The sequence below is a fragment of the Camelus bactrianus genome, chromosome 16 (assembly GCF_048773025.1).
Source record: "Camelus bactrianus isolate YW-2024 breed Bactrian camel chromosome 16, ASM4877302v1, whole genome shotgun sequence".
Lineage (NCBI taxonomy): Eukaryota > Metazoa > Chordata > Mammalia > Artiodactyla > Camelidae > Camelus > Camelus bactrianus.
The window spans coordinates 1,955,077-2,237,880 of record NC_133554.1 but is presented as its reverse complement, the minus strand read 5'-3'; the positions used below and the strand labels follow the sequence as shown (position 1 = coordinate 2,237,880).

General features: G+C 48.2%; 6 protein-coding genes across 37 annotated transcripts; 3 read left to right on the top strand and 3 right to left on the bottom strand.

Moving 5' to 3' along the window:
• The first annotated feature begins 25,722 nt into the window (after positions 1-25,722).
• Positions 25,723-33,727, top strand: CENPV (centromere protein V). 2 transcript variants are annotated; one of them, XR_012499350.1, is made up of 5 exons: positions 25,723-26,167; positions 28,010-28,108; positions 29,366-29,435; positions 32,251-32,453; positions 33,363-33,727. XR_012499350.1 is itself a non-coding variant. In XM_074342102.1 (5 exons), exons 1-5 carry the CDS (start codon positions 25,797-25,799, stop codon positions 33,485-33,487), a joined length of 780 nt encoding a protein of 259 aa, XP_074198203.1. In that variant the 5' UTR covers positions 25,759-25,796; the 3' UTR covers positions 33,488-33,727. The 2 variants fall into 2 exon arrangements, 1 of the variants encoding a protein (XP_074198203.1); XM_074342102.1 differs by having other exon boundaries at positions 25,759-26,167; positions 32,339-32,453.
• A 10,605-nt stretch (positions 33,728-44,332) lies between these two features.
• On the bottom strand, positions 44,333-88,284 carry PIGL (phosphatidylinositol glycan anchor biosynthesis class L). 5 transcript variants are annotated; one of them, XM_045509450.2, is made up of 7 exons: positions 87,290-88,284; positions 78,450-78,549; positions 54,218-54,308; positions 50,032-50,099; positions 47,774-47,805; positions 46,244-46,582; positions 44,333-45,422 (listed from the first exon to the last, which is right to left on the bottom strand). In XM_045509450.2, the coding sequence occupies exons 1-7, from the start codon at positions 87,531-87,533 to the stop codon at positions 45,040-45,042; spliced, it is 1,257 nt and encodes a 418-aa protein (XP_045365406.1). In that variant the 5' UTR covers positions 87,534-88,284; the 3' UTR covers positions 44,333-45,039. The 5 variants fall into 5 exon arrangements, with proteins under 5 accessions (XP_045365406.1, XP_010972381.1, XP_010972382.1 ...); XM_010974080.3 differs by having other exon boundaries at positions 45,182-45,422; positions 46,244-46,377; positions 87,290-88,274; XM_010974079.3 differs by lacking the exon at positions 47,774-47,805 and having other exon boundaries at positions 46,244-46,377; positions 87,290-88,274.
• NCOR1 (nuclear receptor corepressor 1) lies at positions 58,935-222,726 on the top strand. Of its 22 annotated transcripts, XM_074342073.1 has the most exons (49): positions 58,935-59,106; positions 59,273-59,453; positions 104,242-104,419; positions 111,079-111,206; positions 120,126-120,318; positions 124,686-124,868; positions 141,992-142,105; positions 147,116-147,172; positions 147,692-147,744; positions 148,084-148,110; positions 150,129-150,195; positions 153,007-153,179; positions 154,106-154,196; positions 155,984-156,162; positions 156,622-156,676; positions 157,318-157,419; positions 163,860-163,987; positions 166,141-166,358; positions 167,675-167,737; positions 169,540-169,679; positions 172,761-172,887; positions 179,061-179,580; positions 181,845-181,974; positions 184,145-184,340; positions 188,887-189,060; positions 189,802-189,962; positions 193,897-194,017; positions 194,112-194,213; positions 194,561-194,661; positions 196,742-196,910; positions 197,818-198,000; positions 199,219-199,302; positions 199,760-200,016; positions 200,265-200,625; positions 202,260-202,487; positions 204,364-204,573; positions 204,938-205,087; positions 205,398-205,493; positions 207,461-207,626; positions 207,781-208,268; positions 210,426-210,554; positions 210,913-211,067; positions 211,217-211,440; positions 213,344-213,490; positions 215,008-215,150; positions 218,655-218,708; positions 218,989-219,210; positions 221,019-221,195; positions 221,694-222,726. In XM_074342073.1, exons 3-49 carry the CDS (start codon positions 104,312-104,314, stop codon positions 221,879-221,881), a joined length of 7,542 nt encoding a protein of 2,513 aa, XP_074198174.1. In that variant the 5' UTR covers positions 58,935-59,106; positions 59,273-59,453; positions 104,242-104,311; the 3' UTR covers positions 221,882-222,726. The 22 variants fall into 22 exon arrangements, with proteins under 22 accessions (XP_074198174.1, XP_074198175.1, XP_074198180.1 ...); XM_074342074.1 differs by lacking the exons at positions 58,935-59,106; positions 59,273-59,453 and adding an exon at positions 88,360-88,497; XM_074342079.1 differs by lacking the exons at positions 58,935-59,106; positions 59,273-59,453 and adding an exon at positions 88,629-88,788 and having other exon boundaries at positions 193,933-194,017.
• Positions 218,548-249,445, bottom strand: TTC19 (tetratricopeptide repeat domain 19). Of its 6 annotated transcripts, none has more exons than XM_074342097.1 (13): positions 249,265-249,445; positions 249,063-249,193; positions 247,405-247,515; positions 246,898-246,936; positions 246,120-246,176; positions 245,751-245,812; positions 243,371-243,465; positions 227,849-228,003; positions 226,337-226,499; positions 223,050-225,842; positions 222,790-222,940; positions 221,883-221,992; positions 218,548-219,247 (listed from the first exon to the last, which is right to left on the bottom strand). In XM_074342097.1, exons 1-10 carry the CDS (start codon positions 249,443-249,445, stop codon positions 225,709-225,711), a joined length of 1,128 nt encoding a protein of 375 aa, XP_074198198.1. In that variant the 3' UTR covers positions 218,548-219,247; positions 221,883-221,992; positions 222,790-222,940; positions 223,050-225,708. The 6 variants fall into 6 exon arrangements, with proteins under 6 accessions (XP_074198198.1, XP_074198199.1, XP_074198200.1 ...); XM_074342098.1 differs by having other exon boundaries at positions 223,668-225,842; XM_074342099.1 differs by having other exon boundaries at positions 224,124-225,842.
• Positions 249,446-249,591: 146 nt separating this feature from the next.
• On the top strand, positions 249,592-260,014 carry ZSWIM7 (zinc finger SWIM-type containing 7). The gene is made up of 5 exons (XM_074342103.1): positions 249,592-249,724; positions 251,866-251,887; positions 254,542-254,644; positions 258,245-258,349; positions 259,320-260,014. Exons 1-5 carry the CDS (start codon positions 249,634-249,636, stop codon positions 259,434-259,436), a joined length of 438 nt encoding a protein of 145 aa, XP_074198204.1. The 5' UTR covers positions 249,592-249,633; the 3' UTR covers positions 259,437-260,014.
• A 556-nt stretch (positions 260,015-260,570) lies between these two features.
• ADORA2B (adenosine A2b receptor) lies at positions 260,571-280,447 on the bottom strand (the record flags this gene model as incomplete). The annotated part of the gene is made up of 2 exons (XM_010945780.3): positions 260,571-261,979; positions 279,495-280,447. Coding segments are annotated over 2 exons (1,620 nt in total), but the record flags the coding sequence as incomplete, so codon positions are not given.
• Between the last annotated feature and the right edge of the window lie 2,357 nt (positions 280,448-282,804).

The window sequence follows — 282,804 nt, the reverse complement described above, 5'->3', positions numbered from 1 at the left end:
CGCAGAGGGCCCCCCCGCCCCCGTCTCCCCAACCTCGCCGCGGAGGATCACCCCCACCTTCCTCACCGCAAGGGGCTCCCCTCCCCTTCCTCACCCCGGAGGACTCCCGCCCCCTTACCGTGGAGGTCCACCCCCTCCCCCAACACACTGCGAAGGCCCCTTCCCCTTCCTCCGCGCGCAGGCCGCCCACCCCTCCCCGCAGGGACCCGGTGGCGGTGCTTAGATCTGGCTCCGGCCAAACCTGCACATCCCTTTTCCGCATTGCTGTGCGTCCAGGCTGTGGTAGGGAAAGAGCGGTATGTGGATTAAGGCGCTGAAAACCCACTTCAAAAGACAGAATTCATGTACAAGAAATAACTAGTATTTTCAGTATTGCATTCATGTGTTGGTTGTGCAAGCGACCCTAAAAGTGGGTTTAACCAGCTAGGACCACGCCGCTGCTTCCGTGCTTTCCGGGTGTGGCCGCCAGTCTGGCAAGGAGATAACTCCACGGGACGTGAGTAAGGCAGGCGTGTCTGGATCCCGAGCCCGTGTCTGAGTCATGCAGGTGGCCGTGTAAATAAGCATGCGAATGGCTGTTTGTCACGTAATAGCGAACTTCCTAAGTGAGAAGTGGTCTAAAGATTTGCTCGATCATAGAAGCTAGCTGTGTATCACTTACAAAAGATCGTTAGTCGTTAATGGACAAAATTTTAAGCATAATATTAAGAGACTATATGATGGTTATACAATAGGACAGATATGAGTTAACACCTAGACAGCTCTAAGTTCAGTATATTGAAACTTCATTAAGCTCCACTTATATGAATAATGGGAGATAGAAATAAACAGTTACTTTAAGATAATTGGGACTGGGAGGTAATTGATAAAATGTTTATCGTACGAAGTATGAATTTCATTTTTGTTTGCCTAATAGTGAGTCTGAGCATGTTTCACCAACTAACAGCTCCTCCTGAGTCATACATGTGAGTTGGTAGAATGATCTAGAATGAAGATCTCATGGTTTGATATGATGACTTCGCTGGGAATTCTAGCAGTTGCCAGAACTAAGTTAGTCATACAGCTTCCTGGTTTAATGTTTTCCCAAACCGGGTCGTTTGGTAACGTCAACAAAGCAAAATGTTTTCAGAAGGAAGGCGTGTGCTTTCCTTGTACAGTAAACAAGATGAATTTTTATGGTCTGTTCATAAACAAAACTTTTAATAATAACATCATTTCTGGTAATTTATTGTAAAAGGTAATTTGTAAACAAAGAATAGACCAACAAAATGCCAAAGATCAGAGATTTGGAAATGTGGCACAGTACTTGGCGTCGTGCTCAATAATTGTATTTTCAGTGAGATTTGGTTTCCCTTTTGTTCAACTAGGGGGAAAAAACAACTCTGTGACAGCCTTAGACACGTCAAATACAAAACAAAAAGTGTTTATTTAATATTTATAGGCAAATGGTTTTTTCCAAGGCAGTTCCTTTGAAAGAAACAAAGGAATTGATTCTGAGATTCATAGTGATTTTTTTACTTGGCTAGAGGTCTTTTAATAAAAATCTATGAGAAAACTGTGGTTCCAATTATAAATTCACAATTGTTTTTTTGACAGTATCAGCTGGTATTTAAATATGGAGTTAGTCTGTCATTTGTGGATTCCTTGTTTGGCAATTGATCTCAACAGAATTATGAGACTAACTCCTAATTTCTTACCAGCGAGTTAGAAACGTTGATGTTGAATGTTCAAATAAACACAGAGCAAAATTCTATATTGTCTTTGTATTGGGCCTCAAAGTTACAAAAATCTGTCCATTTAAATTAGCTACTTAAAATTGTTTTTACTATGGTATATTTATTACATATATTTGTAAAATTTGGAGATAATATAACAAACACCATATAACTACTACCCAACTTTATTAAACCTTAACATTTTACTAGTTTGCTTCAGCTTTTAAAAAATTTTTACTGTAGTAAAAAATACATCATATAAAATTTAGCATCTTATCACTTTAAAGTGTAGTGTTCAGTAGTGTTAACTGTGTTCACATTGTTGTGTAACAGATCTCTAGAACTTCTTTACCTTACAAAGCTGAAACTACTCCTATTAGAGAACAACGCCCCATTTCTCTCTCTCTCCTGAGCCCTCTCCCTCCCCGAACCACCATTCTACTTTGATTTTGACTATTTTAGATGCCTTATGTAAGTGGAATCATACAGTATTTGTCCTTTTGTGACTGGCTTATTTCACTTAACATAATGTCTTCAAGGTTCATCCATGCTGTGACAAAATTTCATTCTCTTTAAAAGCTGATTAATACTCCACTGTATGTATACACCACATTTTGTTTATCCATTCACCTGTCTGTGGCTATTTGGGTTGCTTTTACCTCTTGTCTATTGTGAATAATGAGCTGCTACAATGAACACAGGTGTGCAAATATCTCTTTAAGATCCTACTTTAAATTCTTTTGGCTATATACTCAGAAGTGGGATTGCTGGATCTTAAGATAATTCTGATTTTTATTTTTTGAGGAACTTACATACTCGTTTCCACAGCAGCCCTGCCATTTTTCATGCCTGCCTCCAATGCACAATTTCAGTTGCTCCATCCTCGCCAAAAACATTTACTTTTTTTTTTTAACAGTGGCACCCTCCTGGGTATAAGGTGATATCTCCTTGTGGTTTTGATTGGCATTTTTTAAAGATTTTTTTAAAATTTTTTGTTTCCTTTTTTTTGCGGGGGAAGGTAATTAAGTTTATTTACTTATTTGTTTTTAGAGGAGGTGCTGGGGATTGAACCCAGGACCTTGTTCATGCTAAGCATGCACTCTAGCATTGAGTGCATGTCCTCCTTCCTTGATTGGCATTTTTTATTTTAAAATAATTAACAGATTCACATGAAGTCACAAAAATTATAGAGCAGTCTTAATATATCCTCCACCTATTTTCTCCCAACAGTAACATCTTATATAACTGTAGTACAATATCAAAGCCAGGAAATTAATATTGGTGCAACACACAGACCTTATTTAGACTTCAGCAGGTAAAACTTTCACTTTAGTGTATGGGCGTAGCTGTATGCAGTTTTGTCACATGGGTAGTAGATGCCTTTCACCGCCACCGTGATCAAGGTACAGCGCTGTTTTCATTACCACGAGGACCCCTCTTGATGTCTCTTTATGGTCGGTCACAAGCTTCTCCCACCCCTTCCTAGGCCCAGGCAACCACTACTCTGTTCTGCATTTTTATAATTTTGTCACTTTGGGAATGTTACATAAATACACAAATGTTATATAATTTTGTCACTTTGGAAATCATACAGCATGTTTTGACTTTAGCTTCCATCCAAAATTCGTCCAAATTGTTGCATATATCAGTAGTTCATTCCTTTTTGTTGCCAAGTAGCATTCCATGGTGCGGATGTCCCACAGTTGTTTCATTCATTCACTTATAGATGGACTTTTGGGATGTTTTCAATTTTGGGCTGTTATGAGTGTTAACTAACAAAAATTCAACTGAGTAAATTTAAGGATCAAATTGGCTTTATTTAACATTCATGAATCAGGCAGCATCCCATTTGGCAGGAGAAAGGAGCCCCATAGAGCTGCAGAAAAGGAGGTTTTCAAAGGCTGAGAGGTAGGAGAAAAAAGGAAATTGTTAGCAAAGCACACCTGTTTTAGGTAAGGATGCCCTCCTAAGGGGAAGGGAAAGGGTGTATCCTCAGATTGCCTCCTAGTGCTGACCAGGACATTCCGGGTTGTCTGGTTGAAGGTCACATTCCCGGGGAAGCTTGAACTGCAGTTGGGTTAAGTATTAAGACTTGGTTTGCTGCCCTGGGACCTAACACAAGTGACTCCATTTGGGGCATGTTGTCTCCTTTTTAACACAAGCTTCTCTGATCATTCATGCACATTTTTGCATCTACATTTGTTTTCATTTCCCTGGGATGAATACCCACTAGTGTAATAGCTGGGTTATATGCTAAGTGTATGGTTGGGTTTTTGAGAAACTGCTAAGCTACCTTCCAGATGGGCTGTACCATTTACACTCACACCCACAGTGTCTGAGAGATGCAGTTTCTCTGCATCCTCCCAGCATTTGGTATTGTCACCATTTTTTTTTTTTAGCTACATAATCCTTGTGTAGTGGTATTTGATCATAGTTTTAATTTGCATTTCCCTGATGATTGATGATGTTGAACATAATTTCATGTGCTTATTTGCTATGTGGATAAAGCTGAAAGGTCTGTTCGTGTCTTTTGCCCATTTCGTAATTGGATTGTTTGCATTTTTACTGTTGAGTTTTGAAGAGTTCTTTATATATTCTAAATACACATTCTTAGATACGTGGTTTGCAAATATTTTCTTCCATTCTGTAAGTTGTCTTTCCACTTTCTTGTCAGTATCTTTTGAAATACAAATGTTTGTTACTTTGATGAAGTCTTAACATCCTGTCTTACAACTCGCTTGCCTGATCTGTTTCACAACCACCTCCACTTCACCTCAGCAGTGAGCCTTGACGTACCTGAAATGGACTGACTTTTGCTTTCTTAAACTCCAGTACGCAGCTCTCATAGCGCAACCTCCCGTCAGTCTAGCTCTCTTTCTACCTTGTTTACACCTGCCCTGTAAACCTGCTAAGACCTGCAGTTCCCCAGTTCTCTGTTTTCTTCTCTTAACAGTGTCTTTCGGAGAGCAAAATTTTAAAATTTTGTTGAAGTCCAATTTATTGGTTCATTTCTTTAACGGATTGTGCTTTTGGCATCATGCCTAAGAACTCTTCGCCCAGCCCCAAGTCCCAGAGATGTTCGCCTGTGTTTGCTCCACGTAAACCTAAGAGGTTTAAGTTAAAGTTCATTCTTTTCACCTTTGGATGTCCAGTTCCTCCATCACCATGGAAAAATTATCTTGCCTCCAATGAATTACTTTTGCACCTTTGTCAAAACTCAGTTAGCTGGGCTTGTATGGATCTGTGTTGTTTCTTTTTCAAAGTGTTCCCTTTCCAATACCAGTTCTTTGTTTCCCTTCCTAGAGGTAACACAGTGCTGAATTTGATGTTTATCAACCCCAGGAACCTTTTAAAACTAATAATATACATTTATGTTTCCATGAATATTACCTATTGCTATAGACTGAATGTGTCCCCCCCAGGATTCATGTGTTGAAACCTAATCCCCAATGTGATGGTATTTGGAAGTGGGGCCTTTGGAGGTGATTCGGCCATGAGAGCAGAGCCCTCAAGAATGGGTTTCGTGCCCTTACTGAAGATCCCTTTGTCTCATGTGAGGACGCAGGAAGTAGGCCCTCATACGACACTGGATCTGTGGGCACCTTAACCTTGGACTTCCCAGCCTCCAGGATTGTGGCAAATACAATTCTGTTGTTTCTAAGCCACCCAGGCCTTTATAGTCTAACAGCCTAAACAGAGTAAGACACATGTTTTTAGACTTTATGTAAATGATACCATACTTTACACATCATTCTATGACTTCCTTTTTTTAATATTGTTTTTGAGATGTAGGTGTGTTGATAAATCTAGTTCAACTGCTAAAATTTAGCTGCTCTATGGTATTCTGCTTTGTGAAGCTACCACAGTTTAACATCAGGGTGTTCCTAGTTTTCACTGTTACAAGCAAAGCTGCTAAAAGCATTTAAAAATTTTATTTTACCTTTATTTTATTTTTAAGAATTGTGGTAAAAGATTTCCATCTTAAACATTTTTTAGTGTACTGTTCATTAAGTACATTCACATTATTATGCAGCTGTCACCACCATCCTTCTCCAGAACTCTTTCCATCTTGCAAAACTGAAACTATCTAGTAAACAGTAGCTCCGTGTTCCTTCCTGCGCCTCGTCCCTGGCAGCCACCACCATTCTACCTTCTGTTCCTATGAGTTTGTCTACTGTAGGTATCTCATATAAATGGCCTCATACAGTATTTGTCCTTTTGTGTCTGCTTTATTTCACTTAGCATAATGTCATCAAGGTTCATCCATGCTGTGGCATATGCCAGAATTTCCTTCCTTTTAAAAGTTGAATAATATTCCATTCTAAGTACTTAGCACATTTTGTTTATTCATTCATCTGTTGATGGGCTTTTGGCTGTTGTGAATATTGCTCCTGTGAACATGGGATACAAATATCTATTTGAGGCCGTGTTTTAAAATGTTTTAGGTATCTACCCAGAAGTGGAATTGCTGGATCATGTAGAATTTTATTCTTAATTGTTTGAGAAACTACTAACCATTTTCCGTAGCAGCTGCGCCATTTTACATTCCCACCAACAATAAAAGCATTCATATGTATTCTTGTATAGACGTGTGAGAAGAACGTCTGTAGGAAATATACTTAGGAATAGAATTGTGGGATGTATCTTTAACTTTACTAAATTTTGCCAAATTGCTCTCCAAGTGATTGTACTCACTTACACTCCCACTAGCAGTGTAGGAGAGTTCCCACAGTTCTTTATCCTCAGCAGCACTTAGTATTATCATCAGACTCCTAAAATTTTGCCAATCTGGTGGGAAGATTTCTTTTGGAACAAGATTTACAAAGTCTTCTTCGGTTACTTTATAGATCTGAGCCTGTTCGTTTTCAGAAGGGATTTGATGATAGGGAGGGAAGCACCATTGAGGCAGGTCTGACAGTTTGGTAGATTTGGCCATGAGAGGTCAGTTGGCATGAGGTTCTAAGGAGCCTCTTGGGAAGAACTGTATGAAGCAGTGAAATGTGACTTGTAACTGCTAGTGGAGGGTGTGGGGATTCAAAGGAATGTGGGGTTTGCTCCTGCAAACATACTGCCTTTACAGCTTTTTGATAATTTATTTCTAACTTTAAAATTTGATAATTATGTCAAATTTGTCAATAAATCCTTTTAGGAACCTAAGGGCAGTGTGCTTCAGGAGGAGGAGCCTGAGATTTGGAATCAAACACAACTGTGTCAGATTCCTAGCTTGATTTCACACCAGCCCTATGACTGTGTATTTTACTTGACTTTTTTCACTTTTAGCTTCCCTGTCTGTTTTTATTATTGAGTTGTAGTCAGTTTACAATGTTGTGTCAATTTCCAGTGTAGAGCACAGTTTTTCAGTTATACATGAACATACATATATTCATTGCCACATTTTTTTTCCGCTGTGAGCTACCACCAGATCTTGTATATATTTCCCTGTGCTGTACAGTATAATCTTGTTTATCTATTCTACATATGCCTGTCAGTATCTACAAATTTTGAACTCCCAGTGTGTCCCTTTCCACCCTTCTCCCCTCTGGCAACCACAAGTTTGTATTCTATATTTATGAGTCTGTTTCTGTTTTGTATTTATGCTCATTTTTTTTTAGATTCCACATATGAGCAATCTCATATGGTATTTTTCTTTCCCTTTCTGGCTTACTTCACTTAGAATGACGTTCTCCAGGGACATCCATGTTGCTGCAAATGGCATTATGTTGTCGTTTTATGGCCGAATAGTATTCCATTGTATAAATATAACACATCTTTATCCAGTCATCTGTTGATGGTCATTTAGGCTGTTTCCATGTCTTGGCTATTGTAAATAGTGCTGCTATGAACACTGGGGTGTGGGTGTCTTTTTGAAGTAGGATTCCTTCTGGATATATGCCCAGGAGCGGGATTACTGGTTCTCAAACTCTTCCAGAAGATTGAAAAGGAGGGAATACTCCCAAAGCCATTCCATGAAGCCACCGTCACCCTGATACCAAAACCAGACAAAGACACTACCAAGAAAGAGAATTAAGTCCAGTATCACTGATAAAAATAGATGCCAAAATCCTCACCAAAATATTAGCAAATAGAATTCAACAGCACATAAAAAAGATTATACATCATGACCAAGTGGGGTTCATTCCAGGGACACAAGGGTGGTTCAACATATGCAAATCAAACAATATAATACATCACATCAACAAGAGAAAGGACAAAACCACATGATCATCTCAATAGATGCAGAAAAAGCATTTGATAAAATTCAACACCCATTTATGATAAAAACTCTCACCAAAGTGGGTATAGAGGAAACATATAATAATAAAAGCTACATGTGACTAACCTACAGCCAGCATAGTACTCAACGGTGAAAAACTCAAAAGCTTCCCACTAAAATCTGGGACAAGTCAAGGCTGCCCACTCTCACCACTCCTGTTCAACATAGTCTTAGAAGTCTTAGCCACAGCCATCAGGCAAGAGAGAAATAAAAGGGATCCAAATTGGAAAAGAAGAGGTAAAAGTGTCACTATATGCCAACGACATGTTACTATATATAGAAAACCCTAAAAGGTGCACATAAAAACTACTAAAACTAATCGAATAATTCAGCAAGGTAGCAGGTTACAAGATTAACATACAAAAATCTGTTGTGTTTCTTTACACTAACGATGAATCAACAGGAAAAGAAAGTAAACAAACAATCCCCTTTAAAATAGCACCCAAAGTAATAAAATACCTAGGAATAAATCTAACCAAGGAGGTGAAAGACTTATACACTGAAAACTATAAACCGTTGATGAAGGAAATTAAAGAAGACTTAAAAAAATGGAAAGGTATCCCATGCTCCTGGACTGGAAGAATCAATATTGTTAAAATGGTCACACTGCCCAAGGCAATCTACAGATTTAATGCAATCCCTATCAAATTACCTGTCCAAAAAAAAAAAAAAATGTGAAACAGGTGTCAGCTTACCTTGTCAAACTGTGGTGAGTCTTAAATCCCTTGGCACTTAGTAGGTGCTGATAAAATGTTGTTTCCTCCTCTCTGGGGAATTCTCAGACTTAGTCCATGAACCAAGAAACTGAGGCTTACTTTCCTTGCCTGATAGAAAATTAAATTAGGTATCCAGAAGTGACAAGGTGATGGTAGCTATTGCTTGCTTGGGTAAGTAAAGTAATCTTGCACCACTGCCTTAGACTTCAAGGAGTTACTCTTCATTTCTTTCTCCTGATTACTGTTGACTACTTCCCAACTTGTTTCTTAAGGTCCAGAACTTACTCAGAGACAAATGGCATTTTAAATTTTTATTTTTATGTGTTTAATATTTGCCATCAAGTGAAAGAACGGAATAGCTAGACAAAAGACGTGGACGGATTTTTAAGTTGATGTGTTATTTTTTTGGGCTGTGTCACATTTGGACATAGATTCAATCTGGGAGCTGTCTTGAAAGCAGCCCTTTGCCCCTGTTTTGCTGTCATCTAGAGGTTAGCTAGCGCATCTTCTGATACCTAATACAGTGTCTGATACATAAAGGAATTTCCTTACCTCATATTCAGAACGCAGCACACATGCATACTGTCAGCCTTTCTATCAGTCAGTTCTCATTGCTGTGCATTTATAACAACAGATTGATAATCCATTATGATAGTTTTCTCTAAGTAACTGTTTCTGGCACTGTGTGCTCTTGAAGTTTGAATGTTGAGCCAAGAGAAAGACTAGGTGTGTGGGTTCATTCACTCATTCAGCAGACGTCGTGGAGTGACTTCTGGCGTGCGAGGCATTGGGATTGCTGACTGGGGTAGCACATACGCCCCACCCAAGGGGTTCATGGTCTTAGTGCCTCGGGGGCTGTTGTGATGCTGAGAGTATTTACTTCAAAGAGTTGTTGGAAGATTCAACGAGTAAGTTCGTACAAAGGGTTGATAAGAAAGCCCACCGTCTAGGGAGTGCTTGATAAACATGACTGTTGTCAATCTTGAACGGCAAAAAGGGCTTCGTGGTTAAAGTACAGTCTGGACCGGGTTGAGATCCTGACTCTACCATTTACACTCTGGGTAACTGCAGGTGAGTCACTTAACTTCTCTGGGCCTCAATTTCTTCATCTACATGGCAGAGATAGTCATAATACCCAGCTCATCGAGTTTCTGAGGGTTGAATGAACCTGCCTTCCATGGTTGAGTTTATACAGGAATAGGTTCTGGCACACAGGAAGCACTCTGTCAATGTTAGGTGTTTAAAAAGGGAGAAGAACGTAGACTTCTGCGGAGGCTCAGAGGAGGGCTGAGTGGCGCAGCTGCCTGCAGCAGGGTAGCAGAGGAACCTGAAGGTTACCACAGAGGTGTTGGTTAGAAACCCAGGCACGAGGAGGAGTAAGGATGGTCCAGACGCAGGAGGAGGTGAAAATGAGGAGGCATAGGTTATTGAAATACTGGGTAGCTGTACATGTCTGGGATTTCAGGTGACTGCAGGTGAAAAACAAAGCTGGAGAGGCAGACAGAGCTCAGCTTTCCAACCTCACCACCTCCAGCAATACTGGCCATCCCAGTCTTTTCCTGCTTCTGGACCTGTGCCCAGAACTGTTCCATGGCCACTTCTGCCTCACATTTTAGGCCGTGTAAGCAAAGGCCTTCTCTGACATCCACCCCTGCTTCTGGGACTCAGTCGCAGCACCTTGGTTATTCCTTTCAGAACAATTTCATGTGTGTCCATAGTTAACTGCTCACATGGCTTTTTGTCTCTTTATTTCCTCCACTAGAATAAAAATTCCATGAGGGTGCAGGCCTTGTCTCTCTGTTTTATCACCTAGTCAGCTTGCATACAGCCTGGTGTGTAATCAGCCCTTAGTAAGTATTTGTTGAAAGAGTGGATGAGTCATGAAGGACATGCCTGGCTACGCTAAGGACTTTAGATTCTTCCTGTAGGTGTTCTGCGTGGGAATGACATGGTCAGATTTCTACTGCAGAATGATGGCTTGGTTACATCATAGCAGGTGGATAGAAGAGGGGCGAGGTTAGAGACCAGCATTGCAGAGGTGGTGGCAGTTGTCCAAGCAGGGCGTCTTCAGCATCCATAAATAGACCGAGTCAACAAAACCCAGCATCCCTGAAGCAGGCAGCAGGAAGCACCTGATAGAGCCAGATGAGAGCAGAGCATTGTTACACTTGGTCCTTGTTTCAGAGAAGTTCCAGGATGGCTAACGTAAATATTTATAATACAGCAAAATAAAATAAAAGGAAGATAAATGGATGGGGAACTTGTAACAAAAGAAGAAGAAGAGAAAAGGAATTTAGGAATGAGATTAGCATAGAAAACGCTGGCTTTGGAGTCTGTCCTTTTGTTAGAGGTGGGCCATAGATTTAGTGTTTTGGTGTTGTGTTTTCTTCAGTGTGGAGAGAGAGAGAGAATCAATTTACATAATTAATAAGTCCATGTGATACATTATAATCCATCCATCCAATGGAATCCCACTCAGCAATAAAGAGAAGTGAACTATTGATACTCATAACAACATGGATGAATCTCAGAATAATTAGGCTGAATGAAAGAAGCCAGACAAAAAAGGGAACAAACTGTATGATTCCATTCCGTATAAAATTGTAGGAAGCGCAGACTCATCTGTTGAGAGAGAAAGCAGATTAGCGGCCACTTCGGGACGCAGGCAGGGAGAAGGAGCGAGGTGGGATGGATTTTAAAGGCAGGAGGAACTTTGGGGATGTGGGGTGGGGAATGCTTATTATCTTGATTTTGATGATGATTTCATGGATATAAGCATATATCCAAACCTATCGATTATGTCCTTTAAAAAATGTACATCACTTATGCTTCAGTAAAGCTATGGAAAGTTAATCAGACAAACATCTGGCAAAGTGGTCCCTGAGAGCTCATGTACATCTTTGATGAGCATGATGGTGTCTCAAGAAGTAAAAGTAAACTGACTTCAACAACAAAAGTTTTTTTAATATATATTTTATTTATGTATTTATATATTTGTTTATTTTTAAGTTGAGATATAGTCAGTTACAATGTGTCAATTTCTGGTGTACAGCATAATGAACAACAAAAATTTTTTAAAATATTTTTTAACAATGAATATCAGTCTCCTTTTATGAAATACAAAGATACATTTACTTAGTTTGAGACCTCTTAAATTATGTTAATATACCAGACAGTGCTGCCCCAGTAAACCCCCTCTGTTTGAATTTACTTGACTTCAAACGGAAGCTAAAGCACAGATTCCTTAATTACTTTGGAATTAAGTGCTGCCCTTTGAGTCCAAGCAGACATCTTGTCAGAGGCTGTATCAGAAGACGATGCTAGTGAACCTGTGGTGACCAGGGATCAACCTAAGTAATGAGTGCCTCAGGCAGGGCATGTGTCTTTTCCGTTCTTTCCAGTCCTGTCGGATGTATAAGTTATGGTCCCTTGCTGTATGGTGCTGGAGGGAGAACCTCCCAGATGCAGATTTAATTATCACAGCAAGTTTTCCAAGACAGTCATCTGTAGGGTATGTATAGTCAAGAAAATAATGAAATAATGACAGTAATACATTTATATAGTTCTGAAGTAGAAGTCTGTGTGTGTGTGTGTGTGTGTGTGTGTGTGTGTGTATCTTAGGCACCAGAAAATACCAAAAGTAAGAGCAATTATCACACATGACTGCTTGCCTTAAAGTGACAGCACGTTTATGCTGATGGTTGTGCCAGACCCTGTGCTTGGCATTACATCCCTTAATCTTTACAGCAGAATAACTTCCCAAAGTAAATAATGTGATTATGCCCTTTTTATAAATACTTGGAAAAAGTAGATAAGTGGACGACAGTCACACAGCTAAGAAGAGGCAGAAGTGAGATTTCAGCCCAGGTTGCCTGACTGCAAAGTCTTAATCCCGAGGCTGGTTTTCTCCAGTGGCCCTTTACCATTACTAAAAATAGGCTACAGATTTAGTGCTAAACTACCTAAGTGGCCCCAGCAAAGAGGGAAACATGATCAGACAGATACCACACTGCCCATAAGACACAGACAGATTGATTCAAGAGAAATAGAATTTTTCCTGAGAGAAATGTCTCGTACAGTTTCTTACAAAGAGTATGCTCTGTGATGAATGGATTGCACCTTCCATTGCATCTCCCCAGGAGAGAGAATCAAGAATTTTACTACAATAAGGTGAAGAAGTTCTGGGAATCTAGTGTAGAGCATGGTGACGTTAGTTAACAATACCTCAATGTACACTTGAAAGTTGCAAAGAAAAGACATCTTACACCATCTTAATCACCTGAAATAATCATGTATCTTAAACTCAGACAGTGTTACTTGCCAAGTAGATCTCAGCTGGAGGGGGAGGTTATAGCTCAGTGGTAGAGTGTCTGCTTAGTACGCATAAGGCCCCGGGTGCAATTTCCAGTACCTCCATTAAATAAACCTAATTACCTCCCCCCAAAAAAGAACAAAAAAAGATCTCAGCTGGAAAGAAAAAGAATTTTACTACAGCTGTCTCCTGTGCTGGCCCTTGATTCCGACATACTTGCACCCAGATGTTCAGTGAAGGTCCAGCCCAGTTGTCCAAAATCTCAGATGGTGTGACTTGGAAAAAGGAAAAAGTTTCTGAGCAGATATATGGGCCACATGCCCTCTGGCCAATCCACCACCACTACCAGGCCTCAAGAGCAGTCTTTGCTAAGGATGTGACAGCAAAGACTTGCTCCTGGAGTAGAGCCAAATGTCCTTAGGTATTTGAGATTGTCCTCTGTTACACCCCACCCACATATCTCACCAAGCCAGTCAAGTGTGTCCCCAGCACATAGCAGAGCCCAGTATTCATCATCCAGTTAAATAGAAAACGTGTGAACAAAGACGCAAACACCGTGTGTGGCAAACACTGTAACAGAGGAGCTCATGAGAAGCACTGGGGACCAAAAGATGTGCTCAGCGCCAGCTGGTGGGGGTGGGGCGTTACCTCTGGGCAGACCCTGGAGCTGGCTTCAGCAGGTGCCACACCTCCTGGCTCAAGACACCTGGCTCCAGTGTAGCCCCATGTCCACCCGGGCTGCCTTGGCTCTGAGGTCTCCCCGTTGGGGAGGCTCCTCCGGCTCACCGTGGTTGGAGTCCCCAGCCGGGTAGGAGATGCTTTTCTTGATGCCTCTTCTGCATTCGGGCCTCCCAGCCCCAGGCCCAGCCCAGGGCCGTCTGGCTTGGGCACATTCCATTGCTGGAAGCTCCAGCAGCTCAACGTGCTCCACTCCCTGCGTGTCCCTCCTCTGCTTCCCGTTATCCCCGAATCAAATCCAGGGCGCTCACCGCGGCGGACAGGCCCACGCGTGCCTGCCGCTAGCTTGCCCCGCGGCTGCGCCCCGTCAGCCCCTCTCCTCCTGCGGCGACCGCCTCCCTTCCCCCTCAGATCCGCCGCCCGCGCCCCTGCTGGTCTCCGGCTTGTGCCAGTCCTGCTGCTTGGACTGCTCTTGCTTTTTCCCCTCATCATCCAGGTTTCATCTCGGGAGTCCCCTCCCCAGAGAGGCCCTCTCTGAGCTGTCATTCTACACTCGAATATTCTTTCGTTGCCTGCACACTTGCCCGTTCATTCTTCGCCCCCGGTGCTCAGAGAGCATCTGCTGACTGTCGTACCCCCTCCCAGACCCCCTCCCAGACTGGTTCCTCCCGCGAACGGGTCCGCGTCGGGCTCCAGTAGAGGGCGCTGTGGCACCGCCTGGTTGCGGCCCTTGGACCCCAGAGGGCAGGCGTCAGCAGGGACCAGTGGCCTGTTTGGGGCAGAGTCGGTCGCTTACTCCAAGGAGACACATCTGGCTCTGGCTTCAGCAGCCTCAGCCCTCATCTGGCTCATGGGGCCCTGCCTTGCTTCCATGTCCCGGATACATCCTAGAAGGAAAGTGAGTAAGTAAGATGGATGGAGACAGGGCGTGATGGAGGAGTGAAGGGCTTAAAGCACTCTGTCCGCAACACTGAGGACATAAAACGCCTTGGGGACTGACTGAATGAATGTGGAGTAGACAAGGAGAGTCCACGGGACTCCAAGGGAAGGCCCAGGGAACAGAACAAGGCCTGGCCACAAAGGGGAAGGGTTGGGGTTCAGGCCCCAGAATGTCTCCAGAGAAACCCCAGGCACTAAGAAACAAGATGTTTCCAAGGGAAAAGAAAGCTCTGACCTGTTTTGAGTGTGCGTGTGTTTTAATAACAAAACCAGACTTTCATTATTACACATCTATTGAAGTGAGGGCTGAAAACAGAAACAGGTATGGCCCAATAACCAGCCACTAAACAAGCTGGAATAAAAGGGAAAAGATCGGTTAATTTGTTCAGGTGGAGAAACATACCATGTTTATGGGTTGAAGTACCCAACACTGTGAAGAGGGCAGTTCTCCCCAAACTGATCTGCAGTTTCAATGCAATCACTGCTAAAATCCCAGCAGGCTTTTTAAAAATAGCAATTGACAAGCTAGTCCTAAAATTTATATGGGAACAGAAAGGACCTCAAGCTATTCCAACAAAGTTGGAGCACTTACCCAATTTCAAACTAACTAGAGATGCAGCAATTAAGACAGTGTGTCCCCGGTATAAGGGTCTGTAGCAGAGAGTCCAGAAACAGATCTTCCCACTTACTAACAACTGATTTTCACCAAAGGCACCGAGGACATTCAATGGGGAAAGGTCAGTTTTAAATGAGTGGTGATGGAGCGATTGGAAATCCATAAGCAAAATAAATAAATCAAAATGAAATACTCAGACCTCTGTCTTACACTGTACACAAAAATTAACTCAAGGTGGGACATAAGCCTAAACATGGAAAAACTATCCATCTTCTCAATGGAAAAAAAAATATTGTGTGACCCCGAGTTAGGTAGAGACTTCTTAATTGTGACATCTCAAATATAATCAGTAAAAGAAAACATTGATAAATTGGAGTTAATTAAAATCAGTCTGCCCAGACTGTCACATAGAAATATGACGGATGATATGTTTGTAAATAGGACTCTACAATCACTAGGTGCTTAAATACCGTTCTCCCTGGGAGATCTTCAGGGACGGTGGCTGGCTTGGAGTTGTTTTGTTTTGTTTTTTTAATTGCTAAGCACTGACCAAATATTTTTAAAACTTTGAATAGCTGTAACTACGTGTACCGACTGAGAGTGTGCGTGGGTTTTTCAAAAGGCTCTGGATCATTTGTCGGATCTTGCTTCTTTCATTCATTCAGTAAATTTGCTGAGGGTTTACTGTGTTCCAGGCATAGGTCAAGGCCCTGAGGACATAACTGTAAACAAGACAGGGGGAGTTCCTGGTTTAAGGAGCTTAGTGTCTAGTAGGGAGGCAGACACCCAAAACAAACCCGTCTTTAATGGTGGTGATGAGTGCTGTGGGGTAAAGTACTGGTTAGAGACAGATGCTGGGGCTATTTTAGATAGCAGAATGGCCTCTCTGAAAAGGTGACTATTTGAGCAAACATCTGCTTAACGTGAAGGAGCCTATCATGCAAATAAGGGGCAGAGAGTTGGGGGCAGATTAGGCCGAAAACCCAGTGGGAGAATGATTGTTGAGCTCCAGGAACATGAAGGAAGGCATGGCTGGAGCTCAGAAGGAGAGGGGTTAGTAGGAGACCAGCTGGGGGTGGGGAAGTTCTTTTGTGGGCTGGTTTACAGGAGGTGGTGAAAATGAATTTTGTTTGAATTTTGATGGGAAGCCCCCTTGTCTGTCTTGCTCATTGTTACATCCCCAGGGCCACAAACAGTACCTGGCACATGGATAGCAGTTTTTTTCCAAATTTATCTACAGGTTTAATGCAGCTGCAGTCAAAATTATAACAGAATTTTATCGGGGACTTGAAAAGAATTTAAAATTTATATGGAAGTGCAGGGGGCATGGTATCTATAGCTCACTGGTAGAGTGTGTGCTTAGTATGCTGGGGGTCCTAGGTTCAATCCCCAGTCCCTCCATTAAAAATAAACATAAACAAACAAACAAACCTTATTACCTACCCCCTGCCACAAAAAAAACAAAAAAACAAAAAAACCCTAAAATTTATATGGAAGTGCAGAGGGCCAAGAACAGTCAAGACCTTCCTGAAGAACCAAGATGCCACGTCTTGAGATGAGAAATTTGGGTGCCCCTCCTCCGGCTGAGAGAGGACAGCGAGGCGGGTCCACCCTGACGTCTGTCTTTCCCTAATTGCCGGTGGCTGGAGATTCGGCACGTCTCACGCCCGCTGCAATGAAGCCTTTTGCAGCGGGCGCTCACCTCGCCCCTCCAGGCCGCTCCTGCCGGGCCTGTGCGACACGGGGCCCCTGCCCCCTGGTGGCCAGTGCGGATTCTGCAACTCCCCGGTGCTGAGACAACCAGGTCCCATCAATCACCATCGTATCCGAAAAGCGCGTGTCCGCTTTTGCACTTCTACATTTCTAGCAATCCTGGCCGCAGTCACGGGGACTTAGGCTTTAGAAAAACGCTACTCTCCACTATGCTATTTTCAGATTCCCTCTCCTTAAAATGCTGTGCGGATTTGCCAGGGATTTTTGTTGAGTGTTGCCTGGCCTCCTGCCAGCACATCACACACTGCATCCATTTCCCCACGTCCTGAGTCACCAGAGACTTCATCATGTTGGTTTTAGGGGCTAGGCTAGAACCAAAAATGCCCAGTTAAAAATTTTAGGAGGGGTAACTGGGTTTATTTATGTATTTATTATTATTGTTATCTTTAATTTAATGGAGATGCTGGGGATCTAACCCATGACCTCGTGCATGCTAGGCATGCACTCTGCCACTGAGCTATACCCTCCCCCCTAAATTCTTTTTAATTATGGTAAAATATACATAACATAACGTTTACCTTAAATTTTTGCCATTTTAAGTGTACAGTTCCATGGCATTAAGTTCATTGAGATTGTTGTGCAACCCTCCCCGTAACTTTTTCCATCTTCCCAACTGAAACTTGGTACTCATTAAACAGTAACTCCCCATTGCCTGGAACCACCATTCTACCTTCTGTCTCCATGAACCTGACCACTCTAGGTACAAAAATGCACACTTCTGATTTTCACAGGTGGGCTTTTGTATTGTGAATCTGCTGTCATAGTGTGTATTCACACACCGTGCAAATTGTGAGGAGCCTCTCACTTTATATGTTTACCTGTGCTCTAAAATCTACGAAGAGTTTTTTTTATTGTGGTAAAATGTACACAAAAGATACCATTTTAGTCCTTTTTAAGTGTCTAATTCAGTGGCATTAAGTACATTCACGGTGTTGTGCAACCATCACCACCATCCATTTCCAGAACTTTTTCATCATCCTGGACAGAAACTCTCCCCATTGAACAATAAGTCCCCGCCTCTCTCTCCTCCCTCAGCCTCTAGTCACCTCTCTTCTCCTCTCTGTCTCTATGGTTTTGAGTCCAGGAAGAAACGCCACTTTTGGTAGGGGAAGTTGCTCAAGTCTGATTGGTTATTGGAGTGGATAGGTTCCCCATTGCCTACATATGACACTTTAGTTCAGAAAACAGCCCGTATGAAAGAGAAGTTAGGATTTAGCAAGTCTTAACAAAACCTACCCAAACTCAGGGACGCAACTAATAGGGTCCAATAGCAAAGGTGATGAGAATACTTTCCAATTAAAGGTCTGAGAAGGTGTCTAAGATCCTGCAATAAGCCTTTGAGTTCATTCTGTTTCTGTGGTTGTATATTTTTATTTCTAATGTATACGTATGTATTTTGTTTTCTCTTTTTTTCTTCTTCGGGCTTGATAAGCCTTTATCAAGCATCTATCTTATTGACACCCAGATAGGAATAAGAAAAATGATACACACAGACATACATCCTGGCAACTTCCTGAGCACCACGGGAAAAGGTAAAATGTGCAAGTTTTCACACTGAAGGGAGAAGCTATTTTTAAAAAGGAAAGCAGAGAAACTAGCATTTGAACTCTCATTTGCTACATGAAAACTGGAAGACAGTGGAACAGTATTTTCAAACTGAAGAGAGACACTGAGACTAAGAGCTAAGAGCCCTATTCCCAGACAAAATGACTTTCATTTTGGGGGCAAAAAAGACACTTTCAGACATTCAAGGGCATTCATATATTGCTGATGGATCCTGGCTGAGGAAAATACTCCAAGTTCTTTACTCAATTAACAATTATGCTAGAAAAGAGACCTGCATGTTGGGTAGATGGAGAGGAGAGTACAGTTAGTCTCGTAATAGATGTAGTTACATCTCTTTCTTTTATTGAACTCCTTATTCTTTATTTTGGGGTGAGGTAACTAGGTTTATTGATTTTTAGAGGAGGTACTGGGGGTTGAACCCAGGGCCTCATGCTTGCCAAGCGTGCATTCTACCACTTGAGCTATTCCCTCCCCCCATAAATGTAGTTATATCTTAATGGATAATTTATTCATTCAGCAAACATTTTGAGTGTCCGACTCAGTAGCAGCTCGGAGCTGACAGTGGTTATGATACTAGTGAGATAAGAAACATGTGGTGCGAATGTTCAGTAAGGAGTCTTCGAGGAGAAGATGTACTTGAGAGGAGTTGGGCGTGATGGTGAGTGGGAAAGTGAGGAAGTAAATCACAATTTCTTTTTTTTTTAATTTTTATTTTTTACTGAAATGTAGTCAGTTTACAATGTTAGTTTCAGGTATACAGCAAAGAGATTCAGTTACACATATACATGCATCCTTTTTTTCAGATTCTTTTCCATTACAGCTCATTACAAGAAGCTGGATATAGTTCCCTGTGCTCTACAGTAGGTCCTTGTTTATCTGTTTTATATATAGTGATGCATATCTGTTAATGCCAAACTCCTAGTCTGTCCCTCTCCCTCTTTCCCCCTTGGTAACTACAGTCTGTTTTCTATGTCCGTGAGTCTATTACTGGTTTGTAAATAAAATTTGTTTTTTTTTTTTGGATACCATATATAAGCAACATCATATGATATTTGTCTTTCTCTGTCTGACTTACTTCACTTAGTATGATGATCTCTATGTCCATCCATGTTGCTGCAAATGGCATTATTTTATTCTTTTTTATGGCTGAAGTAGTATTCCATTGTATATACATATATATATATGTATATCTCCCCACATCTTCTTTATTCATTCTTCTGTTGATGAACATTTAGGTTGTTTCCATGTCTTGGCTGTTGCAAATAGTGCTGCTGTGAACACTGGGGTGCATCTGTCTTTTCGAATTAGAGTTTTCTCTGGATATATGCCCAGGAGTGGGATTGCTGGATCACATGGTAAGTCTATTTTTAGTATTTTAAGGAACCTCCATACTGTCCTCCATCATGGCTGCACCAGATTACATTCCCACCAACAAACAGTGCAGAAGGGTTCCTTTTTATAACTGTAATTTCTAAAATTTTCATCCAGGTGAAGGGGTGGGATGTGAGTGGGTAAAACGTCTTGAGAAGCATGTTTACTGATCGGTTTTGGAATATTACTGGAGCAATGTACGTTTCACCATAACTACCAGGTAGAGAGAGGAAACACCAGCAGAAGGGAGAGAAACATTAGAAAGGCCAGATTAACAGGAGGGCAAAAAGGGAAAAGAGAAACTTTTCCAAGCCAATGTGAAGAAAAAGAACCACCAAACGGTAAGATATAAAATAAGTATACAATGGTGGGTGGAATAGAGCACACAGGTCGCAGCTCAATAATAATTACAAAAGAGCCCAATTCTGCTGTTTACAAAGAGCGAAGATAACAGACTGAGTTGTTAAAAACCCACCTATTAATTAGTTGCATTTAAAAATTTTAAAGAAGAGTTGAAAACAAAGGGATGCGTAGATACAGATCATATAAATACAAACAAAAAGAAAGCAGGAATGGGATACTGCAGTCAGATCAAATTTAAACCCAGGACAGATACACTGAAAAGTGACAAAGATGGAGGCCTGTGCGGGTCCCTGCCTGTCCATGGTGTGGGGTTGCTGTCTGCCTCGTAAAGCAAGCTAGAGGGTTTGTATTCTGGAAAGACGAAGTTGTCTTCTCTTCTGATAAAACCTCTCACATAGTTGGGGGAAAAAAATGAAAAAGGGCTGCTATTTAATAAAAACACATAATATTGTACTTGTACATATATATTGTAGAATAGTATACATTTTTCATACTTAAAATTCATAATTATACATCACCTATAAAAACAACCTAAGAGTTATGGATGTTTATGTACCAAACATGGCCAAATACATAAATGATAATTCATTTTCTAAATTTAACTCATTATGCAGAAACAAAGCAAATCATAGAGGAATTGTTTAATATAGTTTATAAACTTGATTTAACACAGAGAGAACTTTCTAATCTATAGAGAGTATATGTATATCCTGTATGTCCATAGAAATCAATTATAGATTGTCATAAAGAAAATGATAACAAATTTAAAAAAAAACAAGAGATTCTATAATTCAGAAACTTTAACTGTAGCCCAGTATAGCTAGAAATCAACCACGAACAGGTTTTTTAAAAGTTTGCTTGGAAATTAAGTAACAGTCTCTCAGGTCTAAGAGGAAATCAAAATCATTAGGAAAATTAGTAAATTTAGCAAGGTCAGTGGATACAAAGTCAATATGCCAAAAAAACCTGTTTTCTATATATTAGCAACAAACAATTGGAAAATGAAATTTTAAAATACCATTTATCATAACAGTAAAATATTCAGAAATAAATTAACAAAAGATGTATTAAATGTATTTTAAAACATTGAGAGAAATTAAATAAGACTTCATAAATGGAGAGATATATTTATGGATTGGAAGACAATATTTTTAAGGAGTCAGTTCACTATAGATTCAATGCAACTACAGCCCAATATCCTAGTAGGTTTTTTTTTTTTTTTGGTATGAAAATACAACACAACAATGAAAATGAACCGTGGATTCATGCAGCAACATGGATTGAAACTCACAGACATAACAATGAGTAAAAGAAGTTATACACAAGGATATAGTATGAAAGAGTTCATATGAAGTTCAAAGTCATGGTGATAAAATAAGACTAGTGGTTATCCTTGGGTGAATTGACTGGAAATGAGGACAGAGGACCTTTGTGAGATGCTGGAAATGTTCTATATTTTGATTTGAGTGTTGGTTACAAAGGTGTGCAGATATGTGAAAACACTTCAGTATATGTATGGTTTAACCCAATTTAAAAATGAAAAACATGAGATCCCAGAAATAGGCCCATGCATTTATGATCTATGACAAAGGAGGCAATAATATACAATCGGGAAAAGACAGTCTCTTCATTAAGCGGTGCTGGGAAAACTGGACAGCTACCTATAAAAGAATAGAAATTAGAACATTCTTCTCACACCACACACAAAAATAAACTCAAAATGGATTAAAGACCTAAATATAAGACCAGAAACCATAATACTCCTAGAAGAAAACATAGGCAAAACACTCTTTGACATAAATTGTAGCAATATTTTTTTGGCTCTGTCTCCTAAGGCCAAGGAAACAAAAGCAAAAATAAACAAATGGGACCTAATTAAATTTAAAAGCTTTTGTACAGCAAAGGGAACCACTGACAAAACGAAAAGACAGCCTTCTGAATGGGAGAAAATATTTGCAAATGATATGACTGATAAAGGGTTAATATCCAAAATATGTAAGCAGTTCATACAATTCAATATCAAAAAAAACCAACCAACCAACCAGATTAAAAAAATGGGCAGAAGACCTGAATAGACTTTTCTCCAAAGAGGACATGCAGGTGGCCAATAGGCACATGAAAAGCTGCTCAATCTGGATAACTATCAGGGGTATGAAAATTAAAACCACAATGAGCTATCACCTGACACTTGTCAGAATGGCTGTCATCAAAAAGATCACACACACACACACACACACACACACAAAAGCAAATGTTGGCAAGGATGTGGAGAAAGGGAGCCCTTGTACACTGTTGGTGGGAATGTAACTTGGTGCAGCTGCTGTGGAGAACAGTGTGGAGGGTCTTCAGAAAACTAAAAATTGAATTACAATATGATTCCCCAATTCTACTTCTGGATATGTATCCAAAAAAACCCCACAAAACACTAATTTGAAAATATACATGCATCCCAATGTTCATATCAGCGTTACTTATGAGAGCCAAGATATGGAAGCAACCTAAGTGCCCATCAATAGATAAGTGGATAGAGAAGATATGGTGTATATTTACAGTGGAATACAAATCAGCCATAAAAAATGAAATTTCGCCAATCGCAACAACATAGATGGACCTTGAGGGTATTATACCAGTGAAATAAGCCAGGCAAAGAAAGACAAATACTGTCTATTATCACTTATATATGGAATTTAAAACAATCACATTAAATAAAATACTTAGGAACAAGCCTGACCAGGAGGTGAAAGACTTATATGCTGAGAACTATGAAACATTGATAAGTTAAAGATGATTTAAAGAAATGGAAAGATATCCCATGCTCTTGGATTGGAAGAATTAATATTGTTAAAATGGCCATACTACTCAAAGCAATCTACACATTTAATGCGATCCCTATCAAATCACCCAGGACATTTTTCACAGAAATAAAAAGTAAAATAAGCGAATGAATGTAACAACAAAAAAAAATGAAAAACATGAACTAGGATTTTATTTTAAAGACATTATACCATTAAGTCGAGGTGGAGAAAAAGTTATTGCACACCCAAAACTGAAGAAGATGATTAAAAAGGTATATTCTTGGAATAGTCTGACTCTAGGAATGAAATGACTTGATTCAATCAAGGAGTAACCAGAATAATATGAAAAATATTAGTTGCTCTAGCTCTCAGAATAGTAGTAGTAAAATAATGAAAAGTAAAGGAATGAAGTTAGGAATATTAAATTGGAGGAACTGAGGGATTTTCACAGGAATATGGTTGATAACATAGAAAGCATAACAGGCTTTTTTGTAGAAATTAACAGCTGATTCTATACTTTCTATGGAAGTAAGTAGGACTTAGAAAAGCCAAGACAATTGGCTTTGAAGAAGAACAAATCTGGAGGACTTACTCTGATCCCAAGATTAAGTAATTAAGCAAAGTAATTAAGACAGAGTGGTTTTGTTGTAAGGATAAGTAAGTAGGTCAATGGAACAGAATAGAGGATTGAGACAGACCACAGGATATCAATATGGAGGGAAAAACAAAGCACCTGGCCTCTACCTCACACTATATGCAAAATGAATCTGAGTCGGATCATAGACTGAAGTATGAAAGCGCAAACTGTAAAGCTTCTAGAAGAAAAGGTAAGAGAAAATCTTCATGACCTTTAGGGTAGGCAGATTTTTTTAAAACATGACATAAAAAACACTAACCACAAAATAATTCACAAGGTGAATTTTCTCAGAAGAAAATATCCTTTCAAAATTAAAAATTTCCACTCATCAAAAGATATTGAAGTGAAAAGGAAAGCCATGACTGGGAGAATATGTCTTAAATATGTATGTCTGGCAGAGAACTCACACCCAGACATAAGGAAGTCCTATACATCAAACAAGCCAAATTAGTGCCTGTCAACAGGCACTTTACAAAGAAGACATCCAAATGGTCAATAAGGTGCTTCAGCATCACTACCTGTTAAAGACATGCAGGAATTAACCACAAAGAGAGATCACTGCACACCCACCAGAGAGGCTAAATTTAAAAAGACTGACAGTACCAGGTGTTGTGAGGGTGTGGCACACTTGTGACTCTCATGTTGCTGGTGGAGCATAAAGTGGTAGAGGCACTTTGGAAAGCTGTTTCGCAGATCTTACAAAAACATACTGCTAATCTATGACCTGACAATTCCACTCCTATGTGTATATGGAAATGAGTTCACAAAAAGACAAATGAGTACACAAATGTAATTAGCAGCTTTATGCATAACTGCCCCCAAACTGTAAACAACCCAAATGTCCATCGACAGGAGAATAAATTGTATGTTCATGAATCAAATACTACACAACAAAAAAAGCATGATACACAGAACAACACGATTGATTCTCAAACATGAGTGAAAGACGTCGGACATAAAAAAAAGAGTACTTGCTGTTTTTAAACAGTGTTTAAGAATAGATAAAACTAACCTATGGTGACAGAAGTCAGAATGGTGGTCCCCTCTGTTTTCTTCCACCTGAGACAAACTCTCTGGAATGCTGGAAATGTTCTTTATTTGAAATGGTGGTGGTTACAGAAACTATATTTCAGATATGTGCATTTTGCTGTCTGTAAACTATACAGTGACACCCTAATGCATACAGCTAACGCTATACTCAGAGGAAAATTTACTGTTGTTAATACTTTATTACTGAAAATACTGGAAAAAGGAACTATGTATTTAATTCCATAAACTATTAAACTCACAATCAGATAAAAACAGAATACAGGAAAGTTGAAATTAAGGAAGTAGAAAGCAAAAAAGTAGAAAAATGAGTAAAAGAAAATGTTATTTCTTTGAAGATATGAATAAAAGAGAGCAACAAAAATGGTTCGGAAAATATTTGGGTTCCATCAGTGGTTCTCTTGATTTTGTCTTTAACCTTTGGTGCTGTGCTGTGCGGAGTTCATTCGTTCATTACATTTAAAAGATCTGTGGACCATCGAGATCCTGGAGATGCTGTTTTGTCATCCCGCAGGAAAGGCCACGTGTAAGACCTCTGATTGCAGCTGCTGTTCGCCCGGCAGATACAGGTGCCTGGCCGGTTACGCACGTTAGCTCACGCGGGCGCACTCCCGCCAGGTCGGTCCCGGTCTTGGAGGTGCAGGTGCCCCAGGCCGGCTGCTTGGATGCGGCTGTGGGTTCAGGGGGACCCAGGACTCAGGAAGGTAGGAAGGAGCCCTCGGGGTGCAGAGGGCACGGCGGCGCCAGGGCAGGTGCAAGTAGGCTCGGGCGTCGGCAGCGGAGGCCCGAGGCGCGGTCCCGCGGGGCCTGCAGCTCGGGCGGGCGGGCCGGCTGGCGAGTGTCGGCGCGGTGCGCGGGGCCCCCGGTCAGGTGCGGATCTGGGCTGGGGTCGGGCCGCGGCGGGCGGGCGCAGCGCCCCCTGGGCCGGTGGGGCAGCGGGCGCGCGCCGCGGGGACGCGCAGCGGCAAGGCCTGCGCGCCAGGCTGCGGGAGCCATGCGGCGGGCGAGGAGCGGCGCGGCGGCCAAGCCACTCGGGCAGAACCGGTCAGGGTCCTCCAGGGCCCCCGCGGTCGCCGCCTCGGCCTCCGGCACCGGTCGCGCACGGCGGCCCGCGGGCCAGGCCGGGGGCGGGGGCCGGGCGGCGGCGAGGCAGCCGTCGGCCAAGCGGCAGTCGCCCTCGTCGCCGCGGGCGCAGGAGGCGGGCCCCGGGGAGCCGCCGCCGGAGCCGCCGCTGCCCCCGACCGCGCCCGCGGCGCCCTCGGCGTCCGAGCTGGACCTGGGCGAGCAGAGGGAGCGCTGGGAGACGTTCCAGAAGCGGCAGAGGCTGAGTTTCGAGGGCGCCGCCAAGCTGCTGCTGGACACCTAGTGAGTGCGGCGCGGCCGCGGGCGCGGGCCGGCGCGGGCCCGTAACGGCTCCCGCGGGCGGCTGCGCGGCCGGCCGGACAAAGGCCCTCGCGGGCGGCCACGTCCTCGGGCCGCTTTGTGTGTGCGCACGTGTGTCGGGGAGCGGCGGGCGGGGGCGCGGGGGCCGGCGAGCGGGGGGCCGCCGGGGGCCGGACCCCGTTACTGTTGGCGCCTGGCTGCGCGGGGCCGGGCGGCGGGGCGCGGACGCCGGGGGGGGGGGCGAGGACCCGATGGGGGTTCGGACCCGCAGGACCCGGGCGGGGGTCGGGACGGGGGCGAGGCCCTCGGGGTGGGGGTCCAGGCAGGGCCGAGCCCTCGGAACAGTCGTGCGGCGGCGGAGTGTTGGGGCGCCCTTTCTGCCTCAGGATCCATCATCTTAGGCTAGAAAAACCAAAACAGCCTAACAGTTGCATAACAACCTGAAGATTACTCCTTTTCTTGAACAGGATGTCTCTGTTCTTGTCCCGTAAGAAATTCTCTCCGTTAGGATGCGTCTTCTCAGAGGTGGAATATTTGGTTTTCCTTGTGGTTCACTTTCTGGTTGTTCATCTTGGCTGAGCAGCTTTTATGTGCCTCATCCCGCATTTTCAGCCCCTAAGTTGCGCAGTTCCTGCTTGGTGTTGGAGGTAGAAAGATCTCAGAAACGTGAAACTCAAATTTGAAGTAAACTTTTACTTCAAAACAAACTGGCAAGTGGTCAAGAAAAAAATTTTTAAGTGTTGACATAAAAAAGGAGTTTTTTTAAACCTATCAGATTGGTGCGAGTTACATATATTTGTTGAAAAACCAAAACCCACTAAATTAAAAAATATATATAACTCTTCAAGTTATTGTTAAAACATTATTGTATGGAAAAAACTCTGCAGGAACGTTAGCAAATAATTAGCTGTGGATTCCTTTGGGAGTTAGGAGACTTTCATTTTTAACTATCAAATGTACTGTGAATTTTTCACACGGTTCATTATTTGTGTATGCAGAAAAAATTTAACAGACATCATATTAACGGCTTCAGCTTGTACAGAAACAAATATTCAGTCTTAATAACCAAATAAATGCAAATTAAAACTGTAGCAAGCTAGTGTTCCTGCAATTATTGCTTGAGAAGTTTCAGTGGAATGTTTTCTCGTTCATTACTGACAAGAGTGTTCAGCCCTTTGGGAAGGCAGTTTGATGATATTTGTCAAGTCTTAATAATGTTCAGTTAAGGGCCTGACTCACATACAGTAAGTTTTAAGAGGATTAAAATTTTCTGTAATGTATGGATAGCTCTGTAAAGTCACGTATATGCGAGATACCAGAGGGGAGCCTTTTGTTAACTTTCTCAGAAGGCACTTCCGAGCCACTAGGCTCGGTTTGTTCACAGCAGCCTGTACCAGCTTTATCCCAGTCACGTAAATATTTTTGGGTTTAATTTGTTTGATGGCTGCGTCAGGTCTGTGCGGCCGGGAGCCACGACGGCTGTGTCCTGTTCACTGCGCTCTCCCTGGTGCCTAACTGCTAAAAAAATCTTAGTATCTGCCATATAAATAAAAGTGTTCAGGTGGCTGGATTAGGATCCTCCACTCAGTTCCCCTTTCCCATGCTTTTGGAATGCCTTGCTCTGAGATTTAACAAAATAGAAGAAATGGAAAGCAGAGCTCATGGGCAAAGAAGGTGCCGAATCCTTACGGTCCCTCCTCAAAAGCAGAAGTGGGTCTGGTTGTCTTGTAAAGACTTCTGTCCTGTCTTGCTTCTTTCTTTCAACAATGGCCTGGCTCTTAAGACTAAGATGACCCTTACCTTCCCGATTTTTGTTCCATTCAGCGAATACCAGGGCCTGGTGAAACACACTGGAGGCTGCCACTGTGGGGCGGTTCGATTTGAAGTTTGGGCCTCAGCAGACCTGCACATCTTTGACTGCAAGTGAGTGTTTCCTCTTTGCACGTGGCTTACGAGGACGTAAGGGTTAAAGGGCGAGGGTGCCTCAGCGTTGCCTGGGCAGTCGGGGTACAGGTGAAGCAACACTGGTGACATCTGGTAATTGGCAGAATCGGGCGATGGGTATGTAAGGGTTCGTGTTCTGTTCTTTTTCTTTTTGTACATGCTAGATGTTTTCAATAATAACATTTGTTTTAGAGATGGGGAGGCTAAAAATAACAGAGACACAGCTCGGTCCTGCAGCACAGCCCAGCCCCAGGGGACACGGAGGCTTGTGCCTGGCAGTGTCCCCCACAGACAAGTGCCTGGCAGTGTCCCCCACAGACAAGTGCCACGGGTTGGGGTGGGGAGTGGTTACCTGGAGACTGTCTGGCTGGGCGCTGATGAAAATCCTCAGGCAGAGTCCTTGGGAGTCCGGAGTTGGCGAGGTGAGGGCATGTCCACCTGGAAGCTCACCGCTTTCCCCGCCACCTGGGCCCGTTCCTCCAGGTGAGGCGGGTGATGCTCCCAGGGTCTGTGGGGCCTGCTGCCAGCCCTGCCTGGCTGCTGTGATGGGACAGGGACTGCAGGCTCTGACTTGGGGGCCCACACTTGGCATGGAACTAGTTACTCAAGAGTACCCAGTCCTTTCTGCCCCGAGGTGGTGTGGCACCTGAATTCTATGTGATAATAAATACCATGGAATTCCTCCAGGAGGGAACTGACCGGGCGACTGACAGTGCAGTCCAGACTGAAGAGCAGCACCGTGGAGTAATTTTTTAGAGGAGTCTATATGCAATTAGGATTTTTTACAAGGTGGACTGAAAAGAAGGGATCTAGATTTAAGTCTAAGATGTAATTCTGAGGCCTGTTTGACAGGGAGCTGGGCTTTCTGTGGTGTGCAGATGAGGAAGGAGGGAATCCTAGCCCCCCCGTCCACTTCTGGTGAGGCTTCCGCAGAGGCAGCGGATTGTGGCTCTGCCTGATGCTTGTTTTCTAAGTGTCCCAGGATCCAGCGGTTCCCTGTGCTGTCATGGACCGGGCTGGAGCGTGGTTCTTCTGGTCCTGCTTTTCTGAGGGGAAAACCAGCGGAGCAGAGGCCCAGGCGGTCAGCCCACCTGCCCGAGCTGCCCTCCCCTGGGTGGCGCTCAGAGGGGCTTCCCCGGGGGTCAGCTGGCTGTCGGGACGTGGCAGGTAGGGCCCCAGGTGCTCAGGGGTGCAGATGGTCGTCACGGTGTGGGGTCTGCTCTTGTCTTTCTGTAGCTGCAGCATTTGCAAGAAGAAGCAGAATAGACACTTCATCGTCCCTGCCTCTCGCTTCAAGCTCCTGAAGGTGGGTGCTGGGGCGGGGGCGGGGCCTGGCCTGCAAGAGGGTGGGGAGCCGTCGGGGGCCCCTGGGAGCTTTACTTTCCCTCATCACCCAGGTTTCAGGCTTATTTTTAAAAGGTTATGTTATCTTTCTCCTTTACATTTTGGATGCATGTTTGATATTATGGTGGAAACATGTACAAACAGAGAATCAAAAACTAAATAAGCCCACCCAGACCCTCTCAGCCAGAGGCAGCCTCTGCTGCGCTGGGGCGTGTCCTCACGTAGTATCTCGTGCACAGGTGAGCCCATCTGAATGTATCACACGTGTTTCTACTAAAGCAGAATTTTACCTTTTTCGCTGTTGTATAATTGCCTTTTATCATTTCCCAGTGAAAAAGAAATGATTAAAAAATTTTAACTTTCTTATTTGGGGGAAATTTTGGTGCTTGGTACAAAATGTGAAAGGTGCAGAGGTGCATATACAGCGAGGTCTCCCTCCACAGTCCCTCAGCCCCCACCTCTTCCTCCCCGACTGCCATTTCTTGGTTTACTTAAACGATTATGCCTGTGTTTGCAGCATATTTTGTTTTGCTTTTTTGCTTTTGGTTTCTTTTTGTGGGGGCGGTCATTAGGTTTATTTTGATGGAGGGACTGGGGCCCGAACCCAGGACCTCATGCATGCTAAGCGCGCGCTCTGCCCCTGCTCTGTACGCTCCCCCCGCATGTTTTGTTGTATGAATGTACCACAGGCAATTTTCTACATTTGAACTTCCAGGTTGAGTGCAATTTTTTTTTTCAGTTATAAACAATGCTGTCTCCTTGTATATAAATCTTTGACAGTTTAGAAATTCTATCTCTGGGTCAGTTCTCTTAGAAGTGAACTCTCTGGTGGAGGAATACACACTGCTAAACAAGGCGGGCACCCTGCTTGGTGGGCTGGCCCGGGCTCCTCTCTGCTCCAGCGCAGCGGTCGGTCCGTGGTGGCATCCCGCACTAGCTCGGGAGGACCTCCCGGAGCCGCCTCTGGTCACGTCTGACCAGCCTCGTGGCTTTGGCATCGAGTGGACATGCAGGGAGGAGAGGCTAACTGAGATTTAATCCCAGGTGCTTTGGGCCAGTCTGTCTCCTGTTCCTCGTCTGCCCTTGAGATTTTGCTTGCGTGTCTGGCGGGGGCAGGTGGGCAGCGGACCTCCTGTCTTTCTTGTGAACCCAGAAGAATGCCCGCTGGGGGCTGTGGCCCCGAGCACCCGTGCAGGTGGTTCCTGAAGACGCTGGGTGTGGCTGTTGGCTGTCAGTCTTGGAATTGAATTTCTCTTTTTTTTCCCTTCCATGGGCCTGCTTATCAGTCATTTCCCCGGTGCCCCAGAGCTCTGTTCTCTGCTTTGGCCCGGCCTGTTGAAGGAGCAATTTTCTGTTCTTTTAAATTAAGTTCAGAACTCACTCCTTGATTCAGCAGTGTTTATGGGGCACCTGCTGTGTGTTGGGCACTGTTCAGCCGAAACCCGGCAGGTGACATCAGAGACAAGGCCCTTGTCCTCCAGAAGCTTCTGTCTCATGGAGGGAGACGGATGGGTGAGGAAAGGGCCGGAAGCGCTGTGTAGAGAGTGAAGGCGGGCCGCGCAATGGAGGATGGCCGCGGGGCTGGGTCGGATGGGTTAGGAAGGCCCCTCTGGGGACCTGTAGGTTTCGGTGATGGAGGTGTGTGGGGTCTTGGTAGGAAGAGTGTTTCGGGCCTCGGCCATGTGCGGTGCAGGGGGCACATGCTCAGTACATTCCAAGGAGCTGAGCAGTGTCCCGGGGCTGGAGGGTGGTCGGCTCCTCATGCCTCCTGACCGTTTCTTGGGGAAAAGTGTGCAGACAGCTAACTCTGGGTGGTTTGGGCCCACTTGGCTGCTCTTTGTGCTGTGCTGGTTGCGGGGGGAGGAGAGGCCCCTCGGAGCGGCTTTCCACGCAGCTCGGAGCTCTGAGGGCTGTTCCCCTGGGGTGGGGCTCAGGAGACCACCCACCCCGTGTCTCCCCAAGGTGGATCTTGGTTATTTCTTTTAATCCACGTGCCAGGATACATGCTGTTTAAAGTCAGGAGTGGTAGCATGCTGCACGGGCTGTTTAAGCCTTGCTTTTTCACTTGGTTTTGGGACTCCAGGGATGGTCTCATTAGTGTTTGTAAGTAGCGCTGCCTCATTCTTTCCAGAACTTGTGGGGGCTCCATTTAGGCCTGTGATTGTTAGTGTTCAGCCTTTTCAGATGGCGTGTTAACATCTACGTATACACATCATTGGGTAAAATACGGAATTTTAATTGTAGAGCACATTTCTAGACGTGGAGTTGATGTGTGAAAGAATATGTGCACTTTTTAAATTTTGATGGATGTTCCCAAATCTTATGAATTTACATTCCCACGACTTACACACAAGAATGCGTGTTTCTCCGCACACTCAGTGCCGAGGTAGCTAACTGTAATGTTTGCCCCTGACAGTGAAAAATACCTCGGTGCAGTTCATGAGAGTGAATATCGCGTCCTTGGTGAGAGAGATCCGTTTTCCCTGTTCGAATTGTCCACTGAGGACAGTAGCCCCCTGTCTGTGACACCTGGCGGGATCCTTTCCCAGTTGGTTCTTTGTGGATGAGTTCGCGTCCAGCCAGTGTGTTCTCGAGGCCTTGAGCAGGCTGTCTGGGGACACTGGGGGCCAGCCCCTCGGTTGACATCCCCCCGCTCAGGCCGGGGAGACAGGAGAGCTTGAGGCCAGGAGTGGTGTGTGCAGCCGGCCTGAGGGGCCCTGAGCTGTCGCCCTCCAGACCCACATGTGTCTGGGCCGTGCCGTCGGGCCTGTCCTCAGGTTGGACGCGCTCGTGATCCCGAGAGCCTGGCGAGAGGGCTTTGTGTTTCTGAAGTGACAGCAGAGCCTCTTCGTCCATCTGCCCCAGGGAGCCGACAGCATCACCACGTACACGTTCAACACCCACAAGGCGCAGCACACCTTCTGTAAGAGATGCGGCGTCCAGAGCTTCTACTCCCCCCGCTCCAACCCCGGAGGCTTCGGTACGTGCGCACCATGCCCTGAGCCGCCCGCCTGCCGGGGCCGAGATGTGGTAGGGAAGGTGGCACTGGCTCCTGCCCAGGCAGCTGGGCCCCCTCACAGGCCTGTTTTAGAGGAGCAGGGCCCTCTTTTCGAACGATGGGCCGTGAGCTGGCCCTGGCCCTCGGAGATCATGCTGGTGCGGCTGGGCCGATGCTGCGGGTGGAGAGGGGAGGGAGAGGAGAGGCCTGGGGGCACAAGGGAGTGCAGGAGGCCAGACTGTTCAGAACACAGACCGGAGAGCCCAGGGCCCCCTTCAGGTCCTGCTGGGATGGTGGGGAACAGCCCTTAGGCCGCCTGACCCCAGCTGCGGTGTGAGTTGGAGGGAGTCGCAGTGGAAGGTGTTCCTGGAGTCTTGCTCCCTGTGCAGACGAAGCCTCTGGACCTGCAGCCACTGTGGCGCCCCAAGCCCATGGAGGGTGGGGGTGGTTGTGACACCACCCTGCAGCTCCTGTGCACCCTCATCTGTCGTGTGGAGTCCTCCCTGCCGACCCGAGGCTCAGGAATGGCGTTTGGGGAGTAAAATCTGCACAGATGGGAGTAGCTAGTGCCCAGGGAGTTACCCTGGGCAAGGCCTGGGAAAGGCCAGTGAATTCTTCAGGCTACCCGCCAGTGACGGCTCCAGGCTTGAGTCCTTCTGCTCTTTTGTGCTCCCAGCGTTGTTTGAGTGATGTCGGCCGTGGCCATCCCTGGTCCAGGAAGTCGGGCCCCCATGTGAGAGATGGAGGGGCCGGAGGGTCACTCAGAGAGCCTGGTTCGCACAGACACTGGCAGGACGCTGGCAGGACGCTGGCAGGCGCGGGTTTGTCCCAAAGCCTGTCCGTGCCTGGTCTCACTCCTGCCGGGGCGCTTTCTCTGTGCTGCCCCTGCAGGAATCGCCCCCCACTGCCTGGACGAGGGCACTGTGCGGAGCGTGGTCGTTGAGGAGTTCAACGGCAGTGACTGGGAAAAGGCCATGAAGGAGCACAAGACCATCAAGAACATGTCTAAGGAGTGAGCCCGCCCGCCGTCCTGGGAGGTGGAGCGCCGGCCCCCGGCCCGCTGTCCCCGCCGCCCCCGGCTGTGGCCCCACCGGCCAGGTCACCGGCCTCTGCGGCTTGCTGCAGCCGCCAGTGTCTTCAGGCAGCTCTTGTCCTTCCTCAGCTCAGATTTTGACATAGGCTAGTTGACAACCTTCTATTTCTTCCCGATTTTTGTGTAATCTTTTAGAAAAATAAATATTTTTAACATTAAAGCAGTTACTGTGGTTAATCATTTTCTTTGTACTTTGGTTCTGCTTCTAAGGCCGTCGTTTTACAGCAGATGCTTACTGAGCGCCGGTAAGATGCTCGCAGCCAAACGAGGAGCCGGACGGGCCGTTGTCAGGTGTCGGGGCCAGCGTCGGAAAGATCCGTGAGCCTGGGGGTTCAGAGGAGGGGGCTGGTCACGGGAGACGCAGGAGGAGTGTGACTGGGTGACCGGCGTCTTCTGTTTTTTAAGGTAGATCTCATCTAATTTCTTTTTTAAAAATTGCAGTAAAATACACGTGACGCGAAGCGGCCCCTCTTCGCCGTTCTCAGGCGCGCGGCGCGGCGGGGCTGGGTACCTTCACGCTGTTGTGCTGCCGGTTTCCAGAACGCTTCATTTTGCAAAACTGAACCTCTACCCAGAAACGACCACTTTGTATTTTTAAAGGAAGCAAGAATCAGGAAGAAGGGAGGGGTCTCTGAACAGAGTTGGGGTGCACAGTGAGGCGGCCGATTTGGAGACTTGGGGTGGGAGGAAGTGGTAGGTCAGAAAAGCGGGGTGAAGCCGGCGTGGACGGCCTTTGGTGTCTCTCACAGGCGCCGGGAAGCCCCGAACAGCTGCGAACGGTCTGTTGCCTGGTTCTTGTTTCCCGTTGCTCCGTATCAGTCAGTGCTTTTCATTACAAGAAGATGCTTTCCCAAAGCATTCTTTCCTGACCAAGTCCCAGGTATGCACGTACTGGCAAATGTTTAGTAAGTACTTGCTCTTTGCTTTAGGAACGTGAACCATGAAATGATCTGTGAGGCAGAGCAGACAGGGAAAAAGGGAGAGGAAATACAGGTGGACGGCGCCCTGTGTGGTCACCGTGTCAGCTGACAGCCCCGCTGAGACTTTTCGGTGGGAAGGGGGAAGGAGCTGGTGAAAATTACGCGGATGAGACCTGAGCATATCCTGGTGCGGTGACTGTCCCCTCCGACCTGCCTTTCCTGCTGCAGTAGCATGTAAAGCACACAGTTTCCTGTCTTTCTTAAAAACGTAAGTGGCATCTCACGTACGTTCTGTTCTGCAACCTGCATTTTTGCTTGCAGACATCTTGACCTCACTTCAGCAGACGCAGTCTCTTTACTGGTAGCTGCGTGGGACGCAGAGTATGGGTCTGGTCTGCTTAACCATCTTTTTTTTTTTATGGAAACTGAGATTTCCTGTTTCCTTTACAATAGTGTTGACATTCTTTTAAATGCCTCTTTGTACATGTGTGTTTTTTGAGGCTGTGCAAGAGCAATTGCTGGGCTGAAGGTGTGCGTATTTTAAACAGTAGAAGTGCTAAGTTTCCCACAGAAACCAGCCTCTGAAATGCCTGTCAGCCTGTCAGCAGCAGCGCCCTCACCAGCACTTGATGTTGTCAGTCTTTTAATTGTGACCAAACTGTTGGGCAAAACATTTTTTTCTTAAGTTTCCATTTTCCTTATTAACTATGAGAAATAAGCATCTTTCCTGTTTTTTGACCATTTTTATTTCCTGTCCTGTCAGTTGCTTGCTCTCGTCTGTTTTTCTTGGGGGCTATTTTTTGTTTCATCCACATGTTAAAAAAATTAGTAAGTAATGTGTTTCAGGTACTATCTTTGAAAATTAATTTTTGGAGCTCTGTATGTTCAGATATACATCCTGTTATAAATGTCACAAATACTCTTTTTCAGTCTGTCGCTGTTATAACTTTATTAGGGTTTTAGGTTTTGAAAGGCTCAAATTTATCAGTCTTTTTTTCCCCTTTTCTTTATGGCAATCTGACTTTACTGGGATTTTTTAAAGTTTTTTTTTTTGAGGGGGTAATTAGGTTTGTTTGTTTGTTTATTTTTAAATGGAGGGACCAGGGCTTGAACCCAGGACCTCGTGCACGCTAAGCACGCGCGCGTCCCCTAGATTTTACTCTACGACTCTCATAGTCTTTGGTGGCTTTTTTTTTCTCTCTTTAATCCAACAGATAGGTCTTTAATCTGTCTTAATTTTTTTCTTTCTGAGTGGCTTTTATTTTTGCCTTTGTCAGCAGTATGAGGTAGGGTTTAGCCCCCACCGAAGCGGATAACCACCAAATCAGCTCTCCTGCTGGCAGACCCTCCACCCCCGCTGGCTCAGAGCACTGTGTTTTCTACAGGAGGTGGTTTCCTGACACTTCATTTGTTTTCTCAATTTATTTTTCCAAAGTCCCACAAATACCAGAGGGTTTTAAATGCAGAAAGCTTTATCCTGTGCTTTTTAAAAAATCTGATAGAATAAAGCTTCCTTACTATTTTTTGATCAGTTTGTTTTCCAGATGAACTTGAGAATGGGTGTAACGAGTGCCATATAAAGTCCTGTCTGGATATGGTTGCGAGTGTATCAAATTTATAAATTAACTTGGGGGACAGGCCTCTGGACAGTGCTTACTTGTGGTCTGGGAGGGTGGGCCATCCCACTGGCCAGCTTTGTTCTCTTGCGTTCCTCTGTTGAGTTCCCTGCTCTCCGTGTGGAAGGTGGCTAAGTGGCCCGTCTTGTGTCAGGCTTGTTCCCGGGTATCTTACAGCTTTCCTGTCGTTCTTGTGAACAGGATCTCCTTTTAGCCTTTGCAGCTGGTTACTGCTGGTGGAGAGGAGGGCTGCTGTGTTTGGTGTGTGACATTTTTATCCGGCCACTTGTTGAATTTCCGGTGACTTTCCTGGAAGCATCCCTTGCAGGGAGGTCCCGGCAGAAGCTGGAACAGCCCCTGGGCCCCGAGTGGAAACTCCCAGCTGGAGCCTCCAGCCTTCAGGTTAGAAACTGGTATTTCCCCACTTGCTTGGGGCTCAGAGAAAGCAAGGGTTTGGTGCCGGCCAGGAGCAGCTCTGCTAGGACTGTGACTTGGAGTGTCGGGTACCATCGGACGCAGCCTGGCACCTGTCACTGTCCTTCTGGTCATGGCCAGGAAGCTGCCTCTCGGGTTGTCTTCCCCTGCGTGCTCCGTGTTACCCCTGTGTGGTACAGCCGAGTTCATGAAGGAAGGAGACGTCCTGCAGGCAACAGGCGCCTCTCAGGACAGGCTCCCCAAGCTGCACTTCCAGCGCTGGGAATCTTATAGGATCTGTCTTTCCTGAAATCAGCCTTCACTCCTGTGAAGCCCAGGACACAGGGCCAGTGCTGCATCTGTGACAGATGAGAAACTCAGGGGTGGACTGTCGACCCCCTACTCTCCCGCCATCGCCCCCCTCCAGCCGGGAGGGCAGCGCAGGTATCAGGACGCAGGCGTTGCCGGCCAGGCTCCCGGAGAGCACGCTGTGGCTGCTGCTTGGCGTCTCCTTCTAGGCACGAGGCTGCCACTGCGATCACCCCCATCGACCAGACCCAGACCAGCGGGAGAAACGACACCCGCAGTTCTGAACTCGTGGGCTCGGATGAGCTGTGGGGCACTGGGACTCTTTCCCTTGGCCTCGCGGCCCCCCAGACTCCTCCTCAGACCCTCCCCTAATCGGACCACATGTTATCAAGCTTTTCTTTTCATTTTTTATTGTTTTAGAGGAGGTACTGGCCTTGAACCTAGGACCTCGTGCATGCTAAGCATGCACTCCACCACTGAGCTACACCCCCCTCCCCACATCCAGCTTTTAATCACTGAAGTCGACTCCACTTCATGTGGGTTTTCCTTGCAACACTGTCAACACGGGACAGGAGCCCCCGGCAGGGGTATGGGTACAGGCAGGATTCAAATTTGACCAAGACCTTAATACTCTGATCAAACTAGAGCTATGTTTTTCTGGATTTTTTTTCATGCTGTTCTCTCTCTTTTTTAAGTTGAAGTATAGTCAGTTTACAGCATTGTGTCAGTTTCTGGGGTGCAGCATAATGGAGAGCTGTGTCTTCTCCTCGGCGTCTTGTGGGTCCGAAACATGAACACCATGTGGACCCTGTGGCTCGTCCGTCCTGTTCTGTCTGTCTCTCCGTCTGGTTTGCCTGGCTCACTTTCCGTAGGACTCACCGACCTTACACGTTCTCTTTGTGCCAGTGAACTTGATGCTTTTCACCACTGATGGACGGCTCGGGTGGTCTCCGGGGAAAGGTGCCTTCTCCAGGAAGTGCTCCAGGTGGTCCATGGAGGTGTGGGAAGAAAATGTTGGCATTTATATTTATCCCTTTAGCATTTCTTTGTGAGTGTGTGTTTTGTAAGGTATTATTGAGAAGTCAGAGTCAGGAGATCCTTGCTCCAGCCTGTTGACTGTTTTCCCTCTGATCGGGGCTGCACGTCACACATCTGTGCATCTTTGTGCTAGTTTCAATGCCCTGAGGGTAAATGTATGCAGGGTCAAGGGATACAGATGAACATTGTAAAGATTTGTGACAGCAGCAAGTGTGTCTGCTCCCTCACCTGCAGGACACGGGCCATCACTGTTTATTGACATCTTTGCAAATTAGACATGTGAAACGGCATTTTCGAGTAGTATGTGTTTCTTTAATAGTAGTGGGATTTTTTTCCCGCATTGGGTGCCTGTGTGTCTCGGGACGGGTCGGGGGGCGACCCATCCAGGTTCTCTGCTCCCTCCATTCCCCTCCCTGGAAACCTGTCCCTCTAATGCAGTCACCACCTTCAGTGAAAGATGGATTTTCATCTTTGCTTGAATTTGCACGCCCCGGCAACTGCTGAGGCTGAATAGCTTTTCATGTTCATTGGCCATTTGGATCTCATCTGTTGTGAATTTTCTATCCTTGATCCATTTTTTTTTCTTTTGAGCTGTTTTCTTATCAGTCTTTATATGTTAGGGATGTTAACACATCTGTATGTAATACCTGTTAATTTCAGAAACTTGTGCAATATCTCGTTTTTTTCCCTCTGCATTTTATGAGTTTCCAGCCTAGTCTGGTCAGGTCTGCCCCAATCCAAGGTATGTACACATTTAGTCTCTCAAGTTTCTTGAATGATACTTTGATTGTTTTGACTTTTATATATAAATCTATACTTCGTGTACAATGCACTTTTGTATTTGGCATAACTTACGGAGTCTTTGCTTTCTTACAAATGCCTGACCAACCACCCTGAAACTGTTCATTAATGTTTTCTCCACTGAGTTAAAATGCCCTCGTTCACCGTATGGTAGTTCGCATATAATTTGGATGTCTGTCTTCGTTTTCTCTTCGTTCAGCATCTGTCTACTCCTGTGCTTGTGTCATTCTGCTTTGGTTAAAAGGGGTGATAAGTTTTAAAGATAGAAAGGCAGGCCTCATCTCTCCATCATTTTTAATATTTCTATTTTGGCTTTTCTTGGACATTTCTTCTTCTAATATATTTTTTAAATGATTTTATCCAGGTCCAAAGAAAATCCATTGTGATTCTGACTGCAACAACATTACATTTATATATTAACTTTGTAAGAATGGGAATTAATGAATGCAAATACATAAATTTATAAATTGGAACTTGTATATACTATATATATTTGGTGGTATCCAGCTTATTAACTTCGTAAGGATTTTATATTAAATCTGTCAAGGAACACGGTACGATTCTCCATTTATTCAGGTCTTATTTTATGTCCTGCGTTAATTTTTTTTTAACTTTTGAAAACTATGTTTAAAGTAGAAGCAGTAAGCACTAAAACTGGGTTATAATACAAATAAGATTTGTACTCTGTAGAACTCACTAGGCCAGCAGGTCGGGTGAGTATCACCAGGTTCAGGGAGGGATGCCAACTTTATCATGTGTGTATCCTTAGAGAGAGCTAGAACATCTTAATGCAATCTTATTTTCACACTATTTCTTAAATTGAGATATAATTCATGTAGCATAAAATTAAGCCTTTCAATTCGTAGCACCCAGTGGTTTTTAGTATATTCACAAGGTTGTCCAGCCTTCACCACTGTCAGTTACAGAACACTTCACCCCAAAAAAGAATCTCCATACTAATTAGCAGTCACTCCTTTCCCCCAACCCCCAAGCCTGGAAAACACTAATCTACTTTGTCTCTGTGGATTTGCCTGTTCTGGACATTTTATATAAATGGAATCTACAGCATGTGGCCTTTTGTGTCTGGCTTATTTCACAGGCATGGTGGTTTCAAAGTTCTTCCTTGCTGTTGCACATGTCAACACTTTATTTCTTTTCACGGCTGAATAATAAACAAAATGGCGTATTTTGTTTGTCTTTTCATCGGTTGGTGGACATTTGGGTTGTTTCCCCTTTTTGGCTGTTAGGAATAACGCTGCTGTGAACCCTTGTTCACAAGTTTTTGTGTGGGTGTACGTTTTCAGTTCTCTTGGGTACAGACCTCGGAGTGGAATTGCTGGGTCTGATGGCGAATCTTTAAGTTGCTGAGGAAGAGTGAAAGTGTTTTCCACAGCAGCTGTGCCATTTTACATTCCCACAGTGATGCATGAGGGTTCCAGTTTCTCCGTATGCTCAACAACGCATGCTGTTTTCTGTGATGGTTGGTTTTAATCAGAGCCATCCTGGTGGGCATGAAGTAGTGTCACTGGCTTTGAATGCATTTCCTTGTGACTGATGATGTTCTTGTGCTTGTTGGCCGTTTGAAAACCTTCTTAGAGAAATGTATATTCAGGTATTTTGCCCGTCTTTTAATTAGGTTGTCTTTTTGTTGTTGAGCCGTAGGAGTTCCTCGTATCTTCCAGATACGAGGCCCTTGTCAGGCGCCTGGTTTGCCGATACTTTTTCCCATTTCACTTTCTTGATAGTGTCCTTGGATGCACAAAGGTTTCTATTTTTTTCTTTCGTTGCTTGGACTTTTGGTGTCACGTTTAAGAAACTGTTGCCTGATCCAAGGTCACAAAGATGAAGGTGTGTGTTTCCTTCTGGAGTCGTACAGCTGTGTAGTTTTAGCTCTTACATTTACGTCTCTGTAGTAATTGTTTTGGCTTCCGAGTCTCCCGCAATTCCATGTGGTTTTAGGATCAGTTTGTCAATTTCTGCAAAAAAGAGAGTTTTAATAGTGACTGTAAGATTTAGACGGGTCTGATTCCTTCACGTGGGACGTATTCCTGGGTATTTTACAGTCTTGCAGTTGATGACAGTGGGATTTTTTTTCCCATTTTCATTTCTGTCGCATTATTGCCAGTTGAAAACAGTTACTGATCTTTGTAAAGACACCTGTTATGCGGCTGCCTCACCCAATTCCCTCATTTGTTATAGTAGATTTTATTGACATCTCCTGGGTGTCTGAACGTAAGCCGTGTCTTCCAGTCCTTCTACCAGTTATTTTATTGTTCTGTCTACTCGATCAGCTTCACCCTTCAGAACAACCTTGATGAGCATGGCGATGACAGCTTACCTTTCTACCTTGTCCACGAAGTTCTAGGCAGTAGGTTTTGGTAAACAGTCTGTATTTAAGTTGGCTTTTTTTCCCCTATTTTTCTTAAAAGTTGTTGTTAGGACAAGTGACTGAATTTTGTTATCTTTCAGCACCTACACAGAAAAGAATATGGTTCTTCTTAGCTTGTTGATGTGGTGAGTTACGCTGGCGGATCTCCCCAGGCGGACCCATCCTTGCGTCCTGGAGTAGCACCTGCTTGGTTGTGGAGCAGCAACTCCTTCACAGTTTTACATACACATTCACAAACAGCTGCCAGTTTCCTTCCTTTTGTGCTGTCCCACGTTCTGTTACCTCGTCTGTGAACTGCAGTGCTCTTCTATCAAATTTACACTCTAAATAATACTGGGACTATTTTTAGATGCTTAAGACCATCTAGACCAGGAACCTGTACAAAATCTGTTGTAGTTGTCTTCCTGCTTTCTTCTGTGGTCACTGGGGCTGTTCCCTTCCACGTTTTAATTTCAGTCCTGTCAAACCTGTTGGTAAAGGGCCTGCTATCAGACGCCGCCTACTTCTCCTTCCCTGTCTAGTTCTGTTCTCAAACGTGGATCCTGGGGGGTGGGGTGGGAGGGGCTTGGAGGTGACCCCTGGCTGGGACTTAGTTTCCTGAGAGCATTTTTTACTTTGTGCGTGTCCAGCAAAAGGAGGGTGAAGCTTCCCCGTGGAGGGAGACAGCCACCCCATCAGCATCGTCCATCCGGGGGTCCAGCCCCTAACAGCCTGGCTCCTCCCCCTCTTCTCCCACCCCCGCCTGGCCTCGTGCCCCCCGGCCTTGCCGCTGGTCCCCAGCATCTTGCTGCGCAGGTGCCCCTCCCTGCACCCCTCCTAGTCTCGGCCAAGAAAGCAGGAGAGCTGCCTGCCCAGGCGCCCCGACCTCCTTCGGGTCTTGGGTGCATGAGCTTGACGCGGACTCCCAGGAAGGTGAGAGATACTGACCTGCATTCATCTTGCAGTGATGTGACCCTGCGTCTCATGGGATCCATGTGTTTGGACCCCATTTGAGAGCCTAGGTGGGGTCTGGCAGATGTCGAACATTTACTAGGAAGGCTTCCGATTCCTTCAGATGCTCAGTGTCGTCACCCTGGACTAGCACACTTACCATTTCTCAGTCTTGCCCATGCCTGTGGCTCTCATATCCATTCTGTTCCCAACAACGGCACATCTGTCTTCTGTTTCTGAATTGGACTTGACAGGTGTTGGCCTATTTGATTTTGCAAAGAAAACTTACCCTTGCCACAGTTTTTTTGGTTTTGCTTCTTTTTGTTTTTCGTCTGTGTTACGTCCCTCTCCCTGCTGGTTTACACTGTTGGTTTTCTTAAACTGAATTGTCTGTTTCACTTATTTTCAATCATTTTGAAAAATAAAAGTATTTAAGGCTATAAGTTACCTGAATACAGGTTCCATATAAGGTGTAAGATTTTTACTTTCCAGATAGTTTGTAATTTCCTCTTTGATCTGGGGGTCATTCAGGGGACAGTCTCTTGGTTTCTAAGTAGGTTTTTTTCGTCATTGCATAATTTTATTGAATGTTACTCGATTATGATCCAAGAATGCGGCCTGTAAAGTCTACTGTGGGGCATTTATTAAGGATTTCTTGGTGGCTGATAAATAATTGAGTTCTGTAAATATTCTATCATATAAGAAGTGATCACTGACTTTAGGTTCCTTCTGTTATTTAAACGCTGCGTGTTTTTGCCAGTTGGACTTGTCAGAATTCTGGAAGACTGTTCCTGGGTTGTTTGTGAAGAACCTGCATTTCCAGGAGCTCTGGCCCCAGGTGCCTGGCCACTGTGGCGCCTGTTGTGCAGCCCTCACGGCGGGGGCTTGTCCTGGGTCTGAAGTACCCCCGTGGCCGAGGTGTGACGCTCTCTGACTCCCGGACGTGGCTGTCGCTCCTGCTGTCTGTCGGCCTCGCCTGGCAGATGGACATGGCTCACCTTTTACGTTTAGCTTCATCACTTTTAGGTGTTGCTAGATTTTGTTCTGACTCAGTTTGGTAGCCTCTGTTTTGGTTGGGAAATCAGCTCGTTTGTTATTTTTTGGAAGCAACCGACGTCTGATTTTATTCTTTTTGTGCCGCTTCTGTTACATTTATTACATTTTATACTTTGTTTGCTCTTCCTTTTTCCCCTCACTTTCGCGGCTTTTAAGTTTCTCTTGTTCCCTGTTTTCCCCGCAGTGAATTTGGGCCCCACACTTGGGGATGCTGTGGGCGGTGGCCTTGCCAGCCTGTGTCTGCGTCGCCCCTGCCCAGGCTGCCCCTTGAGCGCAGAGGAGATGCTTCCAATACTCTCGTCCCCCTCCCCTGCCTGAAATTCAGAGTTTCGGCAGCATACTCGCACGCCTCTTCCACAGACCACGGCTGCCGGGACACGCGGCCCCCCGTCAGGGAAGGCCCCTCCGCCGCCCCCAGCGGTAACCGTGTCTCCATCTGGAACCCCCATTCCTCGAGGTCTCCTAGGTGCGCTTCTCAAGCGCCTTTCCCACCACGACCTCCCCGTCTGGGCTCCTCCCCACCCCCGTTCTGAGATGTATCGTCCACCTGAAGGTCTAGATTACTCCCCGGCCAGACATCCTCTCAATCTGGGCCCGGCTCTGAGCTCTCCTTACTGCTTTTGATCAAGTCTCTGCCATTAACTGCTCCTTCTGGCCACCCCAAGAGTGGGGTTCCCCTCCCTCTGAGGCCCCCGGGGGAAGGGTCCCCCTTCTGTGCTGTGTGTGCGTGTGACCCTTGGCCCTGAGCTAGGGGCAGTTTCTGCACCTCTGGGCCGGGGTGAGAACTGGCAGACCACCCTCGGGGTGGGAGCAGCACCCCTGCCCCCAACCAGCAGCCTCCCCGGTTCTCTCTCTCTTTCCTTTTTGCCACCTCCTTGCAGAAGCCATGAACTTCTGATCTTCGTCTAGGCTTTGGGGCTGCCCCACCGTTTGACAGGTGTTAACGGCATGGGGTGTGGTCTCAGGGCCCAGAGATGGTGGTCTGCCCTTCTCTGCCAGGCCGTTTGTGCTCGGCCTGGAGGAGGGGCTGCTTTCTGGTAACCTGCACACAGAGGCTTTCTTCCTGCCAAGACATGTGTCCCCAGGGCTTCGTCCCATGTGGAGGGTACCTTCCCCTGACTGCAGGGGAGAGAGGCAGCCCTCCCTCCTGCTGCCCCTGCTCTGTCCAGGCCCCGAGTGGAGCTCGCAGCTTCGTGCCCTGGGCTCTGAGAGGAGAGGGTGTTGGGATGGCCAGAGCCAGGCAGGGGGAGCCTGCCCTCCGGCCACACGGACCAGAGTCAAGCACCAGGCATCAGTCAATAAAAATGTTAGTTTATTTTCATTTTCCACCTGGACTTCTACTTAATTTACTTTAAAAAATAGTCAGAATATACAGTAAGACAAAAGAAACAGAAAGTCAGTGTCAGGTCCCACCACGCAGGAGCAGCTACCACTGCTAATTCTGTACATCTTTCTAACCGCTAAGATTTAAAAATATTTTTGAATAGGTAACATGTGTGCCTAAGATCCCGAAGGGACCAGAGGGACCTGCCGAGGGCCGCTTCCTGGATGGTTGGCTGGACTCGGAAGAGCTTCCAGGCCAGACAGACGCCTCACGGCACGTGTGTCTGCAGCGCGATGTTAAGACAGAGGCCCCGAGTGTTGGGAAACCTCCAGGGTTCTCTTGCTTCCCCCGGAGGACTGACAGTGAGGTGCTGGGTCGTAGGCCCCTTCAGGGCAGGGGACATCAGGAGGGTCTCTGCACGAAGTGCTGGGCTCAGGGATAGGACCTTGGGGCCACAGTCAGTGACTGTGATGTGAAACGGAGACATTCCCTAGGTGCCAGTCAGATATGTAGGCCACGAACATAAAGGAATTACGGCTGAACTGATTCCGTAGAGACTGGGCTTTCGTGTGTGTGTGCATGTCTGGTGAATCTGCTGTGGAAACAATGCGAAAATACATCACCTCTAAGAAGGGGTTTCAGAGCACGTGGCCGTCATTTGTAACAATCACGGGTCTGTCAGGGGCCTGACGGACATCCTGCCACCACGTAAACGTGAGAAGCCAGCGGGGTAGCTACTACTATCCTTGGGTGGGTCTGTTTTTGGTTGTTGTGGTTCTGTTCCCAGAGGAAGCAGCTCAGGCTCGGACAGCCCGCTGGCTCGTTTTTACGAGAGGTGGACCAGCGCGGCCACGAACTCAGGACGCACCGCCTCGCCGGGGTCTCCAGGCAGTGGGGTGAGCCAGCTCCCACCGAGGCCCCAGCTCCCTCCTGGGTCCCGGGATCTGAGAGCCCTTGGAGGCTCAGAGGAAGTGCAGAGAGTTGATACGCATGTAGCGGGAGAAGAGCACGTAGAGGCGGCGGAACCAGAGCAGCTGGCTGCGGTGGCGGGACATGGCTCTCTGCAATGAGGGCCGGAGGCAGGCGTGAGCAGGGCGGGCCCTCCCCGCCCCTGGCCTCCCTCCACCCACACCTCCTGCCTCCGCCCCACCTCCTAAAACCCACTGTGACAATGGCGGTGCAGGGACGCTGCCCCGCACGTCAGTTAACAGCCCTGGGAGTGAAGTACGACTGTTACTGCTCTTTGCTTCTCATAGACAAGGAAACGCATCAGTCCCACAGCAGGGCGGCAGTGACGCTGATGCCCGAGCCCAGGCCGTCAGGTGGGCTCTGCCCTCGATGTTATTATTATTTTTTTTTTTAATTTCTTTTCTTTTTTTGGTGTGGGGAGAAGACATCTAACATCTGTTACTATTGCTTCTCAGAAAAGTTACAGCCGTTAACACACCTGTTTCATTTAACAGCCCAGCGATGGGTTCTGGCCTTTGACCCTTTCCGCTCCGCTAGCAAAAATGTTATAAATAAAAACTAACTCACATCTTTGCTAGAGAAGTCACAGGCTAGGCCTCCTCGGCGGCCTTCTTTACACAGAGGGTGTACTGAGGTAGTAGTGATAACCCTGAGGGGTGGGACTGCAGGTAAGGTTTATGAATCATTTTACTTTCTTCTTGCTTTTCGATAGAGCCAGATCTTCTACACTGAGCATGTATTGTTATTTCCTTTTTTTTTCAGAGTGTGTTATTTCTATAATCAGAACAGCCCACGGCCCCCAAGGTCCAGCTGCAGGCAGGCACCCAGCGACCCACATGGACCTGGGGGTGGGGCTGGGGGTCCCGGGGCCTGGACCTGGAGGCGGGGGTGCAGGAGGGACCACAGTCCTCACCTGGGCCTGGGCCGCCTCTCCGCGGCTGAGCACGAAGAGGACGTGCGGGGCGCGCAGCAGGCAGCAGGGCAGGTCCAGCAGGGACAGGTACTTGCGCAGCAGGCTCACTGACTGGAGCGTGAGCACGGAGCACCCTGCGGGGAGAGGGCAGGGGGCCGAGCTGCTCCCAGGCACACCTCCCGAGTCCCCACCCGCCCCGGGGCTCGGGCCAGGGCAGCGCCGCCCGCGCAGTTGCCTGGTGATGCCATGGCGCCAAAGCTGCTCTTGGGCCACCGTTGTCACAGATGGGAGGGGTGAAAGGCCTTGGGACTCCCGGCCCGCCTCCGCCTGCTCTGTGCCCTGCGAGCGAAGGTCGGTTGCTAGAGGCTGGGGTCTGGCTGCGTCAGGGCCGGGAAAGGGGACGGAGACAGGAATTCCTGTCCTGGAGGCCAGAGACCTGGTTCCTGCTTGTCACCGAGCAACTGCAGGCTTGGGAAAGTTCTTCAACCCCCGTGAGCCTCAGTTTCCTCGTCTGTAAGGTGGTGTTGGTAGTGAGCATGGGACCTGCCTGTCTCCGGGGCCTGACACAGAATCAAACACGCTGGAGTCCCACTCTTAAGCTCTGGCAGCTCCAGCAGCACGTCTGCCCACCCAGAAAGGGCGCACTGCCTGTGTGTGCACTGCCCGGCCCTCGGCGCTCCTGGGACGCTGCCTCTCTCCCCTTAGACAGATGCTGGCTCGGAGAGGCCAGGCGCTGGTGTCGCACAGTGACTGGCCAAGTGGGTCCCCCACATCCCTGTGCATCATGAAGACTGTCAGACCCCCCGACACCCATCAGCCACTTACAGCCTGGCTGATCAACTTGAGGGTGGGTGTGAGTCTGGACGGAAAAGAAAGCCAGCGGGGCTGAAACCTGGCCAGTGAGAAACCAGACAGGTGGGGACAAGGCCCACGGCGATGGCTGACTTCACAGGTCAACCTGATGGTCTCGGCCGCTCGGATTCTTGACTAGACATTGTTTCCAGGTGTGTCTGTGGGGGTGTTTCACGTTTGAACTGGACGAGGCGGTGAAGCAGAGGCCCTCCCCAGTGTGGGGGCCTCATCCAGGCCACTGAGGCCCGACAGGACGGAAGGTGGAGGAAGGGGGTTCACTCCTTTCTGTCCGACTGCAGAGCTGAACGCTGGCCTGGCGCCCGGAGCCCGAGATTCACACCATCGGCTCCCGGTCCACAGGCCTCTGGACTCGGGCTGAACGGCGCCAGCAGCTCCCCCGGCCTCCCACGTGCACAGAGGCCTTCCCAGCCTCCTAACTGTGATCGCGGGAGCCCGTTCCCTGCCGTGTGTCTCTGCACACGGGGTGTCCCGGCTGCCCACGTCTCCTGTCGGTCCTGCTCCCCTCACACCCAGTGAATGCGTCCCGTGGACACAACCGACTCGGAGGCCCGGGTGCCACCGTGACAGGCACACCGAGCTGTGTCCAGAGGGGCGCGGCCCTGCCCTCCATCGACGTCACCCCAGCAAGTCCCTTAGAGGGACAGGGACCGGCCTTACCTTTAGGTAACCTCCCTTCTGCGTGCAGGGCCCTGGAGGAGGGAGAGGCGGGCAGAGTAAGAGTCCTTGGCAGTAGCAGGGAGGGCCTTCAGGGCCAGGCCTGCCCCCCCAGGTCCCTCCACGGGGGTTTCTGGGGGTTTCCTGTGCAGAGGTCACCATATAGATTCCTCAGATTCCACCCGCTGGCTGCAGCTGAGGGCCCAGGGCGGGCCCCTCCCCCAGGTCGCCAGCTGGAGGCGCCCTGGGCCGAGCTGTGCCCATCAGAGACGCTGGTAACCAGAGCGGACCCTTCAGCTGTCTTCTCTTTTGAAACTGTGATGTGAGTGTGGGAGACTCTTTTCCATGGTAACTGGTATTTCCTCCCTGACAGTCCTTCCTCCTTCCTGACCCGCTCCCCCACCACAGTGAAGAGCAGGGTGACAGCAACAAACCCCTTGTTTTGAAAACTGACACATCCTGTGACAAGGGACTCCTGGAGCAGGGGTCACAGAGGAGAAGTTGAGAAAGAGAACCTCGAGCTCAGAGGCGGCTTGTCCCGCGCTCCGGGCCCAGCCCTGGGGATATTCGGCGTGTCAGGTGGTTGGCCCCCAGGAAGGAGCTGGGGACGCAAGGTCTAAGTGCAGGAGAGGGGTGAGGCCTGGAGACACACGGGAAACCGTTCTGAGAGCCCCGGGCACAGGAGGCCAGGGGCCTGCTGGTGGGGGTCCGGGGGAGACCGAGGGGAGGCCAGACAGGCCGGAGGAGGGAGAGGACAGGCTGGCATAAGGCAGGTCAGAGCGGCAGGTCAGGGGCTGTCAGGCAGGGCCGGAGGCCAAGGGAAGGTGAAGGCAGATGGGGGTGAAATCAGCCGCGCTGGAGTGGGGGGGGGGGGCAGCCGGGAGGGAAGGCAGGCAGAGCGAGGCATGGAGCGAGGGGCTTGAGGCCTGATGCCTGCAACAGAGAGGGGCTGCCGGGACTCGGGAGGCCAAGGAAGGGCGCTCAGAAGGCAAACCCCATCCCCTTGGCACTTCTGGGGACCTGAAGGCCCAGGTGGCAGTGCTGGGTGACCGGAGAGAAGCCCAGGGCGCAGAGGGCGGGGCCGGAGGCTGAGCCATGGGTGTGGGCAGCTGGGCTGAGAGCCGCCTCCCCTAGGAAGGGCCTCCACAGGTGGCCACCCAGGGCAGCAGGGGAGAAGGGAGGGGCCCAGAGAGCACCTGCACAGTGGGGAGGGCGGTACCCAATTTGGGTTGGATGCTGCCACCAGGCACGCCCATCAGCACCTGGTTTTAGTTCCACAGAACAACCTGATGGTTGGTGGCGCACATTCTCTCAAACCACAGACTGAGGCTCAGAGAGGGTCTCAGGCCTGCCCACCGGACGCTTGTTCTGGTTTCTGCGTGGCTCTGGGGCAGTCTTGTGCATCTTCTACCTCACCGGCTCCGTGAGGACGCCAGACATCCCGATTCTGGAGCCTCCCCTGCGCCCTGATGCCAGGTGAGCACAGCTGGGGCTCGCTGCCGGGCAAGGCCGCCCCCACTCCGGTTTCACAGGCAGGAGGGACTCTACGGCTGAGGCAGGACAAATGTGTCCCCGGAAGGTGCGGAAGGAGAGGGTCCCTGAGGGCCCCAGGGACAGGACACCCACTGTAGTTTGTATGACCTCAGGGTCCTTGAGGTTCAGGTGTTTTGAGGGGAGATAATTAGGTTTTTTATTTATGTGTGTATTTATGTATTTAATGGAGGTACTGGGGACCGAACCCAGGACCTCGTGCGTGTAAGTACGCGCTCTACCCCTGAGCTGTGCCCTCCCTCGAGGTTCAGGTTTTTAGCTGCAGGTTAAGGGCAGGTGCTTGTCAGTAGGTGGAGAGGCTGCGAGGAGCAGGTGAGAGTTCAAATCAGTGCACATCCTCCTTCCCCAGAGACCGGAACTTGCGCACACAGTACAGCAGAAGATGGCAAATAAATCAGAATCAGAGGAGGAAGCAGATGGAGCGGGAGGCACGCTGGGGCACAGAACTCAGTCCTTACAGTCCTGTCTGTGGGCTGCAAGGACTGGAAGTCCGGCCCTAAAGCTCTCTGCGGCCAGAGCAGAGAGAACTAAAAGCAGTCCCCGCGCCTGCTGTGTCCATGGGGTAAGGAAACGCAGCTGTTCGGGAGACAGGAATTCTGAGACTTGGGGGAGCTGCCCCCCCCCAGGAGGACAAGCTGAGATCACACTGCTCTTGGTGACTCAGGGGGACCAGACTCCCTCCTCCACCCCCGGGTCCCTGAGAACCCTACCTCACGGCTGCGTACAGAGCAGCATGGTTGCGGTGGCCGCTCACTCCCCCCGCGTCGAAAGTCACCACCTGCAGAGAAACCCAGGGTTTCACTCGGACCCACGGCTTTCTCTCCTCCTCCAACTCCAGAGCAGCCGGGATGCGGCTGGGGTGGAGAGGTTGGAGAGGAGGGCAGGGGGCCCCGACCCTTCTCCAGTTCCACCTTCATCTCTGCTGCCCAGCGAGCAGGCCACTGCCTGCCACTGCCGGCCGGGCTGGTAGTGCGAGCCGTTTCCGCGGGCGTCACGGTTCCCCTGGCTCCTGGTCGCTGGCGCAGAGAGGAAGTCGGCCGTGGCAGAAACCTGGGTTCACAGCGCCCTTGGTCCCCACCTGCCTGGCGGTGGGTGAGCCGCCCTGGGACCTTTGCTAGTGTAGGTGCTGCCTGACTTCTTTGTCTTTTTCTCCTCGTGCCACGTCGCGGGCACAAAAGCTCTGAGGGAGGATGGCGCCGGCCCCAGGCTTCGCGGGAGGAGGGCGCTTACACACACACACACACACACACACACACACACACACACACACACACGAGCATCTGTTTACTACAAGCTCAGCCGAGGCCAGAGACTCACCTCTGCTCAGAGGGATTAAAAGAACCCAAAGAACAGTCCGATCATCGTCATCATGGATCGCTCAAGTAAGGACAGAAATACCAGGAAGGAAACAAGGGCTCAGAGAAAGGACTGCGCGTGGTCGGTTAGGGGAGAGGGCCACCCCGCAGCCAGGACGGAGGACGGAGAGCCGGACTGGGCCAGGCTGCAAAGGACTCCCTGCTGCTCTTTCCATCTTCAATCTAAAACACTGGCCTCATGTCCAGAAAACTCTGTTAATATAAAAGCAGCCACCGTTCCCCGAGCACTGGCTGGGGTAGGGCCACTGGTCAAAAGAAACTTTAAAGTCCTCTCACCTGATCCTGATTCAAAGACGCTATGAAAATAGAAACAAAAGGAAAACACACACATGACACGGGCTCTGGGAAGCGTAAACCGCTGATATTAGTGAATGGCTGAGTTTTAGGTGTGGTCATGGCTTTATGATCATGTGAGTTAAAGACTCAGTGTCTTTAAATGTGGACTCGGATGCTGAGGAATGGCTTCAGTGTATGGGAGGTGGGGGGCGAACGGGTTTCAAGGACAATGACACTGACAGAGTTGGTCACTGTGAGGCTGGGTGCCAGGAGCACGAGGTTCATTAAACTCCTCTCTCCTCTCGTGAGCTTGACATTCTCCGTCCTGGGGAGTTTCCTAAGAAGGCTTCTGAAAAGCTGCTCGTCTTACGGTGGATACACGTCTTACATTTGTCCAAACCCACGGACGTATGTCCCACTCCCAGGACTTCGGCCGCTGAGAGCCCGACGACAGTGGCACCTGTGGTTCTTTGCGAACCTCATTCACTGCCCCCCAGACTGCAGAAATCTTTGTTTGAATGGGGTCTCGGGCAGACCCCAGTGAGCGAGCGGGAACAAGGGGGTGCTCCTGCTTCTCCGAGGCCGTGGTTCTCAGCGGGGGGGCAGTTTTGCCATGAGGACAGTTGGCAGCGTCCGGAGATGTATTTATTGTGACGGCTGAGGGGGGCTGTCACCGGGTAGAGGCTGGGGAGGCCGCTGAACACCCCACAACGTACAAGCTGGCCCCAAACGTCAGTGGTGCCCTAAGGGAGCAGGGACCAGATGCACGGGGCTCCAGCCCGAATCCCTAGTCAACAACATCGAATGTCACAGAGCACGTGCTCAATAGATAGCTGTTGTGGGGCGTTGGGCCAGGACCTGGCCTTGTGGACACCAGCTCTGCCAAGGCCAGGCTGCTTCTGCAGGGGGCGCCCCTGTCATTTTCAAAGCACCGTCCTGCCAGCTGTTCCAAGGGTTCTTGCCCCTGCAGTGAGTGGGACGGATCCCCGCAAGCACCTGGAGGAGCTGGGACGGGAGAGAACCCGGACCGCTGGCACACTGTGGGTGTGGTGCAGGGCCGGCTTTGCACGGAGGAGAGCTTTGGTACCATCCCAGCACAGCATGGGAGAGACTCCCTTCCCGGGGCTGCCCCTGCCCCCACCCCCGCCCCGTGCTCCACCCTCCCCAACCGCACGCTGCCCCGCGCACCTGGGCCCCGGGGTTTATGCACAGCCTGGTGCCACCAAGGCGCGACTTCCCACCTGCCAGGACGGTGGGACTGTGAAAGTGCATGTCCCTGCATCACCGGGACCCGAGGGGACCCAGACGTAGCTGGCTTATGGCCACTTGTGTCCGCGCTGGCCTTGCACATCTATGCCACACTCACTGCAGGCCGGGAGGGAATTCCCAACTGTGCCTAATGACTTGAGAGTTTTCTTCTCAACAGCAAGGTGTGTTAAAGAGCTCTTTTAAAATGATTTCCTTGTTTATAGAAATGAAATCAATTCAAGATTGTCCTGACCAGAAAGGCCCCTCCACACCTGAGTGGACGGGAAGGCGCCCCAGGCCTGGAGGTAGCGGTTAGTGGTCGGGGCCCCTGGGGGATGTTCCAGCTCTCGGGGGTTAAAGATATCACGGCGGGTCCTCCCCTCGTGGACTTACAGTCTGGTTCGCAGGACGTGGCCTGTGCTTTAAAGGATAAACAGCAACAGCCGTCACAGGCGCAGGGCACACAGCAAATACTACAGGGATCCCGAAGAGGGCTGAAGAAGTCCAGGAAGGCTTCTCAGAGAAGGCGGCCGCAAGCTGGGCTTGGACCACAAGTCACTCTTCTGGGACACAAACTTGGGAGACTCTTTTGAGAGCAAGACTGGCACCCAGAGTGCCTGTGCCCTGAAGCTCCTCCCTGGGTGCGCAGAGCTGTGGCTAGCTGCGGTGTGGTCTAACAAGGGCCCGGCCCCCAGTAAGGACCAGCCCTGCTCGCCAGTGGGCAGCACCTAAGGAAGGGCCAGGTCAAGGAGGGCCAAGTTCACAGGATGGGAGTTGCCCCACAAGCAGGAGCAACTGGAAAGCCAGCTGTTCTAACGCATGGACGCAGGAGGGGAGAGAGTGACTGGGGACTGGTCTCGGGGAAGCCACTGCCAGGAGAAGACGGGGTACCAAGGCCCCTGCAGTGCACCTCACAGGGCTCGCTGCTGTGCCCCAGGCCGACCCTGAAGCCCTGGGCGGGGGGACATCAGGCCAGGGGACCCAGGTCAGTCAGCAGGCCTGGGCAGTGACTCCCAAGCCCAGACCGAACCCTCCGGCTGTCACCCTCAGGCCCTCTGGGAAGGTACAGCTGGGAGAGGTGGGCCTGCAGCTGCTGGTGACCATCTTTCCAGCCAGGGCAGAGTCCAGCAGGGCCAGGGCCCACCTGCATCTTTGCCTGTGGGACTCAGAGCCAGCCGGCTAAGTGCCCCTTTTGGCCCATGTGGACTAAGTTTCTGCTGTATCTCTGTCATCAGAACACAGAGACGGTCTGATGAACATACCCACGAAAATCTGTCCTTCACCAAGTCGCTCTGTTCGCTCAGCGCACTGGCCACTGGTAAAGGCCCATCGTGTTTCTCTGCCTGCAGGGTTCATCCCTTAACGAGGATTAATAAAAACTTAAAGCAAGTGACTGGGGCCTTAAATGGCAGCACTTTAGGTATTAACTCATGAAGCGTTATTACTCTCATTTCAGAGGCGGAGGGACACCCTCTTGGCGGCCCTAAGATGGGCAGCTGGCGGGACTCGGCCAGTGGGGTGGGGGGCGGAGCAGGGTCCCAGACCACCTGCCTCCGCAGGCGAGTCAACGCCCACCAGGGCTCTGGCCGAGCGCGCACGTCCTCCCTGTGGTGGCTGGGAGTTTGTCCTCGCATTTTCTGGGCTGAAACTGGAGGCTTGAAACCCTGGCTTCACTGCTTGCTGACCCTGGGCGGCTGCTGGGCCTCTGGGAACCCCAGTCTGACAGTTGCCTCCACAGTTAAAATGACTCTAAAATGAAAACGCTCGGGGGAAGATTCTGTGCCAGTGAGAGTTGGGCGCAGGCCCCGGGGGGGGGGCCTGAGTTTTCAGGGGCAGTGCCTGAGCACGGACACTTGGGTCACTCAGTCTCAGGAAAGGTGTGTTTGCAGGTTTGAGAGGGACACGGGGCTGGGAGCAGGGCTGGAAGGGGGCGGCCATGGTCAAGGTCACTGGGTCACCGGGCCCAGCCCTGCTTTCTGGGAGGGCGTCCCCTTACCAGGTTTATGCCGTTGTCCTCTATGTGCTGGAGGACGATGTCGGCCACCCGCTGTGTGTCCCACTGCACGCCCGGGTCATCGGGGAAGTCCCTGCAAGGAAGACACACAGTTGGGAGCTGTTTCTAACCAGGCAGGAACTCTCCCTGAGCCCCGGGGAGGGGGTGTGTGTGTGTGTGTGTGTGTGAGCTCTGTGCTCGTGGCTGAGGGGAATAAACAGACATCAGCGGGTCATGGCCCCGCCCGCGAGCTGGGGACCGATGTGTGAAGCACCAGCTGGGACGCAGGGCAGGGTCTACATGTCTTGGGAGAGTCAGGAATGGCATGTTAATGACAGGGACCAAGTTAGGCTGCTTCATGTAACCTGACGTCTGCTGAAGGAGCCTTGGCGGCTAAGTAGCCTTAAGCGGCAAGGTTGTTCAGGTTAGACTTGACCAGGTTTTCTGACTGCAAAGCCAAGAGGTTTCAGCCCCAGGGAGCAGGCAGCCTGCCCCCACAAGGGGCCGTCCTCGGACCTCGGGCTCTGCGGCTTTCCCTGCACCTTCTCTCCTCCTCCCCCCCCCCCCGCCTGCTGGACCCGCGCATCGCCTGACTTCAGTCTGAAGGTACTGTGCATGGTCTTATACATGGATGCCCCACTCTGTCCCAGGCGACCCCACGTGCTGCTCCCCACCACACAGGTGGCTGTCACCTCATCGCAGAAAAGGCCACTAACGGGCCCTCTTAGGGCTTTGGTCAAAGGGCAGTCACGGGAGGGTGTTCAGGAGGAAAGCGACAGGAACCCCGATGCCGGGCGCCCTGGCCATTTCCTCTGCTTCCCCGCTCCCTCTGCGAACCCCAGGGCGCCTCCTGCAGGGGGCGGCTTTGTGCTTCTGGAAGCACTGTCCCACCCGCCGGTCCCTGCCCTTGTCATGACGCCCCTCCCCGGGGAGGACAGACAGCCCAGCAGGTGGGGCGGGACGGGGAGAAAGGGAGACACAGGGACAGGCACACAGTCCAGCCTTGTTCCCGGGGAGTGGAGCTGCGTACGGTGCCTACAGCGTGACCGGCGAGGTCAAGGAGGGGCAGGGGCGGGCACCAGGGAAAATACCGGGTGTGAAACAGCTGCTTGCGCGCCCCTGGCTGGGAGGGCCCCTAGCAGGTGGCACGGCATCATTTTGGAAACCGAGTTTACCGGTAATATTCACAAGAATGGAGAAGCAGCCTAGGGGAACGGCTAACCCGACTACGTCTCAGGTCTGAGGGCTGCAGGAGGCGTCCCAGCCGTGCTCAGAGCTGGGCCTTCCTTCAGGGGCTCTACCCTCTGCCGCGGATGAGCGAGGCAGTTACTGGGGGCACTCTGGGTGTAAGTGCTCCCTGCACCCTGACACAGCTCATCTGGCGGCACTGCCTTTGAGATCTAGTGCGACCTCCGCTTGGCGGGTGTTCAAGGCTTTCCCCAGTCTGGCTCCTGTTTGAGCCACTTCACTTCTCTTTATCTGGGAGAGTAAGTAAGATAACCCACGTGGGAAAGCATTTTAAAACTGCAGCGATAGGTGCAGTGGTGGCTGCTACTGAGGCATCAGCCTAATTTAGGGGAAGGGAAGGAGGGAGGGCGGAGGGGGGCACGGATGGAGGGCGAGAAAAGAAAGGAATCCCCGTCTTTCTTCCTCACTCTGGAAGTCGCCTGCAGGGCTCCGTGCTGGCTGCCTGCACCAGTGGTCAGGGCTGCACCGTGGGATGGTCCATTGAGGTTAAGCAAGAAATCACTGGAATTTCTATGTATCCTTTTCCATCTGTTTACGTTTCTATCTTGTAGCTATTTTATAAGCTTTCTGATCAGCGTTCTTATCGGGACTCCATCACTGAGGCATGAGAGATTGGGTGGGTGGGTGGCTGCCCACGTGGCTGATCCCAGCCTCCAGGTGGACCTGATACTGCACGACCCAAAGCCCCCATCCTAAGATCCGATGTGGGGCCACCCCCTCCCCAAACAAAAACCCTGCCATTAGGTATGACCTAGACTTCTTCCCAGAAGCCAAGGGCGAAGGCCAGACCTCTCTGTGGGCAAGGCCAAGTTCTTTACCGCAAACCCCACTTGCACTGAGGAACCTTACTGAACTTCTCCATCAACTACAGCTTGGTCCGCCCATCTCTGCACCCAACCAGATGGAACAGTCTGTCATTCCCCACTGTTTTGCCTGTCTCTCTGCCTGTAGTCAGATGTGAGACCAGACCTGCGCCTCTCCCTGCTGTTTCTCATGTGGCACTTCGTACAATTGAGGTCAAAGAGCAGTTTACTTAAACGACCAACAACCATAAACAGCCGGGTCCCACCATGTGCAAGGCATGGGGTCAAGCGGCTTAATAACCACTAGCGGGTTGGCTGAGCCAAAGGCAGCTGTGCCCGCCTTTGGGGATTGGAACATGCAAGAGCGTTGGAAGATAGCAATTTTATGAAACAGATTAGGGGCAGGCAACAAGAAAAAAAAAAGCAGGAATTGCAGAGGGGAGCAGGGCATCCCGGTGGACGCACTTCCCCTCAAGGCAGGAAAATATAAAATTTGACACTGGGAAACTTCCAGCAGTTAAATGGAGAAAAAGTGATTCCTTTCACATAAACTACAAGAGTTGTCTTTGGCCTAAAGTTCAACCCTAATCAACTCAAGGCTTGGGTCCAAGAACTAACTTTTGCAACAGCTCCTTTCCTCTCTGATGGATTAACAATCCCGCCTTGGATAAACAAGCCGGCAGAATGTAAACACAGTGTGAGTCAGCCGCTGGACCCTTCCCTAGAGAGAGCTGGCAAACGGCCTCTGCCCCGCTTTTCTTTGTACTGTCCTGCTTCCTGCTGGCTGGAGTTCGTAGAGGATGGCTGGAGTCGAAGCAGCCATCTTGGTCTGTGAAGCAATCTTAGATATGAAAGCCACACACAGCACAGTAACCAAAAGAGAGGGAGCCCCGACCCTGCGCACCAGCCCCAGACAGCACACCTCCTACCACGGTGGTTGTAGTTGCCGTGGGATTTCTGCCATTGGCTCTGTAACCGCAACCTGGTTTTTATGTGTCATAATTTTTAAAGCCTCCATTTTATTGATTATTTAGGTTGTTTCAATTTTTATTATTGAAATAAGGTTGTAACCAGCATCCTTATACATATCATTTTGTACGCATCTCTCAGTATCTTAAAAAATTTCTTTCTTTTTTAAAATTCTTTTTCTTTTTAATTTTTTTTTGGGGGGGGGTAACAGGGTTTATTTATTTGATGGAGGTGCTGGGGATTGAACCCAGGACCTGGTGCTGCTAAGCATGTGCTCTACCACTGAGCTATTACCACCCCCCACCGCAAATCCCTCAGTATTTCTTTGGGATAAAACCATAGAGCTGTAACTTGTGAGTCAAGGTAAAGTGCAGAGAGCCTGGCTACGTCTCCCTATTATTTGAGACCCCTGTTACGAGGAGGAGGTGGAAAGCGTGTGGACTCACAAGCAGAGAGATCTATGCACTTTGCAGGCAGAAAGGGGGGACTTGTGGGCACAGCTCTTCCCAAGGGCACCGAGCTTCCTAAAAATCGCAGGCGTCTTCTGCCTACTCTCTTATCCCTGTGAGCACCCTGTGCATTTACTTCCTGCTGCGGCTGGAGGTGCTGGCCCAAAGGGAAGGAGCTGCACCTGGAAGCCCGAGGCCCCGAGGGCTGGCGGGCCAGCGGGGGATGGAAGGGAGTGTGGTGTTGTCAGGACTCCAATTTCATCTCATTAACCAGCCCTATCTGCCTGGAAATCATGTGTCTGTAATTCAAAGCCTCGAAGAGTCATCAAGCTTTCTATTTAAGGAATGTGCGGGCTCACCCTCCTTGCCCAGGGCGGACAGGAGCCCCGGGGCGGCTCTGCTTCTGCAGGACAGGGGTTTACTCTCACTCGCCCAGACCCAGGCCTGCGCAGCCTGCGGGGAACCGTAACCAAGTTATCGCGGGGTCCTAGAAACTTCCTCTGATTATGAGCAAGCTCTGTCTTGGGTTTTCCTGCAACTTTAATGAACGAGTACGGCCACGGCTCAGATGCGGACGTGCCTGGGTAACTCTGCTAATGTGTCAGGCTGAGTAACTTTCTGGCTGAAACTGAAGGATGTGGTGGACTGAAAACAAGTTTCTGGCCAGGGGCAGCCCAAGTAAAGCAGGGATGACAACTCTGGAGACTTGAGGACAAGGACAACCAGGGGTGGGTCAGGTGGTGATCGAACCCCTGTCTCCTTCCAGGAGGCTTCCTGCCCACACAGTCTTCCAGTGCAGACAATCAAATCGGAGCTCGGAAAAACCTGACAAGCCACACCTTGAACCTCCTCAGTCCATCACTCAAATCAGTCAGGTGATGCTTCCCGTGGGGAAGTGGGAACGGGGGCAGGACCTTCAAGGTCGTTCACCCAGGAAGCCAGAGACTATTTAAAACATTCAAAAGGCCTAATAAAGACTGTTAAAGAAAACAGGCATTCAACAGAAGCAAGAAACGCAAGCTGCCAGCTCGTATGCCTCTAATCCCCAGAAAGAACCAGATGCGCCATAGAGCAGAACACCTGTGGGGAGAAGGGCCCCCGGGAGGGGCGCACCTCTGCACCCTCCGTGTGCCTTTAAGCGGCCACACCTGTGTGCAAAGGCGATTATCCATGCCCTTTGACCTCGTCTTCCTAGAAATCTGCCGTAAGGAAACAATCAGGGAAGCCCCAAAGTCAGAGGCGGCCAAGGCAGAGACATCACTTTCCCCGCAGTCCAGGCCTCAGAGGCTCACGGTTCGGCTGCTCTGCCACCAGGGAGCAATTTCTCTAACTTCCCGAACTGTGGCTGATGAAAAATGCTAAAACTAACACTGTTTTGGGGCAAGTTCAAAGATCAAGCCAAGAAAGCATAGACACACCCAAGGTAAGGAATCTTAATGTGACACAAGGGAAAAAAGCTCAAGTTACTGGACTAATTTTGCCCCTGACTTCTCTCTAGAAGGAGGCTCATGAGTTTAGAGGAACTGGATCCTGAGGGCAGGTGAGGCCTGTGAGAGAACCTGTACATGAAGGGCTCCGGGTGTGTTCAGCTCTCTAGGTGTCCCGGCCAAGGTTCCCGGGAAACGGAGCCAGGACCAGGCCTCCTGGGGAGTGTGACCCTGGAGCTGGAGGGAGGCGCACGTGGAGGCAACACTGAGTTCCAGGCACCTGCTGGTGGTCCCGCGGGACTGGCATCTCCACATCCTGCGTCCGTCCATAAGACAGAGCGAGGTACTTCTCTCTTGGGGCGGGGGCTTAAATCTCCAATGCTTTGGGGCTGAGCTCTCTTGGGGGGACTCTGCATGGTGGAGAGGGACCCGGGGGCCGGATGGAGTGTCTGGGATGGTGGTGGCACCCACAGTGACGTCTCCACACGCTCACCGCATGGGCGGGCAGAGCCTGGGCACCGAGCGTGAGGCACGAACGCGACTGGGAGTCCTCCCCGAGGAGGCTGAGGCCTGGCTGGGCTTGCAGGCAGGGCTGCTCAGGGCCCTGCCGGCCGAAGCACCTAGTGGAGACGCAGCCCTGCCTGCAGCCCTGAGACCTGGAGGAGGGGAGGTGGGTGTTTTGGAGGCTGTCACTCACGACCTAGGAAGCCACCTCCTGCCAGCCCTTCCCCAGGTGGCGTGTAGCGAACGTGCATTAATTCTGTCGGAAAACGCCCCGGACTTGGCGCTGCCCTAGACCATCGTGCTCGGTAAACAAGCTGGGCCTCAGCCTGGGAGGTTCATAAAGTAACGTTGGCTCTCCTCCTGGCTGAGCAGCCTGGGACTCTGACCCGGTCTACACTCTCACACGCACCGGGGCCACTCCTTAGACCCGTCTGGGGGTGTCTGCCACTCCCCGCCCGACCCGGGAGCCGGCAGGCCCAGCTCATCTCCGCAGCCCCAGCCCTGCGGCACCCTGACGGCTGCTGCTCGCCCTTATTTGGTCTTGTGGCTGGTTCCCCCGGGCTCACCCCCACCTCCGGCACATCTCTCAACCCCACAACTTCCTTTGTCATCTGAGGCGGGGGAAGGTCATTTGAGTTCAGGGCTAGCAGGCGGGCGGAGCAAGCAGATCACCTGGCCGGGCAGCCGGGGCCTCAGGCTGCAGGAGCCGCGCCCGCCCGGAGGCCGCCCGGCTGGGCTGGAGGCCAGCGTGGGGGGAGGGGGGGACTTGTGAGGCTGGGCCGGCAGCTGCGGGGCGTCGCGGGATCACCAGTGATCAGGCTCAGATGAACAGAGATGAAAAGAAACACAGGGGAAGACGAGCTGAGGGAGGAAGGAAAGGACTGAGAAAGAACGGTAGAAAAACCAGTCGGTTTTTGTGAGGTACCTGCTCTGACAGGGGCCCGTCCTCAAGCAGTTTAAGAGCCCGAAGAACAGATGTCCCCAGAGACCCTTGTCCCCAGAAGCTCCCCACTGTAACTGCAAGACGGACTGTCCTTCCTCCGAGGACGGGGGTGGGGGGGAACCTGCGCGTCTGGACGGCGGGGCGCCTGCAGCTCCCCTCAGCGGAGGGGCGCTCGCTGCACGTCAGTGCGCGACGGAGCGCGGTAGGCTTGCGCTCTCGTGAGAAATCTTTCCAGAGATAGCCAGTCTGCTGTCTGAGGTGGCAGCTGACGACCAGAAAGGAAGCTGCTCATTGAACTCCCTTCAGGGGTCGCAGGGTTCTGTTGCGAGAGGCCCAGGCCGGTGTCTGGACCCCTCGTCCCCTCTCCCCACCCAGAGGGTGGTGGCAGCGGGTGGGCCTGCGAGGATCCTTGGCACTGTGAGGACAGGGGCTCCCCTGAGCAGAAGCTGTGGGCTGCTGCTCTGAACAGAAAGGGCAGGGCCTAACCATTCGCTGGGTCTCTCAGTCTGGTGCCTGGGATTTTTGCCTCATTCCTTTTTTACGAAAGAGCCAAATTTAAGGTTACGTTGGAGAAGGGGTTCACCCTCATTTTGGCAAGTACCCGAAACCCTGTCGTAGGCCAAGAAATAAGCAGACGTAAAGTCAGAGGGCAGGGCCTGGAGTCCCTCTGGGCCGCGCGGCCCTGCCCACGATGACCTGTGCCCACGGGGACACTGCTGGAGACCCGGGGGTGGGGGCTGGAGAGCTGAACCAGGGAGCCCGGGGAGGTAAGGGTGGAGACGGAATGTGAACTGTTGGTCCCACTGAGCTGCGAGGCACCTGGGAGCGGTTTCAGGGGGGAGAAGGGTCAGACCAGTGCGCAGACAAGGACTCCAGGACAAAAGGCAAACACACTGCTGTGGGGCTTCTGAGAGGGAAGCCTGAGGTTGCGCAGTTTGAAAGAAGAGCAGCTTCCTGGAGGCGGAGGCGCCCATGCTGGACTGGACAAACAGGCCCCCCGACGGGTGGGAGTGCCCGAGGGAGGAAGACAGCAGAGCCCGGGCGGGCCGGGAAGGTGCAGGGCTGTGGCTGAGGGCGTGAGTCCGGCTGAGCTGGGCAGAGGGCATCTGTCGCCTTCCAGACGTCTGCACGGGGAGGAGGAGGGGAGGCGTCAACAGGGGAGCGGCCAGACTGGGCTCGCTTTGGGAAATTAACCTGGAGACCGTCAGGGGCCAACTCGGGAAGTGGAGAAGAGCTGCGTCTCTCAGTCCAGGACAGAGGGCATGGCCGTGGAGAGGCAAGACAGCAAAGCGCGGGGGCTCTGACTGAGGGGCCGTCGGCTGGGTCAGCAGCTCCTCGGTGGAACCACAAGAAGAAACACATCGCTTTCAGCAACGGTGCCCCCGTTACAGTCAGATGCCGTCGTGTTGTATGGGGATCTCCCGGGGAACAACCACTGGTGGTGCCCATCAGAGAGCCCGACCAATGGTGCTTACTTGCTTTCGTTTGCCGTAAGATTATCAGACCGAAACAGCACATTAAAAAAGATTCTCACAGAGAAGCTGCAGCCACAGAGAAACTGGGAATTGCCTCCAGAGAGCAAGAACCAGAAGCCCTGGGGTGGGGCTGGGGGAGAACGAGTGCTGGGAAAAGGCTCTGGATTCCACCCTTGAGACGCCGTGGGTGGCCCCGGGAGCCCAAGGGCAAGGCTGGGGTCAGTGGCCGGTGAGAGGGCAGTGCCAAGTGCTTCCCGGAGTCCCCTGCTCCTCAGGGCACCTTCTGGGAGCCGGTACATCCTGTTCGTTGCTGTGCCCGGGCCAGGGCTGAGACCTGACAGGTCAGACGACCTGCTCGGTTTCCGGCCAAGGGCCGACGTCAGGACACCCGTCAGAGCTTTCACCTACTTGACGAGCACCCTGCACTCCCCAGTCTGTACCTGGGAAGAGCGGCTGTTTAAAGAACACCTCCCTCCCGGGCGGAGCTGCTGACTCATTAACCAGGGAACATACGCGCGTTGAGGGGTTTTAACAATCATCTCAATGTCGTCTTGCCTCAGGAAGAGTCTGTCTAGGGCCCCTTTTTGGAAACCAACACCAAGCTAGTGTGTTTGGGAGGTAAAATGGTTGTTTTCAAGCTGTCTGGGAAGAGGTGTGTGGGTTGCACAGAAACAGACATTTTCCATAACAGTATCAACTTTCTGGTGAAATGAGCCCAGGCCAGTGATCACCTCTTTCCTAGAACCTGGGCTTCCCTAAAGTTGTGAAGAACAACAGCATGGATTCTTTCCACCCACCCAGGCTGTCGAGCACACAGAGGAGTTGAAGCCTGGGCGCCCTCGGCCACTCTCCACCCCCCAGAAACAAGGGTTTCAGGGCCTGTGGGCAGGCAAGGTGAGGGGGTTTGGGGTATGCGACATTTCTCAGGGAGACGCTATCTGCTGGTGGTCAGATGGCTTCTAAAGGGCAAATTCTTCTTGCAAAGCGGTGGCGTCAGGTCAGGGCAGCCTCCACCACCGCGGCGAGTTACTGTCCTGATCCACTGGTCGACCCCTCTTAGCTAGGGCCCCTGGACACCTGTCCCTCCCTCCTTCCCTTCTCTGGTCGGCGTCAGAATGTCTGAGGACGAGCGTCCACCTGTGGCTCGCTCACTGCTTATCACAGAGGGTGGAACAAGCACCACCCCCGGGACCCAGCCCTTCCTTCTGCTCTAGACCGAGGCCTCGTTTCCCTCTGGTCACGGACCCCTTTTTCCTAGTCCCTTCTCCTTTGGCCAGTCTTACAAAAATTCACCAGTATCAGCATCCAAATCCTCCTAAAGCTACTGTTTCCTAGACACAGGCAAAGAAGTAAGCCTTAAATATTGCAGCAGGAACACACATCTACCAGGCCAGGCACCTAAAAGGAAGGTACCCGGAGAGATGCCAAATCACCTCAAGATCATTCCCAGTTGGACTGAGTCTGTTTGGCGTGGTCACGTGGAAGTACAGACAAGCGCACACTTGCCGTGTGGCCGGGAGACAGTCTCGGTTACCATGCGTGTTGTATCTGTCTTTGAAGATACACGTCCTCAGGGACGGGTTGGAATTCATTGATTAACAACCTCTAGGTCCCTGGCCCTGAAACTTAAAAGCAATTAAAAAAACAACAACAAAAACTGAGACTTTCCTTAGGCAAGGTAGAATGGTCCTAGAATTAGCATCTAAAACGTGTCAAAATCCAGCTTGTGAAGAAATGAGTTCAAAAGGAACCACTGTTCTGCAGCAGTTTTCCAGCTGAAGCTCACACACCCCTCCCTGAGTGTCTGTGGCCAAAATCTCAGTGCTTAGAAAAAGGTATTTTTACTTGGATAACAATCTAAAAAATTTGTGATTATTTCACTGACAAGAAAGCGGAAACGTTTGTGTAATTCTAGCGCTGTGTTTATGTGTGAGATAACACGCATGTTCCCAAAGTTCCTGAGTTTTTTTTTTTTTTTTTTTAAAGGACTCAATAATATATGTGAGCTAAACACAAACAGAATTAGGAGGGGAGAAAAGATGCATTCGTCACTTACCATGAACAAACCCTGCTCCGCAGTACAAACAGATGCTCCGCCGGGCCAGGGGTGGAAACCCCCCCAGGTTCTCTTGGCTGTAACCGCCAACCTACCTGTACCGATCCCTCTGTCCCCGTCTTACTGGCCCTGCAGCCCTTCTCGAGTGTGTGGGATTAACATGGACCCAGGTGGCACTGTCTGGGGAGACGCACCGCAGGAGCAGGTAGGGCCTAGGATCAATGACGCTCAGGCACATTTTAGGCTCGGTTGCAAAGGGCCCCCGGTGAATTCCCGCATCTGTGTCTGCGTCAGGCTCCAGTCCTCCCTTCAGTGGCCCTGTGCTGGGCTCTGCCCCCATCTGCCCGTCTGCTTCTCTCCAGGGTGGAACCAGCCCGCTGGTCTGGGGAGGTCACGTGTTGAAACCAAGTGTCTTGTCCCAGTTTCCTGCCCTAGATGGTGGCTGTTGACCCAGACGGGGCCACTTGCCTGACTCTGACGCCTTGTTAGCTAGGAGCTCGCTGCGTGCCCTGCCCGCTGGGCTGGGCCTCCTTGGAAGCAGACACTGTGCAGCTGAAGTGCATCCTCTCCCCCGCCCCGCCCCGCCCCGCCCCGGTCCTCAGGCCACTGTAATCTGGCAGCTGACTGCTTGGCCTGCACCTCCGTTAGACTGACCTGTTCCGCAGGACAGCCGGGAGCAGAGAGAAGTGCAGTGGGGACTGAATTTATGTGCAACAGGAGTAAGTTAATACAACGTATAGAAAATCCTCTGTTGGGAAGTACAGTGAAATAAAACAGAAAGGTAAATGGAAATCTAAAAGTTGGAGACATACACGAATGTGTGAAAGGATGTGCTGGGCCTGAGACCAGCCTAAATGGGCCCCGTGGGTCCCTCAGGCAGGGACCTCTTTCTGTGGGCCTCCGTCTGGAAGGCACAGTCCTTCGATGCCAACAAGCCTCATCATAGGCCTTATCCAGCGGCCATAGACATGGACAGAATTAGCAGCTAAAACGTGTCAAAATTTCGCTTGTAAAAATGAGCTTAAAGTGAACCGCTCTCCTGCAGCGTTTCCCACTGAGGGGGCCTGCGGGGCAAGTCCGCCTTCCCCTCCTTGGCCGCACGTTTGAACGGCTGGTCTGACCAGGTTCCGGCCTCATGTCTGGCCTCACTGTCGATCTCCTGTTTCTGGCCTTGCCCTGACCCTCAGACTTGACACCGACTCTGTCTCTCTGGATGGAAACTTGGTTCCCCACCGACCAGGACTTGGGTTCTCCGCCTGTGAGCGCCTTTGCCAACGATGCCCTGGCGACCCGGGGCTTCGGTCTCTGCCCCGGGAATACCAAGGTCGTGGACAGAGGCCGTCGCTTACTCGCTGGGGGGCCTGGCGCCACTGCCCTCGCCCAGAGCCCCTGGCCACGGCTCTGACACCCCCGCCCCCACAGGTGTCCAGCAGCTCAGTTTAGCGGTCGGGCAGCAGGGAACACTCAGACCGTGGGAAGTATTCCTTTTCCCCTTTAAGGCAGAGTGATGTTTTCGCTGTCTAGTCTGACGGGGCGGAGGAACGAGGTGTGTCGCGGAGGTGACGTGTGCACCCGGGACCAAGTCTGCACCCCCGCGAGCCCGGCTGGCCTCCTGTCCCCCTTGCCTTGGGAAATACCACTGTCGTGTTTCCGACTCGTCCGTCTCACCAGCTTATGTTAGCTCCGGACACTCACCCTGGCCCCACGCTGCTCTCTGTGGTCTTGTCAGAGAGCTTTCGAGATGCAGTCAGATCAAGTCATTGCTCCCAAGCTTTTTATCGTTTTAAGAAATTGCTGAAACCCCGTCCCTGACACCCCATCTGCATGATCTTCAGTTGCCCTCTGGGGGCCAGCCTTTGCGACAGTGTCATGAACTGGTTTGGTGGCCTTGCTCCTGAGAGCACGAGGAGGTCCTTGCATTTTTGATTCCTAGGGCCCAGTATACGCTCATAAATGGGTGGTAAACAGGGACCAAATCCATAAACACATTTCAAAGACGAATAAGGAAACGTGCTGAAACCCAGGTGCCTCTCAGACCCGACTCCTCCCGGCGTCCACGTGCACCTGGGTCCGCGGGGTCCCGGTGCTTAGTGACCAGCCTCACTCAGTGCAGAATGTGCGCCAGACCCAGAGGACGCACGCTGAGGGAGGGCGCAGAAAAGAGCTTGGGGCCGGCGCAAAGTGGCTGGGAGGGAGGGGCAGGAGGACAGCTGGGGCTGAGAACTGTTACAGACGCAAAAGGAGCTTCCAGAGGTAGGTGCGGGGCGCTCAACATCCAAACATCCAGCAGGGCTGCTGGGAGGGCGGTAAGCTGGGACTGAAAAGTGCCTCTCTGATTTCATAATCAGGAAGTTACTGTGACCCTGACACAGAGGCTTCAGTGGCAGGAGGAGGGAGGCCAGTGAGCCAGATTTCACTGCACTGGGGACTGAATGAGATGAGGGTGTGCAGACAGGGTACAGATAAGACTGGATTATCCAGGAAGACAGAGAAGCGGGGCAGGGATGGGGTGGGGGCCAGTTACATGGAGGGGGTTTTATTTGTTTGAATGATGAGAGAATTGAACACATAGACATGGAAAGAAGTCAAAACAATGAAATAAGAACAAACAGAAGCAAATGAAAATTTCCACTGACGCTTGTCACCAGTGCACTAATTACGTGGCAAAGGTCAGGATTATCGACACAGCAGGAGCGAGGCTGTAAACAGGTGTCCAGGTGTCCTGGCCGTCCTGGCAGCTAGTTCTAGGAAATAGACCGTTGGTGATTATGCTCTCCAAGTTCTGGGAATTTATCTCACAGGTAAGGCCGTGCAGTGAGCAGCAATTTGATATTCACAACCTTTTTCAGGCTGTGGATAAAAGCCTGGAGACAAGCAGGTGCAGGCAGGGAAGTGATGAAACTGACCTTCACAAATGAGACGAAAGGACATGGCCTTTGGGGTTAGGGCTGCCAGGACCGGATGCAGCTAAACTCTGAATTTCAGATACACAGCGAGTAAGTTTAAAATAGCGTTATATCCCCTGTGATCTTTTGGACATACTTAGATTAAAAAAATAATTGTTTAAAATTCAAATTTAATCAGGCAACCGTCTTCCGGGTGCCTTTTTGCAGGACGATATTATGTTTATTGAATCACAAAATGCCAATTGTTAAAAAACACCTTAGAGATAATCTAACTCGACATCCGTGTTTTATTCAGAGAAGAACCAGGAGGAGAGCATGGCAGTACCGGCCTGCTGTCACCTCACCGGCGGGGAGGGTGGCGGGGCCGTCCCAGAACAGACTCTCCCAATTCTGATCTAACTCCAGGAGACATCATGACACTCTCCAAGAGGCCTTATAGGCAAACTAATTTTAACACAAAAAGGAACACAGTGTCTATTCTGTGATGTCTGTAGCAGCTACTGAGGAAGAAGGGGCACTGTCACCTTGAGCAGTCACGAGCAGCACGTCCCCGTCACAGAAAGGCTGAGAATAATCACTGGCTCTGGACGCGAGTCCCAGCGAGGGGTTATGTGTGCTTAAGTTTTCGTGGTAACAGCTAGCATGTCTGTAGGGAGGTGACTGATAACCATTTGATGAAAATGCCACGTAAATTCATCTCAGGTTCTCTGATCATTTGAAACTACTCGTGGGCTCACAGGGGATCTGTCCAGGAAACCAGCTGCGAGATGACCTGGGCAGGGTGACGCAGACCGGAGTAGGCATGAGACACGTGCTAGGTGAGGAGCTGGAGAGAGACGGGGAGAGACAGTGAGGCTGGGTCCTGATTCTAGTCATGAAGTACAGCTCAGTGCTGAGTGCACCCCGGCCAGGACTGGATTCAGCTCCGTAACTTTGTAGACTGATTAATGAAATGCAAGATTAGGAAGACAGACTTGGTTGACTACTTGACAGATGCAGTGACTCGTTCTTTAAAACAAACCCTTGGCTTCCTCTGTCTAAGGGGCTGGACCACAAGCTAAGCGCCCTGGCTGTGCTCTGAACACCCATCCCCTCCAGCCCCTCTGCCCTGACTCAGCTTCCTAGGTCCCACCTCCTGGCTCTGCCCCTTCTGTCCCTCCAGACTCCTGGGAGCACTGGGAGGCTGGATTCCTACGTGTCTGGCTCTGATAGTCCCCGCCCTGACTTCTGCTCCTAAAGAATGCCATTCAGGCCCATCTGGAGGCTGAGGGGTTAAAAGTGCCCCGTTGCCACCTGATGCTCCTGAGTGCTCCCTCCCCGCTGCAGCGCAGCTTTGTGAAAAGCAAAGGAACTTCATTCTCATCTGTTGGGCAGAGGGAAACTGAGACGGGGCAGGGGTGCTCCTCCCAGGAGTCATGTCCAAGGACCGAGAATCAAGAATGGTCAGTTGCTTTCGTGGTCCTGAAGGAGTGACTGAAGTCAGAGCCGAGGCTGGGTTATCCAGAGCTATGTGAGGGCACACGTAGGGCTACCCACGGAGGTTCCCCCGGGAATGCCAGTGACTAGGGATCCCCGTCGTTCCTTCCTCACTCTCGCAGTCTTTTCTGCTCTTGCTCCCGTGCCTGCGCTCTGAGCAAAAAGACCAAATAATCGCCCTCCCCGCCTGCCTGACCGGCTCGTCCACTCGGTTCTCTCGCAGGAATCTGGAGTCGCAACCCTGAGGCTCCAGCCCGGAGGCTCTCAGATGTTAGTTCGTTCGCCTTAGGGTCAACCCGGGGGCTGTGAAAACGCACCCCGCTGGGTTCAGGAGGACCACAGGCGAGCCTAGGCACCTGCACTTGAACGAACGCCCAGGTAATTCTGCTGCACCAGGTCTGCAGATCAGTCCCTGTATTTCATGAAATACCATTCTAGTTAGTCTGTTTGGTAGTGAGAGAATGTGAAGCCGGGGCCACAGAAGCCAGACGCACAGCCAACAGAGTAATGACAGTATCACCTCAGGCCTGAGAATTAACAAGTTAATAAGCTTAAAGCACGGAGAATTGTGTCAGCTGTTGTTACCACTATAAAGCTGCTGATAAATAGCTGTTCACTAAAAGGGGGAAGGAAGTGGCAGCAGAAAGGAGTGTCCCGGGACAGAGAGAAGGCGTAGCTGGTCGCACCCTGCCCCTGGGCCGGGCTCTGCCGGCTTCCTGCCGGGATGCCCTCCTCCTGCGGTATCTGCATCTGTATCCCGGTGTTAATTAATCCCTTATCAGATACGGGCAAGCATTTTCTCCCATTCTGTGAGCTGACTTTTCGCTGTCCTGACAGTATGCGTCAAGCACAGACGTTTCAGTTTTGATGCAGTTCAATCAGTCTGTTTTTCCTTCTGTTGGCTGCATGTGCTCTTGGTGTCAGGTCTGAGAAGGCTTTGCCTAACCCAAGCTCATGAAGATTTACTCCTACATTTTACGACTTTTATAGTCTTAGCTCTTACACTTAGGTCTTTTGCAGCTAATTTTTGTGTGCAGCATAGGGAAGGGGTCCAACCTTGTTCTTTCGTATGTGACATCCAGTTGTCCCAACCCCAGTTGTTGAAAAGCCTGCTGTTTCTCTGTCGAAGTGTCTTGGCACTCTTGTTGCAAATCAATTGACTGTATATGTGAGGGTAGCATGTATTACTAAAAAAGGAAAGAAAAAAGAAAAGCCAAAGAAAGAACAGAGCCTGCAAATCCTTCCACGACAGAAAACGGCAAGCTCAGCTGTGGCTCAGCCTTGAAGAGCTGGGTCTGCCTCACATGGCAGTTTTACCGAAGGAGCACCACGTGCAGGCAGCTGCAGTTTCTCATCCCAAGGGCTCTCTGGAATGTCCCACAAATGACTAAGAATTATTTCTTGGCACTTGCTGTTCTGGAGAAATAATCTGAAGGACTGGCCCAATCGCCTTTCTTCTGGATCCTGTCTGTCTGTAAGACTTGCATGACGGAGAATTAATTGCTTCTTATCCAAAGTTTTTGGGCCCGAGAAAAATTCCTGTAGGTGCTACAGGCTGAACATTTGTGTCCCCTCAAAATCTTCCCAGGGTGATGGTACCTAGAGGTGGGGCCTTGGGGAGGCGGTTAGGTCATGAGGGTGGGGCCCTCAGGAATGGGATTCGTGCCCTTATGAACGAGGCCTCAGAGAGCTCCCTCGCCCCTCTGGCCATGTGAGGAACAAGAAGACACCATCTGTGAACAAGGAAACAGGCCGCCCCAGACGCCAGATCTGCCGCCGACTCGTCCTGGACGTCTCCATCTCAAGAACCGTGAGACATGCGTCTCTGTTGTCCATGAGCTGCCCAGTCTATGCTATTTTTGTCACAGCAGCCCACATGGACTCTGACATCAGAGGTGAGGGTGAGCTGGCTAAACTCATTTTGGTTATTAAAAGAAGGCCGGCTTATGAGCTTTGAATATCCCGGTTCAGCTTTCTGATGAAAGGACCCCAGCTTGTCACAATGACACAGTCTCCTGTGCGCGTCATGGATGCAGACGTGCTTAGCAAGACGGAGAGCACGTGAAAACATCAGATATACTGCTGAGTTGAGCACATGAACCTCCATATATAGAGGTTCACATCTCCATATCTAAATATGTCCTGCTTTGCTCCTGAGAAGATCTAGGAGCTTTAGGTGAAGTCACCCTCTCATCCAGTCATTGTATAGATAAGAAAAGAGAAGCCCAGAGAGGGGATGTTATTTGCCGAAGGACACACAGCTGATTTGCAGTAGAGCTACAACCTGAACGTGTATTTCTTGCCTCTTGGACCAGAGCTCTTCCCATCAAACTGTACTCGCCTCATTTTCTTTTCTCTGGTCTTGAGTTCCTCATGTTCATCCCCTGACTGCCAGTAGGAACCTGTCTAACGTGGAAACATGGACTTCCAGTTACAGTGCTAGTGACGTTTTCACTTCACTCTTTTCCCTCGAGCTGCACTGAACCATAAACAAAACAAAAAGGCAACCTATGGACTGGGAGAAAATATTCGCAAATGATGCAACTGACAAGGGATTGATTTCCAAAATATACAAACAGCTCATACAGCTCAATAAAAAAAAAATCAAAAACTAGGCAGAAGACCTAAATAGACATTTCTCCAAAGGAGACACACAAATGGCCAACAGGCCCATGGAAGGTTGCTCAGGATCATTAATCACCAGAGAAATGCAAATCAAGACCACAGCGAGGGGCCATCCCAAGATGCCCTTTAAGTGTAAAGACAACAAATAGATGTTCTGAAACATAGATGGATACGGTATCCGTGCACTGCTGTTCAAAAACGTTGTTTCGAAGAATTCCTGCCAATTAAGGAGTGAATCAAAACAGTGACCTGAAGGTCGCCCAAACCATCGGTAAAAGACTGATTGGACCGTGGCTAACAAAACACAGGAGTAAAATCAAACAGCTGTGGGAATCACGGTTTCTGAGAAGAATGTGTCATAAACCTGGACAAAGTAAAAGTGGTATAACGGGAATTTGGGGAGAAGGGTTTTGGTGGAAAGTCCCAGCAGGCTCATTTCCTACAGTAGAAGTGGATCATTCCAAACACCCCCCACAAAAACCAAAAACACCACTGCCACTGCCACCACCAACAGCAAAAGCGACACCTCGTTGACGGCAACCGTAAGCCATTTCATTATTTTTTCTTACTAATTTTGGACAAGACTTCTAGGAATTAATCCAATCTTTGCAGGATTAGATGGAAACATTTACCTCGAGTTTATCTCAATTTAAAGTTCTTCAGTTTCACTTCCATTTCTTTTCAAGTAACATTAGGTTTCCTTTGTTTATGAAACTCATAGCATGTATGGAATTGTTTCCATTTTTCTAAAATTATAATCATGAACCCAGCTGTCTTTCAATCTGCGGATATGCGTACAAAGAAGGTTAGCACTGAGTAGTGAGAATGGTTGTTTATAAAAATCTTGATGAGTTTTACTTTTTTTACAACTACGTAGTAAAATCATTTAAAAATACATATGTACATAAATCTGACTATCTTGCTCCTTTGATTAGTCTCTTCGTCAAAAAAAAAAAATAGTTGAAAACTTATGTCCACACAAAAACCTGAACAGAGATATTTACAGAAGCTTTATTCATAATTGCCAAAACTTGGAAGCAACCAAGATGTCCTTCAGCAGGTGAATGGATAAATAAACTGTGGTCCATCCAGGCAATGGGATATTACTCAGCACTAAAAAGGAATGAGCTATCAGGCCACGAAAAGACATGGAGGAGCCGTAAGTGCGTACGACTAAGTGAAAGAAGCCAACTGGAAAAGGCCGCGTACTGTGTAATTCTGACTAGACGACATTCTGGGAAAGACAAACCTGTGGAGACAGTACAAAGATCAGTGGTCGCCAGGGGTCGGGGGAGCATGGGTAGGCGGCGCAGAGAGGATTTTTAGGGCAGTGAAAATGTTCTGTGCGACGCTGTATTGAAGATACATGTCATTATACACTTGCCCACATTCACAGGATGCACAACACCAAGCGCGAACCCTGAGGCAGACTGTGGGTTTTGGGTGCTGACGACATGTCCGTGTAGGTTCATCGATTGTAACGAATGTGGATAAGGCGGGAGGCTGTGCCTGTGTGGGCGCAGGGCACGTGGGAAAGCGTGTACCTTCCTCCCAACTTTGCTGTGAGACAAAAAATGGCTCTAAAAAAATAAACACATATTTTTTTTCAAAAAAATATAAAAAATGAAAAAGAAACACTTGGAAATAATAAATTTAAAAATAAATTTAGTGAACCTTTTGGTTTACAACTCATGTATGCTCGTTATCAAAACTATGTAAAATATAAAAAAGTGTGAAGAAAGCATATACTGCTTGTTAAACTCGGCATTATATCATGAACACTTCCTAGGTCATGAAACATGCACAGGAAGCTCCGAACTGTGGTTTAGCGTCCTGGACAACAGCTACAGAATTAATCACCTGCTGCCGCATTTAGGTTGCTACCGAGTTCTCGCTAGTCTGAATACCACAACCCACAGTCACCTTGAGGCCTGCTTTTGTGGTACACCAGTAACCTCTTCCACGGCGCGGACTCGGCCACAAGCACACGCCTTGCTAAGGCCACCGGCCCTGGTCCCTCTACTTCTGCACTGACTTATGCGACTTAAAGAGCCAGCCTCCCGTCGGGTCCCAGAACAATCTGCCTTTGAAGCAGCTGTCCGGGTTCACAAAGTCGCTCCGTATCGGCTCTGTCTGCTTCAGTCTCTGGTCCCCGGACCCTTTTCTAGGAAACATTCCTCGCCCTGACTCACTCTTGCCAATGGGGACTGGAGCTGCGCCCTGGTGCCGGAGCCCAGTCACTTCTTCATGTACTTGGAGAAAAGGCCTGCAGCAAGCCTTGTTCTCACCTCTTACAGCGAGAGGACGAGAGGACGCTTGGTCAGATCCACTTCAGCAGTCAGCATACAGTCTTTTTTGGGTTTTGGAGGAGAGGGGGGTTTAACTACCAGCATGACCACAACAGTTCTAGCCTCCCTGCTCTGTGGCTTCTCTTTCACTGTATGATTTGCATAGATTTACTGGAAAAAACAAAGACTTCCAGGAACTGCTAGCAGGCCAGGCTCATTTCTGTTTCCTAGTAGGTACTGGATTCTGCTTCCTTGCTCAGCTAAAATTAGTCGTCCAAGCCTTGGGCTTGTTAATGCCAGAAGGATGTTAAGACAAGCACTGGGAGAAATGAGATGCTCATTATGCTGAAACCTTAGGACAGTGGAGCCCAATCTATAGAATGGCAAAACGGAGAGTTGTAGGAAAAAATCCTCCCAAACCAAAGAACTCATTCAGAACTTTCCAGAAGTTAAAAATAACTATGGAAGTCAGGGATCAGACTGTTTCACTTAATTTTAAAAGTGAGGGGGGAGGGTACAGCTCAGTGGTAGAGTGTGTGCTTAGCATGCATGAGGTCCTGGGTTCAATCCCCAGGACCTCCATTAAAAAAAAAAAAAGAAGCAAGCAAGCTAGAATAGATTCCGCAGTACTAAAAAAAAATGTTTTTAAAAAGATAAAAAAGTGAAAACAATTTCACTGAGACATTCACTGGCGTCTCAGAAATTGGCTTGCTAATTACCATATTTGGGCAAATGGCGAAAAAGTGAGGAGGGGGGTTGGGACGCTCAGGCATGGTTCAGTTATTTGAGGCCACAGGAAGAGAGCTACTGGTGTAAGCAGTCACTCCTTTATTCAACAAACACGTCTCGAGCAACTACTGTGTATCGAGGGTCATGTCAGAGGCTGGGGGTACAGAGCAAGAGACAGAGAGGGGCTTATGATGCAGAGAGAAAAATCAGTGTGTATGCCAGGACGCAGGGACCATGAGAAAGGCACAGAAGTGCCCAGGAAAATCTGGGCAGGTCGGGATGGTGCTGCAGCGTCTAAGGTGGTCTTGAGCTGAGGGCTGAAGGATGGAGAGGGAAGGCACGCGGGGAAGGGGAAGCGAGGGGGCATGCTGAGGAGGGACCAGCCCCCGCAGGGGAGCGGATGCGTGCGAAAATGGCGCACTGGAGGCCTAGCCCCAGCACGAGAGGATACAGCCTGGCGCTGGCAGCCCTCCCTGCTTCTGTTTGTGGGAACAGATGTGATGCAGGTGTATGCAGGTGCTGGGTGATGAGGCTGAGCTGGGAGCAGGGACCAGACCACCAAGAGCTCTGAGACCCTGAGGGTTTTGCCCAACAACTGCATTTGAGTGAGCGTGGGTTATAATGGGACGATCTGCTTTGTTTTATTCCATCCCATTCAGGCCTCTCTTGAGTCAGTCCCCTCATTTTCGGCCAGAGCCCTTTGGAGCAGTTCTATCTGACACTTTTTCCACTCATCCTCCAGAATGAGGCCTGGGAGAAGACCACAGTGTTTATAACAAGGTGTAAAAGCATCATCTTTTCACAGAACTCTATTCTGTGTTTTACAGTTATCAAATCAGATATTATCAAAATGTACACAGAATTATTCCTGATTTAGCATTCACTTGTATGGACAGCAGCTGAGAAGAGAGGGAAGAATGTTTTATTATGTGGAACAATCTTAAAAAAGTGTATAATCATTTCATTGTGCTTTATTGTGCTTTGAAGGTACTGCATTTTTTACAAATCAAAAGTCTGTGGCAGCTGTGCGAGAGCAAGTCCGTCGGCGCCAGTTTCCAGCAGCACTCGCTTACCTCACGCCTCTGGGCCATGTTCTGCTAGTTCTTGCAGTGTTCTACACTTTTTCATCATTATGATAATATTGGTCACGGTGCTCTGTGATCACAGCGCTTTGATGGCATTACTACAACTCACTGGAGGCCCAGGTGATGTCTATGTTTAAGTTAAGGTATATACGTTGTCTTTTTAGACATAATGCTACTGTGTACTTAACAGACCACAGTCCAGTGTCGACAAAACTTTCAGATGCACTGGGAAACCAAACACTTCTGTGACTTGCTTTGCTGCGATACGTGCTGTATTGCGGTGGTCTAGAACCAAACCTACAACATCTCCGAGGTACACCTGTATTTTGAAAAGTAATACAGACTTCCAAAAAAAAAAAAGCAGAACTGTACGGAATTCTGTGAAATTGAAAAGTGAACGTGCCCCTCGTCCCTGGCCCAATTACCAACGAGCCTGGCAGTATTATTTTAGAAATTACCTATGCATGAAGAAACATGCATCTACTTTTTGTTTCGTTTTGAAATATAAATGAAATGATTCTGTGGACTCCTAATATAGTAAGAAGCACAGAAGCAACAAGTGAACACTAGATCTGCAGGCTGCACCTGGCAATCAGCTTCAGCTGCCAAGCGCGCGGGGCCGGGTCTCGGAGCCCCGGCGCCAGGGCCGCCCCCGCGGCGCACCCGCGCTCCCGGCCTCGGGCGGCTTTCCCCTTTCCTCAGCGCCTCTCTCCTTTCCTCAGCGCCGGCGCTAACATGCACTTAAACATCACGTGGCTCATTAACTCAGCAGAACCATAGCGATGTGAAGGAACTGGGAAAGTTGTCAAAAGTATCCGTTTAGCTGTCTGATGACTGAGATTGTGCCCTCTTGTCTTGAGGCCTTTTTCCCCCTCTTTTAAGGAGCTGGGTAAGGGGTTTACTTGGGCGAGCTCCTCTGGCTAAGCAACTCCCAGAAATCTAGCCCGGACCGTCCGCAGTGTCTCAGCTCATTGTTCTCTTAAACACACGCCGGTCTTTCAAGTAACCGACAAAAGGGTGACCTACTTTCCTGCGGAAAGTCAGGACTCAGTTCTGTCTTCCTCTCTGTGAATCCTGGCACTGACTGCTGTTTGTTGAGTGTGCGACCTTGGAGGCAAATTACTCAACCTCTCACGGGGCCTTGGTTTCTTATCTATAACACGGGGAAAATCATTGGATTATTTTGACGATTAAGCAAGATCTTATAGTATTTTTATGGCTTTTGGCACCGACAATAGTTTAATACAGATTTACCACTATTATTATGAGTATAGGTCCTCCAGAAGCCCCCCCCCTTCCTCCCTTCACTCTTCCCTTTGACTCATCTAAATAGCCCAGAGCAAGATTCCAAAGCTCTGCTTTTTCTGGGTTATGGAATGAGAGGCCGAAAGACTTAACAGTTGCATGCTGCCGAGAAAGGAGCTATGTTCTCCCAAACTCACGTGTCGAAGCCCTCATCCCTGTGTGCCTGTGTTTGGCGAGAAGGTCTTTAGGAGGTTATGAAGGTTATGTGAGATCATAATGGTGGGACCCCAGCCCTACAGGACTGGTGGCCTTAGAAGAAGAGGAAGAGAGAAATTTCCCTGTCTTCTACATGTGAAAATGCAGTGAGAAGACAGCCACCTGCAGGCCAAGAAGCAGACCCCCTCCAGAAATCAGCCCTGCTGGGCCTCGATCCTAAACTCCCGGCCCCCAGAACCGCGAGAAGAGATCCACGTCTATTGGGAAGCCCCGGTCTGCGGTGCTTCGCTGCGGCAGCCTGAGCAGACTCACACCCTTGGTTTCCTGACTCTCCAAGCTGGCCTCTTGAAGTATTCGTTTTTAACCAGTTTACTCCCCTTCCTATTGTAGCGTTTTACAGCAGGGGATGTTGCTGAAGCTGCATGACCTTCAGGACACATAAAAATGTAATAAATTCTTAATTTCTTACCAAAAGGACATAGGAGCCAACAGGCTCACTGGCCACAGAGGAGACAGAGTATCACGGAACACAATGACTTAAACTGAAAAAACCGAATACATGAGCGCGTAAGTTCCTAGTGAAATGAAGCAGCGCCCTCCCCAGCCAAGACACAGACCATGGGCTGCCATCGGGGGTACCCGGGCGTCAGCGCCTGATTCTGAAAGTGACCGTTAAAGGGAAAGAACTAAGCATTTATCCTGTCTTTGGGGTCAAACTGTACATCAGGGTAACTAAATAGCCCCGGTTGATGAAGTTCAGCTTTATGGAAGAATTATCGCTAATACATTTAGAACACAGGCGACATTTAGAAACCTCACCAGTTTGCAACGTCTAGTTAATTACCGATTCAGGCACTCATGAAAACACTACATGAAAGATTGACATGGGAGGAGCAGCAATGTCACGTGGACTCCCTGACCAAGTGCAGAATCACTAAAAGGGAGACAGGCGGTCTGTCTCCTGACGTGACGGAACAGGAAGGACCAAGCACGGCTTCTTGCCCCTGAAAGTGAGAGTTAATCTCCAGTCTGCAAGAAATATGGAGACCGAAGGACGAGTCAGACGCCACCACGAGGAAGCAGGCGGACACATCATCCTCTAGGACAACTAACTCAGCATTTTCAACAGTCAGCGGTGTGGTCAGGGAGGAAGAGACCAGGAAATGCAGAGTATCAACCAACTATAATGTGTGGACTCTGTTTAGCTCCTGAATTTGAACAAACCAACTGCGCAAGAGACATATTTGAGCCCCCTGGAGAAATTTCAATGTGGACTAGGTATTGGAGGAGCCGAGGAATTGCTGTAACTACTGTTTTGTTAGATGAGAAGACAGTGGCGCTGTGGTTACACGAGAAAAAGAGGTCTCTCTTCCCACGTATGCGGGGATGGAGTAACCGGACGGCTGGGCTTCTTCAAAGTGCTTCACACACACAGAAGACGTTAAGTGCGCAAAGACAAAGCACCTCCAGCAAAGGCTGGATCTTACTGGTCTGAGACAACAGGCTCGGGGGCTTCCCGATACAGCTCTTCACATTTCTGAAAATTTTTTTATGTTCCTTTTTCTTTAAAGATTAAAGAGAAATAGCTATCTTAAGACACAAAATCTGAACAGAAGTTGAAAAAATGCACTTGCATGACACTGTCATTTAAAAACAAATGCGGAACTATTTTCAGTAGACTTCTCTCAGATAAGATGTTCTCGTCCGCCCACACTAGCTTTTCTGTGCCTTCTGCGTGCATCACTGCGTGTTTACTGCCAAAGACGTTCTGTATTGTCAACAGATATTTACCTGTGGTCAATAATCATTACACTGGAGGGTGGAATCCCCAAGACTTCACAGCTCTGCAGAAGTTCTTTCTTACGAATCTCCCCTTGATTGTAGTAATTTCCTGAGGATAACAAATGACAGTGGTAGGTTTCTTTACCAGTGGAGATCTGTTGGTTCACTCAGTCTTATCTTGTCCCCTAGAGGATTTGAGCTACCTAAAAAGTTGTGATTATGATAAAAAGTTGAAGAAAACACAACACTAAGGTTACTTTCGGACACTCCTGTGAAAAGCACAATCTTGAGAATCACCATTTACTTCCTTCTCATCTCTGAGTCTGTTCACATGCCTGTCCGTCCGCCTGGCTGCCTGAGTTTCAGTTGCATGCTGCAGGCTCTGAGCACTGGCTTTGGCATTAAGATTTCAGACCGACCCTCAAAGTGAGTGGGGCACCTGGACTCACTATTAGTTTGGGCCCCTTTGAGTTGATAATCCTCAAATATCTGTAAAACGCTTATTTAAAGAAGAGGCTGCCATTGCTGAGTCTTCTAGGAGACTATCCTCCTTTGAAGAGTCCAGTGCCCAGCTTTCCCAGCACGATCCCCAGCGGGATCTTGATCACATCCGAACCCCAAACAGCTTACGAGTTCTTTGTTTTCCTGACACATTTGCTCTAGTTGCCAAGAACAGTTCTGGTAAGCACCGCTCCTCCGCGTCCTCACAAGGAACACAGTGCAGTTCTGGTATCACTTAAGTCGCACTTACGCGCAGCTGTCCAGCTACTCTATGCCTGCCTCAACTCTCCAGCAGGTGCTCGCGAGTGTGATTTGTGCCGCTTACTTAGTTTCCTGAGCCACGGTTTCTCCACCTGTAAAGTGGGGATGCTGGCCATCTCGTAAGGCTGTCCTGAGGTGACAGGTTATACGCGTCCACTCATTTGGTGCTCGGTGTTAACCTTCTCTTTCCCTGACTTGCTGGTCTTTACCTCCCCCCTCCTCCCCTTCCCTGCCTGAGTTCTGAGTGGCATCGGCCTCATCACGCACACCAGTGCCCTGCCCTCCGGGAAGCCTTGTTTTCCCTGACAGCTCATCGTCTTCAGCATTCCGCTCTCAAGGATGGGCTTGTTTCTGTGATCTGATTATTAACGCCGAAGCGTCACTGATCTTAGAAGTCATGGTGTCATTCGGCTCTGTACTGCCCTGGTGTCGGCACATGGCAGGCACCTGTCGGGACCAGAGCAGAGAGGAGTTCTGGTGACTTTTCAAAACCTCAGAGAGAAACTCCCAAGAGAAACCTTTCAACTTTGGCAGGGGTTACCCTAGAGATAGTTTTAAACCCTTTGAACCCAGATAAGGAGACAGTCATTACATTGTATTTGACAAAAGGACTAACCTCAAAAAGACTCCAGTTAACAGCTTAATTGTGTGCTGTCCTCATTACATATTTTTGAGTTGCCTCAAATCCACCCCCCCCCCCGCTTCATCTCAAGGTCACTCATCTGTGGTCGTGAGTCAAGAGCCTAACGCGCCTCTGCACCTCAGAGGCCGCGCACGCCAGGCTCCGGTTCTGGCTGAGACGCTGCTCAGAAGTGAGGCGGACGTGTTGATGGAGCTGGTTTGACTGCTTTGTGTTTGAACTGAGGGACTTAGGACAGGTTGGGGAGCTGAAGTCAGAGGTCATTTTACACATTTTCACTAAGCTTGGTGAACACGTGGGCGCCCAGTGGGGTGAGTGGCAGAGGCCCCCGGGCAGCTCCTGGCCCGACTCTGAGCAGAGGCCGCTGGTGCGGCAGGGCGCCCAGGACTGCCTGCGGGGCGGAGGCAAGCTTTAGAGCTCCTCCTCCTGACTTGCTTGTCTTGTCCTTTGTAAATGTCAACTTTCGTTAATGTTTTGTACACATTAGTTCAGCAGTTCAGGTACTTAGTAAGTACACGCTTGAAAGCTTTTACCAACAGGAAAATGTGGCCAAAAGAAGTTTGGAGACATTATTCTAGAAAGCAGAAAGTAAACGGGAGTAATATAGATTTACTCATATAGCACTGCATTGTGTGTGTGGGCGTGAGTGTGAGCTCGTGGATAACTGTATGCTTACTGAAGTCTTCCGTCCCGTGGTAACTAATACTTAGTAATAACTAGCAAACACAGTGACGTTTAATAGAAGTTAGTCACTTTGTAAAGACCCACATTTACATACCACCGTGTATAAAGGTAGACATTTGTTTTACCTTAAAAATTAATTTATTCATTCTAAGAAGGTAAAAGATTTACATGGTTTAAAAAAAACAAAACCCATATATATTTTTTGGAAAAAACCCTCTCCCACTCCTTTAATTATCCATTTCCCTACCTTGGACTTACTTTGCTAGGATGAGAAAGAGTCAACGCTTCACGGTCTCAACATCTGACCTTTCACTAAGTTCGTGAATCTGAAGAGATTCCTTAAGTTCCTGGGTTTCAGGAATGCCAGCAGGGGTTTTCCCTGAACGTGACTAAGCTAATTCTAAAGTGTATTTAGAAGAAAAAAAAAGCTCAACACTTTCTCAACTGAAAAATGAGGGGGTTTAGTTTCTCTACTGGTTAGGGTCTACCTAGGGAACAGAAACCATGTCAGATATTTACATCAGTGAGAATTTAATAAAAACCAGGTACAAAAAAGAGAGAGAGAAGAAAGTTGGCTACCTAGCTGACGGAGGAGCTGAGGGTCAAACAGGGACTAGTGAAGAGACCCTGGGTTTCGCGGTGGTAAGGAGTAACTACCCACCCTAGGTTGGAGACAAGGAGGAGGCGACGTTACTTGAGCCCAAACCTGGGCTCCCCAAAGGAGCTGAAACCCAGAGAGCTGAGCCTCTTCCATCAGGCTGTGTCCACAGAACCCAGCTGTAGAAGTCGTGATGCGAAGATGAAACTATAATTAAAAAGTGGGCAAATTACTAAAATAGACCTTCCTCCAAAGATACAGAGTAGCCAATAAGGCGAAGACGGTCTGTAGTGACTCGGGAAGTGCAAGGCAAAACTGCAGTGAGAGATCCTTTCACCCTTACTAGGATGGCTATGGTAACACATAAAAACAATCCCCAGACCAGCCAATGGACAATTACAAGTGGAGGTCAGGATGTGAGAAATTAGAACCCTTGCGCCTTGCTGGTGGGAACATAAAATGGTGCAGCTGCTGGGGAAACTTTGGCAATTCCTCAAAAATTTAAACATGGGCTAGCCATATAACTCAGCAATTCTACTCCCAGGTATGTATCCCAAAGAACTGAGAACCGACGCAAACCGATACTTGCGTACCCATAGCATATATGCGTAGCAGCATTATTCACAATAGCCAAAAAATGGAAACAGCCCAAGTGTCCATAAACAGATGAACGGATAAGCAAATGTGGTGTATACATACACTGGGGTATTTTTGAGCCATAAAAAGGAATGCAGTTTGGATACATGCTACAACACGGATGAGCTTTGAAAACATTACGCTAATTACAATAAGCCAGACAGAAGAGGGCAATTATTGCGTGATTCCATTTATATGAAGTACCTGAATTAGTCAAATTCATAGAGACAGAAAATAGAATAGTGCTTGCCAGGAGCTGGGGGGAGAGGGAATGGGGAGTTATTGCCTAATAGATGGAATTCTGCTCGGGATGATGAAAAGTTCTGGAAACACATGGTGGTGATGGTGAATGTTACACAATTCTGTGAATGTACTTAATACCACCCACAGGAGTAAATATTTAAAATGGCTAAAATGGTCAGTTTTATGTTGTGTGTATTTTATCACGTGAAAATATTTTAAAAGTTAGATTTGCATTGGATAAAAACTTCCAATTATGAGTTATCACTGTAAAACACATTAGTCTTTAAAATTGGTGAAATAATTTTTAAAAAGATCATTAAAAAAATTCTGAGCATGTATCTGTGCCGCCGAGGTGAAGAGACACTGCAATCTGTTACTGTCAACCAGCAGACTCGTACAAGTGAGGACTGTCTTGTTCTCATTATTCCCCAAAGGAATGCATCAACATCGACTTCCCCTGAAGGTCAGTGGAAACACTACTTTTCATTAGTTTCTCGGATCTGTGCCTTACAGGTAGTTGTTGACAAGGCCAGACACCTGGGGGGCACGTATCAGCGGCGATGAGGACACGCTGCGTGAGAACTGGGTCCAACTCACTGCAACTCGCAGCACTTAGCTCTTCAGAAAGCCTTACTCCTATTCTGTGCACCTGTCAGACTCGTCCTACAGCTTTTTCCTTTTTTCACAGCTGCATCTTTTTTCCCCCCTGTTCCCTGGCCGTTGGGGCCACTGTGGAATTCCTCTTTGCTCTCTGACAAGAGCTCTTCCCTAATGTTCATTAGCATTTCTTTTATGGTTTCTCATAGTTTAAGTAAGCCCCTTATTTTTACACCTAAAACTCTTAACTCATTAGGTTAATAAGAGCTATGGAAAGCATGTAACATTCTTCAATTAATTAAATACGTAGCCAGACATAAACATTTATATAAACACTTATACACCACGTTAGGTTCAGAATGGGGGGTGTGTATAAGAGTACCTGATGCCCCGGAGTTTACACTACCTTTGTGACCTGAAAGATCACCTAAAATTTTAGTTCAGAGTGATCTAACGTGAGTAGTGCCATCAAAATATGATCACAAACATGGTTCCATGAAACATGTGCTTACAATTAAAAAAATAATCCCAAAACACACACGGAAACGAGTCACTTGGAATGAGTTACTCAAAGAGCAGAGCCAGACACAAAGACTGCAGACATCGGAATTATTAGAAGTAGATATAGATGTTTAATATATTTAAAGAAATAAAAAAGAATATAAAATGGTGAGAAAGTAACAAGAGACAATAATATTTGCAAAAATAACCTCCGGATGTGAGAAACAGGCTAAAGGACAAAATTACTAAACATTTCAATACGTATATAAGGCCTTTGTTATAAAACGACTAATGGACATTAAAAAAGGCCAACATAAATGGAGACATACCATAAAATCATGGGTGGAAAGACTTCCCATTGCAAATTTGTTGACATTCCCTATAGTGATCAATAAGGTTTGTGAAATTCCAATAAAAATGCCAGCAAGGTTTTCCCCCTGAGCACGACCAAACCAGTTCTAAAATGTATTTGGAGGAAACAAAGTCAAAAACTGCAAGGAAGCCATGAAGACCAATAGATCAGAGGGCTGGCCCTGCCAGGTAGCAGCGTTGCAGAGGCTAGGGCAGTTTAGACAGCCTGATACTGGCACGAGGATGCCACACAGATCAGAGATACACGGAGCTCTGACAGATGAGAGGTGGGAACGCAGTTTGGAGGGGAGCGTTTTCTTCCCCTTCAAACTGTTCTCCATATTTGCTACCAGAATGAGCTTTCTAAAACACAGAACCGGCTGTGTTAATTCTCCACCAGATGTATTCTATAACACCCTGCTGTCTACGATAGCTTTCTCCCATGTGTGTATTAATAAGTCTTTCAGTGGTTACATACAACTGGAGAAACACTGGATGAAACAAAACTAAATAGGATTTTTTTATAGCAGTACCTCTTACAGATGTTGATATTCTTTTAAGGACCGTAGATCTCTAACTAGAGGGAGAACACCTGGCTAATTTCCCCAAACTTGTCAGACCAAGGCATCAACATTTTTTTTTTTAATAGCAGCGTGATGAACTGGTGTTTCTTGGAATGTATGCTGGGAATCAAAATAGTTATTTCCTTAACTGACCCAGCAGCAGGGTGATGTGTGTGGCAGGCCAGGCATAATGGTTTAGGACAGGGGAGAGCTGTGGGCTCCGACTTCTCCACGTCCTTGCTCCCTCACTTTGGTCAAGTTACTTAACTTCTTTGTGATTCAAGTTCCGTATTTAAAAAATGGGAAAAACAGTATATGCACGTGTAATGTTTTGTATATTTAATGATGCCTATCATAAGATTGCTCAGAGGATTAAATGAGTCACTAATAACAAAATATTTTTCTTCCTGCTTCTCCCCACCCCTTAAAACTGGAAATGTGATTAGAATGAATTATTCAAATGAGTCCAAGACTTACTTATGCTTTTACTATTGCCCTGAACAACTTGCCCCATTTCCTGTATACCCAAGTGCTATTTTTAAAGACCAGCTCAAAAGAAAACCTCTTTGGAGAAGTTTCCTTAATCCAATCCCCTGAAAACAGAATTCATGCTTTTCCCCATTTTGAGTCCACAGTATTGTCGTATCACATAATTACAGCTTTCATTATGCTCTATCACAGGTCATTAGCTTCCTGCTTTTCGTGTTAGAGTAAGTCAGGGAGGTAGGTATGTTTAATCCACACATTTTTTAATGAGTTGAGATTTTAAAGGTAATTTAAAAAATACAAAAGAACAATTTAAATGGAAAGTTGGATTCAGAGGAAATAATGAAAGACAACAATAAAGATACTGAGTGTTTAGCATGTGCCAAGGACATGGCTTTATATTTTCTATTTGAAAATATTTTGATTTCTAGTCCTAACCTACTGAAAAATAAGGAGAAATTTATTAAAGAATCCAATCCACTGCCCTATAATACTTTGTAAATAAAATCCAGGCATTTTGAAACAAATTTGCTGATAATTTGACTCCCACAATTGTAGCATAAAGTGTAAATGAAATTGAAAGCAAACAAAAAATGAAGTCATTACTTGCATCTATTTGCAATTAATAAACTTAGTAGCACAAACTGAGAAAAAAAGTGCTTGGATCGAAAGTCTTACTATACAGAAAAAATGGTTTACTCTTACTGGCAACAAAAGATTTGAGGGAAAAAAGTGCTAATCAAATCAAGAAATATTTACATGAATATGTTTTCTGTTATTTCTAATAGAGGCAACCTAGGGAGGGGAACCCCTAAATATACATACAATACGGGATGACTAACCAAATTAAGATTTATCTCTATGAAACCATTTAAAAGGCTATATATATAGTTCTTATTAACATGGGTAAATGTTTGAATTATAAATTTCACAAGAACATGGTCCTTACCTAGTTTATTTTTCACTGTTTTATTCCTAGGGCAGGGACTAAGTCCTAGCAGATAAATTCTTTTTAATTAAAGTTTTTTAAAATCAGTATTTCATTATTTTTTAAGAGCAGTTTGTTTAGTTCATAACAAAAGTGAGAGCAAGGTGTAGCGCTGCCACAGACCCCCTGGCCCCACACGCGCACACCCTTCCCAGTTATCAGCGTCTCCCGCCGGTTAGAATCGATGAACCCACACTGACACATCAAGAGTCACTCAAAGTCCACAGTTTCCATTAGGGTTCACTTCTGGTGTGTGGTACATGGGTTTGGACAAACGTATAATGACATGCATCCAGTATTATAGCATCATACAGAGGATTCTCACTGCCCCAAGAATGCTCTGTGCTTTCTCTCCATCCTTCCTCACATTCCAACCCTTGACCTTTTTACTGTCTTCAGTTTTGCCTTTCCCCGTTTGTCATATAGTTAGAATCACAAAGTATGTAGCCTTTTCAGATTGGCTTCCTTCATTCACTAATGTGCATTTAAGATTCCTCCTTTTCATGGCTTGATAGCTCATTTCTTTTTAGCGCTAATATTCCACTGTCAGGATGTACCTCAATTTATTTATCCACTCACCTACTGAGGGGCCTCTTGGTTGCTTCAGAGTTTTGGCAATTATGAATAAGGCTGCTATAAACATCTGTGTGGAGGTTTTGGGATGTACATGTTTTCAATTCTTTTGGATAAATACCAAGGAGGGCGATTGCTGGATAGTTTGGTAAGAGTATACTTAGTTTTCTTAGAAACCGCCAAACTCACTGCCTTCCAAAGTGGCTGAACAATTTTGAATTCTCAACAATGAATGGGAATTCCTTTGCTCCACATCCTCACCAGCATTTGGTGGTGTCAGTGTTCTGGATTTTGGCTATTCTAATAGTTAATAGAGCACGTGTATTTCAAACAAATAGTTGATAAGTTAATGAAAAAGCAATGTTTACTGAAAAATATAAAATTGTATAAAATGTGCTTTCTGAGAAAAATCTTCATAGAAGAAGAACTGGAACTGCATACAACCAAATGGGAAAAGAGGTCACCGGCTATTTGTTTAAAACGGCTTTATTGAGGTACGATTTTACATGACATAAAATCCACCCATTGTATAGTACAGTTCAGTTATTTCATTTCTACAGTTGGGCAATTATCGCCATAATCCAGTATCATGGTCAATTTCTGTTTTCTCAATCCATCTTTTCTGTATGGTAAAGGAGGACTCATCCCTTGAAAGGCCCTTTAGGCGAAAGTTGGGTGGAGTCGAACTCTAAAATTACCTATGAAATTACTTTCTAGTCTAATAACCTCTCTCTTCAATTTGACACACGTATCTTTCTAGCACAAAATGGATCCTAAAGGTAGTGGTAAGGTCTTTTGCTACAGTTAGAAGGAAAACTTTAAGGGTTTACCAGGCATGACACAGCCTAGATTTTGTTCATGATTCCTGGTCCTCTTGTAAATAAATAAAAGAAAAAGTTCCACAGAACAACGGTGACAAGCGCAGTTCCCACCGGAGACGCAGGTACTGAACGGAACGACATGTGAGCGGTTCTCTCGAGCTCCCCATTGCTGCTGGCGGAGAGTGCAGTTGGCAAGCTGCCGGCGCCCCCCAACCCACCTGGGGAGCTGGCCTTACAGACCCCAGGCTGGGGCCACTGATGCTCGACGAGGCGCCCAGAGGAGGGACCTTCTGTGTATTCCCCCGGCTCCCTACAACAGAGAACCCTTCGGGAAGGAGTCGACTGCGACAGGTTGGCGCCTAAATACCCTCCCCAGCCCCGGCTCCCAGCGCCTACAGCCTCCTACCTGCAGAGAAGCAGAGCAGGGACACCCGGTGCCTCAGGCGGGCCAAGCCTAGGATAGTGGGAGCAAAGAACATGGCCTCATCGTCGGGGTGCGCGATCACCAAGAGGCTCCGGGTTCCGCCTCCCAGCAGGCCAGCCTGCTCCTGGCTCTTCCTTCGCTCCCAGAGGTCCCAGACGTCCCAGACCCGGACGAATCCCCATGCCAGGACTGCCGCCGCCAAGCACAACAGCCCCACCACTTCCATGCCCTGATGAGGCTCTGCGCCTGCGCAGGAGGGGAGGCTGCCTCCCGGTCCGACTCCGGCGGGAAAACTGCGCTCGCGGAAACTACGTTCCGAGTGTAACTCGGTCCTGCCGGCCGCGCCAACGGCTCGAGGCTTTAAGCGTCGCGCTCCGCCGGGAGCTTTCACTCGGACGCCTCCCGGCACCACTTAGTGCGTCTCCACTTTGTGCGGCCTTTACGAGGGCCTGCGCCTGCTCGGTTTCGGAGCTGAACCGAACTCCTTGCCGACCGGTTTTCTACCCTTGTCCATACAGTACCATGGGCTCAAAGGGAAGAGCCTGAAAATAACGCCCCACATCTTGAGTACGAGTCCCTCCTCTCTTCAGCCCACCCTTTTGTCACTCGTTTCTTAAAACCGGGCTTTCCCGTAATTATCCGAGTGAACACCGACTTCGTTTTCCCGTCCTAACTTTGGGATGTGGGCTGGCGGCTTCTCTAAAGGAAAAGTATGCGGTTCCGAGGCCCGTCCGGTCAGTTCCCTGGAAGAGCACGGCCGAGGGCGCACTTCGCGGGCGCGGGGGCCCGGGCTCCTCGGACAGGGACCAGACTAAGGGCCTATGACATCACGGACGAAGCGGCCTCGCCCTGCGAGTCAGTGAGGTCTGGGCGCGAGCCGCAGCCCGGGGCCTGGAACACCGCCCGGGCGGGTGGGCGCCCGCCCCTCCGGCCCGGCTTCCCTCTCGCACGGGGCTCGCAGGCCCGAGGCGTGGCCTTGCGTCCTTCCCCTTCTCACGCCAGCCGGAAGGCCCCGGGCGTGCGGGCGCGGCCGGCCGGCGGTGGGCGCCCAGCCCGGGGCGCGATGGCAGCGCGCTGGGTCCGGCGGGTGCGGCCCTGGCCCGTGTCTGCTCACGGGGGCCGCCGCCCCCGTCGGGCCGAAGGGAGACGCGGGAGGACCGGGCGCGGGCGACCCAGGAAGCTCGGCCGAGGTAGGAGCCGCGCTCCGCCAGCGGAGGGAGTCGGCCTCCCAGCGTCCGGAAGGAGGAGGAGCCGGCGCCGGAGCCGCCTCAGCCGCGGCCGCCGGACCGGGGGGAGGGAGAGGGGTTGAGTCAAGATGGCGGCTAAGGTGGCGAAGCAGCAGCAGCGGCGGCGGCGGCGGCGGCTGGAGTGAGCGCCCGGCCCGCCGCGCCAAGCGAGGTCCTGGGCAGGGCCGCGCGCCGGGCCACGTCCTGCCCCTCAGGCCCGGGGGCGCGCCGGCTGCCGCGCTCCGCCAACTCCCGGTGAGTAGGCCCGGCGCCCGCAGCCCGGCCTCCGGGCCCCCGCTCTCCCGGGGGCCGCCGGGGGCTCAGGGGCAGCACCGGCCGCGGGGGCGGCTTCCCGGCCGGCGAGGAGCGTCGCGGGCCCGGCCGCTCGGGGCCCGCCCAGCCGCCGGGCCTCTTCCCCGCGGCCGTCCGGGGCGCGGCGGGCGCGGCGGGGAGCTGGGGCCGGGCGGGTGGAGGAGGCTAATGGAGTTTGGAGAAGAATGGGCAGCGGCCGGGCCGGGGCCGCCGGCGGTTCTCCTGCGGGGCCCGAAGCCGGCGTGGGCCGGGGGCCGCGGGTGGGGCCGGCACAGGTGGCGGCCTGCGCTCCCTCCGGGGCGGAGTTGGTGGCGGTGTGGAGTGTGTGTGCAAGGGGTTAGGGAGGGTGACAGCGACGGGCAAGTGCGCGAGAGCAAACTAGTGCACCTTTGCGGCCGAACCGCTCCGGGGTGTAATGGCGAAGGGTGGGTAGGGGAGAGGGCCGGGGTCGGAACCCGCTGCCTTCCGCCTTTTATCGCTAGTGTTTTAAGGTGCAGAGTCGGTGGGTTCCCTTTTATTGGGGCGGGGGGGGGGAGGGATTATGAGAAACAGCAAGAAGTCAGTGTTGGTGGCGAGGAGACTGAAGTCTTCGAATTAAGCGGGTTCGGTGTAGTGTATTGAAGGTGTGGGTGGGAGTAAGTGGTTTTTGTGAAAAGTGCTCAGGAGGTGTCAGTTTTCTTCTACCAGTGTCGCTTCGACAGAGTTAACCTTGGCGAGTAGAGGTGTGGGTAATTCTCATCTTTGGGATTAGTATATTCACCTGCACAGACTGGCCTCCCTAATTACGCCCTAATCGTACTGAAATTGGCATTCCTCGTGAGCACCGTGGTGAGGCCACGATGGGAGGCGGAACGTCGTGTGAAGAGTAACAGGCCTGGGATTTTAAAGCGCCTGCAAATACCGTTCGTTCAGCGGCGCTTGATCCATAGCTGCTGCTGCCGGGTCACGTGCCGGCCTCTCGGCTAACCGAAGAGTTGAGGGCATTATCTAATTTAAAATCTTTTTTTGAGAAACGTTTTGATGTATCCTTTCAGAAAGATACTTATCTGATGAACTAACTTCCTGGGTTCGGGAGCAGACCAGTTTTAGCATCTTGTTTAGACGTGGGTGAAAATTAAAGAAGGAATAACCTCAAGTTGTTGCAGAATGAAATACTGTCTTTATTTTCTCATTCTGTTAAAATCCAGTGGAGGTTTATTTATTTATTTATTTCAGTATTTATAGTACACAGTTGCTTTGCCTCGCCTGAAGCACACCTGTTAATGGAAATCAAGGTTAACACACACGCATTATATAAATGATATGCACATGTAAGGATGTGATTACTTGCATCACCAAAATACTCTTTCCTTTTACAACAGGCTTGCCGTATGTTGAACTCCTCCCCCAGAGAAAATATAATGCGAAGAATCCTGATTCTTCCTTTAACTGTGTGTCATTTTGGAACAGGACCAACGTGTCTCTGTTTCGGTGCCTCATCCATGATAGTAGGAAAAAAAAATGCTCTCCTGGGCTGCTGCTGTGAGCCCGAGAGAGCTACTCGTCATGAAATCGCTTTAGAAAGATTGAGAGGGTTGTATTTATGTGAGGCCGTGACAGCTCCCCCTGCACTCCCGAAATGCGGTATCTGCACGTGTCCCCTCGTGGCATTTACTCTTTCTACCTTGTGCTTAGGTATTTATGTACCTGTTTTATCTCCCCTTGAGGGCAGGATAGGCCCTACTCTGACTTTCTGACTAAGGCACTGTGTAGGATCTCAGCACTGCAAATGTTTATTGAACGAATAAACATTGTATTCTAATTAGAAAAATGTATTCACATTACAGTTTACCCGAATACACCTGTTAATCGTCTGAGACATTTCTGTGTAGCTGTAATTCTCTCCACGATGGATAAGGAATAAATATTTTAAACTAGAAGTCTTGTTGGATTTAATCATGTAGTAAAACTTAAGAATTTAGTCTGCCCACATAATTTTTTTTAAAGCACAAAATGCTCAAAATTAACTATGTTTCTTTGAATTTAACTGAATAAAAGTTTGTTCCAAGGCTAGGCAAATTTAGATTAGTAAAATTTTTTCAAGCTTTTTTTTTTTTTTTTTTTTTAGTTTTCGTAAGCTAGTGAGACTGTCTTGCCCTTGGTATCTGCCAGTGAAAGCAGAGGCCTGTGAATAGGCCAGACTGATGTAGCTAACTGTCAGGCCACTTGTTACCCAGTTTTTTGTGTGTTTGTTTTGTTATTCAGTTTTAATTGTATTTTGTGATCTGTCTTAATTTTAATTTCAAATTCTTACTGATGCCTGAGAATGAGAGAAGTTTTTTGTTTGTTTTTGTAAGTGGAGGCACTGGGGATTGATCCCAGGATCTTGTGCCCTATGAGCATGCTCTCTACCACTGATAGAGAGCTTGAATACTTAGTTATTTCCAGGTGTTCATTTACTTCAGAGATTGAGTTTTACTAGAGTACAGTACAAATAGGCAGTAAAGGTTGGTCAGATTTTATTATGTATAGACTCCTTTTGGTGTGTGGTTCATTGACTTGTTCAGCCCGTGTGGCGTGCCTTATGTTCAGAGCACGTGACTGAATGATACAAAGATACAAATAAAGTAGCAGGTCAGTGATGTACACAAGGAACTCTGTATAGATTTTCTGATATTTTACGCAAGGAACTCTGTAGGTTTTCTGACATTTTGCCCTTTTCAGGTTTAAGGATGCAAAAAGTGCATTTGGATAGATGGTTAAGAAAACACTGTTTCTTTTTCTATCAGGACTTCTTACCAGTATTGAAAAGCTTCTGTCATGTAGCAATGACTCTATGTAGAGCATCTGGTTTTTATTTTGGTATTCTTGTGGTGCTGGTTCTCCTTGAACATTTTTCTGGTTCTACCATTTTTTTCTATCCCAGAAGCTTGTGTGGTCAAAATATTACTTGGATTGTTTTCAGATACATTTTTTTTTAGGTCCTCTTTGCATTTGAAAATGAGACCATAGAAGGCCTTGTGAATGTTCCCATGGAGTTTTTCAGTTTGATTCTTCTATGTGTGCTGCTGTTACTTTTACTTAAAAGCAATATCAAAAACAAATCTAAGTTGGTTGAAATAAAGTGCTGATAATTTATAGAATTATAGAATGTAGAGTTATGTAGATTATCTGGTCTTTCTTCCTTCAATGGTGAGTAAACTAGGGCTCACAGAGGAGGGTGGTCTGCCTGAATTTGTGTGGTTGGCCAGTAGCAGAATGCAGAGTAACTCATTCTGTTCCACCCTAACACATGATTAAGTGTGGAGATTGACAACCACTTAAAACAAAAATTGGCATGAACGGCAAACAAAAGGTCACTTAATTTAGCTTAGATACTGAATTTAGGTACTTTCTTAACTTTAAGTTTCTGCAGTGAAAATAGAGTTAAAAATTATTATTGATCTAGATCAGTAATCTGATCATTGGGAATTATTAGTTTAATTTTTAATCTGTTAGGGATTTTTTTTTGGAGGGGGAGGTAATCAGGTTTGTTTGTTTATTTAATGAAGGGACTGGGGATTGAACCGAGGACCTTGTGCATGCTAAGCATGTGTTCTGCCACTGAGCTATACCCTCTCCTCATGAATATCTTCTGAAACATAAATATCTGAGATTATCTGGACCTCCTGACATTTCATGGAATTTAAATGTGAAGAGATGGAAATATTATGCCAATGGTTGGGTACCTCTGAGATGTAAACAGATAGGATATTTTATAAGTTAGTTATTGCCAGCTTCACTTACCCTCAAACTTCTGGACTCTTTTTTTTAATTATAAGAAACTTCAGTTGTCATATAAAAGCTTAGATAAAGTGGGAACATGAACTGTATTCTTTTTTTATTTTGCATTCTTTTTAATTGAAGTGTAGTCAGTTTACAGCGTTGTGTTGATTTCTGATGTACAGCGTAATGTTCATTAACTGTATTCTTAATGCTGTGTTGAAAGCTCATATATGTGATATTAGTTTTCTGTAGATGTTCATGCCACAGAATTTGTTTTAAAGGAAAAGGCATATTATTCTTTTAAACCAGTGTCCTCATGTGAATACTGAAGCGTGGCATATTTATTTCATTTGGACTGTTAAATAATATGCCTATTTTGTGTTGCATTAAGAAGGCTTTTTGTTTTTTTTTCATTTTTTGTTTTTCTCATTTTGTGCTCTTTTCTGGAATGCTATTTCTTTGCTCTACTCTTCCAAACTCTACCACACCTTTAAGTGTAGTAGATACTGCCTTTTTGTTTCTTTCTTTTTTCTAAGGGTTTTTGGTCACATGTCACTTCACCCACAAAGTTTTCTTCCTCCTCCCTCTTCTCTGAAGACGTATTTTTTTGTTCTGGAAATTCTCAGTGCTTCACTTATGCCTCAGAACGTCCTGGTTATTTATGTACATGTCCATTTAGTCCCCACCAGACCGTAAGCCCATTGTGGGCATGTCTGTATCTCAGTTGTTTTTCATCCTTCCCTTGCCCCCACTCCCAGAATAACACTTTGCATTCAGGAAGCGGGTAGCAGAAGCTGGTTGAACGCATAAAAAGCCTAGCTGCCAGAGATACGTGCTGTGGTTGTTTTGGAAGGTGATGGGTTCACAGGTGGGAACTTGATGATGAGTAGTTTGAGGAAATTAAAAAACAGGTAGAAATTCACTGGTGTCAGTGAAAATGTCTGTAATCAGTAAATTTTCAAAGCATTTCTTTTAAAAAAAGTTTCTCTCAGTTTACTGGGATTTTTGGAATGAAGAAAGTAAATGTGAAATCAATTCCTCTCAGATTATTTGTATTTTCAGGTAATATTAGAACGAAAATATATTAATTTCTATATGCAGGGAAATTGGAATTGTTTTATTGCTAGGAGAAAATGTGGATTAGGAGCAGTTTGTTTATAGGATTATTGTAGAATTTTTTGAAAGGATAGTACTTGATTAGTTTTATATCAAAAATTACTTTTTATACTTTGAAATTATTTTCTTTCTAAACTGAAGTATAGTCGATTTACAATGTGTTAGTTTGTGGTGTACAGCATAGTGATTCAGTTATACATACAAATATTCCTTTTCCTATTCTTTTTCATTATAGGCTGTTACAAGATATTAAATACAGTTCCCTGTGCTGTACAGTGGGTCCTTGTTTATTATATCAAAAATTAAGTCTCTAAGTAGATTAGTCAAGAGCAAAGGAAAAGTTAAAAATGACCAAATTATTTGATGACCCCCCCCCACCCCCCTCGCAGTTTCTACGTGAGGAATAAAACTTGGGCTGTTTCTCTGTTTTTGTTGTTTTTTTTTAATTGTTACACAGAAATAAATTGATATTACACCAGAATAAATTGAGGTTACATTTTTTTTCTGGGAAAATTTGACTCATTTATTCTGAGGGTGACCTTTATGTTTACAGATTGCCTCTCCCCTGCATGCTTTTGCTTAACTGACAGACTTTTTTCTTGACATTTTTGTTGTCATATACAGTTCAGAGTCAGAGTAATCTGTTTCAGGCAGTTCATTTCCCTTGGCAATAGTATATAGATTTGTATAATTTTGAAATGTTTGTTTTAAGTAGTAATCATCATGTCTTTGAACTCCTGTTCAAAGACATTTAACTGTATTACTTTTGATTAAGTTCTTTTAATACAGTTTTGAGTAACAGTAACTTTTATGTATTTGGAATGAAACCAAAACTTATGCTTTCTAGGAGTTACAGCCTAAAATACACATGGTAAATACGCCAGAAGGAGGGAGTTTGTAGTCCATTAACTCTGTGTGTGTGTGTAAGAATGGGGGGGGGGGCGGGGGAGGGGAGGGAGGAGGGGATGGACCCAGCAGAAGGCGGGGCAGGAGGAGACCATACTCTGTATTTACACAGAACTGGTGTAATGAGTGAAGGGGGATATGTTATTTTAAAATCTTTACTTGTCTTTTATTTATTATAAGGAATGCATTATTTTACAGAAGTGCAATGTGGAAGTACACACAGAAATTGAAAGTAACACTTCCTGCGTGTAATTTGCTAAGTGTGTGTTGTGTATCCTCTCAGATGTTTTCTGTGTGTGTGTAACTTTTTGTATTACGGGACCATAATGTATTATTCTTTTGTTTACTGCTGTTCCACATTGGTGTATTTAGAGCTATTTCTGTTATTAACAGCTACATAATACTCTTTCATGAAAGAAAATACCATAGTTTGTTTAATCAGTTTATGGCCACTAGTGTTTTGTCAGAAAAACAAAGCTGTAGTGATGTGTGTGTGTGTGTGTGTGTGTGTGTGTGTGTGTGTATTTATTTTGTATATATGTGCAAGCAGCTCTGTAGTTTAGATTTCTTACGTGGAGCTGCCGTTACATGAAGTGTGGATTTGGATGGATGTGCCGCAGGCCCTGGCTAGCACTGGATAGGACAAATGACCACATTTGACAATTTAAGAAGTAGGAAAAAAAAGAGATTCTAATAGTCTTTTATCAACCACTGTTGACGGTGAACATTTTTTATTGAGGGGCATTGTATTTCTTTTAGAAATCACTGGCTTTTGTTCTCTGGTTATTTTTGATGGGATTATTGGTCTTCCTCGGGTGGACCTGAAGGCACTCACGCGGTTCACGCGGCTCACGTCCTGGTAACGCCCCTGCTCTTTCACAGCATCATCTAGTCAGGCAGATCCAGCCCGGAACCTGTGCTGGCTGGTGACCTTGGGCGCCTTCTTTAACCTCTCTAAGCCTTGATTTCATTATTTGTACAATGGAAATGGAGATAATGTAAAAAACCTTAGCAGAAAGGCCGGCACGTGGTAGTAAAAAGTCAGTAGATGTTAGTGGTCTCCATTATTAGTCTGGGCTTCGTGCTCTACTTAGACCTTCCTTACTCTAAGATTTAAAATATCCCCCCAGCCATCAAACTGAAAAAGCAAAGTGAGGAATATTATAGTATATACTGCTTGTTTTAAAAAGGAAAAATAACATACACATATTTGCTTTTATATGTATCATAGAATATTTCTAAAACAAAGCCCAAGAAACTGGTGATGTTGTAGGGAGGAAACTGAGTGACAGAGGCACACGAGTAAGAGGAAGACTTGACTGTGTACCTTTCTGTGTTTTTAGAACAAAGAAGTGCCTAGGTTTTAATTCAACACTTTCACGGTTTCTTTTTTTCTTTGCTTTTCTTTCCTTTTAAAAAAATTTCTAATTTTTAGTAAGCCAGAAAGAGAAAGAAAAATGCCATATGGTATCGCTTACATGTGGAATCTAAAAAAAAGGACATAAATGAAATACTTATTTACAACTTAGGTGATTGATTTCTTGAGTATCTGTGAGCACACCTGACTGTCCTTTGTGACCGGCTTACTGCATTCTGTTGATTCTCATTTTGTGGTTGGCTTTATTCCTTTGATAGCTATGTAAGTTTAAAAACCTAACACTCTAAACTGTTCTTAGAAACAATGAACAGTACATATATGTAAATTTTAAAATGGTTTTCTCTCTCAATAAGTTGCTTTTCCTAGAATAAACTTTGTTTACCCCCAAATTTAAAAAAAAAATAAATATTAAAAAAATTTCTAATTTTTTTGGTCCACCTGGAATTCATTTCTAGCATAGGAAATGAGATAGACATACACTTTGGGAGGGTATAGGTGAGTGTTTTTACCCCCAAATAGTTATGTCAACACTGTTTAGTGAATAATCCAGCCTTTGCCCCAGTGATTAGATTTGCAATTTTTATCATTTACTAAGTATGTTTGGAACTGTTTCTAATCTATTATGTCCTCTTGATCTCTTGTTATATATTATCAGGTCCTTTAAATTATTTTTTTTTTTATAATTTTAATATTCCTGTAGGGTTAGTCACTTGTTCATTACTCTGTCCCCCGCCCCCCCCCCCCCAGGCTTTGACAATTCTGGTGTATGTGTTCTTTGCGGTAAACTTTAGAGTCATTCTGTGAAGTTCAAGAAGAAATCTTGCTGTGATTTTTGTGGAGATATTGATTCCCATATTGATTGATCACTTGAATACTGATTGGGAATTTTGAATTCAAAGGTTACTTTTAGGAAAATTGACACTTTTATGTACTTCCTATTTTTTTGTTCAAACACAGACTTTTGTGTTTTTTTTTTTCAGTAGATTTTCAAATATTTCTTCAAGGAAGTGCTGTGCATTTCTTATTTCTTTTGCCAACAAATATAGCAGCGAATCTAACAGGGTGTTCATATTCTTGTGGGGGGAGACAGTGTAGTCAAGCCAAATGAATGCCTTTCACATTCTGCTTAATCTGTGAAGGAGTGAAGAGGGTACCTGGTGGGAGCCTGCCTCACAGGGTGTTGGGAAGATGACATTTGAACCGAGCCCTAAGTTGGAGGAGTCCTCAGCCCCGTGGGTGAGCCAGGAAGAGGTTCCAGGCAGAGAGTAAAGAAGGACAAGGGCTGGAGGCCAGGGCGGGCTTGGCACGGGGTCAGGGCGTGGAAGGAAGCCCATGCTGGGGGCCTCCTGGTCGTCGGGGAGGAAGCAGGCAGAGCAGGTGCGCCGTGGGCCCCAGGGAAGGTTGATGCCACGAGGTGCGTGCAACCCCGGGAGTCCTGAGCAGGAGAGTGACGTGTTCCGATTTATGGTTTAAAAAGAACGTTTGGCATTTTGAGTGGAGAAAATATTGCGGTGGGAGGTCCAGTCAGGAGCTTCCTGCAGCAGGAGATGAGGACGGGGGTGGATGGAGGAGCCAGGCGGCTCAGGGGGCGGTGGGTGTGGAAGGGGGAAGAGGACCTGCTGGTGCCCGGGGTGCTGCCGAGAGCTGACTGTGAGGTGCTGGGGGCCGTGAGTGCAGGAAAGAAAGGGTCCTTGCCTCATGGGGGTCTAATGGTTCTATTTACTTTTTGTTTATTTATTTGTTGTGTAGAATTCAGGGCATTTTAAGTCCATTGCTGTCTGTCCACTGTATCTTGGTATATACCTTAGAAATAGTCTGTTCATCAGCCTTGTTTTATTTTGCTTCCTGCCGTCTCGCTATCTCTACTAGTGGGTCAGTGGGGAGGCAGCGGAACGTGATCTTTAAGATGGTTGTCTCTGAGCTAAAAAATTACATTGGGGAAGTTCCTTAGCCTGTCTGAAGACTTGATGGATGATGATGGAACCATGTTCTAGGTGAGCTCACGCAGGCCAGCCCTCAGTGCACAACAAAGGCATAAAAATGGTAACTTTCTGTGCTGTCCTCAGGTGGTGGTGTGTCTGTTAATTTCGGCCAGGCATCTAAACTTAAAAAATTTTTGATCTCAATACACTGTTCTTTCTTTGTGTTAATGGAGGAGAGACTTGGCAAAGAGTTGTCCATTTTGGCTTTGAAATGTCTTCATTTTCACGGTTTAGGCAGTGACTGTTGCTCAGTACGGTGCAGCTGCACCACGGAGTCCCCAGTCGCTGCCCACCGCTGCTCCTGGGGAACTTCTCCTTCCTCACCTTAGGTGGGGACAAAGCGGCATTGTCTTCATTCAGGAATTATTTATTGAATGTCTATTCTTATATTAATAAGGGCATAATTATTTGATTAATCTATTTCTTTTAGTATCACTTTATTGGGAGTAGGATAGTTTGAACTAAAATGTCTCTTTCTTTAGTTCCCCAGCTTCTAAGTGAGAAGTCCTTATGTCCAGAGGCCGAGTATAAAACACCTTGTTAATGGCGTTCCCTCAGAGTAGCTCTCCCACCAAAGGGAGGAATGCTTTAGTTTATTTTACAGGAGAAATCTGATGCCAGTTTAGCACCACTCTGATCTCGTACAAACTACAGAATTCACTTGGATGATTTTCAGCCTGTCTCCTCCCCTAGAGGCTGGGCACTGCGATGGGCTCTGATGGGCTTTCCCTGCGTCATCGCCGGTCTGGAGATCCCTGGGTGTTCGGGATACCCCAGGGGTGGCCCTGCGCCTCTCCCTTCCTGATGCAGTTTTGGAGTTGGACTGGAGCTGAGCTGCTTTGTGAGATGGAGACCTGATTTGCCTCAGTTTAGTGTCTAAGTTTGGCATCTGCACTGTCATAGAGGCCACTCCCTTGTTCCATACTTTTGTATCAAAAGTTTTTATTGTTTGATTATTTAAAAGAAAACTGAATTGTGTATTTTCTAGGGGCCTTTTTCTTCCTTGGAAAAATGTGGGCTTCACCTCTGTTGTGACCCTTGGTGGAGTCACTCTTGCTCATCTAAAAAGAGGCATCTGCAGTCCTTCCACAGTGAAGTATATTTTTAGCTTTTTTTCCAAGATCACTTAGGCCACCTTGAAAACCTATCCAAGTACATTTTGGTTATGCAAAGATTGTAGGCCAGAAGCCAGGAGTTCCTGGTGAGAAGGGATTTTTTTTTTTTTTTTTAGGATTCCATTTCAAATTTTGTTTTGCAAGATAAGTTTCCTGTTGAGTAAATTGGTGTGTGTGTCTTTATAGTGTTAATATGGGAAGGTTCAAAAAGGAATTTAAATAGACTGATTTCATTTTACTGTATTTTATTATCTGCAAAATGTTGGAGGCTAGTTCTGGGTTTATCTGTAAAATTCAGATAAAATGTGCTCAACAGTGATACCTAGTTTTAGCATATTATTTTCATCCTAAAATATGATTATATATGTTTTATGGCCACCTGTACTGGGCTGATAGTAACTAACTTTATTTTATTTTTAAGATATTCAAGTTAAACATCACTAAAATCACATCAGAGAACTAGGACATCGTGAAGGATTGGTTACTGACAAAAGGGAACCATGGACGAATCATTTGATTCATATCTGAGTGACACTGAATGCACGTGTCGCACTCAGGACTCACCGTTGCTGAGAATTAAAACATCCCACAGACAGCACCGTACTGCAGAGATTTCTCATCGTGTAGGCCACTGTTGGAAAAAAATTTGGATGACCTTGAGCTAAGATCTTTCCTTTTGCCTCTCCATTCCATTTATAGCTTTATTTACTCAGGATGTCTGAGTTGGGAGGAGAGCTCAGACAGATCACATAAGCATTTCTTAGGGGTTTAGATCAGAATTACTTGGAAAACTTAGGAAATATTTGTGAACATTCATACAGCGAAATACTCTGATTCACTAGGAAGAATGAAGACGTTCTTTACAGACTCATGAGAATGAATGTCAAGTAATAAAGGCAAGATATAGGACAGTGTGTATCTACTATGCTGCCATTTATGTGGGGGCAAAGTGTGTGTGAGGGTGAGAGAGAGAGCAAGGACTTTCCGAAGGATACTCCAGAAGCTGGTGACTTTGGTCATCTTCTGGGAGGACAGCTGGGTGGATGCTGGGGACAAGGGTGAGAAGGAGATGTTTCTCTCTGTATTCTGTGGTCCTTTTAGAAACTATTAAATCATACATGTAATATTCTTCCCCAAAACAAAATAAAACAAACAGCCCTACCGACAAGACCCCCCACGAGCTGGCTTTGCCCGTTCCCCAGCAAGCGCAGGTGTACAGGAGGGGAGCGCGCCGGCTGGCCATGTGTGGCCTCACAGCACACCTTGGCTCCTCGGATGGCTCCTACTCGCCAAGAAGGCTGCACAGCCCAGTGTTAGTTGGGTAATCTTTAAACCTCCCAGTACTTGGATTTTCTGACTTCCTTACCTTGGGACCCGGGGAACAGGCAGGAGACGTGTGGGAGACAGCTGGTCCTAGCTGGTGATCACGGCCGTGGTCTCCTACGGGAGGAAAAGGGCAATGAGTAGTAAGCATGGCAGGGTTATTTAACACATGTGAATGTTACCTGGTACCGCAGGACGTTTGAAAAGCAGTTTTCTCTATGTTTTGTTGTAAGGTTAGATTGAATGACAGTTCTGTAGAACATTTTATTTTCTAAATCTAGCCAGGTAAAGAATTTGATTAAAATGGGGAAATTGGATCAAGTTGGCATACTGAATTTTGATCTCTTCCCAAATCCTTTAAAATGATGGAAACAAAACTAAAGCTGTGTAAATATAAGTAATACATAGTATTGTTTTCTGTGCTTTGAACATATGTATCATTCTGTAAATTGTTTTCACTAAGCTTTACTTTCTGAGGTTTATATTTTAAAACACAGCTCTAGTTTATTCATTGTAACTGCCGTATAGTATTTTATCATACGAAGGTACCACGTTATGGAGTTTAGGCTGTCTTCAAATTTACCAGTTTCATTGCTGCAATAAATATCCTTCTGTATGAGAGTGTGAGTTTCTGTAGGGTATATACTAAAATTGCTGGGCTGCATTAAGAATGATTCACATTTCAGATCAGCATGGAAAGGCAGACATATTTAATAAGGGGTTTGTTTAAATAATTAACTATAGTTAGTAAATAAAACACAGCTAGACCCCCTACCTTGCCATTATTTTAGAAAAACTTTAAGGTACTAAATGGGTTAAAAACTTTAAGAAGTGTAAGAGGAGAAGGTAGAGGACTTTAAAATTTGAGGTAGGGAAGGTCTTCAGAAAGATGAACCAAGTTATGACTTCTGGAGGAAAATATTTGTAGCAAAGAGGTTACACACACACCAGCAAACCCTGGCCACTCCTGCCTCCCTCCCGCACCCTCCCGCACCCTCCCGCACCCTCCTCACTCTGCCTTTGGGCTTCTGTAGTTCTCCCCATGGAGTGCTCTTGTCTTCTCAAGGCTTTGGCTCTAAAGTCATCTTAGAATATAATTTATTACCTGAACTGGGATAGTTTTGAGAAGGAAATGGAGCATAATTAATAGCTGCGCTGGAACAACAGCCATGAATTGGGTCTGTTTCAGGAAATCGGGGCGTACGGTCATCCTAGCTGAGACTGGCGTGCTGGGATCACTCCACCAGGCATGCCTTCCTTTCCCTGCTCCTCTCATCCTCTTTTACTTACAGCACTTTATCATATTGTTTTGTGATTATTTATTGTCTTTGTCACCTCAGAATAGGTGCAGTATCTTGGTCACTGTTCTGTGCCTGTGTTTAAGACAGTGTTTACACAGTGGTATACTGCGTAATAAATATTTGTTGAATATGTATATGACATTTCTGCTTTTGGTCTTGAGATCTTGTGAAGACATGATAGACACATTTGAAAAACTGAGTAGTAATGGTATACACAAATCATACTGTTACAGAACAAAATGTTCTCATTTATAAGAACTTTTTTTGCTCTAATTAAATTTTCCTTTAGCTAAACTTTTTGAAAAACAATTTTCTAAGCTCATGTATTGGATATTTAGGACAGCTCCGTGAGAAACATCCTCAGGCATTGAGTCTTGGGCTGTCTCCGTAGTGAGTAGTCAGATGGGCTCCCAGGAGCGGCCTTGCTGGGGTGGGGGGCCGTGCGCGTTTCCAAGGCTGACGCTGTGTGAGTTACCGTTCCTCTTGAGAAGGCAGTCTGTACCTGTTTTACACACACACCGGTCGTGTGTGAAAGAGTACCTTTCTCTCCAAACCCTCACCGACAGCAGGCATTATTTTTTAATATTTTGCTAGTTTGTCTTACTTTTCTGGCATCGTTGATGAAGCTGACTGGCTTCATTAACTTTATTTCCTCTGTTAATCCCATGTTCCTGTCATGTCTTACATTTTTGTTTTGATCGTTTTTTCCTGATTAATCTGTACATGTATGGTATACATAAATATATAAAAAAATTAAAATTTTACTGTTGCGCGGTTTGTGGTTTGCCATTGTAAGGTGTCTGTCTTACAGAAAAAGTAAAAAAAAATTTCTAAGTCAAAGGTGTCAGTCTTACCATTTGTGCTTTGGGGCACCCTCCTCCCGGTGGCTTCTCTGGCCCACACTTTGACTCACCTTGGCTCCTGCTCTGGCCGCTTTGCAGTTGCTGAGGGGCTCGATTCAGATTCTGGGAGGAGGTCTGATTGGTACCAGCTGGCCCAGTCAGTTTAGTTCACCTGATAACGAACCTCATGTCAAAGCCACACCCTACCTAGGCGTAGTGTGTAGCGGGAGTGCGGGGATCTGTGTGTGTGTGACCGGCCTCTTAGGACACTGGCGCTGCTTGGCAGCCTGAAGATGGCCCAGTTCTCTCAGCCTGTGGTCCTCAAACTTTTTGGTCTCAAGACTCCTTTTACACTCTTAAAATTATTTATGGCTCCAGAGAGCTTTTGCTTATGTGGGCTATATATTTTGATGTTTACCATATTAGATGTTAAAATGGGGAACTTTAAAAGGTATTTATTCATTTAAAATAATACGAACCCACATGTTAACATAAATAACGTTTTTATATTGAGTATTTTCCAAAATAAAACAAAGTTTGATGAAAAGAGTGGCATTATTTTACATTTTTGCAGACCTCTTCAGTATTTGGCTTTAAAAGAAGAGAGCTTGATTCTCATTTCTGCTTCTGCATTCAGCCTTGCAGTATGTTGTTTTGACTGAAGTTTATGGGAAAAAAATGTAACCCCTCACAGATATGCGTTTGGAAAAGGGAGGGGGTTTATAGTAGTGTTTACGTAATTGTGGATGTTCTTTGATATCACACCCAAACTAGACAAGTGGTAATTTTTTAAAGGTTAGTTGCTGTGTGAACTATGAAACCATGTCAATACACCTTTCATATTCCTGTCACATTAAACATTTATTGGTTTATCTTGCACCTTATTTATTTAATTGTGGTAAAATGTCCTGGACTTTAAATATTTCTCTCGTGCATAATTTTGTAAATCAGTATTGGTCATTTGGAAAATACTGATTCACTGACTTATGCAGATCTTCCAGTTTCATTTTGTGATATCAAAAACTCATACTTGTTAACATCACCACCAATATTGCCACAAAAGTCTTGAAAGGTAGGGAAGCCAATCAGGCTCATGGTGGCAGATGCAAAGTTTTCCAAAATCCTAATTTTCAAAAAAGAAAAAAAAAGATTGGCATTTGTGTTCCTTGAAGTGATGGGCTCACTTTGTTCGTCCTTGAAAGTTCTCCATCCCTCATGCCTCCTAAGGCTGTCATTTGGGGGCAGAGTTATTTAATAAAGACAGTATTTCCTCTGCACAAATGCTTACTTTATAAATACTCATGAATCCTTTTAACAGTTGACCTTTTCACAGCCCCAGAATTTATAGCCATAGAATTTTGTTTTTGTAATATTTAATGTTGGCTTTTCAGACATTTATCGAAAGGAAGACATTTACTGAATGGTTGCCGTGTGCGAGGCCTCTTGCTAAGGTTTACGTTGCTCTGTGTGACTGCTGGTATTGTGATAAAGAGCCTTTTTCAATTGTAGAGAAAAAGATTCATTGATATTTTTCAAGCCCCCAGTAACTTCTATTATATTTAATAAATACGTGAGAGAAAGCTTTTACTGCCAGTAGTAGTTTTGTTTATGTAACTATAATTAGAAGTTATGAGAAGCCCACCTGGTGCTTTAGTTCTTACCAATTCTGTTTTTTCCCATCCTGTTCAGGTGATTTCCCAGAAGCATGATTGCTTGTTGGACTTGATCTCATAGCCTGGTGAGGACTTCTTTACTGATAATGTCAAGTTCAGGTTATCCTCCCAACCAAGGAGCATTCAGCACAGAACAAAGTCGTTATCCTCCCCACTCTGTTCAGTACACCTTCCCCAGCACCCGGCATCAGCAGGTAAGGAGCAGATGTGATGCAGATTTCATGTGTATTTTGTGTTTTTCTTTAGTTTTCCTCTTGAATACATTTATCGGTCAGAATCCAAATACAGTTGTTACATATATGTTTTAATGGCAAGAACCATTCTCAAAGATGGGGAACGAAAGTTTAGGGGTGAATTACCTTTGTCTTCTTACTGTGGCTTTCTGCCAGATTTCAGAGAGTGACCATATCTCAGCTTCTGATTGTAGGAGTTGTTGATAGAAAAGTATCAGTTGCCTAGAGTTTCTAAGTTAAGACCCATGTTTATGCTCCAAGTTGAACATAAGTTCCTGAGTGAGAGCCAGGCCCTGTAAGACTTCATATGTGTGTGTGTTTACTTCATGTAGCTGATGGTATTACTGTGCTGTATTAAAGAGCCTCACCTTTGTGAGAGACTTACTGGTAGGAAGGTGAGTTTGTATGATTGACTCACCTTGTGGAAAATAAAATAGGTGGAATTGTCGGCATAGAGCAAGCCAGGGGCAGGGATGTAAGAGGTCTGGGGGAAAAGAGAAGGGAAGAGGTGAGATGGTCATTTCAGAGAACAGGAAAGCAAGTTTCCCAGCACACATAGCTGAGTGCTGCTGGGTGCTGCTAACGCCGCTCAGGTGTGGTCATGACACAGCGTGAAAGTGGACACCCTTACCTTGCTTCTTTCACTATTAATATTATAGTATTAGATGTACTTGTTTGGTTGATGCCCTTTTCTGGTTGAAGAAGTTGCTTTCTGTGCTCGCTTGTGGATTCTTACCACGACTGGATGTTGAATTTCGGCTGTGTGCCCTCCAGTGATGCTGTTCATCTGATGACTGGTTCCCTAGATTATTGTTCTTGTTGCTGCTTTTTAAATAATCAACTTTGGGGCTTAGTTTATATATAGTAAAAATTTTATTTCATGTGTACATTTTGACAGATTTCTGTACCCATAAAACATCACCAAAATGAAGGAAGAAAACATTTGTTACCTCAGGAAGTTCTCCTGTGCCCCATCCAGGGCAGGCCTCCTCCCCCATGTCCCGCAAGCCTCAGCGCCCGGGAAACCACGACCTGCTTTCTGTCGTGACACATTATGTTTGTCTTGAGTTTCAGATGAACTTTTTATCTATAAGTGCTTCTTTTACTCCCATAATATTTTTGAGATTTATTCATGTTCTGGCGCATCTCAGTAGTTAATTTCTTTTTGTTGCTGGTTATGGGTATTCAACAATTTGCTTACGTAGTTGTTTATTCCAGTTTTTGGTTATTACAAACAAAACTTATTTAGGAAATATGTATCTATGTGTTTGTTGTTTCTAGATTGGATAAAGAAGCTTTGCCTTTTGTTATAGTATCCTTGGGAGAGCATACGTTTTAAGTTTTATTAAGTCCATTTTATTTTTGTCTTTAATATTTCCTGCTTTTTGTGTCATATTTAAGAAGTTTTTGTCATATTCAAGGTCATTGAGATTTTCTATGTTTTCTTCTTAGAGATTTTTAGATTTTATGCTTTTTACATTTGAGTCTGTAATCAATTTAAAAACAGTTCTTATTTATTTTTTGTGGGTTTTTTTGGGTGGGCAGAGATAATTAGGTTTTTTACTTATTTATATTAATGGTGGTACTGAGGAATGAACCCAGGACCTTGTACATGCTAAGCATGCACTCTACAACTGAGCTATACCCTCCCCTCTTATGATCTGCTTTGAATTAAATTTTGTTTATGGTGTGTAAGGTTCGAGGTCACTGTTTTGCATATCAGTATTCAATTATTCTTGAAGCCATTTGCTGAAAAGGTGATCCTTTCCCCACTGAATTGCTTTGGCACTTTAATTCAGGATCAACCTATCATTTACGTATGAGTATTTCTGTTCTCTCTAGACTGATATATTTTGTCTGCTTTATCTCACAGCTATGTGATTTTTCTGTGTAAATAAAAATTTAATCTTTTAATAAAGCACTGCACACTGTCTTGATTATTATAGCTTCACAGTAAACTGAAATTAACAGTGTAATTCTTTACTGAATTGTTATTTTGGATAGTTTAGATCCTTAGCATTTCTATGTACATTTTAGAATCAACTTGTCAGTGTCTATAAAAAAGCTTCCTGGCATTTTGATTGGGATTGTACTGAATCTAGAGATTAATTTGGAAGAGAATTGATGTCTTAACTTTGAATCTTCTGGTCCGTGAGTGTGGTATATCTATTTGTGTAGGTCTCATTAATTTTTCTCAGTAATGTTTGGTAGTTTTCGGTGTACAGGTCACATTTATTCCTAAATATTTAATATTTTTGATGCTGTTGTAATTGGTACTGCTTTTGTGTGTCAATTTTCAGTTGTTCATTGTTACTATCTGTATTGATCTTGTATCCTGCAAACTTGTTACTTACAGTTGCTCTTTTATGGATTCCACAGGCTTTTCTAAGTAGATGATCCTATAACCTGGGAATAAAGACAGCTTCGCGTCTTCCTTTCCAAACCAGCTGTCTTTTCTCCTTACTGCACTGCTGGAATCCCCGGTGCAGTGTCGGCTAGAAGGGGTGGGAGTGGATGTCCTTGTCTTGTTTCTGACCCTAAGAGGAAAGCAGTCTTTCACCACTAAGAACGTTGCTGGCTTGGGAGGTGCTCCTCCCCCTGTATCTCCTAACGGAGTCGTTGTCGGATCAGTGTTTTTTCTTCCTTGGATGTTTGATAGAATCTAAGCCACTTGGGCGTAGAATTTTCTTTGTGGGAAGAATTTAACCTATGAACTCAATTTCTTTAGTGCTTATAATTCACATTCTTTTCCTTTTCTTGAGTCAGTTTGGGTAAATTTATTGTTTGAACACTAAATTTATTAATTATGTCAGTAATCATGTCAACTTACGGCTGTCATACTATGTTCCCTTTTGATTCAGTGTCTGTTAGGTCTGTTGTGGTATCATTGTGTTGACAATTGGGTTTTTTTGTCCCCTTTTTTCCTTCATTGGTCTAACGGGAGGTTTATTGATTTAGTAGATTCTTTCCTTTGAAGAACTAGGTTTAGTTTCCTCCATTTTCACTAATTTTTTTTTTTTCTGTTTTACTGATTTCTGCTCTGTATTCTCTTCTATAATTGCCCACATGTATGTGATTTCTGACACCTTTCACTGTTTTGTGTACATTCAGGTTTCCTTTTGATACCATTTTCTTGCTGAAGCACGTACTTCCTTTTAGGGCAGGTCTTTGGCAGTGGACTCTCCTGGCTTTTCTTTAAGTGGAAAAGTTTGCTTCAACTTTACTTTTGAAGATTACTTTTCACTGGGTATGGAATTCTAGGTTGGCAGCGCTTTTCTTTCAGCATTTTAAGAGATGTCATTTGTTGTGTTCTGGGTTGAATGGTTTCTCAGTAGAACTCTTTGGTCATTCTTATCTTTGTTTATTTTTATATATCTTTTTTCTCTAGTGACTTAAGATTTTTCTCTTTCAGTTTGATGATGATGTCCCTTTGTCATGATTTCTTAAAGTATGTTACTGTCTTTAGCACTCACTGAGCTTTCTGCCTCTGTGTGTGTGTAATTTGCATAAAATCTGGGCAGTTTTCATCCATTATTTTTTCAGATGTATTTTTCTGCCTCCCCTTCTCCAGGTTTCCTTCGGAGATGCCAGTGACTCATATGTTAGCTTACAGGTCTGGACTCTCCTTTTTTTCCCTCCTGTTTTGTAACCACTTGCTTCATTTTGCCATGTCTTCATGTTCAGTGATCTTTTCTGCTGTCGCTTCCAACCCGCTGTTAATTTCATCCTGTGAAAGTATCACTGCAGACATTGGATTTTTCATTTTTGATTGGAATATGAACATTGCTGGCTTTTGTTGTATTCCTTTAAGGAAAGTTATATTCTTTCTGGTAGGCAGTGAAGTTACTTTTGAGGTTTCTTTTTAAACTCTCTTAGGGCAGGTTTAAAATAGTCTTTTTTCTACATTTAGTTTATCCTCTGCTTCTGAACTTGTCTCTTTTGGGGTATCTATTGAATGTCTTGTGTTCTGTGAGATTTCTTATCTCTGGCTGGAGGAGATGTAAGTTCTGGCAGCCATGTGAGCTAAGGGAATTGTTTGGTTTATTGCTTCTTCTAATAGTTCTTTCATCAGGATTTTTCTCAGCCCAGCCTTTAAAGACCGAGCTGTGCTGTCACTGTGCACTTACAGACTGGAACTCAGCCAAACACTTAAGGGAACACAGATTCATATTTCAGGAAATCTTTCTCTGTGTGTCTCCCTCCTTGCTGGAAGTCTCCAGGAATTCTCTGTGTGGCTCTCCCAGACTAGAATGTTTGCTTCTTCAGTGAGCAAGATTCTGGGGCTCTGCTTGGACTTTCTTCCCAAGGGTGCAGTTTGGAAATCACCTCCATGCAGAAAGCCTGGGGTGGCATGGACTCCCCCTTTGTGTCACTTTTCTCAGAGGTCCGGTCCTGTGCAGCCTGTTGTCCGGTGCCTGAGGTAGTTCCTACTCGTCTAGTTTTCAACTGTGTGCTGTCTTTCTGGACAGTGGTTCTCGCTCGTCAGTGAAGCAGAGGTGCCCTGCTAGTTCTTTCATTGCCTCATTACTCTTCCTTTGTCTGCTGGGTGCGTCCTTCAGAAATTCTTTTAGAGAGAGGCTGTCGTTGGTAAGTTTTCTGAGTTCTTGAAATTGAAAAGTATGCAGTCCTGAAACTTCAGTGATGATTTGGCTATTGAATTGGTAGGTTCAAATTTGTTTTCCTCTGAAGTCGGAGTATGTATTCCAGTATTGCTTAAGAGAAGCCTGCTTTTGTTATGATCCTTGTTACTTTGTAGGAAACCAATTGTTTATTTCTTAGGACTAGCAGTAACGTTTTCCCTTTACCCTTGATTTTCTAAAATTTTGGTGTGTTCACTGTGGCTTTTTAAAATCTGTTCAACTTTTCTTTTAGGCCCTTTTTAAACTGAGGACTATGTCTTTTCTAATTCCTGAGAAATGCTGTAGTATTATTTCTTAGAATACTGCCTCTCAGCTGTGGACATTGGATATTGGAGCCTTTTCCTGCAGCTGCCATTGCTGACTTGTCTCCTTTAATTTCTGTCTTTGTTCTCTACTGTGGTCTGAGATTCAGATTCTTTTTCGTGCGTCAGTTTGGGTGCGTTTGTTGTTGTTCAGGAAACTAAACTCACTCCTCAGTTCTGTCACCTGTGTTCTACTGTTGTTCTGTTTCATGGATCAGCCTTTTGATTTCTTTGATTGCTATTTGGTTCTTTTTGAGGATATAATTAATATTTTTGTCTCCTTTTTAACTTTCGCTTAACCTTTTATCTACTTCTTTGGATGTAAATTCTTTATTTTTTGAGTTTGTGTCCTTTTTAAAAAATGGTTTTGTCTTTTCTTCAGCGTTTAGTTTTTCTCGTTTATGTTTTCAGTTTTGTATCTGGTATTTTTACTTAGACTATGTATGAATTATCTTTTACTGTTAGTTCCTCTAATGAAGGGTTCAGGACCTCGTATCTTACCCCTTCTTTCAGTCTGGTCAGCTCCACTTTATCTGTTTATGATTTTCTGAACTTTTTTTGTTGATATATAATGCATATAACATAAAATTCACAATTTGAAGTGTCTGATATAATGGTTTTTAGTGTATTCCCTATGTTGAGCAGCCATTACCATTAGATAATTCCAGAGCCTTTCCTCACCCAAAAGGAAACCCCATGTCTGATGGTGGTGAATCCCAGTCCCCTTTTCCCTCCCTCCCCTGGCAGCCACTGAGCCACAGTCTCTCTTGATGTGCGTCTTGTAGCCGTTTCATACAACATATGGCTTGTTAGTCTCTCCTTTTTATTTTTAACTTAACATGTTTTCTAGGTTCGTTGTAGCGTTGCATGCGTTAGTACTTCAGTGCTTCGTTTTTTTCTGTGGTCGAATAGTGTTCCGTTGTATAGATGATATCACACTGTGTAGCTTACATATGAGTCGGTGGACATTTGGATTCTTTTTGGCTGTTACAAATAATACTGCTTCAGAAATTTGTGTGCAAATTTTTATGTGTGGACATAGGCTTTTAATTTCCTTGTGTATATACCTAGGATTGGAATTCCTGGGTTATTTGGTATTTCTTTGTTTATCTATTTGTGATTGTTAATAATTTATTTTGAAAAGAACCTTTTGCCGTTTCAACAAAAAGTTAACAAAAGGAGGAAAACAAACATAAAAACATCCACCTAGAATGATGTAGAAATGGTTACTCTTAACTTGCAGGTTGATTCTCTAGACCTCTGTTTCTTCTTTTGTAAATCTGAATGGATTCACCTAGATGGCTTCTGAGACCCTTCTCGCTTTCCCGTTTTGAATTTAAGGTGGAAACGCTTTTTAGGATTCATGTTGAACACATATGAGTTTGAGGACTTAACTACTTGAATAATATACATAGAGAGCTATCATGCAGTTATTAGAAGAATAAATCAAATGTAGGTTGAACAGGAAATTTCACTTTGAGTTTTTCTGAGTGATACACAGTTAAGTTGATTGTTTTGGGTTTGGGGAAAGAATTAGATCAGTGAGAGATGAAGTTGTCCTTTCTGTTTCTTTCCTTGCTCGGTGGCTCATAACTGCCTTTGTGTGCTGGTACGTGGTTTGATTTCATGGTGCTTGCGCGTCTTGGTTAATAATGAACTTACCATTGTCCGACACCAGGAGTTTGCGGTCCCCGACTACCGGTCTCCTCACCTGGAGGTCAGCCCGGCGTCTCAGCTCCTGCAGCAGCAGCAGCAGCTCCGCAGACGGCCGTCCCTGCTGTCCGAGTTTCACCCCGGCTCCGACAGGTAATGGCGTCCTTCCGTGTCCCTCTGGGGCCGGACTAGGGAAGGGGGTGTAAACGCCACTTCTGTTAAGCCAGCTGAGACTGATCACTTATGGTTTGTGTCTTGAGCTTTTTCCTATTTGTTGACCTTTTGAGGTAGGTATCTTAACAGTTAACAAACCTCTCAAAACTTGTTTCCAGACTTCAGAGTTAATGCTGGGTAGCGGGAAGTCAGGTAGACTGGGTTTGAATCCTGGTCAGCTGTGTGGCCTCGGTCACATTGCATAAACTGGTGTCCTGAATTTAGACTGCACGCTAGAACCACGTGGGGAGAGTTTGAACTTGATGCCCAAGTCCCGTCTCAGCATCATTAAATTGATATCTGGGTTTGGGCCCAGGTCTTTCTCCTTCGCAGCCACTGACTTCGACTCATCAGACTTAGTTTTCTATCTGCGAACTTGAGGGTAAAAATGGCATCGTCCGCAGAGGGAGCATGTGGTCCAGTGATGCTGGCCCTGTCCACGGAAGGCACTCCTTTTCTACAGTGTCCTTACCATCTCTCCTGCTATTTACTCCATCCTCACTCTTAAAGTATTTTGAAATATAGTAACTTCTTTTATTTGATCACCTTACTTACTTCCTTTTTTTTTTTTGTTAGCAGTTTTATAAAAAACCTGATTTCCTATTTTAAAACATGTTTATTGTAGGTTTTAAGATGATAAATGGTTGAAAATTACTTGGTCATGCTTAAAATTATTATGAAGTGCATTTCTTCGTAAAGGTTGTAGAGAGAATTCAGATCATTCTTCCCCTACTATGAAGCAAATATACGAAAATAGTTTTTTAAAAATGGGATGAAATTGCACCGTGCATAAAGAAGGAGAGGACACGGCCATGGCCGTAAACTTGGAGAGGCGGCGTTCAAGGGCGGAGAGGGGTGAGTTGTGCACAGCCTGGCTCCTAGGTCCCACTTTTGCTCTCAGGGAAGCAGTGTTGAAGAAAGAGATCAGTGCAGTGCTGGGTTTCTCAGGAATGCTCCCTAATTTGGGAAAATGTAAGTGGGGGCGGGGTGGGTGCTCTGCTCGGGAATCCCCACTGTGCCACTTCCCACGGTGCTGAGCCCAAGTGTCTGGCTGGTGCAGTGGGCCAGGGTCCGTAGCAAAGGCTGTCACAGCCCCAAGCAAGTTTTCCCCTCCTGTGCCCCATTTCTCTGTCTCCTTGGGCTGTAGAAAAGTGTGAATCCAGTCTTCCGTGTGCAGACAAACACATACCAGGCACAGGGGATGAGGCTGAGCACGGAAACCCACGCATACTCTTCCACTGCAGAGAGGGGGCTGGGCCAGGCTGCCCACAGGGTGCCTGAGCAGGGGTGAGGGCTGCCGTGCGCAGGGAAAACATGCTCCTCCATGGGAGGAAGATGAAAGCAGTGCAGTGCCCCAGAAGCAAAGCCCCCACCTGGAGGAAGCCACGGAGCGAAGAACATGCCCCCGGGCACCGGGCGCTGTGGAAGAACTTACAGTTTGTGATGATGCTTTCAAGATAGAATGAGGCAAATGAAAGGTGGGCATTCTTGTGCCCCCAAGCCCACCGTTTTAATTCAGCATCTAAAGTGAGAAGGAAGAAGGAATGAAACGGGTGTGGCTAAAAGTCAGACTTTTGTCATGGAAGAAAGTCTGGAGATAATCAGCCTGGATGCAGAAGAAAAGTCAAAGATGGAAGCAAAAGAAGTTGACAGACGTGAAGGACAAATTAAAATCATCCAACTTGTCATCAGAACTCGTGTTTCTGAGGTGGAGAACCTAGTAAAGGAAAGGAAGTAATGTAATTTTTAAAAACACCCTTTTTCCCCTTTAAAGTGAAGGAAGAACTCTGTAGGTTGATAGGACTTAACCTTTCTCCAGGAAGAATTTACACAGATGATCACTACTGAGACAGATTCTGGTTGAGTTACTAAAGTTTAAGGGTAAGTAAAAGAGTCAGGAATCCAGGAAACAAAACAAACCCTCGAGAGGAGGAAAAGAATCTGACAGAAGCTACAAAGTTCTAAGAAAAAGAAGTTGAGATCCAAGGATGTTTTATCAGACATGTTTAAAAGCAACAGGCAGACATTTTTAGACATAAAAGCACTGAGCATCTAAAACTTCTGCAAGAATTTCTAGGTGATGGAATCCAGTCAGACAAAGAATGGAAGCCATGGTAGAAGGACCACAGTAGCTATAATCCCATTTAAGTAGGAAGTCCATATGAGACACCTGGATGAATTACAGTTCCTTGACAGAATGTCAGTGGTAAATCTTGACAAAATAAAAATAATGTAACTACCCAAAGTTAGAGGTACAATGAGTTTTGGGAGAATGTTTAAAGGTAGGCATTTGAAAAGTGTGCCTGGAGTGATTTGATGACTTCTAAAATGGAAAAGTTAGGTTAAATAAATGTCACCTGCTTGGAATGTAAGTTTGATGTAGCCATTATGGAAAACAGTTTGGAGATCTGTAAAATAATAAAAACAGACTTACCATGTGATCTAGCGATCCTACTCCTGGGCATGTATCCGGAGGGAACTGTAATTTGAGAAGACACGTGCACCCCAGTGTTCATAGCAGCACTGTTTACAGTAGCCAAGACAAGGAAGCAACCTAAATGTCCACTGACAGATGAATGGATGCAGAAGGTGTCATATATTTATATGATGGAATACTACTCAGCCATAAACAAGAGTAAAATAATGACATTTGCAGCAATGTGGATGGACCTGGAGATCGTCTACTAAGTGAAGTAAGCCAGAAAGAGAGAGAAAAATACCATATGATGTCACTTATATGTGAATCTAAAAAAATGATACAAATGAACTTGTTTACGAAACAAATGGACTCACAGACATAGAAAACAAACTTATGGTTACAGGGTGGGGAGTGGCGGGGGAGGAGGGATAAATTGGGAGTTTGGGATTGCAGTTACTAACCTCTATATATAAAATAGGTAAACAATAAGGGCCAACTGTGTAGCACAGGGAACTATATTCAATACCTTGTAATAGCCTATAATGAAAAAGAATATGAAAAGGAATACATGTATGTATAACTGAAACATTGTGCTGTACACCAGAAATTAACATTGTAAACCAATAGACAATAAAAAGAAATTAAAAAAAAATCTGCCCATTCTTAGTGCTTCTCATAGTTATTTTCCTTATTCTTTTGCAAGAATTTCTTGGGAAATGATTTCTTGTGCTAAAGGAACATTTATCTGGAATATAGCAGTTCCTTCCATTTTAAGGCTTATTTATTTTAATTTTTTTGTCATATTGTATAAAAAAATAAACCAAATATCCTGTATTTTAAAAAATACTGTATGGTATTCTTCTGTTGTGTTATTTTTGCCTTATCTGTCCATCTGTCCATATATAAGAGTAAAGTGATGTCTGGGAATGTTACTCACCTGATTATAGCGTTGTTTCTGTGTGGAGCGGTTTGAGGTGACCTGCTGTTTGATTCTGTTATATATTCCTAGAATGTTTTTGTTAGCAAATGTATATCATTTTATAAACACAGGACTCGTAAAAAGTAAGCGTCATTTCTGTGTGAATATCATCCATCATGTTTCCTAGATTTCATTGGAAAAATTAGGCCAGTTAACATTTAGAGTATTTGGATATTTAGATAAAATGATGCAGAACAGCTGAGACAGTTTCAGATCTTATAGATGATTCACTGAAATTCAGGTAATTGGGTTTCTCTTGAGCAATAAAAGACACCAAATCATATTTATAAATTTAAAAATTTAAGTGAAATTAATTTTGTTTCAGAGAGCAGCCTTCCTTAGCTGGGAAAAAAATAAAATCAATTGATGTAACTCTAGATGATCTCTGTGGACCACTGTTTTGAATAGCTTTGAACTTTATGATGTATTTCCCTTAAATGAGGGTTATCTTTTCTTTAAAGTTAAAATGATAAAGTATAGGTATATTACAGTAAAAACTCTGTTTGATAATTTAAATTTGTTCTAAAGATATTTAAAGATGGTATTAAGAGATTATGAAGGCCAGTAAAATGAAGGAAATTTTAAGTTTTAAAGTTTACAGAGTTTTTTTTTTTTTTCCAGTATAAAAATCTAGTGTTGTTGTTGTTGTTGTTGTTGTTGTTGTTGTTGTTGTTTGAACTACCACATTTTACTTGTCCATTCATCAGTTGATAGATATGTGAGTTGTTTCACTTTTTGACTGTTAGGAATAATGCTGCTGTGAGCATTGAAGCACGTGTTTCTGTGTGGCTGTATGCATTCCTTTTCCTTGGAAATACACCCAGGAGCAGAACTGCTGCATTACGTGGTGGTTCTGTTCACCGTTTGAGAAACCACCCGGCTGTTCACAAAGCAGCTGCAGTGTTAGTTCTCAAAAGGCAAACACTTTGTCAGTTTAAAAGGCAGGTTTCTTGCTTAGCTCCACCAGGGCTCCCAGATAAAATTGTATTGTTTTTACCAAGATTTTCATAGTTCATTTAAATACTTTTGAAATTTTAAATATTAAATGATATATTTACTTATTTATGCATGAGTCATTTTGTTCTTCTAAAAAGAATTGCCAAGCTGAAATGGGATGTAGTCTAATTTCGTGGGGGAAAGAGAGCTTCCATACCCCAAGTCTTTCCTGGTTGTCTTGTGCCCTGGCTTCCCAAGGTTGTGCTCCAGCACTGGGAACGCTTCACCCTCTGGCTTTGATGAATCTCCCAGGCAGAGTGGCTGGAGGTAGCACATGGTCCTTGGAAGTTAGCTTTTGTAAGTTGTGTCCTGAACAAGGGTACCCCGTTGAGGGGACCCCTGAGGGCTGAGGTCCGGCTTGGATGGTGTGTCAGGCCTGGATGTTTCACACAAATCCTGTGCAGACCAGCAGCAGCCCTGGTTCTCGGTGCTATGTCCAGGGACTTGGGCTCTATCTAATGCTGGATGCTTGTGTTTGATACGTTACCTCTGGCTGCTCTGCAGAGGATGAATTTGAGGTGGAGAGACTGGGAGCAGAGAGAACTCGTGAGAGACCTGTAGGGAAGAGAGAGAAGGTGGGACTCGGGTGTGCTGATGTAATGAGGATGAAGAGGAGACCGACTTGGGTGAGTTAGGAGGCGAGGCTGCCAGGCCCTGGCAGTTGACAGCGGTGAGGCGGGTACCGGGACAGAGGAGGCGTAGTTTCTGGCTTGTTGGATGGCCGTTGGTTCTGTCGGCCATGGTGGAGCTCGAGGACAGAGCAGCAAGAGCAGGAGCTGAGTTTGGTGTGACGGCAGTTAGGGGTGTCTGAGAAACATCCCAGTGGAGGTGTGCCTAGCATGCTTGGGGGAGGGTCTGGGTGTAAAATACAGACTGGTGAGCAAGACCCTGGGAGTGGGAAATGGAAAAGAACAGTGGGTTAAAGATGAACCTGGAGGGTCCGCAGTGTCTGAAGGTACTCTGAGACACAGAAGCCTCTGAAGGAGAGAGAAAGCAAAGTGATGAAGACAGTGGTCTTCGGACTTGCTACTGGCGTTCTCCTCAAGCTAATTTTGAAAAGCTGTGTTCTGCCTTGTGCACTTTTAAGTTGTCATCTTAAATTTTTCATATTAAGTTGAAATGATGAATCTAATTTGTCATACTGAAGTTACTGACATTTAAAAACAAAACTGCAAAACACTTAAACCTGAGAGACTCTAAATACCCTAGCGATCTGGTAGCATTCTTCACTCGCTGTGCTCCACGGACACACGTGTCTTTCGTAGGATTTTCTTTTATGCCTTTTTTTTTTTGGAACTTGTGTATTCATTTTCACATATTCAGTGTGAAATAGTCACATATTCATTCTTATTCATCTATTCAGTGTATCCTGATATGTTTTTATTGTTCAAAATCTTTTATTGACCAACCCATCATACTTCTACCTGACAACAAAAATACATAAAAGTATCTATGTATATAAGGTGCTCTATTAAAAACAACTTTTAGATTGACATGTCATGGTAATTGTTACTATAAAACTGAACAAAACAATAATCATTTAATAAAATAAATCTATTAAACATAAGTAAAATTGCATGGATATGCATCCATGCATTAATGAGATAGCTGGGCTGTTGTAAAAACAGTGTTTATTGTTAGAGTGAAAGCAGTATGTACTCTAGTCTTACTTTTTATTCTGATGAAAGTACCAGGAAACTTTGGTCACAGAAATAATTTCTTATGAGGATTCTGCTCCAAATCACATACTTACCTAAGTTAAAAATACCAGCTTAAGCTCTTGAGTCTTGTTGGAGGCAAAAATTTGGGAGCTGTTAGCTGGCAGAAGCTGCTCCGAGGCATCCGCACTCAAGGGTGGTGCTCCGGGGTAAGATCCGAGAAGGCGGGCCTCCGGCTTCTCTGCTGTCAGGTGGGCGTCGGCCGGTTGTGAGGGGAGGAGGCAGGGACAGCCGCTGGCTTGTGGCCTGGTGGGCCAGCTTCAGTGGTCTCTGGATGTGGACTGTTTAAGTTACCTATGCTGGTAACCCCTGCGGGAAATTGTACAGGCCTGCAGAAGACTGTTAGATTGGGGCATCCAGGGAAGCTGGCGTCCTGGGATGGAAGTTCCAGAAGGAAGTAGTAATTGACAGATCGGCCAGCGTGTGTCCAGAAGTGTTCTTTGTTTTCAGTATCAGGAGGTCACTGCTGACCTTCGTGAGCGGCGAACTGTTGGAGTACAAGTGAGCGATGGGGGGTTAGGTTTGAGTCCAGGGAGCTGAGCATCTTTTCATGTGCTTGTTGGCCACCTGTGAGTCATTTTTGGAGAAATGTCTGTCGAAGGCCTTTTGCACATTTTTTGGGCAGAGGGTTGTTTGTCCTTTTATTGTTGAGCTGTAAGAGTTCTTTATATATTTTGGATACTAAAACTTTGTCAAATGCGTGATTTGCAGATATTTTCTCTTATTCTGTGGTTTGTCTTTTCACTCTCATGACAGTGTTCTTTGATGTACTTAAGTTTTTAATTTAGATGAAGTTTAGTTTATTTTTTTCTTTTGTTGCTTGGGCTTTGGTGTGGTATCCAAGAATTTGCCACCAAATCCAAGGTCAGGAAGGTTTCTCCCTGTATTTTTTTCTAGGAGGTTTAGAGTTCTGGGTCTTAACGTCTTTAGTCCATTTTATTGCATGTGGAAATCTGGTTTCCCCAGCACCGTTTGTCGAGGAGATGGCTCCTTCCCCGTGGCATGGTCTTGGCACCCTTGTGGCCTGTCACCTGACCACTTACGTGAGAGTTTGTCTCTAGGCTCTCAGTTCTGTTCCAGTGTCTACCACACTCTTGATTATTCTAGCTCTGCAGTGAGTTCTGAAATTGCAAAGTGTGAGTTCTCCAAACTTGTATTTTTTTCTAAGATTGTTTTGGCTGTTTGGGGGTCCTTTGAGATTCCATATGAATTTTATGATGGGTTTTTCTGTATCAAAAAAAAGCTGTTGGGATTTTCCTAGTAATGACATTGAATCTGTACACAGCTTTGTGCAGTGTTGTTATCTTAAGAATATTAAGTCAGTATGTGAACATGGGATGTCTTACTGTTTATGTAAGTTAAGAATAAATGTTTTATTTTGGATGCAATTACACATGGAAGTGTTGTCTTAATTTCGTTTCTAGGTAGTTCATTGCTAGTATATAGGAATATAGCTGATTTTTGTATGTTGGTTTTTGTATCCTGTAACTTTTCTCTATGCATTTATTAGCTCTAACATTTTCTTGTGAATTCGTTAGAATTTTCTACACATGAAATCATGTCATCTGCAAGTAGAAATACTTCACTTCTTCCTTTTCAATTTGGATGCCTTTTCTTTTTCTTGCCCAATATCTGATAAGAGCTCCCAATACTGTATTGAACACAAGTGGCAAAAGCAGGCATCCTTGTCTTACTCCTGAAGCTTCCTACTCCAGTATTTTTTTGTGGCATCATTGTGAATTTTGAGGAGATAATGGGATCTTATGTCTTGAATGAGATTTCAGATTTTTGAAGTATAATAAAATTATAGACCTCAGGGTTAATTTCATCATCTATCCTAAAACTGAAACCCCTTGGTTATTTTTTCAATGAAATGTTGTTGTTTTTTAAAATTTTTTTATTTTTGGAGCAGGAGGTAATTAGGTTTATTTATTTTTAGAGGAGGTACTAGGGATTGAACCCAGGACCTTGTGCGTGCTAAGCATGCACTTTACCACTTGAGCTATACCCTACCCCCACAATGAAATGTTGTTTTGTGAGACATTTGTTTAGAGCTTGGTCACAAAGTAAAATGTTGCCTCTGTAAGGACTGTTGACTTCGTTTTCTACCAAACACCCACATGTAGCACTCTGCACAGCACATCATGTAAAGAAGTTAAAAGCAGATTCCTGACCTTCAGGACACGTAAGAACTTGAGGAAACTAGACAGAATACATGTTTTAAAGGTTTTAAATGTCGGAATTGTGTTTTCAAAGCAATGTTGCATTCCCACTCAAGAGATTTGTTTTTAAGTCTAAATAATGCCTCACAACTCAAATCATTTGTCTTTCCCTATGGCATTTGCTGTTGTTTTTTGTTTTTTTTTCCAGCTTGCTTTTATCATTGGTTGAAAATGGTGGCTCGCCTAGATTATATTTAATTCAATTATTATGGCATCAGTTTGAAAATACTATTTTATGGATATTCTTCAGCGGCTTTAAACTTTCTGCAGATTGAAATCTTCTGTTAACATCTTTCACTGCTTTGCCGCCGACCGCTCCCACCTCCCCAGAAGAAACTTTTTCTGTTAGGATTAGAAGTTTGATAGTACTTTCTAGTGAGTACGTGTTCTCCTGGGTGGGGGAATCCACTCTAAAAGTAAGCGTGACTTTTCATTTACTTCACAGTTCAAATAGGGATATTAACATTAGCAGGAAGTTGTTCATCACTTACAGTTTTCAAGCGACTGTCTTCTTTCACGTGTTAGGCCTCAGGAAAGGAGGACTGGATATGAACAGTTTCACCCGGGCCCGTCCCCAGTGGACCATGATTCGCTGGAATCCAAGCGGCCACGTCTGGAGCAGGTCTCTGATGCCCATTTCCAGCGTGTCAGTGCTGCGGTCTTGCCCTTAGTGCACGCGCTGCCAGAAGGGTTGAGGTCTTCTGCAGATGCTAAGAAGGTAAATATTTGTTCTCTTACCCTGTGGGGTTGTCGGTCTGAGATGTTTGTTTAGCCATATTCAGGCAGAGCGCCTAAGAGAAAGTCCGCTTATGCCAGTCTCTAAAGGTTAGTGCTATGGGAAGGTAAAAATTTTGTTAAACAAAACTACAAACCACAGACTTAGTACTCTAGACTTTTGAAGTCAGCACTTCTGACTTTTTGGTAAATGGAAACAGTCTGAGGACTGAAGAAAAATTGCTGTTGATGACTCTTCAAGCACACTGCACTGGCTTGCTGGGCTATACGATGTGGTCAGAGGTACTCAAGACTACCAGTTCTGTTAAATCTAAATTACATTTTGAATAATCCCCTTAAATTCAGTTGGAGATTATTAGCTTGTTACTTGGGAGAAGACACGTTTTAGGTGAGGTGTAACTGTGCTTAGAATTTTTATGAAGAGAAAAACTTTTTCTAATTTATGGGAAAAATACATTCTTGTAGATACAGGGGAAAAAATTTATCTGTAGTTCTCTGTCTTGGAGGTAACTGCTTTTAATATGTAGCTATATTTCGGGACATTTCAAACGATGTGTATTGTGAATTTATGAGAAGGTTCTATTAAGATGAAACCTCATATCCTTGTGTTTATTGTTATCTGCCTTTCTTTTGTAAAATGCGTGTTTGTGTGCTGTGCTCTTACTTTGTTGACAAATTTATCATTTAACTGTCTGTTTTGCTTCTCATTAAAATCTGCAGATTAGGAAGTACCTGGCACTTAGTAGGTACTGAATAAATATTTGTTTTAGAAAGAATAAACTAATTCTTTAAAACGCTTTGAACAGTAAAGTGTTAACTCTTTTACTATCATGTGTTAATCTTTTATCCCTACCTTTTTGTTACCAAATCTATTTCCCATAAAGTTTATTTACTTTTATGGCCAGTGGCCCTTTCCAGCCTGGTATCAGATAAATAAGTACCCACACATTTTCCTTGAGTTTCTATGCAATGGTGTAAAAGATAGGAAATATGTTTACAATTTATTTTCAAATAGATCAATTGGGAAAAAAAAAGTAGGAATATGTGTGTGTGTATGTGTATGTATATACACAAAAGCAAATATAGCAATATGTTAACAACTAGAGATTCTAGATGAAAGATGAATATCCATTTTCCTATTCTTTCAGCTTTTTATGTAAATTTGGAAATTAAAAAAATAATAAGTTGGGTGGGGAAAGCTCTTCGTGATAAACCAGAAATGGGCTGAACTTCTGGGGATTTTGAGACCTGCTTCACCATGTGAAATACCTGCATTATCATTGATGAGTTTATAAGAAATGTTTGCAACATTCAAGAAAGAAATACACTGAATAAACGTCTTCTTCCAAGGCTGACTAAATTACCAGAAATGTAACTTAGAGCTACAGATTTTTTTGGCAGGAAGAGATCTTAAAACTTCACTCATTAAAATGTGACATGTTGCATCAGAGTACAACTGATTTCCCTTTTATAGTAGAGAAGACAGATGGTAAGAAAAATTAAGTGACCTGGATAGTACCTCCTGAGTTGGGATGACCTTTGACTCCTAGTCCTGCTTTTTTTGCCCCGCCTAAGTTGTAAATCATGACATTTTTTTTTTAGAAGTAGGGATTTTGAAAGAATTAGCATTTGTTACTTTGTTTCTTTTTTTTTTTTAAATGTTTTTAAGTCCAGGTATATAATTTATGGAAGAATTAAATTAGATAAGCTTGAAGGAAAAAAATTAACAGCCTCACCAGTTAGAAATCGTTGTTAACTTTTTGATACTTATTTTTCTTTATTTGGGTGCATATTTTAATGTGCTCACTCTGCGTTATGTGTGACTATTTTTGCTTAAATATATTGTAAGTTGCTTTTTGTGTCAAGTTTACAATTATATTTTTAGTTACATTCCATATATGGATATAAAGTAATTTATTTAGTTGTCACACATACAGTTTACCTGTTCACTGGAACAATGATGTATCTTCTTTAAGTTGAATTTTTTGGGTATAGATTCTTATTTATTTCCTTAAGGTGAATTCCTGTTAGCATAATCGATTACAGATCATAGTTGGCCTATTTTTGAGGTGTTCACAGGTGTACCCAGATTGCCCTGCAAAGGAGGAAGACCAGCGCTTGTGCCCACAGCAGGAGTAAGAGGCCAGCTCTCTTGTGCCCTCAGATACCACATATTTACTGATTTTTAAAAAGTCGTTAATTTGCTAAGATTTTAAATTGCATATATTACCTTGTTAGTAGAATTTACCATTTTTTCATTTGTTTATCTTTCCTGTTTTGTGAGTTGCTTTTTCAAAACTGTTGCCCATGTTTCTGATGGTATGTTTTTTTATTTTATATTGAGTTGTTAGAGTTAACGTTTTGCAAATGACTTTTCCCATTTGCCTTTAAAATTTTGTTACTATCTTGTTAAAGAGAAAATTGTACTTTTTAACTTCGATTCACAATTAAAAAAAATATCTTTTGCTGCTGGCTTTCCTGAGCTCAAGATAATGTGAAAGTCTTTTTTTTTGTTTGAGGCTTCTTGTGATTTGCTAATAAATATGTAAGTGTGCGCTGTTACTTGGCTTTCGTGGTGACATGAAGTAGGGGTCCAGCCTTTCCCAGAACAGCTGTCACAGTGTCCTGCGCCAGGGTCCCAGCTCCGTTATGGCGGGCGTCACTCGTTTGTTCACCTGCCTGGTGCCTGCCTGTTTCTGTTAAATGTTTAACTAGAGAGGAAGTCCGTGGAAAATACTGATTTGTCGTAGTAGTTCCTAGGGCACACAGCAGGTCGCCAGAGGAACATTGTCAGAATCTGCTGATCGAAATACAGTCTGTTTTGCTGTGGCGCGAGTTCTGTATCACAAACCGGCTCGCAGGCGTGTGGTCTAGACGTCCAGGTGGTTTACGGATGCTCTTTCCCTGCACATTAGTGTTTCAGGGCTCTCGGGATCAAGCTGTCTCGTTATTAAGGATCAACCTTTGAGATAGATAAAGACCATAAGATGATTTGAAAATTCTGCATTTAGGTTTCATTTAGTGCAGTATCTGGCCTCATTGATTCAAAAACTGCTCTGCTTTTTCAGTGTTAAGCTAACTAATGAAGATCTGAATACCGAAAAGAAGCTGCGAAGAGATTTGCCCATGTACTTTTTACTTTTAAAGGTTGATAAAGATGTTGATACCCTGAATCTGATTTTTATTCTGATGAAATGTACTGTTTTCTGCTGGAGGCAGATGACCTCCAGGGTTAATGAAGGAAGCACGAACTGCAGGGTTTCCAGCTACCAAAGAATTAACTGCGGGCTGAGTGCAAGTGAGCTTTGACAGCATTATTCCTTCTAGTAGAATTGATACTGATTTCCTTAATGCTTTGCTTACAGAGTTTATAGGTTTTAAGTAATAACCATAATTCTCTTTTCCCTAGAAGTCTTATATTTAGCTATACTGTTGCAGAATATCAGATTTTTCAGGAACATGCATATTATGTTTTAACTGAAATCTCTGTTCTCTGTTCCATAGTGTTTTGGAACAACTGTCCACGTATAGTTACGTGCACGCTTGGTTAAGACTGCTGATTTCTCACAGTTTCTTCATCATCACGTAGTGCGTCAAGGGCTCTGCAGTCTATGGACTATGTTCATTCTGGGCTTCTTGTAGCCTTCATCTGCTTTACAGCAGTGCTTAACTCCTCACCTTAGGCTAGAAACGAGTAGGCTGTGTGTGCGTGCGCGCGCGCATGTACGTGCGTGGTAGATCCGGGGTAGAGCAGCCTCTGCTGGTGTGGAGGTGGAGTGGGTGAGAGCTGCTTTGTGTGCTATCCTGTGGGCAGGCTTAGTTGCCCTTTACGAGGGTGGGTCTAGGTGATTGTAGCAGCAGAAGTTCTAGGTCATTTCTCTGACTTCTCTACCTCGGTACTGACCCTTGGGAAGCCTGAAAGCTTTTTGGTAGAGACTGTTGGCTGTATCATAGCTGTTAAGTTGGGTGGGAGCACAGAGTTCACGTGTTCAGACCTTTTGAAGGACCATTGCAAGGAAATGGCTGGGGAATTGGTGTTTTCCTTTGTCAGGACTGCTTTACTGTTTCTGCAGAAATTCTCTGTAGTCTTGGTATTGTTACACTGAAGGCTGGTTACTCACTTAGCCACCTCATTCTGGAGAGCTTTTAGGACCTTCAAAATTGTGAATGATGTGTCTAAACTCTGAAAGTGTGCAAACGCCAGTGGGGTGGGGGTTTGCTGCTGTTGGACAGCCACACAGAGAGCGCACGCATGGCTCTGCCGAGTTTTAAACCTGACTTGCAGCTAAGACTCTTGAGGCTGACGTTGGGTATTAGTGACGAGTCAGTTGTTGATTTTCTTCTCTAAAGGACCCAGCATTTGGAGTCAAACATGAAGCTCCTTCCTCTCCAATCTCTGGGCAATCGTGTGGAGATGATCAAAATGCTTCCCCTTCGAAACTTTCAAAGGAGGAGTTAATACAGAGCATGGACCGCGTGGATCGGGAAATTGCGAAAGTGGAACAGCAGATCCTTAAACTGAAAAAGAAGCAAGTAAGTGTTTGGTTTTCTGCTTAATGTAGTTTGAGAATGTGTGTGTGTCTCCCTGAAGAAGATAATGTTGAGTTGAATTTTCCGTATTTTTCAACTTCACATAAAGAAATGCATGCCTTGTGTAATCTGTGACTTGCTTGTTTTTTGCGATTAGTGTCCCGAGTTCCATCCATTCGCTTCCCGTGCTGGGTCGTCTGGTTTCATGATTATAGACAGCAAAGCTTGTCTGTCCTTTCTGCTTTTCATTTTATTGGCTGCGTTGTTTCTAGTTTCTTGCTGTTCCACACGGTGGTGCTACGGTCTTGGTTCCCTTGCAGACAGATCTTCTCGGGCCCAGGGGTGGTGCTGGGCTGGAGAGCGTGCACATGTCCGTGGGGTCAGGAGTGAGACAGAGCTTGCTTTCGTTTGTTTGTGGGTTATTTGTGTTGCTTGTGTGCCTTGTTATTTTGTCATTTTCTTACTTCTAGTATTTCCTGGAGTCTCTTGTCTGTTGTGTGTATAGCACGTATCTCCTAATTTGTGGCTTGTTTCCCTTTCTTGGGGAAGGATTTTTTTTTATAATTGAGATTAAAAAATTCACATACCATAATATTAACCCTTTAATGGGTACAGTTCAGTGGCTTTTAATGTGTTCATAAAGTTGTGCCGCTGTCCTCACTGTGTAATTCCAGGACATTTTCATCACTTCAGAAAGAAAGCACTTATCTTGTATCAGTTACTCTCTTTCCCTCCACCAGCCCCTGATGACCACTAGTCTGTTCTCTGTGTGGATTCGCCTATTCTGACATTTCAGATAAATGGAATCATAATATATGACCTTTTGTGTGTGACCTCTTTTATTTAGCATTTTAAAGTCATCCATGCTGTGTCTCGTATTAGCACTTCGTTCCTTTTTACAGCTGAATAAAATTCCCACTGCGTGGAGATACTGTGTTTTGTTTATCTGTTCATTAGTTGATGGACATTTGGGTTGTGTTCACTCTTGGCTGTTAAGAGTAATGCCGCTGTGACATTCATTTACTAGTTTCTGTGTGGACATGTTTTTTCAGTTCTCTTGGGTATGTGCCTAGGAGTAGAACTGGCCGACTCATATGGCAGATCTCTATGTAAATTTATGGGGAGCCGCCAGATGGCTCTCCAAAGTGGCTGTGTCATTTAAACTCCCCCCCAGCAGTGTATGAGGCTGGGTTTCACTTTCTCTACTTCCTTGTCAGCGTGTTTGTGCGTAGCCATCCTGGGAAATGTGAAGTGGTATCTCATTGTGTTTTTTAAAAATTTATTTATGTATTTATTTAATAATATATTTTTAAAATTGAAGTGTATTTGATGTGCAGTGTTATGTTACAGGTATGCAGTATAGAAATTCACAGGTTTCCAAGGCTGCACTCCGTTTATAGTCACTGCAGAGGACTGGCTGTGTTCCCCGTGCTGTGCAGGGCCTCCTTGCAGCTTATTTGTGTGCCTGATAGCTTGTACCTCTTTGGGTGTGGTTTTGATTTTCATTTCCCTAGAGTCTGGTGATGAACACCTTCATGTGCTTGTTGGCCGTTTGCGTTTGTTCTGTAGGGGAAGGCTGGTTCAGATCCTTTGCCCGTTTCTTGTAGCTGGGCTGTCAGACTTGGTGGTGTGTCCTGTGTGCTCACTCACATACATGCCGTGCAGGTGTCCTCTCTGATTCTCTGCGTTGTCTTTTCACTTTCTTAGTGGTATCCGTTGATGACAAAAGCTTTTTTCTCTCTTATTTTATTCATTCAAATATTTATTGAGCAACTAGGGAGATACAAGAGTGATTAAAGACATGGTCAAAGAAGTACGAAGTAAGTCAAATGAGTCAAGTAGTAGAAAGCAAAGTATGAGGTTCACTGAATCAGAGCCGTCAAGGAAGGAGCTTGAGGAAGTCTGGAGTGAGGCTGCTCCCGGCCTGGAGGGGGGCCTGGCGGGGGCGTGGGGGGCCGGTGCGGAAGGTGACGGGGAGGAGACAGAGGCCTTGCTGGGACTGTGATGACACGCTTGGGCTCCGGTTGTCCCTCCGTCTCCTCTCTCCCCGTGTGGATGCACCACGACTGTTCGTTGTGCTTTTTCCTAGACTGGCTGCGTTTTTACTTTAACGTCTTCTACGGAACTAGGTCCTTTTGGTGTCTTAGGAGTTTTTTCCCCCTGTTTTTTTGAAGGCTTCTTGACTTTTTTGATGTTAGTGTTTGGTGGTTTTGAGTCTTTTCTAATCTGGTTTGATTTTGTGCCTTCTTGGCTGGAGCATCTCCTCAGGGTTTCTTTCCTGGAGCCTTGTCTTCACATTCCTCCTCCTCATCTTCATTGGACAGTTTTGCTTGTCTTCTGTGAACCTTCCAGCGCAGTTCACTTTCCAGGTAGACGTGGGAGTTTCCCACCCTCCTCCTCGTCCTCTCCTCTCTCCGCTCTTCCTCCACTGCGCTGTCCACAGCTCCGCGCAAGCCCCTTCCAACCACAGGTGCTGTTTCCCAGCCGCTGGGGACGCCATGCGGTGTTCCCAGCGCGTGCGCCCCCGCCCAGCCCCGCACCGGCATTCTTACAGAGACCTGCTCAGTTTCATCTCTATCAACTTTAAATGAGCATCTTCGTTGGTCTTTAGTTGACAATTAAGAGGTAGTTCTGGGGCCTCAGGGGCAGGCTCTTAGGTGGGGAGAAGGGGACAGAGATAAGGGACTGCCGTCCTCAGGGCCGCCCAGCGGGCCAGTCACACCAGGGCCAACAGGCTTTACTTGTGATGACGTCCAGTTCATTTTTTCTTTCATTCTTTGTGCTTTTGGTATCACACCCGAGAACCATGATCCAGGGTCACAAAGACTTACATCTGTGTGTTCTTCGAGATTTATAGCTTTAGCTTTTACATTTAAGTCTGTATTTTTTGGTGAACAGAATTTCTTCAGCTTTTATGTGAGATTACCCTTGGATCATTAAAAGAGTTTACTGTACTGTCTTTTTTAAAAGTTATAGTTGTGCTTCTCACATTATTCTTAATCCACCAGAAATTGATTTCTTGTGTTTGCCTCAGTGTAGGGGTCCATATTCATTTTTACCCTGTATGGATACTTAATTGAAAAGTTTGTCCTTTTCCAAACTGTTCTACAGTTTCAGCGCTATTGTAAGTCAGATTTGCATCTCTGTGTGGATTGACTTCTGGGCTTTGTGTTCTTATTTATTGTGCTCTGTGGTATTGATACAGAAATAGGTATCCTTCCAATTATTGGAGCTTTGTGATAATTCTTCTTTCTACTGCAGTGAGGCAAACCCCACTTCTGTGGGCGTATATTAGCTTTTTAAAATTTTTACCGTCTCATATGATTTTTGGAATCACAGTTTTCAGTTCCCCAAAGTATCTTTCTGGAATTTTCATTGGAATCATATAGAATATTAGAGGTCAGTTTGGGGACCATGATATCTTTTTGTTACTAAGTCTTCTAACCCATGACTATGGTATATCTGTTCATTTACTTAGGAAAACTTGCATGTTTTATTGCTTTCTCTCCCATAAATATATTCAAAAACTTTTTTTTAAATTGAAGTACAGTCAGTTACGATGTGTGAATTCAGGTGTGCAGCGCAATGTCCCCATCATGCATATACATACATATATTTGTTTTCATAAATATTTTACATACTTTGTGTTAGATTCAACTCTTTATATTTTTGATTCTATTGTTAATAATTTCTTTTTAAAAACCACTTTTTTCTAACTTGCAGTTTTTTTGTTTTTGGTTTTGTCTTTTTTAGTGTAGAGCAGCAACCTCCCTAAATTATCCTTTTAATGCTAATTACTTATTTGTAGTTTCTTTTGGGTAGGTAGTGGTCATATCAACAGTTTAAAAAAAAAAAGTTGTTTCTTCCTTTCTGGTTCTTAAACTTTTTCCTTACTTTTCTGTTGCCTTATTGCTCTGGTTAAGACTGCATTACAGGGGAGAGGGTATAGCTCAAGTGGTAGAGTTGTGCGCTTGGCATTCATGAGGTCCTGGGTTCAATCCCCAGTACCTCCTCTAAAAATAAATAATAAACCTAATTACACCCCCCCCCAAAAAAAAACTCAAACAAGTGCGCGCGCGCGCACTCACACACGACTGCATTACAACATTGAAAGTGGTTATTCTTGTTATTTTCTGCTTTTTTAGGAATGCCTTTTACTTTTTACCACTGATTATGATGTCAGTTTTGTAGAAATCCTTCCCCAGGCTGAGACACTCCTGTCTGGTCCAGTGAGCTGGGAGTTTTAATCACGGGAGTTGTTCATCAAATGCCTTTTCTGCATAAGGTTGCTAATCATTATTATTCTCCTTTAATGTAGTAACAGAATGAACAGCATCAGTTATCTTTCTCGTGTTAAATCATCTGTGGGTTTCTGGGTTTAACCTAACTTAGTCGTGATGTATTACCTATTTTTTATAAATTGCTAGACTTGCTTTTTTTTTTTTTAACATTTTTTATTGATTTATAATCATTTTACAATGTTGTGTCAAATTCCAGTGTTCACAATTTTTCAGTTATTCATGGACATATACACACTCATTGTCACATTTTTTTCTCTGTGAGTTATCATAACATTTTGTGTATATTTCCCTGTGCTATACAGTGTAGTCTATTCTACAATTTTGAAATCCCAGTCTATCCCTTCCCACCCTCCACCCCCCTGGTAACCACAACTCTGTATTCTCTGTCTGTGAGTCTATTTCTGTCCTTTATTTACACTTTGTTTTTGTTTGTTTGTTTGTTTTTGTTTTTGTTTTTTAGATTCCACATATGAGCGATCTCATATGGTATTTTTCTTTCTCTTTCTGGCTTACTTCACTTAGAATGACATTCTCCAGGAGCATCCATGTTGCTGCAAATGGCATTATGTTGTCGGTTTTTATGGCTGAGTAGTATTCCATTGTATAAATATACCACATCTTCTTTATCCAGTCACCTGTTGATGGACATTTAGGCTGTTTCCATGTTTTGGCTATTGTAAATAGTGCTGCTATGAACATTGGGGTGCAGGTGTCATCCTGAAGTAGATTTCCTTCTGGATACGAGCCCAGGAGTGGGATTCCTGGGTCATATGGTAAGTCTATTCCTAGTCTTTTGAGGAATCTCCACACTGTTTTCCATAGTGGCTGCACCAAACTGCATTCCCACCAGCAGTGTAGGAGGGTTCCCTTTTCTCCACAGCCTCTCCAGCATTTGTCATTTGTGGATTTTTGAATGCGGCCATTCTGACTGGTGTGAGGTGATACCTCATTGTAGTTTTGATTTGCATTTCTCTGATAATTAATGATATGGAGCATTTTTTCATGTGCTTTTTGATCATTTGTATGTCTTCCTTGGAGGATTGCTTGTTTAGGTCTTCTGCCCATTTTTGGATTGGGTTGTTTATTTTTTTCTTATTGAGTCGTATGAGCTGCTTATATATTCTGGAGATCAAGCCTTTGTCGGTTTCACTTGCAAAAATTTTCTCCCATTCCGTAGGTTTTCTTCTTGTTTTATTTCTGGTTTCCTTTGCTGTGCAGAAGCTTGTAAGTTTCATTAGGTCCCATTTATTTATTCTTGCTTTTATTTCTTCTAGGAGAAAATTTTTTAAATGTTTTGCCTATGTTTTCCTCTAGGAGGTTTATTGTATCTTGTCTTATGTTTAAGTCTTTAATCCATTTTGAGTTGATTTTTGTATATGCTGTAAGGGAGTGTTCTAGCGTCATTGTTTTACATGCTGCTGTCCAGTTTTCCCAACACCATTTGCTGAAGAGACTGTCTTTATTCCAGTGTATATTCTTGCCTCCTTTGTCGAAGATGAGTTGACCAAAAGTTTGTGGGTTCATTTCTGGGCTCTCTATTCTGTTCCATTGGTCTATATGTCTGTTTTGGTACCAATACCATGCTGTCTTGATGACTGTAGCTCTATAGTATTGTCTGAAGTCTGGGAGAGTTATTCCTCCAGCCTCTTTCTTTCTCTTCAGTAATGCTTTGGCAATTCTAGGTCTTTGATGGTTCCATATGAATTTTATTATGATTTTTTCTAGTTCTGTGAAATATGTCCTGGGTAATTAGATAGGGATTGCATTAAATCTGTAGATTGCCTTGGGCAGTGTGACCATTTTAACAATATTGATTCTTCCAATCCAAGAGCATGGAATATCTTTCCATTTTTTAAAGTCTTCTTTAATTTCCTTCATCAATGGTTTATAGTTTTCTGTGTGTAATTCTTTCACCTCCTTGGTTAGATTTATTCCCAGATATTTTATTACTTTGGGTGCTATTTTAAAGGGGATTGTTTCTTTACTTTCTTCTTCTGTTGATTTATCGTTAGTGTAAAGAAATGCAACTGATTTTTGAACGTTAATTTTGTAACCTGCTACCTTGCTGAGTTCTTCAATCAGCTCTAGTAGCTTTTGTGTGGACCTTTTAGGGTTTTCTATATATAGTAGCATGTCATCAGCATATAATGACACTTTTACCTCTTCTTTTCCAATTTGGATCCCTTTTATTTCTTTCTCTTGCCTGACTGCTGTGGCTTGGACTTCCAAGTGTATGTTGAATTGGAGTGGTGATAGTGGGCATCCTTGTCTTGTCCCAGATTTTAGTGGGAAGCTTTTGAGTTTTTCACCGTTGAGTACTATGCTGGCTGTAGGTTTGTCATATATAGCTTTTATGATGTTGAGATGTGTTCCCTCTATACCCACTTTGGCGAGAGTTTTTATCATAAATGGGTGTTGAATTTTATCAAATGCTTTTTCTGCATCGATTGAGATGATCATGTGGTTTTTGTCCTTTCTCTTGTTGATGTGATGTATTACACTGATTGATTTGCGTATGTTGAACCAGCCTTGTGTCCCTGGGATGAACCCCACTTGGTCATGATGTATAATCTTTTTTATGTGTTGTTGGATTCTATTTGCTAAAATTTTGGTGAGGATTTTGGCGTCTATGTTCATCAGTGATATTGGCCTATAATTCTCTTTTTTTGTAGTATCTTTGCCTGGTTTTGGTATCAGGGTGATGGTGGCTTCATAGAATGAGTTTGGGAGTATTCTCTCCTTTTCAATCGTCTGGAAGAGTTTGAGAAGGACTGGTATGAGTTCTTCTTTGTATGTTTGGTAGAATTCCCCGGTGAAGCCGTCCGGTCCTGGACTTTTATTTGTAGGGAGGTTTTTAATTGCTATTTCTATTTCCTTTCTAGTGATTGGATTGTTCAAGTGTTCAGATTCTTCTTGATTCAGTTTTGGTGGACAGTATGTTTCCAGAAACTTGTCCATCTCCTCTAGGTTATCCAGTTTGGTTCCATATAGTTTTTCATAATATTCTCGTATGATATTCTGTATTTCTATTTTGTTTGTTGTAATTTCTCCATTTTCCTTTCTTATTTTGCTAATTTGTGCTCTCTCTTTTTTCTTCTTTGTGAGTTTGGCCAGAGGTTTGTCGATTTTATTTACTTTTTCAAAATACCAGCTTTTGGTTTGGTTGATTTTTTCTATGGTCTTGTTAATCTCTATTGTATTTAATTCCTCTCTGATCTTTATTATTTCCTTCCTTCTGCTGCTTTTTGGGGCTTTTTGTTCTTCTTTTTCTAATTCATTCAGGTGGTGGGTTAAATTGTTTATTTGAGATTGTTCTTCTTTTTTGAGGAAGGCCTGTATCGCTATAAACTTCCCTCTTAGCACTGCCTTTGCTGTGTCCCATAGGTTTTGAGTGGTTGTGCTTTCATTATCATTTGTCTCAAGGTATTTTTTAATTTCAGCTTTGATTTCCTCATTGATCCATTGTTTTTTCAATAACATATTGTTTAATCTCCATGCTTTCCTTTTTTTCTCCTTTGTTTCTCTGTTGTTGATTTCCAGTTTCATGGCATTGTGGTCAGTAAAGATGCTTGAGATAATTTCTATCTTCTTAAAATTGTTGAGGTTTCTTTTGTGCCCAAGTACATGATCGATCCTGGAAAATGTTCCATGTGCACTTGAAACGAATGTATATCCTATTTTTTGGGGGTGTAATGCTCTGAAAATATCCACCAAATCTAGTTTTTCTATTGTACTGTTTAATTTCTCTGTTGCCTTGTTTATTTTCTGTCTGGAAGATCTGTCTAGTGATGTTACTGCAGTGTTAAAATCTCCAACTATGATTGTATTCCCATCAATATCCCCCTTTATCTCTGTTAGTAATTCTTGTATGTACTTAGATGCTCCTATATTGGGTGCATATATATTAATGAGTGTAATATCCTCATCTTGTATCACTCCTTTAATCATTATAAAATGTCCTTCTTTATCTTTCTTTATGGCCTTTGTTTTAAAGTCTATATTTTGTCTGAAATCAGTACTGCAACACCTGCTTTTTTGGCTTTTCCATTTGCATGGAATATCCTTTTCCATCCTTTCACTCTCAATCTATATGTGTCCTTCTCCCTAAAGTGGGTCTCTTGTATGCAGCATATTGAAGGTTCTTGCTTTATTATCCAGTCTGCCACTGGAGCATTTAGTCCATTAACATTTACAGTAATTAATGATAGATGTGTGTTTATTGCCATTTTGAACTTATCTTTGCAGTTGAATTGGTATATCCTCTTTGTTCCTTTCTTCTTCCTTTTGTGGTTTGGTAATTTTCCTTTGTATTATCATGGATTTTATTTAATTTTTGTGACTCCTTTGCAAATTTTTTGGCTTGTGGTTACCCTTTTTTGTAAATCTATCAACCCATTACTATAACTGTTTTTATTAAACTGATAGTAACATAATCTGAAACCGATCCTACTGTTAAAAAAATTTAAAAAAGAAAGAAAAAAATATTCTGTATTTCCCTGCCTCCCTCTCCCACTCTCAGTAATTTGTATGTCTTCTTTTATAATTTCATGTTTACTTTATTTGTAATTCATGAGTTATCACCTTTCCAGTTGTGTGTTTCTCATTTCTGTAGCATCCTGCTGCTTTTCTATTTAGAATAGCCCTTTCAATATTTCTTTTAGCATGGGTTTAGTGTTGCTAAACTCCTGCAGCTTTTTTTTTGTCTGTGAAACTCTTTATTTCTCCTTCTATCCTCAAGGATAGCCTTGCTGGATAAAGGATCCTAGGCTGCATCTTTTTTTCATTCAGGGCTTTGAATATATCTTGCCACTCCCTTTTGGCCTGTAGTGTTTGTGTAGAGAAATCAGCTGAGAGCCTTATGGGGGTTCCCTTGTAACTTACTCTTTGCTTTTCTCTTGCTGCCTTTAGAATCATTTCTTTATCCTTGACTCTGGCCATCTTGATTATGATATGTCTTGGTGTGGGTCTATTTGGGTTCTTCCTGTTTGGGACCCTCTGAGCTTCCTGTACTTGGATATCTGATTCCTTCTTTAAGTTTGGGAAGTTTTCAGTCATGATTTCTTCAAAAACCTTTTCAATCCCCTTTGATCTTTCTTCTCCTTCTGGGACCCCTATTAAGCGAAGATTGGGACGCTTTATATTATCCCATAGGTCCCTTATGCTATTTTCAGTATTTTTTATTTGCTTCTCTTGTAGTTCTTCTGAATGGGTGCTTTCTATTGCCCTGTCTTCTAGATCACTAATTCGTTCCTCTGCATTATCTAGTCGGCTTTGCACAGCTATTAGATCATTCCTCATCTCTGTCAATGAGTTTACCCATTCTACTTGGCTCTTCTTTATAGCTTCAGTTTCATTTTTGACATATTTTATATCTCTAAACACTATCTCTTTTAATTCCTTCAGCAATTCGATCACTCCTTTTTTGAAATCTTGATCTAGTAGGCTATCGATGTCTGTTTCGTTGATCTTTCTTTCAGGGGATTTCTCTTGTTCTTTTAATTGGGAAAGGTTTTTCTGCTTCTTCATCTTGATCATACCTCTTTGGCACTGTGGTTTATGGAGTATCAGTTGTCTATTTTGGTCCTTAAGGATTTTATCTATCTGATGCCTATTTAGGAATAGAACTTAGGAAAAAAAGAAAAAAAAATAAGAGAGAGAGAGAAAGAATTTTAAAAGAAGGGAGAAAGAGGGTTTGAAAACAGTGTATAATGAATAATAGAAGAGTGAGTTGAAGCAGAGTATTAATCGGGTTGAGACGTCCTTTTAAAACCTTTACAAAAAAAGGGGGGGGAGATGAATAGATGTATTTGAAACCTGTGTCTAATCAATAGCAGGACATCAAAACCCAAGAGAAATAGAAATGAATTAAGAAGTAAAAATTAAGAGAGTAATAGAAAATAGAACAGGTAAAAACAGATTTAAAAAAAAGGGGGGGTGGGTTGTCGGTGTTCTCCTGGAGTCTGTGTGCTTTTAATGTGAAGTCTTTCTGTCTTCGTCCTGTTTTGGAAGCTCAGCTTGCTGTTTTCAGAGGCCCTCCGTTGGCGCCCTCTTCTGTGCTGCTCCCAGCACCTGTCGGCAAGCAGATCGCGCCTCCTCCTAACACTGGGTCAGGTGCAGCTCTCCTCTGCTGTGGGCGGGCGGGTCGCTGCCCCTCCGGATGCCGCAGTCAGATGTTGCAGACTGGCCGGGTAGGAGGGCGGGTCGTGCCCCCTCCCAGCACCTCGGTCAGGGGCTGTGTTCCTGCCCGAAAGGCGGGGGTGGGGGGGGGCCGCTCTCCCTCTACCTGCCCCGCCGGTAGCTCCGCTGCTCTGTGCGGCTGCGCGCTCCGCCCTGGTCGGCGCTCCGCCCTGGTCGGCCCTCCGCGGGTGGGCTCGGGGAAGACCGAGGGACAGCCCTGTCCCTGCTCCGAGCCAAAACCCAGCTCCTTGTTTGTCTTTGTGGAGCAAGTTCTCTGAGGGACCAGGATGGAAGGATCCTGTCTGCCCCGGGCTGCAGGCCAGTCTCAGTCTGGCCTTTGAGGCTGCTAAGCCCTTTGGTGCGGATGCAGGTTTCGCCCCCGCCCCCGCCTGAGTGCTCAGCGCGGAGGATATGGCGGCTGTGCCTGAGCCCTGCCTCTCTTCCCCAAAAACTTTCCGTGGGTTTTCAGAGATGGGGGTGTGCACCCTTCCCCCGAGAGCACATCAACTTTGCTGTTTTATGGAGGGCCCAGGTTGTTCTGCCCTGTGCACCCACAGCCACGGCGCGCAGCCCCTTGCGTTCCCCCGGGGCTGCCTCCGTGCAGCCACTTCCGTCCTCCGCGCGGCTTGGGCAGCCTGGCCCTGCCCGCCACTGCCGGCCGCGTCTCAGGCTGGGTGTCGGGGGGACCCTCTGTGCCCCTTTAACTTAGTTCTGTTAAGTCAACGGCTGCTCTGTACAGATCCGAGCCTCGGAGGCTCCCCCTCCATCCCTCTGGCCTCTCAGTTGGAGAGGGGAGACCCAGCGAGCGAGCGCCAGTCCTCCTTTGCCGCTCCCTCCCCGCGGGACCCGTCCTGCGCTGCTTTGCCTTTTGTTCTTTCTTTTTTCCTTTTCTCCTACCAGATTTTTGGCGTCTTTATCTTTTGAAGAGGGCGATGTTCTGTCGGAGTTCCACAAGTGCTCTGGTTGGCTGAGTGGGTCTGTAGATGTGGGTCTTGGTGTATTTGTGTGAGAGGGTGACCTGCGAGCGTCCTTCTACTCTGCCATCTTCTCCGTCTCTAGACTTGCTTTAACGATATTTATTTTGGGATTTTTGTGTCTTATTTGTGAGACAGATCAGCCTGTAGTTTCTTTTCTTACACTGTTCTATGGTTTGGTCACAGATCATGCTAATAATGTTACAACATTTCTAAACTCTGAGATGGTTTAAGATTGTAATTATTTGGTAAAATCAAGCTGGGCCTATTGGGTATTTTTTGTGAGTGAGCATTTTTAAAATGAGTGACTCTACTTTAAAAAATTCTATTTCTTCTGGAAATAGTTTCCCCCCTTATTTTGGGGACTAATTGTTTCTTCTGTATCACAAGTTTCTGCTCGTTTCGTCTCTTTGGTTTTGTTCTGCTCTTTTATAACTTGTTTAACATTAATATTTTGGCTTCTCTTTCTCTCTGTGCACTACTTTAAGTTCATTCAGCAAGTTGAGTTTGTAAGATGTTTTACTCTCCATTCTGGTTTCTTTCTCGACTCCTGTGTTAGTAGAAATGTTTTTTTTTTTTTTAATTTCTGGGTATATAATTTTTTTTTGACTATTTTTGCTTATTTGATTTCTAAATTTATTGTGGCCAGAGAGTATGGGCTCTAATACCCATTCTTTTGAAATAGCTGGTTCTTGAGTTTTGGCCTAGATGACGGGGTCAATTTTCGTAAAACACTCCAGTCACACTTGAGAAGAAGAGTATATATATTCTTTACTTCAAAAAAATCATGCATGTCTTCTCTCATTTTTGCCAGTAACTTAACAATTACTGCTATGATTTTGGATTTGTTTCTTTTTCTTAGTAGTTCTCAATTAAAAATATATATATAGTTGACATAAAACATTTCATTGGCTTCAAGTGCAAAGCATAATTGATTTGACATTTGTATATATTGCAGAATGACCACCACAGAGAAGCTAGTTAACGCTAATCGCCACACATAGTCACAGGGTTTATTTTTCTGGTGATGAGAACTTTTAAGACCTACTCTTAGCAGTTTTCAGATACGCAGAACAGTGTTTTTAATTACTGTCACCATGCTGCCAGGACTTGTTTATTTTATAACTGGGAGTCTGTACCTTTTGACTCCGTCTACCCCGCCCCTGCCCTGCGACCACGAGTCTGTGCTCTGTCTCTGTGAGCTGTGTGCCTGCCTGCCTGCCTGCCTCCCTTTCTCTCTCTTCTCTCTGTCTGCTTGATTTCACTTGAAATAATGCCCTCAGGGTGCGTCCATGTAGTTGGAAATGACAAGATCTCATTCTTTCTCATGGCTGAATACCATTCCGTTGTGTGTATGTGCTACATTTTCTCCGGCCATTTGTTTGTTGATGGCACTTAGTTAATGTCCATGTCTTGGTTACTGTAAATAATGCTGCGTGGAGCCTGCCCAGCGCCAGTGTACACGTGGTGGAGAGAGCTCCCCAGAGTGACTGCAGCCACTGCCTGTGTCCCCAGGGTGAGCTGTGGCCACCCTCCACCTCTGACTCTCCATGACCAGTGGGTTCATGTGAATGCAGAAGTGTGGGCCCCTGATTTTATGGTGCTTCTCTCCATTTCTTCTGCCGTAAAAGGGAATCCGAACACAGAATACGCCCCAGGAAAATGGGCCCAAGGCTAAATTCAGATGCTTGCTAGGATTCCCCGATTTCTGCCTTCAACCCAGCTCTTGAAGAAATTTATCTGGTGACAGATATGAGGTTTCTCCATAGAATAGACTCAGGAGTGGTGATACGTTTGCAAGGAAGAGCTGGGGCTAAATTGTCTTGAAACTTCATCTGCCTAGAACTATGCTTGCTTGGAGTGAGCTACCCGATCTGCCAGTGAATTCGCTCCCCTGGGAAGCCTGCTGTGTAGAACGTCTTCAAGAAGTCCTGCACTTAGATAGAAGTCTGGAACTGTGGTGGATCCTGTACGTGACGGCTCTGAGCTAGGTTCTGACAGTGTGGACGGCAGCCTCCCAGTTACTAACCTATTTCTCGTCCCGACTGGTGCTGCTTCAGCTCTTGTAGAGTCCTCGGATTGCTCCTGATGGCTGGGAGGAAGTCAGGTTGTGGAGCGAGCCTGGGGCTCCGAGTCCCAGCACCCCCAAACCCTGTTACCCTCCCTTGCATTTCCCATTTGGGTCCCATTTTAATGATGACCCCTCCTCCCCAAAAAAGATGCAGTGAGCATGGGGGTGCATATATCTTTCTGAGTTTGTGTTTTTGTTTTCTTCCGAGAAATATTCAGAAGTGGAATTGTTGGATCATATGAGAGTTCTGTTTCTAATTTTCTGAGGACCCTCCATACTGTCCCCACAGTGGCTGCACCAGTTTGTGTCCCACCCACAGTGCCCAGGTGTCCCTTTTCTCCACGTCCTCAGCAGCACCTGGCTTAGCGGGAAGTCCGCTTTGCCCGGCACTGATGCAGTGAGGCCAGCGGCCTTCTAATTGCTGTTGGTTAGTTTACCTTCTTTCCTTGCCTTTACCTTCTGTGTGTATATTTAAGGTGTATCTCTTACAAAGTGGTACAGCCGGGTTTTGTTTTTATCCAGTCTGACAAACTATCTTTCCACAGGATAATTTAGTCTTTTCATCTGATGATGATGGTTGGAAATAGCTCAGTTATTTTAATTTTAAACGGTTTTATTTTATACTTTCTATTTGTCCTGTCTTTTTTTTGCTGATTTTGATATTCTTGTTTGTTTTTCCCAATCCTTATTTTGGATTGATTATTTGTCATCTCCTACCCCACTAGTTCGGATTTTATACAGTATTTCTTTGTTTATAGTGATTCCCCAGAAATTTTAACAGCCTGTTTAACTTGAAGCCTATAACTAATTAGTATCTTAACCGTCTTCTTCAGTAGCGTGAAGGCATCGAACTCCTTGATTTCTTTCTCTTTCCCTCCAACTTTAATGCTGTTGTTGTCTTGTATTTTGGTTCTTTCTTTCTTGTGTGTGTGTGTGTGTGTGTGTGTGTGTGTGTGTGTGTGTGTGTTTCAACTGCCAAAGACACTATTTTCTATGGTCAGGCTTCACTTAGGTTTACCCCCATCTGTGTCATCAGATTTGCCACCACTCCTGCTGCAGCACAGATCTTCTTCCATCTGGGGGAACGTGCCTCTTCCTGGAGACCATCCTTTAGAACTCCCTTCAGTGAGGCTCTGTTAGATGGGTTTTATGTTTGTTTTTTAAATGTCATCTTTTATTTATGCCAGTTACTGAACGGTGTTCTTGTTTGGAATGGGGTGATTTTCTCAGTATTCCCAGCGTGCTGTCTGCTGGCTGACGCCGCGGCCCTTAGGTCATTTGTGTTCTTTCTTGGAGGGTCTGCGTTTTCTCTTGGACTGTTCTCAGTGTCTCCCTCAGGGTGCTGCTGTTTTGACTGTGATGTGTTCAGGGCTGGGGTTTGTTTTGCTTGCTGGTTTTATGTCTGTCCAGGTGGAGGTTCATTGGGCTTCCTGAATGTCTTAGAGTTTTTCATCAGTTCTGGAAAATTCTAAGCTATTATCTTTTTTTTTTTTTTTTTTACAAAACCCTTTCCAACAGTTTCTCTGTTATCCCCTTCTGAAATTCCTGTTGGGTATGTTTTATCTTTCTTGTTTTCTCTGTCTCTCAATTGCTTTTCTTTTCCTTTTCCTTTTCCTTTTTTTGTTTTTGCTTCTTTGGGCTCCATTGTGGGCAGTTTCTTCATTTCTGTCAAATCTGCTGTCAAATATATTTTAAATTCGATAATTATGTTTTTATTGCTGGAATTTCTGTTTGGCTCATTTTAAAATCTGTTTTGTCATTTGAAAATATTCCCCTCTCACCTTTTTAAAAAAATATGGTGAGCCCTCTGTTATTTATTGAGTCACGTTAGATTTATAGTAACATGCCCGACAGTTCTTCTAAGCCTTAGTGGGTCTGATTCTGAGTTGGTCTTTTGCTTTTCTTTCGTGTCCTCATGGATACAACAGTAACAGCACTACTGGTGACACCAGGTGGATCACGGGGTTGTTGTGTAAGTTGAGATAATGAATATCTTATATAATATGTGGCGCATAGTAATTTTAACCCATTAAAATAATTAAAAATAATGAAATATATTGTGTGGACATTATGAGGTATACAGAAGCTGTAAATTTTACTGGGGAATGTAAAGACAGCTTGAGTAAGTAAAGAAGTATAGCTGAGCAGAAACACAGTATTAGTCATGTGCACTCATCTTATGTTAATTCATATGTTTTATACAATTTCAGTATAAATTCCAGCTAAATTTACTTTTAAAGTTTGCCAAAATTATTGTGAAGCTAGTAGAACAAACAAATAGGTGAAGGAAGTTTGTATTTGTTGTTTTTCGGTCTTAGCCTTTCTGTTACAGTGGTTTTGTCCCAGGGCTACTTACCTGCTGAGAACGCAACATGATTTCCTGAAGCTTACTCATTTCTTTCTCTGCGCCTGCGTGACAGGGATTCTAAAGGAAGGCTGTCTGAGCCGGGGACAGAGGGGCACGGTCGAAGAGCTCATTCGCATAAAGATGACCTCACAGCTCGAGCGTCTGTCCGTGGCTTGTATGGGTAGCAGGCTGCAGGAGCCCTTCCTGTTCCGAGTGGACGTGGTCCTCGGAGCTGCTTTCTTGGAGGATTTTGATCCTTTCACCTGGGTGTGGTCTGACTTACGTGACTAGGAGCCTGGACTGTCTTACTTGGGACTACAGATAATTTTTTCCACCAGGCCTTTGGTGGACTTCCATCTTTACCTGATAATGTCTTTCTTACCATCTTAGGCAGTGAATTTACACTGTGTCCATGCAGCTGTCTGTTGAGCGTTACTCAGTATCAAGCACTGGTTAGTGGCTGGAAGAACACTGAACTAAGCGAAGTCCCTGCTTGCTTCAGTAGTAACTGCAGGTGGTGTGTACTGAGTGCCCGTGGTGGCAACGTGCCTGACGCTGCTGGGTCACTTAATCTTCTCAGAAGGCTGTGTGGTGGGGGACTAATATCCCTGCTTGATATAGGAGGGGTTTATATCCTTGCTCGAGGCTGGGGTAAGGGCTAGAAAGGCTCCCCGGATCCCACCGCTTGCGAAGCACGACCCTAAGGCTAAAAACCCAGGCACAGTGATCAGATGGCTTTCTGCTTTGTGACTGCCCACACCAGTGGCCCACATTCTCTGGGCTTTGCCAGTGCCTCTTGGCTATAAAATCCAGGGTTTGGTGGGGGCCTGGGGTGGAGCTCGGAGCTGTGCTGAGTTAGGGAGTAACGTACCCCCAGAGTCTCCCCACCAGACACTAACACATGTTGTCCATCTGTAACACACAAAGGTGTTTTCCCAGTGCCACGGGACGGCCTTGCGATAGAGATACATGCTGTACATCATATGTTTAGTTTTTCTTATTTTTTTTTGCTTTAAATTGATTGGAGTTAAAATACACAAGGATTTATCAAAGGATGACTTATGTTGTCTAGTTATTAGTCAGAATCAATCTGATTGGGTTCCTTAGCACCCTTGCCCATTAGATTCTGGTAGATTAAGTGATGACCCTGTAGAACCAGTGCAGCTTTGCTCAGAGGCGTGTGTTATCTCTGGTGGTTAATTCCTGGTGGGGGTGACAGCAGCAGACGCCTGACTCCTCCTTTCTGGATCTCTTAGCAACAGCTTGAAGAAGAAGCCGCTAAACCTCCAGAGCCCGAGAAGCCCGTGTCCCCGCCTCCCGTGGAGCAGAAACACCGAAGCATTGTCCAGATTATTTACGATGAGAACCGGGTAAGTCCACGCCTTCCTTGACGGCGCAGGCCTTTGCAGCCACTCGTCTGTGCCTCAGTCCTATCTGTGTGCTCTGGGGTCGTGTTAACTGTGTTAGAGCCTGGTTTCTGTTGTAATTTCCTCATGTTCTTAAACTTAGACTGACTGAAGCGTGGTGTCTCTGTGGATTGAGGAAAAGGTGACAGTCGTGCCTTAAATTCTGTGTTTCGTTCACGTGTTGCATTGTACAGGCGTTATGAGCCACAGTGTGGTTTTGTCAGCTGAGTTTCCTCTTACATAGATGCTAGCAAGCACGTGTGCGGCACATGAATACTTTAGTAGGGCCGTTTCATGCTAAACACTCTTACTGTCCTGGTAGAGACAGGTCACTGGATGTGGAAATGGCTTGTTTCACCAGCTTCAGGACTGACGGCTGGGCTGTGGTTTGAATCTTAGTTCTAAGGTGCGAGACCGTTGACCTTTAGGTAGACTTTGCTTTTTTTAGGTTTGCTCACACAATTTCTTCTTTCATACTCATAATTGAAAGTGTCCACAGGTTTAGGAAAACTGGGCCTCGATTCTATGAGTAATTCTGTGATGTCGAGGATGGTTTTGGCCAGAATCCAGCCTAGGAACTAGCAGTTAAAGGGAAACTGATTCCACCTTAATATGAAAAACACTTTCCAACAGAGCTGCTTAGCAGTGGGCTTCCAGAAGCCCCCCGTTCAAGAAGGGATTGAGTGCTGTGAGTGCTGTGGAGGAGAGCAGACTTGTTCACCAAAGCTGATCGTACGGTAGGGGCTGGTGACTGCTGTTCCCATTCTTGTGCCTCGTGGTGAGTGGGTCACCAGCACCTGTGCCTCTGACACCGGCAGCCTGTGACTCTGTGAGCACAGATCCTAAAGGAATCTGGCCTTAAGAAAAGCAGCTGTGAGATAGTCATTAAATAAGCATTTATAGGCGTAATCTTGGACTTAGATACACATGTATGTGTGTACAGGCAGATAACGAAGTCATCAGATACGTGATACTTAGGATGATGGCAAGTGTCTTGGGGAGGCGGGAATGTGGGCAACTAACAGTTTCTCGGCTGCGTTCAAAATCACCGCAGTCTGTTGACTCGACAGAACAGTCTGCGTGCACAGGAGTCCGATGAGGGTGGAGTGGAGAGGGCCGCCTCAGGGTGCGCCTGGAGGGCGGTGACGTGGGGCCCTGCAGGGACGTGACCCAGGGTCAGCAGGTGCTCCCTTTTGTGAGAGAAGCCAGGAGCATGGAGTTCATATGAAATCTGCTTTCAAAAAATACACTGGAGAGGAACCAAACACTCCTGTGGGCTGGTGAGCTGCAGGCCAGTTGGTGGCCTCAGGGGTAAAGTAAACAGGGGTTAGAGCTGAGAACAATGGAAATGGAGCTTATAAAATAAAATACTGACTTCTTTCTTAATATGATGTACTTTCAAATAAATTGAATTTAATGATATTTATTAATTGATTGAATTTCTTACTAAGCCTTTTCTTACAAGCCTAATAAAGTGTTCCAGTACCAGTGAGTTCTCCGGTTGCCTGACTAGGATGTGAGGACTGAAAACTGTTGAGCAAGATATGGTAGAAAGTTCAGCTGTGTTTAATTTGTATATGTGTATATATATATATTTTCATTAGTTGGTGTGGTGCGTGTTTCCTCATGCCCATCAGCAAAGCCGAGAACCCCTTTCTGCCCTCTTCTTTCCGTTTTAGTGTTTACATGCTCAGTGTGCGCCACGTTTTGTGAAGAACGGGGGAACCAAGCTTGAGGTCTGCCTTGATGTTAGACTTACAGGGAGGGTTATCTTCAGCTCAGTAACCAGCAGTCATCTCTTAAAGATACTTTCTTTCCGTGCACGGGGTCATGTAGGTGGTAGATGGTAGCAGAGGCCCCCAGAGGGGCTTCCTCACCGCCCCTTCCACGCCCTCCCTCCTCCCCAGGCTGCCTTGCCGGGCCTTCCCTGCCTCTTCGGCTCTTTTCACGGATGGCTTTGCCTGCTTTGACGCCAGAGGCAAAGAGGTGGGTGGTGAGAGCACACCTCCCTCTTGCCCCCTGCAGCCGTGCTGGTTGGGGATGGAGCCCCCTGTGGCTTAAGAGGTGGGGGCCCTTGTCTTGTATGAGGCATCCTTCTTTTATTTAGAAAGTTAGTGGGAGGAAGAAAACTACCCAAATGTGACTGTGAATTTTAAAGTCGGCTTCCTGAGAGAAAAATTGCCTTGCTTCATATTCAAGCTTGCGGCTAAGATACATTTTAGTCTCTAAACAGACTCTTCTCCGGGACTGTCTTTAGCAGTTCAGTTTGCTCTCACCCTTCCCGGCTGTAGGTTCCAAAAGTATTTGTAAGTGCCCTAATTTCAGAATTATAATACATATAGAAAAGCGGGAGTGTGGAGTGTAGTTTTCAAAAATACCTCGTTTATATTTTGGTTGAATGATTTGTAAGTTAACGTGGCACCAGGAGAAGGAATGAAGGTGATAGGGGAGAGTGTACCTAGTGCTGGAACCATCTGGGCACCCAGGCCGCTGTCCTGGAGACTGCATCCCTCTCCGCCCCTCTGTAGGGTTAGTCAGTGCCGAGCGTGAGAGCTGCCTCCTAAGTGTTTCTCTCCTGACTGCTTCGTCCAGTGTTTATTTAGTGTATATTATGTGGAAAGGTTAGGTTGGGAGAGAGACTGTCTCGCCTCCTCCTTTGGCAGTAGCTTAATTTGAGCCCTCACCACTCGTGTAGATACTGAGTTTTCCTTCCTTCAGTCTTTTTTCTCTCTAACCTGTCCTTCGTATTTGGGTCCCCTTACATGATTCTCCAGATGGAACCTTTTGAGGAGTTCCCACTTTTACAGAATAGCCTGGCCTTCTTTATCAGCATTGACACGTCTGCCTGCCTAGCCCCTGCCCTGTTCCCCTTTCGCGGTGATGCCCTCCCAGAGCAGGGTGGGCCAGAGTGGGCCGTTCCCTGGAAGGCGGGGCTTTGGCCTGTGAGGCCCCTGCCTTCGGGCAGCCCCGGGGTCTGGCCTGTCTGGTCTGCTGAGAGCTCTGCTCCAGGGCGCAGCTCCAGGGTCGTCTTCTCGTTCCCCCGGAGGGATGTCTTACTCGTGGTTTCCTCGGTGTCTGTCCAGTGCCTGGCCCAGGGAACATATCAGCATATGTGTGAGGCATTAATTGCTTCTACTTACAGGCTTAGGATACAAATTATAATATGTAGGTGTAAAGATTTTAAATTAAATTTTTCTCTGCCAAACAATTGATAGGTTAATCCGCTCTTAGCAGTTAACCCAGTGTGAAGTCAGATATTTAATAAAACTTTGCAAAACTTAAATCTTGGGATCTGCAGACACCTTAAATACCAGCCTTTAAAATTATCCCTGAAAAGGTAAGTGCCTTTACATAATAGGATACTAGCAAATACTTGCAGTGATATAATTTCCCCCCTTGTCTCAGTGTTATTTGTGTACAGTTCCATTTAGCCTGCCTGTCCTTGGTGTAGGCCCTCCCTGTATAACGTGGAGTGGCTCGAAAGCACGTTCAAACACTGGTGAGTGTAGGTCGTCTACAGGGAATTAGTTGCAGGAGTTAGTTTTTTCCAAATTTATCATCTGTGATTATGTTATTTGTGTTATTTAATATATGCCTTAAAGCTAATATATTTGAATTTTCTGATAATTACATGTTGGCTTCTTGAGATTAGAACAGTTGATCTCAGCTGAAGTTTTGATTGTTGTAATTTGGGGGAGGAGTGGGTGCTGCTGGCATCCAGTGGGCTGAGAGGCCAGGAATTCTGACCTGCCTGCAGTGCACAGAACAGCCCCCATATCAAAGAAATGACTGGCCCAAGATGTTAGTAGTACCAGGATTGACAAGTCTGCCTTAAAACCATAGAAATAAAATTCACTATGCAAATTCAGTGGGTTTTTATAGTTTTGTATTTGAAATTTTTAAAATGTTTATTTCTCATCTTAATAACATTTTAAGTTTCCCGAAGTTTGGAACACGCATTACACTTCTTTGAGCTTCTTATGCTAGTTGAACATAGTGCTTTCCACATAACATATACTACGTAAATATTTGACCAGTTGTGATTGATAAAGTGTTTATTCTAAGGGAACATCTTTCTTTACACTTGGGGGATACTCACCGATTCCATTCTCACTTGTGTGTCACGTCCGAAGCCCGGGAGAGTCTCCCAGCCGCAGGTGCCCGGATGTGGGAGTCTCTGCAGCGGGCAGGGAGCCCTGGTCACAACGGGCATGTGCTGGGAGCACGGGGGATTTGAGATCCACCGACACGTCGCTGGGCGCGCAGTCCAGCTTGAACATCTTTACTGTCGAGTTTTGTTAAACTTTCATTTGTCTGTCAGAGCGAGATTTCTGTCAGATAGCACTTTGGTCTAGATTATTTTCCTTTTTGAAAAAGGGACGTAAAATACATAATTCGGCATTTACTTACTACTGAGCACTTTGAGTAATTCAGACTAGTTGTTTCCCCTGTGTGATTACTAAGGTTTTGTTATAATCAGAAAATACGCTTATTGCAAGCTTCTCTTCAAAGGGGTCAGTTTGGCTTACCACAGTGTGTGCTGGCAGCTTTATGGCATTTCATATTTTTAAGTTTTCATTAAAGAAAACTTGAAATTTCATTGAGAATGTTGGAGGGGTTCATTTCTAATACTGAATTGCTGCTTCCTCTCCCTGGAATCTTAATATGTTTGCTTTTAAGAACTTACCAGTTCTTTAGGTGTTGCTTTCAATAGAAATGTCAAGCTTTGACTGAATTTGGTGAGAGAGTTTTGAAGATAAAGTCAGAGTATTTTAGCCTGCTATGTGAGAGCACCGAATCCTAACCCCTAGGCCAGGAGGGAGCGACTGGCCTACTGTATGAAAGAAGATTTGGAAATAAGGATAAGTTTAACTAAATGTTAGTCTTTAGGTAAATATTATTAAATTGGTAATGATTTTTCATTTAGGTAACGTAATTTTTAATTATACAATATAATAATGTTTTTGTCTGTAGAAAAAAGCAGAAGAGGCTCATAAAATATTTGAAGGTCTTGGCCCAAAAGTTGAACTGGTAAGTAAGGAACACCTTTTTCATTTCTGGTGCTTCGTTTGTAGCAGTTTCTCCTGGGATAAGTGGGAATACAGCCTGTTGACTTTTGGACGAGAGAGAGGTAGCTGGGCAGGACCTCTGTGGTGAAGTTTAAAACAACGCGCACGGTTATAATACCTGGTGGTATGTCACCTGAGCAGCCTTTAATCACCGGGGTGGGAGGAGGAAGAGGTGGGCACAGAACAGAAAGTTCTTTGAATCAGACTGTTAGGACAGTAACGGTGTTTGATCCCCCTTTGCCTTTGAAATGTAAAAAATCCATGAATGAACATACTTATTTTGGGGGACAGTGAATCTGCGAACTTCCTTACACAGTGTCAGGAGACGGGGTGAGCAGAGTTATTCGGGGAACCCAGACGCCTGGAGTCTGTTGTGAAGACCCGTTAGTCCCTTGCCTAGGCTGCCGTTAGAGCAGAGACCGCTTGTTTCCGTCTCCATGTGTGCAGCATGTTACACATAAATGTTTGATTTCTTTTACAGCCACTCTATAACCAGCCATCAGACACCAAGGTGTACCATGAGAACATCAAGGCGTAAGTATTTGTCATCTTTGGAGTTCTTCAGTTAAAGACCATATATTCTGTAGAGAGACCATTTTTACGTTACCTGCTGACGTAGTATTATAATATAGCGTAGGTGTGTTTTAGATTCGTGTAATTTGCTGTCATTTTACTGTATGTTATCTTCCTCTGGCTTCTTGGGGGTTGGGGTAACAGCTTTGAGTTTCCGAGGCCAAAAAATGAAATAAATTATTGCATAAAACTAGCTGGTTTTATCATCTGCTAGTAAAAAAAAAAAAAGGTGATACTTAACATTGAAATGGCTTACCTTGAGGCTTGAATTTTTTGCCTCCTGTTTTGTCTTTTTTTCAGTGGAGTACCTGCAAGGCGCATGATGAAGTAAGATAATGAAGCTTTTTCATTTAAGACTAGTGATGACACCGTCCCCACCAAGCCACATCTGCCATTGCAAAGTAGAAGTGCCACGGATCACTTTATCATTATCCAAACCCTATTCTAGGGAAACCCCTTCCATGCCTCTTGCTAATGACGGTATTTGTAGACCCTGCTGCCGTTCCACGTCCTGGTGCCTCGGGAGCGCTCAGCCCCTCACGTGGGTGAGGGGCCGCTCCAGGTGTAGCTGGCTTAGCCTTGCTCATCCCAGACACCAGGCCTCTCTGGATGCACATTTTGGAATAAGAAAATAAGTGAAAAGAAAACCTAATTTCTTGATCTGATTGAAGTAAGAGAGGAAGCTAGATAGGTATTTTTTTTTTAATTATCATATTTTAAGAGAATTTTAGATGAACTATTCTTTGTAACAAAAATGTGATATTTCTACTTTATATGTTTTATTAAGTATAACCAGAACATTATAATTATTTATGAGTACAGTTACTGATGAGCACGTTGCTATTTATTTATATATTTTTTTCTTTTTTTTTTTTTTTCTTTTTTTTTGAATTTCTTCCTGAGTATGTGCAGTAGTTGACTACTTTGCAGAACTGGTGGCAAATATAATTTGCATGGTAGTATGCATGAAAAACATTGAAATTTGAATAATTTATCTCTTGTTGAGTAAGAGGTTCGTAGCAAAAGTCATATACTTAGAGTTTTCTGAGAGGTGCTGCTGTGGTCTTGACAACCCTCAGAAGTGGGTTAGGCAGAACTCGTATAAAATAGGCCTTGTTTTGGAACTGCTTAGCTGTTCTAACATTTTTATTTTTTAAAGAGAATAGCAGGTAAAATCTAGTTGGCTACTTTTAATTATTTTTTTTCACAAAGCTTCTGTTAACGTTTGTGTTCTGCCCTTTCCCCCATATGAGCTGCAGAGCAGCCCTGTCTGATTTATTTCATGTTGGCTGCATTGCCTACTGCACTCCTGAGATGGGGTTCTTCATTTAAATCCTTAGGAAACATGTTAAATTATACTTCCTGACTGTCACCTGCCTTTGAGTAGCGTGTGCTGACAGTGCGTGCACACGGAGTGTATGGTTGTGCCTCTTCCGCTGTCCGCCGCCTTGTGGAGACCATGTCCTCAGCTGCATGCATCCCCGAGTTGTTCAGTAGCTCTTCTCCCATCGCCGTCATTTGCTTTGTATGAAATAGCAAATGTGCCTTTTAATAATTCTCTTCATCTCTCGGCTGCTTTTCCATATAGCCAGCTCCTGACTGTCCATGCTTATTGAGTGGAGCCAGTGTCACTGTTAGTCCTGGGTGGCAGATAATGCAAAAAATTACTGCTACTTGCCCTGGCTTTTTATTTATATTTGAATAATCAGCTTGAAATCCTTTCTGGAAGTAGCTGGGGTCTAAGTATTTATATGTGAACCTGCATGTCTTGTTTCTGAGGGTTACAGAGCTTCATGTTTACAAAGTGAAACCGTTAACATTAGACGCAGGAGACGTCACCCTGTCCTGCCCCATTGCTGTCCGTCACTTCTCAGTGCGGGCTGTGTTGTTTCTGTGATGGAAGGAAACCTTCTGTGTAAGGCAGAGGTCGCGTCTCTCTGAGTTGGTACATTACTGAGGCAGGGAGGTGGCTTTAGTGGTTTTCCCTTCTCTTCTGCCTCCCTTCCTCCAGGAGTGTGCCGGGACGCTTACATCACCAGGGTGCTCAAGAATCAGTAGCCGTGTAGTTAGAACTCGAAAATAATATTTGCCTTATAACTGAATGTCATAATTGAAAATTAACTATTTTATAAAGTCTTGCTGTAGAATGGGAGGAATTTTAGTCATTTCTAATCACTGCAGCAGTCTTATCTTGCAGGGCGAAAACCTTAGAATTAGCTTTGATTGCATCATGTAATCTTACGTGATCTTTGCTTGTTTTTCAGTGTCTCTGAAAGTAAAAAAGTGAATGCATTATTAAATTATTCTTTTTCTTAATGTCATACAACCATATTTTTCTCTTCTAGAAACCAGGTGATGAGGAAAAAACTCATTTTATTTTTTAAAAGAAGAAATCATGCAAGAAAACAAAGGGTGAGGCCCTATCCTTGTTCCCTGAACTTTGTGCCGCTTCCCGTCCGGGCTTCTGCAGGCGTCCGCTCCCCCGGTGGTGGGGGCGGCTCCTGAGCGTGCTTAAGGGCAGGTCTGACTTAGAAAGTGACTCTAGATGTGACTTGAATATAAATCTCACGCTAGCAACGTTTTGATACCGTGATTCACACGTACTGTCATTATCAAGTTACTTTCTTTGGTCATCTGTGTGTAACATTTCCATCCAGCCAAAATAAAGAAAATGGTGAGTAGTTAAAAAAGCATGAAAGAGAAGTAGGATGATCTACCTTTAGTCTCTTAGCCCTCAAACAGATGTGGGTAAGTCATGGTCATGCTGGTGAGACATCTCTGTTCTTTATTATTAGAAACTGGGTCACCTAAAGTTCAGCTTTTTCAAATTCACAGTGTTTCTCATATTTATCATATGGCTTGCAGTCCAAAAGTTTTGTGGTTATAATCTTCATGAAAATTAAGTTACAGAAAATATAATGCTGGTATTCTTGTTCTCATAGTATGTTCATACTGATTTTAGACAAATGACTTATTTAAATTGTTGTCTAGTGAATAAATGATGTTGTTGTTTATTTTAATGGAGGTACTGGGGATTGAACCCAGGACCGTGTGCATGCTGAGCATGCGCTCTGCCACTGAGCTCTACCTCCCCCCACAGTGATGCTCTTTGATTCACATCAGAAATGAACTTTGTATCTTACGTGAAAGGACCTGACAGTTTAATGAATTGTAGAGCTCAGGGGTCAGCAGGTTTTATTTGATGCATAACTTCTAACATTCTGATTTGCCAGCCTAATGCTTCAGATAAATTTTTTAAAGAAATTTTATTTTTGAAAATTTATTTATGTATTTATTCTACAATATCATATTTTAAAAATTGAATAGTTGATGTACAGTATGACACATTACAGGTACACAGTATAGCGATTCACAAATGTTTAAAGGCCGTACTCCATTTATAGTGACTGTAAAACACTGGCCGCACCCCCCAGGCCGTACAGCCCACCCTTGCAGCTTATTTTATACCTGATGGTTTGCACCTCTTACTCCTCCCCCTCCGTCTTGCCCCTCCCCCTCCCCCTCCCCCTCCCCACTGGGAACACTAGTTCCTTCTCTACATCAGATACTTTAAGTTACTGGCCTTGACTTTTTTTTTTTTTTTTTTTTTTGGCCAAGAACATACAAATATTAAATAAGAAGTCAGCTAAGGTTTTTTTGTGTGTGTGGAAGGTGATAACAGGGTGATTTACGTACTTATTTTTTTAACGGAGGTACTGGGGATTGAACCCGGGACCTGGTGCTCTGCCACTGAGCTATACCCACCCCCCCCCCCAGCTTTTTTTCTCTATCCAGTAATTTTGTTGTAATTGTGGTGATTGCTAAATTTGCGATCTGGAGAGGCCAGCACTGAAGCGCAGACCGTGTCTTCACACTGCATGGTATTTAGTGTGAAGCTTACTTGCTCACTGACAGGCTTAATGATCATTTACTGGCTGTATCTTCTGTCCCACGTGTCATCCTACAACGGGAGCAGGAGGGCCACATGGCTTTAGCCCTTGGGGAGCCCAAGGTGTCACCAGGGCCACTGTGGCAGCAGGAGGTGACCGTGTTGTGGTCATGCGGTGGCACAGGGCAGCTGATGTAGACTGGAATCGTGAGGGGATGTGCCCCCAGAAAGCAGTGCTGTGGAGACGGAACGAGCAGAGGGAGCAGCTGAAGTGAAGGTCTGGGGCGAGGAGGGAGTGTGGCAGGTTCAGACGGAGCACTGGGCTGGCCGCTGCGGGAGGCTGGGGTCATGCGGGGACTCTGAGTGAGATCCTGAGGGCATCTGTTAAAAGTTTGAACTGAGGGGGTGAAGCACTCAGGTTTGTATTTTAAGACTTTGCATCTGGTCACAGCGCTCAGGAGGCGAGGGAGTCATGTAGGAGGCCGGAGTTGGCTCCAGATGAGGGATGTCGTTGGCCTGGACCGAGGGGGTGGCGGTAGAGCTGGAGAGAAGGTGCAGAGCCCAGAGGACAGGCAGGGAGGTGAGGAGGACCATGCTGTCCTCTGGTGCCACTTCCTTGAGATGGCAGTGGGAGCAGGTTTCCGTGGGTCCCTCACACACTTTGGGCTGTAGTGGAGGGTTCGAGTCGTTCTTTTCTTCTCTGTTTAGAAAATGAGGTCATACATTACTCATTTCTCTAAAAGCATGAATTCTTAATTTCACGCAGTTTACTGGATTTCTTTTTATCATAAAGTACAACCAATTCCTGCCTTTTCTGGACTGTCAAAAGTGTTCATTATATAACATTTTTATAATAAGAAAAAGCAAGTAACCCAAACTCCCAGCAGTGGAGGAGCGGGTTAAGTGTGCGTGTTTCCTCTGACAGACGGGAAAGGTAACAACAAAATGTTAATATCGTTGCCTTTGGGATTAGGAACTGTTTACATGTTTCTCTTTCTAATTTTCCGTCTTTGTTATAACGAAGGTGTAGTTTGTCATCAGGAAAGTAGTAACCGTAGCTGGCCACCTGCCAGCAGCGGCTCATCGTGCAGTTTGTAATTTGTATAGTCTTAAAGTTAACTTAAAAATGCAGCCGACATAGGTTCTGTGTTGATCTTGCATAGAAAATGTTCCCTTTCTCTCTCCTTTTTCAGATCAAGGACAGCTTTTTGTTCACAGTTATAGCCCGAGTGTACTTCTGACTTAGCCTTAAGAAGTAACATTGACTTTAAAATTAGGTTTGTCAGAATCACGGAGTTTAGTGTAATTATTAATTTGCTACGGGTATTTAATAGGAACAAAAAATCTGCCAGCGTTACGATCAGCTCATGGAGGCGTGGGAGAAGAAAGTGGACAGAATGGAAAATAACCCGCGGAGGAAAGCCAGAGAGAGCAAGACACGGGAGTACTACGAGAAGCAGTTCCCGGAGATCCGCAAGCAGCGGGAGCAGCAGGAGCGGTTTCAGCGGTAAGCGGGGCGGTGCCGCGCGCCTCGCCGTGTCCCTTTCAGTCCTGCTTCCAGTCTTTCTCAGCGTTTACCGTTTCTGGAATCTAATTATTAAGACAGTTCATGAGGAACTTTTATTGTGAACATAAAACTTAATTATCCGCTAGCAAAGTTCATGTCTTGGTGAGTTTAGTTTTAACTTTTTATATTTGGTCATGCTGTTTAATCCAAATTTAAGTGAGTATTTTCAAATTAATTCTTCAGTTCTTGAAAATGCCCATTCATTGGGAAATGACGGTTAATAAGAATAGACTTGGGTATTTCACAGTTCCTCGTTAACCTCCCAGCATAATCAGAAGTATTAAACTGCTTGTTAATTCAGAAGTGCTTTGATGTGGGTGCATAGTTTCTGACTGGTTCTTGCTTTCAGAGAACCACGTGTGTGCAGTGGCGGAGCCCGCGCTTCCCTCTTCACTGCCTCATGTAAATGAGCGGTGCAGTCAGTCCCCTCTAGGGACAGTGGAGGTTTTGTGAGGGAGGGTGACTGTGTCTTTCTCCCTCCCTTTGAACATGTTCTGTGTGTCTCTCTAAGTCTGCTTTTCTGTTCTCTGGAAGGCAGACAGAAGACTGCTATTTGAAATGGAAATGACACCTGTAACTGTGGTCTACCGAAAGTCTCCCATGAATAATAGTTCTGCCATTTGCACTTGAACATGGAACCCTCGAATCTTAATCTCAGCATTTGAGTTGTTACTAATTGTGCAGGTAGATGGCCAGAACATGGCTCAAAGGGGGTTACTCACTAGCACTTGAGGTTTCTTCTCTGGCTTCCAGTTGGGTAGAAAAAGTCCCGTCCTGAAAAGGAATCAATGTGAAAGTAATGTGACTGGTATGTCTTCTTTGTAAAAGGCCCTTAAATATATCTGTGATCTCCCCCTCACATTTAGAGTTGGGCAGAGGGGAGCTGGCCTTTCAGCCACCATCGCTAGGAGTGAACATGAGATTTCTGAGATCATTGATGGGCTCTCTGAACAGGAGGTAAGACAGTTCATCGATTATAATTCAAGTTAATTCATTGATTATTGAGACATTTTAGCCTCACACTGCATGAACTAAGAGTTTATTTGTATATAAATGAGGGAACGTTAATGGAGTTTGGATTGTCCCAGAGTTTGTGACTAGTCATTAAAGGTTTTAAACAAGGCAGCCGTGTCATCTTGTTGGCATTTTACAAAGATGACCTTGGCGGCAGGGAGGCCTGGAAAGAGGTAAGGAGGCTGTTAGGGTAAAAGCAAGGACCTGAGTCAGGGCAGCTGTGGTAGAGGTGGCCGGGAGGGGGCCGACAGCAGGGAGAATGGACGGACAAGGGTGGGGGCGAGAAGGACGTGGACAGTGGCTGCCTAGTTTCGGGGTCTGAGGACTGAGCTGGTGGTGCTGTTTCCTAAAATAGCAAAGGAGTGTGTGTCTTGTAGGTGTTGGCACGTTGTGAACCTGAGGTTCTGGGGAGTGTCCGGAGGGGGTCTCTGGCCAGCTGAGCTGGGGGAGAGCCTGGGGGAGAGGAGTGGTAGGATGCCAGTGAATCAGCGCTGCGTAGGAGCAGATGTCAGGTCCTAGCATGGAGTCTTCCAGGCTGTGTTCACACTAGCTCTGAAGGTCGGTCCAAAAGCCACCTACTATCTGTTGAGTTTTGCTAGTTTTGATTTTATAATACGGCTTTTTTAAAACCTCATCTCTAAATTCTGAAAGCCATGCTTATTTAATAGTCAAAGACACTACTTATTGCTGTATGTTTCAAAATTTGTGGCGATAGCCTTCGCAGTGATGACTAAGTCTGTGCCAAATTTCTTGGCCATTTTTGGACCGATTCTCTAGGGGTTATCTGTAAGCACCCAAAACTGGTGACAGTGGAGGTGATTTCAAGCTGATGGGTCTGCCCCAAACCACACTTTGGTGTTCAGACCGGTTGAGTGTCCCCTGTGAAATTAGAGCCTTTGTAAGGACTTGACTTTGACAGTGTCCACTTCTGTGAGGGAAGTTTCAGGGAAGAACCTCGCCTTGTACTGGGGTCAGTACTTACAATTTTGGTAAAAGTTTTCTCATGGAAGTTTGTGCTTATAAGCTTACTGAATTAAACTTTGGGGAAAAATTATAAAAATAAAAGTTTTTGTTGAAATTCTAAGAATAATAGTCTTGAATTTTCAATGGAAGGATTGCGTAAGATTAGCAGGAGGCGTTTAATGCTTCGGTAAGTTTAATTTAAAATCAGTGACCTTAAAGTTTGGGTGTCTGCTTAGTTTTCCGTTTGTTGTTCTCTAAAATGACGTTGAGACTTGCTCAAATGAGTAAGCGTTAGTGAATGCTTCACGGTTGTCACTTCAGTGACTGACATTACGTGTCCTTTAGGTCTAGAATCTATTAACTGAAGTATCAGCTTCACTTAAGGAAAGACCTCTTCTCAAATTGTAGTAGTGGATTATAAAAAAAGAAGTGTGCACTCTGCCTCTGCTGTTCCAATGAGTATTTACTAGATATGTGTGTAATTGCTGTATGTTAGGTGTTATGGTACCACTGCTCTTGTTTGTTTGTTTGTTTGGTGTAGGGAGGTAATTAGATTTATTTATTCTTAGAGAATTTTCTGGGGATTGAACCCAGGATCTCAGGCATGCTAAGCACGCACTTTACCAATTGAGCTATACCCTCCCCTCTATGCTACCACTGCTCTTGTCGTTAAACTACATACCTGGTGTTTTTGTGTGGATTTCTTTACATTTTATTCTGTGTAAATTGCATTTCCTTCTTTTTTTTTTTTTTTTTTTTTTTTGCAGAATAATGAGAAACAAATGCGACAGCTCTCTGTGATCCCCCCTATGATGTTTGATGCAGAACAAAGACGGGTCAAGTTCATCAACATGAATGGGCTGATGGAAGATCCTATGAAGGTTTACAAAGACAGGCAATTCATGAATGTTTGGACTGACCACGAGAAGGAGATCTTTAAGGACAAGTAATTTGAATTTTAAGTTATTCTCTAATAAAAGCTTACGAAAGTTAGTAAAAGGTATTAGCATTTACTTGTAAGTTGAATTGTTTCCGCCAAAACTTGGCCCTGTTTGGCGTTTGAATGGACCCTGTGGAAAGCAGAGGGGATGGATTCGATCTGATCTTCCCATACGTTTATAGGTGGGGACATAGGTAACAGGTAGGAGTGGGCTTACGGAGTTATTTTAAGAGTGGCATCCAAACTTGGGTGGCATCTGAGTCACCCGGGGAGCGTTTCTGTGCCCTGCCACAGACCAGTCCAGCTGTTTCAGGCAGACAGTTCCCAGAAGCCTGCCCTCTGAAAGGGCACTGAGGGCGTTTAGGAGTCACTAGGAAGTAGTCTGCATAACATTTCTGTTCCCAAGTGTGTTTCCCCCTCTTTTTAAGCGGCTAAATGTTTGTGTGTTGTTTTTCTTTTACTCAGGTTTATCCAGCATCCAAAAAACTTTGGACTAATTGCATCTTACTTGGAAAGGAAGGTAAGAAATGAATGTTGACAAGTTTGTGATGGTTGCTGCTTTGGAACTTTTGTGTTCTGATGCGCAGAAGTAATTAGATAGAACTGATTTTTGCAGAGGGCTTGATACAGAAAAGAATCTCACATGCATAGTTCAGTGATGTTTACAATTAGACGATGACAGATTCTAAGCAGACACATTTTCATGGTTAACAAAAAATGACCTGATACTATATTTCCATAAAAACACAGAGATTACAGTGCTTTTTGAACCTCATTAAATTTCTAATTAAAATTTCAGAGTCCTGATTTTCCTTGAATTTTTTCCACAGTAGATTGGACGTAGTGTTTTTGAGCAAAATATTTAAAGAGACATTTTGAATGTTTACATATGTGCAAGAAGAAAGATAATTTAGATACTGGCTAATAAAGTGCTTGTATGTTCTAATAGTTCCTGGTATCTTTTCCATAATTTGTATGAAGACAGCTGTAACTGTCCATTAAAATAGTAGATACAGTATATATATTTTTGGAGCCTAGTTATGCTTTGTGTGTTTTTCTTCAAGTTATACTTCCAGGATACTGGAGATTTTCCTCGAAAGCGATACTTGATTTTTAAAAAATTTTATTTTGTTGGATCCTCAAAAAGAATTTTTTTTGTAGAGTGTTCCTGATTGTGTTTTGTATTACTACTTAACCAAGAAAAATGAGAATTATAAAGCCCTAGTAAGAAGAAACTATGGAAAACGCCGAGGAAGAAACCAGGTGTGTTTCATTGTTACGTGGAAGCTACTTCAGGACTGATGGAAATAGGAGCATGAAAAATGTTATCACAGGAGACTTGCATGTCATAATTGCACTTGAGGGATTGACGTTTCTGTTAAGTTCATTAGGATGTTATGACCATGTTTTTCATTATTTTGAAGTAAATACATATTTAATGTGTTATATTTTCTATTTTGAATTATTTTAAGTTTCTAGCATAGTAAAACTGATAAGGAAAGTTTGATATGTCCATGCTATTGAAATTGCATATGTCAGAGTTAACACTAGTAATGTAATTAAATATGGGAACATGACACCTTATGTGCTACACCGTCTTCACCCGGTGTTTCGTCTGAGGAGAGGCAGGTGGGGCAAGGAGAGAAGTACCGCCTGGTGCTGGCAGCAGGGGTTGTTCAGCCAGATACCTGGCACCTGGTTTTATTTCAGATTAACTTCTCTTCTGGGGTTTAGGTAGTTTAAGTGTTACAAAGCACTGACCTAAAAAGATGGTTTTCAATACAGTGTAGTATATGTTTCCACACGTGCGTGCAGTTCAGTATCAGTACTTTAAAGACTGCTCTGCCCCCCCCCCCCATGGCTGGCCAGCCGCCTGGCGGCCACTCTTGGGGACTAAGGGAGCGAGGGGCTCGGGAGTGTAGGGCCGGAGGGGTCCCTCCTCCATCAGGGCTGCCCCCCACAGAAGGACAGGGAGGCTGAGGAGGGGAGCGCGCGGGGAGCAGGAGCAGTGCCGGGGACATGGGGACCCGCGGGGAGGGCGCGCCTCCCCCTGCAGGGCCGGGCTGCTCTGTGCCCTCGGGGGCCCTGGAGTCCGGGGCCTGCAGCCAGAGATGGTTTAAACAAGTTTCAGCTACTGATTTTTAACAATGGCTTTCTTCCTTATTACAAACTAGTATTTATAATGTTTATTTTTAGAAATTGTATGTATCACCATCAATGTTTTCAGTCCCAGATAACGAACATCAGGAGACAGTTTGATATTTATCATGCTTCCCCTTTGCCGGTTAGCAGTGTGTTGCTTGTGATGATGGAGGAGAAAGTTCGAGCAGGAAGTTCTGTGGGACAGCGAGTGTCTCTGTTATGGTGAAACTTTGGTTTTCTCTCCTGTCCTTGCCAGGGCACTGTCTCACCCCCTCTGTGGGCACCTGTCCTGTGGAGCCCCCCCCACCCCCCACCGTGGTGCTTTCTTCTCACGTCCTGTCCTGTGTGCCCGCCCCTTCTCTCCTGCAGAACTTAGGTCGTCCTTGTGCGCCCTCACGCTGACCTAAGCCTTAGGATGCTTGCCCCCAGGTGGGCTCGGTTCTGCCCTGGGCAGCCGTTCCAGCCGGCTAGTCCTGTTCACATTAGCTTTTAAGGGATTACCTTGATTTTTCCTTGACTTTTAAATTTCTCTGGTGGTTTTACTGGGAGTTTGGGAGAGGAGGGAGTTAAAGGGTGGACTTAAACTACCATTCCAGACCAAAAGAATCTTACCTCTGTTTCTTCATTGCTTGTGTCGAGACAGAGGGACAGTTCTTCAGGAGTCAGGTGGTGGTCGTTTCTGGGCGCTCTCCTGTGGCACTGAGTGACCGGAGCCCATGCTGGGTGAGCGCAGCAGCCATGAGGCCTGGGAGCAGAAGAGTAGCACCAGTTCCCAGCTGGGACAGGCTCCTTCCAGCTGCTCCATTGACACTAGACTGTAAGGGAGGTGAGGGAAGGCTCAGGGAGGCCAGTGGGGGTTCGTTTCATGATTTCAGGGGCTTGGACTAGACTGTGGTGGGCTGGGGAGAACTGGTCAGTGTCTGGGCATGTGTTTGGAGGTGAGGCCAGCAGGTTTTGCTGACAGTTAGCAGAGACAAGCCAAGTCTCGGCTTGTGGAGTTGCTGTGATGGGTGTGGCTGAGGGAAGAGAGGAGCTGGTCTGGGGGGAGATCGGCCCTTGCTGAACTTAAGTGCCTGTTGCACCCGTCCATGCGGGGGTGTAAAGTAGGCAGTTCGATACAGGAGTCTCTGGTGCAGGAGGAAGATTTGGCTGGAAATAGAGAATTGGCTGTATAGAAAAAAATTTAGAAAGACTTTTTTTAAAAAAAGCATATTTACAAGTTAAGAATTCTTCAGTCAGCGTTTTACCCTGGCGGATACGGAAACCCACTGACCTGAACCTGCTTTGCCGCTCCATTATCCAGTCAGGTCTGAGTCAGCAGGGACCCTCCCCCCCCCCAACCCCGGCGCCAGGGGAGCAGATTTACCCCCGGCTGTAGGCCTGCGCTCCGCCGAGGTTGTGCTCTGTCCTTACGTTTGTGTTTGATTGCGTCTCCCCCCACCCCCCTTCCCCACTCCCAGCCTCTCTCCTGTAGGAAGGAATTTTTATTTAGCAGGTGAATACGTAGTGTGCTGTTGGCTGAGAGATTCCACATCTGTGAGGTTGGATTTTTCACCTGCTCTTGCCTTAGGGAACCTTGCATATCATTTACTCAGAAACTGAGCTTTACTTTTAGGATCATAGGGAAATGAGAGATAATCATACTTCTGTTACAGCTGTCTTCCAAGATGATTGTTGGCAAAAGCTTTAACTCTTCTCTCAAAATTCTGTTAGCTGCTGCCCAAACCATGTTTACCGTTGGCATTATTGGCCGCCTGTGACGGGGCTGAGTGGGGTTCTTCATCAGTTTTAGTTGAAGCAGCGAATGCGTATCAGAGGTTGAGGGTCAAAAGCCACTCTTCAGTGTTAGTATTTGGCATCCAGAAATAGAAATAACATGCCAAGTGGTAATTTGATTCTATGTATAACATTTTTGTTACAAGAATTCTGTCTTACTTTCCAGCATAAACTCCCATCTGATAAGTCTGTCCCTATGCAGATAAAATGACTGTGGTCCCTGCTAGTGACCTGCACTAAAGCAAGTCATTGTTAGAAACCGCAGTCTTCATTTCCAGATACTTGATTACTTTCCCCGAGAATTTATACTCCTCCATGCTGCCAACGTCTTACCTGTTAAGTATGCTGGCATGTTTTTAGTCCCCAGCGGGGTCCAGAATGCACAAGCTTACGTAAATGGAGCAGTTGTTGAAGTTGGACAACTCTCTGACTAAACCGTTGGCTCTACACGGGTTAGAAAGGATGATTTAGAGAGGTTGCACAGCTGGGGAAAGCTGTAGACGCCCAGAGGCCGTGTGTGTCTGTGGCAGCCTGGACGTGCCCCTTCATGTGGTGGGCCTTGGCCTCCACCCTGCGCGAGCGGGAGCAGCGACATGCCGCGGGCCATGGCAGCGTGAGTGCGCACGAGTGTGTGCGCGCACAGCCGGGGGGTGGGGTATGGCCGCTGCCTCCCGCCTTCCACCAGGAGGGGTTTTTGGTGATTGACAGCTTTCACTCTTGGGGAAAGTAGTCTCAAATTCAGGTGGTTTAAAGGCATTAGTTATTAATATGTTTTGATAAGATTGGCATAAGATGTTTTCTGTTTACTGCCTGAAGTGCCGTTAACAAAAGCACTCGGTGGCTGAAGTAGCCCTTCATCCTTTCTGTCTCGCGTGCGTGGTTAACCAGCTACTTGTTCTTAAATTTAATCTTTCCATTTCTTGGCAACTTCATTGTCTGCTGAGTGGAAATTCGTTTATCCGCTTTCCGAAGACTTGAGCACTTTAGCGAATAGAAGCAGAATGTGTGAATGTTAGGTGCCCAGTGGGACACAGTGGCAGTACATCGCAGCATAGACTGCTGTTTGCTCTTGCTCTAGAGGGCCCTGCCGCAACTGATCTCATTCTCCGTTTACCGTCATGAAATGCGTGTAACTTGCACTTTTTTAGTTGGAATTTTCATTTTGCTTTATAATATGCCCTGGCATTCATAGTGAATAGCTTATTGTTTAACAGAAATGTTTCTTATTAGAAGAGCCTCCCTAACAGAATGAAACTTTCTTTATTGACTATTAAGTGTTGGGCTTAAGGAGGGAGAGACCTGGATAGGAAGCTATTGGGAGCGCCTGTGTCTCTTAGGGGGCCCTTAAAGAGTTTCCTTTTGAAACCACGGGCTTCTGCCCTAGCCAGCCTGCTGACAGGGCTGAGGGACATGGGCTGTAGCCCCTGTCCTGGACCACAGGGACCCCGGACCACGGGGATCAGCACTTTTCCTCAGAGGTGTGCCTGAAACAGCAGCAGTTCCCACCACTGCTTGTTAAACCCAGAGGCTGTTCCTTCCTCTGCTCAGTGTCAGCGGCAGGCATCACTGTGGGTCCTGGTGTGCGCCTGCCCCGGTGGGTGCTCCCTGGCCCCCGCTCCCTTGCACCCCCTTCCACTCACTGCTGCAGGTGGTGCCTGGCTGAGCGAAGGGCTCTGTCTAGAGGCGTCACTCCCTTCTCTAGGCCCTGTCCAACTGCTTCTCCACTTTCTCCAGGTTATTTCCTCTCTCTGCAGAGCTGGGAGCTGTGTTTCAGAGGGGGCCCTGCCCTCTCCCTCCCCTGGACTGGTGAAGCCACTGCTCCAGCTGCCTCTCAGTCCCAGCCCCACGGAAGGGGGAGGACGGTCTGCTTGGCTGGCTTCAAGCAGCCGGGAATGTGAGGGTGGCTTACGTTCTTCCAAACCTTGATTGGCATTAGAAGCAGAGAGGTGTTGGGGGATAGAATTATACGTACTGCCCAAGTCTAAGGGACTCCTCATCTCTGGCTGAATTGACACCTCGCCGCCATTTCCTGGGGGCTATGAACTGTTCTCTGGTTAAGCCCGCTTGCTAGGCAGAGGGCAGAGTGTGTCATTGGTCGTCCACCTTGTTGGCTCAGTGACAGATGGTGGGGGCGAAACAGGTCTGGTGACCACTGTGCTGTGTGCTGGGCAGTCAGAGATGAAGAAAACATTGCTACGTGTGAAGCGGAGCATGGTTGGAGAGTGCAAGTTGGAAGCCTTCCTGATTTCTTAGTTTTCTCTGGCGGTAACATGTGCTGATGAGAGAAAGAAGCTGGCCGGTAGCCAGGGCGAGACGCTGGGAGGGTCAGGTGAGGCGGGTGAGTGGATCTTGGTATTGAAACAATTTAGCAAAGGGTGGACTGAAGTGGTGGCTGTAGTTCTTTACAGACTCTGAGAATCTCCTAGAATAAAGGGATCAGAGGTTGCGAAGACAAAAAGCAGGCTTGGCCACAGTGGAAATGAAGGGTGAGTGGGACGTGAGTGGTGGTGGGTGGGAGACTGTGGATCTTGGCGGTGAGGCCACACCCACTGATGGAGGTGGTGCCCTGTGGGGCGTAGTGGGCGTGGACCAGTGTTGGTAGAAAAGGCGCCGATGGGCGTAATGAGCCTCGTGATCAAGTTGTCCTTGTGCTCCCGGGAGTCTTCCAAAAGTCAGTCCATGCGCCAGGGGGGCAGAAAGGCATTGCAGGGAGGTTTGTGAGAGTTGTGGAAGGAAGTACTTGTAAAACGCTGCAGCTCATCAGTGTTCAGAAGCGGCGTAGGGAGCAGGGAGGGTGCGGATTCCTCTTCCTTGCACCGGGGCCAGCAGGCGGTGGAAGGTGGGGCCTCTTGGGGAGGCCAGGAAGGCCTCTGTTACTTTGCAGAAGCAGCTAGATTTTAGTCTGGGTAAGTGAGTGAAAGACTTTGAGATGCTATGAAGAATCAGGAAGTTTTGCTTTGTTGGGGGTTGGGAGGAGGTGCACATGGGCCGGCCGGCCGTGCGTGTCCTGATGAGTGCGTTTCAGTCCTGTTCGGTCAGACGGTCTTGATTTCTTAATTAAACAAAAATGGTAATTCTCAACACAAACTTAATTTCACTTTTATCTTTTAGAGTCATAGTTTTTTCAAATGAGACTCAAAGATAAGGAGTCCACAATTTCAGTGTCTTCTGGTCTGTCTGTACACATATTGACAGTTACACAGTTGTTAACAGCTTAGACATACTTGAGTGTTTTACTTTTTGCTTTATGTTATTCTTAGTATTTTTCCAAATTGCTTTGGTCTTGATAATGACCACAGCCATCTATTATTCCATTAAATGAATGTTCCCCTAAAGGAGTAAAAGCATGCAGATGTTTCTTGTGGTATTACCCACATTGAGGGAAAAATTGCGAACATAGTAAGTGTCTAACACTAGTAGGGGATGGTTTGATAAATTAGAGTTTATCAGATTTCAAGCTAGAATTGAAATGCTTGAGTGACAGATTAGATGTGGGAATTACGAAAAGACAGTACCATCCTTAGATTTCTAAGTGCAGTCTTAACATTTCACTCCCATGGTGGGTCCAGGCACTGTGAGTGTACGTGTGTGGCCTTTTATGCAATACATATAGACAATATTAAAGATTGTTAGACTGATTTTTAATACATGATCCCTGATTACATTGCAGATGATTAATATGTTAGTTGGATATTAAATTTTTGTGTAGATATTTATTATTCATCATTACAATTTGAGGAGGATTCCTTTAACCTTTCAGTTTTACAAATGATGGTTCATTCTAGCAGCAAATTGCCCGACCCTCACAAGAAGAAAAAGTAGAAGAAAAAGAAGAAGATAAAGCAGAAAAAACAGAAAAAAAAGAAGAGGAGAAGAAAGATGAAGAAGAAAAAGATGAAAAGGAGGACTCTAAGTGAGTTAAATAATTAAATGTTGTAGTTATTTTTAAGTAATGAGATTAAACCTTATTGGAGGTATAACATTTTAGATAAAAGAATCAATGGGGTGTGTGTTGTGACCGTCTGATAGTTACCTGATGTAATGGAATGGAATATTCCAGGACGTAGAACTTTTGACTTAATGGACTGACTGCCAGACATGAGCTACTGCTTTTCAGGAGGGCTGGCTGCAGTAGTAGGCACTGTCGTGGAGATACACTGAGTATGATTTAATCTTTGATTCAGAAGATACCTCGGGATCTTGTTTTTGAATCTCAAGTAGTATACATTAGTGTAAAAATGCTGATAAATGGTTTTAATTTATATAATGCCTTACAGTCCAGCTTCATTGACTTCATTTTCCATATAAAGTTGACTTTCTGGTTTGTTTGTGGTGGTGGTTACTGTTTTCCTGGCTATAAAAGTAATTCTTACTCAGTTTAGAAAGTCAGGAAAAGAGGGCAAAATACAAAGAAAATTAACCTGTGACCCTGCCTCTCAGAGTCAGCTACTGCTGGTGCCTTTGTGTATGTACTCTGCTGGGGCTGGGGGTCCCTCAGCAGCTGGTGTGTTAGTTTTTCCTTCCAGGATCAGCTTCATTGAGGCATCGTTTGCATAGAATAAATTTCAGCAGCTGTAAGTGTACATGCGGACGCATTTTGACAAGTGTGTGCACTGGTGTGACCGTCACAGTCGTGACTTAGGGCGTTTCCATCACCCCGGGACGTCCCCCTGTGCTCCCTCGCGCTGGCTTCCCTCCGCCCGGTCCCAGCCCCTGGTGACGGCTGATCTGCTTTGCCTTTTCTAGAGTTTCACATGAGCGGAGTCACACAGCAGGTCGGTCTCCTGTGGTGTCGCTGCTTTTACGTAGCACGTGTCTGAGAGCAGTACAGGCTGTTGCTCGTGTTAGTGGTTTTCTTCTTTTTAATATTTATTGTGTTATTTCCGTAATCCTCTCGGAGATCATGAAGGTCTGTGTCAGAGCCTAAATCACTTGACGTGGTTTTTAAGAGAGTTGGATACTCATGCCATTCTAATTTTCTGCTTTAGGAAGATGATCGCTATTAATTTTTTTTTTTTTTAAGTCAGGTTAAACCTTTATCCTCCCACATGGTCAGTGGGTTCTGGTCATATGGAACCGTCATCTCTTTATTTTACTATTTTCTTAAAATCTCTAATTTATTTAACAAACACTCATTTATCACTGACACGAGCTGGGGCTTATGGAGGATGCAGAAATGCATAAGATGCACGCTGTTCCTGGGTAGCTTATGGTCTAGTAAGGAAATTAGGCCAGATACGGGTACTCTTTAAGCAAAAGAAAAGAGCCTGGAAGAAATGACTGGAACCAGTAAAGCACGTGAGGAGATTGCGGGGAGGCCGAGGTTCACCTGTGCCGCCTGGGCAGCGTGGAGGACGTCACGCGGGAGCTGGAGGCTCATGTGGGCATAGCAGAGGGAGCAGTGTGGGCGGATAGGCCTCTTTGAGAAATCGCGGGTGATGGTTTCATTGGACTGGAACGTGGGTGCCTGAAGAAGAGAAGTGGAAGGTGGGCGGGGGTTCGTCTGTGTAAAGCCTGAATGAACACCCAAGTGTATACTCCACTCAGGAGTCCCTGTGGCCCTGTTGGTGAGGGGAGGTAAGACTGGAATGGGTGAAGTGGTTTATTGCCAGGCTTTCTGCTATAATACAGATCTGTTAGCAGCACAGAACGGATGGAGCAGAGGTGTGAGTCGGGCAGCTGTGCTGGGATGGTGGATGGGGGACAAAGGTCCTGCACAAGCACGGGGTTAGTGGGGAGCAGAGGCGGAGTGGTGAGGTGCAGTGAGCAGAATGTGGCACTGGTCCACACAGGAAGTAAAGAAGGAGGGGAAGAGCTGGAGGTGCTGTCAGGTCTGTGAAGGGAGTGGTTATGAGCAGCGTGGTGCCGTTAGCATCAGATGAGGGGCAGGAAGCAGGGGTGAGGAGGAGCCTGTTTTGGGAGGGTTCAGTTTGTACTAATGGGAAGTCCAAGTGCCTGAGAGATTGGGTGGTTTTATTCAGTTTGTATTGAAGAGTTTTCAAAGCTGTAATCTTTGATGTATGTGCACTTCTGAATCACAGAAGTTCCATTCGCTGTTTTTCCTAGGGAAAACCCCAAGGAGAAGGACAAGACCGATGGTGCAGCAGAAGAGACTGAGGAGAGGGAGCAGGCCATGCCCCGGGGGCGGAAGACGGCCAACAGTCAGGGCCGCCGCAAGGGCCGGGTCACCAGGTCCATGACCAACGAGGCTGCCGCTGCCAGCGCTGCAGCCGCCGCGGCCACCGAGGAGCCCCCGCCGCCTCTGCCACCGCCACCAGAGCCCAGTGAGTGCACGAGACGAGCGAGTGGGCCGTGGCTTTGTGTGGGGTTCCACCTCAGCGCTGGGGTGAGGCAGCAGGGATCCCTGGCACTGACAGCCTGGAAATACTGTTCTGAAACCCTGGCCTTGAATGTGTTGGACTTTGATGTCAGATCCTTCGAGAAAGAGCGTCAGCCCAGGCCTGCTGCCCTCGCATAGCCGGTTCTCTCGGACTGGGCTGTAACCCTAGTGTGCGTGCCGCTTGGCTCCCTTCTGCTCCAGCTTGGCACATGGGTATTTCCTAGCTTCTCAGCGACTTCTTGTTCACTTTTTGGTGGCTGTGAAATGTCACCATTGTTTCTTCTAAGGCATGATTTCTTGAGCCATTCCTTGTTGCTGAGTGAGTTGGTTGTCCCCTCCCCCTTTTAAACTAATACAGATAGCACTATAATGAAAAAACTTTATTCACATAGCATTTTCCTTCTTTTAAGTTATTTTTCACAGGAATAAATTCTTAGACAAGGGAATACAGCGTCTGAAAGTCCAGGCATTTTTCTCTCTCACTAAGGGTCGTCTTGGTAGTTTGTAGAGAGACCATGTTAGTGATGAGGATCACCAGTGGTCCCAGTTTATCATAACGTGAAGCACAGGAGAAGACGCAGGTTCTGGGAGCAGCAAGGATGGATGGGAGAGATGATTGGACAGGCAGGTGGGGGCAGCTTGCGGAGGGCCTTGTTTGAGTTACACCCTGCTTTGCTGACAGCAGCGAGCTCACAGAGGTGCTTAAATAGAGGATCTGTCACTAGACTGCCCTTTCAGAAGGACAGCCCTGGCACCCACGCGCAGGTGAGGTCAGAGTGGGGCCGGAGGCAGCAGGCCTGCCGAACGGTGGCGTTGTGCGCCGAGGCCCGGCGAGCAGGGCTGTCTTGGATGGGTGGATGGGAGGGAGGATGTGAAAGTCAGCCTGAGCGTCTGCCTGGTGGGTGGTCGTGCTGTTACTTGTGAGGGGAAGACAGCAGGGGCTCGTTTCAGGACTGACAACCTCAATTTTCTTTCTGTAGTGAAGAGAAAGTGTTCAGTTTGTGATCCCTCTTTTTACTGGATGCAGCGTTAAACAACACAGAGAGAGAGAGTGCTGAGGGGTGTGGGGTGTGGGGTCCCCCTCTAGTTTGGCGAGGGAGGGGCTGAGACGCTCCTGTTTCCACAGTTTCCTTCCCCTAAAGCTTTAAACAAGCTTCATGTCACACGAACAGCTTACAGCTTGCGTGGTTGGTGCATTGTGATTGATAATGAAGGCTTACCTCGGTTTTCCCCTGCCTCACTGAGCGCTCTCTGTTTCAGTCTCTGCGGAACCTGTAGAAACCTCTCGGTGGACAGAAGAGGAGATGGAAGTTGCTAAGAAAGGTAAATGATAGTAGTTCGGGTTCCTCAGGGCTGTTTTTCTTTAGGGTAATTAGTAATGAACGAGGCAGAACTAATGGCTTTTTAGTTGGAAAAAAAGAGAAGCCCTTCCACAATGGTAAATAGAACTCAGGAGTGTACTTACTGCTTTTTGGTGGTGTGACGCCCTGTAAGGTCCCCCAGCGGGCCTTGCTTAAGAGGCCCACTTCTGAGGAATTTAAGATTCTCTTTCATTTTATTTTGTGTGTTTTATTAGACAGCAAGCAAGCCGTTTTTGGTTTTCCAGAACAATTGTGATTCAATGCTATTAAAGTTGTTTTGGAAGACATTGATATAAAAAGTCTTTATTATTGAAGTTGCATTTTAATAGAATGATAGATACTTTCTCAGTTTGATTTTGGTAAGGCATTTGACTATAAACCGCTGTGGGATTGCTCTGCGGTCTGGAGGAGAGAGTGTGACCTTTGTAACCAGACAGAGCAAGGTTTGATTCCATCCCGCCTCTGACACGCCCACGGCTGACACTTCACCTTACTCTGCAGCATTAGAGTTTCCTGCTGTTGCTTATGAATGTCACACAAATTGAAGTTGAACTAAAATTCCTAATAGGATAAGTAATTGTTTTATAACTAAAAATAATTTATTTTTAAAGTAGAATAACCTTGGGAAGATTAACCAACTCTTTTAGGGGTTGAGGATTTACCTTGTAGTTCTAGAGAGAAGTTATTGCAAATAGCTTGATCTTTTAGTGACACACTTCAGGTTTATTTTCTATTTAGCAATAGCGTATTTCTATTAGTGATACATTTGAGAATCGTATGAACCAACTTTGTCAAAAATATAGCAGTTTGAAGTGTTCTGTCTTCAAAATACTTTTATTTGAGGTTTATTTGCCGCGATTAGCAAGTCTGTGGTGGTCGTGGTCACATGTGTTGTTCTCACCCGTTCATCACAGTGTCGTGGTGAAGTAAGCAGACGCCAGGTCTGTCTAGGGCTCTCGTTCAGGTAGCTGCCCCTCCCTGGGACTGCTCAGTCTCCATGCTTCATTCTTACTCATACATCAGGCAGGATCTGGAAGTGATCCTCCAGTTACCATTATTAAGGAAGGTGCTTCTATTCACCTTGAAAAACCGATGTTTTCCCGTTAGTTATTAAAGTTGTACTGGAAATTCCTGCTTGGATACGCCTACATCTGAAGCATGTCTCTGTGTATATGCATTTATGTTCCCATGCTCCTTGCACATACACGTGTGCATAAATGTATTATTTGATGAAAGGAATGTCAGATTGCATAGGTTTCTGTGATGCTTTGTATTGCAACAATTACTATTTTTTTGAACTGGTTAGTTTTTTTGAGGGCATTCCTTGACTGAATGGACTGAAGACATGCTGATTATAAATGGAGCCCTGAGTATATCTTTAGTTTGTGTTAATCACTTATATTTGATTACCTTATTAACTTTGTATTGATATACTGGTTCCAAAGATTTAGCAGTACCTAGGCCCTCGGTTCACAGGGTTTGAGCCGTTACTGTGTGTCTGCCGCTGGTCCCACCCTCGGGAGATGGATGACAAGGGTAAGCCCTCCATTAATGAGCACACGTTCCCTTTGGGTAGGAAAGTAGAGCTGCTCATGAGTCTCATGTCCGTTTACCTTTCAGTAAGTATTGAAGTGTATCGATAAGTAATTGAAGATGCACTCTTAGTGTCAGTGATCCTGAATGTGGCGATTGATTCTGTTATCTTTCTCGCTTGCTTTATCAAATGAGTGTTCAACTAATGTTTGGTCTGGTCTTGAAATACAGGTCTAGTAGAACATGGTCGTAACTGGGCAGCAATTGCCAAAATGGTGGGGACTAAAAGTGAAGCCCAGTGCAAAAACTTCTATTTCAACTATAAAAGGCGACATAACCTTGACAACCTCTTGCAGCAGCATAAACAGAAAGTGAGTATGTCAGAGGTGGGGGGTCTTTTATGTACTGCTTTTTACTTAAACAGGGTTTTTTTAGCTTCAGAGATTGGTTTTGAGTTACATTTTTTTATGTTGTATTTTTATTAATTGCATCTGCCTGTAAAGGATATGCTGTTTCTTGGCACAAATTGACTATTTGGCTTGTTTGTTTGTTTGCTTTTTATGGAGGTGCTGGAGATTGAACCCAGGACCTTGTGCCTGCGGAGCATGTGCTCTGCCCCTGAGCTGTATCCTCCCCCCAGTTTATTTGCTGCCCAAGGAGTGGTTTAGTAGTAATGACAGTTCAGTACTTTTGAATTACTGTAGACTAGATTTGAACAGTATAAGCCTTTTGGAGTTTGAATTGAAAACTTTAGTTGGAGTTCTGTTGACCATTTGTTGACCTGTTTATTTAATGAGTTGATTCGGCATATTAAACATTTTCTCAGAAAGATTCCGTGGGGTAAATATTAAAAACCAGCAAGTATTAGAGTATGGAAAATTTCTTAACCAGGAAGTTCCAGTGTTCTCAGAGTCCACAGAGCTCTTTGAGGGTTCCATGACTTCAGAACTATTTTCATGAAAGTATTAAGAAGTTGTCTTTTTCCCAGTGTCGTGACACTTGCATCCATGATGTCACAGCAGCTGTGAGTGACATGCTGGTGCCTTTGCCCAGTCTGGAGGGCACCACTGGTCATGGTGCTCAGAGTATTCTTCAAGTTTCGAGCATTTGCAGTTTGGGGGCTTTTTTAAATGGCAGTTTGACTTAAGAATGTCCTTGATGAAGCAGCACAAACGGACTAGCAAATCTTGGCCCTTGAGCAGCTGTCTGTGCGGGAGCCCCTGCTGTGCCCGGGAGCGTGCAGCTCTCCAGGAGAAGCGCTTCTGCAGCTGTCCGGGTTCCAGGCTGAACTAGCCTCCCTTTTTCTGGAATGCCGTTTTTAACTGAAAGGATGACAGACAAACTGCGGTTTTCAGACCTGAATGTTTGGCTGACATTTTCTTAAAAATGAGTGAGCGTGTCTTCAAGGAGAACAGCCTAGCGGCAAATTTGTCGCCACTTTTACATTCCAGGCTTTCAGGCAAAAATTAGAATTTTGCAAAATGTGTGTCCCTCACTGAGCTTAACATCTTCACGGTGTTCGCAGATGTTTCTAGTAAGACTAGTGGCAATAATAACTAATGTGATACTTTAACATGTAATGAAACGTATTCACATTTTAAAAAGCTGTGGGGCTCAGTGTTTTCCAAGTGACCGACTCGTGTTGTCCCAGTGGACGTCGTGTCTGGATAAACGATCCATAGTGTTTTTAATAAACCAGAGGACATGACAGCGGGATGGATTTTAATAGAGTGCAAACGTGTATTGATGTGGTTTCAGATTTCACATCACAACTAACCTTTGAGTAGAGTGTTTATCATTTTTAAAAAGATCTCAAGGAAACATGGCAAAATGTCCAATGTCTATTAGAACTCAGTGGAAGACATACAGGTGTTGCCTTCTGTGTATTTGAATTATTACATTGAAGACGAACACTATCGTCTAATGAAGAAAGTGCTTGGCGAGGTAGGAGGTCAGTGCCTGTGAAGAGAGGAGTGTTGCAGAGTTGTGGTAGGTGTCTGTCTCTTCTGTCGTCAGCGGGGAAAGGGCTGAACGGAATGGGTGAATTGGCAGAGGGGCATGGGCTGGGCACTGGGGAAACCCATGTGGCAGCTGTTAGCCAGTGCTTGAAAACGTAGCACTCACGGAATCTTCTGAAAGCTTCTTAAAAAGTGTGGCCAGAGGGTTCTTCCATCGCGTCCCTGTTCAGAACGCAAGGACTGTTTAGCCTTCAGAACCCTGCCGAGCTCTGCGACTCTACGTCGGAAAAGGGTTTCTTCTTGACTCAGTGCTTTAGGTTGGATCCTAAGTATTCACATCTGCAGTAAGAATAAGAATAAGAAAAAATACAAAGCGTGAGCATATTGGTAATTTTTAATAGATGGGATGTTAAAGGGTCTCTGTGACAAATCCCCGTGGGAGAGGCTGACAGCCTAAGTCTGGTGAGACGTGGGGTCTAGAAGAGGTGCAGGACAGACCGCTGCCAGGGCCGGGCCTGGGTCTTCACGGACCTAGACCTTAGGTGCTACATTTAGTGACACGGGATTATAAATACATTAAATGGCCAGTGGCTTGTATATTATATATGTTACATATAAACATGTACTCTTCAGTAGAAGAATGAGCAGTTTTATGTAAAACATAACTTGCAGAAGAGAAAATCCTGTTTAAAAAAAATTTAAAAGGAACGTGTCCTCACTCACAGTAAAAGAAAGTCAGTCACGCCCGTGATGAGTTGTTGCTGTGAAGTTGCACAACTCTTAACGCTAGCGCAGGAGGGCTGCCGCAGCGTTGCTGACAGTCCAGAAGTCGAAAATCACCTAAGTGCATTAAAATAGGAGCATTTTAAATACAGATTGGTACAGAGTGTTTCTATGGACCATTAATAAAAATAACTTGAGGAATTTGTAGTGTCAGGATATGTTCAGTTCATGATTATATTAGTTTAAAAAAAGGTGTGCTACATGACTGCATAGGGCATCCTGGGTTTTGGGCACACACGCGTGCGCAGAGGAGAGATTGAAGGAGAGGCACCAGGGTGCTTAGAGTTGCTAGCTGGTGGAATCATGAGGGGTTATTGTTCTTCTTAACGGTTTTCTGTTTCTTCCACATTCCAACACAAGTTATTTTTATTAGAAAATAAATGTGTTATCCTTATTAGAAAAAAATCACTGGGATTTTTCTGTCAGCTTTTTATCACTATTATTTGGAGGGGAGAGAAGAGCAGGAGCTTTGTGATGGCGGGTACTTGCGCAGAGCAAAGAGTAGCTCCCAGAATGCCAGATGGACGAAGCGACCCCCCATCTGTGCCGACGGTCCCTTGGCAGCTCCCTGGGGGTGACGGCCCTCCAGCCCGAGCACTTGTCTGCCGCGCAGCCCTCCCTCTGCTCTCCAGCCTGTGTGTGCCCGTACTCTGCCTTCCTTCCTTCCTTTCTCGTTACTTAAGTCCGGAATAATTTGTTTTACTCCTTTAGGCCTCACGGAAGCCTCGTGAAGAGCGAGACGTGTCTCAGTGTGAGAGTGTAGCTTCCACTGTTTCTGCTCAGGAGGACGAAGATATTGAAGCCTCCAATGAAGAGGAGAATCCAGAGGACAGTGAAGGTATCTCAGACCTTCGATTTGGTCGTAGCTTCTACGAGCCCAAATGTATGATGTTTTGCTTCGTCACTTGACTATTCAGGAATTGCTTCAGTACGGAAATAGCATATCAGGGTTTTTAAGGCAAAGACTTTAAATGTGAACACAGTGTGTTTATTCATTCAGTCAACGCACATTTACTTATGTAGCACTTGAGGTGGTCCAGGTGCTATGACCAGAGGGTCTTGAAAGCGGCAGGCCTGCCGCAGGCCTCAGTGCTGACGCCGCTGCGAGGCCTGTGTGTCTGAACTGGAGCCACGTGTGTGTGTTCAGTCAGTATGATCAGTTCCATTTCCCTCTTTATTTTATTGCATTGAGTTTGATTTACTTCAGTTTTTACAGAGACTTAACATGTCATTGATTTTTCACATAGAATGTATTAATAACCCGAGGAGCCCTGGTAGAAAAAAAAGTCAACCCAGGGAACTTAAGAAAAGATGTAAAATCCTCTCTGTGACTTAAACAAATTAATGACAGCTTCCTGAAGAAGTAGATGTTTTCTTGAGTTTTTGCTAGTTTAGAAAGGTTCTTGATTTATTTTATTTTATGTTACTAGTAAAGTTTCTGTAGATTTCTTTTGTAAATTTCCCACTTCTGAAGTAGGGATTTTCACAGTGATTTCACAGCTGTTAACATATAAACTTACTGTCTTAAATATGTTCATGTTTTGTGCATGCAGACATTTTCTCCGTTTGTTGGCTCTGTGTGTTGTTTCTTCTGCAAGTGACCGGCGCGAGCCCTCCGCGCGGGCAGAGCTGCTGGCGCCCTCCTCGGCAGGCTCTTGCAGCCTCAGCTTAGGCAGTTCTGCGCCTTCTGGGAGTTTCAGAAATGCTAGCTTTTGTTTTATTTTTTCCACAAGTTGTTGAGTTTTAAATTTAAAATTTGTCTTGAAATGGGTTTTGGCTTGGAACAATAAGTAAACTTGATTCTGTGGAATGTTGTGAAGAATGAGGCCAGTGTTCCAAGAAGGCAGCGGACCCGGCGTAGACCCGCCATGGGGCGGTGCCGGGAGGAGCTGGCTCAGTGGAGTCTGTGTCGGAATCCGGAATCCGAGGTGTGTGGCAGGCCGCCTGCACTCCTCGGGTTACCCACGTGCAGAAAGCCCGTGCTGGTCTCCCTGGGCTGCCATAGCGGACTTTTACAGATCCGGGGCCGTCAACAGGAGAAATGTATTTTCTCCTGGTTCTGGAGGGGCAGCCCCCGAGCGGGGAGCTGCCGGCGTTGTCTCTGGCGAGCCTGTCTTCCTGCGCGCAGGTGGCCGCCTCGGGCCCTGCGGCCTGGGGCCTGCCTTCCGTACGCGTGCGCTCCTGCTGTCTCTTCCTCTTCGTGTGAGGACGCCGGTCTTGTTGGGTGAGGGCCCCTCTTACGGCCTCATTTACCCTTCATCGCCTCCTTCAGGGCAGTGTCTCCAGTGCAGTCACATTGAGGGTTAGAGCTTTAACGTAATTTTTGGGGGGATGCAATTCAGTCCATACCAAGGCTCAAGCCTAATTATCACAAATATGTTTATTTCAGGACAAAAAAAGCCAGTATGTTCACGGGCCAAAAGAGTCTCAAAAACTGAGCACCAAAAAGTAACTTTTTTCCTTCTGTTTTCTTCCTGTTACTTTGTCTTAATGTGAAGTTTTTTTCAAATTGTCAAATAAGGTTATTATGGTTAAGTGAGGCACTAAAATAACGTATCCATGGGGTCTCACGGAGGGTGGCCTGGCCTCCTGCCCACCCGCACACGTGGCAGTGGTGTGACATCTGGAGTGGGGAGTGCGCCTGCCGCTGGAGTCGTGGGGGCTCCGTTCCCTTTGACTTGGTGCGTGCTCACCGCGCAGCCTAAGGAGACGCTGGAGGTAGAGTGTTGTGCAGGGGGAGCGGGCACGGCACCTGCGCCCGTGCTCCTGAAACACGCGTCTGGTTGTGTGCATGCCCTTCACGATTAGGTGAGTCAAGTTAGAGCGACCGGAACTTTACCAAACCTAGGTTTGCTCTTGCCCTGCATTCCCTAAGGTGTTTGGGGGCAGGGAGGAAGAAGACACATCTGTCTGGTGCTCGGTGGGGCACTGAGCCCTGGAAACACTTGTACTGTTGGGTTGCTTGGAGGAAGAAGGTAACTGGAAAAGTGCTCATGTCGGATGGTTCCACCTGCTGCATAGTCACTAACAGGTCCTCCGTGTTTGGAAGATACATAACTTGTTAATTTGTCCTTGGATTTGAGGCTTTCCATACTCGTGTGAATAGAAATGAGGATGAAGTCAAGTTTTTTGTTAGCCTGTCCACGCTTTGGTGAAATCTTTAATAAGAGTAATTGCTGCCCTGTGTTAAGACCTTACTGCATGTGAGGTACTGTTCTGAGCTTTTGTCCTTTGACTTTGTCTTGATTTTTGAGACTTGGACTCTGATATGAACCCAGGCTCATATATCTGACTGCCTGTGTAACACTTCCTTTTGGAGACCTAAGCGTTAAGCTTACCCTGGAAGCCACACCCTCCTCTCCCTCCAGTCTTTGCCTGGGTGTTCAGATTCTGATGCCCTTCTCGTCCCGGCACCGGTGCGTGCTCCGTCAGCAGAGGTGCTCAGCTGCTCAGTGCTTCTTTAGGTGCTCCGTTCAGACTCTCAGCACGCCTCCCTCCTGCCGCCCTCTTCCGAGCCCCTGTCTCCGTCGCAGTGGCCTCTGGTTGGTCCGCTTCCTGCTGTTTGTTCTATTTTTTCCCCCTCACGGAACAGCCAGAGTGATCTAATAAAATGTAAATCAGATCAGGTTTCTTCTCTGCTCCAAACCCTGTGGCACTTCCTCGTCTCATTCGGAATGAAAGCCGGAGGCCCCCCTGCGTGAGCTGACCCCCCCCTCTCCGCCCACCGCTTCCCCGTTTGCGCACCCCACTCCTGTCACTGTAAACTGAGATGAGAATTAGCGTTTACCGGTTGTCAGTCTCGGGGACAGCGTCGCCATTCGGTGTGTGCGTGTGCTGTGAATTGATTGCCACGAGTCTGGTTTGTAACGAGCATTCTTAGTGTCTCCTCTCTTAGCCGCTTTCAAGTCTACAGCACAGCGTTACCAACTAGTCACTGTGCTGTGCGTCAGCCCCAGGGCTGGCTTACTTTATGACCCAGTGTGTGTGCCTTTTGACTGCCTTCGTCCGCTTTGCCCACCCTCACCTGCCTCCGACAGCCACCAGTCTGTTCTCGGGATCTCTGCTTTTTTTTTTTTTTATTTTGTTAAGCAGCAAAGTAGGTTTTAAATCGAAGCTAGTTGCTGTGCCCCCTCTTCTCCACACCCTCTCCAGACCTGGCTGCGCCTTGTCTTCTTGGCGATGGCCATTCTGGCAGGTGCGAGGTGATTGCTTCTCGTTTGACACACTGTCCTCTTTGCTGTTCCCAAGCAGGGCGACCCCCCGGAGGGCCTTTTCCTCGTGCTGATCTCTCACCTGGGGGGGTGCTTCCCCCACGTGCCTGTGCTGCTCCTCGTTGTCTTTGAGCTTCCTGAAACGTCACGTTAGCTCTCTGATGCGCCCTTGCCCCGTGGTCCCCAGTGTTGCTTCTCTTCACTGCACTTAACCACCACCTGATGTGTCGCAGGGTTGCTGTTTGTTGTCTCTTCCACACTAGAATGTCAGCTCCGGTAGAGTGCAGTTGCCGCCAGGACCTCAAACAGCGCCCCGCGCGGTGGATGTTCACTACATATTTGAATGAATGAAAGAGTGAATTTGGAGTTTTTAAATACTGTGTTATGCATGAAAAGTATTCTTTCCTATATGGTCATTTAAGTTTTTATTTTATTGTTTTTAAATATAAGTGATACATACACAGCTTTAGAGTTTCCTATTTTGCTTAAGATATTTCTGATAATTCCTGAGGTTATACGTATCTTATACTAAATTATCCTCCAAAGAGCCAGTTCTGAGAGAACTAGTTTATTAAATAAATCATCCTTTACCCAACGATTTAAAGTGTCATCTCTGGCATATATCAATTTCTCACATACCTTAGGATCTGTTCCCACACACTGTCTTCTGTACCACTGATTGGCTTTGTCTGTCTCTGTGACAGTTTCAAGCATGTTGTAACACACTGGCTCCATAGTAAATCTGAGTATCTGGGGAGGCAAGTCTCACTCTGGTACTTTTTCTGTATTTCTTGGATTTTCTTAGGGACTTATTCTTGCATATACATTATAAATTGGTTTATCTAGTTTAAGAAATTTTTCTTACAAACCATTGGGATTCTCATTGGAAGTCTACGTATTAATTTTAGGGAGATTTAAATTTTTATGTTACAGTCTTGTAAGAAAATAATCTAAAAGCTTGATGCTGCACTGACCATCTCTGTATGCTGTTTATAGCAGTGTCAGGTTGGAAGTAGCCCAGGGCCCCAGTAATAGGGGGAAGGTCAGTTTACAGATACATTCAAGCCATTCATTCACTGTACATGTCAGCGGATACTTGAGTCTGCTCTGTGCCAGGCTCTAGGCCTTGTGCTTGTCATTGGGACTTGAATGATAAACAAAATGTATGATCCCTACCCTTACGGTGTTTATAGCCTAGTGGGCCAGGAATCAAATAGTAGTGAGGAAAGTAAAACTATAGCTGTGACCAGTACACGCCGGGTAAGAAGCATAGTAGCAAAATGTAACTTTGTCAGGGGCGTGGTGGGAGGCTTTTGGAAGCATGTGATACTTGATCCACTACCCAGAGGGAAAGGTGGTGAAGGAGCACATGAGGTCTGCGGTGAGGGCCGCACAGGCCTTCCCAGAACTGCAGTAAGGCCCGGGGTGAGTGGTACAGCGAACATGCAGCAGGAGGTGAGGCTGGGAGGGCAGGTGGGTCCCCCAGCCCAGGCCTTCAGCAGGGCCACACTCTAGAGTTTGGAACTTTGGCCTGAGAGCAACGTGGTTCCATGGACATACTCTGAGAGGGAATGAAGTGGGGAGGGAGGGGATGGACAGGAAGGGGAGAGTATGAGTGAGTTTTGGTAAGATTTGGTTTTAAAAACTCTCTGTGGTGCTCTTGTAGAGAGTGGTCTGGGTGCTGGGTAAGAAGAGTCCCTTTTGGCCCTTAGTGGTCGTTGTGAAGTTGAACAGAAGTGGCTGGATTCAAGGGATATTTTTAAAGAGAAACTCTCTGAGACTCGTGTAGGCAGGATATGGGGATAAATGAGAGGAGAGTTTTGAAAGATGGCTCCTAGGTTTCTGGTTTGTTTACTGGATAGTAAACACTAGAAAAGCAGCCGATTTGAGAATTGGAAGTGTTGAATAAATGTCCAGTGTAAGACATAGTGAATTTGCAGTTCCTTTGAGGTATCTAGGTAAAGATAGCATTTACGTTGTATTTATAGCTATTCACACAGCATCTGTATTGCATTAGTTATTGCAAGTCATCTAGAGGTGGTTTAAAGTCTACGGGAGGATGTGCCTAGGTTACATGCAAATACTAGGCCATTTTACAGAAGGGACTTGAGCATCCGTGGATTTTAGTATCCATGGTGGGAGCGTGGGGGTTGTCCTGGAACCAGTCCCCTGCAGACAACGAGGGACAACCGTAGTCCAAATTGAGATGTACTGAAAATGTAAAATAGAATCAGATTTTGAAGACTTAGTACCAAAAAAGGTAAAATATCTTACTACTAGTTTTCTATATTGGTTACATTTAAAAATAACAGTTTGCACATATTATGTCAAATAAAATATGCCGTTAAAGTTAAGTTTACCTATCTCTCTTTTTACTTTCTTATTGTGGCCACCAGAAAAATTAAAATGACAGATGTGAGGTGCCTTATGTTTCTGTTAGACGGTGCCGTTATTGAGCGTTAGCTCTCCCAGGTCAAAAGGAAGCACAGAGACAGGCTGGTAGAAAAAAAGAGTGCTTTTTGTTCACTTCTGTTTTTCCATCTCTTTTTGTTTTTCAAATTTCATATGAATTGCTTTTAGACATCAGAGCCTTCACACTTGGATTTCAGAAGGCCAGGGCAGTCTGGCCCCCCGCCTGCCCTGTAGAAAGCGCTAGTTTCCCCGCTGGCCTGGCCATAGTGGCTGAATGAGGTCATCAGAGGAGGGTAACTCGCCCCCAACCGCCACTTCCAAGCATGGCTCTGTCGCCACCTGAAACGTGATCATTATCAGATTTTTATGCTGTATCATTATCTTTAAGGTGCTGAAAATAGTTCTGATACAGAAAGTGCTCCTTCTCCTTCACCAGTTGAAGCTGTCAAGCCCGGCGAGGACAGCACTGAGCACGCGGCTCCTCGAGGGGACGCCGAGCCCGAGGCCGCCCCCGACCCCGCGCCCGGCGCGCCCCCCGCCCCGGCGGCCCCCGGCGCCGCGCCCGCCCCGGACCAGAGCGCAGAGGCCCCGGCGCCGGGCGGTGCGCAGACGGCGGAGCCGATGGACGTGGAGCGCGGGCCCGAGTCCAACCCCCCGGCGGCCGCGCAGGCGGACTGTGTGGACGTAGAGATGCGGGCGCCGGCGGACGGCCCGCCCGGAGTGGAGGGCGACGCCGGGGGGCGAGACGCGGAGCCCGAGAGGAGCGGCGAGCGGCCGGAGCCCGGCGCCGACGAGCTGGGGGCAGCCCCGCGCACCAGCGCCCCGGGCCCCGAGCCCGCGTCCGACCACGACTCCAGCGCCACGTGCAGCGCCGACGAGGACGTGGACGCCGAGCCCGAGCGGCAGCGGTGAGCGCGCCCCGACCCCTGTCCCCACGGCCACGGCCACCAGCACGGCCCCAGTCCCCAGGATCACGGTCACCACGGCCCCAGTCCCCACAGTCACGGTCCCCACGGCCGCGGTCCCCAGCACGGCCACGCCAGCCCCGTGCGAGCGCTGGTGGAGGGAGAGTCCGGTGCTCCGACGCTGGGCCACGATGCTGTCTCTACCAGACACACCCGCGGGATTGTGACTTCTTAATAGGAAAGATTTCAGGTGTTCTCTGCCTCGGTTGTTACGCACATTCCGTGAGACAGCAGAAGGGATTTCAGCCGGCAAAGCTGTGAACTGAAGCCCCGTGACCGCCGCTCCTGGCGACGGAAGCGGTGTCCTGGGGGCGCAGATGGACGGGCCACGGCGCCAGCTTGCCTGAGGCGGCGCCGGCCTGGGAGGGTCAGATGCGGGCCAGAGCAGGGACCCGCGTGGCGGCGCTCCAGACAGCACGGCCGGAGTCCGAGTCCGTGGTCCTGGTGATGGTCACTTCTCATGCCAGTTTAAACTTGCGGTTACTCGTATTTGTCGTTTAAAATACCAGGCACAATACGAATGAATTTGTACGTACTTTTAGTCAAATTAATAACAGAAAAATATCATCTTTATGTTTTTTATGAAAATTAAAGCAAAAGTTTTTTTTTTTTTACAGGAATAGATACTACTTTATTTAATATATTTAGTTTCCTAGGTGTATACTTTTCCTTGAAGGAAATGGAATCACCTAGAATTACAGTCGAATGCTGGACTGGTGCGAATTCTAGAAATGAAGTACCCCAAATCATTGTTTAAACAAAAACCCCGTTCAACTCAAAAAATCTCCCTCCCCTTTTCAATAAGAAAGAGGCAAAAAAGCTCCTCAGACAACCAGGTTCCGCTTGAAGCTCCCATGTCCCGGGGTCCTGTTGTCACGGTGCTTTCTGCCCGCGGGCCTTACGTTTTCAATCTGACATACTCTGCAGTGAAATTTGATGCTAGAGTAACATCGATCACAGCGATTCTCCAGTTTTCTGTATGGTACACACTCGAGTTTTTGTCAATGACAACTAAAGTAAAATAAGGGTCCTGCTTATTAACCTTTGGTTTTTCAGAAAATTGAACCTTCTATCGCTCTTTTCCCCACGTCTCATAATAATACAGATTTTAGTTGTCCCAGACTTTGGAGTAAACATAAATGGATTCAAGCATGTGGTCCCTTTTCAAACATGCTTTATTGAAAGCTGTCATCCAAAATACGAGTTCTCTGTGTTTTGCCCTGTTGGTTTCAGTCACTATATTTATGACTGAAGGGAGAATTAGGAAGGCAGCAGTCTTGAAGGAGAGGAGCACCCTAGGGGGTGGACGTGGCCGTAGTCTTGAAGTCCCTTATACGTGTGTGGTGGTCTCTGGATGGTACCCAAACGTCTGCTTCGCTTCCAGGCTATCAAAATAACACTTCCAGTGCTCTCTATCTTTAGTACCATCTTTATTCTTTGTATAAAGTATGAATCGTTTTCTTTTACACATTCTCATTTTCTGAAGTTGGCACCTTTCGAAGTGTTTATCTTCGTTCCCCAGTAGCTGACAGCCCTGGGAAGCATGACGGAGCCCATGAGGTGCGGCTCTCGCGTGTGCTCTCCCCACTTCAGACACTGGGCGCCCTCAAGTCAAGTGCGGGTCCTGAACGCGGGTGAGGCGGGAGGGGAGAGCGCAGAGGAGCCACACAGGAGCTCGCGCTGGCTGGGAAGGGCTGCTCTGCAGGTGCAGCACGAGCTTGCTATGCAGCAGTGCTGTTCCTGCGTTGCCATTTCCTCCCGTTTCATGAGAGACTGGGAGTCTGGAGTTTGGGGTGAAATTTTAAATCTCCATTTAAAAACGGTGGTGGTTTATTCAAATGTTTTTAAAAATACTCTGTGATCCTAGCAAAAAATCCTGTAACAGGTAACTAGTTTGTAACCTACGTTGGTGGTTAATTAGGACCTAACTTATAATGGCACTGGTTTAGACTGTTCTGTAGGTTGGATGCAAATGATTAAATTCAGATCGATTTCAACCTATAAACCAATGTTAGGAGTCTTCACCTGGAAAATTCGTGTTATAGATTCCTTTCTGCTTACTGTTCAAATATCTTGTAGGGTTAATGTGATATATGCGTGTGTGTGTGAACACATACCCATATTAACTGAGAAGGAACTGTGGTGATTATATGTTTAAAACCTTAAATAAGAATATATTGATCTATCTTTTTACATCGCACTTGCAGAATTTTTCCCATGGACTCAAAGCCTTCACTGTTAAACCCCACTGGATCTATACTGGTTTCGTCCCCAATAAAACCAAATCCACTGGACCTGCCCCAGCTTCAGCACCGAGCTGCTGTTATCCCGCCGATGGTAAGTTTTCAACGTGAGTTGAAAAGTAAAGTTGGAAAAAAAAAACCCTTTAGAGACATTTCTTCTCTTCTTTAATCAGTACTTGATTTTAAAAAAAAAATTGTGGTAAAAATCACATAACATAAAACTTCCATCTTAACTCTTTTTTAAGGGTACAGTTCAGGAGCGTCAAGTATATTCACATTTTTGTGAAACAGGTCTCCAGAACTTTTTTATCTTGCAAAACTGAAACTCTGCACCCATTAAACCAACACTCGGCTTTCCCCTTCCCTCAGCCCCTGGTAGCTGCCAGTCCCCTTTCTGTTTTATGAACTTGGCTCCTTGTACAAGGGGACTCAGACAGTGTTTGTCTTTTTGTGACTGGTCTGTTTCACTCAGTGTCCTCAAGATTCATCCGTGTTGTAACACGTGTCAGGTTGTCCTTCCGCTTTAAGGCTGACTGATATCCCGTTGTATGTTTAGACCACGTTTTGTTTATCCATTCATCTGTTTCAGATGGATTCAATGTGATAAGTGTTTGACACTGTCATTTCCAATTAGGCAAAAAACAAAGAAATACAATGTTCTGGCCGTTAGTAAGTTTTGTTTTGGTGGTGTTTTGCTGTGAGAACAATGGTAGAATAAATGTTTAACTAAGTTTTGAATATTACGAATAAGTTATGGAGCTTATGGTTGACTTTAGTATACAGTTCCAAACCTAGTGTTACTTACATTTTACCTTAATTACCTCTGAGCTTGACTCCCTTTGATTCTGAACGCTGCTCTTGGGTGTTGCTCTTTTACTTAGTTATGTTCTGGCTCTTGCTTTATTTCACAGGATAAAAATTTGTTCTCCTGTCTCATATGATGATGTAAAAGTTAAGTGTGTGCTTGTGTTAAATATAAACATTTGTTCATTCATTGATTTATTCAAGTGGATATCTATTGAATGTCTGCCCAGTTCAAGATGACATTTTTAATGCTGTATGGAATAGTTACACACCGTAATCTCTGGCTTCAGAAAACTTAGAGACTGGTCTTGCTTCTAAGACATAGAAAAAAATCGTAATAATAATTTGAGAGAATTAAAATGTGCTCCGTTAGGTTGAAAAGTATACTATACTATGTTAATGAAAGCTGCTTTCCCAATGAGCCACTTAAAGAAGACACGAAGAAAATAACAGTTCATTTCGCTCTGTAGCAAAGGAAGGATAAGACACATTACACATAAGCCAAAGCACAAAGGCAAGAAAATTACGTGTGTTTTGGATTCAGTGAAAGATCCTGCTTATAGTAGGAGAAAAAATTATGAAAGTCTTCAGAGAACAGGTTCTAAACACATCACATCTCTCCCCTTCCCAGGACTGTTTTGTATTCGTGAAGTAATGGTCTGTCTTAAGGGCTGTTTATTTAATATTTGACAGAGCAGCTTGGGGTCTTTCCTTCATGAGTGGCGAGAGACAGAAAATAAACAGAGAAAACAAACATATAATTGCAGTGAAGGAAAGGAGCAGCGTGCAGCAGGAAGGAAGACGGGGAGGGCTGCAGTATTTTACTGGATGGTTAGTGATGGCCTGTCTGCAGAGGTAACACTGACTTTCCATCCTGAAGGGAGCTGATTTGTCAGTGAGTTGGTCATGGGGCCAGGAGGTGGATGAGTGCACTTGACCGCCAGGTTTCTGGCTCACTGCTCTGTCAGGTGGAGGTCACTGAAAGAGAAGCGTCGAGTTTAGAAAAGGAACAGTTGTTTCCAGTAGAAGTTTTGAGGTGCTTTGAGATATCCAGGTGGAATTGGGAAGGCAATTTGTGAGCATGGAACTTGGAGGAAATAGAAATGTATGCGTTACTAACTTAATAGAGGACATGTAAATCCTCAGGAGTGGGCATGAGCCCTGGGGAGAGGACGTGGAGGAGGAGGAGGGGTGGGGCCCAGGGCGAGCCACGGGGATTCAGCATTGTAAGTTAACAGCAGATGGAAATACTTTAATGTCTGATTTTTATTTCTCTTACCACAACTTTCGGAATTTATATTGTGTTCACTTCTGAGAGTAACTGTTTAGCATTTTAAGCCTTATGCTTGCAGATTACTTTGATTAAAAAATCGCAGAATCACTTCAGCCCGTAATATTACAGGAATAAGCATTACTTGCAACAGAGGCTTTGGCACACTGAGGTTTTCTGTCTCCCACAGGTTTCCTGCGCCCCGTGTAGCATGCCCGTCGGGGCCCCCGTGAGTGGCTACGCGCTCTACCAGCGGCACATCAAAGCCGTGCACGAGTCTGCGCTCCTGGAGGAGCAGCGGCAGAGGCAGGAGCAGATGGATTTGGAGTGCAGGGGCCCTGCCAGTCCCTGCGGCACCTCCAAGAGTCCCGGCAGAGAGTGGGAAGGTGGGTAGAGCCGTCACCACACAGAGCCTTTTGGACGGGAGGTGAAGCCATACCTGAAAAGTAGTGTCCTTAGTGCTTGGTGACTTGGTATGTGGTGCTTGTCCCTAACAGATAAAATTCCTTTACGTTAACGTCAGTTAAACTATCAGGGAATGTCAGTATCAGCCAGTACTAAAGGGTGGCGGTGATGCTGGGCTTCTTGTTAATGTCAGTCTCCTGATGTCCATCTTTGTGCTGAGCGCCTGGATGACCGTGTCAGAACCATGCTTTACGCTGTATTCATCTGAGTTTCCAGAGTGAGAGCCATCCTGTCCTCCAAGCAGATCACCCATATAGCAGGGTGATGTCCTGAATCTCCGGTGTGATGGGAGACGGCTGTGTGTGGCGTGTAGCCAGGCAGACCCTGGCTTACCCCTCACCCCAGCACTGCCCAGTTGTGTGGCCGTGGGCAAGCCGCTCGACCCTGTGTGTGTCTAATCGCTCTATATCCCTGCCTTGCTGGGATTACAGCCCGTAAGAAAGCGTGAGCATTCAGTGCTGTTCTGTGGCACGCGGCCCTGCATCCTCCCGAGTGCAGTGTAGTCCGTAACAGGCGTCAGCGGCGTGTGCGCAGTGTAACTGACTCCGTGAAGTTCCTGCCACCGCTGTTATGTCACTGTTGGTATTCAGGTGGCAGAGTTGAGTTGCGCATGCTCTTTTTAGATGGTCCATGATACACCTGATTTTAAAAAAAGGCAAGGGGAGTGGTATGTAAATTTTAGTAAATTCTTCTGGTGTGATCAGAAAGCAGCACGTGTGTTCTGGTTGATTGTTAACTTGTGGCCTCTGTGTGAGCTGCTTACAGTGTAAGAATATCGAAGTCTTCTGTGATTCTGGTTTCATTTTTGTGATGATTCAGAAGACTCTTTGCAGTGTCTTATACAGATGAGTGAGAGCTGTCAGCTGCAGAGTGTGCTGTGTCTGAAGGGCTGTTTAGTACAGAGCAGCAGCTGGCTCCTTGACTGGCTTGCTGACTCCCGCCCCAGGCCCACCAGTGGTGAGTTCATCAGTTAGTGGCACCCTGAGTCTCTATGGTGAACCAGAGTGATAATTCCCACCAAGGCTGGGTGTGTAATAGGTGCTAGATGAATGGTTTTGAATGAAGGTTAAAGCCCCAAAGTTACCACTGGCTGTATACTGCATTGCATCTAGAGCATCCTTAATCCCTAGCTCAGTCGTTGACACAGTGTGTGTGCGGCGAGCACATGCTGCAGGAACGGAATACATCAGCTGCAGTGTAAATGGACTTAGTGCACGTGCTCGTCTTTTGAGCGTTCCAGTTATGAGAAAAATCTGTCGTAATGCGAATGACAAATTACAGAGTAATATAAAAGTCTGTTGATCTGTTCCTTACATAAATGATTTAGAATAAATTTTTTGAGGAGAATTAAAACAAAGAAAAATGGTATTTGCTGAACACATGCTAAAATTTAACTTTATTCAGTTGGTAATATCTGGGCCATTCTAATATGTCTTTATTTTATAGATATTTTAGGACCTCAGTTTCTTTTCTTCATCTCCTTTACAAAATGGGTTGTATTTGGGAGCTGGAGAGACCAGAAGAATTTAAGGCTAGAGCCCTAAGTTCTGAGACTCCAGTCTGTGAACTGCATTTCTCCGTGGTCAGTCACATTGAGTCATGTGGTTTAGAGCTGAATGGTACCCTGATTTTTAGTTTTAATGCAGTAGTCTTAAAACCAAACCAGTTACATATTTGATCAATATGACATCGAGGTGTTTGTTAATATGGCACCAGTTTGATTCAAGATGACTCTCTACAAACTGGAATGGTTGATTACATTTTATCCTGAGGTGAAGTTTTAGTTAATCTAGCTGGTATGTTCATCCAATAATTCATTTAACAAGTACCTGAAGGCTCTCCTAAATTTATAGCTATGCTATAGTTCAGCTAAAGGATACTCTCCCAAGTGACATTTGTATGTTTGCAGTTAATTTACATGTAGACTGTTCACTTCAAGTGTTTTCAGTGCAGTGTCATAGAATAGTTAATGGGATGTCAAGGGTAGTGAGAATGAGGACTTATGTACGAACCATCGCCAGACTGGTGTAGCCCCCCTGCTTAGGGCCATGGTTTTGGCTTTTCCCTTCGTGGGCCCGTTTAGAAGGAGTGGCAGCATCTGACAGTACTCACCTTCCCGTTCTGGCCATGGACGAATAATTATTGTAGATGTGCCCCTTTTAAGTGGCTTTAAAGCCTTTCCATTTGTAGAAAAGCTTGGAAAAAGCCTCAGAGAAAGATTGTTTTCATTTTCCAGTAACGTTTACACATGTTGACTTCTGCTTTAGTTGGAAGCCTTTTTTCTACAGTGAAGGAACTCAGAATTGAAATTCTAGCTGGTTTTAATAAAATCTATCCAGTCAGAATAAGAGTTAATACTTCTGTGCAACTGAATCTAGTTTTTTGTTTATTTCTTTATTTTTTCAGCTGACTACATGATGATTTAAATAGCTGTGTTTAGAACCTTCTAAATTTCTATCTTTTCTTTTTCTTTAACACTATTATCACAAAGTGTATTTTCTATAATCTACATGATTATAGACTTACTGGACATGGTAAAACAATCAGACACTGAATATATATAATAATAAACTTGTGTAAAATTCTCCAGGAAGAAAGAAATGATTTTCTTTTGAACTTGGTTTATGTGATAAATTTGCACAGTGCTAGGACACTTAATAATCTAATTCATTACATTACTCTGTCAAAGAAGGACGAGTAACCTGACCCTGACGGCTGCCCGAGGGGCATCCGAGTTCAGTGCTTTGGGGAGGCATCATTGCACTGTGGGTTAGAGCTCAGGGCCAGGATCTGCACTCCTTTGGAAGAGCCCCCATCCTTGGCTGGGCGGTTAGGTGTGATTCTTTGGAGCTTCAGTTTCCTCATCTGTGAAATGGTGTTAACGATCTCACTGGTCGTGAGGGCTAAATGAGAAACTCTGTATAACGCACAGTGCTCTGCACGAGGCAGAGTCCTGGCAGCTGACAGTACTGCCATCGATCCCGGATTTTACAAAAACCTTAGTAAGCTAAAGAACTTGGACGCCTTGTGCTGATGATGCTCTATTTGAAACCAGTCACAAATCTTCCACTTAGCAGTGAAACACTAGGGTCCTTCTCTGTAGAGAGTCTTTGAGGGTGCTCTCTGTTACTCGCTGCAGTGCCGTAAGGAACAGGAACCAAGAAAGAAGTTTAGCTGTTTGAAGAGAGAACACAAGTTGTTATTCACAGGGTAAGATTATCCACCTCAGAAGCCTAGAAGAATCAATTGAAAAGTTTTTAGAGCTAAGAGGAAAGTCATTAAGTTTCTCAGAAAAATTTGATACACAGATATCCACATCTTTCTTTCTTGTATATCTGCAGTAATCAGTACGTATAAATATATATATATTCCTGTATGTAATAAAAAGACGGTTTTCCTTGCAACAAAATATAAAATACCTACGGATAATTTTTATGAAATAATGAAAAATGACCTATATGAAAAAAATCTAGGTTCACCAGTTAGAAAACCCATTATAAACTGTCAAGTCTCCTATATTTGTAAATTTAATGCACTATTCAATGAAAATGCCGGTGATGTTTTGGAGAGGAAGTACTCAAAGTAATTTTAAATTCAGATTTATCTAGAATAAATGGATAAGACTAGATAAACAAAAGGAAAAAAAAAGAATGGAGATTTGTTCTGGCAGTTGTTAAAATGCCACAAATTAAAGGTGGTTTGGGTTACAGATGATTTTTACTTTCTTCTTTGTGCTTTTATGATTTTCCAAAATTAACAATATGTCCATTTCACTTTTTAAAAAGGAAAAAATTATACATTTATATGTAAATATATATATATATATGTATTTTTAAGTCTTAATATGGCTGCGTATCTGATAATGCCCTTTAGATGCTTGAAGCTTGTTTGCTGCTCCATGTGGAGGGAGGCTGTGTAGAGTGATGGTCATTGGCGTTACTGTACAGTTCATGGTCCGTGAGCTTGTGTGGCTTTGTTTTTAAGTAGTTCAGTCTGCCTCCTTTGAAAGGCTTCTTCCATTTCTTGCTTACACTTATTTCTCTGCATAGTAAGCGGTGGGCTGCAACAGGCTAATTCTAGGAGTTGAAATGCTCAGAGGTCTGGCCTCTGACTCAGGCCAGGCTTGAATCCGTAGGATGGCTGGATAATCCGGTGTTTGCCTGTTGTGACCTTTATTGCCTGTGAAAATGCTTGATTCTCCCTACTGAGAGGAAAGAGAAATTCTTTGTCCTTTGAAGGGAACAAGTATGATTGAATTTTTGAGGGTTTTATGAGGTCATAGTGATGGTGCTTACACAGAAGATTGAGGTTTTCAGGGTTTCCTAACCTCTCTGTGGGTGGATTCCCCCCAGGAAGTTAGACCTTGGTAGTAGGATCTGCCCCTGGATGGTGTGGGCTTGGTCCTTTTCACACTTACTATTTTAATTTGGGGTTCTTCCCTTATTTTGATGACTTTAACTTTCATAGGAAGATCAGTCGCCTATATGCCTTATGCTGAGGTCAAACGTGCCCTAGAGCAGGAAGCGCGGATGCGCGGTGCCGCAGCAGGGCCAGCATCGCCGCGTAGGCTCTCCCCGAGAGAAGGCAGTAGAGCCGCGCCCCCGCCCGCAGTGAGCGCAGCCCGCTCTAGTGCCCCGCCAGGTAAATATCGCGCCTCTGCACCGCGGCTGCCGGCCTCCGCCCACAGCCCGAGGCCGGCGTGCTTCACATCCAGGACTCGTCCTTGCTGCTTCCAGTTACTTTCTCGTCTCTCTGCATCCCATCCTCAGTTGTACTCAGTTGAGGTTCACGGGGCCACTGGGAAATCTGTGTTCATATGTGTATCCTGTGACGTTAACTGCCTTTTCTTTTAAGAGTACGTGTACTTTGTAAAGACCTTGAGATCCAACCCCCCCCCCCCCCAAATGAAGTGTCTGTGAGAATCAGAATCAGTAAATGTCTTTCAAGTTATGCAAGATGCAAAGAGGACGTTTACTGGCTAGGTCACATCTGTGTGTTCTCCAGAGTTGTAGGACCAGCTGTTCCTAAGAAACACCCTCTTTCTCACCTCCATGGTGAGGTCCAAAGAGTGATGGAGAGAGGAAAAAGCACCGAAGACTGCCGTTTGCATACGCTAAGCGGACGTAGTTTGAAATGAACGTGAGCTTGAGAGCTCTGGTTTGACAGGGAGTTGACTGTTTCAGCCTCACAGATGCCATTTGTGACCTGACTATGTGCAAATTTAATTCAAGTGAAAGAAATTTAAAGTAGAATGTCCGTCCTCGCCTCCATCTTGCACTTACAGTGTAATTTGTGCTTGAAAGATTCTGAGGTGGCTGAGACAGGCGGTGTCGCAGCTGGGAAACCGGCGGCTTTAACATTGTTTTTCCTTCCTCTTCAAAGCCCTGCAGCCGGCGCCGCATCAGGTGATGACTGGCCTCCCCGAAGGGGTCCGCCTTCCGACAGCGCGGCCCACCCGGCCACCGCCGCCTCTCATCCCTTCGTCCAAAACCGCCGTGGCTTCAGAAAAGCCATCGTTCATCCTGGGAGGCTCCATCTCACAGGTAAAGGGCCTCTCTTCCCGGCGGACCTCCTGTTGGTTGTCGCTTAAGTAAAAATGTCTCCTCGTTCTCACCCCAATCTGTCAGGGTCCTCGTTGGGAAACTGTCTGTTTACGAGGAGACGGTGATCTGAGAGTGCAGCCTCCAGGCTCCTACAAGGGGCACAAGGGGTTGCTGGGTCACTGCCGGCCTGGCTGCCAGCACCGCCTGCTCACCGTGGGGCCGGGCTGCGCCAGGAGACGGGGTGGGCTCTGGGACTAGAATCTTTGCTGGTTGACAGTTGTAAAGGCTCTAAACATCGAGTTGTGGGTGACTGGTGAGCTCTGCTGGGTTCTGACTTTGCCCTCCACCTCACCCCATTTCTCATAAGGTCTTGTAACAGTTCAGTCAGTTTTGACTGATCTGCAAACCAGTGACCACACTGTCAGGCCAGGGGACGCTGCTGTCCCCTCAGAAGGCTTGCTCGTGGCCCTCCCCACCTGGAGCAGCCTTGTCCTGCCTTCGTTGTCCCGGCTGAGCCTTGCCTTTTCTAGAACGTGGTAGCAGCAGAGTCACACAGCGTGCCCTCCCTGTGTCTGTCTGCAGCGACTCAGCTTCCTGGTTTCAGGGTTCAGCAGGTTTTTGTGCGGTCGGCAGTCTTCCTTTTCTGGTGCTGGGTTGTGTGACCACGTCAGTTTGTTTCTCTGTTTCTTGGTGGTGGAAACGTGAGGCGCTTCTGGCTTGGGGCTACTGTGACTAAAGCTGACGTGAACATTCTGGAAAGAGGCCCCGTGGGCGCACGTCTTCCTGCTCTGCATGGCCCCAAGAGGCGTGCTTCCCTGTGTGCTCACCCCGAGCGGCTGCGGTTTGTGCGGCCGCCGGCCTGCCTGAGCCGCGTGCTGCTGTCTTTCTCGCTTGTTTTAGTCATGTGGTGGGAGGCGGGTGTTTCATTGTGGCTTTACTTGGCATTTCCCTGACAACAGGGGAGGTCGAGCACGCTGCAGACACGCACTGGCCATCTGTCCATCTGAGTGTGAAGTGACCGTTTAAGTCTCATTGCCTGTTTTACTGCGTCTTTTTGTTAGGAGGTTGCAGAAGTTCTTCATGTCATGAAGGAAAGTTCTGTGATACTCTTTTTTTTTCTTTCTATTTGTGGCTTGTGTGTTTCGATGAGTAGAAGTTTCACGTTTCGAAGTCCATGTATTACTTCTTCCCTATCAAGGTTAGTTCTTTTCCTCTAAGGAATCCTTGCCAGCTTCAGGCTTGTGAGATGTTCTCCCAGGCTTTCTTCTGAAAGCGCTGCAGTTCTGGCTTTTACACGTAGGTCTGTGATGCGGGTGAAAGGAATTTTTGTGCGCAGAGTGAGGCCAGGCTGCCGTCAGCCGTCCGTGTGGACCTACAGTCCCGGAACGTTGCTTGGAAAGTCTTTTCTTCCTCCTCCCTGTGGTCGCTCCGGTGCCTTTGGCAAAGGGATCTGACGGCGCGTTTGGGTCTGTCTCTGGGCTCTTCTGTCCCACGACCTGCTCGCCACCCTTTGTCCGCACCGTGGTACTGACGGCCGTGGCTGTTACAGTAAAAGTCTTGAGATCATGAGTACGTGTCCTCGAGTGCTTTCACTTTTCTAAGACTTTAGCTCTCCTGTGTCTTTTGTATTTCCATATAAATTACATAATCAGTCTGTCAGTTCCTACAAAAAAATTCTCCTGGGATTTTGGTTGCAGTTCCATTAAGTCTGTAGGTTAAATTTTTTTTAATTGAAGTATATTTAGTTTACAGTGTGCGTAGATTGATTCTTAAGGAAATGGTGCTTCTGACTCGTGACAGGTTCATCTCTCCGTTTATTTAGGTCTTCAGTTTCAGCGATGTTTTGTAGTTCTCACATAGAGGTTTTGCACGTTTTGTTAATTTATTATCCGATAATTTTAATATTTGTAGTGTATTTTGTTCTTAAAAGTGATCTTATTTTTAAAAATTTCACTTTCTGGTTCTTGCTAGTGTGCAGGAAAAAGCTGATGTTTTTCCCCTGACTTGATCTCCTGTGACATCCCTGACTGCTCCTAGAGGGGTTCTGTCTGTCTGTCCTTTGGCGGGGGATAGATTTCTGAGGATTTTCTCTGTGTGCGAGTCACCTGCAGATAGAGACAGCTTTACTTCTCCCTCCCCAGCCTTCATGCCTCTCCCCTGTCGCTCTTTACTGAGCAGGCTGGGGCAGGGTCTCAGTGCAGTGCGCAGCGGGCGCGGGGGAGGGGCGGGAGGGCGCTCAGCGCGCCCCGCGCGGCGTGTCCACCGCGGTCTTCTGTCGTCAGGGCGGTGTTTCCGCGCAGTCTTAGTTTGCTGGGAGTTCTTTTCTTTCTCTCCAGTTGTATTTTTCAGCTTCCCGATTTCTTTATGGTTCTGCTCTCTGGCTTCTTTCTCTTTGTTAACAGTCTCTGACGAGACATCGTTTTCATGCTTCCCTTTAATTCTTGTTACACAGCTGTCTGTAGTTCACTGAAGATGCTTACAATAGCTGATTTGAAGCCTTTTCCCAGCAAGTCTAGAGCCCAGGGACAGTTCTTGCTGCTCCCCCCCCCCCCCGGGTTTGGTCACGTGTTCCTGTTTCTTTGCACGTCTTACTTTTGGTTAAAGCTGTAGCAGGATGTGGCAGCCCTGAAAATCGGATTCTCCCGTCTCCCAGGGATTTGCCATTGTTGCTGTGTGCCTTTCTTGCTGTTTATTTGCCGGGTGACTTTCCAGAGCTGATTCTGTAAAGTCTGTATTCCCTGTCACACGTGGCCACTGGAGTCCGTTTGCTTCGTCAGTGGTCAGCTGACGGCTGGACAGAGATGACAACGCCCAGAGTGAAGAAGTGCCTCGGTCGTTCCTGGGGCTGCGTGTGCGCGGGGCCGCGCCTCCGGCGTTCAGCCAGGCAGCTCACAGCCCTGCCGGCGTCTCCCTTCCTGCTGCCACAGGCCTTGAGGTCAGCGGGCTAAGAGCCCGCGGCTCCGCTGGCTTCCCCAGCGCACGCACGGCCTTCTAGACTCCTGGAGAGGCGTTGGAGCTTTTCACTCCCTCTGTGCACGTCTCTGTCCTGAGCCTTTCCGTTTAAGGTTTGGGTTACCCTAGTTTTCCCTGGCTGTTGTCTTCTGCCTCGGGCAGTGGGGAAGTTAGTCCGTTGACTCTGACCGATTGGTTCTGACCAGCCTGTACCTCTTCCCCACCGCAGTCAGGCCGGTAAAGTCAGCTTTGCAGGTGGGTCTCTCAGAGCCACCGGGCCATTCTGCGCACGGCAGTTCCCGGAAGTGAGGCTCGTGGTGAACCCTTGCCCGGTTCTTTCCCCTCCAGTGTCTGCGGGCTATGCCGGGGGCTGTTGACCTGCTCGGCTGCCGCAGGGCTGGGGCAGGGCGGGGGGCAGGGGGTGGGCAACAGAGCAGGAGTTCTGGTGACACAGAGCTCCCCGCTCTCCCAGGCTCCGTCACTTCTCTTGAATAAATGCTCCCAGGTTTCTACAAGCCTTCGGCTGAAGAGTTGGGAAGAGCTCAGAGAAGGTTATTCGTATCATTTTTGCAGGTTTTCTAGTTGCCTTTATGGAGGATAGGTTTTGAAAGTCCTAATAACGCTACCGTTTTCTTTGCTGTCACTGTCCCGTAGCATTTTTAACAGGAATAAATATTGTTAGTAAAAACAATGTACGTTTTGAGTGTATAGTTAATGCTGTTATTTATGTAATTTGTTGATAAATATTATCGACGTTGCATGGTTATTTCGGAGGACATCTCTTGCACCTTTAAAAAAAAAAAACCTTTTTAATTTAATCAATCTGCGACAATCTTCCTGCCTTACAAATACCCATTCTTAATTTTGGGCAGGGGGTGGGCTGGGAGGTGTAAGTTTTATAAGCAGAAAAGCAAACATTAAGTGTATGTCGTTGGCCTCGTGCAAAGGCAGTGTTACTTTAGTCCTTTAACGTTATTTTTAGGGGACACCCGGCGCTTACTTGCCTTCTCCTAACCAGGCGTCCTACGCCCCAGAGGCAGCCAAGCCCTCGGCAGGCTCCATCTCGCTGGGACTGCCGCGCCAGCAGGAGGCCGCCAAGCCAGGTCAGTGACCACACACCTGGACGTCTCATGTTCATCGTGTCGCAGTCAGGGACCCACACTCGCTCACCTCACTTTCTCTCGCTTTGGTTCGTAGCTCCTGTGCCCTACATCAAACAGGAAGAATTTTCTCCCCGAAGCCAGAACTCACAGCCTGAGGGCTTACTGGTCAGAGCCCAGCACGAAGGAGTGGTCAGAGGTAAAACGTGCTGCTCGGTAGAGATAGTAAACTTCTGTCCCCAGTAAATGTATTAAAGGAAGTCAGCGACGTGTTTCAAGGATGGGCTTTTAACTGAGAGCCTTTAATTCTAAATTTAAGTTTTCTTTCTATATAAAGATGATTTAAAATCTTTGAAGTTTTGCATTTCTGCAGCCCTCTTTAATGACTGCAGAGTTATTGTAAAAGTACATTTTGATAAAACAGAAACCCTTCTTCTTGTGCTGTTGTTTCCTTCTCTTCTTACCTCTGTGCCAAGTTGGGGCTGATTTTGTTTGGTTTTTTCAGGTGTAGGGGTGTGATTCACTGACGGTTTTGTTTTCATTCAGGTACCACGGGAGCCATTCAGGAGGGCAGTATAACTCGGGGAACCCCAGCCAGCAAACTTCCTGTGGAGGGCGTCCCGTCCCTCCGGGGCTCCATCACCCAGGTGAGCAGCTCATCCTTGGGGCTCTGGTCAGGGGCTCGCCAGAGAGCGGGAACCAAAGCCTCGAGAGCCTTGGCTGTCCCAGCAGCACAGTTTTGTGCCTGAGTTGTTCACTGTTCTGGGTTATGGGGCTGGTCTCAGTGACCGTAATCCCCGGATCTATAAATCGTCTGCAGAAAGAAATTAAGGCGATAATTTTTGACCGTAAGGCGCATTATTTATGCTCTGGTTCACTTGAAAAGGTCACTTCTTTGCAAATTGGCAGAAGAAACAAGTTCTGGTTGGTGCAGCTCTCACTGTCTTCCTGGCAAAGCTTTGACAGTGTGTTCAGCTTAAATAGAAATTGAGAAGAAAATCATTGCAAATTACGTGCTTGCTTTTGCCCCTTCTGGAAAGGAAAGCCCACAATCTCAGTGTGTCAGCTGCCTTGCTAGGATATCATGCTGCCCTAGGAAGTATGGATGGCGTTGACGAAAGCACCAAAAATCAAGCATCTTCTTGTAATTTTAGGCGAAATACATTGCCAGTTTTGATTAATAAGAGGTCTTTCTTTTCCTTGGTTAAACATTACCTTTAGTTTGAAATGTAAAGCAGTCCTTAGCCTCTTTATTAACTGGAGCTGCACGGGGAGTTCTGTTTCGGGAAGTCACTGCAAACAGAGTCCTGTGCTTCCGTGCGTTGTGCCCAGAACAAGTTTTCTGTTCTGTTCCTGTTCCTGGTCTTGTGTTCCTGTTCCCTAGGACAGTGGGTGTTCAAGTCGGGTCCCCAGACCAGCAGCGTCAGTGTCGTCTGGAAAGTTGTCAGGCACAGAAACGCCCAGGCCCACCCTAGATGTCCTGGCGGGGCCCAGCCGCCTGTGTTCTGGCCACGCGGTGATTCTGCTGTGTGCCCAGCTGAGAACCAGGCCCTTGGTGTAGGCTGTGCTCCAGAGCGTCAGCATGCCCTGGAAACTCGTTAGAACAGTGCGGACACTGCACCCCCACTCCGACCTGTTGAGTCAGAACCTCCATTTTAACAAGAGTCCCCAGTGACTTCTTCCTGCGACCTGGTTTACTGTGAGGACGGCACGTAGTGATGTAGAAAGGCACACACCAACTCTTCAGATCTCCTTCCACGTTTGACCGAAGTCATCCGTCCCCCTGGAGTTAGTTTACAGAATAAGCAAACACTAATATAAACAGAAGACAAATAAATGGCCGATGAGTCTTACTTTTCCTTCTTCACTTTCACCCCGGCGCTGGGACTGTGGGTAGGAAGACAGGATGGACCGGGTCAGAAGAGGCTGGGCTCTACCTGCTGATTTCCACGCCAGCCTGCCCGAGTGGTGGGCACACTTTTGAAGAGGGTATAAGGGTTTCCAGGTGTTTACTACCAAGTTCACCTCTCGGCCGCGTGAGCAGGTGCCTCGTCACGGCCCTGCTGGGACATGTGGGTTCAGAGTGACCTCGCAGGAGGTTTGGGGACCTGACTGTGTGCATGGGCTGGGGCTGGGCCCCTCACTCCCGCTCAGCCCAGGCAGCTCACTTTTCTAAGCGTTGTGCACGATTTCCACAAGTGATTTCCCCCGAAGGAAGGGTTACTGCTCACAGGAAGGGCAGGGAGAACCATGGCCTTAGGCAGACTCAGAGGCCGTGGCCTGAGCTGAGTCACGTCACAGACCGGCATCTGAGTGCCCCCTTGTCACGATATGAGAGAGAGAGGTGGTACTTCAGTTTAAAGCCTAATTTATCATCTTATTTTTCTTAAGAAATTTTAAAAAAGCTTTATTGTATTTGCATGATTTTAGGCCTTACGGCAGATTTTGTTTCTCAGAGTTAAATGCCTTCCCAGAGGTCTGACTTTAAGGAGGGAAGGGCTGCTTCAGCTCACACCCCTCTTGGCGTCTCAAGAAGCTTTGTGTGGCAGGGTCTGAGGACGAAGGCCCAGGAGCTCTTTTCGTTTATAACGTGTGTCTGGTTCCCCTCACGTGCTGGCCTTTCCTACTTGAGGACGCGGCTTGATCTAGTGGGTTACATCTTCTGAGTGCCCTTGGTTTCCTGTAAATGTGAGTGACCCGTGGTGCCTGTGTTTGACTTGATGACAGGGGACCCCGGCTCTGTCCCAGGCTGGCATCCCAACCGAGGCTTTGGTGAAGGGGCCCATTTCTAGACTGTCTGTTGAAGAGGGCGGTCCGGAGAAGGGCCGAGAGGAAGCTGCATCCAAAGGCCACGTCATCTATGAGGGCAAGAGCGGACACATCTTGTCCTATGACAGTAAGTGCCACGCCGAGGCCATGCCGAGACGCGGGGCTGAACACGTGGGTCTGGCTCCCCACGCCTGCCGTGGGAAGTGGGTTTTCCTTCCCTGAGCCCAGGTTGCCTCCCTGTGATATGCAGAGGGGTAATACTGGTACTTCCCACGGGACCTGTGGAAAGGGACCCACAGTGCAGAGCCCGCAGTGGGAGTCCCCAAGCGGCCCTGCGTCGTCAGCCATGGGCAGGCAGCTTAGCCCAGGGGAGAATCTTTGTTTAACATTAATCGAATCACTTTTATTTTAAAGGGATACCTATTTTATGAGCTAAAAATTAGGGCACACCTAGTAGTCTGATAATTCTGGGAAGAGTATTGAATATAAATTCTTCTTAAATCTATTTTCATGTCTCTTTGTAGAAAAACATTTTAGATGTGCTCTTAGGGTTAAGCTTTAAATTGGGTGCTGCTCTGAGTAGAGTGGTGAAGCCTCCCGCCTGGGGTGTGACCCTTCCCTTTGTCCCGCGCACCTGTCCGATAGTCACTCAGCAGCCGTGGGGTATCAGGTGACGTCACGACGTTGCAGTGCTGTGTTCACGTGCCCCTTACCCGCGCCCTTAGGCGTCTGGCCTCCCAGCCCTCTCAGGGGCCGCGGTCCTTCTCTCCTCATGGCGCCTGTGACTCTGCAGTGGCCCCTGCCAATGCACTTGTGCCCACCGCCGCTGGGGAGGTTTCACCAGGGAAGGGACCTAGTTTGTTAACCACTATCTGCAAGCCTGGCTTATGCCTGGCACTCGATACATAGATTTGAGTGAACAAAAACATTTTTACGAATGTCATCTACACAGATGTCTATGGTAGGTTACTAGTATCTACATTGTTATTTCTGCAAGATTGTGACATTGAGATAACTTGTTTGTGGAACAACAGGCCTTGGGCTCCCTGAGCAGCTCCTGTGTCTACGTCCTGCAGATATTAAGAATGCCCGAGAAGGGGCAAGGAGCCCTAGGACAGCGCACGAAATCAGCCTGAAAAGAAGCTACGACTCAGTGGAAGGAGCTCTGAAGCCAGGGTTGTCCGTGAGGGAGTCTCCCGTGTCAGCACCGCTAGAGGGTAAGTGCTGTGTCCGCAACACTGTGGAGAGGTGTTTAATTCTGTGTCGTGAGTTTACATTGTTGGGTTAGGTTGTGTTCAGTCTCTTGTCGTTTCTACTGAAATTTATATTTATGTCAATATAGAAATGAAACTCTCATGATATTATTAATACATGTAATATAAAATATAACACGCAGTATGGAATCTGCGTTAATACACGCTCTGTTATATGTGTACGTAAGCCGAGCGGTGCACGCCGTGGGGGAACGCGGGGGTGGGGCAGAGCTGGTCTCACACCATGGGCGGCAGTTAGGTTGCTCGCAGAACATGTACGTTATTCCTGTTTGTGAGTTTGAAAAATGTCACATTTATCATGAGAACTTTGTCTGTTATCGTGAGGCAGGTGGAGGGGTGTAGTGAGCAGAGCAGAGGTGCGTCTGAGCCCCAACCGCACCCTCTGCTGGCGAACTGCTCTGCGCCCGTCTCCCCGTCGGCCGAGGGGCTGGGTGTTTAATTCTGTGTGTGAGGACGGGGCGCGGGCGTCCTGCCCGTGCTGCCCATGGGGCGCGCGTTCCTAAGTCGGTTGTTTTGTTGGTGTCACGTTCCTTAAATCTTAACCTGTCTCAAACGTTTAACTTTAATCTAGATGAAATTCTAAAAACAGTGTGAGGTCTTAGAAGGCCTGTGTAATTTTCTAAGAGCTGGATTTTTGCTGTAGTAAAAAAAAAAAAATCACTTTCCTTAATTCAGGTTTGTTGGCAACATAACCTGGAACTTCTTAGGAGGTTCTCTGGCTCTTTGATTTTGATTTGCTGTTTCATTTGCTGTATTTTACCCACCTCTGAGGTGTCCGTCTTTGGCGTTCCAGAGCCGAGAGCGGTTTCCAGCCCCCCTGTGTGCCCTCTCGCCGTGGTGAACGGCACTGGGGCTTCAGACTTGGCTCTGAAAGCGCTGGTCCTTGCCGTGTGGCCCGCAGTAGACGCCCTGCATGGCCAGCTCCTGACTGGGAAACGTGTAAAAGGGAGCGAGTGATGTCATGCTGGTACCTGCAGCTTTTATGTTTCCCGTGATGTTCTTCTGAATAGTCTGCAAACTTAAAATGATGCCCCGTTCTGCACGGAGCCTCCGTCACCAGCACCTGCTCTCAGGGCAGTGTGACGTGTGTGACGTGTGTGACGAGGACGTGAACTGACCTGCACGTGTGTCTAACGCCTGGACCGCTTTCTCGTTTGGAAGGGCTGATATGCCGGGCGCTACCCAGGGGGAGCCCTCACGCGGACCTCAAGGAGAGGACTGTGCTGTCTGGGTCCATAATGCAGGGTAAGCCTTCCGCTCGCTCGCCTGCCTTCACGGCTGCCTCACGGGCACCGTGGTTCGGCATGAATTTGCCCTGCACGAAGCCTGTTTTTAAGGTATTTTCCCTTTTGAAATACTAGATATTTGAGTGCCGACTGTAACTCTTCTTCTCTGAGCTACGTGTCTATTTGAAGATGACACTTACCTAATCTCTGACTGCAGAGACTCCTTCGTTGTGTGAGAGCCATCCTGTGACTGGTGAACAGTGTCTTAACTCTTGGGCAGCCCTGGAAAGATAACGCCCGATGAGTGTTTCTCGGAGGGGCTGCTGCGAGGAGAAGCTGATTAGAAGCTGCAGGATGGCAGGGCACTGAGTTCTTGCACTGCAGTAAATTACATAGGGCAGAAATGACTGAAGTTTTTAGTGCCCAGTTCGGTGGCATTATTTTAATGAGTGTGTTTCTGGAATCCTTTCTTGAAGGCACACCAAGAGCGACCACTGAGAGCTTTGAAGACGGCCTTAAGTACCCCAAGCAGATTAAACGGGAGAGCCCGCCCATTCGCGCGTTCGAAGGCGCCATCAGCAAAGGGAAGCCTTACGACGGCATCACCACCATCAAAGAGATGGGGCGCTCGGTGCATGAGATCCCGCGGCAGGACGCGGCTGCTCCGGAGAGCCGGAAGACCCCAGAGGGGGTCCCGGGCACCAGGCCCATCGTCGAGGGCTCCATCTCCCAGGTACCCGCCCCGGCATCTGGGGGGGGTTCCAACGTGTGACGTAGTGATTGTAAGTCGTGCTTCAGACGGCAGGGCTCGTGGAACAAACGCGTAGGTGTGTGTGTGCTTTCTCCTTAGCCTTCCTCGTGTAGGAGTGTGGGAGCACGTCATGCGGGTGGGGTCGCACAGGCTGGGCGCACACCGGCTGAGGTCGCCGGGAGCCAGATGTGGCCCTTCCTGGGCCACCATGACGCTTGTCTCTCCCCTAGGGCACCCCCATCAAGTTTGACAGCAGCTCGGGTCCGTCTGCCATCAAGCACAACGTCAAGTCCCTGATCACGGGGCCTAGCAAGCTGCCGCGTGGGATGCCTCCGCTGGAAATCATGCCAGAGAGCGTGAAAGCAGCCGAGCGGGGCAAGTACGAGGACATGAAGGCGGGGGAGCCCGTGCGCTCCCGGCACACGTCGGTGGTGAGCTCCGGCCCCTCGGTCCTGCGGTCCACGCTGCACGAGGCCCCCAAAGCGCAGCTGAGCCCGGGGCTTTACGAGGACGCCAGCGCACGGCGCACGCCCGGCAGTTACGCCAGCACCGTGTCCAGAGGCTCCCCCATGCTGAGCAGAGCCCCCGATGGTGCGTCTCGCCCCGTCCCTGTCTGACCCCTGTCACCATGCTCGTCGCCCCTCCGCAGGCGGCATATGTCTGAGTGTCAGCTCAGCAGGTGACGCGTGCAGGCTGTGCCTGACACCCCCTCGGGCGGGGAAGACTGGCTACCTCCCAGGTTGAGAGGAGCCATAATGTAGGCCACGTACCTAGTATTTTAATTAAGTGCAGGGTGTGGTGCAGTCCAGAAATGCTCTAGAGTAAGAAATGCTTGGAGAGGGTTTTCATCCAGTCCTGTGGGGTTTTCTGGAGGCCCGTCTTGACCCGGGCTCGCGGTGCAGTCTGGTGCGCCGGTGGAGTTAGGCCATGGAGCGAGGCTGCTGAGCCTTGAACCAAGGTTCTTGGTACTGCGCTGGCGTGGACAGGTCGCTTCACTTCCCCGTGCTGTGGCTTCCTCGTCGTGCAATGGCGGCATGATAGGCGGCCTCACCTTGCTGGACTGTTGCGAGGAGGGCTGTGGGAGGGCAGCGCTGGCGTGCAGGAAGGACTTGGCAGCGTGCGCTCTGGTTGCTGGTGTTGCTGCCATCCTCACTGTGACCCTGCTCCTCCCCCAGCTTTGTGCTGCCGGCGGGGATGTCACTGAGGACAGGGGCGTGGATTTTTACCAGGTGTCCCGGAAATAATCTGAGGCCCTTAAAAATGTTTCCACTTATCATTTGAAACTGTACTGCAGTCCTTATCAGGGGCTTCTGTGCGGGGTCCTGGGCAGGACTCTGGGGCGGAGAGGGAGGGGGAGGCAGCGCCCGCTCAGGGGTAGGGGGAACCCAGGCCTGCGGGCTCTGGTTTTGGAGGAGAAGGACCTCCCTGCAGAGGGCAGGGCGCTCCGCGTTTGAGCAGGCTGCGGCGTGAGGTGCTGTGAGGAAGCAGCGTGACCTCTCGGTTTTGACAGGAAGGTTTGTTTGATTGTGGGGAAGTTGATACTATCAAAATACTAACAATTAGCCAGTGGGGATGGCTCCACAACATTGTGTGTGTGTGTCACGAAGTGTACGCTTTGAAATGGCTGAAACTAAATTCTGTGTTCTGTGTGTTTTACCGCAGTTGTTAAAGCAGTGGGGGGGGGCGGGTGGATGACCTGACCTCTGAGTCACGTCAGGGAGAACGGAGAGGCTAGAGCAGGGAGGGGTTGATGCTGGTGTGGTGACGAGCATCTTTGAGGGAGGACAGAGCCAGGGAGCAGCGGGACACAGCAAGGGGGGGAAGGCGGGCAGAGAGGGCGCGGGGTCGGCACGTGAGGGGTCCGGAGACTTGAGGATACTGGGTCATGCGGAAAGCAGGCTCCCCCGTGCTGAGCAGAGCCCCCGATGGTGCGTCCCGCCCCGTCCCTGTCGGGGGTTACAGGAGAGTGCTGCGTGTCATTTTCAGTCTTGGAGAACGTTCGGTGGTGAAGCCCGGTGCTGGGATCCCAGAGCGGGCCGTCTCCGAGTCACGGAGGCTTCCGCCAGTTCCTCACGTTTGCACGTTGAGTGTTGAATGTTAGTGGAAGGAGAAGGTCGGCTGTTACATGGATGTGGTCTGTATTTGAATGCCTGAGAAACAGATAAACACTGTCACACGCAGCGAGTTTGCGTAAGAATTTGTGGTGGTGGCCCTTTCTCTTCCAGTTACGATTTCTTCTAGCAAGTCCAGCAGTCACGAGAGAAAATCCACCCTGACGCCCACCCAGAGGGAGAGCATCGCCGCCAAGTCCCCGGTGCCGGGGGTGGACCCCGCGGTCAGCCACAGCCCCTTCGAGCCCCACCACAGGGCCGGCGCGCCCGGGGAGGTGTATCGCAGCCACCTCCCCACACATCTGGACCCAGCCCTGCCGTTCCACCGTGCTCTGGACCCTGGTAAGCGCAGTGCCGAGTGAGAACGTAAGGCAAAGGAACGAGTCACCTGCATGACTTCCTCAACTTGCTGTTGTGAGGGTACAGCAGGCAGACAGCTGCGCGCGTCGTCAGCGTCCAGCTCAGCGAGCCTTCACACGCTGGGCATCTGTGGGACCAGCACCCACGTCAGGAAGCAGAACATTACCAGCACCCCTAAAGAAAAATGCTAGATAGATGGAAAGCCCTCCTATCTGATAGCGTCTGGTTGAGCTGATTGGAAAAATAGGTTAATGTGAAGAACTTTTTTTAATGGAAGTACTGGGGATTGAACGCGGGCCCTCGTGCCGTCTAAGCCCACACTCCTGCTGAGCTGTGCCCACCTCCGTGAAGAATGGTTTTTAATGACACAGACATACCTTGTGCGTTTTAATTTACAACACAGACACTCGTTTACCAGTGTTCTGCCGTACGGTCAGGGCCACTGTCAGTCTTGTACAAATGACAGTCACTCATTTCCATGTTCAATTTTTTAAGTGAAGCTAGAATTTAAAGACACTTCAAAGCAATCTAAATACAGCATCCTTCTAGCGTTTCCCCAGTCTTTTGAAGTTACCTAGTCCATACCTAACTCAGCTGTTGCACTGAGTCTTTCCAAAGCAGCCAGCCGAGCTTCTAGAGAGACCACCCTTTTGCTGCTTCTCTGATTTACAGACTCTTTCCCTAAGTTACATAATTACAGCGGCAAGTACAGGAAGGAACTTCTGAACAGACCCCACTGACGGTGGCCTTGGCGGGTGAGACGCGTGCAGCTTTCCAGGAGAGCGGTCTGCACTGGGCACAGGGCTGGTGGGTTGGCTGGGCTGTCTTGATGTCAGCGCCGTCAAGCTGTCTGCCACTTGGGAACGCTGAGTCTCAGACACACCCCTGGTTCTTCAGGGGCTATCTCCCAGGACTGAGGTGGAAGCCCCACACTGTCAGCCGGCACTTAGCTGGGAGTCCCAGACGAGGGGAAGCAGACACTCCAGAAAGCTCGTCACATGTCCTTCGAGGGAGAACATGTCCCTCACGCTCTCAGAATGTTTGCACTTTGACTTAGTATTTATCACCGTCCTTTAGAGCAGTTTCACTGGTTTGTCAACTTTGAGTTGGAGCTGGAGTGTGAGTGTCCTGAGAATAGAGGCGTCACCCTCTGCTTTTTCTCCTTCCAGTTTTGTTGAGCTGTCGTTGACATACCGCGCTGTGTAAGCTCACAGTGTGTGTTAGCTCCTGCCTCTTCCCACCCCCACCCTTCCTGGCATCTGGGTCCTGTGCCAACCCAGAGGTGCCGAACTGCAGCCTGGGGGCCAAGCCCTGCTGCTGCCTGTCTGTGCAAATGAAGTTCTATCAGAATGCAGCCCCATCCATTCCTTTACATGACCAAAGCTGAAAATACTTAGCGCCCGGCCCTTCACAGGCTAGTCTCTGCCCTGAGCACGTGCACTCATCAGAAGGGTGAAGACTGTTCGTTACAAAGTATTTCCACGTGTATTTCCCCTTAGTTGTGGGAGATGATCAACGCTACAAAACACAATTTTAATTTCAGACACAGCTCTTGGAGACTTCAGGTGGGAAATCTAATAGTTACAGGGCAAAGATTGAAAGTGGAACTACTTGAGAATTGTTTTAGCTCCTGTTCTGGTGGTAAAAAGCTGAGTGCTCCCACTCTGTCCAGCGTGTCCACCGCCGTCCATGGCACCTGACATCAGTGGTCCTGTCATAACGCTGATGTGTCGGGTCTAAGCAGAACTGACCCCACACATGAGCTCAGCAGGTGCTTATTCCAGACTCTGTGGGTGATGTTGGGCAGAGGAGTCCCCCCCAGACCAAGCTAAGGGCAGTTCTCTCTCCTTTCCCCCAGCAGCTGCCGCGTACCTGTTTCAGAGACAGCTGTCGCCCACTCCCGGCTACCCGAGCCAGTACCAGCTGTATGCGATGGAGAACACGAGGCAGACCATCCTGAACGACTACATCACCTCGCAGCAGATGCAAGTGAACCTGCGCCCCGACGTGGCCAGAGGGCTCTCCCCGCGGGAGCAGCAGCTGAGCCTCCCGTACCCGGCCGCCAGGGGTGTGTGTCTGCACAGCTCAGGTGGAGCCTGGGGAAGGAGCGAGGGGTGGAGAAGGGGACCATCCCTTCTGTCTGTGAGGGACCCAGATGAGCGTGCTCAGGTCTGAAATCACAGTTTTACCAGTCGGCCCCCCCCTTCGGTCTGTCCCTGCGCTAGGCTGCTGGTGTGGGCACAGCATTTTGTGCCCTTCTCTAGATTACAGAAGCTCTTACAGAGCCGTGATGCCCTTAAACAGCTTGGTTTACACTCTCTGCAAGTCATCACTGGGTTTTAGAGAGAAGCAGAATGAAAGGCACGCGCAGCTCTGCATCCGTAGACTGACGCTCGAACCTGACACAACCGTGCTGTATTTCTTTGGACCAGGAATCATTGACCTGACCAACATGCCTCCAGCAATTTTAGTGCCTCATCCAGGGGGAACAACTACGCCTCCCATGGACAGAATCACGTACATCCCCGGCACCCAGATCACCTTCCCCCCCAGGCCGTACAACTCGGCATCCCTGTCTCCAGGTGAGAGCCTGCGGTCACACACGTGCGTTCACAGAACAGCCTTTGAGGGTACTTTTTCCCCATTCGGTCTGCACATTTTCTTGAGTATTCAGTAGTCATTCCTGCGTGCCGTCTGTCCCTAGGTGCTCCAGAAATTCCCTGGAGTTTGTGTTGTCTCTGCTTACCACCTGAGACTCTAAATACAGCAGACCTCCTTCACCTCAAATGTGGAACTTGCTGAAAAACTTTCAGTCCCTTAAGAATTAAAAAATTGTTTGCTGGACCTGCCAGTGGACGTTCTGTCCTCAAGTCGCAGGCCTGTGTTTTACAGGACACTCGACACACCTTGCTGCGGCGGCAAGCGCCGAGCGGGAGAAGGAGCGGGAGCGCCTGGCCGCGGCCCCCTCGGACCTGTACCTGCGGCCAGGTGGGTGCGGGGCTGGGGCGCGGGCGCGGCCGGGACCTGAGCTCCTGCAGCCTGACGCAGCCGGCGGAGGCTCCCAGCTGCGTGGGGAGGCGGGGAAGGAGGGTTGGAAGGTCGTGACGTTCAGAGTCACGGCTCGGTGCAGGAGGCAGGTGCTGTGGGGACAGGGCACTTGCATGGCAGTGGCGTGAAGCGGTGAGGACCCAGCAGGTGGCGTGGTCCGTGCCGCGAGGACCACAGGACCGTCACTGCATCCTCTGACACACCCTCTGGGTCTCGGCGGCGGCCTGAGCTGTGTGGACACTGGGAGCGGCCAGGAAGTTGCTGCTGGGACACGGCGGCTGGGATGCCCGAGGGACTCGGCAGTCACGAGGCGGGGAGGGGCGAGACGAGTGGGCGCAGACGGGTCACGGTTTTTACCTTGGATGCAGCTGGTCCACACACCTCTGGAACATTTGTTCTTATCCGCGGTGTAACTGTCTCTCAGTGAGATCAGACCACTTGTCACGTCTGTGTTGTCAGGCAGACACGGATCTGGCATTTAGGAGGGAGGGCAGAGCGTGCCGGTGTGAGCGAGTCTGCGGGAGTGGGGATTGGACGGTGCAGGGCGGAGCAGGCCGGGCCTGAGGTGTTTCTGGGAGGGCAGGACAAGGTGGAGGCAAAGGGGGCCAGAGGCAGCGCAGAACCGGAGGGTGACCTTCCCCCTGGTCACAGGAGACACACCCTCTGAACTGAAGTGTGGCACCGGAGGGAGGGGCCCAGGGCCGGTCATCACACGTGACCGCCACACCGTCCTTGGGGCTTTGTTGTAGCTGACCCGGTGGTTGCAGAGCCTAAAGGCACTTCGATGTGACCTGCCCTCTGGATCTGTGATGAAATCACTCGTGTCTGAGCACAGGAGGTGCTTCAACAAACAGTGAGGCAGCACCCAGTGCTGGCTGTATGTTGGCTGCATACAACCCTGGAGATTGACACAGTTGAAGAAAGCCAAGCGCAGGCTGTACACCGCTTTTCTATCTGTAAAGGTGCTTGTGATCCCACCGATGAATAGCATGCACATCTAAGACGATAAATGCTATTCTTCTCCGTCGGACACTTGAGCGGTTGGTCTGTGTGGAGGTGTCCGCGGAGACCCATGCCCCGTCAGTGGCCGCGTGAACGCGGACCGCCGCCTCACAGACACGAGAACTTACACGGCAGCCCCGCCTACCGGGGTGTGTGCGCGGGAAAAGTGCCCGTGTGGACCGGTGTAGGCCGGGGGCTCGGGCGGTGCCGGCCAGCCCTGCTCTGTGAGGGAGTGTGTGCTGGGACTGCTGCTCCCGGGGACGTCAAGTCACAGTCAGGAGGTGGAGGGGACAGTGGTTCCACACGGGATCTGAGATCGTCGGACAGAAGGAGCTTTGAGCAGGTCCGGGCTGTGGCTTTGTCACGGAGGAGCTGTGGCTCAGATGCCGAAGCCGCGGAGTTGGCGGGGCCGAGCTCCTGGGGAGGATGCGTCGGAGGTGAGCCCGCGGGCAGGGGGCGCCCAGGCCCCGGGCAGCGAGGTGCCTCGTTCGTCCTGACCCCTAAAGGTTGTTCTGAACTTCCTTTTGGAAACGATACACACACACACCAGAGTCTGAGGGAAAACAAGAGAGGTGGACATAACCTGATCTGGGTCAGGACTTCATCGTTGGCATTATCTTTATTTCTCTTCGGAATCAAGGTAGAAACTTGTCACAGAGATGGAAATAACAGTAAATGACAGCTGGTGTCTGTTTCAAGTTTGCCACGAGCGTGGCTTCACCTCGTCTCTGTGGAGACACCCTCGTGGGACGCACTCCTCTGGGGGCCTGAAAGTGGGGTATCAGGGTTCTTGGCCTCGGCTTCCTTTTTTCTGTCTAGGAGCATCAGGAGGCGAACGGCCCCCGGTGCTGCGGTCCCCAGCCTCTTCCTCACGGCCCGTCTCTCTTTCTCCTTCGGCCCCGCAGGCTCCGAGCAGCCCGGCCGACCCGGCAGCCACGGCTACGTCCGCTCCCCGTCCCCTTCGGTCAGAGCTCAGGAGCCCGTGTTGCAGCAGAGACCCAGCGTCTTCCAGGGAACCAACGGAACCAGTGTGATCACACCTTTGGACCCGAGCGCTCAGCTGCGAATCATGTAAGTGTCCGTGCATCTGGACGCAGAGCCCCGTCTCACACGTGCGTTCCTTGACATGCAGGCCGCGCCTTTTCCTCCTGCCCCGCTCTCGCTCTGCTTTGCTGCACACCCCGCGGCACCCCCTTCACGGGCTGTGGTTTGGTTTTGTTTTCAGGCCGCTGCCTGCCGGGGGCCCTTCCATCAGCCAGGGCCTGCCGGCCTCGCGTTACAACACGGCTGCGGACGCCCTGGCTGCCCTGGTGGACGCCGCAGCTTCTGCCCCCCAGATGGACGTGTCCAAAACGAAAGAGAGTAAGCACGAAGCCGCCAGGTTGGAAGAAACTTTGCGCAGCAGGTCAGCCGCAGTCAGTGAGCAGCAGCTAGAGAAGGGCACGGAGGCGGAGAAGCGAGCCGGGCAGTGTGCGTGCGCCTCCGCTCCCCCGCCGGGTGGCAGGCCCCAGCCTCACCCTGCGGTGGTTCACCCTGAGGCTGGGAAGGAGAAGGGGCCTCCTCCCAAGTCCCGATACGAGGAGGAGCTCAGGACCCGAGGAAAGACCACCATTACCGCAGCCAACTTCATAGACGTGATCATCACCCGGCAGATCGCCTCGGACAAGGACGGCAGGGAACGCGGCCCCCAGAGCTCAGACTCTTCCGGCAGCTGTATGTATCGCCGCCGGGCACGCCTGCGGTCCCCAGTTCGGGATGACTTGATCTCCTAGGGCACGCGCCACAGCTGGTGTAAACGTCTGGGCAGTGAATGGAGTGCGAAGGCTTTTGGGTTGATGGTGCAAAACCGGCTCTTCTGCTGTTCTGGTTATTTAAGTATCAGAGTCTCTGAAGTACAGCAGCTGAAGTGTTTTCCATGAGAAAACCTCGCCCTTCATGGAGCTCAGGGTGGAAAGGAGACAGGCAGCAGGAGGGTGACAGGTGTCACCAGGCTCTGTGCTCCTGAGGCCACATCTCAAATGCTTTCTAGGGTGTGCTTCAGTATTTAGGCCCCCAGAGCTGTTTACGTCTTTTTTTCTAAGATAGAGAATTTCTAAAAGTGACCCCGCCTCGTTGGCGATCACTATCATCGGTAATCGGTGTTCACGTTGCGCCGTTCTGGCAGCTGGATTTTGATCAAGTCTGGTTAGTCATTTGACGTCTACCTTGAAGTGTAAGAGTTCACAGATCTACAGTAAAATGCTAGAAAAGTTACTTTAAACTTATTTTGACCTATTCTGTATCGCATTCTTGAAGCTACAGGCAGATACGTAAACAAGCACCTATCAGCACCTGGAGTGACTTAGCTGCGCCTAGGCGTCTCCCTGGGTTCAGCTAATGGAACTGAGTCGGAGACAAAGAGAAAAATGGTTTCTGTGCGCCCACGTGAGATGTGTGGCCCTGTCTGCTTCTGCGCCTGAGGGTGTCTGTCTGGGTAGATGCCCACTGCTGAGGCTTCTGGTGGCCTGCTGTGTCAGTGGAAAATGTCCTTTAGCCTGGGGTGATGAGAATCGGCAAAATAGGTGTTGTCCGTGCAGAAAATGGCTGGAGGAGGAAGCCGCACAGTCACATGGACAGGCCTCCTGGTCGGTGGTCCCAGCCACACGGGACCCCCGCCCCAGCCCACTGAAGCCCCATCGCCGGGCGGCACTGCCCTTCCCCTGGCGTCGCGGTAGGTGGGAGAGCAGAGCCCGCCTGCCCTCCAGCTGCTCGCTTTCTGAGCGCGCTTCTCCTGCATCCCTGAGTTGGTTCCTGTGGGAAGCCCCCGGCTCTCCCCGGGACCCACTGTGGCTCCCCGTTTTTCTCTCCAGGGCCTCCCCTCCCCGCATCCCCTGAGGGTGCACTGGAGCCAGGCCCTCTGTGGATGAGCTCGGGGTTGGTGCACGGGCAGCGGGGAGCACCGTTCACCGAGGAGCGTGAAGTGCTTGTTCACCGAAGACAGTCCCCAGCCCGGCTGTCAGGACTAGACCCAGGCGGCTGCAGCTCCCGGGAGACCCGAGGGCGGGAGGAGAGAGGGCTGTTCTGCTGGCTATCGGAGGGCGGGCGGCGGGCGCTGGCAGGGTTCATGCCTGCCTTGTGCATGGGAGCGTCCACTGGTCGCACCCGCTGCCTGGCCAGTGTCCCTGTGCTGCGGGGAACACTCGGACATCACAGGACTCCTGAGCAGGAGGCCGCACCTGCCTCTCCCGTCTCCGCCCTGAGGCCGCGGCGGGACTGAGAGGCGGCCGGGACGCCCACCGCGGACCCTCAGTCTCCTTGGGCCGGCCCATCGGTCAGCCTGCCCCCCTTCACACCGCCCCCCACTCGTGCTTCTCCTCACAGCGTGCCAGGCACTGACTGGCTCGGGGAGCTCTGTCTGCAGTCCTTGGTGCTCTGAGAGCATCGTTACGTGATGTTACTTCACCCGCAGCTTCCAAGTCCCCGCGCTGAGGAGGAGCTGGCTGCGCACAGGGCTGAAGTGACTGGAGACAACAGACTGTTGACCTACGCTCCTGGGTGTTTGGCCTCTTTTGAGGAGTGTTTCCTGGTGCTTTTCTTTTCCAGCTCCCAGGAGAACGTTGCAAACCTGTTTCTATTCCGCCTCACCTAAAGGTCTCAGAGCCCAGGGAAGTGCATTCGCTCCGCGCGCCCCGGCGCCCAGCGCGGGAGCCCCGAGGTGGCGCTGGCCGGCCCCCGACACATTCCCTGAGCTGTCTGTTGTCCTCCACCCCAGGTGCCACCGGACGCTTCTCGGAATAAGAAATGAAGAGAAGCAGATAGGTTTGAAGAGCTCAGACTTTTAAAGCTTTTCATAGAATTAGTTTTAAAATAAGATTCTTTCTTCTCTTAAAGTGTCTTCTCACCGGTATGAAGCCCCGAGCGACGCCATCGAGGTGATAAGCCCGGCCAGCTCCCCCGCGCCGCCGCCCGAGGGGCTGCCGGGCTGCCCGCCCGAGCGGGGGAGGGCCAGCCAGCCGGAAGGTGGGTGTCCCCGCCTCCGCCCTCGCTGTGTGTCCAGACCGTGTATGGAAATCGCTGCTTTGTTTGAGAGGAAACTTGTATGAGTCCAGAAACGTTTAAAACTGCAGAAATGGAAACTGGCTTTAAACCACTGTTGATTATGTCTGTGTGTGTTTCAGTGGTGCAGCAAGCAGCAGACAGGGGTTGTGTGTGCACGCCCGTTCTCTCACACTTTATTCTGTGTTAGCCTTCTGGTTTTTGTCAGTGAATACATATTTTTTCCTCAAAATTAAGAGATGAATTATGTTTAATCTTTGCTGATGAGCAGGAGGCAGGGCCCTCCTGGAGTAAGATGTCTTGTCTGTCTGTCCTGCGTTAGGCGAGGCCACCAGACAGTACGAAGGACCATCACACCACTACCGCCCGCAGCAGGGATCGCCGTCCCCGCAGCAGCCGCCCCCGTCTTCCCAGGCCGAGGGGGTGGGGCAGGTGCCCCGGACACACCGACTCATCACACTCGCCGACCACATCTGCGTGAGTGTCTCCCCGCGCTTGTCTCTGTTTCGGGTCGTGCAGAAGGCACGTATCACGCAGTCACAACAGGGATGTCCAGACTTTGTATGGTGTACTTTTTCTGCAGCTACTCGGTGGATTTAACCATTTCCTTCTTTTCTTATTCACAGCAAATTATCACACAAGATTTTGCTAGAAATCAAGTTTCCTCGCAGCCTCCCCAGCAGCCCCCCACCTCCACATTCCAGAACTCACCGTCTGCACTGGTGTCGACACCTGTGAGGACTAAAGCGTCAAACCGTTACAGCCCGGAATCCCAGTCCCAGTCTGCTCACCATCAAAGACCAGGTTCACGGGTCTCTCCAGAGAACCTCGTGGACAAGTCGAGGGGCAGGTATGGTCTGTATTTCAAGCCGTTTCTTATATCTGAGTTTCTTTACCACTCCTCCCTGGACGGTGTCAGTGAGGGTTTTCCTTTGCACATTATTCGTGGGATGTCCACGGTCTGGGCAGCTGGTGCCATGTCCTAGAACGCATGGAAAACCTGACCGCCCCCCTGTTGTGAGTTTGCAGAGACGGTTTTGGAGACTGGCGTTTGGTGGTGGCATAGGGACACTTTGTGTGGTTCTTGGGAATCATAAAAACGTTGGCATGTTTAGGAACCTGATACTAAATCACGAAAGCGAGGCCAGGAGAGAGGAAGCAGGCCTTGTGCGGCAGGGCCGCCTGGGGAAGCGTGTATCCTCTTTCCTCGTGCTCCGTGCTTGGGTTTTTAAAAGCTGAATGCAGGGTTGTTGAGGGTGGTAGCCTGACTGTTGGCATGTGTTAACTGACAGAGCAGCACAGACATTCCTAAAATGCAAACAGTGCTGAGAACAAGATAGGGGACCAGCAGGTCAGAGACTGGTGAATACGTGGAGGTTGCGGTGGATGGAGGCACCAGGCAGTGAAGCCGTTAACTCAGAGCACGGGAAGGGGCGTTTGCAGCTGAGGTGGTTCTCCAGCCTCGTACCGGCCCCTCAGTTAGCAAAGAACATAAAGAAGTAAGAACAGTGAGTTTAAGAAGCCGAATGGTGCTCATCTGAGGGAGAAAACATAAAACTTTATTGTGGGATTTTGCAAACACACCAGAGCCCGGCTGCAGCTCGGTCTCATCAGCTCGGGGCCAGTTCTGTTTCTTTGTAGCCCCTTCGCCCCACCCTCAAACTGGATTATTTTGAAGCGAATCTCGGCCATCATAATTTCAGGAAGCTGGATGATCTTAAGGATGAGATGAAAACACATTGTCTTTTACCAGCAAAAACAAAGAGCCCAGTTACCGGAGGCGGAGAGAGAGCTGGCTGTGCGGCCGAGCCGTCGAAGCACAGGCCGGAGGTTCTGAGCGACCGATGGCACTGATGCAAAGAAAGTCCGTCGGACTTTTTCACTTGTAGTTTCTGCACCGCCCCACCTGTGCATCTCAGTGAGGAATGCTACATTGCTTTCACTGGTTTTAGTCATATTACCTGGTTTTATAGTTTAAAATGTTCACACAATCAATAGTGGTGTTCAGACACCATCAACTGACTTTTCAATCTGTGAACAAAACACAGAGGCACTTTCCTAGAGTTCTAGAACAGAAATCCCATGAAAATGGCTGAGGATGCCGTGTGGACAAACGAGAGGTTAAAATAAAGCACGCAACAACATGGAGAAGGCAGGCAGTTTCCCTTGTCCACGGAGGGAACTGACGGTCTGGCTTCAAGTTCGAGAAATCAAGAAAGGTGTGAGATGGATTATTCAGGTCAGTTTGCGGGAACCACCAAAGAACTAAAGGAAAAATGGCCCCCTGAGAACTGGATGGGGCTTACTGGGGAGCAAATGACACATAGTATGTGTAGTTATACTGAACTGTGATAGTAATAAAAGCAGGTCACCTGACACCTGACAGGTTTCCGTTTGGTCCTCAGGTCCTTTATCTCCTAACTTACTGGGGAAATACCTGGGTCGGTCCTCGCTCAAAATCAGCAGGAAAACCCTCGAGGGCTTCCTGGAGTAGGTGGCCCAGGGGAGGGCTGGCCACCTTCTGTGGGCTGGGCCTGTCCCTGGCAGCGTTTGCCATGCGACTCCCCAGTCTGCAGGCAGGCGTGGACAAAGCCACAGCAACAGACCTTTTTTTTGATACCAGGGGCTGGGGAGTGTCTGAGGTGGCTTTGCTCCGATACACGTGGCCGACTAAGTGATGAGTTAATTGGTTTCTGTTTGGGGTTGGCCGTGGGGAGCCCTAGGGACGCGGTCTCATGTTTTCTGTGTTCCAGCCTCAGGCCTGGGAAGTCCCCAGAGAGGAGTCACATCTCTTCGGATCCCTACGAGCCCATCTCCCCGCCGCAGGGCCCGGCCGTGCACGAGAAGCAGGAGGGAGTGCTGCTGCTGGCCCCGCGGGGGCCTGAGCCCGCCGAGCAGAGGTGAGCGCCCCGCTTTCCCGTGCTGACGTCGTGGATCAGGAGGCTCATTTTGTCTGTTTCCCTAGTGATCTATTGCTGTGGATTTTAATGAAAAACCTGTAACATACCCTATTTACGTAGGTTATAGGAAGTAACTGTTCACCATTCTTCTTGAAATCAAGTCCTAGATCTTTTTTTTTTCTTTAAAACCTTCGTCCGTGTGGTTGCTGAACCGGCACCTGAGCGGCTCTGCACGGCGAGTGGGCGCTGCGGCCGGGCTGCCTCACATGCTTTCTCCTACCGGTTTCTGGCCCTGAAGCTGCTTGCCCTGGGAACCAGGCTTTGTCCCGCTTGGTTTAGACACCTTTGATTTGGCCCCTGCCCGGCCCGCTGCCTAGTGCTCTGCCCACACCTCCAGTGGAGTCAAGCACTGTGTCCGGGTGTGGCCAGGCCCACTCACCCCACTTCCTGCACCGCCACTGCTGCTCGGAGGTGACTCCAGGCCCCGCTGTGATCGGAGGCAGCGGGAGGGAGAGTCCGGCTTTAGGCCAAGGTCTGTCTCCCTCCTTGAGGCAGTTGGTGTGTCTCCTGCAGCTTGTGGAGAGTGGTTCACTTACTGTTCGATTCATAGGCAACCAAATAGGTATTGGTGCCTGCAGTGAAACGAGGAAGAAACCGTTTTTGGAAAGGGGATGACGTTAAATGTAATTACACATTTACAGGGTTCCCCCAAGTTTGTGAGCTTTCTGAGAACGGGGACTGTGCCTTACATTCCTGCTGCCTCCTCTGTCTGTCTGGGATGCGGGCTGTGTCTTCGTGTTTGCACGACGCACGAGTCCCCGTGGCCAGGTTCGGCTGTGAGCGCCCTTCCCTCTGCTCTCCGTTACCGTCTGGCTCTGGCTGGACCCTGGGTGGTCTTGAGCCGTTAGCGAAAACTTGTTTTTTCAAGTATGTTAGTGTCGGAAGGTACCAATGAAATATGAAACCCTTGACATGAAACTCAGCTCATTGGGCAGGTGGCCTGAAACGATTCTGACCAATAGGCAGTTTTATTTCTACGTGGCAGCTACTCTGTTCAGGGCTGACTGTTGATGGCGTAGGTGTGAGTGCTTTGCTTCTTCATAGGCAAGTAGCAAACAGTTGTGCTATTAGTCAAAGTAACGCTGTTAGTGAAATAGTTCCCACTTAACGCAGCAACCGTAAAAAGCCAGCGTTCACGCTGTGGCGCAGGCTGCAAGGGCCCGGGGAGCTGCCCGAGCTTCCCCGGCCCCTCCCCACGCTGCTCGCTGCTTCTCTGTTGGGGAATCGCCCTTCCCGCCTGGGAAGATGGAGTGCGTTGCTCCACCTTGGCTGCTAAAGTGTTTGGCCGTGTCCTTCTACGTGACGCACTGACTGGCTTACAGTCACACGCTGCTCCTTAGCTCTGTGAGCGCAGACATAAGCTGGGGATGGGATGGGGTCGCGGTCCCGGCCGCTCGGGGACTGTCGCGAGCACTGGCCAGACAGCATGGTGGTAACGCGCATTCCTGTTCCGACAGGAACGATTCCCGCTCCCCGGGGAGTATCAGCTATTTGCCTTCATTCTTCACCAAGCTCGAAAACACGTCACCCATGGTTAAATCAAAGAAGCAGGAGATTTTTCGTAAGTTGAACTCCTCTGGTGGAGGTGACTCTGATATGGGTAAGTGGGACTTCTTTCGTGAGCCGCCCGTAAACACGCATTAGTGGTGCTGTCCCCAGGCTGCCTCCCAGGCGGTCTCCGGGTTTGAAGGCTCTTCTCGGCGTCTGGCCGCAGAGTTCCTGCCCCGACGTCCCCGGCACACGGGACTTCCCGGTAGGCCGAGCCCTCGCAGCCTTCCGGAGCTGCCCGTCTTGTCCCCGAGTGAGTGCTGGCTCGGCGGGACCGTCTTCCTCTGTGGGGCTGGGCCGGCTCTCCGCAGTGTTCACGCACTGGTCTTCGTCCGTCTGGCGGGCTTTCTTGGCTCCCTGAAGACCAGGCGTGCCTTTCGAGCCTGCCTCTCTCTACAAACCCCCACCCACCAGCCGTTCATCAGGTGGCCTGCTTCTGGGCACCCCTACCCCCACTTGTTCTCCACTGAAGTCGTTTTATTTGGCGTAGCCTCTCTGAGTAGCGCGGTATGATCTATCCCAAACTCATCACGGCGAGGGAGTCCAAGGCCGCAGCAGGGTTTTCTGGCAGCCCGAGCACCGGGTGTCGGCTCTCCCGTGGGCCCCTCTGGGCGAGGGCCAGGGCGGCCTGTGCTCGCTGGTGCCCCCACCCTGTCGGGGTCTCTCTGGATCTCAGCCCGCCGTCCAGGGCAGACTGGCATGGGCAGTCATATCTGTGGCCCTGGCCCCGCACCAGGCACCGTTCTAAGTCTGGACGGAAGGTTTAGCCTCACAATGACCCGCATACCTCTGTTGCTGATGAGGAAACAGAGACTTGGAGCGGCGGTTTGAGGACAGCAGCTGCCAGTCACTCACCTAGTGGGTCGTGGGGTGGGGCTTCCGACGCAGGGCTTCCAGCTGCGCAGCCCGCGCCTTCCGGGTCCTGCTGTCGGCGCTGGGGCACAGCCAGGGGCTCCGGCACCACGCCCTTCCCGAGGCTGGACTTGCACGCGCTCCCTGGACCCTTCCTTGTGCTGTTTTCAGCTCGCTCTCCCCTGCCTCCCCGCCCCCGTCACCCAGGCTTCCTGCGGTCTGTCCGGGAGCCAGAGGCTTTGCGGGATGCCCTGCAGGGACCTGGGTGTCCCACAGTCTGCTTGCTTCTGCAGCAGAAAGGACTCCTAAGTCTGCCAGCTATAAAACGCCGTGTGGATGTGTGTTTGGATCTGTGACACGTGGTGACACACGAAGGCTGAAGGACCCAGGGGAAAAGGAGGAGCCCAGTGTCACGTGTCAGTGTCCCCATCCCAGCTCTCGGCTGCTGGATGCTCCTTTTAAACACCAGCGCGCTCTGAGCTGCCATCAGGCTTGCAGACCCTTTCTTCTTCTTTTTAAAAACATTACCGGGACTTTTTTCTGTCTCGTGTTCAGTGGTTTCATCTGTTACCAGCAGCTTCTCGGTTTCACCAACAGACACGTGGTGACACTGAGATTCTCTCTGAACCCAGGGAGGAAGCATCGAGGCGCACGGGGTTGTTAAGGTCTCACTTTTGTGCGGGGCGTACACGCCCTCTGGTCTGTCTCGCCATAAAAAATCCTCCTTGACGAGAAAAGTGCCACGTATGACCTGAAGCAGCCGCTTGTACAGTTTTCTCCTCTCGCCTAACGTTCTCCATTGTCTTTAGGCAGCTCGGTCTTCCATCGGCTCAGTCATTCCTGAGCAGGTGCTGTGTTGGGTCCCCTACTCTCTGAAAGTGTAGAATGAAACAAGGGTCTGACTAACAGAGGTAAACCTTATTAATGCCTTCGTAAGTGCTAACAAAACTTGTTTCATCCGGGATTTTTTTAATTATAAGAACTCTGATTGTGGAAAAGGACACTTAAGGAACAGTATTGAGGGACCAGCGGCTCGTGGGGCCCCAGGCATGCTGGGCTCCCCCCAGGAAGCAGACCTGGGGATCTAGGCCCTCGGCAGCTTCTCTCGGCGCCTCCATCTCCATTCACGCCATCCCCGCGGCTGTGAACCCTGTCCCTCTTACAGAAACTCTCCTCACCCTCCAGGCCCTGCTTTCTCCTCTCCCCCCCCCCCCCCCCCTTCTGTGGCTGTTCTGTCTCCTGAGCAGCTCAGTCCTGCCTCCCTGGCTCTTTTCTGGGACGTCCGTTTTCCCTGTTGTCTCCTCCACTCTGGGGCTCAGCGTGTGTGCTGGAGACTCCCAGACTTCTGTCTGGAGTTCAGCTTTTTCTGCCAAGCTCTGCCTAGAGACCTTCGCAGGCCTTGTTTCTTCCTCAGTGTCTTACTGGCTCCTTAAAAGTCTAGAAACGAGCGCTTGCCCTGGCTGTGCGCACAGCTTCCTCGCTGTCGACCGCGGGTGGCTCCGTTGGCGGTCCCTCCGCCCCTCGGGAGCCCTGTCCCTGGGCTTGCTCCCGGGTGGCACCTCCGCCTCCTACCGCCCCTTCCCAGCAGCCCCAGAACCTCTGAACCCCCGTCTTCCCTCCGCCGAGTGAACCCACGTTCTCCCCCACGGCTGCCATCTGCTTTGAACCGAGGGCCCTGGGACCTCCGTACGCGGCGCGGCGGTCACCTGGAGGGCTTGCTCAGGGCGGGGGTCACAGCCCTGCGGGAACGTAGGGAGCCGGGGCGTTTACAGTGCCCTAGTTTCGTCGCCAGCTGCGCTGTGGGAAATTGCCTTCATCTGACCATTTTTGATCAGTAAGGTGATTTTATTCTAATTGTCACTCAGTATTTGTGAAGTGAGTGAATCCTATCCCACCCGCTTTGGTGGTGACGGCAAGGCTGGTTCAGGTTGTTTCTTTACCGCGTTTCCAGGAGCGTGTACCGTGGTCCCCACCGCGTGGTTCTTCCTGAGCCTCCCGGCGGCCTTCCCTGCCGGAGAGTCTGCTTCTGCGCCCGGCCCTGGCCGTCTTCACGGACGCCATCCTCCAGGGCAGAGCCTCTCTCCCGGGGCCTCCCCCCAGCTGCGTGCTCTGCTCTGGTCACCGTCCGCTTAGCCACCACTTCCTTCCCGTATTCTTTCTCATTCCAGCTCGCAGCATCAAGCTGGGGACACTGGTTGTGTCCCCCAGGTCCTCCTGTCCCTGGCACAGTGCTTTATCGGTAGCTCCCAGGTTACACATGGCACAGTTAGCAGGAATGAAAGGAACCAGCAGGCAGACTGTCTCCTCCCAGGAACATGAGAACAGTTTTCAGGGACCCGTGGTCGTTTTTGTGCTGTTCAGAGGCCTCTCTCTCTGCCTGTTCTCATCACAAGTCAGGATATTCCCAGGGTCCTCCTGGGACCCTCTTCTGAGGGCAGCTTGTTCCTAGGTGTTTCTCCAGCACCACAAAGCTCCTTTCCCTCCAAGGCTGGATCACTCCCGTTCTGATTTCCCTACCTCATGTGATTTTTTATTAGTTGATTTCCCTTAAAAAAAAAACTCTATCTTCACTTAACGGGTGAAAAATAAAGTTGAGATGGTGGAAAATGAGGTTAATTTTATTGTAAGTTTTTTTTTGAGACTATCTCTTTCGATGTATGTGATTATTACATCTTAGTTAACGTGAATGTTTGTTTAAATACAGCAGCTGCTCAGCCAGGAACCGAGATCTTTAATCTGCCCGCAGTCACCACCTCAGGTAAGATTCAAGACACTGCCTGCCAGGAGTCAGTCCGACAAACAGGAAGTGAGCACTGGCTGGGGGGGGGGGGGGACCTGCTCCGTCACTAGCAGTGAAAAGTGAACGGAGGTAAAATACTTGTTGAAAAGGTAAACGAACCAACAGAATGAAAACCACTGAAGCACAGTGTGGACACCAGGGAGCTGAGGGGAAGAGACACAGGTGGGAGACTGATCAGCAGAGAGAGATTAAGTTTCCCCGAGCCGCCCTCGGGAACAGGCCGGCTGGTCTCTTGCAGGCGCGGTGAGCTCCCGGGGCCACTCCTTTGCGGACCCCGCCAGCAACCTCGGGCTGGAGGACATCATCCGGAAGGCGCTCATGGGGAGCTTTGACGACAAAGTTGAGGATCACGGGGTCGTCATGTCCCAGCCCGTGGGCATCGTGCCTGGTGGGGCCAGCACCCCGGTTGTGACCGGTGGTGAGGCCCGGAGGGAGGAAGGGGACCTGTCACCTCACTCAGGTGAAGTCTTCGTTTTCATGCTCTTCTGCCCTGTCTCCTAAGAAAAAGCCAATTTATAGCCCAAGCTCTGAGGTATCACTGAGCCATGTCATTTATGTGCTCAGAGTCATGGAAGGTTTCAGTAACTGGAGTCAGACACGTTAGTTATGTGAAATTAAAAGGGATGAAAATTCTTACCCAGAACGTCACCCCCCAGCACACCAGTTCTTTTGTTTGCATCTAGTCCTTACCTGTATGCACACATGTACAAGTGCAACTTCCTGTTTGGCTTCTGAGTGAAAGTGGCAACTACTGTAGTAAAAATGACAAGCTCAGTATAAAAGGATTTTAAGCCATAGAAAAAAGGAAAAACACCCTTCGGGTCAGATCCTCTAGAACGCTGGGGTTCCTGCTTATATGAACAGACAGCTTGTTGGAATGAGGTCGTTTTATGTACCCTATTAAAAGCAGGCCACACCACCATGACTCTAAGCTTTATATGTAATCTTTTCTTAATCTTTTGAGAACTGCACTCTGTTGATTATCTATAGAGGTCAGATACATTTCATTATTTCCTGTTATGGTCAGTGATACAAAGATCTCACTGAGGTTAAAAATATTAAAGCATTCCCCCTTTTAAAAAAGTTTTTTTGTGGGGGAGGGGAATGGAGGTGCTGGGGATTGAACCAGGACCGCGTGCTCTACCGTTGAGCCACACCCTCCCAACAACAAGATTTAGAGAGACTAGAGGCTTGTTACCTATATGTATGGATTTTAGGACAGTGTGAATTTACTTCCTGGTCTAAAAAGTGAGCCATTCTCTTCCACTGATTTTTACTGCTTTTAGGCGTGTGTGTGTGTGTTACAGTGACAGTACAGGTGACTTACACGATCACAGCCGTTTGTGTAATCTTACGGCATTTCTTTGTGGCAGGGTTCTCACACCTGGCTTTTCTCACTAGAAGGCTCTGCCCATATCCTGAGACACCAGGTTCCCTGTCACAGGCGGGCGCTGACACTGCGCTCAGGGAGATGTCCTACCAGACGTTCTCTTAACTCTGATTTTGGGGCCTCCGCTTCAGAAACACAATTACCTTTTTGCTGAAGTCTTTGTCCCCGCACGTCAGTTCCTTTCTGAGTCACTGTGACCTCTTTCTGGTGCTCTACTGTCAGGTTTTCCCTTTGCCCTAATAATTCCCTTTTTGGCATATCTGTCCTGATCCTTGCTGTATTTTGTTTCCTACACCTTTTTCTCAGTTCTTTTTGGTTACCTGTTAACTTCTTTTCTGACCTGGCTTTGTGTGTTCTGAGCTTTGCCTCCAGCGTGTGAAGCACCTGCCCCCGTTCTCTGTGCTGCTCTCTTCACCCTCCAGGGGTTGCATTCCTCCTCTGTCCAGGTAGTCAGAGGGTAGAAGTTGCCTTCTGTCCCTTTTTCTGTGACCCGGGCTCTAATCTCTCCTGAGGTCTCTAACGTTACGCCCTGGAGCCCAGTCTGGGCTTCCCACCCCTGCGAATTACTGATCAGGTTACCAGCTCAACAGCCTGGAGAAGCCCAAGGGCCGCCAGGATTTACCAAGCAGAGCCAGGCAGGGGCTTCCATTCTGCAGTTACTTTCCCTTTAAATACTGTTTCCTTGGGGTGGTGTGTTAGCTCCTACCCGCTTCTCTCTAAATTGCTGGGGAAGGAGACTGTGAGGATGGTACTTGGTACTGTTTCCGTTCCGCCTGTTTCACTCAGCATTAGCTATATAACCATCAGCATTTTTGGTAAGTTTGAAAGTTGAGAGCAATTACTATGTATCGATAATTAACCATTTCTTTCACTTTTAGGAGTTTGCAAACCAAAGCTGATCAGCAAGTCAAACAGCAGGAAATCTAAGTCTCCCATCCCTGGGCAAGGCTACTTAGGAACTGAGCGGCCCTCGTCCGTGTCCTCTGTGCACTCAGAAGGGGATTACCACAGGCAGACGCCGGGGTGGGCCTGGGAGGACAGGCCCTCCTCCACAGGTAAGGCGCTCTGCTAGAGGCGGCGGGCGCTTCTGAGATCAGCAGCTCTGTCCAGAAAGCTGTTTCCATTACAGTATCATAATAGGTTCCACTTTCCTGAAAAGATCTCAAACCCCTCAGGGAAGGAATGACTAGACAGTTCATGGCGTGGCATGCTCCCCGCCTTTAGGGGCTTCTGAGGCTGCAGGCGGCTTTCCAGAACCCTGTGCGGCGGGCAGCAGCGCTGTCGTTAGGTGCCTGCTCCCCTGAGTCTGCCCGGGACCTGCTGAACTCCTGGGAACCTGGCCCGAGATCGTGTACAGCATTTTTTTTGAAGAGCGAAGGAGTTCTTGGTGTTACCAGACTCTCTTATTAAAGATTCTGCAGAGAGATGCCTGGTTCTGGACCTGGTGCCACCCCCCCTCCCCCCCCATAGCCACTTGCTTACTGGTGATCCGGCCCCTGGGCGCTGCGCTCAGCCCGGGCCCCTGACGCCCGCCTGTCCCTCTCCCTCCGCAGGCTCCACGCAGTTCCCCTACAACCCGCTGACCATGCGCATGCTCAGCAGCACGCCGCCCGCGCCCCTGGCCTGCGCGCCCGCCGCCGCCAGCCCCGCCGCGCCGCACCAGCAGAGCCGCGTCTGGGAGCGTGAGCCCGCCCCGCTGCTCTCCGCGCAGTACGAGACGCTGTCCGACAGCGACGACTGACCTGCGGGCTGGCGTCGGGGAGGGAGCTCGAGTTCCTGGCCGGCTCCTCTCACGCTGCGGGTCGGAAGCCTGCCCTCCTAGGACTCGTGCCCAGAGACGTGTCAGGAGAGCCTGGACCACGGGTGAAGAGGGCAGAATGGAAATGTATTTGGAGTCAAATGTGGGGGAAGCTGCCCTGACGCAGGCATTTCAGTGGATTATAATAGTGGTTGGTTGAAATGTAGAGTTTTTAAAAAGCAGACAACTCCTGTTTCTACGTCTGTTTGTAAAGAAAACCGTGTCTTTAAATCACTCTTCTGTAAATAGAGGACCTTTTTGCAGTGTCTCCCCTTGCCGCAGCGTCTGTGTACTTACGTTCCAATCAGCGCATCACCTTTGGAGGTGATTTTTTAAACCTTCTCGACTGTCTTTTTAATGACCTTGCCTTCTCAACAACCTCACGCAGCCCAGCCACAAGCTGCTGGCTGTCACGGGCATTGTACTTTTACCCGATTCTGTTTCCTCTAAACTCAAGATTCCCAGCGATGTTTAAAATCTTGTGGAAATGTTTAGATTTTTAACACAGACCCTGTCTTAAAATCTGTACATTAACATTAGGGTCAAAAGGAGAAACAAAATTCTGCCATATTGTAAATTTACAGTGCAGGCTTTAATTTTTTTAAATTAGTAGCACTGAAAAAACAGTACTGCATGGGTATGTTATAGTTCAGTTTTTAACGTTTTAAAGGCTTACCTCACTGTGATGCACACTGGTAATTAACCACACCCCGTATTCTTTTTCTCCTGCATCTGATGCAGCCCAACAAAGCTTCTGTTTCAAAATAAACCTGACTGCCCTGTCAGTAGCTACGGTAGATTATTTGTGATTTAAGGCTTGCGGTGTCTCAGATCACAAAGGAAAAACTTACTTTTCTCCAGTTGGGCGTACAGTATCAGTGGAGCTGGAAGACTGCAGTCCGCCTAGAGTCTCGGTGTCGTAGGTCGGCTTTGTGCGTGTCCTGCGGGCTCCTGGTCCTTCCCCGCCACGGCGCCAGCCAGCGTTCACTCTCATGTTGATTCCTTGTGGGCAAGAGTTTCTTGTCAAATGTTTTCAAATAGTTTAAAACACTGAATTTTAAACTAATTACAGTATTAGAGGATCAGTCACCCTTCATTAGTAACTGCTTACTGAATTTAAATTTTTTCCATACAACTTAGGCACAGCATTGGAGCCTCCTCCTGTAGCGTACGGACGCTCCTGCTTTGCAGGGGTGGAGGTCTCCAGGGCACTTTACAGACCCTTAAGCTTTTAAACAAGTGCACGCAAGCCTCCACCAACACAGCACCGCCTCTGGCGTGAGGAGACCCCTCGTCCCGGTTTGCAGGTGAGGATGCAGGCTCAGGACTTTGCCCACGTAGCTAAATGAGCACCTAAGACAGGGCCGTAAGCCCACACCCGTTTCACGCGCAGGCCCCTCGCTCCTGTCACTCTGCTGCACTCTCCTGTGCTCAAGGTCCTCAAAGTAAGCTTCAGATCAGGTGCAGCCACCAGAAGCCTGCCACCTGGAAAGCTGGTATGACAAATATATATACACACACATAACGTTTTAATGTGAACTAAAAACAGTAACTTAAGTTTTCTGTTGAATTTATTTTAGATACTGGTACTGTTACAGATTTTAATAATTTACATTGTCAGCTGTCCCAAAGAGATGCTGTTTTTCTATGACTAGTGTCACAGTCATGCCCCCTGAGCAGCTCCACTCGAGGACCCCAAAGGGAAAGGGAGCAGCTGTGAGCTACTCACCCCTCATCATCAGTATGTCTGCCTTCACTGCTGTCACCCAGAGGAGATCCCAGAAGGGGGAGAGAAATCCACTGTCACGTTTCAGTTGCGGACGACGGCAGAACAGAACGCTCACCTGGTGCATCTGGGGAGCAGGCCATCTGGTCGTGGAGGCCCGAAACGCCCTGCACGGCGCCGAGCGCGACGAGGGCCTGGCTAGGTCAGCTGTGACCTGGGGCGTGACTCTGCAGGCTGTGTCCTGAAGCTACAGCCTCACCAGTGGGTCTTTTTTTTTTAGCGCCCAGAACTAAGTTAACGTCTTCCCCACACCGTGCACAGAAGCGTCCTGACAGCCAATTTCCAGCGCACGTTTATGAGAAGATTCATAATGCCTGAGCTTTGGTATGCTGGGGGATCCTATCTTAAAACATTTACGCCCTGAAAGCTCTAGTGAAACAGTTCAAAAATGTACACTACTTTTCACAATCCACCTCTGAATTCAGAGCAGTCAGTACAGGGTCAGTCCTCGTCCTGCTGCCCGCACAGCAGTGCAGCGAGCGCCACGCGCAGCAGCTGTCTTTCTGAAAACACCTACAGTTCTTCCAGCCCTGGGACCGTGAGCCAAAAATTCAATAAAACCTGGAGTGAAAAAAAAACACCTCACTCTCAGTAACTCCTACAGTTGCAAAACGGCAAAAAACATCCTCAACGCAGAAGGTGAGTAGTTGACAATTTTTTTAAATCACCAATAAATTAAGACTGGGCTCTCCTGAAACTCAGTCTGAGCTACAGCTTCTCTCCTAGACTCGAGTGAAGGACTTAGCTGGGTCAGGCAAAGCGGGAAGAAACTACATCTGCAAAATGTAAGAGACTGGTTTTAATCTAATCCCTGTATTTTATTTTTACTTATTTTTCATGAAAAACTCAAAGATGGAATACGTCCAGTATGGCTGTGGAGTCTCCAGTTTATTATAAAAAGATTCTTCCAGTATGTACACAGGAACCAGGAATACCAGCTTCTCCCTCCCACTCACACCCCCACCGGCATCCGAGCAGTAACAGCGCCCCTTCGTGGTACCCAGGGGGGCCACAAACCTGCTGGGGTGAAGACGTCTATGCACCTGCGTTTCTACACCGCACATCCTCTGAGGCAGTGGGCTAAAGGCCTCTCCGCACAGCAGCCTGTCTACTTCAGGCCGTCAGCCAGATCCACCCCCCACGGCCGAGAGAGGATCACACCTGCTCCTTCCTTCACACAGGAGGACACTGAGACCTGAACCCAGACAGCCAGGGCCTGGCCCAGGTCAGGGGACCGCGTGTCGGGATTATGGGTGGGGGGTGGGGCTCACAGCCCGAGGGCTCCAGTCTGAGACAGAGGTTTGGGGTGCAGCCCGGGCAGCACACTCCGAAGACGGCACGTGGCCGAGGGGTGGAGAAGCGGGTGCTCAGAGACGGGCAGCAGGAGGCTCTCATCTCACGGTTGTATATACCCAGACCTTCACAGAAACCGATGGCTGACTCATTTATAAAATCAAACAGGCGCTACACTTTCAAGTGCTAATTCCCACTTTAAAACCTCACTCTGGCAGCAAGCCAAGATACCATCTGCCCTCCTTTCTGCATCAAACCCCACCCTGGGCTTCACGAGACAGACTAGAAGACAAGGTAACTCACCATAGTCCCCCTGGGCACAAGGCAGGGAGCGCTGGTCTGCCAGGTATTGAAAACGTCAGAGAAGAGATGGCAGCCAATCAATGGACTGAACCTCCAGCGAGATGCCTGGCTGACCCGCCCCCTTCGCCTGCAGTCAGGCGGGCCAGCACCCCACCAACCGCGGGCCCCAACTGCAAGCACCAACTGACACCCACCCTTAGAAGCAAAACCAGTTGGGGGTCAAAGTTTTCTCTAAAAAACAAGAGTAGCAGTGCGCACAGCTCGTCCTCCCCAGGACCACGCTGAGGGAACCTGAGTGTCAAGGACCAAGGACTGAAGCCGCTGATCTGGGTGCCCGGAGCCTGGAGTCCCAGCTGTTACCACGGGGGCGGCCTGGGGCCTGCGGAGACTACGGCAGACGCCTGCTCTTCCTCGCCAGCTCGGCCAGCTCCTCCCTGATGTGCTGGGCGGAAAGCTCATCTCTCCGCAGCTCCGCTCGCTTCAGGGCTTCCTGGTAGAGCTCTCTTGCTTGTGCGTATTGTTCTGAAATCACCCGGAGACGAGGGGGGAGGAGAAGCTGCATGTTTTCAAAGTGATCCTGAGAGACTCCAGAGAGAGCCCGGGTGGCAGCGCAGACCCAGTTCCCCGCGGGAGGCCTCTGCGGCCTCGCCTGTCCCACCCGACAGGCTGGCTTGGGGCAGCTGCAACCCCACCAGCCGGGACCTCCCAGACGGTGGCACGTGGAGGAGAGACCGTCACTCCAGGTTTCCGAGCACAGGTGAGGCCCTGAGCAGCCCGGCACAGCCCATCACACCAGCCTCTTGAGCGCGCTGTGTAAAGCATACAGAACTCAGGCGCTAACGACTGCTGCTGAATGTCCGTGACCTTGGTGTTTCACAGGCTAGCACGGGACTACAGACGCGCCCCGGGCTGTGCCGTCCTCACGGCCCCCTGTGCTCCCTGGACGCCACTTCCCAGGTCTCCATATCCAGCGACACCCGCCCTAAAGCCATGGGGCCCATGCCCTTGCCCCCCACCTCTGTGCATGAGGACTGCAGCCAGATTACTGAGCAGCACATGAAGCTCAGGATGCTCCATCTGCCTCGCCAGATCCGACGCCCTCTGTGCGTGAACACAGGCCTCGTCAAAGCGGCCCTGCGCATCCAGGGTGGTCGCCAGGTCACTCATCAGCACAATGGTCTAGACAAAAGAAGAAAACCAGACAGCTGCTTCTTTAAAAAACACCTACACGAAGGGATAGATGGGATTTCAAAATTGTAGAACAGATGAACAAGATTATACCGTATAGCACAGGGAAATACACACAAGATCTTATGGGAGCTCACAGAGAAAAAAATGTGACAATGAATATATATATATTCATGTATGACTGAAAAATTGTGCTCTACACTGGAATTTGACACAGCATTGTAAAATGATTATAGATCAATAAAAAAATTTTAAAAAAAACAAAAAACACCTACACAGATCTAACGTTAACTTGGAGTCTGACAAACTGAACAGACACGGAAGATTTCATCCCTCTGAGCATCCCACAGAAGCTGAGGGAGGGACGCCGGCCTCCACCAGCGACGTGGTCCTCACACTGCACAGCGGACGCATCAGCTCCACCCTCTGCCACGCGACAAACCTGCAGACTAGGGAGCAGGGTGAGTGCTGCTGACTAGCCCAGCTGTCAAAGCAGAAGCCCCAGGCGGAAGGCAGCAGCAAGGAGCTGCAGAGCACAGCCCCGCCGCACTCAGGCCAGGCCCTCGGAGCCGCCTCCAGAGCCTGCCGGTGACGGCGTTCCCGTGGTGACCCTGAGGCTCACCCAGAAGCAGCACATCACTGCTTTTAGGAAGATTCCCACGGAATGTTACAGTTCTGGCACTGAGCGCAGCAGGCCTGACCGCCCTCCTCGGAAGCCATGCCTTAGGCCCGGGTTCCAGGCCTTGGGGACTTGGACTCTGTACCTGCTCTTCCTCAGCGCTGTTGCCCCTTTATGGAGTCTCGCGCTGAATCCCCTTGAAGACAACTCGTAGCCCAGGGGCCTGCCCCGCGCACCAGCCCCTCCGAGGTTTCACAAAAGCCATTCCTCACTCCTGAGAACTTAATCTGATAGAGGAGGGACACAGAGAGACGGCCTCAGTGCAGTGCGCGCTGCGTGCTGTGCTGCGCTCCCACAGGATGCTTTTCATTTTGCTTCACACAGTCGCCTCCTCTCTCCTGCCTCCCCCCGCACTCTGCCTGTGGGGCTCAGGAGGTGAGGATCTTCAAATGTCACCCTGTTCTCACAAGATCTTCAAAAGATCCGGTTTTCCAAAGTACTGTGCTGTGCAAACCAATCCTCACATGAAACACACCGGGCAGACCCAGCGGCTGACCCGCGGCCTCAGACTCTTTGTGAAAGCAGCTGCGGGGAGGGGGTCAGACAGGAGCGGACGGCCGAGGAGCTGATGCACCGGGGCCGCCGCGGCTCACCTCTTCCCAGCTCAACCCCCCAACTTCTGAAACCTTTGTTTCCCAGCCCTCCTGTTCCCCTCCCTTACCTGCGGGTGTCTTTCTCCTAGGATTTCTTCAGAAATCTGCAGGGCTCTCTCGTACATCCTCTGTGCCCGCGACGGCCGCTCGGAGAGCAGCAGGTAGCGCGCGCAGGCGTCTAAGCACATGCCGAGGAGGAGCTGGGTGTCGGCCTTCTCTTCCACTAAGGAGGACACAGAGCACTGCTGGGACGTAACAAGTGCGACAGGGAGGACTGGCCGCCCCACCCGGCCACCCCCAGTTGCCAAGCCCACATGTGACTGAGCAGCACAGGGCCCACACTGCCTGCCACCTCCCGCCACTCACTCCTGCCCTCAGCCTCGTTGTCAGAGGTGACGGGCGGGCTGACGTCTGAGCTGGTTCGAGACCCAACTGTGTGTGCTGGGAAGCGGGTGCTTCTATACCAGTGGGCAGTCAGCACCAGCAAGGCATCCAAGAACTCAGCTAAATTCCGACACTGCCCGCCCAGAGGTTCCACAGGCTAAGGGCTCAGCCCTCCAGGGCTGCACCCCCCACCCCCCCCAACTACAGACACCATCCGCAGGGCCAGGCCGTTAGCTGTGCTTCTGATCGACTGGTTACAGATCAGGAGGTCCTACGACCCGCTCTCTCAGGTTTAATTAATTTGCTAGAGCAGCTCGCAGGTTACCAGATGACCAGTCACTAAAGGCCATGACTCAGGAAGAGCCAGACAGGAGGGAGGCCCGGGGCCCCCGCACCTCCACACGCCCCCGGCCCAGCAGCTCCCCAGTACAACCCTGGGTTTTTTCAAGGCCTCATTACAAAGGCACGACTGATTAAATCACAGTCCGCTGGCAACCAGCCCCCATCCTTAGGTGCTTTCCAGGCCACCTCGTTAACCTAACAAAAAGGCCTTTATCACGCTCAACTCTTAAAAAAATCCCAAGGGTTTGAGGAGCTGGGAGGCAGGAACTGTGGACAGACATACATGTGAGAAATATGTTCAGCTCATGTGAATAACAAAATATGTATTTCTTATAAATCAATTTTGTTACAATTTTGCAACATACAATTAAATCACCAACTTTTCCCTACATTTTAAGACTGCACCTACATGCAGATTAAAACGTAGAATTATTTTTAGTTTGAAACTAATAATATTTACCAGAAACAGGTGACAAACTCAAAGACGAATAGTTAAGGACAAAGTCCAGGGATGATGAAAAAGGTTTACAATGCAGAAAAGGCAACGCAGAAAGAAACCAGAGAACACTTAACCCTAAAGTGGAAAGTCACAAGCCACACCTAAAGAACAGTTAATCCACTTTTTTGAAGAGTAGTAATAAAGGCTGCAACAATGTCACACCTCTCAACACCTTACACGACTGACCACACAACGTCTGAAGCAGAACAAACTTGAAACACCTCCTGCCACGGAAGAACTCGAGGAAGAGACCCAGAAGCCAGTATCAGCAAGCTGCACCCGCAAGCCCCTGCAGGGACGACACCCACAACGTGGAAAGGGTGACAGCAGATCAAAGGGATCTGCCAGCAGCCCAGGTCAATGTTTCATAAAGGACTTGAAAAAAGGCTTCCTCTGATAACCAAGTGACAAAACTATCAGCCGCCCGAGTGAAGGCGTTCAGACGGGCTCAGGCACCAGCGTGTCACTCGTGTCATTCATATCAAATCCCTTTCTTTCCACACCGTCAAAATTCCAGAAGACTTACAAATAGCACACAGAACTTAAAGACCATGTCACCAGAGGACAGCAGTGTGACCAGTTACCAAAGTCACAGTCTAATAAACAAAGCAGGGCAAATGGAAACGTCTACTGACATGACAACAGATGGTGAAAAAGGCCCACACCCAACTCTTCTTCAAGCACAGACCCAAAGGCCTTAAGGCTTACTTTGGCCTAGTTATGTAAACAAAGTAAATCATAACCATTTTCTTAAAATCAAATGAGGAGTGGTTTCCAACAGATCACCTTACAAATCTATTTTCAAAAAATGTAAATAAAAATTATGGATAAATATAACCAATATAAAAAAGCAAAACGTAAGATTGCACCAAATAAACACCACATGTGAAGACGCCGCATCAAGCAGCGGTTTAGGATGCACACTGCCGTGAGATGATGCAATGAAGACACACCCAGTTAACAAGGAGACGGAGCTGTCTCTTCAAGGACAAAAAACGTCCAAGAAGGTAATCTGTAACAGATTTAAAATCCCAGCCACTAAAATCCATGTTCTGAGAACATTTAAAGACAAAAACGTTTACCATATAGCAAAAATATCACAAAACAATGTATAAAATAATCTTTCCAATCATGGAAGCCGTAAGTTTCAAAAAAGACCGCCGACCTGTGTTTCTGGAACTTGTATTCTCTTTAAATGTTTCTACATTTTAAAAAAGTACACTCTTTTTACATTTTACAATTAGAAAATATATTTAATACTGTAATTCAAAAGTACAAGAATCAATTGACAAGTAATTCTGGTGGAAAATTCTCACCCCTGCTATCACTAATGGAAATTAACTAGAATAGAAGGATGGTGAGGCTAAGTCTTAGAACGAATAATTAATGAGGTAAAATTACAGCTGCAATATTTTTTCACCGTTAACAAGAAAATACGTTTTAAATTCACAGCACATTCTAATCACAGTAACATGAAAAATGGAAATATTTTTAATATACTTCTCTAAAAACAGGACCAAGGGAGAAGTAGATTCCACAACAAAACCTTCAGCACTCCAACAAGTGGAAAGAAAGGTCCACACGTACCTTTAATAAAGTTCCCCAAAGAGTTCCTTCTCTAACAAGCAACAAAACATGGTTCCTTAAGTATTCATATAAAAACTGCTAGAAATTAGACAAGAACAATCAGCCAAAACCAGCTGAGAACTAAACTGGGGCTGTTCGAACAGAGCTTCCCCTCAGGCGCTATCTGAATCTGAAGGGGGGGAGGGCACACTTACTTCTTCGAGCTTTAATTATGAATAATTCTTTTTCACAAATTATTTCGAAGAGAAAAGGATGAGCTACTTAAAATCAGTCTATGAAACAAGGTTCATTACAGAAGTTTTCACTAAAAACATCAGCAAACGGAACTCTCGGATGTGCTAAGGAGATGACCGAGCAGCCCTGATTCCAGGAGCACCACGAATGGCCGGTGTGCTTGCTGCGTCAGTGTATCAGACAGGCTGCATGAACGCGGACTAAAAGGAATCTGGTAGGGAGCCCTCCTACACTGCTGATGGGAACGCAGTTTAGTGCAGCCACTGTGGAAAACAGTATGGAGGTTCCTCAAAAGACTAGGAGTAGACTTACCATATGACCCAGCAATCCCACTCCCCGTATACTAGAAGAGATGAAAACTCAAATTGGAACGGACACCGGCACCCCAATGTTCATGGCAGCACTATTTACAACAGCCAAGACATGGAAACAGCCTAAATGTCCATCAACAGATGGCTGGATAAAGAAGTTGTGGTATATTTATACAGTGGAATACTACTCAGCCATTAAAAATGATAAAATAATGCCATTTGCAGCAACATGGATGGCCCTGGAGAATGTCATTCTAAGTGAGGTAAGCCAGAAAGAAAAAGAAAAATACTGTAAGAGATCACTCATATGTGGAGTCTTAAAAAAAAAAAAAAAAAAAAAAGACAAATGAACTTATACAGAGAACAGAAACAGACTCACAGACATACAATACAGACTTGTGGTTGCCAGGAAGGAGGAGGGGTGGGAAGGGATAAACTGGGAGTTTGAATTTGCAGATACTGACTGGTATATATAAAATAAACAAGTTTATACTGTATAGCACAGGGAAATACATTCAATATCTTGCAGTAGCTTACGGTGAAAAACATGAAAATGAATATATGTATGTTCATGTATGACTGAAGAATCGTGCTCTACACCAGAAATTGACACAACACTGTAAACTGATTACACCTCAATTACAAACACAAGTAAGTAAGTAAGTAAATAAATAAATAAATGGACTCTGGTAAGGCACTGGAACCATGACAGGCACTTACAAACCAGAGAAAGGGATTCTCCATCAATAAGAGAAAGCACATCTCTAACTTAGGAAAACTCGAGCACAAGCATCTAGCTCACCCTCCCAGCACCAATAATCATCTAGGAAAGCCCACAGGGTCTTCAGACCAAAGGCATTTGCCACCCATGTTCCAGGAACACCCTAGAATTTCTGCTAAGAGGAATCCCACTAGCTAACCGGTTACCCCATCAGCCTTCCCTGAGACCAGTACTGGTATTAATGGAAGGAGCTTCTGGTTCCAATTGTATGACTGATAGTCTGAAAACCCTTCTGCTTCCAATGTTAGATAAATCATAACATCCTTTCACATGCACAGCTGAGGTCCCGGGAGACGGCGGTCCCAAGGGCCGAAATCTGGCGTCAGCTAAACCCAAAGTGGAAAGCGCAGCTGACCCTGCGGCAGTGCAGTCTGGCTGGGGGCGGGGGCGGGGGCAGGGGGAGTGATCTCTGACCCACAAGTGGGAACAGAGGACAGATCTAAAGCCCCAGCATAAAGCCAGGGTGATCACCACTGGCTGCACGTGAAGCCTTGATGGCCAAGCCAGGAGCTGGGGGGGAAATGACTGCATGGAAATCCGTCTCACAGGCCTGCGCCACGTGCAGTTTGAGGCCTACATTTACACGGTCCAGTTAGGCTTGGACCGGATGTGGAACAAAGAAAACTCTGCTAGGAACTCATTCCTAAAACCCTACCGAAAGTGAATTTACAACCCCAAATTACTAAGCGTGAGGATGCATCCGAAACGAGACCCAGCAGACGACAAGAGGGCCTTGCCCTCAGGAACCTCTGACAGCAGAGCAACCCCAGACTGCACGCTAAGCGGGGCCGGGCGCTGGCCCCGCTCTGCCCGTGAGCGCCTCCCCTCAGAGCTGGCCGCGCGGCCTGCTCCCTCCTGTTCTTCAGGCTTCTCCCCAGCTGGGCCTCTCCCGACCCCTCGGTAAAATACCGCGGTGCCCAGTACATCCCCTATACACGTATTTCCTCATAAACCCTCTGCACAGCCCTGAATCATCTATGGACAGATGATAACTGAGTGGATCGTGTTTACTGTGTTTTTCCTCCACTAGAAACGGAGCTGCGCGAGGCAGCGACCGTGTTTCATCACAGCTGTGATCTGCCTGGTCATGAGCCTGGTGTGTGACAGCCGCTCAGTCAGTACTTCCTGGCTGAAGGAGTGGACATACAAAAATAAAGAAAATGAGAAACACAAAGGCACTCAACCACATGTGAAGAAAACAAGATGAAAGCAAAAGTTAATTTTAATTGCAGAAGCAACAGCACGGTGCTCCATGGACTTCTGCCAGCTCAACAGAGACGGCATCGCAAACCAGCGAGGAAAGGATGGCGGGGGACGGGCCCGCGCTGACACCTGGGCTCGAGGAGCAGTCCTACCACCACCGCACACCGCATTAAAAATAAACTCCAGGTAACTGAAGACTGAATGAAAAAGCCAAATACTCAGAAAAGACTGTCTTTCTACTGGAGAGTATTAAAGGATTTTATTAAACAAGATGCAGAAAGTACAAACTATAAAATATCAAAAGATTCTATTACATTCAATGGAATTAGTCATTCAACGTCTGTCAAATGCCCCGCAGTGAAAAGCGAGGCCACAAACAAACAATACAGCCAACAAAATATACGGTGCTCGGATACATTAAGAGCTCTCACGAATCATTAACAAAAAGACCAACATACAGAAAACAAAGCAAAGGTGGGGGGCGGATATAACTCAAGTAACAGACCACAAGCTTGGCATATACAAGGTCCTGGGTTCAATCTCCGGCACCTCCTCTAAAAATATAAAAGTAAACCTAATTTCCCCCTTCTTGGCAGGGGAGATTAAAAAAAAAGGCAAAGGATATAAAGAGACAATTTTCAGAACAGGAAATCTGAATGGCCAATAAATACATGAGAAGACGTTCTGTATCTCACTAGAAATCAGAGGAACACACACTGAAGCCGTAATGATGTTCCATTTCCCACCCACCAGACCAGCCAAAAATTTAAGTCCAGTAACAACAAAGATACAGAGCAACAAGAACGCTGACACAGTGAGAACGTAAGCTGGCAGAAGCACGCTGACAAGCAACCTGGTAACCCCTCGGATCCGCACCCAGCAACCCCCTCCTAGGCCCACCCCCAGGGCACAGCCCGCACGTGTGCTGAGACATAGGTCCAGGAATGTTCAAAAGGCACTGTTTCCACCGCAGAACACGCAGAACCTCCGTCCTCGTCCAGCGGCAGGAGGAGTGCATGCACGCAGCGGAACACTACCAGTGGGAATCGCTGCTTCCCAGCAAGTCCACCCAGGGCACTCATTAGAGGACGTCACCCCTTCTGGACAGATGCAACCCAGAAGCTTGGCAGGCAAAAAGGGCCCTTGTGCTAAAAACAAAACAAAACAAAACAAAAACAAAAACAAAAAAACTGATGCTTTACGTGTCAACAAGGATAAACCTCAACAACATCATGAGTGAAAATGCACTGCAGAGACAGCTGTAAAGTATGACACCGAAACTCATGGGAAGCTGGAAACTATGTCAGTCCAGCTGTTTACTGATACACACACAATAAATCGGCATAAGAACCATAAAGACCAAAACCAAATTCAGAATTAGGAGTTATATCGAGGAGGGGCTTAAATTTAGGGGAAAAAAAATCATCATCTGAAGCACATACGGTAAAACAGACCTGGCAAAGGTGAGGGGGAGGACACAGTGTTTGTTAGTCTCCGCACTTTATTTTTGGTTGAAATCTTAAAAATAATAATAAATAAAAATTTTAAAAGCCACCAGAAGAAAAGCACAGAACTCACTTTTCTGAATAAGTCAGTAATGTGGAATACACACCACACCGGAAACACTCCCAAAATACAGATGGGAAAACTGAGGGTGGAGGGAGCACATCTATCTTATAGAACAGAGAAGAGAGAGGCCAACACGGAGACGAGTGACGCCGTCGAAGCAGAACCAAAGACCACCGCGAGGACGAACCGCGCAGAGATCTAAGGTGCGCGAGCTCACGGGGGGTCCTACACACGAAGGCTCCCCACAGACCACAGAATTCACAGACTCATCCCCTAACCTTGCACTAAAAAACTTCCGACGTCTACACAGTTGCCAGGCAGGAGAAGACGTGCTGTCCACTAAACGAGTTAAATAACTTGGCTTCAAAATTCACTGCAATAAATCCCACTAGGTCTAAAATTCCTGATCAGAGAAAAACGTGGGGAAAGGAAGACTATCGAACTGCACTCCTCTCATCTTGCAGAACAAAGTGAAAACAAACTTTTCTCGGTCAAATATGTCTCAACGTAATTTTTAGGTTACCCTTAACAGAACTGGAAACCTTCCAAATATGCCTTCCTTCCAAAATGTAAGTGGAGGCTTAGTGACGAAGAAGTCCCTGTAAGAGTGATCTGAAGACAAAAGAAGTAACAAAAATGGAAAGCTTATAATGCAAAAAATTACACCAAATATCACTTTCAATACTAATTTAAATAGGTTTTAAAGTTCTTTAACACAAGACAATGATACTCAGATTAAGTTAAATGAATCCAAACATAGCCTTCTCCAGAACACACACTGAAAACAAAATGACTCAAAGTGCCAGAAAGAAAGAAAAATACCATATGATATCACTTACATGTGGAATCTAAAAAAAAAAAGACAAACTTACTTGCAAAAAGAAACACTCTCAGAGAATAAACTTGTTACTGGCGGTGGGGGTGGGGGGGTTGGGAGTTAGAGATTTGCAGACACTGATACACACAGAATAGATAAACAAGTTCATACTGCACAGCACAGGGAACCATATTTGGTATCATGTAGTAACTTACGGTGAGGAAGAACATGAAAAAAAGTGTATGTGTGTTCATGTATGACTGGGGCATTGTGCTGTACACCAGAAACTGACACAACCTTGTAAAGTGACTACACTTCAAAAAATATACATATACACAAAAAAAAGTTTCAAAGTAAGATACAGTCAATGACGTAAAACTAAATTTGTGACAAATGCCTTAAGTAGGACAAAAAATCACTTTTCTGGTGAAGGAATAATTCACAATGAAGAATGTATACCCAAGAGTCCTTAAACAGGATAGAAATATGCAGAAAGAAAAAACCACAAAAACAAAACTTCTGCCCAGAATGAGACAAAATGAGCAAGGATATAGAAAACTTGAACAGCGCTATGAACCAACCAGACCTGCTGACGTCACCAGAGCGCCCCACCCAGCAAGAAAGGCAGACACAGCTTCCCAAACTCACACGCAAGTGTCCAGGGTAAACCACGCACTAGGCCACGGAACACGTGTCAGTAAGGAGTAAAAGGACCGAAATCATACAAAGTGTGTTCTCTGACCATAATGGAATGAACTTAGAAATCAACGACAGAAAAATTTTGGAAATTCACAGATACATAGAAATTAACCAATACACTCCAAAATATCCAGAGGATTGAAGAAATCACAAGAAAAATTTAAAAATATTTTGAGATATGTGAAAATAACGACATACCAAAATTTACGGGATGCAGCTAAAGCAACAGAGGGAAATTTATAGCTGTAAATGCCTGCATTAGAAAATAAAAATCTTCAATCAACAACCCAAACCTTCCACCTAGTAAATAGAGAAAGAACAAAGGAAACCCAAGGCAAGCAGGAGAGATATGAAAGATCAGAGTGGAATTAAGTGAGGTAGGAAAAAAAATGAAACCCAAAGTTGGCTCTTTGTAAAGATGAACAAAATTGAAAAAAAAAAACCCAGGAGAAACTATGAACAGTCAGGAAGGCCCTTCATAACAGAGTAGTAACCGTAATATAGAGGAGCTAAACCTGCTGATAAATTAGGTTAATAAACACATCACGTTCCAGCAAACTCTTCCCTAATTGTTAGTGACTACCAGTCACAATCCTAGAGCATTCAACTCCCGTGACAGCTCTGTAACGCATGTTCCACTATCATGCTTGTTTTAAGGGTGAGGAAACCGGGGAGAGAAGTGACTTGTCTAGTCACACTGCTGTCAGTGGAAAAGCCAGAATTCAAAATCAGGCTCCAGACTTCAAACACGCATGACACCAAATATGCCACCAAAAATACTTCAACTTCCCAGAAATGTTTTGATTTACTTGAAATATGAAAATGAATGAACCTTTCATTTCAAGGGAAAGAGGAAGAAATCAACGTAGAAAGTTTCTTATAGAGATTAAATAAATTCATAAAATCAAAATCCAGAAAGGAATATGATCTTGACTACGTAACAGAATAGTGGGAAGTTATGCTTTAAAAATATAATTCCTAAGAACGTTTCTTCTAGGAAAATACGGATCTCCAAAATTCTTTCACCTCCGCAGTCACGGTATTTGAGCTGTGTGCCTGGCGCTGTCCGTGGTGCTGAAATCAAGTCAAGAAAATGGAAGAAACTCAAATGCATGAGCAACCAAGGAAGGAAGAAAAAAGCTGCCAAAGAATCCGCTCTACAGGAGATCTGCCTCATATGGCGTCACACATCCTGCAGCTTCCAGGGGCTACAGCAGGCCCACACCCGTCCCAGAAGAGAACTGCAGAACGCACCCCGATTCACGTCAGCGCACTAACACAGCCCTGCGGTGAGAGGCCCAAGAAATGCACTATGGGTCTCACGTGAGAAAATAAACGCAGAAGTTCTAAGTAAAACGTCAGCATTAAATATTATCCAGCAGGACACTGAACAGTTAACCAACTATCAGCAAGCCTGATCTGCTCTAGATACACAATAAATCTACTCATAATTTGGCACCTGAAGTTAGATATAAAACAAAGTTGTCCATCACCACGGTTACTTAATGTCCTGAAGCTATGGCCAATGAACTAAATTTAGTAAGGGCAGGCGGCGGGGCAGAAGTATAACTATCTGAAAGGAATCAATTATCATGATTTCCCAAATGTTTCCTGGAAACAGCATGAATCTCAACTGAAAAGCAAATAGTTTGGTAAGGTGTCCACTCAGGATCAAGTGTAACAAAACAGCTGTCACATCTGCGTGAAGGAATGTGCAAGCCAGAACCATGCCATGGTCCTTGGCGGGAAGACGCAACACAGAGGTCGTGCAGCGAGGGACTTCTGCCAGCAGAGCCGCCGTCTGGCCCAGTCCCCACTCTGCCCTCACGTGACTCAGAGGGTTCCCATCCTGTTAGGAATGGGTCCTGATTGGTTTTGGCCAATCATGGAATCACACTTCTCTTGCCAAGGACTGGGTTAGAAATGCCACATGAAAAGTAAGGATTAATCTAGTCGGGAACTTCCAGGAAAGATTACCTTGATTCTAAGAGAAACATTAGGAAGTCACCCTTTCCCCTGGACACTGCACTTCTGGGTGAGACTCCTGGGACTGACGGTCACTTTCACCACAAGGCAAGGGTGATGAGAAAGCCCACCCAGGACAGTGAGAGTGACAGCGAGGAGGGATGGAACGAGCTGTAGCCCTCAGGATTTCAGGGCGCCCTAACCCACCGAGCTCTGCAGCCCGGCCCCTTCCACTGAACTGCCGGCCATATGGGTAACAGGGTCCTTACTGTTTAACTTAATTTAGCTGAAATTTTCTGCTATTTGCAATCAAATGCTGACTTATTCAGATGGCAATCTCCCCAAGCTAATTCATAAATATAACACAAATCTAATAATTCAGACTCAAAGCATTCTGAGGACCTGACAAAGTGATTTATAATTCATGTGAAAAATATCTAAAATTCATGTGAAAATTGAAAACAAAATGGGAAGAAATTTTGCAGAAGTATGTGTGAGATCTCTATTACTGTGTAACTCAAATGGTAACATGTAATTGAAACATATACTGTTTCGAGTCATCAGATGAATAAATCAGAATGGAAAGCCCCAAAAGAAACCAAAGCATATACTAACTAATACATTATAAGTACAAAATGATGATACAGTATTAGCTTTAAGATTACCAACCTCACACCAAAATAAACCGAAGATACATTAAAAAGTTACATGTTAAAACTGTTTCAAAAGAAAGAAAAAGAAAATGAGAAGGATGAGTGAATATTTCTCTGATTTCAAAGCTGAAAAACACCTTTTTACACATTAAACTCCGGAAGAACAGGGACTTTTTGCCTTGAGTGCCTCTGTTCAAGTCCCGTAACAATACTTACCACTGAATAGTTACTCAATTAAGATTTATTAATAATTAAAAAACCAAAGAAAATAAACATAAGTGAATTCAGATCTAATTCCAAAAATACTAAATACTTGTGCAAGCCATACTGGGTGATTAATTTATATCAATTTTTAAAAGAAACACACAAAAACGAAACAGTATTTTCATAAGGGATTCAAGGGTAAAACTAAAGGGGAACGATGAAGGTTCCAGAGTGCAGTGTCGCTGGGGCGCTGGGGCGGGGCCGGCGGGGTCCTGGGAACTGTCACTGCTGGGTTGCTGCCTGTTCTTACTCTTCACACGACGTTAGTTTCACATTTCTTCTAAATTAACAACTCTAAACTCCACACACGCAGATAATGGAAAAGAAAACCCAACAGGACAGAATTAATCTTATAAAACGGAACCAACCTCACTGATGACCAAAGAAATGCTGGTTAATCCATCAATGCCGCGTCATCAATCTAACAGGTTATGAAAACCAGCGAGTTCTGGGGAGCAGGGGCGCTGTGCCTTATCAAGACAATGAAACTGCATAATGAGCAACATTTTTCGAGTAGCTACTATGTGTTAGGCATTGTTCTAAGTGCTTTATGCATATTAACTCATTCATTCCTGTAAACAGTCCTATGAGAGAGTATTATTCTTAATTCCATCCTGAGGATCAAAAAACACATAAGGATTGATCAAAGTCACAAAGCAAATAAATTAACAGAATCAAAAAATATAAATATAAATACAGTCCCTTCTAAGGCAACTTTGCAATAGTCATCTACAACCGTGAAATGTGCTAACTGACCCGCAATTTCAGTGCTAGGAATCTGTCCTAAGGCAACAGATCTGGACGCGACCTTATATCCAGGAACAGAAGACTGGGCTACTGTGCAGATCCACCATTTGGGACTGAACCCACGCATCTACCACCACTCCCTCCCAAAACACCACTGAAGTCAAAGTTAAAGGATGAAAAAGGTACAAAGCAACACAGAAAAGAGAAGAATCAAGCGAAACGAAAAGCAGAGAAAAAAGTGGTAAGTGACTAAGCACGTGAAAGGCAGGTGAAGACAATGCCTACGGACCAGCCGCACCAACCCACACCCCAGAGACGCTGAGGGTGAAAGCAAGCACCAGGGCGAGAGAAGAACTTGCCACGTAGGTAGAAAACAAGCAACAACCGAAAATGTAGTGAACTACCGGCTGCCGAGGAAGACAAAGGTTGCACCCAAAAGATAATCATTAGGCCGTCATGCCACTTGGCTCAGCAGCTAACACTACCATACTGTGTACGTGGTAATGCAGACACACCTCGAAACTGTGACAGACCTTCAGAGTCGACAGAGTCTAAAACTAAATCAAGAAATAATAATTTGTTATTTAGGAATATGACGGAAAATACCAGAAAAAACCAATTAAGAGTTGAAAACTAGAACAGGTGGGGCAAAAAAAATGCTATATTTATTTATTTATTTATTTATTTATTTGAAAATGCTATTTTTAAATTAAGTCTTACAATAGTCTTTGCCTTTCTATACTATAGAGGTAATATTAGAAAGTAATTGTTAAAAGAAAAATAAAAACGTGCAAAAAACTATAGTATGTTCAGAAAACCACAAACAAAACAAATCACCTGTAAGTCTAACCACCAGAGACAATCACTGTCTGTATTTTGGTATCATTCAGCCCTTGTTCTATACCTATATTTAATCCACATACTTTAGAATATTAGGCTCCTCCTAACTAGACCGTTTTCACTTAATTTGAGGGTCATCTCCTCAGTAATTACATATATATCCACATTACAAGGAACAAAATGAGCAAATGTTTATGTGATCTGTAGTAATACATCCTTGGGGTGGAGTCAGTCATGTCAATAAAAAAGCACCTGAAGTTGACAATGGACTTGGCTCTGTTCAAAACTGAAGGACTGTATTTCTTTAGAAAAAATGAGATTAAGAATGTAACACATTTCCTTTACTGCATAACTAGTAAAATGTGAAAATAATGTTTATAACAGAAACTGGGTTTCTTCTGACAAGACTTCCCTTACCTGGGGGGAAAAAAAAGTGCTTTCCCAATATGTTACTAAGTTAAAAATAAAAACCAGGTTACAACTGATACACACAGCATGAGCCCTGGTCTGCTTCCCAGGACGTCAGCAGCACAGGGGACATGAGCCCAGGAAGACACCCACCGAGACGTGAACTGGAGCTCTCGGGAGGCTTGTGGGGGGTCTTCGTTTATTTTCTTCTCAATACTATTCAAAATTTTCTTCAATGCCCCCCTGTTACCTCTGAGTAAGGAAAGACTATTTTCTACTCTCAATGCACAGGGTGTGGACAGCTCCGAAGTGACCTGTGCAACAGCTGGACCTCGTTTTTGCCTCTTCCGTGAACTTCTTCGAACCATCCCGTGCTGCACTGACCCTTCACGTCCTGGTCAGCATTTGTGCTTGCTGGGCCTCTGCCCTTTCACTGAGGGACTCCTGAGCCTGCTACGTGCCAGGCCCTGCTCCAGGTTCCCAGGATCTCACAGTGAACAAAACAGGCGACGTCTATCCCTCTGACAGGGAAGACAGACACCACAAACACCTGAACAAAGACGTACGTTCAGCGGCGACACAGACCCAAGCGCACAGCACACACCTGCTTTCAAGTGCAATGAAGGACCAGAGATGAGGGAGTGGAAGAGATAACCGGCTGGGGAGGTCCGCTAGCCATGCAGGCTGGCCATGGAGACAGGACACGGAGGCAGAGGGCAGAGCAGGCACAGGGCCTGAGACAGCAGTGAGCCTGCAGCACGGACAGCGAGACATCCTGGTGGGGAAGCTGGAAGGGCAAGGGGAGGGCAGCAGCGGGTGCCATGAAACACGCAAGTGTGGGCACAACACGCAAGGCCCTGCAGAGCCACGCAGGAATCCTGAATTTATTCTAAAGGTGATGCGAAGGCACGGAGTTCTTAAAAGAGCATTCTGCCCGAGGCGTGGATACAGATCCCGTGTGGGAATGAAGCGAAGCAGGAAACCTGCAGGGAGACTGTTACAGGTGTCCAGGCAAGCAGCAGTGAGGGCCCGCAACAGCAGGGCAGAAGACCAGGCGTGGTCCGACATGGTTACTCTATGACGGTAGCTTCGCTATAACCTGCTGATGAACTACACGTGGGGAGTGAGGGAGACATCACAGATGACCCAGGGTCTTGGCCAAAGCACTGGGTGAATGGTGGTGCCATTTACCAATGGGGCTGCCCGGAAAGAAACAAGTTTGTGAGGCGCAGAAATCAGAAGACCCATTTCAGGCACATTAAATGAGATGGCCATTAAGCATTCAAGCCAAGACATCAGAGAAATAACCTTACCCACAAAGTACGTAGCTCACGCGCGGTTGGGGCTGAAGATGGAAAACTGCTATTTAAAGGCCCAGAACTAAACGCTATCTCTGAGGGCGTGAGGGCAGAGAGAAGAGAAGTGGGCCCCAGACAGCCCTGAGGCCTGCTGACTTTAGAGTGGCCCGTGAGGTGTCCATTCAGCGTCTCCCGTAGGAGACAGGAATAACCTGGGTTAGAGCTGCTAGGAGGCAGAGCCGGAAAGGACCGAGTGCTGGTGATCTTGGTTAGGGGCTTCGGTGGAGTGATGGGGTTGTGTTCCAGGGAGGACTGGGAGGCCACTGAGCACAGACAACTCTTCCAAGGCATATATGTCACTTTAGGGACAACAAACTGGCCGCTGTATCCCTAGCACCCTGCTGGCTCTGGCCAAACAGGAAGTGTGGACGCAAGGTCACTGAATGAATGCTACATCTGGAAATTCACAATGCTGCAAACCATACTGAGAAACCCTGGGAGTCAGAGAGCTCCCTGCCTGTCCCTTTCTGTCCCGAGTGACCCTCCTTGCCCCTCCACCCACCATGACGATGAACTGACAGAACACCAACTTCCTTTCACCTTGTAGATCCGGGTGGATACGTGGGGCTGAGAGGTACTTAATTAGCACTGGGACTGGCAGCTGAACCAAGAGATAAGGGGAAGACCTTCCCCCTTCTGCTCCCCAATTTCCCAGAGATTATATATAATAAAAGTCAACAGATAAATTATGAACACATCACCACAGGGTCAAAAACAAACAAACAAAAACAGTGGTCATTTAGACAAAACATCTTATTCCAAACCCTCTGAGACCTTAAAAGCAGCCACTTAGTTTCCAAAATGGGCAACACTTTCTTTCCAATTCAGGTACCTTTCCCTTTCCTTTATCGCAGCCAAACAGTGAAGCCCTTTGCGACAAAAAAAAAAAAAAAAAGGCAGTTGTCCAGAAAGCAGCCAGGTTTCCCTACCTGACAAGACGTCTTCTGCTGATTCCTTTTCCCTTCCAATTTTTTCCTCTAGAGTTGAAATGCAGAATTCATAGCCAGCAAGAGCCAAGTCCTGTCTGTAAAGCAGACACCAGTAAGCCTTTGCCTTTCCGACCCCTCCCCGGTCCTCACGCCCCCAGCCTGGCTCTGAGCACTGCCAAGTGTAAGGCGGGAAGAGGCTTTTGAATCAAGCTTCGAAGGGGCGTCAATTTGCCATTTCTCGAAAAAAAAATTTTTTTTAAAGTCACCTGTTTAACGTACTCAAGACAAGCTAGGAATGCTGCCGTAGTTCCAGTAACCAACACAGCCAGCCGTTTCGTCACCTCCACGAGAAGTTAAGGGAGCCAGCCTGTCCCTCACTCCAGCTCCACGTGAGGCCCCTGCGGTGAGGATCCTAACTGCCGACCTCATTCACCTTCCCGAGAGGCTCATTAGTTTTACACTTCACCTCAGCTACAGCTCTTTGACGCAAGTTTCTTTTACAGAATGGAACTCCTCGCTACGGCACTGGAAGGCATTTAGCCCGACTGTAGGGCCCCTCAGTCAACTGGAGGGGACACCCAGGCAGCAGGCAGACGGGCTCCGGGCAGAACAAGTGTCAACTGCTGGTTTCTAGAGACGCACAGAAACGTGACAGAAATTCCCTCTCCGTCCAGAAGCTCAACCCTGGTTTTCCCTCTTCCGTTTTGGCTCTAGTTGCTCACCAGAAGTGACATTAGCAAGCTCACCCCTTCTCCTCCCGTCTTTGCCAGAGGACCCCACAGTTCTACTCTGTTCTCAGAAGAACACAAGCTTCCCCGACCCAACCAGGACACGGGGCGGAAGCGGCTGCCCACAAGCTGCTCCAAGTCGGAGCAACAGGCCTGTACACAACTCCCCTCCTGCCTGCCTTTCTAAGCCTTTCTAAGCCTTTCTAAGACTCAGAACGTGGCTTCATGTTTTCTGGTCTCATGCTTCTCTTGTGAAATAAAACGAAAAAAAAAAACAAAAAAAAAAAACAAAAAAACCTTTCCGAGGAGAGCACAGAGTAACTTACGGGGTGATTATCGATGGGTACCACACAGCTTTTGCCTCCTGAGAGGCCAAGGCCTTGTCTTTCTCGCCAGCGGTCCCGTCTTCGGGCTGCTGCTCACCCTAGGGCTTCACACCCCACCAACACGCAGTCCTGTCTTACTCCTTCCTTCAGGGAGACGGACTCAGCTACAGTGCCCCCGACACAGACCAACCTCAAAGCTCCTCGAAAGGCTCCAAGTCAGAGGCCCTCAGAGGCTCTGGCCCATCTAGTGACCAACCAAACGCCGGGAGGCTGAGTGGGTCTCACTGAGAATGAAGGAGCCGACTTCGAGGGCCGCAGGGACCAGTGCCAGGGCACTAGGCTGATGTCTCCCCAATCTGCAGCACCCTGCTTCTTCAGCAACTGAGAACCTAAGGAAGAGCCAGCATAGATCTTCCCTCAAACTCACCCCAAAATGTAATTCCCTAGGAGTTCTTACATCCTGAGTGTTTCTTCTTCGAGCCCACCTGGAGAACGAAGGGCGCCGGGCCTCTCAGCGCGCGCCCCACCCCTGGCGCACACCCGAACCGCGTCCTAAAGCCCTTCCTGTGCGGCAGGCGGACTGCTTCTTTGCAAGAATCAGACTCAGCCAATGCTGTAAAATTAGCCCTGACTTCCTGTCCTACTCATCTGAAGGCCCGTCCCTGTCCCTAGGCATCTCCCTCCCTCCGCATTGCCTCCACATGCTTTAAACACCGCCCGCAGAACAAGCCGCAGACACTCCCGCGGCAACTCTCTCGTCGCCTGTCTCCACACCCTGGTTTGGTACTTACACCAGCAAAATGGTTTCTTCAAAGCCTATTACCCAGCAGCTTTCACACTGCTCCCTCCTCTTCTAGGAAGAGCTGAACTAAAGTTCTAACTGTAATTTCCTCCCCAGTTCAAGCAGGAACAGAAAACTTGACTAGCCTTGTCACAGTGCGGCCAGAGGGGTAGGGCTGCACGCCCCACTTGGCAGGCTGGTAGAAACAGCAGGGGTGAACCCGGGAAGCACTCAAAACTTCAAAAATGAGAAATGGAACACTATGAGTGTAACACCCAATTATTTTGTTTTGTTTTTTTTAGGGGGAGACAATTAGGTTTTTATTTATTTATTTATATGGAGGTACTGGGGATTGAACCCAAGACCTCATGCATGCTGAGCATGCGCTCTATCTCTGAGCTATACCCTCCTCACCCAACACCCAATTGCTTTGGTGACTCAGATGGATAACAGGTAAATGAAAATTATGTAACATCCCAGGGTCAAAATTTTCGACCCACAGCCCTCCTGCCTGGCTGCAACACCTGGACCCTGACTATACTTACCTATTCTGAGCAGCGTAAATACTGGCCAGCTTTAGGGAGATTTCAATGATCACATTGTCTTCCTGTTGGGAGAAGAAAAATTAAGGAAATTCAAGACAAATAAAATTTCCTCACAGAATATTTCAGATCAACTTTTAGACCGACTTCGGCCTGAAAATCAGTCTTCATCCTTCTGGAGGAACCAGGCAACTGTGAGTTCCTCAGGCACCAAGCTTTTGCATGAATGGAAGACTGGCAATTTTTATACTGGTCTTAGGGGGAAAACCTAACCCTCTGGCCAAAGCACACGGAGGGGCTGGGCAGAGCTTTTAGGAAGAAGACTACTTCGAGAACGGCTTCAGCTGGGCTGCTCCGAAGAAAGGTCCTCACCTGCTGCATGCCCCCTCCGAGCAGGTAACTCATGGTTGCTTTAAAAAGCTTTTCCGCCTAAAAGCATAAGGAAGAGAGTTTTGTTTTACTTGGGCCTCCTATCTCTATGACCTGGGTTCTAGGTACTAGTCTGATGAACCGTTCTTTGACAAACACAACACACACACAAAATATCTGGGTGGGAAAAGAGATTAAATATCAGGACCTCACATCCTCTGGGCACCTTAACAATTACTCTGTAATGAGTAAAAACCAACTTCAGAAATTAACTTCTCATCCAAACCCACTGTGGCAGAGACCGCGAACTATCCCCTAACAGTCACTGTCCTCTCCATCTTTTTAGTTAGTCTCTTCAGTTTTCACCAGGTCGAGCCTCCTTTGCAGTTAGGTGTGGTCATATGATGAAGCTGTGGCCAAGAGACGCAGGCAGAAGGAATGTGAAGAATCTTTAAATCACACTTTATAAGGAAGCCGCTGGCCCTCCACCCTCTTTCTTCCCTCCTGTAGGCTGGAGGTGAGCCAGCTCCCTCATGCAGACGAAGCATCTCAGAAGGAGCCTGGGCTTCTGGGCCACTTCATGGAGCAGAGGTACCTCCCCCCTTCAGTGTTTAGCTGCCTCTAGACTAATGCATTAAAGAGAAATACACTTCCCTTTTCACTTGAGTTACTGTATTTGGGGGCTTCTCTGTTACAGCAGCTTAGCGTGTACTCTTACTAACAGAGGTCCCTCGAGACTAGTCCTTCACAAATTCAAGCTATTACAAAGTGATTTACTTACATTTTCAAGTTGACCCCGTATAAATGCTAGGTTGGCCATCTGAAAGCAAATTACAAACTGTTTTTCGGTTTAGAACATCTTATTTAACAGTTCTTATTTTAAAATCTTTACGCTAGACCCCACTTTGCTTTCACCCTCTAACTAAAAAGACAGTCCAGAGAGAAAAGTACGTCCCTAGTCTGCCAGAAGCAAAGTGCCGCCGTGGCGTGAGAGTAAATACCTGCGTGTGCTTTGCTGACGACACCCCAAACCGAGCCCCACTAGTCACTGAAGAAACAAATACTAACGCTATTTGTTTCTTTTTCTGTTTGTTTCTTCTTCATCTGGGATTGAGACTTCTTGTAAATGATACCCCAAGGGTAATAAAAATCGAAACTAAAAGAAACTTAATAAAAACAAAGCAGGCTTTAGGACACCCTGCTGGTCAGGAATGTTAACCAGGAGCACTAACCACCCTCCTCTGGCATTCACACTTCATAGTCAGTGGCTCAGACTGGTTAGAATTACCAAGTCATAAGTGTAGGTGACGGCCTTCTTGTTGTCGCTCTTAAAGGCAAGGCGAAGAGCGTCGTGCAGAAGCAGCTCTGCCTCTTCCAGCTCATCTTTCATGATGCTCAACTGGAAAGAGAAAATAATGGAAAGAGCTGTGAGAAAGCAGAAGCACGTGCTACCAGACAGAAGTGGATACAGCCACGTATCCCGAAACGGACAAGGAAGCGGCTCAAGTATTCGTCAAACGTTCACCGAGCTCCTACTGTGCACCAGGCATCAAGTCTACAAAGGTGAAGGGAGGTCAGCCTCCCCTGCAGCGACGTGAGGCCGTGTGACAAGGCTCTGGCCACCAGACACAGGCAGCAGGAATGAAAGCAATTTTTACACTGTATCATATAAGGAAGCTGCTGGCCCTACCACCCCTTTTTCTCTTCCTGCAGGCTAGAAGTGAGCCCAAGGGACAAGTCACCATGATTACAACTAACGATAAAAGCTCTGAAGCAAAGCAAAAGAAAAGAACAGCAAGGTGCTTCCACTAAACAGGAGTCAGGGAAGCCTTCCAAGGAAGTGACAGGTAAACTGAGGTAAGAAGGATGAGAAGCCAACCAAATAACGAACTGTGGGGAAAATGACCCAAACAGAGTAGGGAACGAGCAAAGGCCCTACAAGATGAAGAGAACAAAAGGAAACCCATGTGAAGGGAGGAAGGTGAAGCAGAGGATTACTGCCAATTAGGCAGCAATGCAGGGTGGGCTGTGTAGAGCCTTATGGTCACGGCAAGGAGTTTGGATTCTATCATAAATGCAGTATGAAGTCGTTCAAAGTTTGGGGTCAAGGACGTGATATAATCCGATTTACAGTTTTAAAAAATCAGTCTGGCTGCTGCAGGGAGAATGGCAGGCAGTGGGGCACGAGGGCAGTGTGGCTAGGGTGAGAGCAGGAAAGACAGAGAAAAGGGGGCAGACTGAGAAGTATTTTGGATTTGGTGGAAAAGTCCAAAAGGATTCGTTGCTGGACTGTAAGTGTATTGGGCGGTGGTAGTTGAGTATCACAAGTTTGCAGGTGGACCCCCTTTAAGAAAGTGTGTCCCGGCTGAAAAACTGGGTAGTAAAGAGAAGATGGTGAAGGGATGTGTCCGGGAGGCACTAAAGACCAAAGGCTAGTTTGGGGCAGGTGAAGTTGGAGCTGTGGCGGGGAGGCGGGGAGGCTGGGGAGGGGGGGGCTGGAAGGGGGGAGGCGGGGGGGTCGGGCGGGGCTCAGAGTGGAGGAGGTTCGTCGGCAGCAATCTGGAAACGTAAGTTTGGACACTACTGGCATCCAGGCGGCAGTGAACCCCATGCAAGAAGCGAGAAAACATGGAGACGGGAAGAAAAAATTGTGAGTATGCAGAAAAGAAGAATTTAGGAAGAAGAGAGCCAAGCTGCATTCTCTGGATGCCACGCACGTGCAAGTCTCTAAGCCAAGCCTTTCAACCCCCAAACAGCCCGCTAGCTCCGTCTGAGTAAAAGCGACGCCTGTGGCGCGGTCTCCACTCGCACTCGAGACGCGGCGGTCGGGCCGCAGGCTTTGGCGTCTGCAAGCACGACCTGTCTGTCTCCGGGCCATCCTCCTTCTGGCTCATTTCCTCTCACGGTCTCCGGTAAACCCGGGGGACGCGCCACCGGCCGCCTCACCTTGGCTCGCTTCAGCAGCTGCACAATCTCGGCCTCCGCCTCGGCCGCCACGTCCTCGGCCGCGTCCCCGCCGGCTCCCCGCCGCTCCCGCGCCTCCTCCGCCTCGGCAGGCCTCGAGAACCAGGCGAGCGCTGCGGGAAGGGGCCCTGAGGTCACCGGGCCCGGCCCGCGTCCCGGCCCCCGCCCGGCCCGCTCCCCTCACCTGCCAGCAGTGGCAGCAGAGCCCGGCCCCGGCCGCCCGGCGCGCCTCGACCCGGCGGCACGTCCAGCCCGGGCGGCCGGCCCCCCGCCGGCCGCGGCAGCAGACACGCCGGGCGGCCCCGGGCGCGCCGGCCTACCGCGCGCAGGCCTCGGGCCAGGCAGGAGCCCACGAGCCGGTACATGGCGGCGCCGCGTCCTCTGCGCACTGCGGCCCGGCGTCCCGGACGCCCCGCCCCCGGCGCCCGATAGGCCGGGCCGCCACGGGCCAGGAGGCGTCCCCGAGAGGCCCGCGTGCGCCGACACGCACGCCGACGTCCCCGCGCCCCGCCCCGCCCCGCCCCGCCCCGCCCCGCCGGCGCGCGAACCCGCCATGGCCGCCGCCTCGCGGGCACTCACGCTGCCGACCGTGGTGGAGGAGCTCCTGAGCGAGATGGCCGCGGCGGTGCGGGACGGCGCGCGAAGTACGGGCCGGCGGCGCGCGGGGGGGGGGGGTCTCCGGCCTGCGGGCGGCCCGCGCCCCTCCCCGCCCAGCCGCGCTTCTCCCCGGCGGCCCCGTCGCCGAGCCCCTGGGAAACGAGGGCCCGACCTGGCTCGGAGCCCCGCGCGGCGGCCGGGGGCGCGGGCGGCCGGGGACCGGGGCCGCTGGCCCCGCGAGGGAGCGCTCTGCCGGCTTAACCTCGCCCGCAGCCCTTCCTTCTCAGAATACTCTGGCTTCGGGTTAACCCAGCGAAGTGCTTTAGGGCCGGGAAACCCGGGTGCGTTCGCAGTGGCTGGAGCCCTTCCGCCGGGCAGAGGGTGCTCGGGGACCGCGCTCCCGTCCGGAGCCCCCCCCCCCGCCCCCGGCGTAGGCCCCGGGACCGCCTAGACACGCGTGTGTACTCCGCACGCCCCTTTCGCCGTGCGTCGTTGCGGGACACCGAGTGTAGCTCCCCGTGCTGCATGGAGAGGCTCCTCCTCCGCCGGATTGTCACTACCCCACCAGTGTCGGGTGGCCGTTTAGCAAGTAGATCAGGCCTCAACTGCCACTGTTCTTGGATGGCTCAGGCTTGAGTTCCTGTTTTTAAAGAATTGAGGCAAGGAAGCCACCGTTTTCTCATTTCAGTTAAAACGAAAGACTATATATGCTTCAGAGATGAGGCCAGCCAGGCATTCACACGTGTTATGATCCCAAAAAGGGGGGGGGGGGGAGCAGTCGGCTGTCAGTTCAAGCAGCGGGTGTCAGAAATGGGCCCTGGGTTAGTCCGTGCGCTGTGAGGGTCCTCAGGGGGCGCGGCGGGTGCCCTGATGCCCATGACTCTCAGGGACCACTTCTGACTGCTGATTCAGCAGAACCGTCTCCTGCTGGTGTAAAATCTCTGTTCTAGGTAGTCGCGTTCTCCCTGACTCCCATCCTTCAAAGATAATTTCTTCAGATCGGTTTTCTGACCTCACACATGTTTTCACTTGACACACAATGATGCAAAATCTACTCACAGCTGAGCCCTGCGGGCAGCTGCGATTACTTTTCCTTTCATGTAACTTTCTTTTTGTGGAATGAAAACTTTCATGGTAGTGTTTGCTTGTTTGTGTTTATCCCCAAATTCAACCTCAGACTCTCACCTGTGATCTAAATCTCTCCTCAAGATGTTCAGATGTAAATAACAAGTTCATACTGTAGAGCACAGGGAACTATATTCAGTATCTTGTAGTTAAGTTACGGTGAAAAAGAATATGAAAACGAATATACATATGTTCCTATATGAAGCATCGTGCTGTACACCATAAATTGACACAACGTTGTAAACTGACTACACTTCAATCAAAAAACATATATTAAAGAAAGGTGTTCAGCTGAATGAGCTGTTTCATCAGTTCCTTTAGAAGTCGCTCCTAGAGCCTCGTGGGGTTGTCTGGTCTTTCTTCACATCATTGTCTGGGCAATTCCCTTCGCCTAAGCTGAGCCTTCTGTTCAGTATAGTCTACATTTTTCTTTTTCCCGGTTTACCACCTTATTTTATAGAGCACATATTCTAGCAGCTTCGGGAAGAAGAGTACAGGGTGCACTTTTGAGGCTTTACATGTCTGTAAAAGTTATTTCTCCGTCCTCACACTTAGTGACAGTTTGGCTAGGTACTGAGTTACATGTTGGAAGTAAGATTTCTTCAGACGTCTGAAAGTATTCGGCTACCACCTAGCTTCTTAAACTTACTTTCAAAGAGACTTGCTTATTTTGGTCCCCCGCCTCACTCCCCCCTCCAGAGCTATCTAATGCCTCCAGTTTCTGAGGGCTTTTTTAGGGGGTGAGGGTACCAGATTCTATAGTGCAAGTCAGGCTGCTGCTTGACTGCCCCCCCTTGCTGACGTAGGATTCAGTTTGCTCAGGTCTTGTGAATTATTCTCCAACGTATCTTAGCTGTATTTCTCTCTGTCCTCATCCTTGGGAGTTCATACTTTTTTAAAATATCCTTTTATTGTCTAGTGGAATATTGGGAAAGAGTAAAATTTGATGCATCAGCTCAATTCACCATTTACACAAAAGTCTTCGGTTAGAGTCTTTTTGAGATGTTTTGTCTATGGTCACTGGTTTAACACAATTAACTTTCTTTCCATTCCTGTTTTACAGTTCCTGATGAGCATCTATTATCGTAAGTATATATCCTGTTGTATTGGGTTTTGTTTTTGTTTTTTTTTTTTTGAGGGGGGTAGATAATTAGGTAATTACGTTTACTTATTTTGTTTTTAGAGAAGGTGCTGGGGTTTGAACCCAGGACCTTGTGTATGCTAAGCATGTGTTCTACCACTTGAGCTATATCCTCCCCCATGGTTTGGTTTTGTTTTTAACCATTAATGCATTTTAAAAGCCAAATTCTCTCAACATCAACTCTTGATTTTTAAAGGTATTATTACTAAACTAGGGGAAATATTTTCTTGACACGACTGTTAAAAATCCCTCTCAAATGAATAGCCAACATGGTACTGAGTATTAAGGCATTCCGTCATTTTCCTGTTTGCCCCTTAATTTTAACATCATCCTAAAAGTTGTAGCTGTTACACTAACCCGTGAAAAAGAAATGAGAAGTACATCTGACCGTTGAGTAACCGAGTTTGAACTGCACGTGTCCACTCATGTGGAGTTTTTCGGTAGATGCGTACTATGGTCCAGTCCTGCACCATCCCAGGTTGGTTGAGCCGGGCATGTGGAGGGCAGGCTGTAAAGTTACCCGCAGGTTTTGGACTGCCGGGGGGGGGGCGCCCCTAGTCCCCGTGTTCTTCAAGAATCAACTGCAAGAAAGACAATTATCCTTATTTGTAGATGATATAACTACTTTTTAAAACCCAAGAGAATGAAGTTATTTTTTAATACAGAAACTAAAAATCACTTTCCTTCATACACAGAGTTCAAACCTGTAATTACATTCTCAATAGCAGCAAAAAAGTGAAAGCTACCTAGGAATAACTAAACATTTAATTGCGTATATACACTTGTATTTCAAAGTCCACAAGGATATACACCAGCCTCTACCAGTGATTATCTTAAGGGGAAGGAAGGAGGTGGAATTTAGAGAAGGGCTTTAACCTTTTTTCTGTTTCTTAAATTTCTTATAAAGATTATATACATTATTAGAAAAAAATTACATTTAAAACAAAATGTGTGAATAATGAATGAATGCAAGTTACCAAAAGCTTTGGAAGAAAAAGATGAATTTTACTAGTCATCATAAAAAATTACAAATTAAAAAAATAAGGTAACTTTCCATCTATAAAACTGGCTACCACAGAAAATATGTTGGTAAGACTCTTCGGGATGTTGGCAAGAATGTGGAGAAAAGGCTAACTGATACCCTGAGGATAGGAGTGTAGATTAGAAGGTAATCTGGCAACTGGCAAGAGAAGCGTTAAAACACACGTATTCTTCGACCCAGAAACTCCACTTATAAGAATGCAACCCAGGGAAGTAATCATGGATGTTCATAAAGATTTCACAGCACATGCACCCAGTACTGTTGATGGGAGCAAAAAGAAAAACGCATTAGATTTAATAAACTAACTATCCAAAAGTAGAGTTTGGGGAAAATAAAAGTAGCTCATCTTTAGCATGGAGTTCTTTGTGACCATTAAAAGTGGTATAGAGGAATATTGCGTTCAAGAGATGCTCACGACATGAAGTAGACAAGGCAGGTTGAAAAACTTCTTATGAGATCCATTTTTGAAGTGAACTGGGATTCTCTCTGATTGATATTAAAGTTATTACCAAATTTTATTTTTTTTGTCCATAGACAATCTTCGTATGTTTAATTTAAAAAACTTCCCATTCTAATAGTTTTTTGTATAAAGAGACTAGTTTGTAAAGATTTAACGTTTTAGTTTGAGATAATTGTAGATTTTTTCAAGAAAGAGTTAACATGATTGAGAGGTTCTAATACAATTTTGCACCCACCCTTTCTCACCTAACATAGCATAAGAATTTTCGCATATATCAAAATTTTTTTTGATACATCATTTAACCCCTGGATAGCCTTTGTTACTAATCCAAAAAGTACAAGTTTAAACACCCATCAGGTGGCCAGACATGAAAAGGCCGACGACCCTGGTGTTGGTGAGGACGTGGAGGAGCTGGGCCTCTGGGAAGTGCCGGCAGGCGTGCTGCCTCCCCTGTGCAAAGCGGCCGGCGGTGCCTCTGACGACTGGCGAGCGCGCGGGTCCTGGGACTGAGCAGCTCTGCTCCCACTTAGAGCCAGGAAGGGGCGTAGACAGGGCTGACTGAGTGTTACTCACAGCAGCATGAAATGGAAACAACCAGAATGTCTATCGATAGAGTCCTTAAAAAATAAAATCTGTACATACAATGGAATATCATTCAAAAGTTAAACTTAAAAATACACATGCGTCATTCTTAAAAGCACGTTGAGTGGGGAAAAGAAGTTGCCAGAAAGCCTACAATATACCTTTAATGTTTTAAAACTTATCAAATGATACCATGTGTATATGTGGGCGTCTATAGGTGTGTGTACGCCACACACGTGTACTGTGTATGATACAGAAACGTTAACAGGAAGGAAGCCCACAGCCGCGTGTGGCTGCCTCAGGGACGGAGGGCAGTTGGGCAGAAGAGGGAGCACTCTGGTACAGAGGCCTTTATCTGCCAACAACATGTTAACGTTTATTTTTCCTGTATTAATATTTTTTCCAAATTAAAGTGAATCAAATATTTACAAACTGCTGACGGCGATCCTTTGGGTCAAGTGACAGATGTGACTTTTAGTCAGGTGGTCTAATCTGAAGCTTCTCTGCTCCACAGGCTGAAGTTTGTCTTTGGCTCATCAGCCGTCCAGGCCTTGGACCTAGTTGATCGACAGTCCATCACCTTAATCTCATCGCCCAGTGGGAGGCGTGTCTACCAGGTAGAAATCCAGAGGTGGGGGTTATCTCAGCAGAATGCCCTTAGGACAAAATGTTTTCATGAGTGTCTGTGAAAGCTGGGGACCACTTTTAGGTACTTCCTGGGCTACTGAAAAGCATTTGGCCCAACTTAGTAAAATCAGACGATTAGTAATTAAAATAAGGTAAATGTGACTTATGAAATCTAGCTGGTAGCAGTGTGTAGACCCTTTTCTCTGGCCTGATGGAGTACAGCCGACTTTTGCTTTCCCATTGTTTGATCATAGAGTTGCTTCCTCCCACCTCCCTACCTTGTCCATTCTCTCGCTTACAAGCAGAAACCAAAATGCATTTTAAGGTCTTTCCACATGTCCAGTCATCTGATAGAAATGATCTGTCAGACTTGTCAAGAAACACTCGTTAAGGGTCCGAGTGTGCTAGACTCAGGCAGTTTACTCGGACCTTGGTTTGGCCCACTGGTGCTTAAGGCAGGCAGAGTTGTAAAGTGACAGCCTCTTAGCAGACTCTGAATTACTTTCACGTGTCGTTGACAGTGCTCACCAAAAGCCTAGATAGGTGTTTATTTTGCAGGAAACAGATGCTGAAAAGTGAGTTAACGGTCACAAGTGGCTGGCAATAGGGGTCTGCACGTGCTGTCCCACCCTGCCTGTCTTTGTAGAAACAGTGAGCCAGACTCCCCCCGAGTTCAGCCATACTGGACAGCGGTGCGTGCGGCCATGCCTGAGAGGAGGGAATATTGGGAACAAAATAAAAGTATTGGCACTGGTCTCCTAGATTTTGTGCCTGGCTTGGGAGGGGCAAAGAGGAAGCCATCAGTGCGAGTGTTTACCCAGGCCCGGCTGAAGAGCGGGGGGCGGGGGTTGTCAGTGCTTGGACCGTGGCTTGCTTACGAGCGTCTCAGAGTCAGGGCCTCGTCCGTTCTAGTGAGTGGATGACTGAGCAGAGCCTCTTGGGAAAATGGGTGGCCCTGCTTAGGGAGCTGACCTGGCGTTCCAGCCAGCAGCACGGCCCGGCAGAGGGCACCGCCTCGTGACGGGGCAGCCGAGGCTGAATGCGGCAGTTAAAACTTAAAAGAGGCTGCTTGGTAGAGTCCTCTCATAGTGAACTTCATGGATTAACAATCAACACTATTAAACGATAATCTGTGCCTGAAGAGGTGTCTCCGTTTCCTTTCCTAGTGCATCTGTTTTTGCTTTTTATGTAGCTAACACCCCAAACAAGAAGGGCCTTGGGGGTTTTCCCATGTCTTTTAGTTTCAGATTTTCTGTCTCTGTTCCAGTACCCGCATCACACTGGACCTGCACAAGCAGGCTCCTGACTCTTCTCTAATTCTGTGTTCCGGTTATTAGTTACAATCTTAAAGATTCTGTTTGAAACATTTCAATTCCTGTTGACTTTCTGTTCCTCCCAGGATTGCCGTGACTTCAATTTTCATCATTCACATTCTGTGTTATATTACATTGCTCTATGCATCATAAAAATGCTAACTTCCTAGAATTGTGGCTGTCAGCTTGGACTTTGAATTAAATTAGGCTGTAGAAATCTTATAGCCACCCTCAAATTAACCTTAATGGTTTCATTGTGTACAGTAACGTGGTAAGAGTGTCCAGGTGGGCCCCTCCGCTTAGAACGAACCGGAACCAGAGCGGACGTCCTCCAAGCGAGGTGCACACAAGTCCAGCCACGGGCCTGAGCGTCCTCCTTTCTGTTTCTTTTTTAAAAGCTCTGTCCTGGAGGTAAACACTCCAGACTGCAAGTGGGAGAGGTGGGAGCAGCTCCGGTAAGAGGGGTCGTCTTTCCGTTGAAGGGCGAAGGAACGGAACTAGATGCTCCCTGAGGTCAGCCTCCAGTTCCAGCCGCGTCTGACGCAGGTCTCTGTCTGACTGTTGGGCTCATCAGTTGTCCACTGCTAGGTAAAGAAGAGGCAAATTCAGAGCTTACTGTCCCTTTACAGTATTTACTGCCTCCAGCGGCTGCACACCTTACTCTTAGTCTCAGCCAGCCTTTGAAAGGCTCAGCAAGGGAGCCTCTGTGGAATTTCTCCCCGTCCCTAGGTTACTAGGCATTTACTCAGCTTAGTCCAGAGCACATTCTGAAGGACCAGGGACCCAGGACAAGAAGGAACCAGTGGGCCGCTCAAGTCAGTGTAGAACCCAGGGGCTCACACCTAGCTACGTTTAGCTCTAGAGAGAGGAGTTACAGGAGCTAACTGAAGCAAGAAGAAACCTGAAGTTCCATCTACTGGGAATAGTCTGGAGACCCAAGAATCGTTCATGTCGTTGATGGATATTGATGGGTTTTCTTCCAGGACTAAGTGGAAGACAGTCTGCTTTAATGGTCTCCCTCCCGTTTAAGTTTCCCAGACGCTAGGGAAGCTCCCCGCCGATACTCAGTGTAGAGCCCTTAACACGCCTCAGCCCTTGGGGCTGGAAATAGGCTAAGATGTGATAAGACCTGGTCTGTACCTGGGGCTGAAGGTTTTAATGGAGGCAGTAGGCATCTTCGTACCCTGTCATTGGCCATTTCTGGTGAATCTAGCAGCTCCCAAGGAATTCTACTGACTTGGTCCAAGCCCATAGTGACATTGCTGGAGGAGGTGAATCGCTGGACAGCAGCACAACGCCGGGCTGTTCTTTGTGTGGGAGAGAGAGGGAAGAATCCTGGGAGTGCTGGCATTGGAGGAGAAAAAGGCCCTGGCCTCTTCACTTCGATTGTCATCTCAGAGCCTAAAACAACATGAAAGCCCCACGGCAAGTTCCTAGTGGCAGTTCATTGCACAGTAACCGCCGGGGTGTCTGCTTCCCTGGGAGACTGATCTCACACTTCCAGGTTGGAAATGAACTCCAGGAATGAAGACCTCCGCCTTTTAGTTTTTGGCTGCCTGGTGGCAGGAGACTTACAGGAGCGACTTCTCTAGCAAGTCTGCCCGGCGCACTGCAGACGCGCCACAGCGCCCCCGGGGTCTCCTGTCTGCCCCTGGGCTGGCCGGGCCTCCAGCCGCCCACTCCAGACCCGCGCTCCCTTCCTTCCTGCTGGGGGAGGGGCAGACCTGGGCTTGCCTCCTCCTGAGACAGTGTCCTGAGCATCTGCGTCGCCCCCTTTACAAGCCCTGCACTTACGCTCCCTGCTCTCAGAGGCTTTTCAAAAGCCCTTTCCCGCTTTCTTCTGAAGCCCCATCCTGCCTGCTGCTGGACCTCTGCCTGCTGTCACGCCCTCTTCCGGGTGCGGTGGAAGCTTCAGGCGCGCACGCCCCTGCTGTGAAACCCGCAGTGAAGTGGGCGCGGGGGCGCTTTCTCCTCTGCCTCTGGGTGCTCGGCCCTCTGAACCCCCAGCCAGAGAACAAAATGGTTCGTGCGGGTGGCTTCACTAGCCCGGAGCTCTCCAGCTTCTCTGTCTGCAGGCCGCAGGGGCAGAACACCGAGCAGCCGGAAGACTGCGCGCAGGGAAGTTGAGTTTCGACTTGTGTGTGAACTGTTCCTACAGTTCTTCCCAGCGCCACGTGCAGAGCAACTCTGAGTCATCAGACGGATAAACTCAGGGGAAGAGAGTGGTTTTCCAGCACACCTCTTCAGCTCTGACCCTGTCCGCCCTTTCCTTTCTAGGTACTTGGAAGCTCTGGTAAAACTTACACGTGCTTGGCTTCTTGTCACTACTGTTCCTGCCCTGCGTTTGCCTTCTCGGTGCTGTGGAAGAGTGACAGCCTGCTGGTGAGACAGGCCAGCGCTCCCTGGGGCAGCCGAGTTAGCGGGGAACCGCTGGCCTTGCTGGGCCGTTTGAGAGTGGGGCAAAACGGGAGTTTTACTGCACCTTGAAACAGACGGCAGTTTATTTTCCTTGACTTCAGTCTGTCATCTCCTTTGGGTTTACCTGCCCCAGATGCAGTGTCACTTTGAGAACTATATGAATTTCCTGTTTTAATTTAAAAGGTAATGGGTGAAGCTTCGGGGAGGGCAACAGATAGTCCCCAAAGTTGGCAACTGGGGAATTTGCTTGCCCAATAAAATAAATTGGATGCTGGGCATTTTGGACACCCCCAGCTCCAGCCATGAGGTGTTCCTCCTACTCCCCGTAAGACTGCCTTGGCCACACGTGACTCTCACCGTCAGGAGGGCGCCCTGGGGCTTCTGCGGGTTTCCCAGCAGCCCAGAGCATCACGCAGAACCAGGCACTCACACGCCTCCTTGTTCCAAAGAGGAGGCACCAACCACCTGCGAGCAGGCAGCTATTTTTTAAGTCTTGCCAAAGAAGAAAATTAGTGTCCGCTCCATCTCCCCCCTTCTTTTCCACTGTTAATTACACTCCTTGGGAACTGGGTGGCAAGCTGAGTGTCCCTTGGTACAAGGAGCCACGTTCGTGGCTGATTTACCTGTAAAATGACAGGATTAAACCAGGGCCCCTTCAGTCACCTAGGCTGTGTGTGTGGTACAGCGTCCAACACTGCCCACTCCCCAGGGGCGGGTGCAGGCTGTTGTGTGTGAGCAAAGAAAGCCTCCCTTTGTCCCCACTGAATTCCAGAAAGAACACACCTGTCCCCTCCTGACTGCAGTTTCTAGGCAGTGAGTTAAGGCCCGTCACCTGTGTGTCCCCCTCCTTTCCTGCTGCACGTGGCGGCGGTGACGGGTCTTGGCTAGCCTGGCCCTTCCGACTGCTAACTGGCTTGTGTGTTTTGTGTTCCAGTGCAAGCATCTCTTGGCAGTGTACCTCAGCCAGGTGACAAGCACCTGTCAGCAGCTAAGTGTCTCTGACAAGCAACTGACTGACATACTGTTGACGGAAAAGACACATGAAGCCTAAAAGGTACCGACTGAGCATCGTTGTCTTTCAAAATAGAAGTGCCATCAGGAAGCGCACTTGACCTGCCGTGGTTCACGTGGAAGGGAAGGGAAGCCGACTCCTTGTTCCTGCCCCTCTTGTGTCCTGGACTGCAGAAGGGGCTGTAGGTTGGAACCCACGATGTACATATGGTTTGAAGCCCTCATGAAAAATGCAACCCAGCCTCTGAGCCCCTGGGGCACAGAATTTCCAGATAGATTCAAGCATTTTAGACCCAAAGCCTAGTATCATGTCGTGTCCACAAGCGGATTCCCAAGCGACTGAAGGTGGTAATGTCTAAGAGGTTGGGATGGAGGGCAAACCAGTAAGATGAAGGTCAGACGAATGAGGGCCACTTCTTTTCCTCGGGTCCAGGAAATTTCTGCAATAAAAGATCAGAGCAGAGCTGTGGCTCAAAGGCAGCAAGCAGGAGAAGACTCGGGGGTTCTGGCTGCAGTGAGCTGCGGGCACGGTGGTGCTGGTGCCAGAACAGCTTGTGACGGGGACTGTGTTGTGAGGAAGGCAGAACTGAGAATAAGGAAGTGCTGGCTTGCTCTGCATGCGTTTCTGAGCTTTGTAATGGCAGGAAGGGAGGGACTAAACTCACATTCCAAAGAAGCTGGAGATGCTACTGTGGTTTCCAGCCTGAAGAAGGAAAGATGAAAGAGAGTCCAAGAGGGGTACTGGAAGGGAGAGAAACTGGGACTCGGGACTCGTTCGGATCCCAGGGGAGTGCAGAGGAGCAAGGACGGATGAAAGTGGAAATGAGGCAGATCTCAGCCCTGGACGGGAACTTCTTACAGGGAAAGCTGTCTGAGAACAGGATCCTCAAAGGGCAGGCATCCCCTGTCTCCGCAGCGTCCCTGCTGCGGGAGGAAGGGAGTCGGTGTGCAGGCCCGTGACACAGATGGCTGGCGGCTGAGGAGCCCCCCCCCCCGTGCCCCCGCAGCCTGCGGGTGAGCGCGACGTGGATGCTGCAGCCTTTTGTGGTGCTGAGCTGGGCAAACACAACCTGTCAGAACTTCAGTACGTGGAAGCTTGGGCTTGGGTGCAGACTAATTTTTTAAGCAGTCTTCAGGATAAAGAACAGACGGGTAGGTGCAGCTCTGCACAAGCTGATGCGGCCCCTAATCTCGTTTGTTTATTTTTTCACCTAACATACAAACACAGTTATATAACTTTACTCAGTAAAATTTTCACACTTTGGGTTCCAACAACTTGGCCAAACTTGAACTTGGGAGGGAAGGAAGATTCACCGTCCGGCTCTAGAGAGGGAGGGGAGCCCGGTGGAGGCGGGGCCCCACTTCTCCAGGGTCTTCCTCCCGGGCACTTTGCTGTCTGTGGACAAGACCGTTATCAAACCCTGTAAGAGGATCCTCTCCCTACATTAATAGAGCAGTTTCTTGATTGAAGCATTATACTTTCAATTCTCCTGGTCGCCTTCCTCGGAACAAGTATATGTATTTTAGTATGTCCAACTTTTCCCATTACCTCTACGTTAAAAAACATTTGTTATTAAAACAGTTCACAGTGTTTCACAGTAAAATAACTTCAATCATTTTCTACCATGAAAGACATAGACTCTTAAGAAAACAATGCAGTCTTTCCCAGTCCATCAGCATCGCCCACACGGTGAGAGCAGCCAGAGAGAGCGGCAGGTACACCTGCCAGCCCTCGGAACGCACTCACAACACGGACACGTTAACTAGGAGTGTGGTCACTCCAGGGAGGTGCTTGCAGGAGGCCACCACTTGCCTGGGAGGTGGCGCTGTCTGTCACCTTGAGAATCTGCCAGCCGTGTCCGGTCCCTTTGTCCCTGTGAATCTGTGCCTTCTCCTCCCTGAGGCCAGAGCCTGGGTCACAGGCTCACATCGAGAGCAGGCTGCGGCCCCGCTGGCCCGTTCCCACTCTTGAGGACGTCCGTCTGGCAGAGAACATACCTGGAGATGATTCTGTGAAACATGCAGCGGAAGTCTCGGTTCCGGTAGGCATAGACGATGGGGTTGACAACCGAGTTGGCGTGGGACAGGAGGATGGCCGTGTTCATCACCCACCTGGGCTTTTCCTTGGCCCAGGCTGGCTGAAAAAGAGTGGCACAGTTGATGGCATGGACCGGGAGCCAGCACAGAGCGAAGATCCCAACGATCATGGCCAGGGACTTGGCCACGTGGATCTCTCGCTGGAGGACGGTCCTCGAGTGGTCCCTCAGCTCCATGCGCTGGAGCTGCCTGCAGGCCACCATGAAGATCTTGACGTAGATCGCCAGCATGGTGAGCAGTGGGGGCAGGACGCACCCAAAGAAGTTGAAGTACACCATGTAGCTCATGGGGACCACGTTCTCGAAAAGACACTTGACGCGGCAGCAGCTGTCGTTGGCGGGCCTGTCCCCGGGCTCCGTGCAGTTGGTGGCACTGCCTTTGCCTCTGTTCCACCCCAGGAACGGGGTCAGGCCTATGCCGAAGGCAAGGACCCAGAGCACAGCGATGACTGCTCGTGCTCGGGCGCCCGTGACCAGGCTCTTGTACCTGTTCAAAAGAACGCCGCCTGTTACAGTCAGTTTACAGTATCTGGCGACCAAAGTCCAAGACGCCCCTCTGCCTCTGGCTCCACGGCCTTTATTCCTAACAGCCTCCAGGCCCCCCCCTCGGGGCACCCCGGCCTTTCACCCTCAGCATGGAGCAGCGCTGCTCCAACAGGCTGAATACGATTTTCATTCTTGAGTGGTTAACTCGCCCCTGTCTAGTGACACGTCCTGGTGACTGAGGACAAGTGGAGAATTCTGGAAGGGTGCTTCCTAATCGCCCACATACTGACCTGGGGCCCAGGTCTCCTATGAGACGGTTCTAGGTGGTCTGGATACGCCAGGGGACAGAACACACGAAGATCCCTGCTTTTCAGGGACTTAGGTTCCAGGAGGAGGAGACAGATCATGATAAACAACAAGCACAGGCTGGGAAGCGGTGTGGGGAGTCAGGAGGAGGTATGTGCAGTGTGAAAAAGGAACAGCAGAGCAAGGATGAGCGGGCGTGGCAAGGCCTGCACTTCACAGAAGTCGGTCAGGGAGGCTTCGTGGACAAGGCAACACTTGAACAGCAGCCTGAGAGAGTGGGGCCCCTTGAGTCGGGCAGCAGCTGGTGACCCCGGGCGGGTGTCTTTCTGGTCTCCCACAAACACACAGAGGTCTGCCTTGGACCACAGGGGACTCACCCCCCAGACACCCCTATGAAAGGTGGGAGAACAGGAGTTCGGCAACGTCCCTCTCTCTCTCAGCTAGCAGCGAAGTTGATAAAAACTGGGAAATAACTTACCAAATATTAAATTTTTTCCAGTAATCTTTCAAGCATTAAGTCTTATTTAAAAATCTCTAGAAAACATTATACGCATTTTGGACATTCTCCTGTAAGCTAGTCCATCCGTGTTTGCAGCAGCGGGATAAGCTGCTACTAATGACTGGTTGGTAGTATGGATTCAGGATAATGTACGGAGAAACGTAATCTCTGGGAAGGAAACTGGGAAACGACAGGATACACGTTAGCATAACGCCTGTGCGTGGGAAGCATCCGACCTCCACCTCACGCGGCCCACGGACCTCAGCTCCGCCGCGTGCCCGGCGCCCGCCGCTCCTGGCCACGCTGCTCGCGGCACGGGACCAAGTCCTGTTCCCGCCTCACAGGCCGTCTGTCCTCACCGCCTCTGAGGCAGAGGCGGCCACTCCACTCTCTGGCCCCAGACTCACACCTGTCACAGAGCTTGTTTATCTGTTACACGTGTTTTCCCCTCAACTGGAATGTTCACCCTCTTCAGGGTTTGGACCGTGTCCCTTTGTGATGCAACCCCAGGGGCCAGCACAGGGGAGGCCCAGGAATATGTCGGGCTACAGATGCGTTCCTGGTGGGTTCTCTTGACAGCTCTAAAACGAGATTCCGCTCACTAGGGGTACCCGACGCCTGGACAGGCAGGAGCGCTGACAGTTTGCTGAGGAAGTTGACTGAGGTCCTGCCCGTAACTGACAGTGACCTTGACCTTCTCTGCCGCCCACGAGGGCAGCTCAGTTGTGGGGCCTTGGCTACAGATGACCTGCTGGTCTCAGCTGCTCACTGAATTTTTCTTGGCCAATAAATCCATCCATTTCCAAACCCTTTCTGCTTCCCTCCTCATCCAAGAATGTAAAGCCATTCCTTATCAAAATATTATTCCTGGTCATTGCCCTGCCAGAGTTGTGAAGACTGCAGCCCGACCCTGCCGGGGAACAGGGCAGAACCGCTGAGGTGACAGGACGCTGGCTGCACGCGCGGCCTGCCCTTCCTCCTCGTGCTTATAGGACGCGACCGCGCTGAACTGCGTGCAGCTGAGCACAGGCCAGCCAGGCGGCGCAGCAGGTCCAGGTGAGCAAACTCTCGTCAGTGACAGTCTGGGGTGGATCCGCAAGGTGGTGCTGGCCAGCGAGACAGAAGGAAGTCTGCCAGGGCACTTCCAGGAAAGACTCTACTTGGCCAGAGGGGAGAGACCTGCGAGGAGAGCTCTTCCTTACGCCCACCCCGTTCTGCGTTTGATGCTCTTACAGGGTCTGCGACGCCCAGAGCTGCAGCAGCCATGTTGTGAGCAGGAGGGATGAGCCTGAGGACGAGCAGGTGGCGAAGCAGAAAGAAGGACATCCTGCACCAGCACACCAACCCCAGGGCCACTGCAGCTCCGTGTCTGAGCTCAGGAGATAATTATCTTCAGTGCTTAAGCCACTGTCACCTGCAACCAAAAGCACACTCATACAAACTGAGGGGACGTTCATCTTCTAGTCCCACTTCCCTTGTTTTACAAGCCAGGAAACACATACAGAGTCTTTGAGTAACAAAGAAAATAGAAGAACCGTGAACAGACAACCAGGTCCTACTGCACAGCACAGGGAACTAATTCAGTGCCGTGTGACAGCCTGTAATGGAAGAGAGTCTGAAAAGGAGCATACGTGGGTGTAACTGAACCACCGTGCTGCACACCAGAAACCAGCACGACACTGCAAACCTACTACACTTTAATTAGAAAAAACAAAACAAAACAAAAGAACCAGAGACCAGAGCTAAGGCAGGACTTCCGGGCCTGTGTTCCTCAGGCTGCTGCTTCTGTTACGTGACTTTTTTAAGCAACGTTAGACGTGGATTAACTAATCCCGAGGGGTGGCTTCCTGCTAGAGTTCAAAACAAGTGAAATCCACCCACATCTGAACCTCTCAGAGCTGCAGGATCCCGCGCCCGTGAAAGACGGCTTTCACGCTAACCTGTCCCAGGTGAGGGCTTCATCAGGGCAGCTTTCTCTGGGGACCCCCATCTCGGCCTTTCTGCCGAAGGTTCACTATTCCACTCAGATTCTTCCTCCGTCCCGGGCGCCCTGCTCGGCACCGGGAGCCTGATCACAGCCCTCAAGGGCCGTGATGCCCGTAGAGGAGACAAGATGAACAGGTAAACAGGCAGACGTGTACCTGCAAATCAGAGTGGGTCTGGCCAAAGCAAACAAACGGCGCAGATCAGAGAACCGGAGGGCCCTGGGCACGGGCTGTCAGGAGGGCCTCTCACGCAGAGCTGACGGCGGGGGAGCGAGGATTTTGAGAAGTGGGGCAAAGAGCGTTCCTGGCAGACAGAACAGAATGTGTCAAGCTTTCAGGCAGGAAAGGATTTTACTTTCCTAGAGAAGCAAAAGGAAACGCGAATGAGCCTCAGATGAAGTGGGAACAGTTCCCAGGCCGTGGGAAGGAAGCCGGATTCTGACCCTTGACAGCAGCGGGAAGCCCCTGAGGGCCCTGAGCAGGGGCGGCCCTGACGGAGGCCTCGTGAAGCTCCCAGTCTGGAGACTGAGGGTCAGGGGAGCAGAGCCGTCAGGACACTGCTTCAGCGGTGACGGCAGGAGAGGACGCTGGCTGGGACCGGGGACAGGAAGGAGGGCGGGAACAGGCACTTTGGGAGCAGGAGCAACAGGTCCTGATGATGGACTGGGTGTCGGAAGATGAGGAACGAGGCTCGAGGGAGCGTTTGGAGAAGAGGCTGAGGACCAGGGACGTGGTGACGTCCCACAGAGCACAGGGCGTGCAAGGCGAGGTGGGGCGTGGGCCCAGTCCACCGGGGGACACAGAGCTGTGGGGGTGAGAATTAAGCAAGTTGTTTTCTGAGGACCTGAAATACCTGGCTAACGCGGAAACGTCAGACCCGCATCGCCATTTTCATCTTAAATGTGCCAGTGGTACTTGAAACTTTGAAGTGGGGGGACGAGAGTTCGCCATCCATTTCATCACCCCAGACAAGCTCTCCTTCCTGACGTCCTGCTCGCCGGCAGGCACTTTCCCATCCCAGCGGCCTTTGAACCGCATGACCAAACGCCAGGTTTGGGAGACACACGCCTGCTGAGCCCTCCCGGCCGCACGGGACACATCCGAGCGCCGAGCGTCCGCGGCCCGAGCACCTTGCGCGCCTGGGACGGCACAGCTGCCGTGTCCTGGTCCCAGATGTGGAAGCTGAGGCGCAGAGGTTCAGGGACGCCCTTGCTGCCGCCTTGGGGTTACAAACCCAATCTAACTGGGTTCCAGCTTCGCCAGGAGCAGTCACTGCCCTGCCCGGGACGCCACGGCCCTTCTCACACAGCCCAGCCTGGGCAGCAGCTTCTTCCCCAGGCACGTCTGCCCTCCTCAGAGTGCTGTCGGCGCTGCGAGCGCCCAGCCCCAACTCTGGAGCCAGCCCGTGGGAACTGGAGACTTGGAGGAAGAGGCCTCTGCCGCCCTCCTGGCAGGCAGCTCTTAAAAGGCGGCAGAGAGACTCTCCAACTCTTTATTCTGTCGGCGGACACAGCCAGACCCAAGGAGAGGGCTGGGCTCCAGAGGCAGAAGCGTGATCAGCACCGGAGCCGGGGCTCCACGACGGCGGGTGTCAGCGGCCCCGAGGCGTATGCCTGGGCCCCAGCACAGGTGGCACAGGGCCAGGGTGCCGCGAAGCCCCTGCACTGGGCGGGAGGCCGGGGGGACGACCCCTGGGTCTCTGGCATCTCGTGAAGGCTCTGGTCACCTCCCGCCGCGCCCTCTCTTTGCCCACTTCCAGCTGGGCCTCTGTCCTCTCCCTGGTGCCCGGCTCCCCCGGCTCCCCAGGCCCCCCAGGCCCCACCCCTGCTCCCTGCCTGCAGTCCCCACCTTGCTCCCCGGGTACTGGTGGCCTCAGAACCTGCGTGTGTGTGTCCCCAGATCATTCCTGCAAGGCTGGGAAAGTGTCCTTTCCTACATCTGCCCCTGGCGGGTCCCTGCTGTGCTGTGGCGCTGTGCACAGCGGTGAGGCCCTGGGAGCCGGACACTCGCCCCAAGTGCAGAGAAGAAAGTGAAAGGCAGTGTCCAAACGACCACAGGAAACACAGGCAGCTTGGTCATTCCAAGCAAGCGGCAGCCGCTCCAGGCACACAGCAGGGCGCTCCGGGGAAGCACAGGCCTCACCCACAGCTCAGAGACCGACAGGCAAGCAGGCACGTGGAGGGCGCAGCGCTAGGGTGCAGGGTGGATGGAGAGGTTAGGGGTTGCTAATGGAAGGGGACCACCAAGCCTGCCTGACAAGGACTGGCCTATTTCCTCCTCCGCTGGCTTGGCAGCCCTCAGCTCAGGCCAGGCCGCCTTCTCAGCCTCCGAAATCAGAATCCCCAGCTCTCAGGGTGCCCTCAGCCCAGCAGATCCCCAAGGGTCGCCATCCTGGATGGTGACACCACGCGGGGCCAGTCCCGACGGGGGCTGGATAGACTCTGAGCTCTGTCAGCAGAAAGCGGGGTAACAGTGGCCGCAGGACCCCATGCTGCCGGGTCTTTAAACACAGATATGTCGCGCAGAGAGCCCCCTGTGAACGCAGCTCACTAAGTGAGCACACGTGGAGTTCTGTTCTGCTGCTTAAAATGCTGACTGCTAAGTTTAGGGACCTTATCCTTTCTGTTCTGTCTCAAGTTTCATTCCTCTGTAATACAAATGCTTCTGCTGTAAAGCAGTATCTACGTTCTCAGAAAACTTCATGTTCTCTGAAATTACACCCAGATACAATAACAGGACTTATGTGAAAACGGGGTTAGGGCCGACCACTCAAAACCTACAAAATGCTGTAACCAGAGCTCTGACAAAAAGAATGACTTGCAGCACCTAGGCAGGCAGGTCAGCGGGGCTGGAGGTTGCCTCGGTGCATTTTAAAAATGTACCCAAAACGTCTAATGGACACTGGCAAGACTGTAACTAGAGCAAGGCTGGTAGGTGCCAAGACAAGGCAGATGACAGCGGAGTTCCGAGCGGGGCCTGTTCCCAGGCTGGCGGCACACGCCCAGCGGGCAGTCTGGCCGAGCCTGGCGGGCTGGGGCGCAGCTTTCTGACGGAGAGGCCCAGGCATGGCAGCGTTTTGCTCCTGTTGGTCCTGGGAGCCCCGAGGCCCTCCAGCTGCACAGCTGTCAAGCCCTGGGCTTCTCTGTCTCTTGCTGAAGCTGGGGACGCCAGCCTCACTGTCCCAGCTCCGTACCCCGGGGCAGAATCCCAGATGAGCCACACCACAAGGCTCTGCATTGTACCGACGTCCCTCCCCTGCTCTCCCGTCACCCGGAGGAAGCAGGCCGGTCCATACGGAGGTGTACCACCAAGTGCCTGGTGAACCCTTGATTCCCGCATCACCCCCGTGCACCGCCCGCTGAGCCGTGCGCTCCTCACCGCAGAGACTCTGCCTTAGTACCGTGCATCCAGAACACCTAACCCTGGGCCAGCAGGCCAACGGTGAGGAAGGGCCCACGTTTCTGAGAAAGGAACAGGACGCTGGGCTCTCGGCACACACACACGCTGCACACCGTCCTGGCAGCACTGAACAAAACAAGCTGTGGGTGTGTGGTTGCACCCCCAGCTTCAGCTGAGAGCTCACAAGGGCCCTCTCTGCAACAGGGACTTTCTCATGCTCAACAGCTGGTTGCTTCACACCGAGTTAACGGGGCTTATAAACACTGTCTGGAACAGAAGAAGAAACAGAAACTCTGCAGGGCACCGTGTCTATTAAAGAAACAGCACAAAAAGCTTCCCCCACAGAAAGCTGAAGACCCAGACGACTCCACTGATGAGCTGCAGCAAGAGCAGGAGAAACCAATAAAACCACTTCCACACAAAAAGAACTGTTTGGCTCTATTTATATGATGATCTGCACGTGGGGAGAAGTCTCTGTGCTGCCGTTTGTGGTAAATGTTGGGGGCAGCCTGTCTCGTCTCTACAGCCTGACCTCGTCAGGGCCCTGGCCTGTGGGGCCGCCTGCGGCCAGGACACCACCTGCCCAGCCACCAGGCAGCAGGCCGCCAGAGCCGGCCTTTCCGCTGAGCTCTGAGGAGGCCCGGACCCTCAGCCACCCTGGCCCCTGGGGGTTCTCGTCTCCTCCTGCAGTCAGACCTGCCTGCATCCCGGCGGCGGCCTGACCGGGGCCCGGGCTGAGCCCACAGGTGCAGGCGGTAGGAGCGATGCCGCCGTCCTTCCCAGTCACCCAGGGCCAGCAGCAGAAGGGACGGCTGGCAGCCCTCCCCACCCGCGTGCGAGAGGACGCTGTCCAGAGTGGCCTGACAGAGACTCGCCCCCTGGAGACTGAGGGCGGGGCGGGACCAGGCCCCCGGGTCACCTCTCAGGCTGTTCTTTGACCCAGCTCACATGTTGGTCTCCTGTATCGGATGGGAGCTGGGGGCAGCCCAAGGCTGCTGGGCTCCGGACGCTGAAGCCCTCCAGTGAAGCAGGACCCCTGAGAGAAAAGGCCACTGCCTGCACCTGGACCAGAGAAGAAGGACACCTGCTGTCCCCTCGCCTCACAGAAGTACCCTCCCGGGGCTGGGGCTGAAACGCACCACGCTCCAGGTACAGCGCCGGGAGCGCGGCGGCCACCGCGTGCACAGGCGAGCAGCGGGCAGGGACACGCGGCAGCAGGGCGCCCGTGCCCGTGATGCTGGCCCTGGCTGCCTGGCCGTCCCAGCGTCCGCCGCGCTCCTCCGTGGTGACCCTTGCCCCTGTGTCAGCAGTGGGTCCCCTGTGGGCCGCTCTGCGTCTCTGGGAGTATCTTGGCTCTCATCAGGCTTCACCAGTGAGTTTTATCACCTACAGCCTATTCTTGCCTGGACCAGTTATTACTATGACAGCTGCCAAATGATGATCCGCTTAACTCAGCTATTCCGACTCATTAATTAGACGGTATTCTTCTGGAAGCAAGAGTTCTTCCAAGTCACTATTCAAAACAAAACAAAACAAAACACCTCTCCTAGCTCTGCTCATTGCGAGGGCCTGGAAGAAATGATGGCCAGCAGCAGTGAGCACACCCACCCTGGTCTTGGCTTCAGAATACCGTTCTCCACAGAAAGGAGACGGGGCACCTTGGGAAATGGCTGGTGCCAAAACTAGACAACACAATGGGAGCCTGTGCCAGAAGTAAGGAAGTGCTCAAACTGACGAGGAGCTCAAACAGAAGTGAACTAGAATGGACTCCCACTCGCCAACTCTGGGCATCAAAATGAATAAAGGAATGGATTATAACACACTGAATGAAAATAAAATTCCTTAACTTAAGCCCACTGGCATTTGAAACAATAGTTTAAGGAAGAGCAGGGAAAAGGTAAACCTCTTCTCTACAGAAGAATGCTGACTAGGAAGGTGGAAGGAATGAGAAACAGTAAAATTACCATTTTACATGGTAATCGCTGATCCAGGCGAGAAGCGGCCAACAGGGAAACCACACCTTTACGGCGATGAATGCTGGCAGACACAGCCACAGCCACAGCCTCGGGGTGAGACCCAACACAACAGCACCGGGACAGACGCACCCTGCGTGCCTCTGCGGGCGGCGGGCTGACGTGGACACGGTGTCACGGAGACAGCTTCCCACCAAGAATGTCCATCCTGACTCTACCCACAAGGAAACAACCAAAGCCAAAGTAAGGCACCGTCTTGAAACAGACTGGGGAAGAGAGACTGAGAAACGCTTCCAGATTAAAGAAAACTAAAGGAGCATATGAAGTGCACGCATGATCTTTTACTGGAAACTGGATTTAAAAAAACTTTAAAGACCATGATCGGGTTAGGTGGGACGTCTAAGGAGCCTGTACTGTGTCAGTGCTAGAGCTCCTGGGTGCAGCTGTGTGTGTGTGTAAAACACAGACAGCAAATGTAGCAAAACATGAACACGGGAACTTGTATCAGTTTTGCAACATAGAAATTGTGGGAAAAATACGCTAGTTCAGAATGACTTATTCTCTCTGAAACTACAAACCACATGAGATTGGTCAAATGGATACAAACGTACACACACACGTCCAGGTACAGATGCACAAACATATATACATACGTATGTTTCTTTTAGTAGCTGGGACTTTTTAAAGGTTACAGAATGAATGCAGTGTGTGTGTGTGTGTGTGTGTGTGTGTGTGTGTGTACGTAAGGGCACACACTGCATTCATTTTGTAATTTTTAAAAAGTCCCAGCTACGACAAACTCCATGCCAGGTGATTTCTGAAAATGCGCACGCTGGGAGCTATGCACGCCTCTGCAGCGCTGCTGACGTCTCCTCGCTGGTTTTGGCAAAGCCGGTCTGGATCCCCCCCCCCAACTCCTGCTCGGCCCCCCTCGGGCTCTCACTCGTCCCCTCTTTGTGCTGACGACACCCTCCATGGGCTTCTTGGGTCTCAGCAGCAAGCTCGTCCCTCCCTATCAGGGCAGGTCCCACCAGCACACACGCGTGTGCACGCACACGCAGACATGCACACACTGCCCTCTCCTCGATGTGTCACAAGCTGGTAACTAGACCACCTACTGGAGATAATGGGGGAACAGCATGAGCCCTGCTGATAATGGAGAAGGAAAGGTGACCTTAAACAAATTAAAAATAATTAAGAAAACACCTGCAAGCAGGCAGAGAGCTGCAAAGGAACCCCGGGTACCTCCCAGGAGGAGTGCTGAGAAAAGTAGGAAGAGTCGGCAGGTAAGGCGCATCCCAGGCAGAGAGAACGGCATGTGCAAAGGCCTGGCTCCGTAAGTCAGGAACTGAGGGGGTCCGGGAGCAGGGCAGAGAGCGAAAGGAGGCAAGGGCGGGGTGAGGCTGGAGGAGGGACGGGGCCAGTGCGAGGCGGGCGTCCCAAGGCGCTGGGAGCATCAGGTCCAGGAAGGAGGTGCAGTCAGGTTTCCATCTGAGAACGGCTGCCGCTGGGCGGAGGGTGGCTGAAGGGCAGGAGGGAGGCTGAGAGCCCGGGTCCTGGAGCAGCGGATGTGGCGGGGGAGTGGAGATGGGAGCCCAGAGAAGTGGCTGCTGGAGGGTTCAGGAAGTGCTGCTGACAGGACGTGCTCTGCGATGCCTTTCCACAGAGCTTCACTGTCTGCACACGCTGGTGTTGGAGTCAGCGCTGGAAAGCAAGACGTCATACAGAAAGCTGCTCTGGGAAGTTTGTGGGGGCAGGGCTGGACAAACCAGGCAGTAAACCGGAGAAGGGGGGCTGAGAGCGGGCGAGGAGCTGGTCTGTGCTGAACAGCCCAGGGGCTGGAGGATCAGACGATGCTGCGCTGGCAGCATCAGGACCGGTGGGGTCCAGAGCCAGAACCGTGGAGGACGCAGGGCCCCAGACGCCACCACGGACTGCCCAGCTCCACCTGAGGCAACGCTGTCCCAAAGCCCCCATGTCTCCAGGATGGCGCCCCACCAGCCACCCAGAAATCTGGGGTCACCCTGCACTCTTCCTCTCCCTGAAGCCCAGCATCCTACTGAGTCAGCAGGTCCCCTGAACCTGTCCCCGCGGTCCCGCCCTCCAGCCACGGGCACGCCCCTCAGTCCACGGGTCCAGAGACCCCCGCCGACCGCCCGGGCTGACGAGGCCTGCGGGTCTCACACTCTGGGCTCAGCCCGCCTGGCCCTGACCCGCCCCGGCTCTGGTCCTCGCTCGCTGCCTGTACTTCCAGGGCCCGTGTCCGCGGCTCTGCTTGGCTCCGTGGCTTTACCGGTGGCCCCTCTGCTCTGAACTTGGCCAGACATCTCGGCTGGCATCGCACACTGGTCTCCCCTGGGGGAGGACTTCAGATTTCATGCATCTCAAATACCTCTCGATTGTACCTGCATCTCCAGAGCCTCTGCCCCAGTCATGCCTTCTTCCTCGTCGCCTGGATGGCAGCAGGCCACCCTCCGTGATCTTGTCCTCTCCAGCCCACCCCCCTGCTGTCCCCCACAGTAGCTGTTTTATGATACAAACCTGATCACAGCAAACCCCTGATTAAAATCCTACCCTGGACTTCCAGGTCCCACCCAATTGTCACCTCCCAGAAAATCCCCTTTAGATGACAGTAGAAAAACAAAAGAGGAAATAAATTCATAACCATCCCCAAAATGCAAGTGGAAGGTGACATCCAGCAAACCAGAGACCTTGATGAGTTTCTAGAACCCAGGTGGCAGACAGGATCATGAGGATGGGGCCTGGAGCCTTAAACTGGAAACAGGGATGACCAGGAAGAGAGGCTACAGGCTGGCTGACAGCAGGTACCAGAACGGAGCAGAGGTCAAGGGAAACTGCCTGCTGGCCGGCCTGCGGGCGGCCTCTCCCGCCCAGCCAGTGTCCCCCACCTCCCACAGAGCTGGGCACGCACCCCTCCTGCTCCCACCCTCTCCCCAGGCTGGAGCCTGACCCAGAGCCGGAGGACAGGGCCGGGGAAGAGGTTTGGATCCGTATACTCTGCCACAGCAAGAATCCGAACCATGTGAATCCAAAAAGTTCTCAAGATCGACTGAAAAAAATTTAACCTTAAATCCAAAGTGAAAATATAAATGCTAAAATTAAAAAAGAAGAAGAAGAAGGGGAAGAAAAAGTCAAGGACCCTTCCAGGGAGAATGAGAAGCTGAGGTGCCGGGACCTCGCAGGTAAGAGAACGTTTGGGAGATGAGCTCAGTCACGGAGGGGACCCACCTTCCCCTCGAGCATCCCAGAAGGAAGAGCCAGAGCAGATGGGGACAAGGAAGCAATCCAGGAGAGGAAATACTCTAGAAAAACCATTTTTAAACATCTCAGAGCTGAAGACAGACCTGAGCCTTCAGACTGGAGAGGTTCCCCTCCTGGTGCCATCGCCAAATGAAGGGGAAAAGCTGAAACTCAAGTTTTAGACCCGACCTCATGGCATTTCAGGACGCCAGGCAGAAGCAAGTGACCCCAACGGCTTCCAGGGGAAACGCGAGTTACGAAGGAGAACCCCACCCACGGCGGACCTCTCGAGCCACACGGGGTGTTCCCACAAGTGCCGTCGGGCTCCTGGGCCCACGTCCAGCCAAACCACCGAGCATGTGGGAGAAATCTAGACACTTCTGGCACGTAAGAGCCCGAGTCCTGAAAGAACCACCGAAGGCCGACATACAAACAAACAAACGTGGGCTCCCAGAAGGACGGAAGAAGGAAACGGGGAATGTGAGACCCGGTCGGGCGGCCCCAAGACTGTGATGCAGGGGCCGCTGCGGGACCTGCCAGGAGCACCGTCTCCCCGAGAGGACGGCTTTGGTGACCCGAGTCCTACTTCCGCGTCCTGGCCGATGAGAAGCACACGGCTCCAACACCACAGACGCCGTTTCTCGGCTTCCGCTCTGAGACGTCCAGGAAACTTTACGACAGTTCCAGAATAAAACGCAGGCACTCTTGACCCTGACGGCGCAGGAGGGAGCCCGCGGCAGCCGCACAGGGAGGGCGCGACTTTTCCTTGTTTTCCTGGATGGACAACAGCCACTGCCTGCAAGTGATGGGATCAGATGCAGAGGCTGAAACAGGAACCCCAGGAGGAAAACCAAAATGTAGCAAGAGCTGGAAGGAGCGGGCGGGAAGGGCTTGGGGAGGCAGGTCAGTGGGTGCTGTTTAAGGATGGTGGCTCGAGCCCGGGTGTCACCAGAGGGCGTGACCCTTGGAACCGGCCTGGGGCTGCCCCTCAGGGAACCCCAGCACCGGCCTTCCAGAAGCAGCGCTGCCCCCTCCCACAGCCCCGGCTGGGTTAGCCGCCGGCCGCGAGCCCGGGCCCGGGGCGTCTGTTCCCGCTTTCATTCTTTCAAAGAAGGGACGCTTGCTCTTCGCCGCTAAGCCTGTCAGCCTCTGCGCGAGCACGGTGAATGGCTTCCCCAGCGGGGAAGGACCGCAGGGCGGGGCCGGGGAGGTGGGGCCTCAGTCCCTGCACCTGAGGAAAGAGGGGGCGGGGGAGATGCCCAGGGCGGAGCAGCTGTAAGCCACGCCCTCGGGCAGAGGAGCCGCGCCTCCTCCCTCGGCCACGATGCCCCATGCTGTCCTGGGGCACCAGGAGGGTCCCGACCACGGTCCTCTGGTGTCCTCACTCGTCCGCTCGAGAGGGGACCACTCACCATGGGGAGTTCTGGATGGCCGCAGGTGGCAGCCTCTCCCTCCCACTGTCACACAAAGGCTCCCGGGACGACAGGCTCCCCAGGCCTGGCTGTGTGCCCCTGGGCAGACAACCCTCTGAGCCTTGCTTTCCCCACCTGCAGAGTCGGAAGGTCACGGCATCGTTGTCATAAGAAGAGCACATAGGGGCCCAGACCCAGAAAAGGGCGAGTGGTGGCCGCCCACGACCGTGGTACAAGGTTTGGGGACCGGAGCAGCAGGCACACCACTGCTCACACCCGTCCCCGCGGCTGCACCTGTGCTGTGACCGCGGCCAAGAGAGGACAGTGAGGTCGAGGCTGGGTCCCACAGGGTCCCAGGTCACCTGCCGTGTGAAAAGCTCTCTCTCCAAGTGACCAAAGGCAGCCCCGGGCTTTCCAGGGCTCTGCGCCCACTCGGCGGGGACCCACGGCAGGCCCACTCCCCCGCACGCAGGCTGCGGACTCATCTGCAGAGGGGCTTCTGGTCACCGCGCCAGCTCCGGGCCAGGGCCCCAGGGCAGGCCTCAGGTGGCCAGGGGGACCCTCCTTCCCCAATGCCCACCTCCTCCCCGCTCTACGGCTCCCAGGTGCTCCTGGACGACCCTTCAGCTGGGTGGCCTCTACCCCCAGCGAGGGCCCAGGACCTCCGGGCACACCCAGACTGGAGAGCGGCTCTAGGGGAGCAGGAGAGGGCTGGGGGCTCCCAGCAGGACCTGGTTGGGAGCTGCTGGAAGACGTGTGTGACAAGGCCCAAGAAGGACCCTGAGATTCTACCGAAAGGGGGCCTTGCAGGGGTGACCTGACAGGAGCGGTTCAGTGGCGCCATGGTGACATCAGAGGTGGAGGCAGTGACACCGGAAGATGTGTTGGAGGAGTTTCCTGGGGAGGAAACGCAGGACGGGGCCGGTGCTGGGGGAGGGGCATACGAACGGTGGCTTCCTGAGGCCCCTGGAACAAGGCGCCACACACTTGAGTGCGGGCTCAGAGTGCTCGCACCCCCAGTCCTGGAGGCCAGAGGCCCGAAACACAGGCAGGCCCGCGTTCCCTCCGAGGCTCTGGGAGAACCAGTTCCAGTCCCCTTCCAGCTTCTGGGGCCGCCCAGCGTCCCCTGGCTGTGGCCGCGTCCCTCCTGCCTCTGCCTCATCGTCACACGCCGCCTCCTTCCTCTCCACAGCTACTTACACAGACGAGATTGCACCTTGGGGCCAGCGGAGCACCCTGGGTGAGCCACTGTCCCTGAGATCCCCGTGGGGGGATGTCCGTCTGTCTCCCACGTGAGGCGGGGACTCGAGCGTGGACGGCTTTCTGGGCCACCATTCACCCTCATGGATGAGTTCATCTGGAAGAGGAAGCGGCACTGACCCAGAAGGGGGCCCCCAGGCGGGGCTCCTTGGGGAGGCGGCAGGGGCACCCAGAGCTGACACCTCCTTTCCCAGCTTGTGTCAAAACAAAACAACAGCACAGATGCATTTTGTCATGTGGGAAGGGTAGCTCAAATTTTAAGAAAGAAAGAGCTCTGGAAAAAACACCCCCAATCCTCTGCCAACACCCTGCAGTCCCATCACCTAGGAGGGGCTGAGGAGAGGCCACCCTGCCACCCAAGGCGCAGTCCTGCTAAGAAGTCCCCAGTCCCACCGTCCCAGAGAGGACCTGAGAGGCCCCGGGAAGATGCCTCCACCTGCCAAAGGGGGTGGGAAGGTGAGCGGGAGAGGGTCCACTGACAGGGGACAGACAGACAGACATGCCCCACCCTCCATTCTGCTGACCATCCAGCCATCCCAACAGCCGCCTCCGGCTCCACCAGACACTCGGCGCCCAGTGCTGGGGGATCAGGGTCTTGTGTGGGGAGTGGCGGACAGAAGCGACCACACAGCCCCCCTCACCGCCCCCTGCATGGCCCGGGGTGTGGTGCCCAGGGAACAAGATCAGATTAGGGAGGAAGGAGGAAGTGCTCCTGCCGGTAGTGGCCTGCCGGGGAAGTGAGCAGCTGTGGGCAGACACACCCACCCCGCATACCCCGCCAGCTGGGGGGCCACCCCTCCCTGCCCGCGTCAGGGCACCACTGGGACTGGACCCTCTGTCCAGGCAGCATCACCAGCTGCACGGACTTGAACTTGAGTTAGAGGTCTTTCTTCTGTGTGGTCACCCCTCTCTAAGGCCAAGGAGATGGGAGCAGACACGCCTCCCCTCCACCTCCATCCTCCCAAAGTTCTGACTTTTTTTTAGCATCTCCTCCGACTCCTCTCTCCTCCTGCACTGTACCCTTCCCTGCCTTGGCAACTGGGTGGCCGGTGCGGCTGTGGGCTCCGTGGCCTTGCACTCAGAGCCTTGGAGCAACTACAAACACCGAGGCTAAGTCCAAGCACTGTTCTTGCCCAGCTAAGAGGCGTGCCTAAGCACCTGGCCCCTGTTCCCTGGCTCACCCCCGGTTACTGCTGCCTTAATAGGGGAGACACCCGCTCCCAGACACTCTTCCAACTTCACTCCCACCGACCCGTGACCTGAGTGAGAGCTGCCTGGCCCAGGTCAGCAAAGAAGGGTGCCTCCAGGTTCCCTGACTCCCCAAGGTCCTCAGACTTCGGTGGGACCAGAAGTCCCTGGTTACCTACTGATACTGGGACCCACACACACCCCACTCCAGAGATTCTGATTCAGGAGGGCCTGGTGGGGTCCTGTAATCTGCACTGAGCCTGCTCATGGGGCTGGAAGTGCTGAAACAGCTGTGGGAAGAGGGCCTGCCAACGGGCTCCAGAACCCTCCCACCCGTGAGGGTGGGCTTGGCCGGGGCGCGAGGTGGGGGGCTGTCAGATGCCGTACCTTCTGGGGATGGGGACTTGGGGCTGCTCACACACACCTCCTCCAGGCCTCTGACCTCCCGGGGGCAGGCCAGGAGGGCAGGGATGGGACCTGCCCTCCGCCTCCCCCACCCCCCGCCCTTAGCAAATGCAAAGAAGTCAGGGGCCTGTGACTCAGGTTTCTTTCCCCTTAACACATCCACACCCACACCCATGTTTCTTAGGACCCCACCCAGCACACACCAGGACAAGAACTAACAGAGTCAAACTTTTACGGGACTTCCTGCTCCAGTAATTCCACTGAGCTGAGGTCTCTCTGGACCTCTGCCCAGGCAACCCCACGGGGCTTCTGTCTGCTGGGCAACTTGGGCCAGGGCTGCTGACTGCCTGCTGGGGGCCATGGAGTAACCAACACGAGGACCAGGAGGCAGGAAACGGAGACAGTGCCAAGCCACCCCAGGCCTCGGCAATCCCTGTGACACCTGATGGGACGCCGGAGGCCTCCTGGTCGCCAGCCAAGGGCAGCAGGAAAGGCTGGGACACGCAGCTGAGGCTCACAGCCTGCGAGCAGGGGGTCCTGCTCCCGCTGGGACCCAGGACACACACCACAGGAACGAGGCTCAACACATCAGCTGGGCTGACGGGCTCTGGGAGCCTTCTTGCCATCAGTTGCCTCAGACACATTTACCTTACAACCAATTCACTGCAGGCAGGATCCACTTCCAGAAACATCAGCACACTTTCTGCCCACATCCCAACACTGACGCCACACACAGCCCTGCTGGCACACTGACAGCACGCGGGAACGCGGGGCCAGCTCTGAGTCCAAGTCCTGCTCCCACACCACTCCATCCTTCCAGAGGCCAGGTCCTGAGCCACCAGCCCCTCGCCTACAGGACGCAGGTAACGGTCCCTACCTTTGGAATTACTGCAGGGTTAAAGGATATAAGTTTAATACAATGCGTCTCACAGAGCTGGCACTCAGGAGATTAATTCCTTCCTCTCCCTCCTACTCCTGTGACTCAGTTCCCCTGTCTCAGTTCTAAATCCAAAGAGATCCCAAGTTTACCCAATTCAGAAAAGCCAAGGGGCCCTGGCGCCAGAGAGAGTTAAGTACTTCTCATCGGCCCTCAATGATACTCTAGCTCTCAGGTTCTCCGCTACTACTGGGGCTCCACTCCCCTGGCTGGCTCCACCCCCCGAATCCTAAATCAGATTCTGAGTGTGGGAGAAAGAGCAGACCCCCAAGTTCTTCAGTTTCCTGAAATCCTAGCGGCACTTTCCCAGCCGGCTGGGACAGGCTGGCAGTGGATAAACGTTACACAACGCACGAGGCTCTCAGGCTGTGGGTCCTGGCGAGCCAGGAAGCACTTTAACTCTCTTTAAGTATAAGGGGGTGGTTACAGTCCTCACTAGGCACGCAGCATTCCCCAAAATTAACTGGCACCTCCCCGGGGTCGGCAGGTACATCCTGATGTTGGGCGTAAAGTAATGTCATTCTGCCCAAGCGGGTCCCAGCATCCAAAGTTGCCCCAGAGCCTCCCTGGCCCAGAACCCCAGCGCTTGGCCGAGCGGAGGGGATGCGATCACCAGCCTGTGCGCCTGGCCTCCTTCCGCCCGCTCGGCGGCGCTTTCCCGAAGCTGCACCGCGGGGATGGCGCCCAGAGCTGCATCCCGGAGCCCCAGAGCTGCCCCTCCTGGGGCTCCCTTCAGGAGATGCTCGTCCCGGCCGCCGAGAGGGTCGGGCTGGCCCGGAGCACGTGGGTCGGGAGGCCTCTCGTCCAGGTGCGGGCGGGAGCTCGCGCGCCCCGCGCCTCCGCCGGGAGGGTCTGGGTTCCCGGGGGCGGCAGCAGGTCAGGGCGCCTCACCTGAGCGGGACGCGCACGGCCAGGTACCTATCGACAGCCACGGCCAGGAGGCTGAAGATGGAGCTCTGCGTGAGCACCAGCACGAAGCAGGCGAGGAACAGGCAGCTGTGTAAGTCGGTGCAGAAGCCCAGGCTGATGGTGACGGCGAAGGGGATGGCGAACAGCCCCACGGCCATGTCGGCCGCCGCCAGGGACACCAGGAAGTAGTTGGTGGGCGTCTGCAGCGCGCTCGAGGCGCCCACCGCCGCGCACACCAGCACGTTGCCGGCCACCGACAGCGCGGCCAGCGCCAGCTCCAGCGCCACGTACAGCGCGTCCTGCGCCTCCAGCTTGGGCTCGGCCCCGCCGGGCTGGCCGGAGCGTCCGGACCGCGCGTCTCCCGCCGCGTCTGAGCCCGGGACTCGCGCTCGGCCAGGCGGCCGGGCTGCCGGGCGGGGCGGCGCGGCGCGGGGGCGGCGCGCATTGGCTGTGCCCGCCCGCGTCCGCCCGCGTCCGCCCGCGGCGCCGCCCCCTCCGCCCAGCCGCCGCGGGCTCGGCGGCTCTCGGCGGCGCGGGGTCGGGCCGTAGCGTCCCCGTGGCGCCCCCCGGCCGGGTCGCGGTCTCCAGCGCTTCTCGCGCCCAACTCGCTGTCCGAGCGCTCGCCCCGTCCTGCGGCCGGGAGCTGGGGCGGGGGTCGGGATCGGACCTGCCGGGGCGCCCGCCCGTCCCCGCGAGCCCCTGGGGCTCAGAACCCACACCGCGGGGCGCCGACCTGCAGCCTTGCGGGCTCCCCCACCGGACCCCGTGGACCGCGCTGGACCAGCAGGGCTCGCCTGCAGAGGACCGGGTGCCGCGAGGAGGCAGCGAGGAGCCCGAACTCGCGGCCGCCTCGGGCCACTCGTTCCGACCTCGCCCGTTCCTCGGGCCGGGCACCCGACGGCCAGACCACCTCGGGATCGCGCCGCGCCGCGCCCTCATCCCTGCACCCGCGCCGGCCTCCCCGCCGCCGGCTCAGCCCCCTACTCGCCGATCTGCCTGTCCCACGTCCTCACTTCCTCGCTCGTCCCCTAGCCCCCAACGCCTGTGCTCCTCAGCCCCCTGCTCCCCTTCACGCCCACCCCGGGTCGGCTCCGGCTCCCCAGTCCTCACACGTGCCTCAACCTGAACTCCAAAATCTTTCCCCTGCAGCCCCAGTGCCTTCTGCGTGCCCTGCCTGCACATCCGCCCGGAGAGCCCGGCCCGAGCCAGCAGGTCCAAAACCAAGCTCATCTTCAGCTCTGTCCAGACCCGTTCCCCGCCTCCCCCACTCTGGGACTCGGTTACTGACCTTACAGCACTCCCCTCGCCCCGCCTCACCCACCCTGGGAGGTGGGCTGATTCCCCGCTCCGTCCTTGCCCACAGCCAAATCCCTACGTGCTGCGATTCTGCGTCCAGAGCTTCCTTCTCTCCCCCGACAAAGTCGCCCCAGCTGGTCCCTGACCCCCGCTGGCACCCACCATCCCTCCCTCATCTCTGCCCCAGGACCCGACACCAGACACTGCTCCATGAGGCTCTGCACCCGACACTCACATCCAAGAATACATAGGCCATGCCAGTCCCTCACCCCACATCCTTTGCTGGCAGCCACCAGACAAGGTGCTTAAAGAGAGTGTTAGGCAACAGGAAAAGATGCTTGTAAAATACTGTTAAGCAAACAGTCGGACATGGAGGTGACTGCTAAAGGGCAGAGGGCTTCCTTTTGGGGTGATGAAGATTTTCTAAATGCAGGGAGGGCTGCCTAGCTCTGTGGATATACCAAACAGCTACAAAGTCAAACACTGGGAATGAATGGGTGGAATGGTGTGTGAAGCTGCAGTAACAACAGAGCCCCTCAGCCTCCACCCGACAGGCGTGACCTGTGTCACCTGCCTGTGTGTCAGCAGAAGCACTCACACTGGATGTCCCGGCTGTGGGAGGCGACGACAGGGGACCTTCTCTATTTTCCACGTGGTTTTGTTACTTCTGTGATGAGAAACTTGACCTTTTTGTTGAAAGGAATTCCACGCCCTGGCTAAGCTCAGGTGTCATGATCTCTGCCACCCACGCCCATGGCACTGGACGCAAACTACTGTTCCTCGCAGAGGACACAGTGGAATGCCGGAGAGATCAAAGGACTTGTCCAAGTGCACTTCCTTGGGGTGGGGGGAGGGGAGAGAGTTCGGGAGGCTTCCTGGGCAAAACTGGGCGATGGGGGGGGGGGGCACGAGGTGGGCAGCCGTGCCAGGCAGAGGTGGCAGCAAGGGGCCAGCTCAGGGACAGCCATGCCCAGGAGAGGAGAGACAGGATGGCCCGACCAGGGAAGGATTCAGTCGCCAGGTTGGGTGTCCTGCTGTGTGTCCAGTCACCGCTGTGAGGGCTTCCTGCATGCCCTGGGGTCTCTGGGCACAGCTCCAGCACCTGTTGTACCTGGAATCCCCAGGTCCCCTTCCCAGAGCCCAACCTCCTTCAAGAAATCTTCCCCAAATCGCCTGAGCAGGAAGGGTCCCCCGTGCCAGGCTGTGCCCTCCCCGCCACGCACTGAGTTCAACGTGACTGGTATCCACCCCCCAACACCGCCAGCAGAGCCTCCTCCTCTCTGTCCCCTCCCACTGCCACCCCCCCAGCACAGCACCCTTCCCACCGTCCCCTCTCCATCAAGTCGACATGAAACGACTGAGTTATCGCAACTCTTGTCAGCCCCAGTCTGGAACTCATGCTGGGGATCTGAACTGGACTCATGGGGCCCACGGGGGTGGCAGTATTGACAGCAGGCAGTTATTGCTGAGGAAATGAAGAAGGGAGGGTGGAGTCTGGAGGACCAGGAGGTTTGGTCTTGAAAGCAAGGTGAGCGCAGCCAACAGAGCCCAGTCTCAGCAGCAGAGAACACTGGGTTGAGCCTCGACTCTGAGGCTGGCCTGGACAAGGTAACTGATTTTTCTGAGTCCCCGTTTCTTGTGTATAAGACGGAACAAAATACCTACCTGAGCAGGGGTCAGGCTGAAAAGGGGCAGGAGGAGCCACCTGCCATGGGATCACCTGTAGGATCCAGTCTTCTTGAAAACTATTGCAGTGATGGAAGCATTTGAATAGATTAGGATTAGAGCCATAGAACCCTGAGCGGGTCCTAATTGTTGAAAGTGGAAGGGTACATTCAACTGTGAACCAGTTGACCCTCTGTGGCCCGATTCCAGATGGCTGGTCCCAACCTCCCACCTCCCACCCCTGCTGCATCCTGCCGTGCTGCCAGAGCAGAATCCAGGTGGCATCCAGATGGTCCCAGAGTAGGTGCAGCACTCAGAATGTCATCAAAGA

Bases quoted from the DNA above. Each gene is read 5' to 3' on its own strand.
- ZSWIM7 (XM_074342103.1), top strand. From the start codon at position 249,634: ATGGCCGCCGCCTCGCGGGCACTCACGCTGCCGACCGTGGTGGAGGAG. The intron at 251,888-254,541 runs GTAAGTATATAT...TCTGCTCCACAG, and splicing joins CCTGATGAGCATCTATTATC to GCTGAAGTTTGTCTTTGGCT. The intron at 258,350-259,319 runs GTGAGACAGGCC...TTTGTGTTCCAG, and splicing joins GGAAGAGTGACAGCCTGCTG to TGCAAGCATCTCTTGGCAGT.
- CENPV (XM_074342102.1), top strand. From the start codon at position 25,797: ATGCGGCGGGCGAGGAGCGGCGCGGCGGCCAAGCCACTCGGGCAGAAC. The intron at 26,168-28,009 runs GTGAGTGCGGCG...TGTTCCATTCAG, and splicing joins AAGCTGCTGCTGGACACCTA to CGAATACCAGGGCCTGGTGA. The intron at 28,109-29,365 runs GTGAGTGTTTCC...GTCTTTCTGTAG, and splicing joins CTGCACATCTTTGACTGCAA to CTGCAGCATTTGCAAGAAGA.
- PIGL (XM_045509450.2), bottom strand. From the start codon at position 87,533: ATGGAAGTGGTGGGGCTGTTGTGCTTGGCGGCGGCAGTCCTGGCATGG. The intron at 50,100-54,217 runs GTAAGGGGACGC...GTTTCTCTGCAG, and splicing joins AGGACAACGGCATAAACCTG to GTGGTGACTTTCGACGCGGG. The intron at 47,806-50,031 runs GTAGGGTTCTCA...TCCCTCCTCCAG, and splicing joins GCTCTGTACGCAGCCGTGAG to GGCCCTGCACGCAGAAGGGA.
- TTC19 (XM_074342096.1), bottom strand. From the start codon at position 249,445: ATGTACCGGCTCGTGGGCTCCTGCCTGGCCCGAGGCCTGCGCGCGGTA. The intron at 249,194-249,264 runs GTGAGGGGAGCG...CCCTTCCCGCAG, and splicing joins TCTGCTGCCACTGCTGGCAG to CGCTCGCCTGGTTCTCGAGG. The intron at 246,937-247,404 runs GTAATTCTAACC...ATTTGCTTTCAG, and splicing joins TCACCTACACTTATGACTTG to ATGGCCAACCTAGCATTTAT.
- NCOR1 (XM_074342073.1), top strand. From the start codon at position 104,312: ATGTCAAGTTCAGGTTATCCTCCCAACCAAGGAGCATTCAGCACAGAA. The intron at 147,173-147,691 runs GTAAGTAAGGAA...TTTCTTTTACAG, and splicing joins TTGGCCCAAAAGTTGAACTG to CCACTCTATAACCAGCCATC. The intron at 221,196-221,693 runs GTAAGGCGCTCT...CTCCCTCCGCAG, and splicing joins GGACAGGCCCTCCTCCACAG to GCTCCACGCAGTTCCCCTAC.